The sequence below is a fragment of the Thermobia domestica genome, chromosome 13 (assembly GCF_964235325.1).
Source record: "Thermobia domestica chromosome 13, izTheDome1.hap1.1, whole genome shotgun sequence".
Taxonomy (NCBI): domain Eukaryota; kingdom Metazoa; phylum Arthropoda; class Insecta; order Zygentoma; family Lepismatidae; genus Thermobia; species Thermobia domestica.
In genome coordinates, this window is record NC_137466.1 from 10524277 (window position 1) to 10812634 (window position 288358).

Sequence of the window (288358 nt, forward strand, 5' to 3'; positions counted from 1 at the left end):
TGCCGCGAGCAGTCCAAAAGCACACAGGAGGATCTCCTTCTGACGCAGTGCTCGTTTCGGCTGTTTTGGAACCGTTTCATGGGATGCTGACCAATGATGACGGCGCCGTGGAGCTTCGTACAGGACCCACTTCTCATTACATGTCAACACCCTGTCCAGAAATGGCTCCTTCCACAGAAAGAAACACAGGTGTCTGCTCGCAATGCTTTCTGGCCCGGATGCAAATCATGTAGAACACATCGACCAAATCTGTAGTGTTTTCCCAGTTGATGGAGGAGCTGCCGAATGATTTCTCCACTCACACTGAGTTGTAGTCCTAGTTCCTCACATGTCTGGCCACTGTTCGCCTCAATTGCTGCCTGAAGATCTTCATTTTGTACACGTGTTGGTCTTCCGGCACGTGGCGCGTCTTTGAGTGTTTCATCAAAATCCTCAAACTTGTTAAACACCCGCTGCACTGTCCGCGTAGCCACGACACCCTCACCAAAGGCCTGTCATATTTTCTGTCCCGTTGCAGCGTCATTTGACTCCAATTTGAACTCCTACAAGATAAGGCCCTTATGACTCTGTGGAGGTCCCATGTTCACCCTATCCCTACCCAAGTTCACGGTGTAACTGAACTGCCACAACCAGGTAGTATGATGGATATACCCACACCAGCAACTGACCTTCTCCTTATCTCCATTCGCATTCAACTCAAGATCTGAGAGCCAATGGAACACAGACCTACACAAAGAGCGGCTGAACTTTCCTTGTTACCTTTATATATTGCCTTGGTATTGTCGTTTTACTACGAAAATCATTATATTTGCATGAACCACTGCCACGTACCTTTAAGTAGGGATGTGCCGATATATCAGTATCGGTATGGTATCAGTAGTATCGGCCACTTTTGGGAGTATCGGCAAATGAACACCGATATTTACCGATACATTTTCCGAACTATTTTCAATTTGGTTAGTATTAACAGTGACACTTATATTTTATCCATTTCTTTTAGGCTTAAAGTTGATTTAAATTATTATCAATTCTTCAATCGATTTCTTTATGCATGTGTACGCCTTTCACTTGCACTATTCGTACTCGACTAATATTTTTAGTCCCTCCATGCCAAAATACTGGTGAAGAAAAGCCAAAGATCTTCAGTCAGGATCATGGGTGCCCGGAGAATTTTTTTTTTAGGGAGGACCCAATCCATGTTGCTATATTACGTGTGGTATTTAATATACGTGGTTTGGTATATTGCATAGACATTTTCGTGAGTCAGGGAGGCTGGGCCACACGCTGCCCTCTCCCTTCGGGAGCCCATGGTCGGGATAAAAGACCCGTTATTTGAATCCCGAATGAGAGAGATGTTTAGATTCAGAAGAAAATGCTATGGAAGAAACCCACAAGACGCTCAGTTTGTTATTATTTTCTCCTACTTATTGGTTAAAAACAATTAGTTCTAAAGTTAATAGCTTCATCGTTTTCAACTTTGCCTCAATAACTCTCTTATTTTCTTATGGTATACACAGCAACACCTGGTTCACCACGCATAATTTTTTAAACAAAAATTTGTAACAGTAGTATTTCTTTGCATTATATGATGTATTGACGGCGATTAGGAGCAGGAGGGGGCAGTTGCCCCACTTTTTAGAAGTGACCCCTTAATGTATATAGTTTAATTTGGAAATGTAAAGTTCTTGTATGTATTACTGGTTCATAGAGAAAAATGGTGCCATATAATATTTGCTGTGGCGTGAGTACGTATTGGTTATTTGTCTTCCCGTGGAGTTAAGGCAGCTCCATGAATTGCATTTTAATTTCCATGCAGAATGGCCCAAACATTAACCATTTGAAGCGCAATAATTCCAGCGTACTTTCATTTCTTCTTACAAGGACTCGATATGTTAGTCAGCCGCTTTGAAACTAATTGAGAGAACATTTCACAAAACAAGAAAAGCCTTTCACAAGTTATTCTTTAATTGTACAAAAATCGACAGTTCCTAAAGTGTCTTTTCTTCTTTCTAATAGTAAGGACTATTGATTAAAAAGCTGAACTGGAGCTGACTCGAGCTTGGAGAAATACTTGCTTAACAGGTATGAAGGAAAAGAAGAACGATGTCCCCTTGAGATCGGATTGAACCAAGATAGTAAAAAGAACCAACTTCTACTTTTTTCATTGTTTTGCCTACAGCATTTATGATATTCCGCAGTTACAAATTGGCCGTGAAAGAAAAAAACAAATGTTTATTTTTTTAGCAGACACAAAAATGCCCCTTTCGCAGACGCAGCAAAGCCCTTTTCGTTGGCTTTTTTCTTTGAACAGAAAAAAAAGAAATAGTTGAGAATGCTCGAAGAGTATTGCCAGAACGAACTTAAAAAGAATTTTCTATTCGAAATTTATATGAAGTTGTATATTAAATGTATTTGATTAAATTCAATAGATAATACACTTACATATTTGGAACCTGCGTATTAGGGGATCTGTTGAATTAGCTATATTAAGCTGTCACTTTTTATCACCGTATATATATCTTGAAAATGAAGATATAACCAGTGGCCACCGGTTACTATTTGTTAACAAAATATTCACCATCCTCTTAGGTATTGATCAACACCAACATCATCTCTCTATGACATTGGGTCTCCGAGATATGGCTTCTTAAATCTTCCGAAATCGGAACTTTTTTGGCCAATATCTTGGGAACGGTAAGCCATAGAGAAGTGATATTGAGGTTGATCAAAACCAAATAGGATGGTGAACATTTTCGTACCAAATAGTTACCGGTGGCCACTGAGTAACTGGCCACTGGCCAAATCACTCAATTTTCCAGATAGAATATTAAGATGTTCATGAGCAAGGAATCAAATCTCTTCTTAGATCTTCGTTGTTTAAGAGTACAAAGGGCTACTACCTACTTGCGTTGCTGTTGTGAATTTACTTAATAAAATATGAAATACGATATACGGTTTTTTTAAGAAAAAAAATAGTATCATATTAATTATACAAAATTTCGTCAAACAAAGTGTTAGAAACAATCAGGAAAACTAATATTGATATACAAATATTGAAATCATGTCTTGTTCCCCCATTTTTAACTTCCAATCGCCGCCAGTGTATGTAGATTATGTAACAGACACTAGTAAATGCAATGTAAATATCAGAGTATATTATCACTCTAAATATGAACCACTGATTCTTAGAATTAAGTGTGCACTATATCAGTATTTGCTGCTTTTTAGTTCATCTATGTGAGATGGATTAAATTTAGAGGAAATATATTTTTTTTTTGTGGAACCTAATATGAAATTCTGCTTTTTGTCTTTGTATGTCAAATTTTGGCTTTATATCTAATATACCTATGCCCTATTACAATGTTGATCATTTCATTATTCTGAAAATTGCTGACAATATATAAGAAATTGTCGAAAAGTATCGGTATCGGTATCGGCAGTATCGGCCTCTTTAGTATCGGTATCGGTACATCCCTACTTTAAAGTAATCAATGTGCAAGATTTTGCTGTAGATGTTCATTGGGAACAATACCGACGCAAATTACCTACAAAACTGTCTACGGGACTACCAACAAGTGAGTGAAGGTACCACTAATTATATGAAATCAAAAGTTCCGTTTTATTCTATGCATAGAAATCAGCATTATTTTCTTTCAGCAAATACATACTGGTATACTATTAACGATACAGTTAAAATTCTTGGAGATACATTTCTCCTGTGATGTCATTGATCCTCCCACCTTAGTATAGGATCTTACGATACACCGTACTCGACTATTAACTAAAGAACATAAATATCATAAATTAAACATTCCGCAGAAAATTTTGTTCCTTAATACGTACACTTACTCTAAGCTTCTCATATCCTTATATCCTTTACCAGAATTGTTGGCGGATAAACTTGATTCTCTATGTGGAAGTTTTAATGGTCAAACTTTTTATTTTCTTTTCTTTTAGAATTAATAGAGACCTTTTATTATCGCCCATTTTCTTGGGTGGATTCAATTTAATGAATACTAGAAGAAAATGTCAAGCATGTGTATGACAAAAACCTACCGATAGTACATAAACTAAATATCGCATATTCCCTGTAGTTCCAGAGAGCGGAAAATTTATTTCCGAGTAATTCGACTTTACTTGAAATTTTGGGAATATGTTCATACTATTATTTCACATGCGGGGATTAAACCATTAGTATGTCAAAAATTGGCACTGCATTTGGGAACGTGTATGGAAAACCTGTAATTCGGAAGTATCTCAAAGCGGATGTGAGAACTGCATGGTACTTCCTCTTTTATGATTTATTGCTTGAAAGTGAAAAAAAACTATTTGGGATCAGTCGTGTTATGCAAGCGGAGAGTTCTTTATATTGGCAACCTCACACTTTACTACATCGCATCACGACATGTGTTCCCTCAAGACCTGCTTGGAACTTATTTTGCCGGATGTTCCAAGTTATTTGTCCACAACCTGTTGTCTGGAACGTGAATCCAGAAAGTACTAAAACTTAAGATAAATACAAATAATTTCAAATGTATTTAAATAATATACAAACAGTTTGGTAACATATACGTACCATAAATGCTATCCACAAGCATTGTCATAAATCCTGTAAGTACTACAGTGTCACCAACTAAGCATGCCCTTTTTATTTTCAAATGACACTACATCATGTTATTACATATATAATATGGCTAAATAATAATGAATAAAAATGCAATACGTAACAGTGTAGCAAATTGCTACACTACTACACCGCTCGAGTTATTATTCAGTAGATTGATTGCTACAACTTTGATCTGTAAACTGCAAAATACACGAGACAAAATACAGTGAAACCTCTCAATAGCGGACACCAATGAGACATGAAGTTTTGTCCGTTACTGAGAGGTGTCCGTTATAGAGAGGTTACAGAAATTTAATTTCTCATAAGGGTAATTGTATGCAAATATACAGTAAATACATTATGTATGGACGTAAATACGTAAAATCCAATATGAAAATAGTCTTATTTAGTACAATTTGAATTACTGGGAGGGATGAAGGAGAAATTCATTTCTATAAATCATAGCCTATTATTGCTGGGCAATGTTTAAGGAAAAACGCATGCTTTTTCCTCTACAACGGTAATAAAACTCATTAGCAAGTGTCCTCTAAAAATCCTCAGTACGATTGCAGAAGAAACATATGTGTGTGTGTTTGTGTGCGCAGCATCTTCGTTGACAGAATGGATGAAAAGGCAAGCTATTGGGGGTGCATATTTATTGGCCCAGGCCCAATCACAAAGAATATCCTTTTACAGAAAATAAAAAAAGGAAGCTGGGAAAACTCCAACCCAGACTGGTTCCAGTATCATGAGTAAAAGAAAAATGTTTCTTTTCCAAAAAAGTAAGAGAGGTAGCATTGATCGTTGAAAATGTTGTTGTAAAACAAACAATGTTTGTTTTCTTATCTATGAAATTGTCGGTAAAGATGCAAAGTCCAGAGGAAAAGAATTAAATTTGTTAGGGAAGGGAAGATCTTTCGCATAGAATTCCTGGCCTTACGACTAACCTTGCATGAGTGTTATTGCCTATTGAAAATTTTCTAGGATTTCTGCCAGAAAGCAGTTTATTGCGGAAAAATTACAAGTTCAGCTATTCTGTTTGAAGGTTCACCAGGTTTGGACTCGAGAGATACACTTATGGGGAAAAGACTTTTTTGTATACTGTAATATATCGCAGAACCGAGAACAATTCCTGTCCGTTCTGAAGAGGTTATTCAAACGTTTGGGGAGAAAAGGACTGTCCGCGTCCGTATCTGAGAGTGTCCGTAAAAGGGAGGGTTTTGTTCCGTAAGAGAGCATATATTTTTGCCGGGACAAACAAATCTGTCCATATTATAGAGGTGTCCGTTATTGAGAGGTGTCCGTTAAGGGAGGCTTCTCTGTAATTGCTTTTAACGAAGGTAGTTCTAAAGAATATTTTTTTTTTTTTTAGAGTGGTGGGTAGTAACAGTACTTTACTTATTGAGTTGGAAGGTGATGGACATCAATTTAAGTAAAACATTTGTTGACTGGTGAAGAACTTGGAATCAATGGATGTAAAGAAACGGCCACTAGAGGGTTTCGCCCTCTCTCTTGGCCAGGGGTGTGGGAGCATCAATTATTTTTTATTAAACTCATAGTTGGTTAAGGAGCTGTGAAACAATCATTGTTATTATACACTAACAAAAAATCAAAAAATAAAGATATTAAACAACAATAACATTAATAATATATCAATAATAACAAACTAGTAATGAGAGGTGCACATGGAAAAAGGTAACAAAAAGGTGCGGAAAAATGAAACTAATGAATAACGTAGAAAATGCATAAATGGATAAATGATGATGAGTGAGGTGCTCGTAACTCCACAACACAACATATAGATGTTAGTACAAACAAATGCAGATTAATCTTCTGTCCTGGATCGTCTCAGGACTGATGAGAAATATGGGGTAAGCCCAGATTAGTGTTGTAGAGAGACAAGTGCTATGATGGAAAAAGATGCGGGAGATGTTGACGGATGAGTTGGTGACGAAAAAAGATGGCATGATGGTGATCTGCTGGAAGGGTACGGATGTATATGGAAAGCAAACCTCTGAGTGGTGTATAGCAGTACTTAGATTGAGATTCTTGTTGTAAATCAGCAAATATGGTGTCAAGAAAGATATCTTTACGATCATGGAGACTGGTAGTTATGAACTGATGACGCAATTGTGCTATGTGTTGAACAAGCGGAGGAAAGGTATTTTTTTTTCATACAAGTCAGTATTATGATACGGAAGTTTGATCCTAAATGCAAGACGAATGGCATGTCTCTCTAGAATTTCAACCCCAGGTCTGGCCAACCAGACGACGAAGAAGTTGTAAGCGGTTCTTTGCTTTGATAGCAAGTTTCTGAAGGTGGAGTGTCCATCGCAACTTATTGTCAAAAATGATTCCTAAGTATGTGACAGTTTTTGCTGGCTGAAGAAAGTGATCTCCCACACGTATCTGTAGTAAATTTGGATTTCGTCTAACTTTGCTGCGGCATTTAGGAGGTAAAATAACAAGTGATGGTGTTTTGTCTTCATTAACTGAAAGTCTCCATTTACTACACCAATTCAGAAAGCTAGTAATTGTTGTCTGTAAGTTTGTATTAATCTGCTGTATCGTGTTTCCCAGTGTAAGAAAAGCTGTATCATCAGCATATTGAAAGAGATAAGTGTTCGGTGATGGAGATGGTAAATCGGAAGCATAAAGTATGTACAAAAGAGGAGATAGACTAGAGCCTTGCGGTACTCTTGTGTATGGGAAGACTGGATGTGATAATGAGTTGTTTATGCTGACATAGGCTATTCGGTTGAGTAGAAAAGAAAATATGACTCGGAGGTATGTAACAGGAAGACCCAGTTTAAGAAGTTTATAAAATAATCCATAATGCCAAATCCGAACAAAAGCTTTTTCCAGATCCGTTAAAACGAGGCATGACGGAAGAGACTTATTATAATGATTGGTAATAATGATAGTTAGACGAAGTAATTGATCATTTATGCTATAATGAGGTCGAAATCCAGTTTGATGGAGAGGTAGAAGTTGTAGATCCATAATGCATGGGTGTAAACGAGATACGAGTATTCTTTCAAAGACTTTACCTAACGTGGAAGTTAACTGGATTGGACGATAGGACTGTACGGAATGCGATGGTTTGTTGGGTTTCAGAAAAATACAGACTTTAGATACCTTCCACTCAAGAGGATAGAAACCAGTTCTAAGCATAAATGTATATATCGATGCTAGAAATATGAAAAAATTGACCGAACATTCCTTGAGTGATTTGTAAGTTGTTTGGTCAAAACCTGGGGCAGTACTACGTTTCCGCTTGATGATGGACTGTATCTCCGCGGAGGCGATTTCACGAGTCAAAGGATTATCCGCTTCTAAAGTGTGCTGGATGGAAGGTTGAAGTAATTCTGCAATTGCCTCTTCAGAAACTCTAGGGCTGAATTGATGTGTGCATTGCGGAGGTGTAAATACTGACTGAAGATGTGTGTCTAAAGCGTCTGCTTTATCTTGATCTGTATCTAGAGATTGATTATCCTGTATGAGAGGATAAGATAAACTAACTGTCTGTCCAGTTGGAAGATGAAATTTTTTCCAGTATTTCGTGGGATGTGACTCTGTATTCAATTGATTGCATGCTTTGCTCCAAGTAAGCCGTTTATGAGCAACAATATAGTTATGAACTGTCCTTTGCCATCGTCTTGCTTGAGTCAAATACTCTGGATTCCGTGTTTGTTCGTATTTTCGAAAGTAAGTGCGAGACTTTTTTGACGAGAGCCAAGTACTGCGGAGGTAGCATAGGTTGGTATGTTTTGCCTCGATATGTAGGTATGTTTTTGTTGGCGCTACTAGTGATAGCTGTGCTAATGCTATGGACGGTATTATTAAGGTCGGTCTCTGATGTCGGTGGTACAAAGGAGGCAAGAGCAACATCTATATCAGTACGAAACTGATCCCAGTTCGCCTTGTCGTATAACATGATAGTTCTCATATTTGATTCAGATAGTTGTTGTCTCTGATGGTTGATAACGACTTTCACCGGAAGATGGTCGCTGCCGATACAATCTAGTACATGTATATTACATTTATCGACCATAGAGGCAGTGCTAATAACAACATCGGGTGTAGTCTGACTGCTTGGTCGCGGATGTTTGGGCAATTGATGGACATGCCCATTTAAATTAAGTTATATGATCGAAAAACTCAGCTTTATCACGGACAGAGCGACTGTGAATATTAACGTCGGCTAATATGACAAGATGTTTAAAGTGGTGAAACAAATAGGTGAAGAAGGCAAGAGGAATGATATAACCTGGTCGAACGTATATTGTAGCTACTGTTAATATAAGATGAGGAACGTAAACTGTTGTCACTAGGTGTTCCGGTAACTGCATATGCTGCGGAACAGAGTTGCATTTATAAGTGAGTTTATTACGGACTTCAATTGCAGCGCCACCTTGGGCTCGTACGTTATTGTCTGCGTAATCGCGGCGAAGAAATTGATATCGAGGAAATCGGACATGAGTACCAGGTTTGAGTGCAGTCTCATTTAGTACAAATAAATCGATATTTTCCTCCAACAGTAACTGCTCAAATATTCGGTGTTGCGCTAAAGAACGAATGTTCAGAAAAAGAAGTGTAAGAGCCATATTCATACACAAAATTACGTAGTTAAACTGTTGTGTCTCGTGGAGCAATATGGAAATGAACGTATGGTCCAGAATATGTAGCATATAAGTTAACTTGAAATATAGCGGAGGCTGCTGCAATAACATGATCTAGTATAAGTTGACGTTGGAATGGGAAAATATTTTGTAATATGAGTGTTATGTAGCGGAGGAAGTTTTCCACAATAAGAGGAGAGGTGACAGACTGTGACTTGTTCTAAATGCAAGACAAAATATATATACACTGCACACGCACTGGACCTCATGTGCGAATTAAAAAAGACAACCCAATGAATTTTCAATGTGGAAGTCTGAAAAGAAACCTTATGGACCACTGCACGGAAACAGCACAGTATGTATTAATGAACATTAAGAGATATAACATGTGAGTGTAAAAATGTAGGAAAACATTTCGAACATACATACCAGTCAATGGGCACCCCGAAGACTATGTACAGATAATACGTTTGAAGGTTAAAAGCATAGTCTAAGTAGGTGTCCATATCGTCTGCCAGCATCTGCTTCTGATGTTCCAAGGCATCTATCGCTTTTTCGATCTCCATCTATAAATAAATAAATTAATTAATTAATGTAAATAATGAAATAAGTAATTAAATATTATTACTAGTAGTAGAAAAATGATCGATCTGGCTCATATGAGAACAACTCAGGAGCCCATGGGAAATCGAACACCTTGAACCGTCCACCAACGGTCTTTTACGACCTCCATTTTAGGGGTGTACTCGTTCTCTTTTATGAGCATATTTTTCACCCCTATTTTAACATAACAGAAATAGCACACAATGAGCACATTATAGCAAAGACTACCAACATAGTAAGGGGTATACTCGTTTAGGGGATATATTCGTTCTCTATTTTAACATAGCAGAAATTACATAAGACTACGAACACACTGAATGGGAAATCGAACACCCTGAAATAGGAGGGTATTCGTTCCCTTTTATGACCACTTTTTGGGAGTGTGCACTTCTCTCAACCCATATGTTAACATAGAAGAAATTACACAGAGACTATGAACATAGCAGATCGATAACACATTTTCCAACCGCCTACTTAACATAGCACATATTACATAATATAGCAGAGCTAATAAAAGAGTATGGCTTATTTTTCAACCCCTAGTTTAACATAGCAGGAATTACACAGAGACTAAGAACGCAGCGCTCCTATGTAACTTAGCAAAGACTACAAACATAATAAGGGGTGTACTCGTTCTCTTGTATAACCAATTTTGTCCTATTTGATCATAGCACATATTACAAAAGGCTATATAACATAGCAAAGCTAATAAAAAAGTATGGCTTATTATCAACCCCTAATTTAACATAACAATTCGTTCCCTTTTATGAGCCTATCTTAGGGGTGTATTCGTTCTCTTTTAAGAGCACATTTCTCAACCTCTTTTTAACAGCAGAAATTACATAAGACTATGCAAAAAAAGCAGAGCTACCAAAACAAAATAAATGAAATGAAATCTTTAAGTGTTACATCGCACGATTATGCCGGTTAGGCTAAAAGAGAAGGTGATAATGAAAAATGAGTGAAATGAAGAAAGTGGAAGGAAACGGGAGAACCCCTAGAAAGCCCACGAGCACGGTATTTGAGCTATCAAAAGAGTATGGCTATCTTTCAACCCCTATTTTAACACTTCGTTCCCTTTTATGATCCCATTTTACGGATGTATTCGTTCTCTTTTTATCAGCATTTTTTCAACCCTTATTTTAACATAGAAGAAATCACACGGAGTATGGTTTATTTTCCAACCCCTATTTTAACATACCAGAAATTACATAACACTATGTAGCATAACAGAGTATGCTTATTTTTCAACCCCTATTTTAACATAGCAAAAAATTACATACGACTATGAGCGTTCGCTTGTTATGGTCAATTTGTCAACCCTTATTTTAACATAGCAGAAATTACAAACAGACTACGAATACCTATTTAACAGCACTAATCTGTAATAAGGGGGATGTACTCGTTCCCTTTCATCAACCCCTGTGTAACAAAACATTTGACAATTACTGCATGTCCAAAAAGAACTAAGCATCGTGGTCAAAACCAGAATAACTCGTAAACGGAGCAACATATTGAGGTGCTGTTTCCACATTTAGTAATAGGTCATCAACTACTATATGTCCCAAAAGTACTGACCATCGAGGTCAAAGGTCAAATATTTAAACCAGAATAAATCGTAAACGGAGCTACATATTGAGGTGCTGTTTCCACATTTAGTAATAGGTCATCAACTTCTACATGTCACAAAATACTGACCATCGAGGTCAAAGGTCAAATATTTAAACTCGAATAACTTGTAAACGGAGCAACGGATAAATTTGTGTGACCTATTCAATTTTGTACTAAAGAGAAAAAAGTGAAGAAGTAATAAATTTGAGAGGCTTAAAAAACAGTATTTTAAGTACCTCAGAATTTCTGTACCTTTTTGGGTATTAAAATAAACGAAAAAATGAATTTGGATGCAGTATTCAAACTAACCGGAAAAGGCAAAAAAGAACCATTTTGTACTATTTAAACAAACGAAAGGATAAATTTTGAGTGAGTTTTTCAATTTTGTAGCAAGAAGAAGAAAAGCGAAGAAGAACCATTTTTTAACTAACTCAGAATTTCAAATAATTTCGTAATACTCAAATAAACAAAGAAATAAGTTTGGATGGAGTATTTAGTTTTGTAGGAACCAGAAAAAGGTGAAAAAGGACCATTCTAACTAGCTCAATATTTCTGTACAATTTTGTACTACTAAAAGCAACGAAGGAATTAATTTGGGTAATCCATTTTATTTTTGTACCAATCAGAATAAAATCAAAGAAGGGCCGTTTTAACTAATTCAGCATTTTATACCTTTTTGTGTTATTCAAATAATAGAGGGAATAAATTTGAGTGGTCTATTTTATTTTTGTACCAATCAGAAGAAAAGCAAAGAAGAACTATTTTTTAACTAACTCAGAATTTCATATCATTTTGTAATACTCAAATAAATTAAGAAATAAATTTGGATGGAGTATTTAGTTTTGTAGGAACCAGAAAAAAGTGAAGAAGGTCAATTTTAACTAACTCAATTTTTCTGTATAATTTTGTACTACTCAAATGAACGAAAGTATAAATTTGGTTAGTCTACTTTATTTTTGTACCAATCAGAAGAAAATCAAAGAAGAGTCACTTTAACTAACACAGAATTTTATATCATTTTGTAATACTGAAATAAACGAAGAGATAGATTTGGATGGAGTATTTAGTTTTGTACAAAGCAGAAAAAGGAAAGAATTACATTTTGTGCTAATAAAGAAACAAAGAAATAAATTTGTGCTGACCAGAAAAGGCGAAGAAGAATCATTTTAACAAGCTCAGAATTTTACACCTTTTTGTGCCACTTAATAAATAAATAAATATATTGGGGTGTCCTATTTCCGTTTGTATTTAAACAAACGAAGTTATACATTTGTACCAAACAGAAAAATTAAACAAATACTATTTAACTAACTAATAATTTTTGTGCTACACAAAGAACGGAATAAATTTGTACTAACCAGAAAAACCGAAGAAAGACCATTTGTAAATCATCTTGTACTATTTAAATAAACAAAGAGATAAATTGAATGACCTATCCAATTTTGTACAAATGAGAAATGCCATTTAACTAGCTCAGAATGTCTATACTTTTTGTACTATTTAAACAAATAAGGCAATATATTTGTACTAACCAGAAAAGCGAAGAAGTTTCATTTTAACTAACTCAAAATATTATATCATTTTGTAATACTTAAATAGAGGAAGGAATAAATTTGAGTGACCTATTCAGTTTTGTAGCAAGCAGAAAAAGGAAAGAATTAACATTTTGTACTAATCAAATAAAAGAAGGAATAGATTTGGGCGGCCTATTTAGTTTTGTACCAACGACGAAAAAAGCGAAGAATGCCCATTTTAAGTAGCTCAATATATCTGTACCATTATAACTAACACAAACAAACAAAAGAACAAATTTGATTGGCTCATGCAAAGAAGGTCAATGTTAACTAGCTCAGCATTTTGTACCTTTTTGTGCTATTCAAATAAACGAAGGACTAAATTTGAGTGACTTGTTTAATTTTGTACCAAGCAGAAAAATTGATAAATGAATAAATTTTGTATGCTTTTTACTTCTGTATTAACAAGAAAACAAGCGGAGAAGGTCTATTTTAAATAGCTCATTATTTATGTACATTTTGTACTAAAATAAACGAAGGAATAAATTTTGATGGTTTACTTTCTTTACTAACGAGAAAAAACAAAGGAGGACCATTTTCTACTACTCAAACAAACAAAGGAATAAATTTGAGTGACCTAGTCAATTTTGTACCACGAGAAATGCCAATTTAATTAGCTCAGAATTTCTATACCTTTTTGTGTTATTCAAATAAACGAAGGAATAAGTTTACAATAGTGAGCCACGGTGGCTCAGTGCTAGAGCGTTCACCTCTGGTGGTTGGGGTCCAGGGTTCAACCCCTGCCCTCGCCAAGTGAACTTTGTGGTGGAGAAACACCATGTGCGTGGGTTTCCTCGGGATCTCCCGTTTCCACCCACTTTCTTCCTTCCACCATTTTCATTCATTTGTCATCATCACCTTTAGCTTAGCCGGCATAATTGTGGGACGTAAAATTCAAAAATGTCAATGTCTAAGTTTACGCTAACGAGAGAAAACGAAGAAGGATCATTTTAACTAACTCAGAATATTATATCATTTTGTAGTAATCAAATAAACGAAGGAATAAATTTGTGTGACCTATTCAGTTTTGTAGCAAGCAGAAAAACCTCTTTTAGTTTTATACTAACCACGAAAAAGAAAGCGAAGAAGGTCCATTGTAACAAGCTCAATATTTCTGTACTATTTTGTGTTACTCAAATAAATTTGGGTGGTCTATTTTATTTTTGTAACAATCAGAAGAAAAGTAAAGAAGGTACATTTTAACTAGCTCAGCATTTTATACCTTTCTGTGGGATTAAAATAAACGAGTGGTTCATTTAGTTGTGGTGCAACATTTTGTGTATTTTTGTCACCCAGAGAAAAGGCCACTTTAAAGTAGCATTGCCAAATAAATTTTTAATTGCCTCTCCCGTTACTAAGTAATAGTTACAGTGTGCGAATTAGATAACCTATATTGGGGGGGATAAAATTAGGCCAAAGGACATAGTCTGAAGGTTCAAATTTCAAAATGAGACAATAAATGCCTTACCCTCCATATATATATATATATATATATATATATATATATATATATATGTGTGTGTGTGTGTGTGTGTGTGTATGTGTGTGTGTGTGGCATGTGTAATAAATAAGAGATTTATTAATTTAATAAATCTACCGACAATAACTATGCACATATACACACACCCCACTAAACCTTTCTGAACGTGTTTTAATGTTGTACTCACTCTTGTCCCCGTAGCTCTCTAAGGTTTATTTAGTGAATAATTTGGCTCGAGCGATAGCCATGATCACAAGCATATGTTAATTTTTCCACTCATATTGAAAGCTTCCACTTTGCATTAATACATACAGGTTGCGAAAAGAAACCTACTTCAGTCTTGTGAAAACCACTAAAATTATCAGTTAAACCGGACTTTTTTTTTTTAAGAAAATCTAGATATTAGCCTATCAGATAAGAAATGGATTGTTGCTGGTCCCGATTTCTCACATCAAGGTCAAATCGAAGGCCAAATATTTAAAATCTCTCAATTCAAATTTCGAGCTTGTGCTTCTACTTCCCGCTAAAGCTGTGCTCATCACGACTTTTTTTCTCCAAATATCGATTCCGTGATGGGCACGGAAAGTCAACACTTAAAAATTACTTTACTGTTAGGTTGAAGATGAGTTGATTCACTATGGGCTACGTTATTCAAATAAAGTAAAACATCACACTGAAGTTTTTCAGACAACATTAATTGCGTGGACAGCACACTATACAGCGAAAAGATGGAAAAACGAAGGGTTAACTTTAAAAAAACCCGCTCCAGTTGAAATGCTTATACAGACACGGACAATGACACGGAGAACCAGTCGTATTAACAAATGCTGAAACAAATCTTGAATTATTCGCTTATTCACCTAAAAATCACCTTCATTAACATGTCTGCTCACTAGGAGCGTATCCCCCAGCGTGTACGTTAACATATACTTACGAGAGAATACCTATATCTCAGATTTTGAGTACAGTTTCAAAAGTTCATTTCCGTAAACTGTAAAAGCAGTGATTACTATGCTAATAATCACAAATTAAATGCAACTTTTGAGTTGCATACACAACCTACTAGGGAATGAAGACCATGTGCTAACAAAAAGTACACTGGAAAATGAAATAACATGTTATAACAAAAATTAAAATAAGATGATAATTGATACAAATATAGAGGATGAATATGACATATCCGAACTTCGCCAAGTATGGTAGAAGAAGCTATTTGTTTACTTCTTCTTGGCCAACCGCTAAGAACATTTATAAATCTATATGTGGCTTTGTTATACGCAATTAGTACATTCAAATTCACAAACGATGACGAACTGAAGGGTACGAAGGTACAGTTGCAAGTAACAACCGTAGCCATAATAATATAGTTCTACTAAACAACGTTGAAAATAGTGGGTAATTAGGTGGTAAGTAGAAATGACCAAAACTGAACAGTTTACATCGATCATTTCGAAATACAGCTAGAAGATTAAATTTACAGGAAATAACAAAAATCAGTGAAATTTGGAGTTATACTAAGCATAGTTTGAGGGGGAAAGCGAGCATCCCCGGTGGGGATACTTCAGCTAACTTCTTTGGGGGGGAACAAAATGTGATTGAGGGGGAAAATCCCCCTCATCCCCCCCGGTAATTCGCACCCTGAATAGTTATATGGGTATTGACGTGTGTTTAGCGAATTAGGTCTTACACTTAGTATAGGATTATTAAATGCTAATGGCACGCTAAAGACCAAAGTTTCCCGGTCACTAACTAAATATTTGAACGTACGTTCTAACAAACCAGTGCTGCCCTTGGTTACAGAAGAGAGTTGCGCCATATATCAATTATAACTTAATTCTGTAGAACATACTCCATAGCAATTGGTATTATTACGGGATGAAGACGTACTAAAGAAAAATGATGAAGGACGACGAATCGTGACAATAATAGAAAATAAGAAACAGCATGCTTGGTCATTTTGAATCACCGTGCTGATAGAGGAAAAAGCAGAAGCAAAGCCAGAAGAAGAAGAGATCATATCAAAGTAAGAATCAGCTCATCAAGGAAAAGAAAAGTTTTCAATGTTCCATGTTGCGTACCATCCATAAAGACTGCTGAATTATTCTTTCTGTTGCTGCAGATATTTAAGCTTCTCAATATAATTTCACTTTAAATGAAATAAAAAAGGAACGTTCAGAATGCGTTACCTAACATTTGTATTGCTAATATAGTGAGGGTCCTAAGGCCTGCCAAATTTGTTTTTATATAACACAGGGCACCTTACTAGTTTGGAAGACAATCGGCTATTAACATTATTTTAGTGTAATTTTAGTGCAGTCTAATTAGGAAAAGCTGCTTATATAATGCATATTTTTACGTGACGGGAGAGGCAATGCTACTTTAAAGTGGTCTTTTCTCTGGGTGACACAAAGATACACAAAATGTAGCACCACAACTAAATGAAACACTCGTTTATTTTAATCCCTCAGAAATGTATAAAATCCTGAGCTACTTAAAATGTACCTTTTTTACTTTTCTTCTGATTGTTACAAAAATAAAATACACCACCCAAATTTTATGAGTTGCACAAAATTATATAGAAATATTGAGCTTGTTAGAATGGACCTTCTTCGCTTTTTTCCTGGTTGGTACAAAATTAAAAGGGGATCTTTCTGCTTGCTACAAAACTCAGAAGGTAACACAAATTTATTCGTTCGTTTATTTGATTACTACAAAATGATATAAAATTTTGAGTTAGTTAAAATGGTCCTTCTTTGTTTTTTCTCGTTAGTAAAAACTTATTCCTTTGTTTATTTGAATAGCACAAAAAGGTATAGAAATTCTCAGCTAGTTAACTTATCATTTCTCGGCATAGAAATTCTGAGCTAATTAAATTGGCATTTCTCGTTGGTACAAAATTGACTAGGTCACTCAAATTTATTCCTTCGTTTGTTTGAGTAGTAGAAGAGGGTCCTTCTTTGTTTTTTATCGTTAGTACAGAAAGTAAACCATCAAAATTTATTCCTTCGTTTATTTTAGTACAAAATGTACATAAATAATGAGCTATTTAAAATAGACCTTTTCCGCATGTTAATTGTTAATACAAATATAAAGAAGCATACAAAATTTATTCATTCATCAGTTTTTCTGCTTGGTACAAAATTAAGCAAGTCACTCAAACTTAGTCCTTCGTTTATTTGAATAGCACAAAAAGGTACAAAATGCAGAGCTAGTTAACATTGACCTGCTTTGCTTAAGCCACTCAAATTTGTTCTTTTGTTTGTTTGCGTTAGTTAAAATGGTACAGATATATTGAGCTAGTTAAAATGGATATTCTTCGCTTTTTTCATGGTTGGTACAAAACTAAATAGGCCGCCCAAATCTATTCCTTCTTTTATTTGATTAGTACAAAATGTTAATTCTTTCCTTTTTCTGCTTGCTACAAAATTGAATAGGTCACTCAAATTTATTCCTTCCTCTATTTGAGTATTACAAAATGATATAATATTTTGAGTTAGTTAAAATGAAATTTCTTCGCTTTTCTGGTTAGTACAAATATATTGCCTTATTTGTTTAAATAGTACAAAAAGTATAGACATTCTGAGCTAGTTAAATGGTATTTCTCATTTGTACAAAATTGGATAGGTCATTCAATTTATCTCTTTGTTTATTTAAATAGTACAAGATGATTTACAAATGGTCTTTCTTCGGTTTTTCTGGTTAGTACAAATTTATTCCGTTCTTTGTGTAGCACAAAAATTATTAGTTAGTTAAATAGTATTTGTTTGCTTTTTCTGTTTGGTACAAATGTATCCAATCGTTTGTTTAAATATTACGATAAGGTATAAAATTCTAAGCCAGTTAAAAGTGGTTTTTCTTCGCTTTCTTCTCGTTGGTACAAAAGGAAATAGGACACCCCAATATGTTTATTTATTTATTAAATGGCACAAAAAGGTGTAAAATGCTGAGCTTGTTAAAATGATTCTTCTTCGCCTTTTTTGGTCAGCACAAATTTATTTCTTTGTTTCTTTATTAGCACAAAATGTAATTCTTTCCTTTTTTCTGCTTTGTACAAAACTAAATACTCCATCCAAATCTATCTCTTCGTTTATTTCAGTATTACAAAATGATATAAAATTCTGCGTTAGTTAAATTGACCATTCTTTGATTTTCTTCTGAGTGGTACAAAAGTAAAATAGATTAACCAAATTTATTACTTCGTTCATTTGAGTTGTACAAAATTATACAGAAATATTGAGTTAGTTAAAATGGACCTTCTTCACTTTTTTCTGGTTCCTACAAAGCTAAATACTCCATCCAAATTTATTTCTTAATTTATTTGAGTATTACAAAATGATATGAAATTCTGAGTTAGTTAAAAAATAGTTCTTCTTTGCTTTTCTTCTGATTGGTACAAAAATAAAATAGACCACTCAAATTTATTCCCTCTATTATTTGAATAGCACAAAAAGGTATAAAATGCTGAACTAGTTAAAATGGCCCTTCTTTGATTTTATTCTGATTGGTACAAAAATAAAATAGATTACCCAAATTAATTTCTTCGTTGCTTTTAGTAGTACAAAATTGTACAGAAAAACTGAGCTAGTTAGAATGGTCCTTTTTCACCTTTTTCTGGTTCCTACAAAACTAAATACTCCACCCAAACTTATTTCTTCGTTTATTTGAGTATTACAAAATTATATGAAATTCTGAGTTAGTTAAAAAATGGTTCTTCTTCGCTTTTCTTCTTCTTGCTACAAAATTGAAAAACTCACTCAAAATTTATCCTTTCGTTTGTTTAAATAGTACAAAATGGTTCTTTTTTTGCCTTTTCTGGTTAGTTTGAATACTGCATCCAAATTCATTTTTTCGTTTATTTTAATACCCAAAAAGGTACAGAAATTCTGAGGTACTTAAAATACTGTTTTTTAAGCCACTCAAATTTATTACTTCTTCACTTTTTTCTCTTTAGTACAAAATTGAATAGGTCACACAAATTTATCCGTTGCTCCGTTTACAGGTTATTCGAGTTTAAATATTTGACCTTTGACCTCGATGGTCAGTATTTTGTGACATGTAGAAGTTGATGACCTATTACTAAATGTGGAAACAGCACCTCAATATGTAGCTCCGTTTACGATTTATTCTGGTTTAAATATTTGACCTTTGACCTCGATGGTCAGTACTTTTGGGACATATAGTAGTTGATGACCTATTACTAAATGTGGAAACATCACCTCAATATGTTGCTCCGTTTACGAGTTATTCTGGTTTTGACCACGATGCTTAGTTCTTTTTGGACATGCAGTAATTGTCAAATGTTTTGTAACACAGGGGTTGATGAAAGGGAACGAGTACATCCCCCTTATTACAGATTAGTGCTGTTAAAATAGGTATTCGTAGTCTGTTTGTAATTTCTGCTATGTTAAAATAAGGGTTGACAAATTGACCATAACAAGCGAACGCTCATAGTCGTATGTAATTTTTTGCTATGTTAAAATAGGGGTTGAAAAATAAGCATACTCTGTTATGCTACATAGTGTTATGTAATTTCTGGTATGTTAAAATAGGGGTTGGAAAATAAACCATACTCCGTGTGATTTCTTCTATGTTAAAATAAGGGTTGAAAAAATGCTGATAAAAAGAGAACGAATACATCCGTAAAATGGGATCATAAAAGGGAACGAAGTGTTAAAATAGGGGTTGAAAGATAGCCATACTCTTTTGATAGCTCAAATACCGTGCTCGTGGGCTTTCTAGGGGTTCTCCCGTTTCCTTCCACTTTCTTCATTTCACTCATTTTTCATTATCACCTTCTCTTTTAGCCTAACCGGCATAATCGTGCGATGTATCACTTAAAGATTTCATTTCATTTATTTTGTTTTGGTAGCTCTGCTTTTTTTGCATAGTCTTATGTAATTTCTGCTGTTAAAAAGAGGTTGAGAAATGTGCTCTTAAAAGAGAACGAGTACACCCCTAAGATAGGCTCATAAAAGGGAACGAATTGTTATGTTAAATTAGGGGTTGATAATAAGCCATACTTTTTTATTAGCTTTGCTATGTTATATAGCCTTCTGTAATATGTGCTATGATCAAATAGGACAAAATTGGTTATACAAGAGAACGAGTACACCCCTTATTATGTTTGTAGTCTTTGCTAAGTTACATAGGAGCGCTGCGTTCTTAGTCTCTGTGTAATTCCTGCTATGTTAAACTAGGGGTTGAAAAATAAGCCATACTCTTTTATTAGCTCTGCTATATTATGTAATATGTGCTATGTTAAGTAGGCGGTTGGAAAATGTGTTATCGATCTGCTATGTTCATAGTCTCTGTGTAATTTCTTCTATGTTAACATATGGGTTGAGAGAAGTGCACACTCCCAAAAAGTGGTCATAAAAGGGAACGAATACACTCCTATTTCAGGGTGTTCGATTTCCCATTCAGTGTGTTCGTAGTCTTATGTAATTTCTGCTATATTAAAATAGAGAACGAATATATCCCCTAAACGAGTATACCCCTTACTATGTTGGTAGTCTTTGCTATAATGTGCTCATTGTGTGTTATTTCTGTTATGTTAAAATAGGGGTGAAAAATATGCTCATAAAAGAGAACGAGTACACCCCCTAAAATGGAGGTCGTAAAAGACCGTTGGTGGACGGTTCAAGGTGTTCGATTTTTCATTCAGTGTGTTCGTAGTCTTATGTAATTTCTGCTGTGTTAAAATAAGGGTTGGAAACGAATACATCCCTGCTATGTTACGTAGTCTTATGTATTATCTGATCTGCTATGTGTTCGTAGTCTCTATGTGCTATAAGGGATGGAAAAGGGAACGAATCCACCCCCTTCATAGAAAAGAACGAGTACACCCCCTAAAAAGTTATCATAAAAGGGAACAAATACACCCCTAAAATGGAGGTCGTAAAAGACAGTTGGTGGACGGTTCAAGGTGTTCGATTTCCCATGGGCTTCTGAGTTGTTCTCATATGAGCGAGATCGATCATTTTTCTACTACTATTACTTATATAATCACGTTAGGCATATCAAAAAGAAATCCTGTCGCATCCCTAACAAATAAACTATATGGCCAAGTCTAGAAAGAATGAAATAGTTGCCATTAACTGAAACTTTTCGCAATTTCTGCAATCTAATTATTTTTCTGAAAGTGTTATCGTTTTACACAACTCAAAGAATTGTGGATTATTCTTTTTATTAATCTCTCTATCTAAAAGAATTTGTTGTGAGGAAATGGCTGATCAACGACTGCACCAAACGGATTAAGATAGAAACTCGCAACTTGGACAAGAAATAGAATTCTTGACGTAGAATACCACTATGGAAGGATTTAAGGAAATTGGATGAGGAAGAGGAAAATAGATATGCTAATTTTCATATTAAAAATTAAATATTTCCAAATTCATAAGAATTAGAGACATGAAACTTGGTATTTGGACTTCTCATTTAAATTAATTAGAAACATTGTAACTGGTTTTTCTTTTCAATATTTGACCTAGAAGGGAAGAAAATGAAGAGGGAAGAAAAACGAATGATAATAGAAAACGATAAATAGTAGTGTTCAATCCATAGTGTTTGGGGCCCTGAAATAAATAGTGACCCTCGCTATGCCGTTTAAGATCTATCTCCGATCGGAATACAGGACATGTGACGGACAGGAAATAATCAGAAACAGTTTTTTAAGACTCCAATCTATAGTTTTAGCTGCCGATGCCATTTAAGTCCAAGTTTTGCCCAGAAGGAGCAAGTCAGGTAGCTGAGGAATTTATAGTATCCTCTTTGTTATTTATTTAATTCATTCATTTGCTTTCAACGTTCAGGCCTCATTGTAATTGGGTGTGAGAATGGGTGACAAATAACATGTCCAAAATGAGAGAAATTAGTGTGAAATCCATAACTTTAAGGTATTGTTTTAAATTAATTTCATAATCTTACGCTGTTTTAGACGGAGCGGGGGCTCAAGTCTGGTCCCGGTGTAACCCCGTGTGGGTGCGCCACTGCTGAAAATGCATAATTTTGGGAAGATTATACAATATTGTAAAGACTGTCCCAGGTCGCGCAGTCATGGGATTCCGCACCTAAGGCTATTCAGGGAAAGTAACGAGTTTATTTTTTCTAATTCAATCTCGGGGTTCAAAATATTTCGAAATAATTAACCATGATTTTGTAAGGCGTTTTTTAAAAGTGTATACTCCGGACCCCCAGAGCCCACTCTCCCCTTTTGTCCCTGAAGTTCACTCGTGGGCAGCAACTTTACTTAAGATTTTACTTGGGGGGAGTATTCTACACCGATATAAGAGTTTAACGTTTTATATCAGTATTTTATTATGCAATTGATTAAAATATATGTATTTCTCAAACTCAAGGAGTGAAATTTGGTATTCCTGTCACTGATATGAATGAAGAAGTCAAAGTTGGTGGCAAATAGTTCATTCAAGCTGGAAATGGAATTCTCACACCATTGTTTCAGAAATTTACTTTCGTCCCAGGCCTCGCAAATCCACAGGGTGATTCCCTTTCATTGAGAACAATACAATTAACAGCTTATACGTTAGGTTAAGTCAGTGGCGGCTAATGTTAGTGTTGCAGCGTTGCGCAATGACCAAAGTATTCAAAAAATATATTATTAGCAATAGTAGTAAAGAACAGAAAAAAATGCTTTCTAATACTCCCATATATACTTTAAATAATATATTTTTTACTTCTGTAACTGGCTATTCCGTTAATCTGTTTTAAAAAGCGAAAAATAAATAATCCGTCATAGAGTCTCTAATTTATATTACGTTCCAGTGAGCATACAATGATCAGATTCCTTCAGCGTCGCAATTGGAGCGAATGTTGTCTCCTTTCCCCTCTGCAACACAGCACGGTTTCCAGTGAACGAGAAGGTTTTTCGCGCTAAATAAAATTTCTGAATTTTATTTCACTAGCAATTAACAAATGGTATTTGTTTTTATGCGTTCATATTTTTAAATTAGGGGACTATACTGAAGTAAATCAATATAATCACAATTAAAGTGATTGCAGAATTACAAACTAAGAAAGAAAATATGTAGTAGAGCAGAAAACAAATGAAAGTAGACCCGCATTTACAAGTTAATTCTTAGCTTATATACTCGTAGATAATGAAGGCTTCTTCTCCAGTAATTTGTGAACCAAATATTAATAAGTCAATATGTAGAATCCCCCCTCTTTCGATAGTATTTTAGTATTACATATTTCTTTTATAAAAATAAGAATATTTTATATTCTTGATAATTTCCATATAAAACTGTATGATGGGGAACGACACGTTGAATTTGGGACCAGTTAGCAATGCTCAGGGGCGTAGCCACGAGGGGGTCCACCGGGTCCGGACCTCCCAAGAATTTCGAAACTTGACTAACATTTGTAGAGTTTTCTAATGAACTATACTTGTTTAACACAGAAATTATTGATGTAGGCTAAATATTTTATTTTATGCCTCATCATGTACTCTTTCTTTTGTTATAAAAATAATCGTTCTATCATTCTTTCTAAAAATATAGGTGACAATAATTAAGAATTACTTATTGTCTTTTCGGCTGCAGTATAATACACGTTCGATATTACCTAGACGTATTAGACCTGCCTCAAATACTTTGGACCCCTCCCAGCAAACATTTCTGGGTGTAGAACTGGCAATGCTGTTTGTTTTGACGTTCTTTGACTTTTCGCTTCTGTTACATGCTGATCCTACACCTGGCGGGTTTCAAGGTTTGCTTTCCAGAACGTATAACATTGAGAAACATTGTTTCGCTTCATGTGGAAGTATATTGTGTTCATCGTGCATTGCGTAACAACCAAGACTGATGATTTGGAATGTAGTTTTTTTTTTCTTTTACGCACATGTGTGTGTGTGTGTGTGTGTGTGTGTGTGTATGTGTGTTGATGTATGAATATGTGACATTCGCAATTCATATAGCAGTACCTTTTTTGTATCAGCTATTTTGGTTATTAGTTATTAGATTTAATTTTATTGTGTGTGCTTTAATACTGCAAATAACTTACAAATTCTGAATGAATTGTACGTAAATAACTTCATACACTTCTGTAAATAACTTACAGAACCATGACTTCTGTAAATAAATTACCAAAAAAATACCCAACTTTCAACTAAGGAAAAACTTGCAATTAAGGCTTAGACAAAACAAGCAAAGGGCAATTCAGGAGAGTTTTCGGAAAATCCGGTTTAAATTTACAGGACATCACATGGCAGTAATGTTGTTCGCACTAGATAAATTTCCACAATTTATTTTCAATTTTCCCAGATAAACTGTGAATAAAGTGTGTTCTTTACATTTTTTATAACACTAATCTCTGCTCTACTAGTGCTGGCAGCAAAAGTAGAACATATGAACAATGGTCTTTCGCAGGTCAAAATGTAGTTCCGGAGGTAAAATATCCCCCATTCGGATCTCCGGGAAGGGGATGGCTTGGGAAGGACTATTGGACGAGAAAGTAATAATGGGGGGAAGACAGACAAAGAAAGAAAGACAAGGAAGAGCAAAAGGTTTAGGATAGGGACATGGAACGTACGTACTATGTTACAGGGAGGAAAATTAGAAAATTTTAAAGAAGAAATGAAACAAAATAATTTAGATTTGGTAGGCGTTTGTGAAGTTAGATGGAAAGATAATGGGGTATTGAACAGTGAAGGATATAGAATGTTTTACTCAGGTAATGAAAAGGGCGGTCATAATAGCGTAGGAATAATTCTTGGAAAGCGCTTAAAGGAGAAGGTAGTGAAAGTAGAATTTATTGATGATAGAGTTATGATGTTAAGACTTAAAGGGAAAACGAAGGATCTAGTAGTGATACAGACATATGCACCGACGACTTCGCATGCAAATGAAGAAGTAGAGGAAAATTATGAGAAAATAGAAGAAATTATAGATAGGGAGAAGAAGGGTGCATGCATAATTCTAATGGGAGATTTCAATGTAGTTGTGGAAGAAAAACAGGAAGGTAGTATCGTAGGCAAATATGGTTTAGGCGAAAGAAATGAAAGGGGAGAGGGACTGGTGAATTTCTGTAGACAGAATTCACTAGTAATTGGGAACACTTGGTTCAATCAGCACAAGAAAAGAAGATATACATGGAAATCACCAATAGACGGCGGAAGATTTCAGATAGACTCTGTTATGATTCAGGAAAGGTATCGGAATAGCTTAAAGAACGCGAAGATCCTTCCAGGGGCTGATATTTTCTCTGATTATAATCTTGTGCTGGCCGAAGTAGATATTCAACTGAAAACTGTAGGTAGAAGAAAAGTAGGTAACAAAGTGTTGAATACTGAAAAGTTGAAAAACGAGGAAATAAGAAATCTTTTCGTTGAAAAATTCGAAGAAAAATGTTCAAACGAGGAAAGGATAGGCGCAGGTAGTAACGCACGGTGGGAATATATTAAACGTTGCTTACAGCAGGCTGCAGAAGAAGCAGTAGGTTACCGCGAACACAAAACTGCTAAAAAAAAACATGGGTTACAGAGCAGATGTTGCAGAAAATGAGGGAGAGGAAGATGTGGAAACAGGTTGATACAGAAGAGGGCAGAAAGACGTACAGAAAGTTAAATAATGAATTACGAAGAGAAACAGACAGAGCGAGGGAAGAGTTTTACAAAAGTAAATGCGAGGACATAGAAGAATTAGAAAGAGTTGGGAAATATGAGGAAATGTACAAGGAGGTGAAATCTATGGAAATTCGGAGGAAACAAGGGGGTATTATGATGGCAGTAGAAAATAAGAATGGGAAGGTAGTCATCGAGGGAAATGAGGTCATAGGAAGGTGGAAAGAATACGTTGAAGACTTATATGAGAGTAGGGATAGACCGTGTAGCCTAAATGTTGAAGTAGAAAATGAAGTAGGCGAGGATGATAAAGGATTTAGTATTCTTCGGGATGAGTTTGAAAAGGCTGTATCCGAGATTAGTAATGGAAAGGCAACCGGAATAGATAACATACCAATCGAATTCATTAAAAATATAGGAGACAAGGGAAAGAAAGAATTGTTGCGACTATGCAATGAAATATATGAAACAGGAGAATGGCCAAAAGACTTTCTGAAAACGATCATGATACCGATGGCTAAGAAATCGAATCCAAAGAGATTTGAGGATTATAGAACTATTAGTCTCATATCTCATGCAGCTAAAATTCTGCTCAGAATACTGAACAGAAGGTTATATGGAAGAACAAATAAAGATGTTGAGGAGGAGCAGTTCGGGTTCAGAAGAGGCAAGGGCACAAGAGATGCTATTGGATTATTAAGAGCGATCGGTGAAAGATTTATAGAAAAAGGGAAAGAGGTGTATGTTGTATTTATTGATCTAGAAAAGGCTTTTGACCGCGTGAATTGGGAATTGTTGTTTGGAGTTCTAACAAAGATAGGGTTGAAATGGAAAGATAGGAGACTCATAAGAAACTTATACATGAACCAACAAGTAAATGTTAGGATAGGGGAAGAACTGACGGAAGAGAGTGCAATTGGAAGGGGAGTTCGACAAGAATGCTGCCTCTCGCCAACACTATTTAATGTCTATCTAGAAGAGATAGTGAAAAAGAGCCTACATGATGATGATGGCATTTCGGTAGGAGGTAGAATGATTAGATGCATAAGTTTTGCAGACGATATGGCGCTTGTTGCAGAATCTGAAAAGAAAATCAATAAAATGTTAGAAAAAATGAGAAAGGTCTTTGAAGAATATGGGATGAAAATAAATGTTAGAAAGACAAAAGCCATGGTGATTGGAACGAAGGGGTCTGTGTCAAATATGAAAGTAGGAGGGGAGAAAATAGAACAAGTGAATAGTTTTCGATACCTGGGTAGTATTCTTAGTAATGACATGAAATGCGAACGTGAAATAAAAGCAAGGATAGGAATGGCGAAAGAAGCCTTTAGGAGGAAGAAAAGACTGTTTTGTGGGACCTTGAATAAAGTGTTGAGAAAAAGACTCATAAAATGCTTCGTGTGGAGTGTTGTACTGTATGGGGCGGAAACGTGGACATTACGTAAAGGTGACGAAAATCGACTGGAAGCCTTCGAAATGTGGGTGTGGAGAAGAATGGAAAGAATTAGTTGGGTAGAGCGGAAAACGAATGAGAGAGTGTTAGAAATGGTGGGTGAGAAAAGAACACTTTTAGATATTATTAGGAAGAGGGAGAGAAACTGGTTTGGACATTGCCTAAGAAGAGATTGTATCATGAGGGACGTCCTAGAGGGTATGGTGGCGGGAAAGAGAGGGAGGGGGCGAAGGAGACTACAATTAATGGATGATATTAAAACAGAAAGATCATACGTGAAGACGAAAAGGTTAGCGGAGGACCGTGGAGCATGGAAGCTTCTCAGCTGCGGCAAGTGACCTGCCAATAAAGGCAGAATACCTATGATGTTGATGAATCTCTGCTACGAACTCTCTTCAGTCTACGCTGAAGAGGAATTCGGATCACTGTCAGGGGCTGAGTTCGCTAGAATGAATTGTTAGCAAGAGAAATTATTTAGTGAATCTACAAAACTTCTGAAATTAATATTAACTGTACCTATGGCGTCAGCAAAAGAAGAAAAGCTTTTTTCCACATCAAAAAGAATTGACACTTTCAAGGAATTGAATGTCCTAAGAAAGGTTATCACCAATGGTTATGGTTTCCATCGAAAGAGACCTGACAACAAGAATACCAGAGTTCAACCAGCATGTATTAGGCAGATTTGCTCCAATCAAAGAGAAGATAATGAACTTACTAATTAAATAAGGTGATTAATCGGATAAAATGTTCTGCATTTTTTTACTTTTTAAAAACATAATTTTATTTAATTTCACATGTCACATAGCATTTGCATCTAAAGTTATGCTGATTAGTCAATGAGTCCACTTTATATCTTCTGTCTCTTATCGTTCGTACTGCAACACCCGAAACCACAATCCACCGACCGCCACTGGGTTAAGTTAGTTTAATGTTATACAGATGAATACTTGCTTCTTGTTTCAACAAAGCAGTGGACATTATATATATTGTCACCTCATTTCAAGTTTTTTAAGTAAATAGGCTGTATAATAATCACACTTGAACTCCATGTACATATTATGTACAGAGAATGTACTATGTTTTCTTTACATATTTTTTAAAATTAAATAGCAATGGAGTATTTAAATAACTTTTGTACGTCTAATATTCTCATAAATACTGTTATTTCTGTGACTCATTGGATGCCGATGGAGATAGGGGAGTGGTTTCGGATATTTAGCTTTGAATCACGAGGCGCAATCTATCGTGGTTTCGAGTCCGACTCAAGATGGACAGTTTTAATTATTCTCGATATTTCTGCGTTCATGTTCCTGTATAATTGGTAGTCATGTAAGGATGTGGAAACTGAAGCTAATAATTAAAAAAAAAGTGATCGATCGGTTAAAGTTTGGTGAGAAGCTAAACAAACAAAATATAATACGTAAAAAGTATTTACTGTTGTGTTGTATTTATGTCAGCCTAAAACATAGTGGTGACAGCAGGGACGTATCCAGGACGGACTTCTGGGGGGGCGGTGGGTTGTAATACTCCTACTTAGAGCTACACAGAGAAAAATCCGTTCTTCGGACAGCGGTATATTGTACAAATATATTGTATCCTCTTGCTTACTATAGAAATCAGTACGGAGCATACGTTATACGTATGCTACATAGGCACTGCCCTTAGATGTTACATCATGCCGTTGCAGGATGTCTGACATCTAACAGTTTTCCGTATATCACATGCATATACTTATGTTACCTTCGTCAGCTATATGTTAAATACGTCCATTTGTATCTGAGATCCTGACCTCCTACATTGTTTCATACGGAAAGTACGTATAGATGGAACACTTATACAGAAAGTGTTATAAAGCGCGTTTTCAGTTATACGTCTGTTGTACGTTAAGTCCAAAAACTACAGGAATTACTAATGTAACCTAAGTAGTTGTTATGGAAGTTTGTGCTCAAAAGTAGGAGAGGAAAGAGACAATAGGAACCTATTGTAATCGTAGCAGATGCTTCTTATGCAGCTGTCTCGTAATTTCATCATTGTGTCAATTAAGGAAGTAACAAAGTGTCAATTTATTGTGAGATATGGATGTTGCACAATACTTTAACTGTTGGAAAGCAGAGAGACACGTCAAATAAAATTTAGAAACATGAGAAACATGAAAGAAAAGGATACAATTTGAAATTGAGAAGGTTCTTGTAACTGTCTCGTAATTTGAACATTGTGTCATTAAAAGAAAGAAGAAAACTGTCAATTTAATGTAACATATGGATGTATGAAAATAGTCTAACCATGGGAGGTGAGAGAGAGATCTGAAATGACTTTTAGAAAGTTTGGAAACATGAAAGAAAAGGATACAATTTGAAATTGAGAAGCTTTTTGTAACACTGTTACAATTTGAACATTGTGTCATTAAAAGAAAGAATATATTGTTAGTGAAACGTGACATATGGATGTCTGAAAATAGTGTAACAGCAGGACGTGAGAAAGTCATGTAACCTAAGAATGGCATGGGTAGGGAGAGAATTCTTTGATGTGTACTAAAGAAAGAAAGAAAGAAACATATACACAGGTGTACTGTAATTTTGGGTGGTCCAGTTTTTTGGAGGTGGAGGGCGAACTGTGCTCTGGACATTGCTTAATGAGGGGACTGTGATTTCTACTGCATGGAAACTGAAAAAATATGTGAAAAAGAAAGAAATAGGAGACACCTGCTTGTATGTGTGTGTTCCAGGTTTTTGGAGGTGGAGGGGGGGGTTGTACTGTACTTTTGGAGAAATAGCAATGAGTATACTGAATGAGAGAGAATGTAAGAAAGAGATAGTTACGTGTTAGATTGCCCCATACTGAGAGACGGGGCATACAAGATTGCATAGGGAAAGTGTAGTGTCCTTTTGACCAAAGGACCAGTTTAAATTAACGTGGGAATAGTTAAAATTACTACAATAGAAAGCGAAACTTTTTTTGTGTGTGGATGAGAAAACGTAATGTTGGTTGCGACACACGTGTATGTTTAACTCTTTTTAGAAAAGAAAGAAAAAAAGATCTTTTAAGTTGTTAGGATATAGAAAGTTATTTGAGAAAATGTATGTGACATTTATTGTTGAGGGATGAGACTCCCTGTAATTTCGACTTGAACGTAACTTTTTTTAGAAAAGAAAAAAGATTTTTCTGACTTGTCAGACAGAAAAATGTTTCATTTAGCATGCCTTGATAGAATAAAAAAAGAAAGAAAAGAAAAAAGCCCTTTTTCTGGAAAAGATTCTTGTTAACTTTAAAGAATAGCTATTGTACTTGTTTTTGTGAAAAACGGAAGGGTGTGTGTGAACGCTGGAACCACCCAGGTTAACGAATATATATAACGAAGTTTGAAATGAGAGCAGATTATATAGTGTGCTTTTGGCGTTGTGGAAACTTGCCTTGTGTATTTTTTCTGTGATTGTGTTGTTTGGAGAATAATTTTGGAATTACGTGAAGGGAAAAGGTAAGTTAAAATTTACCATTTATATAAATAAATATTGAACTTTGATTTTAAATGTATTTACATGAATTAAAATGACTTGTGTTTGCTTTTATTTATTGGACAAATGTCAGATAGAACGTTGTTATGAGACTTATTTGTGAAGATTGAAATACGCAAACCAGAAATGCTGTGTACTTCCTGAATGGTTTTTATAAGGGTTTACCTACAATTTAAAACCATAAGAAGTGCATAGGGTTACCTACATAGCAATAAAAGTATGAACGGGAACGCGTAAGAAAGCGAAAGCCAGACAGAGAGGGAAGAAAAAGAAAAAAGTTTGCTTCATTGTACGCTATGGATCGGAGCGGAGGTTGGCGGGGCGGGAGGATTTTTGTTTGTTTGTAGTTTGACTTGAAGAGCGCGAACGATAGATGCGGAAAAAGAATGTATTTTTGTATTGGTGTGTGTATGCGTTAGTGTGCGTGAGAGGGGTGAAGTTAACCTGAATGCTGCTTCAGGGCATTTTTTTATTCCTAGTTGAATGCAATGGAATTTACGGTCTTTAAAAAGGAAGGGAAAAAGCTTGATTTTGAACACAGAAACTGCAAAAGTTTGTGTAAGCCATGAGAAAAGGAATACCAAATGAACGAAATCGAATAATTTATGTTGATATCAGTGGCGTATATGCGCTGTTTATTCAAATTCTAAGTGACTATTTTTTTTCTTTAAAAATATGTGTGCCATTTGAAATAATAGAAATGGATTTATCAGATATACCTATGTAAAGATAGATTATAGTGTACTAAAAAGTACATGTGAAGTATAGAAATGTTAAAATGTTAATACTTACCTAGGATAAACTGTTTTGTTTGATGATTGAAGCACATACGAAGCACTAATATATGGCGGGAAAAAAAAAGACGGGAAACGACAAAATGATTTCGTCGGTAAACGTATGATGGAATGCCGGTTGTACAAATAACACGAGACCGATACGATTTGATGCTAACCGAACAAAAGCATGTATGCTACTGACATGTGTTGCTATATAGGTGGCGTTGATGCAAAAAGACTAAAATTTTTTCGTATAATAACTTTAAATGGGCGTAGCTCCTAAACGATTGATTATACGATAAAACGGACTACAGAAATCGATTTGTTAGGTCAAAATCTATATAGAAAGACACCTTACATGATAAATTTGAACAATTTTTTGTGGGGGCTAACAGTGGCGGCTGGGTATGTAGGGCTCTAACATTACATTTTTCGCTTTTTTGGCCAAACTATTGGTTGTAGAAACAAAAGAAAGGTATTTTCTTGAATGTTAGGACCTAACGAACACTACTATACAGATTAGAACAATGTAACTTGAAAATAATTTTAAACGGTTCATCGTAGGTGAAAATGGACTACAGAAATCGATTTGTCAGGTCAAAATCTATATAGAAAGACACCCTACATGATACATTTGAACAATTTTTATTTTTTTTGAAATTTATATACAGTGTGTTCCAAAAGTACAGGTTTTAATTTTTTGGGTTTTTACGCCAAACTATTGGTCGTAGAAACAAAAGAAAGGTATTTTCTTGAATGTTAGGACCTAACGAACACTACTATACAGATTAGAACAATGTAACTTGAAAATAATTTTAAATGGTCATAAATCCTAAACGGTTCATCGTAGGTGAAAATGGACTACAGAAATCGATTTGTCAGGTCAAATTCTATATAAAAAAACACCCTACATGATACATTTGAACAATTTTTATTTTTTTGAAATTTATATACAGGGTGTTCCAAAAGTACAGGTTTTTATTTTTTGGGTTTTTACGCCAAACTATTGGTCGTAGAAACAAAAGAAAGGTATTTTCTTGAATGTTAGGACCTAACGAACACTACTATACAGATTAGAACAATGTAACTTGAAAATAATTTTAAATGGTCATAAATCCTAAACGGTTCATCGTAGGTGAAAATGGACTACAGAAATCGATTTGTCAGGTCAAAATCTATATAGAAAGACACCCTACATGATACATTTGAACAATTTTTATTTTTTTTTGAAATTTATATACAGTGTGTTCCAAAAGTACAGTTTTTTATTTTTTCGCTTTTTTGGCCAAACTATTGGTTGTAGAAACAAAAGAAAGGTATTTTCTTGAATGTTAGGACCTAAGGAACACTACTATACAGATTAGAACAATGTAACTTTAAAATAATTTTAAATGGTCATAAATCCTAAACGGTTGATCGTAGGACAAAACGGACTACAGAAATCGATTTATCAGGTCAAAATCTATATAGAAACACACCCTACATAATAAACTTGAACAATTTTTATTTTTTGAAATTTATATACAGGGTGTTCCAAAAGTACATTTTACATTTTTGGGTTTTTACGGCCAACTATTGGTCGTAGAAAGTAAAGAAAGTTATTTTCTTAATCGTTAGGACCTAAGGAACATTACTATACATATTAGAACAATGTAAATTGAAAATAAAAATTTAATGAATTTACATAAACAATATGGCGTCGATTTTTTTGAAACTTTGGAAATATGTTTATTAAAGGATATATTTTTATATGAATAGGTAAAATGAATAATATTACTAAAATAAATACCTTTTTCGCGCGTTTTTTACCGCAAGCGGTACGCGCCGCGCGTTTTTTACCGCGACCGGTACGCGCCGCGCGGTATTTACACCGGGGAAAAAGTTTTCGCGACGCGGAACGCGTAAAATATTGTTGCCCGGAAAGTGCGCGGGGTATTGCCGGTTATAAAAAACAAACAACACTCGGTAACTTGCTATGGCACATGTACACACACGCACAGTCTTATACACACTAATGTGAATGTTATGGTACAGGTGGCGTTGTTTTAAGAAACAAACATGGCGGATGGATTTTAATGTGCATTAATCTAGTATACATTATTTTTAAAACACTAATAATTAAAAATTTAAACAAGTTAACACGAACTTAACCGAAGTTTTACGAACATTGCCGAACAAACAAAAATGTATCTACAATTTTGTACATGTTGGTTAATGTAACACACAAATGGTTCCGAACTTAACCGAAGTTTTCCGAACATTGCCGAACATAATCCTATGAGTTTATTTACAATTTGTGTACATGATTACACAAACATTAACAAACTTAATCAAACATAAACATAAAAAACGTATTATGATTTACCGTACACGATTAGTATACGTATACTTTGCATTAAATATAATTTAATTACCGTCTAAAATAATAATTATAATATTAACACGAAGTATAACACTACTACTTGTATAAGCTACAACACACTTTGTAGTCTCGTACCCAAACGCATTTTGTTTTGTAGTCTCGTACCCAAACGCATTTCGTTTTGTAGTCTCGTACCCAAAAGCATTTGGTTTTGTAATCTTGTACGCAGGTGGTTTAACATATTTTAAATTTAGTAACAGTAATATTACACAATATGATGTAATTTGTACCTTATGTTAGTGGATTTAAAAAATTCCTTTGTTAGTAGTGCTAGGAATTTCTTTTGTTTGCTTTGATGCAGGTGTTTAAACCGGTTTAAACTGGTTTTATTTTTATTTTTTTTTGTTAAGCATTGTGTATATATACCCCCGTTGGTAAAGAAATATTATCATATGAATGTTGGTAACCGTACCTTTAACACGATATTTACTTAGTTAGTGATTAAATTTATACAACCATATAATAAAAGAAATTTTAAAATATTATATTTAGAAAAGAGTATTAATATTAACTGTATTGTTACAGTTGTTGAAATTCAAAACAAGATAAGAAGAAAAAAAAGAAGAAGAAGAAAGGAAGGAAGGAAGAAATCCTGATTTTTATTAACTTTAGAATACATACCAGATTTACTTAGAAGATCATCGTAAGTATATTTATATATTATACATATTTGAATGATAATGTTTTTATACTTTGATTAAATATTGGTATATAAAGTATTATTTTTAAAAATTGTAAACTGTTAAATATTTACAATAATACCCCATTTTAAAACAAACGAAATTTGTTTTACCATTGCAGAAAATGTAATTTTTAATAGCTTCACACTTTATTTTATGAACAAAGTTTTTGCAGAATTTAAATACGATTACATTGTATTTTAACAGCAAAGTTCTTGCAGAATTTTAAAAATGATCACACTCTATTTTAAGAATGAACTTCTTGCAGAATTTTAATGATGATCACACTATATGAGTGTTCTATTAACAGAAAAAAATAAGTAGAACTTCTTAGAAGGAAACTAAATAATATTGTTAACTGAATAACACTATATTTTTATATATTGTTGTATTTATTTTAATGTAAACTAATTTTTGTTTTTATATTTTACAGATGGAATTTCTCGGTGCATCATACGTAAACGAGTTTAACGAAATTGATGAAATTTACCTGTCTGCTGTTATAGAAGGCCTGAACACGAAGGAGCGCGTGTTGGAGACCTGGTGGCGTATTATGGATAAGCAACGTCAAGGATTTCGTGGCAGTGAAAGGTATGATACCTTGCTATCAGCTCTTTTTAATTTTTATTATGATAATCAAGCACTTATATTGCAATATGCAATGTCTAGTGCAGACATTGTTGAGTTATTTGTACACGGATTTTTCCGTGAGCAAATCATGTACCAGTGGGCACATGATAAATTCATTCATTTTAATTATTTTAATTGCTCACAAGGTGATAGGATGAATGCAGCAGAGGTAGCCGAATTTTGTAATTATGGATCGCGTTTTATTTTGGTTCATAATAATGTGTCGCCATCTGTTGAAAATTCCGTAACCTCGGTCCACCAAGAAAGTCAACCCTTGGAAAACATACTTCAAGAAGAAGATTTTAATTTAATTGATGAAATTATTAATGAACAAATACAAAATGAAGCAGCAGATGGTACACAAACAAATCAAAATTCCGCAGTTTTAGTAAATTCCGATGAGTTTGGAACATTTGATTATGTGGAGGCTTTATTAAACGAGTTATGTGAAAACGGACAAAATCCTGTGGATGTTGTAAATAATGAAGTACAGGTATCAAGTGTACAATGTTCACGGGATACTCGTGGTTACGGAATGGGCTCTCCACAACCAAGTACTTCCGGTTACGTTCCTCCAAGTGAACGTAGCGGACATACAGATGTTCAAAATACAGGGGAAGGTAATTTCGAAGTAGTACATGAAAGCAGAAAAAGTTTCACTAAGTTTAACTTGGTGGGACATGAAATTGCGGTAAGGCCAATGGGAAATGAAGAAATTAGAAATCCTGCGGCCTATATTGAAAACCTAATGAACTTCGCATTGGATAATGTATTCAACAATGCGAGACCTAACGATTTTGTTGGAATGTACATTGATTCCTCCAATAGTAAGGATAAGAAAGCAGTGTATGTTCCATGGAGACGCCGCAAAGACATTTCTGCTAAGTCCGTTTTAGCTTCCATTACTAGAGTGTTAAATAGTAATGAAGACTTCCTTTTAGGTAATCATGTCCTGTTTCGATTTCATATAGTAAATTCCATGTTTGGTGCTGGAAGAACACGAGATAATAATTCCGCACTAAACAAATATTTGCCGTTAAATGAATTTTTAGTACAACATTTGGTTGAGCTTCCGGGAACCGATAATGACAAACTTTGTTTACCTAAAAGTATTGCTTGGGGTATAGCAAAGCATACCGAAACACGTCGAAATTTGAGTAATTTAACAGATCCAACTCGAGATACATTAAAAGGTAGAGCTATTAAGCTTTGTACTCAGGCAGGTGTTAGCGTTAAAGGTGGTTGCGATTTTAATGACGTTGAATTATTTGAAAAACATTTAGCTCCAAATTATCAAATTATTATTTATGAAAAAGTACCCGAAAGCAAACGTGAATTTAGAGTACGTTATCCGGAAACAGAAGTACAAAGAACAGAATTGCAGGATGCAAAACCCATCTATATTTATTATGATGAAAGGGGAAGTATTGGGCATTTCCGGCCTATTCGTACAATAACGTCATTTTTAAGAAAAGAAAAGTACTGCTTGCATTGTTTAAAGGGTTTTAATGGTTTGAATCGTTCTCATAAGTGTGAGTTCATGTGTTCATACTGCGAACATATGCATAAACTTGATGTTACGATGTATAAAATGAAATGCAATGCATGCAATAGATATTTTACTATGGGTGAATGTTTCGACAATCACTTAAAAGGTAATAAAATTGGCAAGAATGTGTGTGAATATGTGAAAGTTTGCATCAACTGTAATGCACTCTATGATTTAAGAAGACGTAAATCTGATCATACATGTGGTGAATACTTTTGTACTACGTGTCGTGAACATGTACAGGAAGGTCACTCATGTTATGTGAAGAAAGTAAAACCTACTCATATCAAGAGGTTTCTTTATATTGTTTTTGACGTAGAAACCATGCTCAAACCGGAAAATGAGCGTGGGGAGCGGGAACACGTTGTTTGCTTGGTATGCGCTAGACATGTATGTCATAAATGTATGAACACAGGCATTGATGAAGCCTGCAGTACATGTGGTGATGAAAACGGTAACCGCTCGTTTTCTTTTAAAACCATTGATGAATTTATTACACATATTTTATTAGATAGACCCCTATTTAGTAAAGTATGCGTTATAAGTCATAATGGTAGTCGTTTTGATAGCATTTTCTGTTTGAGATCTCTCATTGAGTCCCAGCATATTATTCCAAAAACTTTAATTCAGGGTCAAAAGATTTTTAGTATTTCTATTCATAATAAAATCATTTTTAGAGATAGTTATTTGTTTGTTGGTGTAAAATTATCAAAATTACCGAAAACGTTAGGCCTTTCAGAAAATTTAAAGAAGGGAGATTTCCCATACTTGTTTAATACAGTAGAGAACCAAAATTATGTAGGACCATATCCGGGAATAGAGTACTATGACCCTGAATCGCGATCTGCTGAAGAAAGAAAGCGGTTGGAGGGATGGCACCAAGAACGGGTGCAATTGGGAGAGCAATTTAATTTGCAAAAGGAAATGCTGGAGTATTGTGAAAATGATGTGAGAATTCTCACAGAAGCTGTTATTAAATTTAGTAATATCATAGAAGAGAAAACGGGTGGATTACAATGTTTTCTAGTATCGTCTACGATTGCAAGTTTAGCCATGCAAACATATCGTACATCATATCTTCCAGAAGAAAGTATTTCTGTTATACCACCTTTGGGGTACCATTATAAAACAAAAACCAGTGAAAAAGCAATGAAATGGCTAAAGTATATGGAACACCAAATGGGTATAGAAATCCAGCATGCTGGACGAAACGGAGAACAATCTTTTGGAAGGTATAATGTTGACGGATACAATGCAGAGCATAATGCCGTGTTCGAATTTATGGGATGTTACTGGCATGCCTGTAAAACGTGTTATCCAAATAACCGTAATGCCACAATAGATAATGCACATGGTCCGTACAACACATTTGAAAAAAGGTACGAACATACGGAAATCCGGCGAAAATATTTCACAGAAATTCTAAAAATGAATTTGTATGAAATATGGGAGTGCTCTTGGGATAATAAAGTACGCACAGATGTAGATTTACAAAAGTTCCTTAAAGAACAATGTGATACTACTGCCGACTTTCTTATTCCTAAGAGTTGCTACAACGGAGGCCGTACTGAAGTATTTCGTTCTTATGTGAATTGTGCGGACGATGAATCCATTCTTTATTATGATATTACATCGTTATACCCCTACGTAATGGCAAGGAAACCTCTTCCGGTGGGGGCACCTAAGGTGCATAAGGGGCCGGTTTTCCCAGATGTGGGAAAAATTCATGGGATTGTAAAATGTACTGTATTGGCTCCTAAACAACTCTTTTTTCCCATCTTACCGTATGTAGCGCAAAGCCGATTAATATTTGGACTTTGTAGGCTATGTATGGAAGGAGAAACTATTGATAATTGCACACATAGTGATACTGAACGTGCATTAACTGGAACTTTTTGTACACCAGAGCTTCACCGTGCTCTTGAAAACGGATATAAAATCGTCAAAATTTATGAAATATGGGAATTTGAACTCATGGGTTCTGAAGATCGGAATTCACCTAGTTTATTCCGGGACTATGTGAATACGTTTCTTCAGATGAAGCAGGAAGCTTCAGGCTATCCTGCTTGGTGTAAAACTGAAGAAGACAAAGATAAGTATATTGACGATTACTATGCTCACGAAGGCATAAAATTAAATAAAAATAATATTAGGACGAACCCTGGACTTAGACAATGCGCGAAGTTGTACCTCAATTCCTTATACGGAAAATGGGGACAGCGTACAGATATGACACAGTGTGTGATTATTGATAGTGGGACAGAGTTCCATAGGTACCTTGCTACACCGAGATATGAGGTTCATAGTGTTATTCCAGTTGGTGATGAACATCTTATTCTAACATATAAAGACTTGGAAACCGAAAATGTACCTCTGGAATTTTCCAATGTCGTCCTTGCTGGTTTTATTACTTCATGGGCCAGGCTACAATTATATGATTTACTTGTGACTGTAGGACCTGAAGACGTAATTTATTGTGACACAGACAGTATTATGTTTACGTGTAAAAAAGATAGGGAACCTCCGTTGAAGCTTGGAAGCTATTTGGGTGATCTCACTGATGAAATTGAAGAAGGGTGGGAGTTTGTAACGTTTATAGGATTAGGGCCAAAAAATTATAGTATGCGGCTTAAAAATGCCGCAGGGGAATTTCGGAATATTTTCAAAATTCGGGGAATTACACTAAATGATAGGACCTCTCAAAGAATAAACTTTGAGAGTTTCTATGGATTAGTGACAGGAAATATTAATTGTAGAATTATAGAAAATCCAAATAGCATTGTGCGGAAACAGGGCTTCACTATCTTTTCACGTAAAGAGACAAAAACACACCAAGAGGTAAACAAAAAACGTAAACGTATTGACGATACACAAAGTGACGAACCAATACCAAAGACAAAAAGTTTACCTCATGGATATGTACAATAATAATTTTAGCTTGGCTTATAAGTGATTGTTTTTATTTATTTATTTATTTATTTTTTAACAAATCATTAGTAGAGTATGACTATTTATTTATTTATTTATTTCATCGTTTGCTGTGCAAACTTATAAATTGTAAACCAAAGTATACATTTCATTCTAGTCATTCATTTATTCTAGTCATTCATTCATATTTTAGTCATTTCAAGCTTTAATATTTATTGTTTAACTTATTCTTAATTTATTTTTAATTTATGTTGTTAATTGTGTGAGTGAGTGTGTGAATGAGTGTATATAAAGTAAAGTATCTATTGTATGCATTCAGTTTAATACAAGATGTTAAAGTTTCAACATCCATCAACCATTTTAATTGCTGGTCCTTCACGTGCAGGTAAAACATGTTTTGTAAATCGATTATTAAATGAACGTGATCAAATGTTTACTATGAAATTTAATGAAATTGTTTGGTGTTATGGTGCAGTCATACCAAATTTAGATGCAAGTTCAGAAATTCGCTTTATAGAAGGAATTCCAGATATGAATAATTTTGAAATACAAGAAAATTCATTATTAATATTAGATGACTTAATGTCTGAAACCAATGGTGATGTTGCAAACTTATTTACAAAATATGCACATCATAAAAAATTAACAGTAATATTTATTGTTCAAAATTTATTTCCAAAAGGAAAACATGCTCGTGATATAAGTTTAAATGCACATTATATTATAGTATTTAAAAATCCTCGTGATAAATTACAAATACAATATTTAGCAAGACAAATTATGCCACGATATAGTAAACAAGTTGTGAATGTGTTCGAAGATGTAACACGTGAACCTCACACTTATTTGTTATTTGACTTAACTCAAAAAACAAATGATGCATTACGATTACGTACAAATATTTTTCCTAATGAAACACTGCATGTATATGCAAATGTAAAAGACAGTAATTTAGTTGTTTACGTTTAGTTTAGTTCAAGATGTTGAAGGTGAAACAACACTTTGATACTCTCCGTGCTTTGTGCAAATGCAAAAGCGCAAAGCGAAAACAAATTATACGACATGCATCTGGTGATTTAATACGTACTATTTCACAAGTTGCTAAAAACACAATAAAAGGAAACATTCCGTTGAATTCGCGTCAGAAGCAACGTTTACGTAGACATAAAAAGATCTTGCGTGCTTTATCTGCACAACGTACAGCACTTAATAAGAAAAAGAAAATTTTATTACAGAAAGGTGGGGCATTTTTACCATTAATTTTAGGACCATTACTTGGTGCAGTAGCAAGTAGTTTGTTTGGAAGATAAGTATGTCGGAATTTCGTAAAATGATATTAGTGCCTGAAAATGCAATGCAACAAATGCATGCAAATATAAAATCAATAGATTCACATCAATCGCGTTTAGATGAAGAAATGAATAGTATTTTACAACGTCGTAATCTTAGTATTGAACAAAAATGGAAATTGTATCAGCAAGCATTACAACAATATTTAAATTATACTTCATCAGTTTCACAAAATCCAATTACATTACCTATTATTGAAAAAGATGTTCCTCAAACATCATCATCATCAACATCATCTCAAGAAGAAGAAAAAAATAATTCTATTTTACCGTTTGTATCAGACATTTTACAATCAGTACCAAAAACACAACGAAGGAAAACAGATCTATTATTAAAACAGTTAACAAGTTCTGATAAAATTCATTGGGATCAATCAGGAACAGTACGTATTCAAGGAAAAATAATACCAGGTTCTAATATTATTGATTTAATAAATGATGTTGTTCGTACACGAAAATATTCAAGAAATCCTATAGGCATTCACGAGTTTAAAAATTTATTGGATGATCTTAATGTACCACGTGAATTTATTTCTACTCCTATAGTGAAATCACATAGCAAAGTTAAAAAATCACAAAGTCCAACACTAGTAACAAATATTTTTAAAAACTGGAAAGAATATAAAATGTAAATAAAAATGGGAAAATTGTCAAAATTATATTATGATTATACAAATCCTGCTTCTTTGTCAAGTATTAAAACATTACAAGGAAAAACAAAATTATCAAAAAAGAAAATTAAAAATTGGTTAGCATCTCAAGATGCATATACATTACATGCACCAGCACGTAAAGTGTTTGAACGTAAACAATATTATGTTAGTGCACCAAATGAAACATTACAAATGGATTTAGCAGATATGCAAAATATTGCCAAGTATAACAAAAATTATAAATATATATTATGTTGTATTGATATTTTTTCACGGTATGCGTATTGTGTTCCCTTAAAAACAAAAACAGGTCCTGAAATGGCAAAAGCAATCAAAAAAATTTTAAAAAATTTTAAACTACCTGTGTTTAATGTACAAACGGATTTAGGTACAGAATTTTATAATCGGCATGTAAAACGTTTATTTAAAGAATACGAAATTAATCATTATAGTGTACATTCAGAAATTAAATGTGCATTAGCTGAACGGTTTATAAGAACATTAAAAGAAAAATTGTATCGTTATTTTACGGCTAAAAATACATACCGTTATATAGATGTGTTAGATCAATTTGTAAAAAATTATAATCATTCGTATCATAGTAGTATTAAAATGGCACCGGCAAATGTAAATCATTCTAATGTTGATCAAGTTTGGAATACGTTGTACGGTGATAAAATGAATAAAGACAAATTAACATGTAAATTTCACCCTGGTGATTATGTGCGTGTTAGTAAATATAAACATAAATTAGAAAAGGGATATTTACCAAAATGGTCACAAGAAATTTTTATTGTTGATAAATGTATTCCGACAAATCCTATTACATATAAATTAAAAGATTGGAATGATGAGGAAATTAAAGGAATATTTTACACAGAAGAATTACAAAAAGTAAATGTAAATTCAAACAAAACATTTTTAATTGAAAAAGTACTAAAACGAAAAAAAGATATGATGTATGTAAAGTGGTTGGGATATCCATCAAGTATGAATTCATGGATTAAAACAAATTCTGTTCAGTCTTCAAAATGAGTTCAATGATAGAACATGATTTCTATGTTACTCTTCCTTCAAATGCTAGTAGTGAAATTTTTACTAATAATACAACTTCTTCATTTATAGTAAAGTTAGCACAACCTATTCACTTAAGTGAAGGAGAATGGTATGTTGCCTTAACACAACTTAATGTACCTTTAATTTTTATAATGTTGGTAAAAATGAAAAAATTGTAATTGAAACCATCGTTAATGATGAACTTGAAATTGTAGATGTTGATATTACACCAGGATACTATACTTCTATTTCATCCATTTTAGAAATGATTCCTGAAGAATTACGCATGTTAAAATATTATAAAAATAAAAATCAAGTTGGAATTAGACATTCTTTAAAATTAAAAGATTTTTGTGTTATTGGAATGACACGCGGATTGCAACATTTACTTGGATTTATAAATGAAAATACAACAGAGTTTACAGATGCTGTTTTTATAAAACCAGTTAATGAAGATGTTCCAACCGTAACACGCGCAAAATTTCCATGCAATTTAGAATATAATATACCAAACGTTTTTAATGTTTGTGTTGATATTGTGAAACAACAAGAAAATATTGGACCAGTACTTCGTAAAGTTAGTGCATATAATATTGAGCACGGGGATGTAAAATGTTTTCTATTTCACACACCACAATATGTTAAAGTTGTAAAATCTTATTTTAACACGATTGAAGTAAACTTAAAAGATGAGCACGGTTTAAAATTGCCATTTCAATTTGGAACTTCAAACTTAACACTTCACTTTAAACGAAAATGATTTCTGAAAGTATTGATGAAAGTTTTTACATTACACTTGTATCAAACCCAAGTAGTGATGTATATCCTACAAATAGTCCAACACATTTTATTAATCAACTAAAAAATAATATTCAATTATCAGAAACCGATTGGCATGTAGGAATAAGTGAATTACATGTTCCTTTAACATGTTATAATGTTAACGATGGAGAAAATGTTATGTGGTATAAAATAAAAAATGAAGAAGCACAAAAAGGTAAAATTGTAAGTGGATATTATCACTCTGCACATCATATCATTGATGAATTAAATAAAATATCAAAAGACATAAAATTTTCTATATCAAATATTGTACAAGTAGATTGTAGTGATCGTGTTGAATCGGCCTTATTATCAGCAACATTAGCAATGCAATTAGGACTTCGTCAACATAAAGATCTTGTTTTGTATAAACGTGGATTTAAACAACCATATGTTGATATTGGATATCCACATCAAATTTTTATTTATACTGATATCATACAATATCAGTTTTTAGGTGATACAAAAGCACCTTTATTACGTATTGCAACAATATCAAATGTAAAATACGGTAAAGTCAAAACATTAACATTTCAAGATATTCATTATCTTCCACTTGCAAAGTTTTCATTTAACAGTATTGAAATACTATTAAAAGACCATGCAGGACGAAATTTGCCATTTCGTTCTGGGACACTAAGTGTTACACTTCATTTTAAGCGCTCTCCTAATAAAAAGTAATTAATTAATTAATTATATTTTAAAAATGAAATTTAGACGACAATACGGACATGGTATCCCATACTTTTCAGGACCTGTATATCAACGGGGACATGGTATAGGTAGTTTCTTCCAAGGATTATTTCGTTTTGCATTACCATTTCTTAAACAGGGTGCAAAAACTTTAGGTCGACAAGCATTACAAACGGGAATACAAGTAGCGGGTGATGTATTAGAAGATAAACCATTTAAAGAATCTGTTCGTGCACGTGTAAAACAAGCTGGTGAAACATTAAAGACAAAAGCTGTTAACAAAGTTGGTCAGTTATTAACTGGAAGTGGTAAGAGACGGCCACGCAAGCGTAAAGCTCCGGCAATTGTTCGCTTTGGACCTCCAACTAAACGTAAGCGTACAAACAAAAGCAAAAGCAAAAGAAAAGTAAAAAGAAAAATAAGTCGTGTTACAGATATATTTTCATAATGGCACTACTTAATTCAAACAGTGTGGAATGTTGTACCAATGATTTCGATTTATTTAGTACTCCAATGACACAAACTGCGATTGAATCTTGCTTTAATGCTGAATACCGTCCAATTTCAACATTAAGTTCTGATGGACCTATTGAATTTTTTATTCCCGGTGAAACAGGAGAATTTATTCATACTGCATATCTTTATCTTTACGTACGTTGTAAAATTACAAAACCTGATGATACACCATTAGCTGACACTGATGTTGTAGCACCAACAAATAATTTCCTACATTCATTATTTAGTCAAATTGACATTTCATTAAATGATAAATTAATTACTTCTTCATCAGGATTTTATCCTTATCGTGCGTACCTTGAAACATTATTAAATTATTCCCGTGATGCTTCTGATACACATTTGAAATTAGGTATGTGGTATAAAGATACCGCTAAACAATTTGATAGCATTGGTAATGCTAATGTAGGTTTTCAACAACGTGCTAATTATATTAAAAAACAGTAAATCGTTTGAAATGTATACAGATATTGCTGGATTACCAAGAGCACTTGTAAATAAAGTAGGTCTTCGTATAAAATTACATCGTAGTAAAGATGCTTTTTGTTTATTATCTCCTGCAAATACTTCTTATAAAGTAAAACTTGAAGATGTTACTCTACATATACGTCGCATTGATGTTGCACCTCATTTGGCAATGGAAATCAATACTAATATGAATCATGAAACAGCAAAATATCCCCTTACAAGAGTACAAACAAGATCATATACTATTCCTGCAAACGTTAATTCATACAATCTTGATAATATTTTTCTGGGTAACGTACCTAAAGGTGTTGTTATCGGGTTTGTTTCCAATTCGGCATTTAATGGAAAATCTGAACTAAATCCATTTCATTTTCAACACTTTAACGTTAACAAACTGCAACTACAAGTTGGATCAAAATCTTTTCCTCCCAGTCCCCTCACCCCCGATTTTCAAAACAATTTGTACCTTCTAAGTTACCATTCTCTGTTTTCCGGTACTGGTTTATATTATAAAGATGATGCACATACTATTACTCCTGAAGAATATCCACACGGCTATACTCTTTATGCATTTATTCTATCACCTACAGCAACATTAGATGATTGTACTTGGGACCTTGTGCGTGATGCACCTGTAAATGTTAAAGTTTCCTTTTCTGAAAATTTAACTGAGCCTATAACATGTATTGTTTACGCTCAGTTTGATTCTTTAATTCAAATTGATAAAGATAGAAATATATATACTGATAATACTTTTTAAAAGTATCATTTTAATAAAAGGAGTATAACTGTTCACTTCTAAGCATATGAATTACATGCGCCCTACTGGTACAAAGTGCGTTAAACATTGTATATTGTAATATTTTTGCTTGATTATTCAAAGAGTTGCAAGGTATCATACTATGAAGTTTTTCAAAAGTATTTTTTATACGTTAGCACCATTCATCGTTATTGGTAAAGTTATAAAAAACTCTGTCATGAATATTTTAAACATATTATTTCGTTTTATGAAAATATTCCATATACTCCACTAGGTCTTCCAACATATACGCGTATAAAGTGATGTAAAGTGAAGTGAAGTGATATAAAGTAAAGTTATGTACACGGATGATTTAATAAAAGTGTTACTTCGTGATAAAGTTACTGGTGCGAATGTGCATGGCATTTATCCTATTGATAGAATACCAAAAACTGTGCAACCACCGGCTGGACTTATTATAAATTTAAGCAATTCATCTTCAGGTGGCACACATTGGGTGTGTGTATTCATTGATGAAAATCAAAGAGGATACTATTTCGATAGCTTAGCATTACCATTTCCAAAAGAAATAAAAACTTTTTTAAATAAAAATTGTAAAATATATTTTACAAATAGTTCCGCATATCAAGATGATAATTCAATCTTGTGTGGACAATTTGTGTTGTACTTTCTGCATCATATTGTACGAAAGAAAAGCTTTAACGGATGTTTAAATTTGTTCAAAAAAAATAATCTTAAACAAAGTGATAAAATTGTATTCAATCATGTAAGCAATATAATGAAAAATAAAAAACAAGTAGATTAGTTTAATAAAAATTTTTTTATTTACAATTGAAAATCTTGTATTTTTATTTACAAGAACATATCATATTCTTTTTACAACTTTGCAAATGCATTAGTTAATGTTATAGTACGTTGATACTTCCACCAATAACATAACTGTTGTGCATTACGAAATGCACATCCTGATTTTTTCTCAAGTTTAATATTTTGTTCATGAAAAGCACAATAATCATTAAATACGTTTGCATGCATTGTGTTTAATGGTGGACACTGTTTACTTTCCAAATCAATAACATTAGCTAGTGCAAAAATATTTTTAATCCAAAGTGTTTTTTCTGCACCTTTACAATAAAAGGTTGCATCTTGTTTACAAAGTTGATATATAAGGTTACGTATGTGTGATACAGTATAACCGCATTTATCATTCCAAGTTAAACCGTGTAAGTTTAATGTTAACCATTCAATTTGTTTTTGACAACCTAATGGAAGTATATTGTATTCTACTGGTGATTTTATTAAACAATGCAAATTTACTGTATCATCACACGCAGTTAAACAAAATTCACGTATAATAAATTCATGATTTGAAATCTTAAAACCTTGTATGTCAATAATGTATTCATTAACACATGGTGAAATTTTATGTTTACGTTCTAAGAAAAATGGTATAATTTGTCCAACAAATTCAGTGTTCTTTAAACATTCACGCGTTTTGCGTATAAAGTTTATACTTGAAATTTCACTATGGTGTTCTTCAAACACTTCATATAAATCAATAACAGTTATGTCGTTGGATAAATATCCTACAGCAAAAGTTCCAATATCATCGTGAAATAAACATTGATGTTCAAGATGCAGCAAGCAATGTTCACAAGAAATATTATTATTAAAGCGTAAGTATGCACTTATAGTTTTTAAAACACAAACTTCACTAATATGTTCTTCACTACATGATACACAAAAATTATTTTCGAAATACATTATGTACATTACGTTTTCTTAACACACTTCACTATAGTCGTTCGATCTGTCTTTTTCAAGGAAAATACTTAAAAGTTCTTTGCGTACATTCACATCCACTGATAGTTCACCAAATGTAATATTAAAATAATCTCTTGTTAATGTTGTAATAACTGTATGTGTTTCCGCATAAATATCAAATAATTCCTCCTGTACACGAGGATTCACTAACACAGACCAAACACGAATGTCTAAAACGTCGTCATTACAGTAAAAACATTCATGCGACCATTCACATGTATCATGCCAATAACATGCATAGCATATTAAATAATCATTTGGTTTCCATTTCAGTATACAATCTCTTACACAGTTCACATCCACATAATTAACACCACATTCACAGTTCCAACTTAATTCTGATAAATCAGGTGAACATGGCGGCGTATCCACATTTGATACCACTTCGTCATTTGATTCCGCCTCAAAATCTGAATTATCTTGCGAAAATTCATACACTTCATTATCTATTCCCGCCTCACTATCACTTGCATAAACTTTTATATTTTCGTTTTCATATCTTTCTAATTCATGTTCATCAAATGTACAATCTGGAGAATCTGGATATTCATTCTCACCGTCTAACTTATGCTTCACATCAATGTCTTCTACAAACTGACGGTTCTCCATCGCTAACAAAACTATACATGCCTATTTTTTAAAACCAATATTTAAATAAAAATTTCAAATGACGTCACGCGCTCGCGCCCGCGCACGCGGCTATTTTCCGTTCGCGCCCCCGCGCCTTCCCGCGCCGCGTCCGCCTTTCCGCCGCCGCCGGGTTAAAAATCTTTTTATAACAATCCGGTATTGTTCAACACCTAAATTAATATTCTTTAACGCATACAGCTGCAATGTTTCTCTTTACATACACCTGCAAGGTTTCTCTTTTATTATTCTTTATAACAAGCTTCCCATTGTTCAACAAGTTTTCCAAGGTTTTTTCTTAAAATCATTTATCTTTACAACTTTGACATCTTTTATTATTCTCTTTTATGTCACTACCATACATATAATAGTACAACAACCATTACCTGTCATCATATGTCATTTAAACAATACTGTATTTCTATACAACTATACTTTCTACCTATTGTCTCCGGGCACCCTGCTGGGGCTTCACTATTACGAATACAATAGGTTTCTATTGTCTCTTTCCTCTCCTACTTTTGAGCACAAACTTCCATAACAACTACTAACCTATCTTTTTAAGTACGCCACCTACATTTTTTTTCTCAGTGTACTTTCAAGAGCTTCAAACTTTGGGATGGGTTATATATAAAATAAGAGTTTCCTCTTCTGGGGGGGGGGGAGAAATATTGCACTGAATAGATGTAAGTGGGTGGATAACAATTTCGTCGTATCAGAGGCGACGACTTCTTTCGCTACGGAATTTAATCGTTGACTCAGCGGCTGAAGACTTAAGTTATTTTGATTAACCAGAAATTGTAGATTTAGTTTTTGACCTTTGGAAATTGCGCATGTGGGACAGACGTTCCATTTCATCAAGTTTTTTAAAAAATACATATATCTAGATTGTCATTCAAACAAGCCTCATTTCATTATGATATTTTAAAATTTATTTTCAACTTACCTGTCGTTGAGAGGGAACCAACCCAGCAACAGGGATCTGGCGTTGGCTTCTCAACCTTTCTTGCTCCTCTTTCAAGAGGGCCTTCTGGAGGCGAATTTGTTGTTTCACGGTTAGATAAGCCTTTTCTACATCTCGAAACGCTTGCGAGTTCACTGTGTAAAGAAGGAAACGGAAGAAAGCACATATAAGTTTCAAATACTCACCAATAGCGTACCATTTTGTAATATTCAAATATCATTAACTCGTTCTGCTGTATAGTGCAGGGGCATAAGAAAATATTTCCTAGCCCGTGAGATTTTGAATGAAAACATATTGGGACTTATCGCGATGTATTTGTAATAAAGCATATAACATGTACTACTAGGTGTTTTGCCTGATTCCATTGCAGACGGACTGTATGACGTCATGATTTCAAGATGGCCGCCAGAATAGACAATAATATGTTTTTCGTCTGTAACTCGTTTATGGTTAATTAACACACAACGCGATATATATATATATATATGTGTGTGTGTGTGTGTGTGTAAACCAGCAGATCTTCGCACGGCAAATGCAGGAATTCTATATGATTTCAAAATATATATGATGTAAAAAATTTACCAATTAAGCTTGAAGTTAACAGCATCAGGAATGTCATTATACATCTCAGCGACCATAACATCTATGGATTTAACGCGGTCGTTTTCGATTATTTTGACATTTCACATCCTCCTCCACCTTCCCTCGTAAAAACCGTTCGAATCATTGTACTCGCTGCATTAACCTATATTTTGGAAGGTGAATATTCTAGTACCAATGCGAAGGGCATCTTCAGCAACGCCCTACTTTCTTGACCAATGAGTACCAGGGTTGATATGGTATGAAGGAAGCTGATTGGCTCTGTAGGTCACGAATACGTTGATCTCGATGTCGCAAAGTGAAGTATGTTAGTGACCTACTGTGCTTAGTATTAGTGACCTATAGTTGGTATTAGTGACCTACAGAGCCTACGAGCCTACTAGTTCTCTACATACCCATATCGACCCTGGTACTCACCAGCCAAGAAAGTAGGAAGTCAACGATGCATTGGGTGGACATGCCCTTTACCAATGACAACACTGAAAATTATTTGCTGGATTATTTATTACTTACCGGTGGTTAACTTTACATGCAATATTCTAAGAAGATTGCAAATTTCTACGTGTTTGATGTTTTGCCTATATTATTTTAACATATGACCATAAATTCTTTCTTATTTTATAATTAACACGTAAAAATATTACGTAGAGAAAACTTCACATATCATCCTCCAAGTCCAAGGGTTATTCATCATCGTCTGCAAATACCACTGTTATCGCAGATCTCTTCATCGCCACCACACTTACATATTTCTGAACACGGTAAAGTCCATATTTTACACATGTAATTTACAACACAACGTCCTTTCCCACAACCACAACGTACTAATTCCAGTAACCAATCTGGTGCGCATGGCATCGAACTCATCATAGGAGAACACTTGTTTCCAGATTTCTCTCATCCATACTGTGATGATTCTGGGAAGTTTGGGTATTGCTTATCAGCATGCATCACTCCAAACTTGATAATGTACTCTTAAAATATGTTGTGTCAGGGAGAATTTTTAAATGTAAATTTCACTTTGCACATCTTTTGTTGAAAACATCCACCAGCACAATTCACCTATGTCTGATATTTTTTTTCTTTCAAGTAAACTTGGCAAAAGAATTCCTCGACTAGTTGCTCATGTTCTTGTTTAAATTCTTCTAGAGGGGCCGCGGTGGCTCAGTGGTAGAGCGTTCACCTCTGGTGCTTGGGGTCCCGGGTTCGATCCCAGCCCCCACCAAGTGAACTTTGTGGTGGACAAACACCGTGTGCGTGGGTTTTCTCGGGGTTCTCCCACTTTCTTCATTCCACCATTTCATTCAGTACTCATCATCACCGTCTCCTTTAGCCTAACCGGCATAACCGTCGGACGTAAAACTCAAGGATTTATTTTTCTTCTAGAGATTTAAGTGAAGTGCCAAAGCCTGAAGAACTTCTTTTTCTGCTGTTTGGGAAACTTTCCCAAAAGATAGTTTGCTTTTATTCTTGAAAAACTCTGTAATATCACTGCCGGAAAATGCGCGAAGAGCTAACAATGTCTGAACTTTTGTAGACCCTATTCTGAAATAAACAAGATTGTTATCAATAAATAATTTATTAGCACCAAATCCAACGACAAACATAGAGTCTTTCGGAAAATGTTACGACCACCACAGTGAAAGGATGTAAACGTCGTATCTGGTGAAGGCAGGGTAGTAAAATGACGTGAGATATACAATGAATGTAGAATAATTTTTGTATCAGCTTTCGATTGAGTGTTTTGAAGTTCTCTAACCTCATTTCCATCGATGACTTCGCTTCATTCCTCCAACTATCAGTTTTTGTTTAATCTTTCGTGATGGAATATGCCTTTATTTGCGAGAAATTATATTAACTCATCCATAGTTTTTGAATGAGACAAGAGAGATCTTATTGGCAATCTTTGGATATTGGTAGAATCTGTAATTTTGTACTCGACAGGTATTTTTTCACAGAAAGTAGAAGAGAGCAGAAATTTAATTTGAATAAAAAACAAAACAACTGAGAAAACTTAAAACTATGACTATAACTCTGAAACGTTAAGATATAAAAAATATAATAACTTTTTCTCTACCTTTTTTTCATTCAGAACAAAAAATGTTATCTACAAAATTTGCAGAGAATTAACCATAAAGAGTTACAGACGAAAAAAGATAGTAGTATCTATGCTGGCAGCCATCTTGAAATTATGACGTCATACAGCCCTCTACAATGAAATCAGGTCAAGCACCTGGTAGCACCTGATTATATGCTTCATTTCAAATACATCGCGATAAGTCTCAATATTTCTTCATTCAAAATCCCATGGGATTATATATGCCCCTGGACTAATACATGTAATAGCTCAGTTTATACGACTCCGACAGTTAGGTTGATTGAGCACTCATATTATCTGGATTCTTTCTTTAATTACAAAACATCGGACTTGTCTTTTACACATGATCTATATCAGGTATTGTTTCGGTCTTTGCTCACTTCAGATTTTAACTTTCTACGAGACCCAAAATCAATTACTTTTACACATAAGAGATGGCTTATTTAAAGCTATTTAAAAACTAAAACATTGTATGGTCATGGGATGTTCATGGGGAGAATTAACGCTACTTCCCTCCCGTACGTATGCTTTTCTTTTAATATCAGAGTGAAGCCAATGTGTTTGAGAAGAAGAAGAGGTCACCCCGGCGACACAAGCATACAACCCCGAAACAAAGATAGCGGAAAAACTTTAACTAATAAAACACAACTTTCAAATCACAGCACAAGTAACAATTGAAACGGTTCGTAGTTTTCTTTAAAGTTTTATACACTTCCAAAAATTAAGAACGGAGAGTAAGCTTCACAGCTGTCTCTCTCACAAGTGGTATAAATCGATGAAACTCAAACAATGAATAGAAAGTAATGCTACCGTATAATACAAGAAACAACAGAGAGAAACACGTGATTAAGAGAACCGGAATGACACTTTTATAAGGAAACAATAACTTATACTGAAACCACTTCGAGTCATAATGGTCTCCCATACAATCATCATGGATAGGAATCCATGCTTGTCAACGTGCTTTTATGCTGCTCACAAGCTTGACATTCAGTTATTTTGCTATGGAGTTCCATTACTCCACCAGGGCTATTGAAGACTGCAGGATGGTCTTTGTTGTATCTAGATGTGCTTCACACATTGTTGGGTCGGAATTCAAGTCAGGGGAATGGGCAGGCCACTTAATTTGCCGATATCCTCCCGTTCTAGGAGCTTCGCCATTTGTACTGTTCAATGAGGTCGCACATTATGGTCCATGAAGATTATGCCTGAGCCGACTGCATCTCAGAAAAGACGCACATGGAGAAGTACTGCAGCATGACAATAAAATTAAGTGGTGAGTGTAGCGCTTTCAAAAATTGCGAGGTCGATATGCTCATGCAACAATATTCCTCTCTAGAACCTGAACAACAAGAAAGCCTGAACAGCTTGAACAACCATTTTTTCAATGTTATTGGGTTTATTTCGTGTTCCATCCGCTTACCAGATGAGAGTTATTACTCAGAGTGAATGTGTTCTCATCTGAGAAGAGTCTCCTCGTTCCAGTCACGATCTTCTTGGCACTACTATAAGTGATGCTACCGATGTGAAGCTGTCAACAGAACACAACATAATGACCGTCTAGCAAAGAGACAACCCCGATGTGTAGTCGACGTGCTACTGTAAAGTTTGATATCGGATGCCTTGCAGATCTGTTAAATGTGATTGTAATTGCACCTGCTGTTTGACATCAGTCCCTTCTTGCCTGTTGTATAATATATTGGTTGCCCGCTACTGTAACTGATCGTGGTCGACCATCTCTTCCTCGAACAGCATTGCTTGTAGTTTGGAACGCTTCTCCATGCACGTTAATAATGCTGTTGGCAATACTAAACTTCCAGGCCACACTCGTCATACTTCGATCTTATTCCAGTTTCCTGATGATTCTTTCCTGTGTAACGTCATCCGAATGTTATTTCTGGGCCGAGGCCGCGGTGGCTCAGTGGTAGACTGTTCACCTCTGGCGCATGGGGTCCTGAGTTCAAACACTGCTCCCGCCAAGTGAACTTTGTGATGGACAAACACCGTGTCCGTGGGTTTTTCGGGGTTCTCCCGTTTCCTCCCACTTTCTTCATTCCGCCATTTCATTCATTACTCATTATCACCGTCTTCTTTAGCATAGCCGGCATAACCATGGGACTTAAAACTCAAAAATTTTATTTCCGGGCCATGTTATTGTAAGTAACGCCACATTATGCATTTTAACAGCTTTCTGACTGGATATACTGTCTCGTTCCTTTCATCCAACTGCTGTGTGTTGCGGAGCAGATTCATTTGGTGCATTAATCACGCTGACGTCACTTCATACAATGTCTTGGTCTGTGTGTACGTGTAGGAGAGCTCTAGCAACAATACATTAAATGTCAGGCTTTCATTAAATTCCACCAAATACGCAAGATTTTATGTTGCTTCATCTATTTCATCCTTAACTTTAGCACATTACTCTATTTCTCTACATTTTGTTTCTTTAAAACTTTTTACACGAAAAATTATTAAACGATGGACTCACACAGATCAGAACGGAATGGTGCATCCACTCAATGGTAAGAAGGCATAGACTGACCACTCTCTGGGAAGACTCGTACCAACTACCCGCCAATCATACAACGATATTCTCTACTGAAAGCAGAGCCGGATCCTGAATCCTGCGTTCACAAAAGTCGCCAAGTGAAGAGGGCGCCGAACTGGGAAAGGAATTTTGTGTATTAAATGTGAATATCTGTTAGAGAAAATGTTGTAATGAAAATTGTTCAAATAGCTTCAACAAAAAGTATTGTACAGGCTTAGGTACAGATAAATTACGTCAAAAGGACATAAAGTCGAATTTTTACGTGGTTGTCTGTAAAATACACCTGTATAATTGAAATGAACTCGTACAACAGTTGGTGTCAATGCCACATAATCTAGTAGCTTAGCAGCATAAAAGGGCCGAATTGTGCAAAATGTGATACCAACATGCCACTTTCAGGGATGATAGGCCTATTAATAAGAAGTAAATCCTGATATAGGACCACCTCGGTGGGGGTCTTGTTTTAGGTATATGACGTCATCAATATGGCCGCCAACGAATTTCGACTTAACTGAGTTTAAAAATGTATAACTCCTTACCATTCAAGGTAGGAACTTCGTTTCTCCTTTATTTTGCAGAGAATACATTGTACCTCTATTGCCATTATAAATACTTGCCTTATTATGCCGCCATTTTTAAATATGGCGTCTCAAACTGAAAAAAGTTTTATTTTCAAACGAGTTTCTTTGTTTTATAGCAAATAACTTTGGAACTGCTATGGTTATGGAAAAATACATTGAAATAATCGTCAAAGGTCATATCAATAGCTTTCGAACGCGACCAGAATCATTGATGTATCTCAACAAATAACTGAGATAATCAATTTTTTGTAGGACTAAAGGTAGAACTTTCGTGAATAATGTTCGAATGTATCCGTAGATGTAGTTATATGGTATTTGTAGTTCCATTGGCCATTTGATAATAGGAACATAGTACCGCTACCAGTATGTTCCTTTTAAAGTGGAGAATAGCAAATCACAAGTGTTTATCTTTTGTCCGTGCTGAAAACAATTTATAACGTCATAAATTCAAGACGGCCGCCGCGGTTTATTTCCGGTACGATAAATGGGAATTTCTCGCCACAAAAAAATAATAGAAACATGCAATAACCACCAATCTCTTTCTTTGGATGTGAAGAATCTTGACATAACATGTGATTGGCTCCCCTTTGTGTCTAGAAGCCAATATATGACGTCAAAATCACAGTATGGCGCCATGGCTTACGTACAGATTATGAAAATTATTTATTCCTCGCATTAGAGAAACAATAGAAACGTGCAACAACCACCAATATCATTTTTCATATGTAGAATAATACAGTAACATTAGTAATTGTCTTTCCTTTGAGGCGAAAGGCGAGTATATGACGTCATAAACACAAGATTGCCGTCGACTCAAATATATGTTATGCATAATATTACATGATTTATTTTTCTGTTTTTTGGTATTTCTAATACACTGTTGTTCTTGGTTTGTGTTCCAGGAAACAATACGTTATGTGTGACATAATTTCGTATGTTCTTTGACTGAGCCGTATGTTCTTTGACTAGAAAAGGAAATGGAAAGCGGTTGAGGTAGACAGCAGTACTGCAGCACTTGGCTCAGTGTCGTGCCTAAAATGGGAGTTGTGCGTTCTGTGCCAGAAGTTAACTTCAGAAAACTTAGTATGCCCCGCAGATAGTAAAAGAAGTGGGAAAACATTAAGATATGCCAGTCTCGTAAAAGATTTAAGAGAATATGAAGCAGAAATTGGACTTCCGTAAAATATAATATTCCATAGTATAAAAAATGATAGTAGTGAAACAATGCAAGTGCTTTTCCAGAACAAAGCAAAGTTTCACAAATCATGCTCGCTGGCTACGGGGCAGTGGTTGGACAGAAATGCTCGTTGAAGCGAATGTCTACCCATCTGGAAAAGCAGAGAGTTGTTTCAGTTGTTCGCATGTTAAACGTTCACGTTATGTTCATCAGGTAACAATGGCAGCCTTATACATCCTTCTGAATAAAGCCTACTCTGAGTACGCAGATAACGCAATTCAAAATGAGCCAATTCTCACATTACATGGCTGGGTAGCACTAAGACAGACTCAATCGACCCAATTCAAATTTTGGTACACGACCATGAAAATTGAATCACTTCTTCTTACTTTGCTGGACAGTATTCGATCGGTGAAATTTTCCTCGTATTCTAGTGCATTGGATCTGATTTGTCCCCTGGATGTTCGTCCTGGATCATATCAATTATGCCTGTTGGATGTCAGTATTCATAAAGTTTTGGGGAGAATTGAATGTACGAAACCCACAAGTATATGATGAATTTCAGAAAGATAATTTTGTGGGAAGAAAGACGAACAGTAAATATTCATACATGTCCCACGATCAGTTACATGAACAATGTATCACAATACGATATACCTAGTGTATCGTGTGTTACATTTCATGGAGCAGTATTAGCTCACATGCTGAAGCCTATTCCGGGACAGACATTTTCTATGTATTACGCTAACACATTTAAGCCATTTTTAGAAAAGTTTGCGAGTGATGTCATGAGAATGGACATATTCTTTGACAATTATGATCCCGACAGTCTGAAAAAAGAAGAACGAGACCAATGAGGAAAAGGACCAAGAATACTTGTGAAAGACTCCACACGCACTCCCAAAAAATGGGCATTATTTTTGAATAATTCTGAAAACAAAACTGATTTATTTCGACTTCTGTGTAAACACTTGCAGAACATAAGTGATTCTGATAGTAAGAGAGAGATTGTGTGTGCATGTGATGATACCGCATCAGCAAACTCTAATATGGATGTAACAAGCCTTAAGCCCTGCAAACAAGAAGAAGCAGACACACGCATGTTCTTCTCATAAGAATATCTCAATTAAAACTGTCGATTCTGATGTTGTAGTTATTGCCGTTGCTTTATTCTTTGAGCTTAATGTATCACACTTGTGGATTGAATATGGGACTGGTAAAAATAAGAGATATATTTCTGTCCATGAAATTGCATTTACAGAGTGTGACACAGTGTCCGCTTTTGGGGGTCGTGGCAAGAAAACAGCTTGGCAGGTGTGGCAAGCATTCCCTGAAATAAGGGATACATTCATCAAACTTTCAGTTACTCCTGCTGAAATTTCAGCTCAGGACTTTGCAGCTCTTCAACGCTTCACCGTACTCCTGCACGATCGCTCTAGTTCTTTACTAAATGTTAACGACTGTCGACAAAGATTAATGACGAAAAAGAATTGTTCTTGCGAAGGGATCCCACCTACAGAGGTAGCCTTATTTCAACACTTTCTGCGAGCTGCCCTGCAGGCCGGGTATTCCGGTCTCAAGCTCTCCAGAAAGTGCCCATAATACCCGAAATTTGTAAATGGGGTTGAAAGATGGTGAATCGTTTGTTATTATCCTCTGTGGTCCAGTTACTTCCAGAAGTTTCTGCGCACTGTAGAGAACTTATTCCTTGTGGTTGCAAGACTCTTTGTCAACCTTCTTGCAAGTGTCAAAACTTGGGGTTAGTGTGCACTTTATTGCGTACCTACGATGGACAGTGTGATCGAGAAGATCATTTTATTGTGAGTTGATCTTGTCTAAATAAGAAATGTAATTAACGAAAGTTACTTTCTCTAGTTCTCTGAAGTACGTTTCAGATGTTAACAGTCATACTATATTACTAATATTTTCTCTTCTAAATTCTTAACACATTTAGTTGTATAACTGTTTATTGTGTTGTAAATTTATCTCTCGCTGACATACTGGTAGCGGTACTATGTTCCTATTATCAAAGGGTCAATGGAACTGCAAATACCATATAACTACATCTACGGATACATTCGAACATTATTCACGAAAGTTCGACATTTAGTCCTACAAAAAATTTATTATCTCAGTTATTTGCTGAGATACATCAATGATTCTGGTCGCGTTCGAAAGCTATTGAAATAACCTTTGACAGTTGTTTCAAGGTATTTTTCCATAATCATAGCAGTTTCAAAGTTATTTGATATAAAACATACAAAATCGTTTTGAAAATAAACATTTTTACAGTTTGAGACGCCATATTTAAAAATGGCGGCAATATAAGGCAAGTATTTATAATGACAATAGAGGTACAATGTATTCTCTGCAAAATAAAGGAGAAACGAAGTTCCTACCTTGAATGGTAAGGAATTATACATTTTTAAACTCAGTTAAGTCGAAATTCGTTGGCGGCCATATTGATGACGTCATATACCTAAAACAAGACCCCCGCCGAGGTGGTTCTATATCAGGATTTACTTCTTATTAATAGGCCTATCATCCCTGAAAGTGGCATGTTGGTATCACAGTTTGCATGATCCAGTCGCTAAGTTACTACACTAACATTCACAAGTGATGCTAGTTTGAAGAAAACTTCTCGCTGCGCAGGGAGATTTAGGAAAGATATTTTAAAGAGGGGGGAGAAAAGGAGATTTTACGAATATGAGATAAAATGTACGGGAATTTAGGTTTTCAATAGATGTTATATTAAGCACCACGGCAGTACGATTAAAGACAGCTGATTCTTTCCACAATACCACCATATGCACAAAATACAAATGAGCTACATTCTTTCCACAATACCATATGCACAAAATACAAATGCACAACATTGCTAAAGAATGTCATTAACTAATATGCCTTTGAAATGTGAATGGATCAGCAAACAAAAGGAAGTCAAATGCATTTGTTGGTTATGGATTGGGCACTATTATCACAGTCGAAGAAAATGTATTTAAGTGTGCTCTGTCTTGTCATAAACAGTGTCCCCGCATAGTGCTTCCTTTCCTTTTCGAGATTTCGAGCTTTTTTGAAAATATTTCGGAAGGGGCTTAGGCCCCTTCAAACCGTTTTTCCGCCGAAACGAAAAATACATTTTTTAAAGTTTTAAGTCTAGTATCTGCATGCATAGTTTCCTTGGAATCGCTTGTGCACCCTTTTTCCATTTTGGCCTTTGTCATTATTTTTGGAGATATTTGAATAGGGGCCGTTGCTTCCTCTGCAACCGTTTTCTCACACAAAAGGAAAAAAAACTTATTCCTTAATTTTCTATCTAGTATGTGTATACGCCTTTTCCTGCAAAATGGTTCGTGTCCTTTTGGAGATTTCGAGTTTTTTTGAAAATACTTCGGGAAGGGCTTACGCCCCTTCTAACCGGTTTTTGCGCAGAAACAAAAAAGTATGGGCCACTTTATTTTGTGTCTAGTATCTACCTGCAAAATTTCGTTGAAATCGGCGTGCAACGCTTTACGGATGTTCCATGTAAGAAAAGACAAATGGAATTTTTGATCACTTCTGAGGGAAATTTTAACTTAAGTTCCTAATATCACTGGCTCACAGTCCCTGCCCACTGCTTAATGCTCACTATGCTAATGTTTATTAGTCCGTGTGTCATTCGTCAGCATTTTCGTTTCTATCCTGAATCGTTTTGTTGTTTTTATTTATAATGTGTGTTTTCAATTTTCAGTAATGCTTTGTTTACTTTGTTTTTCATATAAAAATAAAGACCAACAATTCAAAAACAAATGAAGTGGAGCATTTTATCGGAAAAGAAAGCTACGAAACTTGAAAGATCAGAGGCAAGCGAAGGCCTTTAAAAAGTGTTCTTTTTCTACTTTTGGTCAAAATTTCGAAAGTGATAATCATACAAATTTTGAGGTGGGAGAGTTTTCAATACCAGTTACTGTTAACCCTACAAAATGCATAGTGGGACACATATGGGTCATAGTGGTAAATATTCTGTGCTTTCCTACATAACGGTATGTAGTTGCTAATGCATGTTGAACCAGATTGGGAAAGTTCGAAGGTTTGTTCCTATAACTAGGCAGCGATTTTGTGAAAACTAAAATTAATGAACTTCAAAATAATAGTAAAAACAAAACATTCAAAACATCAATGTGTATCAACAAATTTAAGAAACGCTATCAACTCCGCGCTTATATATTAAATAAAGCGGACGGAAGACTTCTCATTGACACAGACAGCATCTTGAATATATGTAAAGATTTCTTGGACAATTTGCTTAACACGCAACCAAAAACTTATGGTCGTGGAGAAAGGGAAACGCATACAGCAGAACCGTATATTCCAGAGCCTAGTCGAACAGAATTGCTATAAAGAAATTAAAGAAACACGAATTTCCGGGTGTAGAGGAAATTCCAGCTGACTTAATTTTGGATGGGGGGAAAACTAATTCTCCTTATCTCGAACAAGAAAGATTTGCCACAATAGTGATTTTCAATTTTATATATATATACTAGCTGAACCTGTGCTCTCTACACAGCGCATCATTCGCATATAAGCATAAATCTCCTTCTCATTCCTCACATTATGTACATGTCCCTTTACAGACACAAGTGAAAGACATCTTGATTTTAAAAAAAATCGGCAAGGGCTATCATAAAGGGGAGATTTTTTCGATTATTTTTTCTCCATATCTCGCACCGTTTGCAAGATTTGAGCCTACTTCCGGTTGGAGTTTCTAATTCATGTATGACCAGTCTTTTCTTTCTTCTTGCATGCAGTATGTAATAAGCAAATACATTACATACACAATTAATTATAATGTCAGTGATATGTGGTATTCATTGGGAAAAACACTCAAAAAATAGAGATTTATCTTAGACTCGAGAAATGGTTATCCTTCCTTTTTCACTATTATTTGGCCATGGAACAAACGCCTGAGACATATACAACCCCAATATACAACAATGTGGTGTTGGAATGTATAACGCATAGGATATGATGCTTTCGTTGTTTTTTTTTTTAATTTCAACGCTTCCAGTGTACCCTAAAAAAATGTAATAAAGAAATAATGGTCATGTTTTTTTTTTAAAAAAATATTCAATTAGAGCTGGACAATCTACGGAAAATTTCCAATCGATTAGTGAAAACGTCATCTTTCTAGAGCCTATAGTTTCCGAGATCTCATTGTCGAAAGGATTGACCACAAACATACAAACATAGTTTAAAAGAACTCGGAAGATGGAAGCACAATCCATATGCATTGATTTTAGAGAAGGCTTATTAAAATACAAAGGCTTTCAACAATAATTTTATATCATAAATTTTATGAAAAAGATATAGTTAACTAGTTTAGACTATTTAAAGTACAAAAACTTAAAATGTTTGTCTCTGTTAAACGTGAAATCACACATAACCGTAAATGAAAGATTTGAAAGCCAAAGTAATAGGTTGGAGCTTTTAATTGCTATTGTAGCATTTTAAAAGATAGGTTATGTAAAAAGTTGCATGTAACTACAGTATGTGTGACTGATCATCACGGGCAAACTGCAAAGTCAAATGAAATTATTTGATTATTTTAATGAACGAATGAATTATTTTTCGTATATACGTAGTTAGACCTTAATCCAAACTGGAATGTTATACCGTTTTTATTATATTACATACCATTTTATATCGTAAAGGTCAGAATCACCGTTATTGTAACACAGCGGTGTTTCAGCGATTGACCGTACAAATTGAAACTCCGATTAGTTAGAATTTGACAACCTGGTTTTATTACAAGCCCTGGCGAGGTTTGAGGGGAGACAGGGTAGACAGCGTCTACCCTTTAGAAATGTATATGTATTGAGCTATTCATCCTAAATTACTAACTTAAAATTTTGTAATTTAAAGATTCTGAGCTTAAAATTCCTATAATTTGTTCTGATTTTTTAAATGCTTCGATATGAAAGACAGAAAGCAAATCGTCTCGCGAAACCATGAACAAGGAGTCACAGCCACGTGAGAAGTTAAAGTCCAAAAGACTCGCGCTGTGTAGAAGTACCTGCGAAAAGACATTTCCTGTTCTGTCTATGTTTACAGGACTGCTTGTCTTGTTTATTTTAAGCTGGAACTGTAAGTGACAGAAACAGACCACTATTTCTTCTTATTTGTTTTTATTTTAAACCATCTTTCGAGCTCCCTCTATAAAATGTTAAATTGTTATAACGTACCCTTGAAGAACATTAGTATATATATTTTGTACCTGTGCGTCTCCAACATCAGAATAAAAAAATAAGATCCCCCTAACGAAAAGTTGAGATGTATTGGAAATTCTATCACTTTTATGTTTTTCGCGAGAGTAACAAAGCTTTTACATGTTCCGGTAAATGCCTCCCACCCCCCCGAGATCCCCTGGTTCGAATTTTGAAAAAAATATGTGCTTCGTCTTGGTGTGTGGCCTAGACCAAGGCACCCGTGATTAAATTTTGGTAACTCGGTCCACTTGTCTGATCCCCAAGCCACACACAGACACAAAGACAGACAAACACACAAACTCTATTTTATTTATATTAGTTCTTCGCTCAATAATTGTGCAGATGAAGATTTGAAAATTACAAAAATCTGGTCATTGTAGAACTAATAAAGTATAGAAAATTTAGTATGTATCAATAAATTCTTCCATACGGCAAACTGAATGATCCACCGATATCCACATTTCCTAATACTTTTTGGTCAGACCAGCTTAAGAATGAACTTATTAACTTATGTTCCGATAGAACAAACACACCTCTCTTCCCGAATACTTGAAACATATTCTCAGTAATGAACTTCAAAGCATATATCAGGTAACAACGAAGCTGTTAAATATAGTATCGAGCATTCCATCAACTTCAGTTTTTTAAAAACATTCAATGAATGCCCTGAAAAGATTGAAAACTTACGTAACGAACAGCATGACAAATTACGGACACTCTTTCTCAATTAGGGACACTTATAATAAAGAACTTGCTGTGGAGGCTTTGTAGAATACCTGAATTAAAAGAAAGAGCTATTAATATTTTCGCCGAAATGAAGAACAGGATATGGAGCTCATTTACAAGACAGTAAAGTATTAGGTAAGGTATTTGATATTAGGTATTACGTTAGGTGTTGTAAGGTGTTTTACTTTTACCGCTTTTTTAATTTTACAGCTCATTTCTAAGGTATTTAGACATGACTATCCCTAGAAAGGGTATGGGGAAATAACGCTCTTCTAGCAGGACTCTTTTAGCTTCAAGGGTTCCTCAAACGAAATCCTACTGTGTCTGTTAGGAAACCAGAAGCTATCAGTTTGGCTAGAATTCGAGGTTTAATAGATGTGAAATGTTACTTGTTTTACTAATCTTCACAACGTTATGTCAAAGTATCAGTTTTCCCCTGATTGTATATTCAATGTAGACTAGACAGGTATGACAATTGTGCAAGATCCTGGTTGTGTCATCGTCAGAAGAGTTTTGGTGGGGTTAGAACATTACAGTTGTAGAGAAAGAGGCTAGAACATTATAGTTGTTTGTTGTATGATCGCTATGGGTGGTTATATTCCGCCATGGTTATTTATCCACGTGTACCTGTGTCATGCATTGAAACAAGGGGGACCGCCACTTATTTTGTTCTCATCTACTCCAAATGGATGGTCTTCTCCGGCATGTTTCGTCACTTGGCTGAGACACTTCGTGAGTCATGCCCGTCCAACAGTTTATCATTCCTTGTCTACTTACTGGACAATCATTTTGCACATACTTTGCTTGAGGCATACAGCATTTGTAAAGAAAATCATACTGTTCTGGTTTCAATTCCACCACACACGTCTCAACGACTCCAGCCTCTGGACGTTGTGTTTTTCAGTCCTTTGAAAATGCCTACAGTCAAGAGTGTAATTTAGAAATTAAGAGATACAAGGGCCAACACATCAAGCTTGAAGCTTCCCGCGGCTGTTGTGTAGGCTTACGGAAAAGTTGTGAGTGTAGCCAAAGGCATATCTGGGTTCGCAGGGACCGGGTCCGCACAGATGAAGACTCAGTTCCATGGTTCCGAAGATCATCAGCTTGACGAACATCAATCTACTAATTCTATTGTCAACGGAAACCAAGCATCGATTCTGACTCAATGTAATGCAGAAAATTAGGAATCACTTACACCGTGTCCTTTAGTAGTAAGAGAGTTAGTGTCCTCCTGTAAAGACCAACAGGCCCCATCTTTATTTGAAGCTACAGCCTCACATCAAGAAACAGTCACTGCACCAACTGAGGCCAAACATTCAGTTCAAGAACCAGTACCACATAAACTTAACTTTACTCCAGATTTCAGGCCGTCGACAGCAACTTGAGTAAACATGAAAGCGAACGAAACAAATAGGAAGTATCAACAATATCATCTGCTTCGCCATCACAAGATGATTGCTCGTCTAAAGATCAAGAGGTATACCCCTTCCACTTATTCTCTCCAGTTTCATCAACGTCAAGTTCAAGTGCAGTTCAAGAAAACAAGAACCGGCAGAAAACAATATTCCGAATATTAACATCTATTCCTAGAAAGACGCTCTTGGAAAAAAGAAAATCGAAGCAGACTTTAAAAGCAGACCTAAGAGAAAAACTACACACGTGACACGATGGAGACTGGAGGAATCCGAATTATCAGAGGAGTATGGCTTAGGGGATGCTAACATCTGCGACAACAACAGTGGTTAGCGTACGCGCCTTTGGCGTAGGAGATCCGAGTTCGATTACCGGGGTAGCTCATGTGGTTCGGATTCCACGTTAATCAGTAGGTCCAAGTTTCATATAACCTCGTTGCTCAATGAGACGTTAAACTCAACTCAACAACAGTGATGATGATTTACCAGTTGATCAGCAAATTGAACTGTGTATCATAAGTGAGGAATTTGGGCCTGACGACGAACGAACTTTGGTATCGGTGTATTCTTTGTGAATCGTGGGCGCATGGTGACTGTACTGCTGTGGACTCATAACATGGATATATCTATTGCGTGTGGTCGGAAAAACGTCAATAAGATATTCAGTTGACGTTTCTCAGTGTTTCGATGGCACAGTTTAACAAAAAAAAAAAAAAAAAAGTACTGCCTATGAACTAAGTGTGTTTATTAAGCTTGTATTGTGATCACCATTACCAACATGTGATGGGAATGGCGACCAAAGTAGCAATTTGAGATTTTCCATCGTGTTCCCGAACTGAAAGAAAGACCATCTTTCTTTTTACACACTTATTGTATATACAAGGATTGGCGTATGTATTTACAAACTTGTTTCATTATATATTTTGAAAACCAAACTTCGTAACAACACATTTTTCTTAAGTGATCGCCATTGCCCACTTCTCCCCTAAACATTGTAAAATATTCTTACACAATTTGGATAACCGAATAAGCTAGTTAGATTAATTAAGATATGTTTAAATGAATCCCAAAGTAAAATCCGAGGGAAAGGAAAATCCGAAAGTAGGAAATTTCTTGTAGGACAAGCTTCCACGTCAGGAATGGCCTGAAACAAGATGTGTTGTCGCTATTATTATTTAACTTTGTTCTGGAGTACGCTATAAAGAAAATCAAAGATAGTAACCAGGAACTACAGCTGAATTGTATTTACCACGTGATGATGAATGCTGACCATATAAATCTGATAGGAGAACAATAGAAAGAAAGACAGGTGCCTTATTAAACGCTTGCAATGGCATGAGTTTAGAAGTAAATGTACAGAAAACTAAATACATGGAAAGCATTACCGTAGTACTGCAAATTATGGATATGTCAATGTATCAAATAATACTTTTGATAAAAAAGGATACTTTTAAATATCTAGGATCAATATTAACAGACCAAAATCATATCCACGAAGAAATTAAATCTTGACTAAAAGGATGAAATTCGTGTTATTATTCAGTTCAAAATATTTGTACTCGCGAATAGTCGCGAATTCTGTGGCCAAATTTGAAGCTTAAAATATATAAAACGATAATCTTGCCTGTTGTTCTGTATGGTTGCGAAAAATTGTCGCTTACTCTGAGGGAAGAACGCAGACTGAAAGTACATGTACTTGAGAATAAAATCCCGAAGTGAATCTTCGATGTCAAGAAGAACAGAAATGAAGGAAACTTCATAACGAGGAACTGCATAATTTACACAATTTACCAAACATTGTAAGGGATATCAAGTGTAGGAGCCTCAGAGGACAGGTCATACAGCCAGAATGAAAGAAAGCAATGTATATAGAGTATTACAGGTAGAACATTTTCTACTATCAAGAGAAAAAGTTACCCAGAATTCTTGCGCGACGTGACGCTACGTGGAAGAGAGTACGAAACAGACACATTGCAGAGAATACAGTAAGCGGTGTTGATGCGTGAAATTCATAAAGAAAGCATAATTATTGAGACAAAAATGAATATAAATTATAATAAATGTGCTGTTGCTCAAAGTCCGAATTGGGGAAGGAAGACTCTAGATATAATAGGTCTATATCACCGCTTTCCAAAAAAGTTGTTGGTAATGACAGTGGGTTTCTTGGTGTAAACGCGCAGACAGAATCAATGTAAACAATGCTCGTATTTGTTCTATTCATTTCTTACCCAAAGATTATGAGAGAGACTTATAACACGAACTTCTTAAGCTACCTGTAAGATTTTTTTTTTTTTAAAAAAAGAGCTCCGCCGTCTTGCTATTCCTTCTTTGCATATATCGAACTGGAGATGAATATATTGTTAAGAACGAACATAAAGTAAAAGGGTTAGAGAAAATAATTTATTTTTCAAACATACGAAGTTAAAAAAACTTGAAAGAAATTTAAATAGCTAGAGTCATGGATGCTGATCCTGTGGGACGAGCAAAAATGTTATAAAGGACAATTTGCCCATTTTGTCCCCCCAACTCGGTCAAGCCGAAAAATAAAGGTTTGGGCTCATTACAGTCACTGAGGCTCGGGCTCTCAATTTGAACTAGAGTCGGGATCACTACCATCAATGGCCTCGTCCTCAATGATCCCAGTGGGGTTTGCAATGATTTGTCCTCGGGTTAATTACTTCCAATGGAGTTCGCGTTCCTTTTCTTGTTGAGAGCCCCTTCGTGGCTAAGCGGTTAGATTTCTCGCGTTTGACGTGGGAGTCCCGGGTTCGATTCCCGGAGGGAGCTCATGTGGTTCGGATTCCACGTTAATCAGTAGGTCCACGTCTCATATAGCCTCGCTGCTGAACGGGATGTTAAAATCAACTCAACCCTTTTCTTGTTGACAATCGTGCTCACTTGGACTCACATCCTCAAATGAGGATCGCGCTCACTAATTTAGTTGGGTTACGCTTTTATTAGGCTTGGGCTCACTAATCTGAACTGGAGTCGGAGTAACTACCATCAATGTGCACATGCTTAATGACGTTAGTGGGTGTAACGAGTCGTCTTTTCAAGCTGGCTACTACCCGCTGAAATTTGGACTCGTCCAGGGATTATTAAAATAAAAAAAATAAAAATAAATAAAAATAAGAATTATATATATATATATATATACATATATATATATATATATATATATATATATATATATATATATATATATATATATATATATGTGTGTGTGTGTGTGTGTGTGTGTGTGTGTGCGTGTGTGTGTAAAAGGGGATAGATGTATGTTCTCCATATGTTATTTAAGAAACTCGTATTGATCAGTATTTAAGTCACTTAAGGTTTTTTAAAAAAAATATATATTTGTTTTTACGGATTTATTCTTTTTTTTTAGAAAAAGAAGAAAGAAAGACAGATAAGGAGAGTAATTAGGAATTCTGTCAGTTTCTAATTAGGAATTCTGGTCCTTTTAGTCTACTTCCACCCAATATTTATTTGCAGTAGGAATTTTGTTTCTTAGAACGAATAATAAGATTATATTTTTATTATTGAATTTGATTGGTAAACGTAAGAATGTATGATCCCTATTTTGTACCCTTCAAAGTTCCTGGTTATTCTTTGCTTTGGTTGATTGAGCTCTCTTTGACGACAGTAGCTCTCCTTTACTCTCTTGCAACATTTATATTGATAATACAAACAAAAAGTGAAATAATAATAACTCCAATTTTTATTACATCTGAGCATGATTAAATTTGAAATTGAAAGATTAATTAAATTTAACTTGGAAATTTTTTTCAGCTTTTGATATATACAGCTTGTTCATTAAAATTGGGCTGAAATTATTTGGTTTGTATAAGATTGAATTTGACTATCGGTTTAGTTAGTTTTTTTCTCTTTTGCTATTTTGAATTATACTGAACCAATTGTTAAATGCAATAAAATATTAAACTGGTAGTCGACTCAATTTATTACAAATATATTTGAATTCATGAATTGGATATTTTATCGTGTTATTTTGACCTGATATTGCGATTGAATACATTATTGTCATTTAAATTGAATATTGACAACTAATGATTTAAAGCTGTTGATTAACTTTAAACAAGAATTAACCTTTAAGAGGGCTAATTAATGCCATTATTCCTAATTTTTATCAGTGGTGCCCACCCCCCTTATGTCCATGACGCACCCCCCAATTGTCTATCCGTAGGTGTTCTTCCATGAGAAAATCTTCTTTTCGATTAATTTACCCCCCCCATCAAACATATTTATATAGATTTTTTAGCCCCCCAAATATTTCAATGACGCAGTTTGCGTCATAGCCCCCCCCCCTTGTGGGCACCCCTGTTTTTATTAAATAATAGATTTATTTGTTGTTGTAGTTCTGTATATATGTATTAATCTAACGCATTATTACATATACACAACCATTAGGATGCATCACTATCCAGAAGTCAGTACATATTTTAGCTCATTCTCTTATCCACTGCTCAATGAAACGTTATATATTATAAATATTTTACTATAAGATAAAGTTATGTTTCAGCTACAACACAAGGCACTGATTCATTTGGTTGTGTCTTCTGATATCGAGAAAGGTAACAAAAAGAAAAAAGAAATTATTTGATTTTTTACAATGAGCACACAAGATGGCACTCACTGTTAGATCTTACTTGAAGTGCTCAATTTTATGGAATGTTTATTTGAATATGTAAAGTACTTTAAAGTAACGATCTTATTACAAAATACATATTTTGTTTGACCGTTTTTCGTGTTTTGATTCACATTTTATTTAAATGTTAATTTATATTTAAGGAAATAGATTTTGAGAAGAAACTTGCGGACAACGCCATAATGCGTTGTTGCCAAATTTGTACGTTTAATTCTTGGATTCTAGCGTTGCAGTTCGAGAAGCGGAACTTAGCTGTGAATTGCGGTAAAGGTCGAAAATTAATTTCTCCAGTAAGTATCCAAACTAAATTCCATGATTACTTCCTTTATTATCTGGCACCAGTAAATACTCGACACTACCTGGCAACGCCGCACTATTCAAGCAGTGTTTAGCATAGCACCGAGAACACCTAGTGATCCACCTTAAGTTGTTTAATAAAATTGTTACTGAAAATTTGAATCTGGTGTTTTTATGTTATATTTATTATCCTGATTGTTTGATGTTAAAAAGATTGCATCATAATATAAACATTTCACGGAGCAGAGGGGAGGGACCATTCCATCAAGTTTCTTCTGCCCGATTTCATTTTCTGAACCAATTTAAATCGACAGTTCATTATTATTATTATTATTATTATTATTATTATTATTATTATTATTAGTTGTCTTGATTTAGGTTCGTTTGGGGAAATTAGGCGGACGGAGATGTTACATAGGGCTTGCGTTGATTTTTGCTCGGGCTCATTACCTTCGGTGGAACAAACGCTCACTATTCTCGTTAAAGCTCGCTCTTACTCAAGCTCAGGCTCACATCCTTCAATGAGGCTTGCGCTTAGTCGGTCTCTGTCTCACATCCTTGAGTGAAGCTGCTCTTACTAGGTTTCTTGGTGATTGCCCACCCTAATCTCTTTCGAGCACGCGATTAGTTAGGCTCGGGGTCACTAATCTTAGAGTTGTGCTGGCTCACTTCCGTCAACTGAGCTCACATCCTTCAATGAGGCTTGCGCTTAGTCGGTCTCTGTCTCACATCCTTGAGTGAAGCTGCTCTTACTAGGTTTCTTGGTGATTGCCCACCCTAATCTCTTTCGAGCACGCGATTAGTTAGGCTCGGGGTCACTAATCTTAGAGTTGTGCTGGCTCACTTCCGTCAACTGAGCTCACATCCTTCAATGAGGCTTGCGCTTAGTCGGTCTCTGTCTCACATCCTTGAGTGAAGCTTGCTCTTACTAGGTTTCTTGGTGATTGCCCACCCTAATCTCTTTCGAGCACGCGATTAGTTAGGCTCGGGGTCACTAATCTTAGAGTTGTGCTGGCTCACTTCCGTCAACTGAGCTCACATCCTTCAATGAGGCTTGCGCTTAGTCGGTCTCTGTCTCACATCCTTGAGTGAAGCTTGCTCTTACTAGGTTTCTTGGTGATTGCCCACCCTAATCTCTTTCGAGCACGCGATTAGTTAGGCTCGGGGTCACTAATCTTAGAGTTGTGCTGGCTCACTTCCGTCAACTGAGCTCACATCCTTCAATGAGGCTTGCGCTTAGTCGGTCTCTGTCTCACATCCTTGAGTGAAGCTTGCTCTTACTAGGTTTCTTGGTGATTGCCCACCCTAATCTCTTTCGAGAACGCGATTAGTTAGGCTCGGGGTCACTAATCTTAGAGTTGTGCTGGCTCACTTCCGTCAACTGAGCTCACATCCTTCAATGAGGCTTGCGCTTAGTCGGTCTCTGTCTCACATCCTTGAGTGAAGCTTGCCCTTACTAGGTTTCTTGGTGATTGCCCACCCTAATCTCTTTCGAGCACGCGATTAGTTAGGCTCGGGGTCACTAATCTTAGAGTTGTGCTGGCTCACTTCCGTCAACTGAGCTCACATCCTTCAATGAGGCTTGCGCTTAGTCGGTTTCTGTCTCACATCCTTGAGTGAAGCTTGCTCTTACTAGGTTTCTTGGTGATTGCCCACCCTAATCTGTTTCGAGCACGCGATTAGTTAGGCTCGGGGTCACTAATCTTAATTAGACTTGTGCTGACTCACTTCCGTCAACTGAGCTCGACCTTACTCATCAGTGGGGCTCAAATTCACTGAAACTAATGTCTATTAATGCGGGCTCGAGTTAATTACTTTTAGTGGAGCTTGCGCTATTTATTCTCGTTGAGGCTCGCGCTTACTTGGTCTAGGGCTCACGTTCTTTAATGAGGTTCAAACTCACTAGGCTCCTTGGAGTTCATGCTCTCTAATCACCTTCGGTCACGCACTTCCTTCAGGTCGGGCACACGAATCTGAATTTTACTTGTGCTCACTCGCGTTGGCTCACTTCCGTCAACTGGACTCGATCTCGCTACCGTCAATAGGACTTGAGCTCACTGACTTTACTAAAAGAGTAACGAATTTTTTTTATATAAGTACATTCATATGTCTTCACGAAAACTGAGACAAGTTTCAGAATATGATTCTACAAGTGGAAAGACAGAAAGAATCTTGAAACTCGTGCCCTGTATTATTTATTAAGGAGTTACAGGCTTCCGAAATCCTGGAAAATGAATTTTCGTGGTGGATATTGATTTAGCCGTCGTACACTCGTATATCTACTCAGAATCATGATTGGAAATTGTATTTTAATAATGGCCCCGCAAGGCTTCCTTATAAGAAGAAAAGGACTGCTGGTAAATCCGGCATTTAAATAAATATGTATTCCACTGTGTATGCATGATACAACTCCGGCTCACTCTTCTGTAGACCAACAGTGCAACTTAGACTGCTATTTCCAACAACGATTTGTCGATCGATAAGCGTTATATAGTAGGGTCTTCCCGATTCCTGCACCTTAATCCTCAGGACATCTTAAGAGTGTGGTGTATGTATTGGACCATTTCCTTCCTTAAAACATTTCCCCTTTCGGTTTTAATAGTTTCCATTTCATCTGTTTTAAAGAACAGATCAGAAAGAGAGGAAGAGAAATCAGGAAAGAGAGGAAGAGGTTCGAAAGCTACTACCAGTAGGGAAAGGGCTTTAGAAGTAGGCCTACGACCAGTAAATGAAATGGAATGAAATTTTGAGTTTTACTTCCAGGGATTCCAACCTTTAGGCTAAAGAAAAGAATGATTGTGAAATAATTAGTGAAATGGGAATGTGGAGGACAAGAGAGAAAACAGATATTGGCGACTAGAAATTCGTGTAGCCATGGATTCAACCAGGGACTCTACGTACCAGAGGTGAGCCACCATATCCCTAAGCACACTTAGTAGTTGCTGCTTATTTAGTAAAGGCTACAACATTTTCTAAATTCTGCTGTTGTATGAGAAACCTGCAGCTATGCTTTCTCAAGTATTAGGGGCTATTAAGCTGTCATACGTCCCATAAAAAAAGAGGACCGTCCCGATATTGGATGCGAATATCAGGCCCGAAACCAACCACAGAGGTTTGGAGGGGGGCGGGGCAAGTCATTAAATATTCTCTTACAAATATCTAAACTGTATCTTTTTGTATTAATAATAGCATTTTGTATTGAGGTCTGGAGAGGCCACGAAAAGTTTAGGGGCCAGCCCCCTCTAGTTGCAGGCCTGCCGAATATCCCGCGTCCCGGTAAATTTAGTCGGAACAGGCAAATGTCCCATATTTTACTCCCGTCTCATTTTCAATATTAGTTTTTCAGTAATGAAGAGTAAGAATTTGTTATGGTTTGTGCACAGTCAGCTGAATATTTTTGAGACAAGTATACGAGAAATTGGAAAACAGCATGCACGTATTAGCATTTATGAACTTCCCACAATGAAGGTGAAAAATAGGAAAGTCCATAATTTCTTGAGTCTATAAGTTAAATTTCTATTGAAGAATATGTATGAATCTGACAAACCAATTCAGGATAGATTTTGTTCTTATGTTCACACATTCTACATTGTATTGTATGATTATTTAATTTCATAAGGAAAGCAATTTTCAGATCTTAGCACATAAACTTGATGCACTCTGAAAGCAGAGTTTGAATGGTCAAATGTTGAAGAAAGTATTATATAATTATTAGAAAATGTAGGTAATATACACATTGATAGCAGAATACTGTTTGACGAATTTTCTATTAAAGGTATGTAACAGAAGAGTTAAATAACTGGATTAGCTCAAATGTTAAAGCACACGATCGATGGGTGGCTCTGTTCACTATACTCAAGAAGAGATTTATAAACGTAGCAGTCCTTCCAAAAATTATGACTTTTGCCTCTGTATTCTACGGTCAAATGCAAGAATAGAAAGTTTTTTTTTTCAACCAGCTGAACCTGCGCTCTCTACACAGCGAATCGTTCACATATGAACATGAATCTCCTTGTTATTCCTCACATCTGTACATGTCCCTTTGGAGACACAAGTGAAAGACGTGTTGATAAAAATCGGCAAGAGATAACGTAAAAGGAAGGTTTTTTTCGATTACTTTTTCAATATCTCGCACCGTTTTCAAGATTTGAGAATACTTCCGGTTGGAGTTTTTAATGCATGTATGATCGGTGTTTCCTTTCTTCTTGCATGCAGTATGTAATAAGGAAATACATAAACTAACTAACTCTATGGCCTATGGCCCGGAGGTTCAATGACGCGTTCACAAAAACTCTCCACTGACTTATATCCTTAGCCAATTGGATCCAGTTTCTACTTTGTATTCCTATTTCTGCGAGATCCATCTTAATATTATCCTCCCATCCTAATGGTCCTAATGGTCTTCCTAATGGTCATTTTCCGGCTGGTCTTTCAGTTAAGATTTTGAAAGCGTTCCTTCTTTCTTCCATCTTGGCTACATGACATGACCACCTGAGCCTCCTAGATTTGATGACCCTAACAATGTTGGATAAACCGTATAAATTATGAAGTTCCTCGTTATGAAGTTTCTGCCATTCCTTATTCCCGTTTCTCTTGGGTCCGAATATTCGTTTCAGGATCTTGTTCTCAAATACTTCCAATCTATATTCTTCCCGTCGAGTAAACGACCATGTTCCGCAACCATACGGAACAACAGCTATTGTAGCATTTTAATAGATAGCTAATGAATCGCTATTGGTCAAGCGAGAAGAAAAGTATTCTGAAGCAAAACTTGCACTTTCCATGCACCGAACTGTACAATCAACGGCGTAGCAATAACATTCTGTGTGAAAAAATCCATTCTAGTAATAAATAGAATAAGTTGAAGGACTCGTTCTGTATTTGTTATATAAACAGTGTGTGCTAAAAATATGATTATTCTGTATATGCAATTGAAACTTGCATGTTACTTTTACTCTTCTTAGTAAATTACATTGAGATGTTGTTGTTACATTTCTTGAATGTTTCCATGAATATTTGGTATAACAAGATGTAACGTTCAATGTTTAAGAAAAGAAAATTATATTTGGTACAATACATGAATAAAATTTCATATACGGTACTAATTTTCTTTAAGTGAAAATTCTATTTTCACTTTGTTTTTATTTTTGTAATAACAACACTTAATTTTATTGAGTCATTCTAGAATGCGCACTATTGTGTCTATGTTGGACATTGTTGGTGCATGATTTTCTTTTGTCTGCCAGATTCTTAAATAACATATTATTTGGGTAGCGTATTCAGATGTAAAAATCTTATGTAAATGCAAAACACTCATAGGAGTTCTGCAGAAGTATAAAGTTTCCTGAGAACAGATTGTTTGTTACTTCTTTGTATTTATTTCAAATAATACAGTGAAGATGTTTCCAAAAATGTAATATTGGAAATTTGAGAGGGGGGCATCGAAGGTGTCCCATATTGTTCTAAAAAAAGTATCAGGCTTAGTATAAGACCACGAAACGTGAAAATAGAACCTACCAGTATATTTAGAAAAGGTGGAGCGATGAGACCAAACACGCTTTCTGTACCATGCCAGAGGTTATAACAGGATGGATTGGCGTGAATTTTTAAACCAACCCTCGTATTATTCCAACATCAATTCTTGGAAATGAAATGCGACTAATCAACAGTTGGGAGGGAACAATGCTTAGGAATTTCTCACCCAAAAGGTACCTCACTTCTCCAGACAGTCTTGCTTCCTCCCGTCAGTCCATATAAGGTTGAGTAATTTTGCTACCCTCGAGAGAAACGCCCACGCATAAGTCCTCATGATGATGACAGAGTTTTACGTGACAATGTGAAGTCTATCAATAATCGTCGATTGTACAACTTATTCGAACAATCAATGTTTTTAATGTGATTTTTATTAACTTATGAACCATTCATTATATATTATTAACATTGTAATAATGCAAAAACTTAATGTTTTCTACGAACTATATTTTAGTTTAGTCAGTGTATTCTCGCGCTGTGAACTGGCAACGATGGCACGCCGGAAGAGAAGTGTGTGTGTCTTGTTTGAGCCACCATGTGAGCTAAACGTACTGTTTCTGTCTTCACAAAAATTATTGAAGTATGTAAAGTCTTAGTGTTTAATTACCGAGACTAATCATTGCTTTTGATATACCAGTGAGTGGTGAAAGCGACATGGGAGAATGATGAAGTCCACAATTCGCAATGTCAAGGAAAACAACGACTTCTTCACCAGTTGTAGTTGACTTCTTCGAATGAGGAAACTTACAGAAGATGACGCAAACTCATCCTTCTAAAACAGTGGACTAGTGAATTGTATTCGGTATAGTCGCCGGATCCGTCGTGCGCGTTTACAGATCGTCGCGAAATCCTTCAAGGGCCATTCTTTTCGTCTTAGTGAAATATTGTGTTTTGTGTTTTCATAAGTTTGTAAATGTTTTATATTCCTGGAATTGAGAAGCTAAATATAAGTGATTTCGTAAATATTTCTCTTTTCAATATGCAGTGAAAGCAGTTTTTCATAATGTCAAAGTGTGTGATTTATATTGTCTTTCTCAGCTAATGGAGAATATTACTTTCTTATAGTATACAGGGCTTAGGTTAGAACCAAACAGGTAAGGTATATATAAGCAGTGAAGGACAAACATTACTTTCGTCTCCCACTATCCATCTGGCGGAAACCATGCATTGCTGCCCCACTTGTATTCTTTTACAGGTATTAACTGGTATACCTTGAAGCTGACGCAGCAGCGAAGGTGGGTAAACGGCAAATGTCTCTAGTTAGGGCGACGCCCGAATCCTAGAACCGTGGAGGAGTGAAGATACTTGTTTATTACCAGTCTCTTACGTCAATTTACTAATTTGTGCATTTGAATGATGATGTAAAGGAGATTTTTGGGAGATCCAAGGTTCGAATCCCAATATTATTATTATTAGTTAGTCTTCTCGGACTGGAACAAACGAGTATCGAACCCCATTACATCTGGCGCTTCGAATACGGACATCCGGAACTCGAACCCAGGACCGGCACTCCCCTTATATCTGACGCACCGAACAAAGACAGATGCTTTAGTGGGAAGAAAGCGAATTTTTGAACTTCACTGTTTTGCATTCAATGCCATCCCAGTGATTTTTGTGTTGTGTTTTGTAGTATAAGATTTTGCAATGTCAAGTCCTAACGAAATGGAAACACTGCTTGACGCGGTGAAAAAATTGTCCGCGGATTTAGCTAATACTAACCAAGTGATAAAATATAATCATAATGAGTTAGTCAAACAAGGTAATTGTGTAAAAGCAGAAATTATAGAGTTACGGGAAAAACATGAATTTTCAACTCAGGAACTTACGAATGGTATACAGAGAGTAGAAGCTGAGTGCAATGCCTTTAAAGTAGAAATTAAAGTTGAAATCGAAAATTTGAAACATGAAGTTAGGGATTTTAAGGCAGAAGTAAATGATCGTTTCAATGAAATGAAAATTCAAACGAACAATCAGCTGATCGAGACACGGAATGAGTTGTCATTAGTTATCCAGCAATTTGAAGCCCAAATTTGTAGTTCACTAACTCAAATGAAGCATGATTTTCAACAGATTTATCGGCACTAACACAAGTTATGAAGCTAATAGTAAACCAAAATCTAAAAGCAAAAACCGTAGTCGCATTCATCATAGAAAACCAGTTCAGATTACGAATGCTAGGCCCATTAAGCGTAGTGATGTTGAATCGTTTGAAAAGTTCTTAGGACACGAAAGTGAAATTACAGCTTCAAATTTCTTGGAACTGTTTGAGAAAAATGTTAAATTAATGCAAATTCCTGAAGAGCAGTATTTAGATATTTTAGATTTTTTGATGCAAGGATCTTCCAAATCTTGGATCCTTACTCGTAAACCTGACTTTAGATCATACAGTGATTTTGTTTGTGCTTTCAAGCAACAGTTCGAATCTCCACAAGTCGTAGCTGGTAAGATGTCAGTATTGCAATCCAAAAGATATGACCCTAAAGTCGACGGTACAGTTTACCAATTCGTAGCAGATCGCTACCATAAAATTCGAGAATTGAATGAGAACGTTAGTGAAGCTTTTATTTTGAATACAATTAAATTGTTATTGCCTAATTATTTTCAGAAACAATTGGTTTTGTTACCATCCTTGGATTTGCAAACTATGTTGAATGTTGTTCAAAATCTTGAAACATTGTCAAAAAACAATGACAACTTTAGAACAAATAGTGGATTTCTTAAGAAACAGATTCGTGTAAATCAGGTTAATGTCCAAGAAAATGAAAGTAATGAACATAATTTTAGAGAATCACAACATCAAAGCAAAAACAAAGGTAAAAAGCAACCCCACAGCAAAGGTAAAAATCAACATTTTAAGAATAAGAACAAACCTAGGAACGTTCATTCTCAGCGTAATCCTGAAAACGATAATCAGTACGATAGCCAAGAAGGTATACATTACACTGAGACTAGGCGCGCTGATAATGGTGGGCATACGCCTCAACCATTTCCAACTTTTCATCCTGGTAACCAACCACCTTTTATTTCAAATTTTAATCAATCTCGTACCTTCCCTCCTCCTACATCATCAGGTAATCAGAGTAGACAAGCACCGTTAAACTAGAAACGCTCTGCCGAGAGAGTGCTTCTGGTAGAGCTTATGAAAACCTTAGTAATAGTCATGATTTTAGTAATGAAGATGCACTCACCCCAATTTTTCCTGTGGAATATGTAACGTTGAGTAAAAACATTAATAATGTTGTTAATTGGGACTTAGATATTTCTGAAGATGAAATAGAAATCGATGAAAATGTAAGTAAGGGTAATAACACTCGCACTGCAGAAATTTATTGTAAAGTATTAGATACTCAGTTGAAAGCATTGTGCGATACAGGGGCATCAGCATCCCTTATCAGTTTTGAGGCATGGAAACGTATTTCTTCCGTAATTTCACATCCGCAGTTAAAACCTGCACCACATATTCTCTTGGTAGATTATTCTGGTAAAAGAAAAAAGCAGGTTAAGGGTGAAGTAAATATTTGTGTGGAAATAGAACACTTGATGTTCGACATAAGAGTTCTGGTAGTAGATGAATTAAATACAGAATGCTTGTTAGGTCGCAATTTCCTCACAATCGCCCATGCGATGATAGATTTTTCGAAAAACGTAATTAGTTTTTCTGACGGAAAAGAAATTATTGTTGTTCCTATGCTCATTGAAAAATCTCATAGCAAAGAAAATAGTTGTTGTCAACCTAAGAAGATTTTGACTTATGCTGATCGAATAAATAAACCTGTTGATACTGAGTTAGGTATTTCTGTAGAAAATAATAACTTGTCAGATCAAAGTTCAGAGTTCGAACCCAGTCATGACTATACATCTTCAGCATGTCCTGTAATTAATAGTTTGGTTTCACAAAAAGGTAAATTAGAACAAGAGTGGATCCGTGTTTTACATGAACGAGATCAGGCGTATTCACAGTTGAGAAAAGAGTCGAAAGATTTTCGAATAAAAGATCTTAACATAAATCAAGCAGTAGAAGAAAATTTTTTACTCGTGTATTATGGTTTACAAATGTCAGAGATTGATAATGAGATTCAAAATGCTCATGGTAATATCCAAAGTAAACAGGAAAATTGTGGGGATAAGGTATCAAATGATAATGTTATTTTTGAAAATGTGTGTGCTGTAGCAACAATAAACGAAATTAGGGAAAAGGTACATGAATGTGATCATTTAAGTAATGAGGAAAAACAGCAATTATTTGATTTGTTGGTAAAACACCGTGATATATTCACAGATTATCCAGGCAGGTGTAATTTATATGAATATTCCATAGACGTTGACACTACTAACCCCATAGTAAGACGGCAATATACGTTACCCTACCATTTTAAAGAAAGCATTGACAAGCAAATCGATGAATGGTTAAAAGTAGGTGTCATTGAACCAGCAGTGTCGATACATAGCCACCCAATTTTCTGTGTACCTAAGAAAAACACCACTAAACCTAGAGTCGTAGTTGATCTGACTGAGCTCAATAAGCATGTTAAATTAAAACAATTGAAAGTAAACCGAATTGATAATTTATTGTTGAAATTTCAGGGTGCTAAGTTTGTAAGTTCAATTGATCTTGTGTCATCGTATTCTCAAATTCCTGTGTCTGAGGAATCTCGTGATTTCATTGCCTTCTCTTGGAACGGTCATATGTACAGATTTACTGTTATCCCATTTGGATACATCAATGGTTCTGTTGCTCTCATAGATGCATTACAGAAGGTGCTAGGTTATGCATTGTATAATAAACTTGTTTCATACATCGACGATTTAAGTATTCCAACTTTTTCTTTTGAAGAACAATTACATTTATTAGATCAGTTATTTACTAAGCTGAGTGAAGCTAACATGACTGTTAACCTTTCAAAATCTTCATTTTGTAAAACTAGTTTTAATTTTTTGGGTTTTGTCGTAACACCTGAAGGTATTTGTAAAGATCCTTCTTACGTAGAAGTTATTCGCCAACTACCTCGTCCAACCAATATAAAACAATTGCAACGAGTTTTAGGTCTTTTCGAATGGTGTTCTAAATTTGTACACAAGTTTGCTGAACTAGCTGTTCCTTGATTTGAACTTATCCAGAAAGGGAAAAAATGGATTTGGACTCCAGAATGTGAACATAATTTTCAGTCCCTTAAAGACAGTTTGGTTCAAGATGTACTACTCACTCACCCAAAACTTGATTCCGATTTTTCATTGATCACCGACAGTTCACAAGTGGCTGTGGCTGGCATACTTTTTCAAGAAATTGATGGTAAACGTAACATTATTGGCTTCTGTAGTAAAACTTTAAACGAAGCGCAGCGTGCGTATACTACAACTGAACAAGAGGCGTTAGCAATAGTGATTTCTATTCGTAAATGGGAACATTTACTGTATGGTAAACATGTTAAAGTGTATACTGACCATAATTCTTTAGTGTACTTACATAAGATTAGAAATTGGAATTCTCGTTTAGCTCGTTGGAGCCTCGAATTACAAAATTTTGATTTGGAAATCATTCACATTCGTGGAATTGACAATAAAGCCAGTGACGCCTTGTCACGTATAGTTTTAGCTAATAAAACTGAAACTCATACGGTGAATAACCTCGAAGTGTTACCGTCATTTTTCGGAAACATGACCATACAGGAACTAATCGAAAAACAACGTGAACATACAGAATATGATTCAATAATGAAATTTCTTCAAAATCCTAACGACCCATACTCTAAGGTGAAAAACCGAAATCTTGAAAATTTTTATAAACTTGACAATGGTGTACTTTTGAACAGAAATTTCCATTTCCCAAACTCTTGGAGAATTTGTATTCCACCTTCATTAGTTCGTACCGTTGTAGAACATATGCATTGTCAACGAGGTCACTTTGGAATCGAAAAAACTTTTGGTTTTGTAAATGAAATTTGTTACTGGAAATCCATGAGAAAAGATATCAGCAATTTTATCAATGATTGTATTGTATGTAAAGAAACGAAAGTAGAAACATCACCTCCGGCTAGACCAATGGAAAGTATTACTGTTAATGGTCCTCGTGTACTCATTTCAATTGATATTTTAGGACCATACGTTTCTTCTTCCTCAGGTTATAAATATGCATTGTCAATTTTAGATGTTTTCACTAGATATTACACTTTGTATCCTATGCGAAATGCTACCACCAAATGTGTATTACGTTGTTTAGAATCATTGTATTTTTTGCACTTAGGTATTCCTAGTGCTATTCTGGTTGATAATGGTAGCTGTTTCATTTCTCGAAAATTCAAAGAAAAAATGTCAGAATATGGAATCAAAATACATTACGTAACACCATATCACGCTTCTTCCAACCCAGTTGAACGAATCCATCGTGAGACTAATCGTCTATTTAAATTGTTTTGTAGTGAAGATCACACGCTTGGGAAAAATTTATCCCTCAAATTGTAATTTTGTTAAATTATTCAATTTCTAGTAGCTTAGGTGTAAGCCCCGCCAGCTTGCATTTGAATGTAAAACCCTCTGAAACAGTATTTAAGCATTTTGGTATTGTGGTTACTGAAAAGGACACAGATGAATATGTTTTGTGGGATAACAAATTAGTTATGGCAGATCTGAAAAGAACTGAAATCATTCGTAAAAGAAATGTTAAGCATAACATGAAACAAGAAAGTAAATATAAGGCAAAGGAAAATGATTTAGTTTTCTTGAAGCAAACGAATTTGAGTTCAGCCATAGACAAAGAATCTCAAAATTTCTTTATCTGTACAAAGGTCCCCTGTTGTGTTCTAAAAAGGTCTCAGAAAAGGTTTTTGAGTTAACGGATTCACTCACTGGTAAATGTTTAGGATTACATTCAGTTGACAGATTAAAAGTTTGGAAACCTACTAAAGAAACAAAGAGCATTTGGCTTAATTTAGCTACTAAACACTGTGGAACCAAAAGTGATGAAATCCTAAAAGAACAGAGTAAAAGCTCAGAGTTGAATAGTTGTATTGAAGAAGTAACCTATGATTCTATCAATGCTGTAAAGGTAAACCTTTCAAACCAATGTGATTCCAAAATTAACTCCAATAGAATTGGTAAAATTCTTGATGAAATTTTAGAATTAGATTCATATTTAAAATATCTCACTGAATCATCATGGTGTAACGTACATAACTTAGAGTTTGCATTGACAAATTTTATTAATCCTCTCGTTTTGTTTAATTAGCATTCTGGTAAGATCACAGTGATCAACTTAGAATGACTGACTCCTACTGATGTGGTGGGCTACCGCAGCCTTGTTTTCCAACTAAACACGCCTACGTGGTGAACCACTGAGTCACAAGCGGGAGAATTAAAAAAAAAATCACAGAATCAATGTTCAAATGCAAATGTGAGATTAGTAAAATGAATACTTACGTGGTAATTGTTAGCAACTATTGTTGCATTTACTTTGTATTAATCTTTTCGTTGAATACGAAAACATTTCAAGTAGTACTTGAAGACATTGAAGCAAAGGTCCCTCCACTATTATGGGTTATCCATATTATGTAATGCCCGGAGTAGGCAATTTTCTTATTAGTCCCCTCTATATTATTTTTGAATTTTAACCAAACGTTCTATCTTTTCACTTTGCTTCGGGGATGGAAATATATTAACAAATAAATGTGGTAGGGTCTTGTGAATTTAATGCAGGCAGTATATTTTTATATACTTCGAGCGTGACGAGCTCGCATATGCCTAGTTTATTTCATTTCATAGTAAATGAAATATTTTTAGTGTTATATTTACTTATGTGTTTTTACCATGTAATTTTAATAAAATATGAATTTGTTTGCATTATATCATATGTTTTAGTTGTGTTGAATTATTTCGAATATTCTTGATAAATGTCTTGTGTTAGCATGTCAGTGAAAGTACATTTTTGAATTTTATGAATAATGTTGATGTTTTCATTGTAATAAATTTTCTACACATATAGTAGGAAGGAATATCTCATTTTCGTGAAAAATAAAATCATGATAAGTTGAATTACTTAGTGATATATGCTATTCTTGAGTGATATTGTGTGTTTTATCTTAGAATTAAGAAGTATTATTGCAGAATCTTAAATGAATTTTACTATTTAAACTTATTGGTATACATTTAGTTTGTGTTATTGTGCATTGTTAAATATGGCATTGAATACAATACCTTACAAATATGCTTTATTGAATATATTATTGTATTGAATATATTAATATGTTTGTGTAATTTGATTTGAATTTTGAAAGACATTATGAAGTACAATGCTGAATAGTATTTTGAATTACAAATAACTATTGATTTATATTCAAATATTGAAATTATTTTTGTGTTTACATTTCAAGAAATAATTGAAATAAATGAAAAAATAAACAAATAATAAAAATGAAAAAACTCAAAAGACATTTACGAAATGGCCCTCGCGTTATCGTAAATGGCCCTCGCGTTCGTTATTCTTCGAATTTCGCGATCATGTGCGTTCGAGTGAAGCCTACAAACTGTTATTCTTCAATGTGAACGAACTACAAATGACAATAACCCTCTACGGACTAATGGAGTGCTGTGATTCCTGTTGTGTTGCAATGTGGTTAGGAAGATTTGTATTCCAGGGTTCTTGCCCACTTCTGTAATACCTTCAGTGGACAGTCCGTTCGGCGCCATCTATAACAGGATGGATTGGCGTGAATTTTTAAACCAACCCTCGTATTATTCCAACATCAATTCTTGGAAATGAAATGCGACTAATCAACAGTTGGGAGAGAACAATGCTTAGGAATTTCTCACCCAAAAGGTACCTCACTTCTCCAGACAGTCTTGCTTCCTCCCGTCAGTCCATATAAGGTTGAGTAACTTTGCTACCCTCGAGAGAAACGCCCACGCATAAGTCCTCATGATGATGACAGAGTTTTACGTGACAATGTGAAGTCTATCAATAATCGTCGATTGTACAACTTATTCGAACAATCAATGTTTTTAATGTGATTTTTATTAACTTATGAACCATTCATTATATATTATTAACATTGTAATAATGCAAAAACTTAATGTTTTCTACGAACTATATTTTAGTTTAGTCAGTGTATTCTCGCGCTGTGAACTGGCAACGATGGCACGCCGGAAGAGAAGTGTGTGTGTCTTGTTTGAGCCACCATGTGAGCTAAACGTACTGTTTCTGTCTTCACAAAAATTATTGAAGTATGTAAAGTCTTAGTGTTTAATTACCGAGACTAATCATTGCTTTTGATATACCAGTGAGTGGTGAAAGCGACATGGGAGAATGATGAAGTCCACAATTCGCAATGTCAAGGAAAACAACGACTTCTTCACCAGTTGTAGTTGACTTCTTCGAATGAGGAAACTTACAGAAGATGACGCAAACTCATCCTTCTAAAACAGTGGACTAGTGAATTGTATTCGGTATAGTCGCCGGATCCGTCGTGCGCGTTTACAGATCGTCGCGAAATCCTTCAAGGGCCATTCTTTTCGTCTTAGTGAAATATTGTGTTTTGTGTTTTCATAAGTTTGTAAATGTTTTATATTCCTGGAATTGAGAAGCTAAATATAAGTGATTTCGTAAATATTTCTCTTTTCAATATGCAGTGAAAGCAGTTTTTCATAATGTCAAAGTGTGTGATTTATATTGTCTTTCTCAGCTAATGGAGAATATTACTTTCTTATAGTATACAGGGCTTAGGTTAGAACCAAACAGGTAAGGTATATATAAGCAGTGAAGGACAAACATTACTTTCGTCTCCCACTATCCATCTGGCGGAAACCATGCATTGCTGCCCCACTTGTATTCTTTTACAGGTATTAACTGGTATACCTTGAAGCTGACGCAGCAGCGAAGGTGGGTAAACGGCAAATGTCTCTAGTTAGGGCGACGCCCGAATCCTAGGACCGTGGAGGAGTGAAGATACTTGTTTATTACCAGTCTCTTACGTCAATTTACTAATTTGTGCATTTGAATGATGATGTAAAGGAGATTTTTGGGAGATCCAAGGTTCGAATCCCAATATTATTATTATTAGTTAGTCTTCTCGGACTGGAACAAACGAGTATCGAACCCCATTACATCTGGCGCTTCGAATACGGACATCCGGAACTCGAACCCAGGACCGGCACTCCCCTTATATGGTTAATAGGTTATAACTATGACAGAGTTAGAAATTACGTATTTTTGTAATTGCTTACAATGTTATTCACGTATGAAAATAATTTTCCCGTTTCAAATACTATTCCAGTTATATCAATTGTTGCAGGATCTACCAGAGGAAAACACCTTCCTTCTCTCCTCAGAAGCGGTTTTGTTTTCTCGTTGAAATGGGATTCGCTAGGAGCCAATTCCACTTCAGAACAATCACAATGTTCAGTCATTTACTAATGTTTTATTAATTTCTTTTTTATTGTTAAAGCTCTTTCAACAGGACCATGTACTAATTGCTTTGTAACCCAAGAAAGGCATTCATTACATAACTTCAGATACGAGAATTATTTGGCACTGCCTATGATAGATGTTCATCAATGGGAAAAGCTGTCAGCATTTTCAAAGTATGTGGAATTCTAGCTTTAGATCCGGGAGTTTAGAGTGACGGTAACAAGTGTGTACACAAATGGCCTGCTTGGATTTCACGTGGTCTAACCGTGAAATTGAAAATTTCCAGGAGTGGAATTTGACCTTCAATATCTCATGAATATAATTAATGTTACTGTTATGTAAGCAACCTTAGTGCGTAGTTCTGTAATTTACTGTTTACAGGAATTATTTTAGAAAGTGTATCTCTACAAAAGAGAATACAAGCATTAGTCCATTATATTATTTTGTGAAATTAAGCTATTGGTATGCAATAGGTTCACTTGAGAAATGCCTTCATCTGCAGCAACAGATAAGCAAGTGCATGAATCAGACGGCGTAAAAAAAATCCAGTGCCAACATCCAACAAGTTAGTGGTACAACTGTGTTGACTGTAAGACCTGTATCTGTACAGCATTCTCATATTAGTTTAGAGAGTGAGTCGAATTCTGCATTTGAACCACACATTCTAGCAACTACAAAATTAGTTTTACATGTCTTAATCATATCGTTTTCAAAACAACAGTAAAACTGTATCAGAGAAACAAGAAAGGCAAAACATCAAGAATAGTTGCCAGTTTACTATTCAGGAATGTGGTACAAATCAACGCTAAAGACGAATAATAGAAACTCTAGCAAGATGCTCTTCGAAATACGTATAAAGTAATTTAAATGTAAATCTTATGTAGGCAATGATAGAAATCAGTCTGATCGAGAAAAGAAGAAATAAACTGAAGGTAAAGGTCCTGTATACTGGGGAGGCATTCTACAAACCTCTATTTGACGATTGAATCGCATGCAATTTTTGTGAAGATTAATGATATAGACTCTCTTCCAATTATATAGGTAAAGGTGTATATTTGTTAAAACAATTGTTTACTTTTGCTTATAACAAATAATTTTTTCCATGTTTCGTTTGTCAACATTATTTCTGTTATAATCCATATTTCTACATGTATAGTTTAAGGAAATAATTATTATCATGTAAGCAATGTAGTCCTAGTTTTACATGTAATATTCAATAATTTGTATTTCATAAGATACTATAATCGAAGAACACGTGGCCGGAACGTTTTCCGCCGGCTCAGATTCAACTGCGTATTTAAGATGATGGTCCCTTCTAGTAAGCTCATAAGGCATTCATTAATTACACGTTTATGAGCATAATGGCAGATAATCGGGACACGAACTTGAGAAAACTAGAAAAAATGGTGACAATTAAGCAATGAAATCAAATTTTATGATGCATAATATGCATTTCCAAGTTACGTACCGGTATATGAAAAGTAATTTTATATTAAAGAGTATTTGGTGATAAATGAACGTAATTTAACGCGAACTCAGATACTGGGAAATTATTTGCAGATATTCCTTCGTAAGCTTACAAAGAACAAAATTCAGGCATATCTGCAACCATGGCCTTGTAGGATGATGTTTACTTTATCCTGAATCAGTTTAGCTTTTGTAGTTTTATTCTTTTGTCACAGGTGACTAAGTACGAGAGACAACCCATTCCACCCTCGCAGTGTGAATGGAGTATACCATTACAGTGAAGTACTCTCTTAATCTTTGATAGTCCCAAATAAACCATGAACGTTGACTGAGACTGTCGCTTGCAACATGTTAACAACTGAGGTTTCAGTGAATGTACGTGCCAACAGTCATCATTTCGTGCAAATGGAAAGAAGTCAAGAAGATGATTTTCAAACTAAATAGACTCTTGTGGTCTCCATCTCTTCATTCACAAACTTGAACTTATGAACAAGTAGATCTACTGTAATTGTAACTGCGTGGGCAGGCTTTTGGGGTGGAGATTTGACTGGCGAATCTGAATTACCAATGCTCTGTTCTCCGTCAGTTGATCTAGAACTGAAGTCGTACTTGCTGTTATTATGTTCAGAATCTGAAGATTCACTTGCTGATTCCTCGGAACCACTCAAGTCATCAGTGTGTGTAAATGTATTCTCCCGACGTTTGAAGATATCCTTTCCTAAAGGAACAACTGGTTGGAATAAGATGTCTTCAAGCCTTCGGACTTTAAATAGAGCAACGGATGATATTGCGAGAGGCATCTCTTTGTCACAAGATTAACAACTTTCAGCAATGTTTTGCCTTGGGTTAAATGGATAGTCATACCGTAACAAAGAATATTTTGTATCTGCCGTCTAGAGAAAGTTTGTGACTATCTTTGTTCCACTTTCTAGTTATTGGATGGATTGTTTGATTGATTGATTGTTAATGAAGATAATTCAGTTTCATCCATCTCGATCACGTCTACTTACTTCAGTTTATTAATTACGCCCTCTGTTAGTTAATAATGGCATCAATTGTTAACATGTTTTAATTACGTTTTTCTCCTTTATAACATCAATATAAGCATTAATCATTCTATATATTATTCAACTCAGTAAGAGAGCGAAACATTTCGATATATCATACATATGTAAGTAGCACTACCTACGTCTGACTTATAGTTTGTCTTAATTTATTAAACACCCTCTTCACCTATTGAGTTGAATCCTTTCAGACTTGGTATTTCAAAGTGTGCATCTCTGTACTAAATATCACCTTCATTTTTTTTTTTTTTTTTTTTTTTTACGATAGCGAACTATAACGGTTACATTCGTCATTTCCTGGAAAAATTCTCATTTCAGTTAAATCAATTCGTACAAACTTCGACAGTATGTTAGTATTAACTGTTTTGTACTTTTATTGTTTTATGAGAACTTCTATCCATGTTCTTGTAATGTCGCCATCAGAATCTTAAAGGTATTAATATGTAACACAGACGAATGTTTAAAAGAAGAATGTTTGAGAAACTACCAGCTTCTACTTTTCTATATAATGAAGATGTAAGCTCCATTCTATTTGCTTCACTCTCATCTTTGTTCTATCCAAAATTATGGATTATTGATTGGTTTGAACATAATACACAGAAGGAAAAAAGGTTATTCACTATTTTTATTTTACAAAATACGCACCTCGGACTTTCATCTCGAGGAACTCTTTCAGATCATGGAAAGCTGGCCAGTTTTCGTGATTCTCGTGTTGTTGATTTACGGGAACTCCGACGGCCACCTCCGCATCATCTGGTTCTCCTTCAGCCAGCTCCTGTATCTCCGGACCCAGATCATTTAAGATAATGTCAGCCATATACATTTCTCCTGGAATGTCCTGAAGTGCCTCTTCAACATCTGGTGGTTGATGGCTTCTCATTGCTATCAACAGAGAAGGCGCTTGCCATTCTGGTTCCAGCAATTCCCAGTTTCCACTGAGAATTGGGCCTGGTTTTCGCCGCCTCTTCCAGCAAGGAAAAAGCCTACTGTAAACCTGAAATAATAATAAAAAAGAAGTCACTGGATACAGGAAGGGAGCTAATTAATTGATCAAACATACATTTCCATAGAATGAAACTAAATAAAAGTTACGGGATACCTTCTTTCATACTATGCTACAGTTATTGCAGAAACATTTATTTACGAAATATAAACACCTTTGTTTTAGATATTTTCTATCGAAGGAAAACCAAGAGAACAATATCTCTTGTGATTTTTTAAATTAGAAATTTTACTATAGGGTTGTTAGAGAAATATTTATTTATGGAATACATAAACAACTCAACAGGGTTTAAGAAAGAACTCACTCCCAGAGAGTAAACTACATTCTCTAATACATATCCATTCTATAAGACTTCTGACACTTATGCATAGCAATGTTTGGAAGTATAATAATAATAATAATAATAATAATAATAATAATAATAATAATAATAATAATAATAATAATAATAATAATAATAATAACTAAAACGGAAACATTTCGTTACCACCCACAATACTATGGGAACTGGAAGTGGTTGAAATGTACAAGTACTTCCGGTTTCAATACTAATTTCCATAGAACAAGAATGGTAAAGGATAGCTAGAAGCGATTTTTTCAATCATTTCAGCAACTCAAGAATATTTTCGTCTCCTTCGCTGACGTTTTAATCAAGTAATACGTTGAATTGATTGAGTTTAACGTCCCTTTCAGTAGCGAGGCTATGAGATGTGGACTACAGCTTAGCGTGGGATCCGAACAGAATGAGCTCCCGCTGGGAATTGAACTTGGGTGTCCTATGCTAGAGGCGTATACGCTAACCAATTAACCACAAGTTCTTGAAGTGGTAGAAATCAACCAGTTCTTGCTTCGACGTTTGACGCCATATAACAAAAACGGTGACAGATAGGGATCAGCGGGTTTTTGTAATCGATGTAGCGTATGAAGTGAACATATCATGACTACCCGCGACATTCAATGAATCCAGCGTCTCACGAATGTGTTCCATCTCCTCTGGTTCTATCTATTCAAACCGGAAGGGGTGAAAATCAACCATTTCCGATTTTAACAGTGGTCGCCATAGAAACAGTAATAGTGACAAATGTTATTTTTAAATTGATTCAAGCGTCTGAAGAGAATTTATCATTCGCACCACAGTACATAACCAGAAATGGTTGAAATTTAGTACTGCTTCAGGTTTCAATATTGATTTTCATAGTTGTGAAGATAGTTAGAAATATCGAGAAACGGTTTTTAGGAAACTATTCAGTGTCCGAGGAATATGTTCTACTTTTGATCTTATTCCTCCATTGCATCCAGTAGTTATATAGATGTACTATTTCAAGTGTGGGTATTAAATCCTCATAGTTTGGAAGTTTACTTTAGGTTTCGCACCGTGAAACAAGTCACATTATTATTATTATTATTATTATTATTATTATTATTATTATTATTATTATTATTATTATTATTATTATTATTATTATTATTATTATTATTATCATTATTATTATTATTATTATCATTATTATTATTATTATTGAGCAACACCAATAATAAAATATCAGTGTCTTTCATACTTTTCCAAAGTTTGAGATCGGCAAAATAATCGGAACTCCGAGCTGATTCATAACTATTTTGTTGTGTTTGAAATGAATGTTTATTTTGTTTGGTATTTTTCTAACACATTATTTATCTAATATTGTTATTATATACTATGTATTAAAAGGGAGGTAGAAGCATTGTATGCATGCGTCGTCAGTTTCATCAGATATTGTCGGCATTTGAACATCAGCCAAGTGTTCGAGCCCGTGAATAGGCAGTCTCTTCATTTTCTCTTTTGTTTTTCGTTTTGGGCGAGTTTGAGAAAATTTACTTTTTGTCAACAGAGAGCCTATGTCTACTGTTCGCCCGATCCCTTTCTTGGGGTTGTTAGCGTATATTATCTGCTGTGGGTGAGAGGGCGCGAAATATGTTTTTGTGTTTCTTATTTACTGAGTGGATAAATTATTCATTTAAAAACTAAGAAATTTGCAAAGAATGCAAACAAAAGAATATGAGACAAAATCGTTGTTACATATATTCATCTTTTAGGCTGTATATATTTTTTTTTTCACTTAAAATAAGACTTTCAAATGACAAACCGTCCTTGGACGAGAAGCTACTAACATGGTCCTCGTCTTTGGCCCGGATCAAACAAAAGGTGTAGTGACATGCAGAAACCCAAATATCTTGGAAACATCATTACTAGAATGAAAACAAACTCTTTCTAACCCTCTATCATTTCTCTCCTATCATAAGGGAACGGATTCGAGTCTCTGTGCGGGAACGCCTTTTTTATAACGTGATCGGGTTTCATTCTCGTATGTCCCTGTTTGGGAAGACATTTCTATAACGCGAAAGGTTGGGTTTCACGTTATTTCCTAAGGTCGATAGAGTTCGTTCTAGTTTGGGATGCTAATTTTATTAAATGCTTGGTGGTTAGTCAGTTGTTTGGACGTTAATACATAGGGTAAATCTGGTTAGCATAAAGCATTAACCAAAAATTTTATATTTACTTTTGTACCAACCAGGTTAAACAAATATTATACCTTCTACTTTAATTACTTATCACTCATGGTTGACTTAAAGTAAATCTATGCCAACTGCATATAGACTTCAGAATTTGAACTAATATAACATTGGATGGTTAATGTTTTCAATTACGTGATTTCAAAGGAAACAACTTATGAGAGTGCCAGTATAAAAGAATACTTAATTGTTATTTTGACACACACATAACGTTTTACCCTACATATATTTATTTAAAAAGATGCATTTTGATCCAATCAAATATCTAAATGTGCACGGAATTGAAATGTATTTATTTTCCGCAAGCTTTAACTAACATAGTTATTACACCATAACGAAATACTTACGTGCCCACATTACAATATAAAATAAGGTTTACGGATATTGTCATTATTGTAACTTTTTTCGGAAAAGTTACGATTGTATTAATAGCAATAATGATAATATTTTGTCAAAAAACCGGCTTATTTACTTACTACAATTATAATATAAATGCGCACTTTGTTTTACTTTGTTTTCACTTATAACACTACACTATTTCATACACACTAATAAGGTATTGGGAAGAGGGGGAGTTCTTGATAGAGATGCAAAAAAGCCGGCTTTTTTGAATTGATGTTTTTTTGCACATAAAAAGCCGGCTTTTTTGGGGGGGGAACGAGAATTTTGGAAATTTTGGCTTTTTTCATTTTCATGATTTTTCTGTTTAAATAGCTTTCTTATAGTATACTCTAAAGTTACATAAGATTCCATGACCTAAATGCATTATTTCGCTCTGGAATTCACCCTCATGATGGATGGAGCACATTGTTTATGAATTAAAGTAAACATAAAGTACGTAGTGTTTGAGGACAATTTTAGAAGCTATTTAACTTTATTTTAACTTCTTAATTATCAACATTTTTTCATTTCTTTTTAGTCATCCGTGTTTCACTTCTTAGAGCTTAGGACTCTAGCTTCTAGCACATAATTAAACTTATGTTTTTCGATATATTAATCAGAGCGTACGTATTTCAATATATCTGTCAGAGCGTACTTCCACATTTCCGTTACTGTAGCTGTGCAATGATTTAACAATAATCTTCCGGATACAACCTTGAATACCATTTGATAGAAATAATCAATATCGAATTTAGAAAAATATTTTTGAGGGTTTTTTCTGAATAATGTTTGGTTTTTCTAAAAATTCCTAGCTTTTATTTAAGAGGAGCTTAAGGTTATAAGTACAGGCATAACAAATATTTCGTTTCGTTTATATATGAGCTATAATCTTCCAGATACAACATTGAAGACCATTTTATACTGATAATTAATGGCGGATTTAAAAAAGTATTTTAGGAGGGGCTTTTCTTATTAATGCTTAGTTTTTTTCTTGAAATTCCTATTTTTCTTATTTGAGGACAGGTTGAAGTTTATGAGTAGAGGCAAAACTAATATTTAGATTGGTTTAGAAGTTCCGTAATTTCGGGGTAGAGGCTTCAATCCGAAACACATCCCCACCCTAAACCTCTTCGCAAATCCATCACTGCTGGTAATTAGAAATAACAAAGATTTAAAAACGATTGGAAAGGAAGTCGGCCAGGACTCACAGTACACGCACTATCTCTACATTCACAGATGGAATTAAGAAAAACTTTTGTCAAAATGGTCAAATGCAGGGTTGAATCCCGGACTTCACGACAGAAGCGCGAAAGCTAACCACTCAATCATGTTTGTTGTCCAGTTGTGCTTAACTCTCACTTTCTCTATGGCCACAAAAGCTCTCCATTGACTTCTGTCCTTATCCAATTCAATCCAGTTTCTACTCTGTATTCCTATTTCGGCTAGATCCATCTTAATATTGTCCTCCCATCTCGGCCTAGGTTTTTCTAATGGACGTTTCCCGATTGGATTTCCAGTTAAAACTTTGAAAGCGTTCCTCCTTTCTTCCATTCTGGCTACATGACCTGCTCACCGGAGCCTCCTAGACTTGATGACTCTAACGATGTTTGGTAAACCGTATAAATTATTTAGTTCCTCCTTATGAAGTTTCTGCCATTCCCCATTCCCGTTCCTCTTGGGTCCAAATATTCGTCTCAGAATTTTATTCTCAAATATAATACAGTCTGCGTTCTTCCCTCAGGGTAAGCGACCATGTTTCACAACCATAAAGCATAACAGGCATGATTATCATTTTATATATTTTAAGCTTTAAATTCCTTGACAGAATTCGCGACGACAAAATATTTTGAACTGAATAATAATAATTTCCTGATTTCAGTCGACATTTAATTTCTTTGTGGGTATGATTTTGGTCTGGTAATACTGATCTAAGATATTTGAAAGTATCCACTTTATCAAAAGTATTAATTGATATTTTAACGCATTCATAATTTGCCGTATTACGATCCTTGTGAACTTGCTTGTATTTATATTTCACTGCATTTACTCATGTCCCTGCAAGCGTTTAATAAGGCCCCTGCAATTCTTTCGATTGTTCTTCTATCAGATTTACATCATCAGATTTACCATTCAACTCTAGGCCCTGGTTCTTATCTTTGATTTTTCTTATAGCGTACTCCGGAACAAAGCTGAATAGTAACGGCGATAACGCGTATCCTTGTTTCAGGCCAATCTCGACCTTTCTACTCGGACTTTACTCTGGGATGCATTTAAACACTTAATAAATCTAACTTTTTCGGTATTCCAAATTCTGTAAGAATGTTGTACAATGTTTCCCTCCTAACCGAGTTGTAAGCCTTTCTAAAATCAATAAACAGTTGTATTGGGTAATATATTCCCATTTCTTTTCGAGTATTTGTCGAATGGTAAATATCTGGTCAATTTCGACTAAATCCACACTGATGATCTCCAATAATTTCATCTGCGTATGGGGGCAATCATTAATAGAATGTTAAGAGAAATGCCTCGATAATTATTACTATCAATTTGCCTCGATAATTATTACTATCAATTTTGTCATCTTTCTTGTGAATTGGATCAGTGATTGATTGATTCTACCACTGATTGATTGTAAATGTATTCCATAGTTTTTCTTTTTTGTAAAAAGAAATTTCGTAACTATATGTCAAATTTTCTTGTTAAAAATTGAGAAACCTTCAGGACTGGGTAAACCGTGATGGTGGTTATATATTCTACAGCCTAGGAAACCATACGCTCAGATGAACTGTTTATTACGCATATCATCCATAAACAGAAAATTTGATACTTTCCCGATTCTGAACAAGCTTAAGGAACAATCAATGCATTACAGAATTTGGAGCTTTACCGATTTTTCAGATCCGAAGCACCTGATAGGTGGTAACATATTATTACGTATGTGATCAATCAGTGAAAAATTTGTTCGAAATATTCATACAATGTATATCAAAGTTAAAACTTAACTGAAATATTTCAAGAATGTACAGAACCACCCGAAATGAAGCTCTTGATGTGCAGATTTCTCTCATGTTTTTCTTTATTTTGCTTCAAAAAAAGGGCGTGAGATACTTTGAAGTAAAAATACTACATACATTTTTGCTAGTTATTTGTGTATCATTTTTTAAAGTACTTATTATATATAAGAGGTTAAAATATTATTACATATATTGGTTAATTCTGTGGAATTCATAATGTAAATATGTTAAGAATTTTTTTAAAATCTTTTTTGAAATTCCTGGTTTATTTTCGAGGTTTCATATTATTATCTGTATCAACCAATAATTAAATGAGTTTTTTGTTGTAGAGAAGCGAAATAAAGTCTGCTTTATCACTTTAAAGCAAAATTTTCAAAAAAGCCCAAAATTTCTAAAGCAAAAAAGCGAAGCAGAAAAAACCGAGTTCTTTTTTCAAAAAAGCCGTTTTTTTTTCGAGCCCTTGCATCTCTAGTTCTTGATGAATATTTTTGCTTTGTCGATAGATTCTTGGGATGCAGCACATTTTAATTAATGATGATACGATAAAAGTGTTTCTTTCCATTCCTTCTCTTCTTACAACCACATGGTTCTATGTCCGTAAGCTGAAGTTGGCGATATTTAACTTTTTTTTACATTATCCGGACATAATTACGCCATGACTATACTCGTAATTGCATTTTAAATTTTCAATATTTTTGCGTAACATTTCACCAAAGAAAATATTAGATGGTCACTAATAATTAATATTTATATTGATGCTTATAGCATCATTCGGAACAGTGTCCATCACGCACCATAGCCTCCGTAATGTACACTCACGTCCCTTTGCGGGCTAGATACTGTCGTTTTTGTATTCCTACGCCAGTAGAAAACGCTGATTCACACTATATTGTAAGCGAAAATTATTAATACCGCATTATGCAAGCATAAATCAGTTTCATGATAGTTTTCCATTTATTCAATAAATTTTTACCACATGAAACCTAAGTCTAGATGACCATTGCCTGTCACGGACTATATTTTGTTCTTAGTTACATCACCATATTGTCTTTGTTCTGGGGTGCGAGACAATTATGCCTACCATAATCTGTTTGCTGGGTGCTACGTAGAAGAGTGTTGTTGTGCTACCAAGAAGAGTGCTGCTGACGAAAATTTTGCGCTGCAACTCAGGAGGCTCATTGCACACAAGATGGAATACTTGGGAATATAGTAAATAATAAAAGGGAAGGGGCCCATCCACTTACACTATTTCAAGTTATAGCTAGTTATTTCCTGGCATTGACGTTCTGCTAACAGTGATCTTTCTACCATTTTTCTTGTTCTTCATTGAAAAGGAGTAGAGTTCAGCTTACAGCATTTGGATACACTTCTCTAAATTATAACTATATGAATTTTGGCAATATATCATGCCAATCAGGCCGCCTGAAAAGTTGTTTCTTAAATGTAATTGTTTTGTTTGATATTTAGACTTTCACAAGAACGCTCCGCCAAAATTTTTTTTCGCTTACATTCAGTGCTAGCTGTAGAGTTCTATAAGAGGGAGTGGCAGTAAAACTGGAAAACTTCTGGACTTTGAGACCTCTAGTGGATTTTCACTTTGAAGGCATTACAGAAAAACAACAAGGAATTTAGCACTGTATAATCGTGTATTCAATATATGCCTTACATACAGAATTACTGAACTTAAATACATTCCTCAGGTTAAGGAATTCCAGAAGTAGAAAACAATTGCCAACACTGCTCACGCGATTTCTTCTGTTTGAATTTCTACACGGAATAAAATTTTATTTTATCATCGATTAGTTTTTGCTTTTAGGCGAGAGCAGATGAATGATTAATGAAAGTGAATTATTGTGAAATTATTTTTGTGCACTTGCACCGGAATCGAATCCTGAACGATGCACACCATGATCGCACGAGGTAATCGCTTTATTTTTAACGGACTTTATTAACTTACCTAACTACCTACTATTAGATTTTTACTTCATTTTTACTCATTTCTCCAGTAACCTATAACGACAAGCCAACGAACACAGAAATATCGAGAACAGTTAAAATTTCAAAGACTCGACCACCGGAAATCGATCCCAGGAGCACGTACACCAAAGGCGCACGCGCTAGCCACTAGACCAGCCGACATGGCTACCACTAGCCCATAGGGGATGGTATTAATTTCTTAATCGATTCTGTAAATGTCATTCGGTTACATACATATTTATTACGAGTGTAATTAGAAATGAATATGAAAACTAAGTAATGGTGGAAAGTTAACTACCTTCACTTCTTGTATATTTATAATAAGTTACAGTAGAGTCCGAAAACTCAGCCTAATGTGGACCGAAGGGTGACCGAGTTTGTGAAAATGCCGGGAAATAGGGTTAGAAAAGAATAAGTATGAATGTATCATCAGAAAATACAGTACTGTACTTGTACTTATTGGTTGCTCGAGAAACTCCCTCCCTAATTACCCTTAAACAAACTCCCTCCCTAATTACCCTTAAACAAACTCCTCCCTAATTACCCTTAAACAAACTCCCTCCCTAATTACCCTTAAACAAACTCCCTCCCTAATTACCCTTAAACAAACTCCCTCCCTAATTACCTTAAACAGACTCCCTCCCTAATTACCTTAAACAGACTCCCTCCCTAATTACCCTTAAACAAACTCCCTCCCTAATTACCCTTAAACAAACTCCCTCCCTAATTACCTTAAACAGACTCCCTCCCTAATTACCCTTAAAAAATCCCCTCCCTAATTACCCTTAAACAAACCCCCTCCCTAATTACCCTTAATGAATTCACACTGCACAGTAATTTACGTGATATTTCTAAGACAGACCTCAGAAAAATACCCGGCAATGACCTTGAACGGGTCTGTGCACAGGTTTTTTCGCCCTGACAAGGTGTGGCCGAGTTATCTTGACTCTGCTGTATTTATTAACCTGTGAAAGAAGGAGATGATAATATACTGAAATTCAAGTATGCATTTGAATTCGATCGGCTCTGAAGCCAGTAAGTAATTCACTCGATCATTCCTTTTTGACACTAAGGTGTAGCTTTAATGCTTAACGGAGAAACTGAATCACACGTTCTCATATCGGGAATTGAACCTTGGTAATCATAGCTCCAAAATATAGTCTAATGCAGTTTGGCAAGTCTAACGGGAACTGAATTTTCTGAATTTCTATTACTTTTCTTTGTCTTAAATTTACCCTATATGACTTCACAACTGACTCAAAACTACAACAACAGTTGTTACCTTTAGTAGTAAAGTAAGAGAAATTTGTGTTTATGCAGCTTATTTCTAAAGGTTTATATTCCGTACTTATTTGTATTTTTATAGTTTTTTTTTTTTTAATTACATGTGTAACACTTAAATATTTATGGCTTCGCATGTATTCTTCACAGGAATATCAAGAAAATGTAATTCAAGAACATTTCTTACGTGCTTAAAAAAATGAAATAAAAGCGCATTAACATATTATGGATTATTAAATTCCAAAAATCGTAAAGTGCATTATTAAGAAATTATTTTATTTGTTTCGTTCATAATTATTTGTTATGCGTATGTACATAGCATCGAAAACCTACTGAGGAGCTCTCTCGTCCTTGAAGCAACGAGTCAATCTTCCTCCAGCGAGCAGTAGAAAGTATTCCACCCTCTTAGTCTCTCCTTCCTTTCTTACTTCAATTCAACACACAACCAGTATTCGTAGTTCGAGGGAATTTTCCCTAATCTAGGGAAATTTCGTACGTAAATTAAGTAAAAAAGGGATTTTTTTGATAAAACGTGAAGATCGAGGGAAATTCTTGGACTGACTGATTGGCCTATATAAATACTTGTATGTTTCTTTGTTCTTCAGGAATAAACTAACACAATTGCGATAGTTTGTCTGTGTATGTCGAAACAATAGACAACTAGGGAAAATTTAATAAGAAAATGGAAAATTTAATGTCAATCGAAGGAAATTTTCTTAAGAAAACCTACGAACACTGCACACCCAATTTATTCCCTTTCCATTCGCCGCAAGAACATTGAAAAGAGTTCGCAATCACACACACACAAATGCACAAAGAATGATTAGATTGTACGTAAAGCCAGCGTTTAAAGGACTATTCTATGACATTGAAGGATTCCACGTACCAGAGGTAAGCGCTCTAAACTGAGCCACCGTGCCACTTAACAGAATGCCTATGAATATACGGTATCTTATACGGTATCTTAACAGAAACATCAAAAGACAATATTCCCACAGAGGTACTCAGATCTACTAATCACATGGCTTCATATGCAGGCACTCAAAGACGATAACCATTGGCACATGATAGGGTGAAAAATCTTCTCAGTTTATCCGAGAATGGTTCACTTTTGACCTCACAGTCACGCGGCTGAAGCAACTTTACTGAGAGAAAGCAAAGCTAATTTTGTTCAAAGTCGCTGCAACATAACTTTAATTCAAACTTTAAGGACACGTATGTGTGCATTGATGTGTAAACAAACCCAGAATATTCAACAGTACATGCTTGCATATATACATATCTATATATCAGCGGCTTGGGTGAACGTAATGGTAAGCGCCGCGTCGGAGAAATTGAGTTATTAGGAGGAATAGGTTGTGATCGAACCAAAGAAGAGTATGTAGGTAGTTTAATCTCAGAAGTGTACCTACAGATGGCAGGGAAAGCATGTGTCATTGCATTGAATTGCATGGGAATATTGAACCTTGTTTTCCAGTTTACTCGAAAAATAGAAACTGTGACATATCATTATGTTCCTCCGAGCCGCTCATCTATCTACCTGTTTGTCTACATATATTGTGAACCCTTTACCTCAATACACCCTTGTAACTGTTGAACTGAAATTTCGTACCATGCAAATATCGACAAGGGGCATTGTTTGACATTCAATACCACTAGATAAACCGTGTTGGCAACCCAATATAAAGTTTTATTTTTCAAATAGCACAATGGAATGTTATTTACTACATATTTCAAATCTACATGTGAACTGAAAAGTTACAATTCTATACTTATGATGCAGTGTTGCAAACTAAGAACGTTATTACAAACATTGAAAAGCAACACAATTTTGGAAGGGTCTACAAAAGTAATTTACAAATCCAACTCATATGCAAAGTACCTTAGTATCAAATACTACGCTCGTCATAAGACTTATTTGGAATCAGTAGAAACAAAGCTACAAGGAATTAAAATTGACTTTTTTCAAAGAAATGGCACATCGATTTACGTAGATAATTTTCAATAGACATATAGATCATAATGCCGTTTACAACTACTTGGTATCTCAAACCATTCCCGAGATATAAAAAAGTGAAATTTGATATATTGCTTAAGATGGCATGTTTGTGGGAACTTTTAAAAAGAAATTTGATTTACTTTGCTTCTATGACAATATTTTTGCTACATGTAACTATAGCAAGTTCTCGGAATTACACAGTTTTAACCAATGTTGTAAATTTTACTAGTATTTATCATATCTCCACAACGGTTTGAGTTATCAAATTGTTGTAAACAGCATTATCATTTTCACATGTAAAAAATACAATGACATATATCTCTAAGCGGTTTTCCAAAACAAAGGCTTTTGAAAAGAAAGTCAAATTTTCAATCTCTTATATCTTTGATTTTATTAATTCGAAATCCATCCTACAATGATCATAGTGTTAGGAGCTAAAGTACTTTAGATATGCATTGTCCAGTCCCTCTCACTTGTGTTGTTACTGCTGTAGACGAAACCAAAATATTGGTGTTTCTGATATTGTAACGTTTTGAGTTTGCAACACTGAATAACAAATCTAATATTGTAAATTTCCTTTTAACGTGTAGATTCGAAATATGCAATAGCCTTATCATCATCATCATCATCATCATCATCATCATCATCATCATCATCATCATCATAGGTTTTCTGCCATTATTGGTAGGTCAGTTGCTGCAACTGAGAAGCTTTCATGCTCCACGGTCCTCTGCTAACCTCTTCGTCCTCACGTACGATTTCTGTTTTGATATCGTTCATTAATTGTAGTCTCCTTCGCCCCTCCCCCTCTCTTTCCTATCACCATATCCTCTAACCTGTCCCTCGTGATAGAGTCTCTTCTTACCCAATGTCCCAGCCAGTTTCTCTTCCTCTTCTTAATAATATTTAAAATTGTTCTTCACTCCTTGACCATTTCTAACACTTTCTCCTTCGTTTTTCGCTCGATCCAGTTAATTCTTTCCATTCTTCTCTACACCCACATTTCGAAAGCTTTTAGTCGTCTTTCATCACTTTTACGCAATGTCCACGTTTCTGATACATACAGTACTGTACACCACACGAAGCATTCTATAAGCCTTTTTCTCAGCTCTTTATTCAAGGTCCCACAAAACAGACTTTTCTTCCTCCTAAAAGCTTGTTTCGCCATTCCTATCCTTGCTTTTATTTCACGTTCACACCTCACATCATCACGAATAATAATACCCAGGTATCGGTCATCTATTCTATTTGCTCCCCTCCCACTTTTATTTTTCATACAGACCCCTTCGTTCCAATCACCATGGCTTTTGTCTCTCTAACATTTATTTTCACCCCGTATTCTTCAAAGCTCTTTCTCAAGTTTTCTAACAACTTATTTATTTTCCCTTCAGATTCTGCAACAAGCGCCATATCAACAGCAAACCGTTTGCACCTAATCATTCTACCTCCTACTGAAATGCCCTCTTCGTTTTGTAGGTTATTAGTACAATAGCCTTAAGTAGTGGTATTTAAAGGAATATAAGTTAATGTTCGGTTTGCAATACTGTTAATTTGGTGGTACAACAGGGTATGTCAAACAATATTCTCCTGTCGATCTTTGCGTGGTACAAAATTTCAATGCTTTTGTATTATTTTAAAATTTACATGTGCGAATCAACACAAATGTTACACCCGGAATTTGTAATACACATACACACACACACACACACACAGATATATATATATATATATATATATATATATATATATATATATATATATATATATATATATATATATATATATATACTGTATATATAAACAGAAATTTGGAATTTATTATCCCTATAATCCACTTATTGTCAAATATCTTCGTAACATGTAAGAAATCTAATGCTAATATCAATTGACAGTTGCAAATATTTATAAATTGAGAGCATTAGTACTAAATTTTTACATTCGTAGTATCCAGGGCCGGATTTAGGAAGGGGGTGCAAAGGTGCACGTGCATCCCTCTTTGTTGTAAATATAGACTACCTAAAATGAAAAGCTAGCAGTGACTTTTGCAAAATCAATAGTTTGTCAATTTTCTGAAGGTTGAAGGAAAAGGATTTATCGAGAGCAGATACTTAGCGTTTCCAGGTCAATTTCTCATTCACACCACAGATGCCTAAAGGCATTTAAAAAACTCAAATTTAATTTAAATGTACTGGCTGTTATTTGATGCATCCCCCTTCCCTCAGAAAATCATGGATCCGGTCCTGGTAGTATTCCTAACAGTAATTCTTAACCTACATCTATAGTAGAAACCTGACTTTTTTAATTCCTGGCTGATATATAAGGGAAAGTTACTTGTCAGTTTTACATTCTGTCTTGGTTTTGTGTCTACTGAGCAGAACATTAACACTATACTCGCACAGTCAGCAACAAAAGTTTTTTTTTTCGTTTGGTTAAATGTAGTTTGGGAATAACGGTGGTATGTCTGGAACGTATAGAAAATTCTATTCTTTTTAAATTTACTGAAAACTGTACTCAAATTGTCCTTCCATTCTGAAATTATTTATGAAACTAATTTCATCAAGTGGAAATCACTTTTGTCGCTGACTGTACAAGACAACCTGAATCGTGTCAAGTAAATGCGTGTGTTTCTTTTTTTTTTCTAAATCAGGTTTTCACAGTTCTCATTCTCAGAAATTATAATAGAGTATTGAAAATTAATAAATTACGTACCTGCCCCATGTAGCTACAGTCAGACTTCCAGGCAGTCAGAAAGGAAAAAAAAATGATTATTTTGTTTCAATGTAACAGATTATATTGTTGCGAAACAATATAAGAATTAATAGTATATTCTTTTCTTTCTTTTTTTTTTTACTTTTCCCTTTTAATTAATTAATGTATTTATTTATGTTGAATGTGATGCTAATAGCTACAAGTTGACAACGTAGAGAACTACCTCCATCTGCGCAGGCGCGAGCTTCTACAGGAGGAGCCAGTGTTGCCACAGTCCTAGCTCTGGAGTGAGCTAAAAAAAAAAAGTACCAAATTGAAACAAAAAGGGCTGAATTCATTATTTTATAGCAGTGTAATACATGGTTCTATAGCACGAAATTAAAAGAGGTAGTTCTAGAACACTTCCCCCCTCTTCCAAGAATCCAAATCGAGAACGCGCTGTTTAAAAAAAAAATACTTTTTAAAAAAACATCGAAATAGGAGGACCTCGAACAACCGTAGAAGTAGATGAAACTTTTCTCGGACATAGGAAGTGTAACGGAGGCCGCAAATTAAAAGGGAAAATAATTATCATCTTCGGTATGTATTCTAAGAAAACCATTTTTCAAGAAACCTCTATTTCAAAGTGACTATTAAACCGAAACGGTATTATGACCATATATGAAAAAATGTATAAAACGGGAAACAAATCAATTGATCTCCGAGTTCGTATGTAAACAGAACGTTATAATAAAATATTAAACTATAAATTATTGCACCTTATTCTCGCTTATTTCATGACCGAAGGAGGATAGTAGACTATAAGAAGAATATAAAGTAAGTAAACTGACATTTGTAAAAAATGTAAAACCTGTCCAGGGTCCTAGAACCTTTCCTAAAAGACATCACTACACATTGTTAATAATTTTAAGTGACCTATTATTCTAACTAGTGCACCACACATACACATAATACACATACAGTAACAGAAAATGCATGACATCACACCTCATGTGCAGTCAGACAATACCCATAATACACAGAAATGTAGAAAAGGTCTTACTGACATTTTCGCTAAATGGTGCTGAATTGGGTAGAATTGTATAGAATTGTAACAACTTTCTTACAAAAGGGAGAAAGGGCTGCAAACACCAGCGTGGTACCAACGGGCCGATGAATGACAAAAAGGGCTTAATTTGGTACAAATTTACCAAGTATGGCAACATTGGGAGAAGCATATCCGTTCCTATGTTTTCTTTAATTTGCCTAAAAATATAAGAGCAGAGTTATCATCCTAAGAAATTTTGTTCCTCGTTTAAGAGCTTTGAATTTCCTTTTGGGTAAAAGATGAGTTATGCTTGCTCACTGACTTTTGATTTAAAATAGCAAGTAAACACTTAATTTTCAGTAAGTGTTATTTTGTAACGTTGAAATATCTTACACCAGCGACGTAAATCTGTCTTCTACATTGGGACCGTTCCCATAATCTTTCTTTTTTACTTTTCCTTTTTTTAAGTGATATTCAAATTATTTATGAAATTGAAAAACAATGCCGTGGAGGATCAGGGTAGCAGAGTTGTCTTCAACATTGGGAGGTGGAACAGATTTGAGACTTATTCTGGGTGGGGTGGGGGAGATGAGACTAATATTACGGTAGATTAATCTGATTTGTCAGATGAACCTGTTATATATTATATATGATGAAATGTAGCAGCGGGGGCTGGTACTATATGTTGCATGGTTGTGCAACCGGATATTTTTTTAATATAAGGATATTTTTAAGTATTAAGGTAGTGCATCAGTAAAAAATAAACCTTTGTTCTTGAGTGCAAGGCAGTATTGATGCATTTCTAAAAAAATCAATAAAAAACCGAAAGAAAGATATATATATATATATATATATATATATATATATATATATATATATATATATATATATATATATATATATATATATATATATACATTTCCAGTTGGAGCCAGTGTTGCCACTGGAAGCAGTAACATTGAGCATATGGCAGCGAGCTCCTATCTCTTAACATGCGGAAGTGGATTTATTCCTGTGTCGCTGCTATCTTCCCACATTGTACGCTTCCAGTTGGATCTCAATCCACAACTGTTATATACAGTACATATAGTCAGCTTCTGTAATAGTTACGAATTCCTCCGCTTGGCAGCGCTTGACTCAATTGATAGGCTGAGTGAGATATAGACGCTAGGAGAAATCAAGTTAGTTCCAAAACACAAACACGCAAGGAACAAATACGAATCTGGTGGTAGTAGTGTTTCTTACAGGCATAATATTGGCAGTGGCGTATTTTATGGACACCCGACGCTACCGGCAGTAGCGCTGCAGCATTAATGAAGATATAGTTAATATAACACGTTTAAATTAATTAAAAATAATACGTTTATAGTTTACTAGCAGCGTTCACCCCGCTTCGCTGCGGTCACCCCGGAACGCAATAAACTTTGTTACTTAGATAATTTTTACTTTTTCGCTTTCAAGTGATATGATAAAAACCATAGAAGATTGCAGTAAATGTTAACATTATATCGCCTGTCATTTATGTTAACCCGCCCCGCTTCGCTGCGGTCACCCCCGAACGCAATAAACTTTGTTACTTAGATAATTTTTACTTTTTCGCTTTCAAGTGATATGATAAAAACCATTATAACGCCTGTCATTTATGTTAACCCGCCGAGTGACACGGTCATGCGGGTTGCATATAAATACGTTTATTTTTATACCTATGATGAACTAACAAAGGATTTGTACGTAATGGACACCTGAATGGTCAATTATCTCAAGACACTGGTAATTGAAAATTAAAGTGATATGATAAAAACCATCTAGGGTCCAAATCCTAATAACCCCCCCAAAATAAAAGAAATTGGTTCAGCCGTATTAGCGTGATGAGCGGACAAAGGATTTGTACGTTCTCTTTTATATATATAGATTATCTTCTCATCGTACTAGATTCTCTAGGCCTTATGCAGAGTCGTTCTGACGCGTGATTAGTGCCATACTAAAGAGCTTGAATAACATATGTTTCCTGCAGTAGTAAGGCTTTTAGTATGACGCTAATCATACGTCGAAACGACTCTTTATTAGGGCCTCTATATTTTCGCAAACATGAATACGTACTAAGGCAGCCGTTAACGCTTAGAACGCAATCTCTCTCGCTTTCGTAAACACTGATGATTTGGCAATTCTTGAGAAACAGCAGTCGTCTGCCAGCAGCGAGAAATGTGTAACTGCTTGCGCCCCCACGTAGATTCCCCCGTAACAGTATATTAGCGAGGCACGGGATGGCAACGAAGCAGGTAATCTCTCCGTGGATCAGTTTCCGTAGGTAGAGCGAGTAAATTGAAGTTAAAAACAATGACATAGCAGCCATTTGGGGGCTATCTGAGAATTTCGGGGCATCATTTCGCAGCGCTTTGCGTCAACGCAATGTAAAATGTGTGTTGTATTTTGGGATTTTTGTCATTGCAGTTATAATTACTTATTACGTTATTTACATTGAATTGAATCCGCTGATTCACTCTCTCTCTCTCTCTCTGTCTCTCTCTCTCTCTCTCTCTTTATATATATATATATATATATATATATATACGAGGCATATTCCAAAAGTAAGGGCCATCGATGTGTAGTGAAATGGGATAGGCCGGAACACAATTTCACTCATGAAACGCCAACGACGGACTGTCGACGAACCCACTATAGTGGTTGTCTTTGAGTCAGTAGGAGTTTGACAGCCTGGAAGGAAGATCGCAATTGCCGCGAGAGTTGTTTCTCCTGCTAGTTGTGAAGTGCACGCTGTGAACGTTTATTGCTTGCAAAAGGAACTTCTGCTGTTGATATCCATCCGGAATTGTGCCTAGTGTATGAACCTACAGCAAATAGTGCAGAAAAGATTCTCAAATATTTTCGCGAGTTTCAAAATGGTAGCACCAACGTGCACGATGAAGACCGGAGTGGCAGCCTAGTGTTTAGACGGATCACCTTGTGGAGCAAGTGAACCAAAAATTGCGAAGTGATCAGCAATTGACGATCAGTGCACTGGCTCATGATTTTCCGCATGTTGCACGAACCACCATCGACAGGATTGTCACAGAAACGCTTGGATATCACAAGTTGAGTGCAAGGTGGGTGCCGAAAATGCTAACGAACCAGCACAGAGAACAACGAATGTGCAGGGCCCGTAGTTTTTAAATCGCTGTCGACAAAAGGAAATGATTAGTTACCCCACATTGTGACGAGTGACGAGACGTGGATCTCATACACCAACGCCGAATCCATCAACAGTCATGGATTGGTGCCATTTAGGTTCCCCCCAAATCAAAAAAGTTTAAACAATCCCCGCATTCGAGTCGCAAACTGATGGCTACCGCCTTTTGGGAGGACAACGCGTCCTGTTGGTTGATTTTTTGGAACGTCGGAAACAGTTACAGCTGACGTGTACTACAACACGCTTACCAAAGTGCGACGTGCGATTCAAAATCGACGCCGCGGGTAACTGTCGTCCGAAGTCATCTTCGTTCACGACTACGCGTGTCCTTATAGCGCTGCTGTAGTCGAGAATAAGATTCACGATTTTGGTTAGGACCTGTTTGACCACCCTTCATATAATCCCGACCTTGCCCCAACGATTACTTCCTCTTCTTGCATTTTAAACGGTGGCTTGGTGGACAATTGTTTGAAAACGACGAGGATCTCAAGACTGCCGTTGTCAACTGGTTACAATCCCAGACGGCAAACTTCTATTCAGAGGATTTACGGAAGATAGTTTAGCATTCCGAAGAGTGTTTGGAACAGCATGGTGATTATGTGCAAAAGTGAAGTAGCTCCGTAGGCACCTATTTCTGGCAATAAATCCCGTTCCGCACGAGCATCTGTTTTTTTTTAATCAAACGGCCCTTACTTTTGGAATACACCGTATATATATAGGTCATGACAAGCAATCGTTCGAGATATCGATGAAAGGACCAATATTTCATACACATTGCTTCGAAGACACATATATCTGGAACTGATGAAGATATCGGAATCATACAAAAACAAATACATAGCACACGTAATATGCATTATATACGTATCACATTCATTATTAACAGGTCCCAGTATTCCGGACGAAATTCCGGAATTTGTATTCAAATTTCTGTCTGCACATTGAGTTGAAATAATTCAAATTTGCTTGCTTTCACAACAATGCAATCAAGCGGGAAATAAAGAGGTGTTTTCACAAATTTGTTTGGCTTCTTTCTTTCACTCTTGGCTAGGTCTTGCGTGTGTGTATGTGTGTGTGTGTGTCTGGGTATAACAAACGCTTCTGCGAACTCGGAACTCTATATAACGCTAAAAACATTTTTTTCTATCCAGCAGGTGCTACATCATCAGCAGATGGTGGTGGGTTGTTGGAAACATTCATTTCTCGACCCAGTTCTTCATTCTTTTTTCTTCAGCATTTCTTACGAAACTTTCTTCCCTTTAATGTGTGGAGCAGAAGTTGTATTACAACCAGTAAAGGGATGCAGAAATAAAATGCACCATATCTCCCAATTCTCTCTGAAGTTTGGTACTGCTCTATATCTTATGTGGCGACGTCGAGCCGGGAATAAACATGTACTGTAGGTCTCAGCTGTTGTGAGTGCTACCATCAGAACCAAAATATCTGAACCTTCTCCCACTATTACTGACAAACCAGATTTTGGAACATTTGTTGCGATTAACACAGCTAATATGTCTGCATCTCCAGTTGACTGATGTACTGTACAACCAGATTTCTCGAGATATTTCGTTAGAAGTGATATTAATTCGGATTTATTCTTTGTGTTAGAAAGAAATTCCTGTTGAGATAAACGAGCAATGTGGATGTTATCCTCAACAATTACCTAATTTCTTTCATAATTTGTTTGTTCATGTTTAGTGTTTTATATCCTTTACGCTAGGTTCACCATCATAACCATCAAATACAATAAATTATTTACTATAGTATTCTGTGATAAACCTCACATATTGCCGCAAAAATTAATGAAAACCAACAACTAGAGCTTTGGGACTGTTTTACAATCCCAATGTCAATACAAAGAACATTTTCCGACAGGTTTAGTCTTTTAAAAAAATCTTCAAGTTTGATCGATTTTTGTCGTAATAGCACTAGAGTAGGGTTAATTATTCAAAAAGGCGGAAATCCCGCAACTGGATATTTTGCGAGATAACAACATCAGTAAAACATACTTCAATAGATTTCATCTTCTTTCTGAAACGTTTACCACAAACTCTAATTTCAGAAAACACATAGACTTACACACAGAAAGATAATGCGAAAGCCTACTTTCAGAGTTCTTGCGCACCCCCTGCCCACGTCACTGTTTACAAACTATTTATTAAACTAGCCGGACTTCCAAAACTGTTGATACTTACCCGAAATTACAATGAAAAGCCGTCTCAGATCACTAGATATCTTTTGATTCATGTTAAATGATTCATTCATATGTTTCTACAGAAATTGTGCGCAGTTCGACGACGTTTGAAGCTTCATTGCGCATCTCTGATATTGTATATAGTGACAATATAAACATCGTTTTAAAGCTTATGAAATTCCCAACAACTTTTATTCGAGCACTTTTTTCATATTTTTACTCTTAAGTCGTATGAGGCAATGAAAAGAATATGGCCCCTAACACAGATCCCAGTTTTCACTTTATCCTAAAGTTATACAAAAGTGGTTACTCGGAGAAAAGTGATACTAACTTGTTTGCTTTCGGGTTACGCCATCATTCATGGCTTAAAACACATGTTATCCCCAGTGTTCTTGAGTCTTGTCCAAAAACTATTCAGGAAACATGAAGATGAAAGTCTTTTTAAACTCTGTTTGTATATTTATTGATTAAAGTATATTCTATAATATTGATTTAATGTATAAGCTATTTCCTTTTTTCAAACAACCACTATCAATGTATGTTTATACACTATTTACATACAAAACTTCTACAATTGATCCTCATGTAGATAAAAATCGGATTATTATGTGGGACAGTTACCCCCCCCCCAAAAGTTCCAAGATTAGGGTTTCATGTCACTCTCATCCTCCCGGGATTTGCGCCAGTGTCTTACAGGGCCCACACACGGTCCACGGTTTGTGCAAACATCATGTTTGTGTAAACATTGTGTTTGCGCAAACACTCGGCCACACACGATACAACTGTTTGCACAAACTTCAGTTCAATTTTGAGTTTAATCGCGTAAGCATGTTCACTGAAGCAGCTTGTTTAGCGATAGTAATTGCTTGTGCTTTGGAAGCGGAAATACCCGCGAAACCAAAAAGAAAGAAGAAGGTGTGGACGAAAGAGTGGTTCAAGAAACGATCTAAGTCAGGCAATGAATGACACCATGTAAACACGAGTAACTACATGTAATAATCAGAATATTACCGCTACTTTGAATTAGGACTATTTACTAATTGTTTAAAACTGAATATAATATATGTGAATGGAGTTTTCATGATTGTTACACTGTTATAATTCAACGAGGATATGTATGTGTACGCGGCTGATTGACAGTGACAGTTGTGGAAAAATATTATGTTGCTTATTTTCCTAATGATCTTTTGATTACGAGTTACATACACATATACTGTTGTGAAATCTAATTTGTATTCAAATAAATTTTGTAATATATTAAATTTACCTCAGACTTGTAGCCAAACAGACTGTAACTGTTCCGAAAGTAGTTCTAAACTTACTCAGAAAAATAAAGATATCTTTTTCCCCAACTTTGATCACATCAGGAATGACAAAATCAGGTGTTATACCCGCTCAAAACCAATAATCTTAGGGTAAAATAGTGCGTATAGTTTTCAACGGGAGTAACAAAAATTATTTTTCTTGATTGCGATTGATGTCTGACTAAAATAAAACACAGATAATCAGGGCCTCCTTAAGTCTTGGGCCTCCCTGCCGTTGCAGAGGCAGTAGCTCTGCCACTGCCTACCCTACAGTTTTTTTTTTCTGTTCGTAAGATTGCTCTAATTTAGACTCTAGTCTGGCAATGTCAGCTTATGACCTTTGTCTGATCAAGTTTTTCACCCTGGCAGATGTTATTGGGTACTAGAGTAGACGAAATTTGTCGCTTGGTGTTAGTGAGCTCATTGCTTGATGAAATGACAAAGCGACTGTTTGTAACAAGCTGCTTGCAAAATGGGTCTGCAGTCATTCAGTCAAGGATTTTTTTTTTTACCTTATCAACTAGAACACAAAACCTTTTGTACGAATGCAACAAATATTCCGCGTGCTGCTATGCTCAGTGGAGGGATGATCGGTGGCGTTGGGCGCTCGAAAATGCCTGTTACGTGATGTCATGCAGATGACGTCACTAGCAGAAAACCCTGTATGTGGAATTATCAATCATGTCATTGCTAGAACTCCCGCGCTTCGATGTTGATCCCACACCCTTCGGCCGTACCGACGGCCGCGAAGGCGCGAACTCCAGAAACTATTGAAGTTAGCAGCACAACAACTGTTGTTACCAACAGGCACGTTTGAAATGGTGCGGTGTGAAGAATGAAGCCTGTGTCCATTTTTTATTTATTTATTTATTTATTTATTTATTTATTTATTTATTTATTTTTTGTTGAGAACAAGGTCACAAATGAAAATATCTATCATAACATATAGCACAAATTTACCACTACTTATATTAAATGAAAACATGTGTGGTCAAAAATATAAAACTATACTTACTAGTGTTTCTTTCACATCAATTATTTCATCCAAGGTCGAAATACCGGATAATTGCATTTCCTGGTCCCTCAGAAAGTCCATATGGGAAAAATACCACAACGAGGGTACATACACGTCATCTGTTCCACTTCCAGATCTTGTACTTGCATTTATCTTCTTTAGTTCTCTTCGGTATACAGAACGAAGTGAATTGATTTTATTCCTCACTGACTCTCTGTCCGCCGTTTGATCTATTTCCTTCATTTTATTCACTAACTTCTCATATGCCGCATTTTTCAAATTCCTGTTTTTATAATCTTCACTCTTTACCTTCCACAGTTCAGGTAAATTTCGATAAAGGTCAATACATTCTCGCCAGAATTCTTGATTCCTATTCATTGACGCCATAGCGCAAGAAATAAGCATCTGTACACTAGGCTTCCTACTCGGAAATAAAGCTCGTGTTTGCACAAACATGCCCATACACGGTCCACATGTTTGCGCAAACATCATGTTCGTGTAAACAATTTTCGAACGAGTTCGATGTGGAAAATGTTTGCACAAACGTTTGCGCAAACAGTTCATACAGCGCCACACACAGTCAAACTGTTTGCACAAACCGTGGACCGTGTGTGGGCCCTATTAGACTATGTATGAACTAAATATTTTCAGAATAAAATTCACATTGTAAATAACAGTAGAAGAAAGTTATTTGTTCTGACACAGGCACGTAGCCAGGATTTCGTGAAGGGGGGTCCGTGACATGAAATACTGTGGTCATCACACCCGGGGGTCGATCATTCTATACTATTTTATTGAAACATATACTGGTTCGTTTAGCCAGGATTTCGTAAAGGGGGGGGGGGAGTGACATGAAACACTGAAGGCCCAATCAATCTAAACTACTTTACTATCGACATATATTGGTTTGTTAGGACAATAAACTGAGGATATGTTGGTAAGTATTTTAATAACAAGCTACGAAGAAATCTCGAGTAAAATAATAATAATAATAATAATAATAAAACGTATTGAAAATGATTTTGCAATATTTACGTTCTTCCTCTGTTCAATCAAAAATAACAATTTTCCTTTCATTATGACCTCAACTATTATAAAAAGCACATATTCACTATTATAAAAAGTACACTCATGACCAAAATGATTGTCGCATATCGATGACTATCTTCTTGTAAGAATATAATTTGATAATGATTTTGCAGGGTACTTACTTTTAATACTGATACCATGTGTATAATCGGGAAATGTATAGACCCTATTTGTGGTAAATTTCATAGGAAAAGAATTATAAATACGAAAATTGGACTGGGTAAAATGAAATGTTGGTAAATGGACAAGAAAGACTTATATTTGTTTTATTGTTCTTATTTACTGCTCTTTTGAGAAAATTTGCCACTTACATGTCTTTGCCGATTATACACATACTAACATTATAAGAAATACCGGGCGAGTTCGTTATCAAATTATACTCCTACAATATACTCCTACAATATTTATAGACATGCGACAATAATTTTGGACATGAGTGTACAAACTCAATAATGTCTTGTAAAATATTTTACAATATCTGCGTTCCTTTCTATGTTGAATCAAATGTTAACAGAACTTTCTTTTCACACATATTTTTGTTTTTATTATTCCTTCAACTACTGTCTGTTTCAAATGACAGGTTAAAGGAGTAGTAGAAAATTGTTTTTGAAATAATATGTTTGATTCTGCAAGGATGCGATGACGAAAAATTATGATCAAAAATGTCCACGCTGTTACACAACCGGCATTATGCTTTCAGAAGTTTGAAATCTTCCTGACTAGTAGCAGAAATTCTAAGAATTGCATAACTTTCGGAAATTTCGAATTCCCTGACTCTTCCAGGATATCCCACTCACCTCGCCACCATGTATTGCAAGTAACACAAATTTCTTCATAAGAAAGAGTAACCAAAAGCTTTCTGTAGTTTTTTTTTTTTAAATTTTTAACGCAGATTCTTCTTTTTTCATTTCATTTCGTTTTATCCTTTCTTAATTTCTTTCATTTCTGGTTATGAAGGGGGTGCTTGTCTGACACATACGCTGACAAAATGGAAAATATGTGAGGAACTTTTTACCTATTAAAGCATACATATACACATTTAAAGCGTAGAAAATGAGAAGAGTCTAAATTTTGTTTGAAAGTAACAAAAGGTGAATAGTCCTTGTTCTCGAGATAAAGTTTCTAACTATTAGATTCTTTAAATTTGCAAATGGTTGACACGGTGGAAACTGTGTGTTCTGCAAAGAAATTACTAAAGAATAAGTAAACTTCATGTAATTATAATTCGTGACTTCATAATTATAATTAGGATTAGAGTTTGTATAATAAATAATAGATATATGAATAACAAAATACGTATTTTATGTTGTAAATTTAAAGTGTGAGTGGCTGAAAATTAAAAATGAAATCTTTAAGTTTTACGTCCCACTTATATGTCGGCTAGGCTAAAGGAAACGGTGTCGGTGATGATGAGAAATGAATGACATGGCGGAATGAAGAAAGTGGGAGAACCCCGAGAAAACCCCGCACACGGTGTTTGTCCACAATTCACTTGGCGCGAGCTGGGATCGAACCAAGGGAGTTGGAGTGGGTCAATGAAACTTGACCCACGACCCACTGACCCACCACCCACCGTGACCCACGACCCATTGACCCACCAACCACCATGACCCACTCTGACACACGACCACTGTGACTCACCACCCACCATGACCCACCACCCCCGATGACCCACTCTGACCCACCGTGACCCACCATTAGAGATGCAAAAAAGTCGGCTTTTTTAATCGATGGTTTTTTGCACATAAAAAGCCGGCTTTTTTGGTAAAAAACGAGAATTTTGGAAATTTTGGCTTTTTTCATTTTCATGATTTTTCTGTTTAAATAGCTTTCTTATAGTATGCTCTAAAGTTAAATAAGATTCCATGACCTAAATGCCATATTTCGCTCTGGAATTCACTATCATGATGGATTATGGTTTATGAATTAAACATAAAGTAAGTAGTATTTGAGGGCAATTTTAGAAGCTATTTAACTTTATTTTAACTTCTAAATTATCGACATTTTTTCTTCTCTAGATCATTTCTTTTTAGTCATCCGTGTTTAACTTCTTAGAGCTTAGTACTCTAGTTTCTAGCACATAATTAAACTTGTTTTTCAATATATCCATCAGAGCGTACGTTTTTCAGTATGTTTGTCAGAGCGTACTTCCACATTTCCATTATACTGAAGCTGTGCAATGATTTAACAATAATCTTCCGGACACAACCTTGAATACCATTTGATAGAAATAATCAGTATCGGATTTAGAAAAATATTTTGGAGGTTTTTTTTTTCTGAATAATGTTTGTTTTTTCTAAAAATTCCTAACTTTTATATAAGAGGAGCTTAAGTTTATGAGTACAGGCATAACAAATATTTCGTTTCGTTTGTATATTGAGCTATAATCTTCCAGATACAACCTTGAAGACCATTTTATACTGATAATCAGTGGCGGATTTAGAAAAGTATTTTAGGAGGGGCTTTTCTTATTAATGCTTAGTTTTTCTAAAAATTCCTATTTTTTTATTTGAGGACAGCTTGAAGTTTATGAGTAAAGGCAAAACTAATATTTAGTTTGTTTTAGAAATTCCGTAATTTCGGGGTAGAGGCTTCAATCCGAAAGACATCCCCACCCTAACCCTCTTCGCAAACCCATCACTGCTGGTAATTAATAATAACAAAGATTTAAAAACGATTAGAAAGTAAGTCGGCCAGGACTCACAGTACACGCACTATCTCTACACTCACACATGGAATTAAGAAAAGCTTTTGTCAAAATGGTCGAATGCGGGGTTGAATCTCGGACTTCACGATAGAAGCGCGAAAGCTAACCTCTCACTCATGTTTGTTGTGCAGTTGTGCTTAACTTAAATGTATTCTCTCTCTCTCTCTCTCTCTCTCTCTTTCTTTTTCTCTTTCTCTGTGGCCAGAAAAGCTCTCCATTCACTTCTGTCCTTATCCAATTCAATCCAGTTTCTACTCTGTATTCTTGTTTCTGCTAGGTCCATCTTAATATTGTCCTCCCATCTGGGCCTAGGTTTTCCTAATGGACGTTTCCCGATTGGATTTTCAGTTAAAATTTTGAAAGCGTTCCTCCTAAAACTGAAAATAGGGGGGTCGTTGCCACAGCAACCACTGTTGCCATAACAACGAATCCTGTCACTGCTTGTCAATCTAAAACTGTTTGAAGAAAAGAATAAGTAGTAAGTGGGAACCCTTCACCCCTGGTGGGGATGTTCATGAAGCTATCAGCTTATGTCTAATTACGTTGGAATATATTAGCCGTTTCTTAATTTTGAACATACTAGATTCGATCGAAACGAGAAAACTTTTTATCGGACTTCTAAAGAAAATAAAATCAAATAAATACATGACCGTGTTTATTACATATAGAATTCCCAGTCACGACCCCCCTTTCAGTTTTATTAAAAATAGAAGAAGAAGATGAAGAAAGGAAGAGGAAGATAGAAGAGGAAAGAGGTAAAGTAAGAAGGTGATAAAGAGGAAACTGTTACTGGATATTTTGAGGAATATGGTAAAGGAAAGTGAGTAAATATCTAATTGTGATCATTTCCAATAGCTATTGGGTGAATGTCTGGTATTAGGGTGATCAAAGGTAGACACATGTTAACCCATACATCCCCGATCTAGATCCATTTGACCCCAACTACCGAATTATCCCAATCTAGCTCGGAGATAGATGAGAAAGTTTAATTTTACCGTTTATTCAATATTTCCAGAAGTTTTAGACTAATATTTAATATTTGAAAAATGAACGACGCAGTTGATGGCATGTTAGAAACGACCACAGAAAAAAAAAAATCAGATTATCACATATGTGTCGAAGATTTTTTGACTCTCACAGTTCTCTCATGATGATCATTCGTTCAGGCTACTTCAGTCCTTTTTACTTCCTTCATAGAGCCAACTTAAGTTAGTATTAACATTCAATGAGTTCAATTGATAACTACCAATAATTATAATAAATTACACATGTATGACAAGATAATTGGTGCACTTAATACTAAACCTACATTTCACTCACACACACATTCATACAGGACAATGTATACTTCGGGTTGTATTTGGTTGAATTAAACTAACCTAACTACAATGCTATAGACATTTATTACATTTCAATAGAAGAAGATTTAGTTTGACATAACAGAAAAAAATTTAATACATGAAAAGAATGTTTCATAAACATGCACAGAAATTCGCTACTTGCAACAAGATCCAATAACACATTTCCCTTTTATATATATATATATATTAAAAGTTGAATTACATTAAAAAGAATTAAACCAAAGACGAAACAAGAAAAAAGAAGAAAAAAAAACTTCAAGGGTCAAGATATATTTAAAATTCAGTGCAATGAATACATATCGTTGCAGGCAGAAGAGAAAAAATAATTGGTTAATCATTCAAAAAAAAACACTTTAGTAATATTTTATTGAGTCTTTGTCTCAATAGGAGACATATCGACAGTTTTATGAGTCTTTGTTCTTACGTCGATAATAGCTCCTTTTTCCAACTCTCTTTTTACGCACTGTGGTTTGTGTCCATGAGAGTATTCAATTGTTTTTGTTTTAACTATAGACAACTAATTGCTTCATATCACATATATGTATATCTATATTTCTCATTTCGTCACTCGACGCACTTGATCTAAAATTTCAAAGTTTGTCAATATTAAAGAAAATTTATCAAATCCAGTCACAGATATTGGGAACATATTTCCATATTCCGGTATTCACATTAAATTATTAAACAGATTTCAGTTCGTTGAATTTAAGATCACTAATTTTTTTCCTAGTATAGATCTTATAGTCAAAAGATTCTAAATATTGAATAGTTTGGTTTCCGATCGTAGGGGAAGGATTTGTTTCATGGTTTACTGATGGAAAGATTCGTTGGTGGGGCACACTGTTTCGTAGGTTGCTAGTTTCACTCGCAAAGTAAATTTGAGTAAGGATTAGGGTTATTCTTATTTATCTTACGACCCGCTACTTGTTTTATTCACATGCAGTAGTTAACATTATATTCCACTTTAACAGTTATAAAATTAATAACAACTCAACAAAAAGTAATTTATGACAATTTACGCGGGAATACTATATATCACAAATAGTTAGTTAATACCGGGTGTCAAAAATCTATGGCAACCTAACAAGACCAGGGTAAATATCGAGCCCATTACATACATACTCGCATATATATATGTATTCATATTAATCAATACAATAAATTTCACTTTAATATCTATCTTAATATTTCATCGACGTTTAAATTCTACATCACCGTTCATATTCGACAAGTATTCATATTTTATAAATATTTATATTTATTTGGCTCAAAGACAAAACAAAAACCCTGACTATCAAAATTCACTTTTTTCCTTCATAAGGTTGCAACATTGTATTTCATATGAATAAACCCGATAATCAATAATCATTTTCAACTTACTAAAGATCCGCGTATATAAAAAAAAAATAGCTGGTGTTATTTAATGAGTTGACATAATAGGTGGAAAATGCAACAAATAGAGCAGGCACGTAACTTTTAACACTATGTAAGTACATATATAGATGTATATACAGGAAAAAAATCAATGTTATTCGAAACTAGTGGGCCCAAACTATTAATACATACACACTATATGACCAATCAATAGAAATAAAAACCAGAAATCAGTTGTCAATGGATATAATTTGTATGATCCATGAATAACGAATGTTTCTAGGAATCTGAAAGCATCGTTTACCTTCTCGTCAATTTCTCCCGTGGTGGATTAAATATCGCGAAAATGGTCCTGAGTTGTGCTGCAATACCTCCACGAATTGCATTCCTCGATGTCTCAGTTAGTACATACAATCGAAATAAGTGATATGGAATATTGTACATTTTCATGAGTTTCAGAAACCGGAGGGGGGGAGGTTGAAATTTAAAAAAAAAAAAAATCTCGAAGTAATGAAGACAGAGAGAGATAGAGAAGAAGGAAGACGAAGAAATAGTGGCGCCAAAGACTTAAGTGGGAAATAACTAACGCTACAAAGACGAAAGTCGAATTTCTCTCAACAAAATCCATAGCCAAAATATTCTTAACATGCCAAAAGGGTGGTCTATTCAAATACGTAGACTCAAGGAACGCCCTGCTGCCAAGGATGCAAGTTCTGTGTCCATCAGATCCCAATCCCACAAGAATTTGGTTGTAAGATTGAAATCCGATCCCCGTATCCGGCCCAAACCAGCAGGTTCCCGGAAATCGTCCGGAAGGTTAGAGAAGGCGCTAATTTAGAATTTCAAGAAAAGAAAAAAAAAATCATCCGACCTCTTGGAAACTAGAAGATTCCAGAATAGGGATGAAATTAGAGTAATAGCTAAGATATCCCTAACGAGAATTTGCCAAAATAAAAAAAAATTAAATAAACTGAATTTTGGATCGGTGACTTCAATTACCGAAACATCACCGATGGCTACCCAGCGCAGACATGCCACCGTCTGGGACGTCGTTAATTTCCCTCATCTAATTAAACTAAGAAAAGACATGAAAAATACTTAAGGGGACTAGGGGTCGACATCCGGGTACGCTATAACATAAATATTAATTTAGTAGCAGTTAATTTAATCGGATAGTCCGAACTGAGTTATATGAACACTGCACAATAAATAAATAAGGTAAGCAACGAGAAAAAAAAAATCTCGGAGAGGCAATGAATGCTAAAGGTACAAATGACCGAAACCTGTACTTTTCGATGATCACAGGATATAGCAGTTGGTTTTCTTAATTATCATTTCTGTCAACCTTTAGAAGTAATTCCCACATGATGCTACTCTATCTATTGAAAGGCTTAAGATCTGGGGCTGTTGTTAGGAGGTACATAAATGCAAAGTAACACACAATTCCCAACTATAATTTACTATCCAAGTAGCAAACTCGGTTGGATGAATGCACTGGTGTGGAAGTCAAAACGCGAGAGATTTTTTTTTCTTTCTTTCTTCGTAAACATATTCATATTTTCACTATATAAAATTCACTAGGCCTATCCATTTAAATATAGGGGTCATCATTTCATTCATATTATATATCATATTATTAACATATCATTACATTCATTCATTATCTACTAATTTTCGCACGAAGTAATATTTTATAAACACCCTATTTCGTACATTTTACACGCAGGCCATACACATATTTACGTTACGCAGTAATAAATATATATATATATATAACTATCACAATCTATCACGCTCAAACCACCACACGATCACATTCATCGAACCACGTACTCTTTATTTCGAAGCACCCAAATTGTATTTACCTTGCAGGTTTAAAAAAAAAAATCATACATGTATTTACGGAAAGTTAAATTGTCAACGATTAATCTATTTCTGATTTGTTGATAAAACTGAAGCAACAATGGAATTTTCTACAGCCACGGGAAAAGAGAATTTAATATTACATTTTCAAACAAACAGTAACAGCATATGGGCTTTACTTCTATTAAGAAAATAGGTGTTCTTTATTTCAGCGGATTATTCATTAACTACTGGACCTAGCAAGCTGAAATTTTCAGTACAGTAAGATCTCATGCTATTTTATACGAAGGTATACTCATCCGAACCGAAAACCATGTCCACGGGAAGTAATTTGAGAATAACTGTCCAAAATCAAACAATCTAAATCACTAAGTCATGCGATGTCGTACTGTCAACAAACAATTGACTACCGAAAACTGACGCTATGGCGCTGTAGTGGAGGCATAATTTACCGTGTACTGAAATGTATACTTGTACTCATTAATCAGAAATTTAATATTTACTCTGGTTTATTTATGTTAGAAAAATGGTACTAAATTAAAGCATATTTATACACTGTCCAAATCGAAAATTCACACACTCACACAAAACTACTAACTACATACACCACTGTTAGTACTATACATAAAGACAACTAACTAAACTAAACATGCACCATTTAGTTACATGCATGTTGACGAAAATAACCTAACACATTAAATTTAAAATACATTACTCCCTCGTCGATATATACAGTCGGCTCTATTTAATTTAAAAGGGGTCAAAAATGAGAAAAGTAACACTAGGTCTAATTGACCTGACCAATTGTTTACATAATGATTGCCAAAAATTGATGCCCTGGGGGCACCTTAACGAGGTTTATGGAGGGACCCTTCCCCTGAAAGGGGAAAAGGCCCTAAAACGAACAATAGCTAACCCATTCCCCCGCTAGAACCGGTTCAATTTGGAAAAGGGGATAGGAGCCCTTTTAAGCTAACTTAAGCTGCCATTATGATTATTCACTTTACAACCATCAAACCTACGTACATGCGATTACTGAATAAATAATAAAAAGTCACTTCTACTTAATACACGAACAACATGCACTAACAGGTCGTAATTTCCCTAATCCCTACTTGAGTTTGAAATAAAAAAAAATAAAGTCACTCTTTCACTGTTGTCTATTCTCGATAGGCAGCAAACATGGCTTCCTAGTAAACAGAACTGGAATTTGTTATTTCACTGAATTGCAGCTTCTTTACCAAAATTTGTGGATTTTCCGGGCTCCTATTCCGTTGTAAATCTTTAACTATTGAATTACATTATATGTTACCTTAGTTGTCCTTGGAAATTGGAATTCTTCCCGAAAAATATGTAGCACAAAATTCACAAGCTGCTCCTTGTAAGGTGTCTTCAATTGTTCTGATAATATTGCGCCGAAAAAGCCAGAGGTAGGAGAATTCCTCCAATCAGAACGAAAACTTTAGCCGCGGAAATTACAAAGCAAATAGAAATTTGGCAAATCCAGATATAACCGGATCTGAAAGTGACTATGGACTAGTGAGAGGGGGTGAGGGAAAGATTAGGTACCTGGCCAAAATCTACATTGGTCTGAAATTAAGGAAATTTATATCCAATAACGGAACTATGTTTCGGTATGACGTCAGAATGGTAAACCTTGTAACTATTCAAATTATATATCCGGAAATGGGATTTACACTTAATCAAAATATAAATAAATATATTATACAGTGGGAATATGGTTACTAACGAAACCTTTGGGTTCATTATATTTAATTCGAAGTAGAGAGAGTAAATAAATTGTGTAACTAAACCGAAATTGAATTAAAAAAAATTACTAGGTACAGGGTGCATAAAAAAAGAAAATTGCCATTACTTTCAACTGTAATGGTATATTACAGTTTTCCCCGGCCCATTAACAAAATTTTGTTAGAATAACAAAATTTTGCTAATTGGGAATACTAACTAATGATGCTTGTTAAATTAACACACTCATTCATCTCATTCAAACATTACCAGTCACACTAGGACAGTATATTATATCTACTTGGAGTATTGCGCGAGTAATTCATTACGTTTATCTTCTGTACAATTGAAAATCTTTAAATTTCGAAAATTGTGAGTTCCGATACTTTTTTTTTTTCAGTAGTGTTCATATAGCAATAGAACGGACAGAAGTTATAACTGAGAGATCGATAGAAACAATTCGTAAGGCTTCACCCGTCGACTAGTATATCGGATGACATTAGGCCGCAGTTTCTCGTCTATCACTGCCATTTAATATTGTTCTAGGCTCACCGTTACCACGCGCTTGCGAAGGGACTGAATTCTGGGGTCGATTTACATTATTGTTACTATTATTCTGACTATTACCGTTCTCCCTTCTTCCGTACGCCCTGTTAAAATTCCTCCTGGTGTTATCGCCCCTATCCGGGTTCGATGCCATGTTGGTACGGTCATAGGGACGATAACTCCGGCGATTGTTGAACATGGGCCGATTCCTAAATAGTCGCCGGCCATTATTGTTGTTTTCTGAGCCATACCCACTAGGATAACGAGATCCAGCTTGGGTATAACTCAGGAAATCTGTCTGGCAACTTGCCGTTACCTTCGTCTTCGTCGGTTTTAGAATTTTTGCCTGTCGGGCGAAGTATCGTTTTGGTGGACCACCAACTTCCTTACCGCACAAGGCAGCTAAACGTGAGGTGACTTCTCGTACCGTTTGGCACAAGTGGGACGCTATGGCCCGGGACTCATCGGGTGGAAGAGCGTTAACTATAATATCTACAAGTTCAGCCTGAGAGGGATGTTCAGCTATCTGATAATATAGTTCGATAATTTTCCAAGCATAGTCCAAGAGGGACCCATACTTGGAGCGATCATACCGGAGTGATTGTAAGTTTCTCTTTTGGAGCCGTTCGATGTGCTCATTACAATATTCTTCTTTAAAAAGAATCAAAAAATCACTAAACGTCCGGATTTGGTATTTAACCGAAGCAAACCATGCGCCCGAAGCGGCGATCAAACATTTTTCAACTATCTGTAGGCGTTCCCCATCTGTAAGTTTGTACATGTCTAAATATTGCTGCAGTCTCCGCAGGAAAACTCGAGGTAACCCGTTAGTAATGTTCCCATCGAAAGTGGGAAAACGTTCAATATCCCGGAGGGAAACTTTAGAGCTCATACTATGCGGGGCAGGAAAAGAATCCAGTGGAATCAACGCGTTATCCTGAGCAGTTGGGGTTGTCACCGGATTTGCCACCGACGGAGTGGTCACTGAACTGAACGCTCCCATATGACCAAGAGAGGTTTTGTAATTTGTGTTGACCATGTAAGGTTCAAACTTAGGACCCACCACGGTAGTAACCGACGGTCCGGCACATCTCCTTTCCCCTCCTGGCAGCACGCTGTACGATTGTACCATTCCAAAGGTAGAGTGAGCATTTACGCTAGTGACTGTTGTAGTCACAACACTCGACTGCATCGGTACATCGAAATTACTCAACCATGATTTCAAGGTTGGCTGATGCGGGGAGCAATACATTGCTGTGTCCCGTGCATCAGGCAACACTTGACTCTTTCCCGGGAGGACGTTACTTGTTTCTGGGAGAATTTTCCCTGGAGAATCGCCATCAGGAAAAGGATAGGAGATATCAGACTTGGCGATTTGCAATTTAGTAATATTCCCCTTAATACTGTCTACTTCGGTTTGAATTCGACTAATTCTTTGATCAACCGACTCTAGTTTAGTTTCTATTGATAGGTCGGATATTACAACTATCAATCTACTTATTTCAGCCTGCTGCTGTTCAACTTTTTGTTCGATGTCACCAAATCTTTTGTTCGTACTCTCAAACCTTACATCTATTTCGTTTAATTTTTTATTTGTTTCGTCTCTGAGCTGCTCGGTAGACTGTTGGGCCCGGTATCTAACCTGCTCTAGTTCAGTAGACGTTTGCTCTTTCAATTTGCTCATCGAAGAAGCAAAGTCTAAACAAACCTGGTCAAATTTATTGTTTAATACCTCGAATCGAGCGTCGGTCTCTCGTTTCGAGGTATCAAACTTCTCATTTATTTCACGTCTCATTTCTGTATTATTTTGTTCCATGTTAGTGAATCTTTCGTTCATCATCGTGAATCTTTCGTTCATCATCTCCATCATCTGGCGAATTAATGCAGACGTGTCAGACCCTCCAGATGACATTCCTTCCTTCGGGTTTGCCGTCTGATCCCGAGAATCACTTTGATTTCCACTCTTTTCCTCATCGTCGAGGTCAGATATCTCCGCTGGAGATATTTGGCCTCGGTCCTTTTCACACTCCTCACAGTATTTCATTATTTCGCCGGTTTGAACTTTTTCTGCATTTTCAGCAGTATCGTCCAAATTGAAGCAAGCAAAGTGGATCCATTTTAGTCCACAACCGGTACATCTTATAAGTCTCCGCGGGGCGCGAGATCTTTTCTCTTTTTCGTCTAACGTGCATTGAGTGCACGTGACTTCACACTCGTCCTGTGATACAACAACCTTTTTTGTTGCCATAGCTTTGAGACACTTTACACTTTACAAAAGACAAGATATATATATATCAAAAATACACATATACTATAAGATACTTATTCGCTATCCAAACAAGTATTATTCATAAATTAAAGGACTCCCATTCTCTTTCCTTCCTTGAAACCCTTCTAGCGTTTAGTTCTATTTTAGAAAAATTTTGACACTCCTTCTCTTTTTCCCCCTTAGAAAAGGAAACAAAAATGACAAAGTAGCCAACGACTCTACTTCTTTCACTTAACTATAAAATTTCTCGTATTAATTTCAATGTTGTAATCAATTCAACATGCCTTCAACCTCACTCTTTGACATTCTTAAAAAAAATTTTCAAATCTATCGGTCGCCATTTAAACGGAGATCCGTTGCCATGGGAACAAACGTTGCCATGACAAACATTCTTGTCGCGGTTCACCAATTCAAAATAATTGGCATGATAACTGGTATTATTCAATAAGCATTTTCAGATCCGTTACCACAGTAAACATGGTTACCATGGCAACAGTCTTGTCACGTGTCGCCACTCTAAAACTGAAAATAGGGGGGTCGTTGCCACAGCAACCACTGTTGCCATAACAACGAATCCTGTCACTGCTTGTCAATCTAAAACTGTTTGAAGAAAAGAATAAGTCGTAAGTGGGAACCCTTCACCCCTGGTGGGGATGTTCATGAAGCTATCAGCTTATGTCTAATTACGTTGGAATATATTAGCCGTTTCTTAATTTTGAACATACTAGATTCGATCGAAACGAGAAAACTTTTTATCGGACTTCTAAAGAAAATAAAATCAAATAAATACATGACCGTGTTTATTACATATAGAATTCCCAGTCACGACCCCCCTTTCAGTTTTATTAAAAATAGAAGAAGAAGATGAAGAAAGGAAGAGGAAGATAGAAGAGGAAAGAGGTAAAGTAAGAAGGTGATAAAGAGGAAACTGTTACTGGATATTTTGAGGAATATGGTAAAGGAAAGTGAGTAAATATCTAATTGTGATCATTTCCAATAGCTATTGGGTGAATGTCTGGTATTAGGGTGATCAAAGGTAGACACATGTTAACCCATACATCCCCGATCTAGATCCATTTGACCCCAACTACCGAATTATCCCAATCTAGCTCGGAGATAGATGAGAAAGTTTAATTTTACCGTTTATTCAATATTTCCAGAAGTTTTAGACTAATATTTAATATTTGAAAAATGAACGACGCAGTTGATGGCATGTTAGAAACGACCACAGAAAAAAAAAAAATCAGATTATCACATATGTGTCGAAGATTTTTTGACTCTCACAGTTCTCTCATGATGATCATTCGTTCAGGCTACTTCAGTCCTTTTTACTTCCTTCATAGAGCCAACTTAAGTTAGTATTAACATTCAATGAGTTCAATTGATAACTACCAATAATTATAATAAATTACACATGTATGACAAGATAATTGGTGCACTTAATACTAAACCTACATTTCACTCACACACACATTCATACAGGACAATGTATACTTCGGGTTGTATTTGGTTGAATTAAACTAACCTAACTACAATGCTATAGACATTTATTACATTTCAATAGAAGAAGATTTAGTTTGACATAACAGAAAAAAATTTAATACATGAAAAGAATGTTTCATAAACATGCACAGAAATTCGCTACTTGCAACAAGATCCAATAACACATTTCCCTTTTATATATATATATATATTAAAAGTTGAATTACATTAAAAAGAATTAAACCAAAGACGAAACAAGAAAAAAGAAGAAAAAAAACTTCAAGGGTCAAGATATATTTAAAATTCAGTGCAATGAATACATATCGTTGCAGGCAGAAGAGAAAAAATAATTGGTTAATCATTCAAAAAAAAAACACTTTAGTAATATTTTATTGAGTCTTTGTCTCAATAGGAGACATATCGACAGTTTTATGAGTCTTTGTTCTTACGTCGATAATAGCTCCTTTTTCCAACTCTCTTTTTACGCACTGTGGTTTGTGTCCATGAGAGTATTCAATTGTTTTTGTTTTAACTATAGACAACTAATTGCTTCATATCACATATATGTATATCTATATTTCTCATTTCGTCACTCGACGCACTTGATCTAAAATTTCAAAGTTTGTCAATATTAAAGAAAATTTATCAAATCCAGTCACAGATATTGGGAACATATTTCCATATTCCGGTATTCACATTAAATTATTAAACAGATTTCAGTTCGTTGAATTTAAGATCACTAATTTTTTTCCTAGTATAGATCTTATAGTCAAAAGATTCTAAATATTGAATAGTTTGGTTTCCGATCGTAGGGGAAGGATTTGTTTCATGGTTTACTGATGGAAAGATTCGTTGGTGGGGCACACTGTTTCGTAGGTTGCTAGTTTCACTCGCAAAGTAAATTTGAGTAAGGATTAGGGTTATTCTTATTTATCTTACGACCCGCTACTTGTTTTATTCACATGCAGTAGTTAACATTATATTCCACTTTAACAGTTATAAAATTATAACAACTCAACAAAAAGTAATTTATGACAATTTACGCGGGAATACTATATATCACAAATAGTTAGTTAATACCGGGTGTCAAAAATCTATGGCAACCTAACAAGACCAGGGTAAATATCGAGCCCATTACATACATACTCGCATATATATATGTATTCATATTAATCAATACAATAAATTTCACTTTAATATCTATCTTAATATTTCATCGACGTTTAAATTCTACATCACCGTTCATATTCGACAAGTATTCATATTTTATAAATATTTATATTTATTTGGCTCAAAGACAAAACAAAAACCCTGACTATCAAAATTCACTTTTTTCCTTCATAAGGTTGCAACATTGTATTTCATATGAATAAACCCGATAATCAATAATCATTTTCAACTTACTAAAGATCCGCGTATATAAAAAAAAAAAATAGCTGGTGTTATTTAATGAGTTGACATAATAGGTGGAAAATGCAACAAATAGAGCAGGCACGTAACTTTTAACACTATGTAAGTACATATATAGATGTATATACAGGAAAAAAAATCAATGTTATTCGAAACTAGTGGGCCCAAACTATTAATACATACACACTATATGACCAATCAATAGAAATAAAAACCAGAAATCAGTTGTCAATGGATATAATTTGTATGATCCATGAATAACGAATGTTTCTAGGAATCTGAAAGCATCGTTTACCTTCTCGTCAATTTCTCCCGTGGTGGATTAAATATCGCGAAAATGGTCCTGAGTTGTGCTGCAATACCTCCACGAATTGCATCCCTCGATGTCTCAGTTAGTACATACGATCGAAATAAGTGATATGGAATATTGTACATTTTCATGAGTTTCAGAAACCGGGGGGGGGGGGAGGTTGAAATTTAAAAAAAAAAATCTCGAAGTAATGAAGACAGAGAGAGATAGAGAAGAAGGAAGACGAAGAAATAGTGGCGCCAAAGACTTAAGTGGGAAATAACTAACGCTACAAAGACGAAAGTCGAATTTCTATCTCAACAAAATCCATAGCCAAAATATTCTTAACATGCCAAAAGGGTGGTCTATTCAAATACGTAGACTCAAGGAACGCCCTGCTGCCAAGGATGCAAGTTCTGTGTCCATCAGATCCCAATCCCACAAGAATTTGGTTGTAAGATTGAAATCCGATCCCCGTATCCGGCCCAAACCAGCAGGTTCCCGGAAATCGTCCGGAAGGTTAGAGAAGGCGCTAATTTAGAATTTCAAGAAAAGAAAAAAAAATCATCCGACCTCTTGGAAACTAGAAGATTCCAGAATAGGGATGAAATTAGAGTAATAGCTAAGATATCCCTAACGAGAATTTGCCAAAATAAAAAAAAATTAAATAAACTGAATTTTGGATCGGTGACTTCAATTACCGAAACATCACCGATGGCTACCCAGCGCAGACATGCCACCGTCTGGGACGTCGTTAATTTCCCTCATCTAATTAAACTAAGAAAAGACATGAAAAATACTTAAGGGGACTAGGGGTCGACATCCGGGTACGCTATAACATAAATATTAATTTAGTAGCAGTTAATTTAATCGGATAGTCCGAACTGAGTTATATGAACACTGCACAATAAATAAATAAGGTAAGCAACGAGAAAAAAAAAATCTCGGAGAGGCAATGAATGCTAAAGGTACAAATGACCGAAACCTGTACTTTTCGATGATCACAGGATATAGCAGTTGGTTTTCTTAATTATCATTTCTGTCAACCTTTAGAAGTAATTCCCACATGATGCTACTCTATCTATTGAAAGGCTTAAGATCTGGGGCTGTTGTTAGGAGGTACATAAATGCAAAGTAACACACAATTCCCAACTATAATTTACTATCCAAGTAGCAAACTCGGTTGGATGAATGCACTGGTGTGGAAGTCAAAACGCGAGAGATTTTTTTTTCTTTCTTTCTTCGTAAACATATTCATATTTTCACTATATAAAATTCACTAGGCCTATCCATTTAAATATAGGGGTCATCATTTCATTCATATTATATATCATATTATTAACATATCATTACATTCATTCATTATCTACTAATTTTCGCACGAAGTAATATTTTATAAACACCCTATTTCGTACATTTTACACGCAGGCCATACACATATTTACGTTACGCAGTAATAAATATATATATATATAACTATCACAATCTATCACGCTCAAACCACCACACGATCACATTCATCGAACCACGTACTCTTTATTTCGAAGCACCCAAATTGTATTTACCTTGCAGGTTTAAAAAAAAAATCATACATGTATTTACGGAAAGTTAAATTGTCAACGATTAATCTATTTCTGATTTGTTGATAAAACTGAAGCAACAATGGAATTTTCTACAGCCACGGGAAAAGAGAATTTAATATTACATTTTCAAACAAACAGTAACAGCATATGGGCTTTACTTCTATTAAGAAAATAGGTGTTCTTTATTTCAGCGGATTATTCATTAACTACTGGACCTAGCAAGTTGAAATTTTCAGTACAGTAAGATCTCATGCTATTTTATACGAAGGTATACTCATCCGAACCGAAAACCATGTCCACGGGAAGTAATTTGAGAATAACTGTCCAAAATCAAACAATCTAAATCACTAAGTCATGCGATGTCGTACTGTCAACAAACAATTGACTACCGAAAACTGACGCTATGGCGCTGTAGTGGAGGCATAATTTACCGTGTACTGAAATGTATACTTGTACTCATTAATCAGAAATTTAATATTTACTCTGGTTTATTTATGTTAGAAAAATGGTACTAAATTAAAGCATATTTATACACTGTCCAAATCGAAAATTCACACACTCACACAAAACTACTAACTACATACACCACTGTTAGTACTATACATAAAGACAACTAACTAAACTAAACATGCACCATTTAGTTACATGCATGTTGACGAAAATAACCTAACACATTAAATTTAAAATACATTACTCCCTCGTCGATATATACAGTCGGCTCTATTTAATTTAAAAGGGGTCAAAAATGAGAAAAGTAACACTAGGTCTAATTGACCTGACCAATTGTTTACATAATGATTGCCAAAAATTGATGCCCTGGGGGCACCTTAACGAGGTTTATGGAGGGACCCTTCCCCTGAAAGGGGAAAAGGCCCTAAAACGAACAATAGCTAACCCATTCCCCCGCTAGAACCGGTTCAATTTGGAAAAGGGGATAGGAGCCCTTTTAAGCTAACTTAAGCTGCCATTATGATTATTCACTTTACAACCATCAAACCTACGTACATGCGATTACTGAATAAATAATAAAAAGTCACTTCTACTTAATACACGAACAACATGCACTAACAGGTCGTAATTTCCCTAATCCCTACTTGAGTTTGAAATAAAAAAAAATAAAGTCACTCTTTCACTGTTGTCTATTCTCGATAGGCAGCAAACATGGCTTCCTAGTAAACAGAACTGGAATTTGTTATTTCACTGAATTGCAGCTTCTTTACCAAAATTTGTGGATTTTCCGGGCTCCTATTCCGTTGTAAATCTTTAACTATTGAATTACATTATATGTTACCTTAGTTGTCCTTGGAAATTGGAATTCTTCCCGAAAAATATGTAGCACAAAATTCACAAGCTGCTCCTTGTAAGGTGTCTTCAATTGTTCTGATAATATTGCGCCGAAAAAGCCAGAGGTAGGAGAATTCCTCCAATCAGAACGAAAACTTTAGCCGCGGAAATTACAAAGCAAATAGAAATTTGGCAAATCCAGATATAACCGGATCTGAAAGTGACTATGGACTAGTGAGAGGGGGTGAGGGAAAGATTAGGTACCTGGCCAAAATCTACATTGGTCTGAAATTAAGGAAATTTATATCCAATAACGGAACTATGTTTCGGTATGACGTCAGAATGGTAAACCTTGTAACTATTCAAATTATATATCCGGAAATGGGATTTACACTTAATCAAAATATAAATAAATATATTATACAGTGGGAATATGGTTACTAACGAAACCTTTGGGTTCATTATATTTAATTCGAAGTAGAGAGAGTAAATAAATTGTGTAACTAAACCGAAATTGAATTAAAAAAAAAATTACTAGGTACAGGGTGCATAAAAAAAGAAAATTGCCATTACTTTCAACTGTAATGGTATATTACACTCCTTTCTTCCATTCTGGCTACATGACCTGCTCACCTGAGCCTCCTAGACTTGATGACTCTAACGATGTTTGGTAAACCGTATAAATTATTTAGTTCCTCTTTATGAAGTTTCTGCCATTCCCCATTTCCGTTCCTCTTGGGTCCAAATATTCGTCTCAGAATTTTATTCTCAAATAATTTCAGACTGCGTTCTTCCCTCAGCGTAAGCGACCATGTTTCACAACCATAAAGCATAACAGGCATGATTATCATTTTATATATTTTAAGCTTTAAATTCCTTGACAGAATTCGCGACGAGAAAATATTTTGAACTGAATAATAACAAGAATTTCCTGATTTTAGTCGACATTTAATTTCTTTGTGGGCATGATTTTGGTCTGGTAATACTGGTCCAAGATATTTGAAAGTATCCACTGTGTCGAAAGTTTTAATTGATATTTTAGCGCATTCATTATTTGCCGTAACTTCCTTGTATTTAGATTTCTCTGCATTTACTCATGTCCCTGCAAGCGTTTAATAAGGCCTCTGCATTTCTTTCGATTGTTCTATCAGATTTACATCATCAGCATACACCATAACCTGGTGAATACCATTCAACTCTAGGCCCTGGTTCCTATCTTTAATTTTTCTTATAGCGTACTCCGGAACAAAGCTGAATAATAACGGCGATAATGCATATCCTTGTTTCAGGCCAATCTCGACGTGGAAGCTCGCATTTTTCTACTCGGACTTTACTCTGGAATTCATTTAAACACTTAATAAATCTAGCTTTTTCGGTATTCCAAATTCTGTAAGAATGATGTGCAATGTTTCCCTCCTTACCGAGTTGTAAGCCTTTCTAAAATCAATAAACAGTTGATGTACTGGGTAATATATGCCCATTTCTTTTCGAGTATTTGTCGAATGGTAAATATCTTGTCGATTTCGACTAAATTCACACTGATGATATCTAATAATTTCATCTGCGTATGGGGTCAATCTTATTAATAGAATGTTAAGAGAAATGCCTCGATAATTATTACATTCAAATTTGTCGCCTTTCTTGTGAATTGGAAAAGTGATTAATTTTTCCACTCTTTTTAAATGTATTCCATAGTTTTTCTTTTTTATATAAAAGAGTATCGTAACTATATGTTGATTTTTTTCAGGAACAGGTAAAAACTCCCACAGCCAAAACCCCCCACACTCAAGAAATGTAAAAACGCCCACACAAACGGTCATAACCCCCAGACAAATGAACAAATCTCCCAAATACACGAACGGTCATAACCCCCACAGCCAAAACTCCCACACTCAAGAAATGTCAAAACGCCCACACAATCGGTCATAACTTCCACACAAACGGTCAAATCTCCCAAATGTACGAACGGTCATAACTCCCACAGCCAAAACCCCACACTGGTAATCGGTCATAACCTCCAACGGTCATAACTCCCACACAAATGGAGAAAACTCCCAGATGGAGAAATTGTCACAACTGCCACACAAATAGACAAAAAACCCACACAATCGGACAAATCTCCCACACTCTGAAATGATCCTGGTTGCATGTCTTGTCCTTGTACTTTTTAATAACATTTTTTATTCCATTCAAACTGATGTTGCAACTAGTTTTCTTGCACTGTTTTCTAATGACAGAAACACTAAAGTAGGCGTCATAAAGAGCCGCAACAAAGACGTGCAATCACGATCATTCCAGAGTGTGGGGCTTTTGTCCATTTGTGTGGCAGTTGTGACAATTTCTGCATGTCGGAGTTTTGTCCATTTATGTGGGGATTATGACCGTTGCTATGTGAAGCTGTTTTCTCCATTTGTGTGGGAGTTATGACCGATTGTGTGGGCGTTTTGACATTTCTTTAGTGTGGGAATTTTGGCTGTGGGGGCTTTGACCGTTCATGCGTTTGGGAGATTTGTCCATTTGTGTGGGAGTTATGACCAATCGTGTGAGCGTTTTGACATTTCTTGAGTGTGGGGGTTTTGACCTAGACCCGAATTTTTTTTTGTTAAAAATCCAGAAACCTTCAGCATTGGGTAAACCGTGATGGTGGTTATATATTCTACAGCCTAGGAAACCATACGCTCAGATGAACCGTCTATTACGTATATGATCCATGAACAGAAAATTCGATACTTTCTCGATTCTGAACAAGCTTAAGGAGCAGTCAGTGCATTACAGAATTTGGAGCTTTACCGATTTTGCAGATCCGAAGCACCTGATAGGTGGTAACATATTATTACGTATGTGATCAATCACTGAAAAATTTGTTCGAAATATTCATACAATGTATATGAAAGTTAAAACTTAACTGAAAAATTTCAAGAATGTACAGAACCACCCGAAATGAAGCTCTTGATGTGCAGATTTCTCTCATGTTTTTCTTTATTTTGCTTCAAAAAGAGGGTGTGTGATATTTTGAAGTAAAAATACTACATACAATTTTGCTAGTTATTTGTGTATCATTTTTTAAAGTACTTATTGTATATAAGAGGTTAAAATATTATTACATACATTGGTTAACCCTTTGGAAATCATAATGGAAATATGTTAAGAATTTTAAAAAAAAATCTTTTTGAAATTCATGGTTTATTTTCGAGGTTTCATATTATTATCTGCATCAACCACTATTTAAATGAGTTTTTTTGTTGTTGTTGTAGAGAAGCGAAACAAAGTCTGCGTTATCAGTTTAAAGCAAAATTTTCAAAAAAGCCCAAAATTTCCCAAGCAAAAAAGCGAAGCAGAAAAAACCGAGTTTTTTTTTTTCAAAAAAGCCGGTTTTTTTCCGAGCCCTTGCATCTCTTCCCACCATGAACCACTCTCATCCACTTTGTCCAAATCTGACTCACCAAAATCCATCGTCATCAATTCTGAACATGATCCACGGTCTCTTCTGAATTGACTAAAGAGTTTACACTTGTAATAAAACAAGACTGTGAAATTGTCACTAATCGGAGTTTGAATTTCTAGTCAATCGCTCAAACACCACTGTTACAATAACGGTGGATCTGACCTTTGCGATATAAAATGGTAAAGTGTTTGTCAGTGAGGAAATTGAAACAGTTCGAGGTGGGGGAAATTAGTGTGTGCTTAAAATATACTTGTACTAAGAGAGTATTCTTGCAAGTATTAATTTCTGAACGCATTCCAGAAGAAACTTCTATTCGCAGGAAAATACCCCTGTACAGTATGGAAAAGGTTATGATTTCTCAGTTCACAGTATTTTTCTCACAAAAGACTTGAAAAATCAGTTGTTCATAAGGTATAAAGGTGCTCGGGTACCCTATGTGAGAGCATTTCCATAAAGTATGCTCATAATCTGTAATTTGTGTAATCACTAAAACACCGCGTTAAATTTAAGTTACAAATATGCATAATTGCAATTATTATGAATATTTATTCAAAGTAGTTTACCTAAAGCAAAGAAGAGACTTACTAAAAATTAGGTACAAAGTTGAATAACACAAATAAGCCAGTAGTAATACAAGTATACATTTTCCGTAACTCGTAATTTTCCACCTTAAAACAAATCTGAAATCGGATTTATTTCCTGTTGGTAACTTTTGGCGGTAAATCATCCGCAGTGGAAGGATGTCCATCCTTCAGCCAAGAAATAACTAGCTCGTCTACACTTTGAGCATGTCTAGCGGTGTTCCATTAACATTGATGAGCAACAAGTTAGACAATGTTTGAGCACTTAGTCTATTTCTAATATCAGTCATCTGTAAATTCATAAGGGGAAATCCCCATTCCCACTCTGTCGTGGAAATTGATAATACTTCTACCCGATTTCTGCAACTTCTCATCGACAATCTACTTGTTAGACTTAAATCTGATAACGATTTTTCTTGGTCAGGTTTAAAATACTCAGCAAGAAGTATCATCTCTCTATCATCATACAACATCTTTTCCATATCGACCATGTCAGTTGGCAATGTCGACCCATGTAGAACAGAAACTTCATCTACCACGCCTTTGATAGTGAATCTTGTGAATAAATTAGTGAATCTTGTGATAGTGAATCTTGTGAAGGAAAATGAAGTTCTTGAAAGTAAAACGGAGACAAATTTACCAGTCTTCAGAAGATACTGTCTACAATACAGTGAGCAGAGAGGGTCGGTAGATCATACTGAGTCGGTGGGTCGCAGTGGGTCACGGTGGGTGGTGGGTCACAGTGGGTAATAGCGGGTAGTGGGTCGCAGTGGGTCATGGTGGGTGGTGGGTCGCAGTGGGTCACATGCATTTGAACCACGACCCACTGACCCACTCAGAAAACTTGACCCACTCCATCTCTGCCATACACCAGATAATTTCACAGCCTTGTTTTATTAGAAGTGTAAATTCATTAGTCAGTTGAGAGGACGGAATGGATCATGGGTCATAGTAGGTCAGAGTGGGTCACATTGGGTGATGGGTCATGGTGGGTCGTAGGTCAGCGTAGGTCACAATGGGTGGTGAGTCAGTGTGTCGTAGGTCAGGTTTTCATTGACCCACGCCATCTCTAGATAAGGCCATTGGACAGCATGAACTACACATTAAAAATTCACAATAACATTTCTAAAAGAGTAAAAATCAAACATAAGATCTACAAATTGGGAGGACAAACCAAAGAAGACAAATTTAAAACAGAGATCTCGAAAAGGATTACTATCATCATCATCATCATTGTCATTATTGGCAGGCCATTTGCCGCAACTGAGAAGCTTCCATCCTCCACAATCTTCAGCTAAACCCTTAGTCTTCACGTACGATTTTTCTGTTTTGGAACCGTCTATCAATTGTCGCCTCCTTCGTCCCCTCCCTCTCTTTCCTGCTACCATGCCCTCTAGTACGCTGTACATGATACAATTCCTTCTTAGCCAATGTCCCAACCACTTTCTATTCCTCTTTTCATTAATATCTAAAATTATTCTTTTCTCCCCCTTCTCTCATTCGTTTTCCGATCGACCCAGCTAATGCTCTCCATTTTTCTCCACACCCGCATTTCGAAAGCTTCCAGTGTTTAAAAAAAAAAACATTTTTGCGTAATGTTCATGTTTCTGCCTAATATAGTACAATACTTCATAGGAAGCATTTTATAAACTTTTTCTCAATTCTGTATTCAAGGCCCCACAAAACACTTTTCTTCCTTCTAAAGGCCTCTTTCGCCATTCCTATCCTTCCTTTTATTTCATGTTTGCACTTTATATCATCACTAATAATACTACTCAGATATCAAAAACTGTTCTCCTGTTCTATTTTCTTCCCTCCTACTTCCATATTTGGCTCCGATCCAATCTCCATGGCTTTTGTCTTTAGAGGAATAAATAGCAAAACATAAAATAAGAACAGGACACAAACTTATGACAAGAATAAATCTAGAAAATTCCTCCGAACATAATAACCATTCAATCGCAGCAATAAATGTAAGAATAGTTACTGAAAGACTGCATTATCCTTCTGGTTAAAACTTTTAGTTAGTCCTAAACGTTTTCTGAGATCCGAGTATTCTAGACATTTTACAAAAATGTGCCGCATACTCAGTGGAACGATACAGTATTAACAATATGAAAGATCACCGCCACTCACTAAATAGCAATGAATGAAAGTAGAATGACCGATACACAAGCATGAGAACCAGATGAACGTAACTCTATTTTCGTAGGTTTACAGGCGAGAGGACAAAAATATTATTTTCTTAGAAAAATGTGTTTTTAATAAGATGATATTTGAGATACATTACAAAAAATGATGGACAAGAAGAACAGTGGCGTTGCTTTATATTTACACCAGTGAGGCTTTCAAAATTATGTCCAAACATGAAGAAAACGAAAACAGCATTTTTGGAGTTACGTTCCCCTGGTTCTCAGGAGACGAATGGTCAATCCATCTCGACAAGTAGTACGTTACAACTTCTGCTAATTATCAGAAATACTTTTTACTGTGTCGGGTTTATTTCCGTTGCTCTGGTTGTTATCCGCTTACTACTAGTAAGATCGCATCCATTGAATGACGTAACTACGTAGTTCCGGGCACGGGAGAGCGTGTTCCAGTGTGGCCTAAGACATCACGCTCGTTTTACAGAATAGCAACTGTGCCGAAGCACAGCAGACAACAACACAGTTTTGTTGCTGTATCTGATGGAATCTCTCAGGAAAATCTTGCACTAAAGAGTGTTTAGTATAGACGTTCTGTAGTCTTATGACAACTCTTTTTGAATCAGTGCAGATAATGACACAACGCAGCAGCAAGTAGTCAAGCGCGTGATCGAGAGCAAACTTAACTACTGTTAGTTTTGCAGTAAATACTAAACATAGGAGATACAGACTAATATCCGAAATGTCCTCGTCTGTGATCAAAACAGAGGCAATAAAATTTTCACATTTAGAACAAACTGTATAAAAAATATTAACTTGGGATACTGCGTTAACAATGCTCCGAATTTTTCGTGGCATTTCTAGGATGTGATTATATTCGAAAGTCAAGCATTGATAGAGTCAACGGCCATGACTGAAGAGCACATATGTATAAAGCAAACGAAAAGATGACGATACGAATCCTTCTTCGGTAAGACTTCTCACACGGGCGACGTGCTACATTCTGATCAAAAATCTGTCCCCCACAAAACAGACATCCGCAGGAAAGCTCAGAAATACAACGCACGCGGAGTGTGTAATCTCTAATAAGTCTCTCACGCTAATGGTGGTTCGTTTGCTTCTGCATTAAGGAATAATAACATGATTAGTACTGAATGCAACAGTAGTCTTACGCTTGTGCATTCGGTTGAAATGCTTTCGTCGTCGTTTTTAAGAAAGAAAAGAAACTATAATCGTTAATTTGGAAAATATAGCTCACTGGTAGAATTGAGAGGTATCTGAGAAGACGACGAGCGTTTTTAGTTTGTAGGGCATGTGGGTAGAAATAAATAAGAACAAATATTTAAAAAAAGAGAGTCGAGAGTCTGTTTAGGAAGAAAGGAAAGGAAGGTTGTTTGGGCGTTTAGGATCTTGGATGAGTATTCCGTACCTCAGTTCCTGGGCCTCGACTGGTCATCTCCATGTCTTGGTCTCTGTATTGAATTGGCGTGGGATTTGATATAAATCTCTCCTGCCGTTGCTCACACTCGCTCCTCGTGTACTTCACCGCTTCTCGTGTGCTACTCACATCTTCCGGGTCCTGGGACGTTTTCATACCAACCAAAGTAGGAAGATGGCCGTCGAAATTACGGAAAACATCCACGTGTAAGGATTCAGGAAAGTGCAAGGTAAATGGAATTCTCGACTTATTTAATAATTTGTCAACAGTTACAGAACACTTCGGTTACATCAGGTTACATAAGTTACATAAATTTACCAAGAATGAAGAATGAGGAATCGTCTGCTAAAGAGAATTTTGAAATGTTTGCTGACTGTCTTATTATTCCAAGTTATGACTGTTTCTCATCATCCACAGAAAATAAAGAGAAAGAGAAAAAATAAAAAATAAAATCGTTATTAATTCTTGATTTGTTTATATATTGAATACTAATAATATGAGGGAAATCCGATATCTCTACAGTAGCTAGACGAAACCCCAAGTAATGAACAGTGTCAAGCTGCTTAAGCAGGGAGGAACGAGTAGCCAATAATCAACACAACCAGGCCCGTGCTGGCCCACCGGGACACCGGGACGTGTCCCGGTGCGCCCTCCGGAATATCACAATATAAATAAAGGTACAAGTTTTTAGTAATAAATTCTTACAGTTTTATTGGTAAAGGACCCGTGAAAGGTGCAGTGTGCCCTTTACATTAGGCGACCTTCCGAGACCACATCAAAGATGAACGATTTTATTTACTCTTCTGTATAGCACAGTTCTGTACAATAAACACACACAGTTACTGTTTGCGAAGAACCCGTGAAAGGTACAGTGCGCCCTTTACATAAGTCGCCCTACGAAACATCACATTATAGGTAAGTGGTTTTAGTTATCCTGTATACGAGCTTTGTATAATAAATTCAAATAGTGATTGGTAGTACAGAACCTGTGAAGAATACAAGCGCCCTTTACATAAGATGCCCTGCGAAATATCACATTATTGTTTTTTATTTTATTCTTCTGTATTTCAGTTTTGTATTATGAATTCATACAGTTGCTATTGGCAGAGAACAGGTAAAGAGTATAATCACTTACAAAAATATTATAAAGTTATATATCTATGAAACGAAACAATGTGATACATCAAGAATAGTTCGGATAGTCAAATGTACGATGCATTTATGTAATACTACACTGATACTAGTCTCTAATTTACGATTTTTACGGCATCGAAGCTTTCACAGTCTTAATATGCATCCATATATCCGAGCATATTGATTGTTCCTGTGTGTTTTAAAGCAGTGTTCGGATAATTAGTACCTGTTGTATTTCTGAAATATAGCTGTATTAATTTCCATAAAATGTGGTCTTCCTGTCACCACAGCACGGCGCGTCCTCAGGTTGTGGATCGAGGAGATGGCCTCTGGGATATAGAGGTTAGCTGCGAATATACTGAGTAAGCAGTCGCGGACAGACAAGGGGTGATAATCCAGCTTGAGAATTTGGTATGAGGCTAACAACCTCACCCTGTAAAAAAAAAGGATTGTTCAGATAAGTTCGCAGAATCCTCTGATCAGAACTGATTACTTGGCACGAGCTCAGCAAAGTAAAATCGACATGAGATCTGGAACATGAAATATAAGAAGTTCCTATAGGACAGGCGCGTTAAAATTTGTAAAAAATGAGTTTAGAAATGGAGGTTGGACCTAGTGGGATATCGGGAAGTTAGATGAGAAGGAAATGGAGGAGTCAAGTCGGGAAATTTTACGTGCTTTTACGGGGAACAAATTAAAAATTACCAACTAGAAGCAGGACTTTCCGTTCACAATAGGCAATTACATAGGTTGAATTTGTTAATGATAGATTTTCTTTTACTTCCCTTAAGGGTCGGTGGTGTAATATTATTGTTTTAAATGCACATACCCCAACAGAAAATAAGAATGGCGATTTTAAAAAATACAGTTTTTACGAAAGAATAGAACGGGTATTTGATCACCTCCTGCAATATCATATGAAAATTCTGTTAGGCGGTTTCAATGCGAAGGTAGGACGAGAGGGTATTTTCAAACCGATTATAGGGAATAAATGTTTGCATAAGGAAGGTTGTGACAACGGCGTTAGACTTGTGAACTGTGCAATATCCAGTAACCTTATCGTAAAGATTACAAAATTCCAACATCGCGAAATTCATAAATATACTTGGACTTCATTAGATGGAAAAACACATATTCAAACTGATCATGTTTTAGTAGACAGAAAAGAACAGTCTAGCACAACTGATGTTCGGTCGTTCAGAGGAGTTGATTGTGATAGTAAGAGAGGACTATCATTGAATAAAGGAAATATTCAATATCTGAAAACGGCGCGGTTTATTTTATTTTTTTTAAAAAAATAGAGGAGAGTAACGTGAGAGGGGAGCCAGATTGAAGTGTCGAATAGATTATCGGTTTTTAGAAGGTTCGGAGTGCAATAGTGTTCAAGATACTTGGTTGAAATGAGAAAGAACATTAAAATTTCAGCAAAAGAAATATTAGGACATGCAGAAATACATAGTAACAAACCATGGTTCAACCAGGAGTGTACTAAAGTAGCAGAGAAGAGAAAACAGAAGAAACAACGTTGGCTACAAAATCCGAACGAAATAACTACATAAAATTTCATTGTCATCTGGCAGAAAACTTCTAAAACTTTTAGAACAAAGAAACGCGACTTTTGAAAGTTAAAATTAATTAACTGGAAGATAATAGTGAAAACAAAGACATTCGGGACATGTGCCTCTCTGGCACAGAACCAAATGCTAGTAACTCAGTTATACCTTTATATCTTTTTCGAATAACGTTCCAAGGTTAGAGATTTTCATTAAGGCGTCTTGGCACAAGAAAATTCAATCCATTATACATGTCCTCATAGCATTAACACAAAATATGAAAATTCGACAGTTACGCCCTTTTGGTGCTCAACCATCGGTATAAATGCATCAACGAACTTAAGGAAGGTTATCAGCTTTGTGCTTATATATTAAAGAAACCTAAAGGAGCAGTTCGCACTGATACAGATAGCATCTTAAATAGATGGACAGATTTCTTTGACGACTTGCTTAACACATAGCCAAAAACTAATGGGCGTGGAGAAAGTGAAATGCATGCAGCATAAGCGTATATTCCAGAACCTAAGCAGACAGAAATAGAAATCGCTATTTAAAAAAATTATACACACATCTCGGGTGTAGACGAAATTCTGGTTGACTTAATTTTAGCTGGAGGGGAAAAATTGTAGAGCAAGATACACAAACTCATTCTCATTATCTGGAACAATGAGGAATTACCACAAGAGTGAAGAGAATCAATCATTGTTCCAGTTCAAAAGAAAAGCAGCAAAACAGATTTAATAATTATCGAGGCATTTCTCTTCTGTCAACATCCAATAAATCCTCTTAAACATTGTATCAGCAAGATTGACTCCATACGCAGATGAAATTATTGGAGATTATCAGCCCGGATTTAGGTAAAATCGATCAACTATCGAATAGTTATTTACCATTCGACTAATACTTGAAAAGAAATGGGAGAATACAACATCCTGGCATATCAATTATTGACTTTAGACTCTGGTAGGAGGGAAACATTGTACAGCGGGAGACACTTCTAAATGGTACACCTTAGCCGTAAATCTCCATATGGCTGTACCATTTAGAAGTGTCCCTCGCTGTACAACATGCTTACAGAATTTGCAATACCGAAAAAGGTAGATTAATTAAGATATGTTTAAATGAATCCCAAAGTAAGATTCAAGTAGGGAAATTCTTGTTCATGAGCTTACGTTAAGGATGACCTGAAACAAGGCGATGCGTTGTCGTCATTATTATTTAACTTTGTTCTGGAGAACACTATAAGGAAAATCAAAGATAGCAATCAGGTTCTAGAGCTGAATTGTATTTGCCAGGTTATTGCGTATGCTGATGATGTAAATTTAATAGGGAATGATAGAATAATAGAAAGGAATGTAGAAATCTTAATTAAGGCTTGCAGGGATATAGGCTTAAAAGTTAATGCAGAGAAAACTAAATTAACGGGAGTTGGGCGGGATCGTACTTCTTCATTTTATGGATGCGTTAAAATACCAACTTATATTTTCTTGCGACAAAGTGGATACTTTCAAATATCTAGGATCATTATTAACAGACCAAAACCATAATCACTAAAAAATTTGATATCAACTGAAAGCGGGGATTTCGTGCTATTATTCAGTTAAAAATCTTTTGTTGTCGCTAATTCTGTTGAGGAGTTTGTAGCTCAAAATATAAAACGATAATCATGCCTGTTGTGCTGTATGGTTGCGAAACATGGTCACTGACTATGAGGGAAAATCGCAGACGGAAAGTATTTGAAAACAAGATTCTTAAACCAATATTCGAACTTCAAAAGGAACGGGAATGGGGAAAGGCGGAAACTTCATAAGGAGCAACTGCATAATTTTATACCGTTTACCAAATATTGTTAGGGTAATCAAGTTTAGGAGGCTCAAATGGTCAGGTTATTTAGCCAGAATGGAAGAAATTAGAAACGCTTTCGAAGTTGTAACTGGAAATCCAAGTAGAAAAATGACCGTTAGGAAGACCGAGGCGCAGATGGGAGGACAATATTAAAATGGTTCTCGCAGAGATTGAAATATAAAGTAGAAACTGGGTTCAGTTGGCTAAGGACAGAAATCAATGAAGAGCTTTTGTAAACGCGGCAATGAACCTCCTGCGTCCATAGGCGTGCTATATTAAGTTGTTGATATATTTAGCTTCTTTTTATTTGACAGAAATATTATTACAGGAACTAAAAAGTTTTTCTTTATAAAGAAGATTTCGATTCGAGGTTAGCTATTTACGTTAATACTAAACCAAATTTGGTGGTGATTTTGATATTAAATGGCACCCATACTTTCTTTCAATCAAAGTCTCTCTCTCTCTCTCTCACGATATATATATATATATATATATATATATAGGCGCCCTTTTAGTAGACTTGTCCACCGCCCTCATTAGTATCCCAGCACGGCCCTGAACACAACCATAGTTTATTGATTACTAACTTGTAACTTGGACCAGATTAGAGTACGATATAATCGCAGCACTCCAATTGCGGTGGGAAACTACTCGAAGGAAATACATAATTCGGAGACCAAATGTGCTTAAAATCATGAATGTACAGTTCCTATTTTTGGCGACAATCAAAAGTTGTACCAAGAAATCAGCTTGAAGACAAATGATAGACAAGTGTCAATGAGATACAAGTCCTTATCAATCAGGTAAATTTATTGGCTAGAAAAGTGCGCACACTCCGTTTCGGTACCGGGAAACTGAAATCCTCTCTCGTTCGACCGGTGATTAAGACAATTTAATGTAAGGTGAAGCTGCCGAGGAATACCAAAAAGACATCTTGAGTGACAATAAATAAATAGATCATCAACGTCAGGGTCTTGGATCTGAGATAGAACAATATTTACGACAACTATAAAAAGCATGAATTGAACACTGACTTGGGGGCATCATTTTCCTCCAATCATCGATCTGCAAGAGAAGAACCCACACACGCCTTAAAATAACTTACATCAAGGAAATTAGTTAAAAATTATGCCATATTTCCATGAAGACTTTAGTCATAGAGATGTTTTAAACGCCACGCCAAGTTGTCATCAGCTTTATACGGATCGAAGAATATAGAAACAGGTGTTCACGATAGAAAAAGGGTTGTTGTACCTGGCTTCTGACTTGTGTGTCGATTCCTGATGGCGTCACAGAATTTTGGGTTGATACAGATCCAGTGTTCTGATGACATTCATAAGCCATTGGAAATGAAAGGTTAACGAGCTACAAAGCCAAAATAAAGGTGATAGGCGCAGGTGTGCTGATGCTGAACAACACCGTTTCGTATAAAAGCTATCTGGCCAGCCACAATTAGTCTTTTTAACAATAGGGTCTTAAATTTACTGTAATTATTAATAGTCTTCCGTACCCAACCAGTAGCGTAGCTAGAATTTTTTGATTGGGGCCAATGAAGGCCCAAGAAAATTTTGAGGGGGCCATCTCCAATAAAAGAAAAATTTTATTCACACACACACACACACACATTATATATATATATATATATATATATATATATATATATATATATATATATATATATATATATATATATATATGTATGTGTGTGTGTGTGTGTGTGAATTTTTCCATCTTTTGTTGTTCATGATTTTACTCTTTTACAATGAAAATGTAAAAATTTACTACTTCAAACAACTGGGATACATTAATCAATTGACTTCTAATATTAGTAAATAGTTATTTAATCACTGCGTAAAATATGTGTGACAGGTTGATTTAAGTGGAAGCAGAGAAATACACTTTTACAGATATAGAAAATAACTTATAGGTTCATGCCTCTACTTAAAACAGGATCTTTCTATTCTCGTGAGCAGCAGCAAGCTTATCAGCAACTTCTTCAAGATCTTACGGTTTAGCAATTTTCTTCAATATAAAATAATCTTAAGTTTTTCAACCTATCATCACTCATTGAATTGCCTATACGTCTTTAATCTTTTCAAACATGAGAATGGCCTTTCAGACGTAGCACTAGAAACTAATATAGTCACAAGGATGGTATCTAGCTTGTAGATTTCTAGGAATGCGTTTCTGTAGACACAAAGAGCAACGAAATTCACCAAGGAATCAACTTTGGTTTCTCTCGTCTTCATACAACTTAATTGTGTTTGGGTGGATTTTGAGTTCATATTTTAATGTTTCCAGATCACTTCCATAATACTGGGCCATAGGCTCCACAATGTTGTGATTTAGAAAGTTTTCATTTTTGGTGGTAGAGTGGTGATTGATCTAATGACTGCTACATGATCTAAAACGTCTTTCCGCCTCAGTGATTGCCTTATCAATAGTAGGCAGAAAAATATGTCTTAGAATATCATATTTAGAAAATTCGTTTTCTGCCTAAAACAAAGAGAGAGATTCATCCAAAATGAATTTGTGATATTTCGATGGAGAATGTATAGTTCGTTTCCACGAGGAACCCCTATATTCTATCTGTTTCTGGCTCTGGAATTGCTAGACCATTTTCTTTGCATATCTACAAACATTCTTGATAAATTTGTTCGAATGTTCTTCGTTGAAAGTCATATTGTCCAAACCTCATATTCTACAGCGTTTGAACTAGTGAATCTATAAGAATCAAACTTTCTGACATGTCTGCATCTACCTGAGATAAGGCGAAGCTCAAAGTTCAGCATTGCAGCAGTCATCTCAAATTTTACCAGCCCGAAAACATTCCCTCTCGTACAGATCACACTGGAATGAACTGTATGGAATGATGGAAGTAAATAAATATCACAAGTTCTAGATTTGATTTAATACCGCATAATAATGTAAATAGTTGTTTGGTAGATAAACTGTATTATTTTTATTAATAATAATAATAAAGTAAAAAATGATGGACAAGGACAAATGTTCTAAACAGACAAACACCGCACAGAGACAGGAACTGAACTCTAACAGGACACTGATTTGCTGTCCAGGTCCACTTTAAATTTTAAGCCTTGCTCTTGAAGCTTAAGTTTCACTTTAAAGTAAACTGCCAATAATTATCATGTATTCTTAATATTTCAGAAAAATGTCCCGATTTCACGCTCTAAAAATATGGTAGCTTTATCAGTGACGAAACTAGACATCTGGTGCCCAGGACAAATTTTGCGATTAGCATTCTCTTCATCTACATCTACACCAATAAGCACATAGGTTAGTATACTAGCGCCCGTTGCAACTGTCCCGGTTGCAACAGCTTGTTTTGATATGGTCGTAGTTTAATTATTTGTGGTTACTTTTACTCTTGAGCTCTAAAACTGAGTAATGAATGTGCCTTTACTTTATTAAAATGACGAAGTGAACACTCTTTGAAGCCAAAAGAGGAAATGTGTTTTTGTTTTCCTAATATCAAACAGTGTTAGAACAGACATTTCAATCGGGACTCCTTACAGCAAAAGAAGTATACGTGGCCTTTTTCTTTCGTTTGTTTGTTTACCTTCACTACTTTTTAGAATTAGGCGTGAATTCAAATGCACAAACACCGAATGGCCAAAGCTCAGCAGTAGAACATCAGCTTAAGATGGTGTGATTGATCCCTCGTGGATAAATATTTCAACTGAGGAGATTACCAAGAATCTTCCTCGGTGTCACTAAGGAAATTTGTATGGTCCTATTACTCATTTCCCTTATTTCTATCCTCTGAGCCTCGGATGTTTCAAAGCCTTAAAATAAATTCAAATGTAGTTGAAGTAACTTAACGCTACTATCCTGTAGTAGATGCTAAATTAATATTGTAAGTTTTGAGATTAGATTTGAAAGAGGAGCATTAATTAGTGTGTCCTGTTGTAAAGTCATGTCACCATTGATTTACTGCTCTGCATAATTCCTACAATGTAATTTTCTCAGAAATGCTTAATGCTTAATTTTCTCAGAAATTCATATTTTGACGGAGAATAAATATAAATCTGTGATAAAAATGAGTATTCACTGACTGAACTTGCTAATAGAATATATATGGACCAGTCACACAAACTCCTGATATATCTCTGATTACTAAACATCAGATAACGGGATAATACAACCTGGTCACGAGAGTAACTACTACTTCTACACAAAATAGCATTGCTGCGGCGACCAAGTTGAATCATCTCAGTATCTTACCTGACGGTATTTAGGAGATTGTAGCACTGACTCTCTGATAAATTTTGGAAATTCTCTAGTAGTAGCAGTTTTGGGATTAAGCTACAGAAAATACTTCTGAACGATTTATTTATAAGGAATCACTGATTTTTGTTAGCCTCATTTCCGCAAGCTTTAGTTGGTAGTATAGGTCCACCAAGCGCTGACTCCGTTTTCCTTGGAGATCGCTAGTATCGTTTGTTAACATCGCAGCAGAAGGTTTCTACTGAGTGGCCACGGCCAAGAGCGTTAGGAAACTAGACGCACTAGAGACAAGGCCAGAAGGTAGTCGCGAAGGAGAACCAGTATCAGTAGCAAATACTGTAGTAGGTGTTGGTAGTATTCAGTATCTTAATTTTCTCGAAAATTGGGATGCGAACAACAGAGAGAATGGGAGAAATAATTAAAACTTCTGCTCTTCTTTTACAGTATATTAAACAAGACTGCTCGATATTATTTGATAATAATAATAATAATAATAATAATAATAATAATAATAATAATAATAATAATAATAATAATAATACCAAATTATTTAATGGATGCTATGTATTTGTTCTATGCCACCATAATCGATGGAAATTAATTGCTTAGTGTATGAAGACTTCTTTCGTCCAACACAAGTGTAATGTTTTACTGCAGTGCATGCTATTTGTAAGAAAGCATCTCTTATTTCAGGTCTAATATGACTTTCAACATCGAAGCGAATTAGAATGCCGACTGATTTTGCTATTTTTTTCTGTTTCTTTATTGAAAACAAAGAAGATAACCAAATAAAGGACAGAGGTTAAAAGAAACATTCAGATGGTGAGGTCAGTGCATGCACCTTACTGATTTCGATGAATTAGATATTGCTGTACTACAACAAAAATGAACCTCAAGCTTTTTACTCGGAACCAGGGCCGTGCCGTGGAAAATCAGCACCCGGGGCGAGAGTATACGACGGCGCCCCCATACATCTATTCCAAGCAATTTTCCCTACCTTTTTCCTTTTTTCTCCCGAATTTTTCGCCCTATTACTTCAGCGCCCGGAGCCGTCGCCCCGCTCGCCCCCCACGGCACGGCCCTGCTCGGAACGCAGACTATTGCGATATACGGTATTCTGCAGTTGGTAACTCTGTTGTCGAGACCTATTTCGGTATTAGTTTCACTTGTGGCCACTATCAACTCACTGTTTGTCGACCTATAGCAGTATCAGTGTGTGTGGGGCTACTAAGGGGACCTGATCCCCCAGGCCTCCTTTGGCTCCGCCACTGTACCCAATTGAAAAAAGAATAGGCATGCGAACTCTAATGGAGCTGTCGCCTAGCTGAAAGCCAATGGGACGAACTGGGTAACCCTTGGATCCCCTGGCTTCAGAGTAACAGAGCTCCCTGTTTATTAAAACATTTATGGACTCAGTGCCGTGCCGTGGAAAATCAGCGCCCGGGGCGAGAGTATACGACGGCTCCCCCGTACATTATGATGATGTCAACAGACCAGCTGCGAAGCACCACCATAATTGGCACGAAGCGTAAGAAAATTTTCAAAAATAAACCCTACTTTTCCTTGATTTTTGGGTACTTTTTATTATTTTTTCCTTCCATTTTATTTTTTTAGTTAAGGTAATTTTTTTTATTGTTTCTTGTTTTTTTTATATTTGACATTTTTTTACAGAAAGATAAACAGCAAATTCTGAACAGTTAGTTATAAAAGAAAAACTTTTTCTAATAATTTTCCAGGAGGTAATGTACCTAAAATGGAAGCCACATTTCCTCGCTGAACTGCTATGCTGATACGTTGTATCAGAAAAGTAGTAGCCCGTTTGTCACCAGTAAGGTGTGCAATACGTTGGCCTACTTCTTTGATGAAATTGAGCCCTTCGAGGCCCCAAATGCCGCTCGATTTAATGGCTACGGGCACGAACATGTATCTATCGAGCAGATCTTTATATTTTCTTCTTTTCTCGCATTCTCTGCGGGCTGCAATAGCTCCTTCTCGAGATGAAGAAAGAGTGAGGTTAGATGACGCGAAAGTGTCAGAGCAGGTGAAATCCCAGAGAAGAATCCTTCCCCTCTTCCATGGTACCAGCGTCATGCCATCTGGTAGTTTGCCATCAGATCTGTTACATCCCACAGGTTCACGAACATATGGAACTTGCGCCGATGTGAGTGCTCTCCAGATAATGTCATTCACGTTCGAATGCCTCACATGTCTTCCGGAGCTACTTATACAAGACAGACCGTGTAGACCATTCTGCTTCACTGATGCACCACATTTAGAGCAGTTGTGTGATTCACAGATGTCTACTCCTAGGCGAAGTGCAACTGCAATACGAAAATTTTCGTTTGGAAGGTGCAGTCCTAGGGTGTGTGAAGGTAATGCCTGTAGCCAAGCACCTGAAATTGATTATGAGGAGGCGAGAAGTCTAGTTTTATCCTCTTGACTGTCTGCTTCTTGTAATAACACTGATTGATATAATTTGATGATTGGCTTGTCCCAAATTAATTGCGAACTTCTGCCCGTTATTTCAGGAGGGCTTAAACCAACTAGGTTAGACCAGTCATATGCAGTCTTGGACATCAGATTCTATGTGAGGCTCATTCAGTTGGTTCAGGTGTCTGAATGTGAAGGGTGCTTCTCCTTAAGTGCTTCTAAAACAGATGCATTAGGTGTGGCGATGATATCTTTAGAAATTAGTAATCTGACTGCACCTCTTATGTCTCCATCGTTGAGTTTGTTTTCGACTCTTTTGGTGTTAAAGGATGTTGAGTCAGAAGAATGTTGAGATTTTCGTTTGTATTTTTTTGAATAATCATGGGGTAACGCATCTTGGTGAGAATCATCCCATTCGCAAACTCGTTGCTTGACCCAAGTCGTTAAGTTGTTAATTTGATCTGATTGTGACGGAACATTGAGTACTGCATATGGGAATAATAACAGATCCATCCATGCGTCTAGGTCGTTTCTGTTTACAATACGACGGATGACGTCATAAAGAGAGGTAGCTATAGATGACCGAGCACCTCTTGGGACTCTTCTTAGTAAAGGAACGGAGGATTTTAGTTCGGCTATTAGGTTGCAAAAGTCGGAGATCAGATGTTTTTCGTTGTGATTATCGCATTCAATTCCATTTGATTGAAGAAAGATTATAATTTAGAGATGACTTATGTTTTGATGTGGAAGGCTTACTTTTTTTACGGAGAGTTTGGTGACTTTTGCTAATGTGGATAGCAAGTCCTCTTTGATTGGCCAGATGTTTTTCACAATGAGGGCAGGATACATATTTTTCATCGTATGAAAAATTATCTAATTCATTGTTGTTTGTAACTGACACGCTTCCAATGTCAGAAACTTCCTCTATATTGTGACTCTCCTGGCAGCAATCATTGGAGATTAGATGATTTACGTCATCATAACTTTGATCAAGCCTCTGCTGGTGAGCCGCTACGCTGCACAAACTCAATTCTGGATTGTTATATTCCTGAACCGACTCCATCCACCATTGTTGATTACAAAATAAAATATAATTTTAATCACTTAAACAATAGAAAATTTTAAATCTGTTTAAAATAACAATTTAACGGTTTTTTAACGAATTGGAAAGAAAATATAACATAGAATCAAAGTTTAAATTATAAAAACACCTCAATAGTGAAAAATATGGTTTGTGAAAAAGCACTCCTCCGGAAGCACATCTCTTTCTGCCCACACAGATACAATTCACAAACGCGATATATATCACCTAATCCAACTAATTTCGCGGAGCACACTCACTCTTTTCAACAACAACAACCTTTTTTATGTATGTGCAGATGTAAATTAAATATTAAACTGAAAATACTGCAAATGATCTAAAATATTCCAAATAATTTCTGTCTCTTTTTTTCTTTTCTTTTTCTCCAGAATTTTGCGACCCCTTAGCCTACTTTGGCGCCCGGGACCGTCTCACCGCTCGTCCTTCACACGACAGGCACTGTATGGACTGCAGATTGTGGGCCATTCAGTAAAATATGAAATTTAGGAAATCTCCAATAGTCAAATCAAATACAATTCTACAAGTAACTCATCTTGCAGGACACCAACGCATGTATTATGTTAGCATTCGTCAAATAATGTATAATTTTTGTAAAGGGAATAATATGAATGAATCCGACATTCCAAGAGTTACTTATAACAGCCGACAGATGGAACCCATTGTCCAGGAGATTAATTTAATACCTTGTAGTAGTTACTTAAGTCTCCACCAGTTGGCGAAGTTTTCCACTACTGATTTCTGCTGCAGCAGTGATGCCAACTACAGGAAAATTTCCAAAATAGATGAAAAATTAGACCACAATTTTGCTTATGTGGAGGGAAAGAGAACCTTCAATAAGCTGAGAAATATAGGAACTTTCAATGCTCTGAAAGAAAAAATATACTTCAGTTGCAAGACGACAATATTTTTCATTGACAGTACAGCAACATCATCCACACAACAGCTACTACCTCACTACGTGAATAACTTACTCAACAATTACCAACATTAGAGACTTCAATTGGTGATTTCAAGTTTCCATATTTAGAAAACTCGATAAACTATTATTGTGGCTTCATTTCAACGCGGAATTTGAAATAATATTTTCTGCTTTAAATGACGTTAAAACATGCGAAAGGAATAACACAAGCGATGACTCGCTAAATGCAATTTGTGTGGTTAGATCCTCATTTTAGGCAGAAAATATTAACAATTAGTTACGAGATACAAATTGCGCGATAGCAATGAGTGTAAACGCGAAAGAAGTTTTATTGGTAAGGGAACTGTCTTCGCATTATGTAGAATAACATAAAATAAACAGTGGCGGCCGGTGGATTGTGGTTTCGGGTGTTGCAGTACGAACGATCGCAGACAGAAGATATAAAGTAGACTCATTGATTAAGCCTGGATTACAAAGCATTCGTAAATTTTAAGTAACAGCATGTCGAAAATTGTTGAATTTGCTGAACCGCGAATGTGTGGCCGCCCTCCTCCGCAATACCTTCCTAGCTTTTACAGCAAAGGCCAGTTTGGGTTTGAAAGCCGTGTCAGTCGGTTGTATCTTGCGCATTTTGAAGGTCTAATCGTAATTTTTAAGAAAGGATGTAAGCACGTTACTTTTTTTTTTTTTTCACAAATTTTCATAAATCTACTTTCTTGTTTTTAACATCATTTTTTTTTTAACTGTAAACAGTGCAAAGAATTGTGTCATACTATTATTACTATTTCTTGTCTTCGTTGGTGGTGAAACTATGGATGAAGGTGAAAATAATCAAATTATAAAATTGTTGGATGAGATATCTCTTGATGAAGACTGTAATGATACTGTAGTGAAGCGCATCTCCATCACTATGGCAAACCCTCCTCAAGGAAGAATAAAAATTTGTTTTTTCTGTCTGTCAGTGGAAAGGAGAGTGAGACCAAACTTTTGTAAGCACTACAGAAAGGCGATGTGTGCTGAAAACAGAGTTGTGTTGCGTAGTGTCTGACAAGGAAAAATGAAAAAGTTTGGAATGACAACTTTCAAGTTTGCACCTAATTACTTTTTTCGAAGTTTATATGCAAAGTGCTACGTTTTTTACTTGCATTGGTCCTTTTACTTTAGTTATCTATTATTGTAATATCTATAAGACAATTTTCCCACATAAATGTAACTATTTCTTCATGAAGTCATACTTGTAATTCAAGTATACAGCTAGTAAGTTATATACGAGCATACATAAATTTTTACATGTACTTGTTCAATAAAGAATTCCAAAGGCGTCTAATATTATTGTTGACATAATTATATAAACAAGCCCTTTTTTAGATTTAAAAAATAATAATACAGACAGAAATAATTTTTAAAAAGCTAAGATTGAGTCGTAAAATTTACGAATGGTTTGTAACCACGTAGGCACAAAATAAGGTTGGTAATCCAGGATTAATCAGCATAACTTTACATGGAAATGCTATGTGACTTCTGAAATTAAATAAAATTCCTTTTTTAAAAAATTAAAAAATAATGCAGAACATTTTATCCGTTAGTCACATTATTTAATTAGTAAGGCCATTCTCCTTTCTTTCATTGGAGAAAATTTGTTTAATACATACTGGTTGAACTCTGGTATTCTTATTATCAGGTATTTTTCGATGGAAAGCATAACCAATGGTGAGTTGCCTTATCATAAGGTTTTACCTGTATGGCCTTATGAGTAAGTCATATGCCATAAGGCAGTTGCCTTGTTTCAATGTAAGAGTTTAGTAAGAGCAATCAGGTGGGGCTCTACAATGGCTCAGTGGTAGATGCGTGGGGTCTCTAATTCGATCCCTAGCCAAGTAAGTTTGTGGTGGTCGACATTGTGTCCCTGGGTTTTCTCGGGTTACCCCATTTCCTCCCACATGGTTATTCCACCAATTCTTCCATTGTCATTGAATTGCCTTTATCCTCCGTCTTCCTTAGCCTAAAGGGCATAAACGTGGGACGTTAAACTCGAAGATTTCACTTTATTTTCACTAAGGCCCGTTATACACTATAGGATAGACAATAGGAAATCTCTTACGATTTTTGTTAATCAAAATCTTAACATGTATGGCATCAGATGGCAAGTCATTTCTTATGTTCTGAACGATCCTCTGAAATTTCTCTTGTTTAGAACACACTTTATTTCAGAAAGAAAATTCCTAAGATTTCGACTTAAGCGATATCAGGTGAGAGAAAATATGCCTTCTTTATTTTTTAGGGGTGTGCAATTTAACCAATTGACAAACATGGGCGCAATTATCCTATTTTAGATCTCACAAATTTTTGAAGTGTAATATAACTTTGAAAGAACATTTCACAAGGAATCCAAATATGTGGGCGCTGCACCTGTGAGTTTAATATTTCGTGAGAAATGCATGTTGAACTTCTCAAGCACGTAATTAAGTCAGACAAGAAAACTCTTCACGTATATGGCACAAAAGCGTAGGATTTCCCACGAGATATGTTGTAACATTTTCCCTAAGATAAATGCTAGGATCTATCCTATAGTGCAGTGGTTCTCAACCTAATTCCTATCACGATCCCCATTTTATCAAATCCTCTTGACAACGAGCCCCTTATAATTTCTGCTTTGTAATTTGCTTGTGTGGAATTTTTAATATACCTATTGCGAAGATCTCACAATATCCATCTATTTCTATAATGGTAGAATCCATTTTTTGTATATAGTGGATACAGTAATTTCTCTAAAAGCGAATGAATTAAAAGCAAATGGTTTAAAACCGGCAACTTCTTACAACTGGTTTTCTGTAACGAAGGCTTGGACAAGTTTTGGCTGAAGAGGAGAAAAGAATATCCTGGTTTGGTATCTGCTGCTTTAAAAATAATAATTCTATTTGCTACATCATACCTGTGCGGAAGCGGTTTTTCTTCCATGGTAACCATTAAAACAAAGACAAGAAATCGCTTATCAGTTGAAAATGACTTGATAATGTAAGTCACGAAGATTGAACCGGACATTGCCGCACTAGTGAAATCACACCATCAGGGCCGTACTGCAACCCAGGGGCCCACCGGGAAAGTACTTTCTAGGGAGCCCATTCACATGTACGTACTGCACTCTCCCCCGATAATAAAAGGGAATCTGGGAGTGTTACTCGGATCAAGTATGCTAAAAAGTCTTAAAATACAGATTATTATTATTTTTTTAGGACAGTAATTTCTCCCCTGACACTGTCTGATCTGACGTAATGTTCAATCCTCCATTCTTCTCTTGCAACTATACAATCATCTGCACAACCTCGATTACTTCATATCTCCCCCTAAAATAACAATGCCGCACTTGTGCCATTAACCTTTTATAGGTGCCCCTGGTGCATATACAAATACATATATGAAACATCAGAAGTAATTTATCTTTGTTCAAATGCAACACTTCTCCTTTGCCCTGTATTAACAGCAGATTCGTAGGTAGGGGGGTGGGCGAATGAGGTCGCAGTCACGGGCACTGATGACAAGAGGGTGTCGAACGAGCAAGAAGAAAGAAAAAGTGTTGGAAATGCATAAGCGATGCAGAGTGGCGTTTATGTAGTAAATATTTTGTACAGTTTAAAAGTAACTACAAAACAGTATAGCCATTTCCATAATTGGTGCAGTATAAGTATACGCGTCCAGCCTTATACTCGCGATAATATTTGGTTGCTTTGAGACTTTTTCTTTCTCACACGTTACCTTACTAAGTGGAGTTCATCACTGTTCATGGAAGTGAAAGAATGGATAAGGATAAATAGCATAATAGATTGATTACAGTAGAGTCTCATTATCCCGATGTTTCCTCTTCCCCTCCTCTTTTCTTTTCCTTCTTTCTATAACTATTTTAGAACCAAGAGTCCAAGGATAGCGATCTTGCGGGACTGGGAGCTCTAGCAAGAATTTGGCACACAACTTGCTAGTACAAAATTAATTAATTATTTTTTTTTTAAATTTTGGCAAATCCCATTTAGGATTTTCTCTATTTCATCAACTTCTACGCTATTTTCCATACTTTAATCTGAACTCTTTTCAGTTTTCTGAGGGTCGGATATTTTTATTATTATTATTATTATTATTATTATTATTATTATTATTATTATTATTATTATTATTATTATTATTATTATTATTATTATAGATTCTAAATTAAGAAACCATACGTCCCTTCCAGTAATTCCGGGGTCTCCAATGGCGTTGACCGGGTACAGTGAGTAGTGAGATTTCCATAAAGTCCCTGTCTTTGTGAAAATCTCATTCTGAGCACGTGCTCGTCTCGCATTTGGAGATATATCTTAGATTATGCGTTTAGTAGGCCAGATATAGAGTCTATACTGTACATGTAGGTTGTGAAGTCGACGGATTGTCGTATGTTTAAATTCGACTACTTATCTTTGTAGTAACTAGTGTCCTATCTTATTTCTCTTTGGCGCACCCCTGTTTTCTCTTCTCTAGCTATTTTCCTATTCTCTTCTCTAAGAATGTTTTCAACCTCCCCCAATTTTAACTTTACAATTCAACCTTTTAACATATATACCTTATTTGAACCTGAATATTCAATTGAGATATTGCGAGATACAATTCGTGGAGTTATTTACTTTCGTCAGATATCAAGGGACCGTTTCCACCATTATTTGACCCGCTATAGTCGTGATCGATCGCTTAGTATAAAATCTAACTTTGTTTTCGTCTTCCTTCACCATTTTCTGATTGAAGTTTACCGCTATAATATTCATTATCTCCATTTTTGTTTCTCAAAAGTGCCATAGAGATGAATTTTCGTGTAGATATTTGGGCCCATAAATGTACGTTAAATTTTGAGGTTTTATCACCTAGATGGCAAACTGTCAAATAAATCTTTTGTATCGTAGTTTGGTTTACGTACCTGCCCCAAATCTTAAATGTTCATTAGTTTTGAAATTTTCGAGGATGTTAGCCTTTACTATATTTAGCGGTTATTCATTCATCGTGTAGTCGAATTTATTTTATTGTATGTAGTGTTGCAGCCTAAAAATTTTATTAAGCGGGGTAATTAATTTGAAATGGTAAAATAATGATTAAATATATTTTAATTGAAGTATAAATGCGTAATGAATGTAAATGTAATATTGAAGAAAGGCGTATAATTGAAGTACTTTGATAAAGGTGAATAAAGGGTCTTGTTAGCTACCCCGAACGGTTGCGTTGGTTGCTATACTTTCATAAAATTCGACAATTATAAAACGTAAATTCGAAATGTAAAGTAACGTAATAACGTAAAGTGTGAATTTGGAATATACTGCTCTTTGTTTAAACACCATCGTTAACCTTGTAATGTGGTTAACTTGTATATGTGTAGGAACATCTCACATTGTCGTACTAATTGCAAGTTGCATGTAAACAAGGCAGGTTATCGTACTCCTAAGCTACCATCAAGTTTATCCTTAAATCCATAAACCTGAAATCTTCCCATACAGATTAGATGGCTGTATCTTCATTACACTGTCATATATAAACCTTCGAACCCAAATATTGTTTCCATCCTAGTGATTGTGGTCTTGGTGTGAAGGTGACTTATCTAACACCAATTATCTTTCGACATTGGTAACATAATCTCCACGAATTTACGAAAATTTGGTTCCTTTAAATCGTCCTAATATGACTGCGAGTGTGTGAGTGTGCGATAACATATAATATGATAAGTTGAGCTATTGTTAACTAAATAACAAGCGACGTAATGGATTAAGTAATTCAGTGAAATCAAAAGCCAATGACAAAAAGTTTTGTCGTTATTAATTTACGAATGGATAGATTATATAAATAAGTAGGGCCTAAGTCCATAAACTGAATGTGTGATAGTTGCACATAAATAAATATTATTCCATGTGTATATCCGAATAGATGCGAATTACGTGCATGGACGCCAAATAGGTGCAGTGTGGACACGTTGAAACAGAATGTTGTCAGAAACGACGAGAAAGGACTCGTTTGACAAAATGGTTTTAATCTTATTACTATACGAGATACAACCTGACGTTTCTAACGTCTAATCTATATATCTTATTTTATTTTATTCTTTTCCTTTTATATTAAATCTATATTGACATAATTTAACATACGCTGTATAATGATATACTAATATGTATACTTATTTGTATGTAGTTAATATCTTCTTCCTGTTTATTCTTAACCCTTTTAAATTTTTTGGCCTGTATACAGGCCATGGTGTCGACCTTCGGAACTTACTTTATAAATCTCTATAAAGCTTTTCACACCGGTTTTTTTCTTTTTTTTTATTTATTCAAGTATGGAAGCATCAAAAAACATGTTTTATGGGCATTTTGCAGTTACGTGTGCGATGCCTGGGGGCAGTGACGTTACAAACAACGAAGGCTGCTTTTAAAAAGGGTAAATTTTAGAGCATTAAAAAAAAATTCGTGACGCATCCCTATTAATCTTAGAAACAGTTTGTACCTCGTTGGTTTCGTTATAATGCTAGAGTTTCCAAATGTAGCACTCAAATTTTCCTATTATGTACCAGAAGCGGGAAAATCCCGCCCACATCGAAAAAAGGTAATTTTTTTAGGAGAAAATTTGCCTCTTTTTAAAAAAAATTCTCCCCTCAGGGACATATAGACATATTAGAAATGGTACCGTTGGAAACCTACTCTTATTTGGAACAAAGCGAGATACAAATCATTATCCTAGAGTAAATAGAAATGTGCAAGGAAATTTTCCAATCTTTGAATTCTTGCTTTATTTACACATTTTTAGTCAATTAATTTAGTAAAGTATCTACATTATTATCACTATTTATCCTAAAATCATGAATCGTACCTCGTTCTCTTCGGCATGAATCGGCCTTTCGAACGGTATAACTTGCATATCCGTACCAACCGGGGCGCACAGAGTGGCCCAAAATTAAAAAAAAAAGGATTTTTTAAAACAAAAATGTCCATGTTGGGGGAATTTTCTCCCCTCAGGTGCACGATACGGATACGCAAGTTATACCGTTCGAAAGGCCGATTCATGCTAAAGAAAACAAGATATGATTCATGTTTCTACGACAATTAGGAATGTCAGGAATTTTTTATCTAGAATTCCGCGTTTTTTTTCATGGTACAGGGGAACATGCGTATTGTTGAGACATGGGTCAATATTTTTTCTCGCCTTTAGTTTTCAAGATATGAGATTGGTATTTCGTACAGTTATTACATACACTATGTAGTATATTTCAAAATATTTTGGGCGCTGAACGTTACGACTCGGGGTGCACAGAGGAGCCCAAAAATAGGAAGAAAGGGATTTTTTTACAAAAATTCCCTTTTAGGGGAATTTTCTCCCCTCAGGTGCACGATAGGGATATGGAAGTTATACCGTTCGAAAGGCCGATTCATGCCGAACAAGACGAGGTACGATTCATGTTCCTATAATGATTAGTCTTTATGCTGAAGCGGATTGGATTGAAATTGACTGAAAATGTATTATCAATGGGAAAATTGGTAAATCGGCTATAGCGTCAAGAGTATTTTTCCACGTACATTCTTCGTTCCTCATTATTTTCACAATGAAGCAGTTTTTTTTTTTTGGTACCGTTCGCATGTGCGTGTAATATACCTCAGCGGAGAAATTTGCGATAAAAAAGGATTTTTCAAAAAATCCCTTTTTCCCACTTTGAGCGGGAATTTCTCGCATTTGGTACGTACTAGGGAAATTTGACTGATGCAGTTGGAAACTCTGCTTTATTACAAAAAAAAAAAAGTACGAGCCATGATCCTAGCGTTCATAGTGTTGGTACTGTAGTTGCTTTACTGAAAGCCTAAAAATTGCTGAAAAAAAACTAAAATTTAAAAGGGTTAATAGTTGTAATAAATGTTACCAAACTGTAGTTAGTTAATAGTTTCCTTGCAAGCAAATATTACCTACTCACTTGTACCAATACATTGTCCTGTATTTGTGTGTGTGAATGAGTGATAACTTTAGTTTTAAGTGGTAATCTCCAATATTGGTCTAAAATATTTTTTATGTATGTGTATAACTATAACATATGTGTATTGGTTCATTACCGAGGTCATGAAGAATAACTACTTCTCAGCGAACTTATTGATCTATTTAAATCTTACTTGGAAAACTGAAAACAATTCGTCGTGTACAAATGTTGTAAGTCTCAGGAGTATGTACAACTATCAGAGATGCCACAGGGGTCAAATTTAGGGCCATTGTTGTTTCTACTGTTTATCAATGATCTACCGCGAAGTATACAAAACTCTCACACGCTGATATTTGCAGATGATGTTAAAATATTCGTGGCAATAGAAACATTAAATGACGGTAAAATGCTTCAAAATGACGTGAATGAAATGATGGAATGGTCCAAAGAGAACATCATAAACGTGAACACTAATAAATGCAATGTAATGTCCTTTACAAACAGCAAAACCTCTCAGAAATTCTCGTATAAGATGAATAGCATCACTTTACCAACCTCGGATACTGTCAGGGACTTAGGAGTGGTGTATAACAGAAATTTCACATTTAACAATCACATAAACCACATGATTGACCAGGCGTACAGAAACCTTGGATTCATCATCAAGATCGGTAAAGAGTTTACTATTATTACCGCTATCCGAAATCTATATAAGTACTATGTTCGTACAAAACTCGAATACGCAGCCACTATATGGAACTCTCACACCAAAACAAACATAACTAATATAGAAAAAGTTCAGAATAAATATCTAAGGTACTTGACATATAGGGAGACACAAGTATATCCGAAGACATATAATAGTCAATCTTTAAATTTAAACTTTAATACATTAAGTCGAGAACAGCCCTACAAATGTAACTCGCCTTGAAAATTTCAATTTCTTTTACTGCCGAAGATTACACACGAACGCAAACAAGAAGTCACCAGTATGGAGATTGAGTACAACCTACAATAGGTTAACAAAATATATAATAGATTTGGATATTAATATTAACAGCGTAAGTCAATTCAAGGCATTTCTTTGTAATGTAATAAGAAATAATTGTAGATGAAAGAACATTAATGATATTGCAACCACATTATACCTATAAGTGTATTATAATATGAATGTATGAATGTGTTATAATTAGTTGCTTAATACATGTAACGGACACTGTAATTGGGTTATATAGCATGTTGTGTCTAGATATAAATAAATAAATCCAAATAGGCTCTGGAAGGCAAGCTGAAACAACAGAATGAGCTGGGATAACGACAGTCTTTTCAAAGATTTCAAGAACTCCGATTTGTGGAAAACATGTGTATCACTTGGATTTTTTTCCTTCCTTGTAGGGATGCGTACGAGACGAGTCGAGACAGGAGTTTCCTGACAAAATTCGAGTCGAGACACGGCTCTTCCAATAGAAAAATATACATTTTTGGAGTCGAGACATTACATTTACAGCACATTTTCAAGACAAGACAGCCACAAATTTTGTCTCGTGCGCACCCTACTTCCCTGGCTGATTCAAACGTGTGTTCGATCTCCACGATGAAAAATCAGTTACTGGATGAAAGTTGTTTGATGTTCAGAAATAACAGACAAACAATTAAATTAATATTTTTCATCACATTGGCTGGGTCAAGGTAACCCCAACTTGTGCAGTTACCTCGATCCAGGTCGGAGTAGTATGAGGGAACACGTGTCTCATCAGGAACAATTCAGAATTGATTCTCGAAAAATAAAATTCGGATATGAAACACCTTTTAATGTCTATTTAAGCTTCCTTACTATATTTCCGTAATTATCCAGTATTTCTTCATTTCTAATTTCTTCTTTCTTTTCCTTTTTTATATTCTTCTATATTAACCATAGACTATCCAACATCCCTTCTCTGCAGCGTTTTCACCTGGTCTCTGCCGACCTCTAACAGAATATCTTTCTTAAGAAACCTTTCCAACCCTCTTCCTAAATGTCTATGCTTCTTCTTCTTCTGCCTCCTCCTCGACTTTCATATATCTCTTTCTCGGTCTTTCCTACTTTTAAATGAAACTGAAGAGAAGTCGTGACTGGGATTTGTTTCTATAGGCGCAGTCAATAGATTCACTTAATTTTCTCTTCGGAAGTCCGATATTAAAGAACTAATAATGAAACAGATGAGGAACTGAAAAATGAAAATTATTTTAGTTCATTTACTGAATTAACATATCGAAGTTCAAGTTGGCGACACTAGAAGGGTCACTTCACTTCCCAATCACGTCATTCTTTGCTCAGAGCCAGTAACAATTTAGGGGGCCCGGCCCCCTAGCCCCCCGTGGATACTTGCTTGCTACAGCTTAACGCGAGAGGGAACTACATGAGCTCCCGCCTGGAATTGAGTTAGGTTTCCCAAGCTTAAGACGCGTACGTGAACTATGCAGTTACGATGGAGCTCATTAGTTCTTTTCTGCTTCTTTCCTAACATTTTTGAGTTTTGATGTAGATTTGTTTATAACAGGGTTGATACAAAAGTCATGATAACGAATATGTACAACAACGGTTATGGTTTAAAATTCTATTTATTTTTCTGCAAAGTCTCCTAACAAGTCGATACATTTAGTATATCTTTTATTTTAAGCTCTAGATACCCTTTTTTATTTATTTTTTTTTAATATTTGTCTTGGCCCTTCAACAATGCTTCCACAGTGGACATATTCAAATTTCGTGCTCCTGAACTTTTCCTTGAGCCAAGGAAGAAGGTAAAAGTCACTGGGGACTCGACTACTCGTATTTAAACAAATGGATCTCCCAGATATAATTACCAACTTATATATATCAAACACACAAAATCAAACATTTATCATCTACAGACTATATATATATATATATATATATATATATATATATATATATATATATATATATATATATATATATATATAATATGCTTCATTCTGAGTCTGTAGATGATAAATGTTTGATTTTGTGTGTTTGCTGAAACTGAGCGTCTCTTTTCAGCGCGGAGACTGTGTGAGAAGTGGACCTACAGATTAAGGTAGAATCTGAATCATCGTAATGGATTCAATTTGTAGTCTTCTTCCACCAGAAATCGAACCTAGGACCAAAGGTGCATATACTAACCAATAAAGGTCACAAAGATGGTTTGATTTCGGAAAACAACTGAAACGTGAAACAACTGTCGACTGCATATCTTAGATTCAAATTTGAGCAAAACGACAGCGCTGAAAATAAATTTTAGGGAGACTATGGATTAGCCATTTTTTCTGTTTATAACTTAATGAGGTACAATTTATTATTCAGAGTTATCTAGGAACAACTATTAAAATGAATTTCCAAAACTCATGGCAAGGAAAGCAAGTATTTAAGAAAAATTATAAAAAGCCAAGTACAATCAGCGACACAAATTCTTTCCTTTGGTAAAATTTATTTTGGGAATAATGGTGGTATGGCTGGAACATACAGAAAATTACGTTCTTTTTATTTTATTGGAAACTGTACTTAAATTGTCCTTCCATTTTGAAATTATTTACGAACCTAATTTCATTAAACAGAAAGAACTTTTGTCACTGACTGTACTATTCCATTTATTTTTGATTGCATACGAGATGTTGCTTATATCATGCAGCTCTTTAGAACATTTCCATTTGTAAACAAAGACACCGCTGAAGTCGAGAACAATTCTCTATTTTCTTGACGATATTTTGACGGGTAATATTCTGTCGTCGACGTTTTCATTTTTGATATTGTTCCACGGCATCTCTCGCTCTAGGCCTCGCAAAGGTTAAATCAAAGGAGGTATATAAAATATGCTTAAAATAATTTTATTATTTGAAACTTGGGAGTTCCGGGTGGCGAGTTGTGACATCTCAGGGTACGGTGTTGACGGTAGCGGAAGGTAAACAGGAAGGCTCGTCTAGTGGAGAATATGGCTATCTCGTGACTCCCTCTCCCTTCTCAGAGTGAACATGTTGCTAACAACTGAGTTGAGTTGAGTTGATTTTAGTTTAGCGTCCCTTTCAGCAGCGAGGCTATATGAGACGTGGACCTACTGATTAACGTGGAATCCGAACCACATGAGCTCCCGCCGGAAATCGAACCCGGGTCTCCCACGCCATTGCTAACAACTGAATTGTTGAGCAAATTAGTCTATAAATACTTCCTGTTATCAAACATTCGAAGTTAATTTTAATACAATTGGAACTATGGATAACCCCTAATGTACCAAGTTTTGAGTTGATCGCTAGAAAATCATTTAGGCTACTATAACAACTCTGGAGTGTAGTGTTAATTATAAAACTATATTGTAATTCTTGTATTTATATATTTTTCTTTTTATTGAAATTTATTTTCATTTTAAAGTAAAGGCAATGGTAGTATCATATTTTACATTTTACAGTTTTTACAAAGAAAAACGAAACTGACTATATATGTACTGTAATTGATATTTTACCTGAAGGGTCTGCGGTGACTCAGTGGTAGGGCGTTCACCTCTGGTGGACGGGGTTCGTGATTTGATCCAACTGAACTTTGTAAAGGTGGACAGCCACCGTGTGCGTGGGTTTTCTCGGGGTTCTCCCTTTTCCTCCCATTTCCTTCATTCCACCACTTCATTCATTTCCACCGTCTCCTTTAGCCTAGCCTGCATAACCGTAGAACGTAAACCAAAGATTTTTATTTCATTTCATTTCATTTCACCTAAAAACCTCGTTAAAAAGTCATTCCGAATGATAGGCAGATTTGACTCAGGACTTCCCAATGTTAAATGAATGATATAGCTACCAACTGATCCACGCAGCGGCGTATTTACGATTTTGTTTCGGGAGGAAGGTTTCGCTAACTTTGTTCCTGAAAATGTGAAAATTCTGCAAGATATCTCATGTACTTTAATATAGTAAATACAATTTCGAGGGTCTTAAGCCCCGAAGCCACCCTCTTAAGTACGCCACTGAATCCACGGCGCTTTCACAGACCTATGCACTACACACATTATACATATAGCATACTGTAACGTATGTATAGTATACATATACAATCACTGGCCCTCGTGAGTGTAGGACAAAATCCAAGCGGACAAAATCCAAGAGGACAAAATCCAAGCTAAATTCTGGTAAGGCGGACAAAATCCAAGCGGATAAAATCCAAGGAGCAGTATCATGTGCGTAGCTGTGGTATGTGCCTGTGAACACCTTGATTAAATTGTATGTTTGTTTCTTTCTTCAATTGTAATTCATTCTAAAGTTTTATCTGTAATTCTTCAATTTATTGAAATAATATTTCATTTACATTTAAAGAACTGAAAATCCAATAAAATATGTAAGATTGACACAGTAAGAGTGCAGATGAGCTTTAATTACTCATAAAATAGTCTGGTCACTGCTAGGACATGCCCAGGTGAATCCAATTTAGGGTGATCAGAAATATTTTGACTAAAAAGAGTATACTTACATAAATTAACCAGAAAATGAAAGCACTGGCTAATATCAGAGATAACAAATAACAGCAAAGCAGCCCAGTCTTAAAAAGAGTACACTACTTACTTAATTCTATTATATTTATTGAGAATTAAAGTAAAAATAAAATTAAAAAGATATAATTTAGATATAAAAAATACTTCACCCTCAAAGTATCTACTTCAGTTACAATTGTTAAAATAACAAATAATATATACATATTCATTTAGTTTGTCTAGACACATTTTCACATTTCGATTTTCTAGATAACACTTTTACATTATTTAATTCACACACATTATTACATTATTAAAAATACACACTTCATATTTCATAATTATTTGTTTCGAAATATACATAAAACACTACCAACAAACAAATCAAGACTTCTGTACGCCACCTCATAAGAATTGAATTAAAATACTCCAATGATTGGTCTCACAATAATATGCTGAGGTCTTAAATGTATTATACTGTATATATATATATTGAGAAGAAAATACATACTTTTATAATGTATTTGTACACACATAATATTTTTACATACTTTCATATGGATGTGATAAGTAGAGATGCAAGGGCTCGGAAAAAAACCGGCTTTTTTTGAAAAAAAAAACTCGGTTTTTTCTGCTTTGCTTTTTTGCTTGGGAAATTTTGGGCTTTTTTCAAAATTCCGCTTTAAATCGATAAAGCAGACTTTGTTTCGCTTCTCTATAACACAGAAAGTCATTTAATTAGTGGTTGATGCCGATAAGAATATAAAACCTCGAAAGTAAACCATGAATTTCGAAAAGATATTTTAAACAATTTTACTTCAACATTTTTACATTATGAATTCCAAAGGATTAACCAATGTATATAATAAACACATTTTAACCTCCTATATACAAAAGTAAGCAGAGTTGGCAAGAACCACCGTTGTTTCTGAAAATGCCAAAAACCCGTTTTGGGGGGGCAGTTTAAACTAGGCTTTTTTGGGGTTTAAACCAGGTTTTTTTGATTTAGATATTTTGCTTTATGTATTTGTATTACATATTCACAGAAATAAGTTTGTTTCGCCTTGGTGTTATTATTCAACAACGGGGTTATGCTGGAAGAGGTCCCATAAGCTTAAAGAAGTCCGGTCAGTAAATTTCTTAAATTGAGAAACTCCCGCCCTAGCCATCGGGAAAATCCCGTCATTCTTTTAAATGTAAAACAATAACGGGAAAATCCTGTAAAATTTAATTTGCATGTAAAATTTAAAGGTCAACGTATTATAATCAGTACGCTAAAACTGAGTGACACACAATCATAGTCAACGTCTTGCGAATAAAATCAGAAAAATAAACACACTGCTGAACAAGACTGCACTTATTTAGTATAAAAACACATTTACACGTGACGTTTCGATCTTCTATCCAAGATCCTCATCAGACGTGAGTGTACGTCTGATGAGGATCTTGGATAGAAGATCGAAACGTCACGTGTAAATGTGTTTTTATACTAAATAAGTGCAGTCTTGTTCAGCAGTGTGTTTATTTTTCTAAAACTGAGGTATTAAATTACAAATTTAGTATGTAGGTATCATTGAAAGTCCAATCCAAGCTAATGTTGGAAGCTAAGTAGGCAATCGATAAATTTTACCAATTTTAATCAATATATTTAAGCAACCTTCGCTTCTTTATAAAACAACAGGCATGCAGAAATATATAATTTGGTTTCGTTTTGTATGTTTAGGTTTAACATCCTTACGTAATACCGAGGTTATCAAGGAGAAGACTTTCGCTTAAAGTGACATCCGAAAGAGTACTTGGTTTACACATGAAAGAAGGGTTGTGGTTCGAACGACAATTGAACATGGGACACCTTGGTTAAAAGGTGAAAAGGAAATAAGACTAATACAGATGGTTTGACATGTGAAACGTCACTATGAAGTTCACACGATTCGCATTTTTGTTCTTTTAATTTTTTTAGTTTAAACCAGTTATTTTTTAAAAAAAAAACAGCTGGTGTAAACGAGCCAACCCTAAGAATAAAAACTTCTTTCAAAAAATACACAAATAACTAGCAAAATTGTATGTAGTATTTTTACTTCAAAATATTCCATACCCTCTTTTTGAAACAAAATAAAATTAAAATAAAACATAAGAGAAATACTTAGATTTATATGATACAATTAAAGGCTGCACATGGTTCTGTATATTCTTGAAATTCTACAGTCAAGTTTTTTATAACCACCATCAAGGGCGCCCATCAGGGGGGTTAAGGGGGCGCTTGCCCCCCCCTAGAGGAAAATGTACTTCAGAATATTGAAAATCCAATAGGATTTTTACATTAGTTACAGCAAAATTTGAAACTATTTTTGAAACGTCGCTTATACTTCCCCTCCTTGGAAACCACAACATGGGCGCCCTTGACCACCATCACGGTTTACCCAGTCCTCAAGTTTTCTGAATTTTTAACAAGAGGGATTCAACATATCATTACGGAACAAAAAAAAAAAAAAAAAAAAGACTACGGAATATATTTAAGTTAAGCTAAATACAACTGCACAACAAACGTGACTGAGTGGTTGGCTTTTGCGCTTCTATCGGGAAGTCCGGGATTCAACCCAACATTCGACCATTCTGACAAAGCCTTCCTTCATTCCATCTGAGAATGTAGAAATAGTGCGTGTACTGGCCGACTAGGAGTGTAGGAGTTGGCCGACTTCCTTTCTTATTGTTTTTAAATCGTTATTATTACTAATTACCAGCAGTGACGGTTTTGCGAAGGTTAGAGGATCGGTCTTTCGGACTGAAGCCTGTTCTCCAAAGTTGTGGAATGTCTGAAACGAACGAAATATCTATTAGTTATGCCTTTACTCATAAACTTTAAGCTCCCGTCAAATAAAAATTACGAATGTTTAGAAAAACTAAACATTAGTAGTAAGAAAACCCCTCCCAAAACACTTTTTAAAATTCGCCACTGATTCTCAGTATAAAATGATCTTCAAGGTTGTATCCGGAAGATTATTGCTAAACATATAAACGAAACGAAATATTAGTTATGCCTGTACTCATAAACTTCAAGCACCTCCCAAATAAAATTAGGACTTTTTAGAAAATGAAACAATCAGAGAAACCCCTCCCAAAGTACTTTTCTAAATCCGCTATTGATTATTTGTATAAATTGGTATTCAAGGTTGTATCTGGAAAATTATTGCTAAATCATTGCACAACTACAGTATAACAGAAATGTGCAAATATGGTTTGACGGACATATTGAAAAACGTATGCTTTGACGGATATATAGAAAAACGTAAGTTTAACTTTCGTGCTAGAAGCTGGAGTACTAAGCTCTTAGAAATGAAACACGGATGACAAACTAAAATGATCTAGAGAAGGAAAAAACATGTCGATAACTCAAAAGTTAAAATAAAGTTAAATAACCTGTAAAATTGCCCTCAAATACTACATTCTTCATGTTAGCTTTAATTCGTAAAATATGTGCTCCATCCATCTTGATGGTGAATTACAGAGCTAAATATGGCATTCAGGTCGTGGAAATCTTATCTAACTATAGAATATACTATAAGAAAGCTATTTGGATAGAAAAATCATGAAAATGAAAAAAGCCAAAATTTCCAAAATTCTCGGTTTTTTTCCAAAAAAGCCGGCTTTTTATGTGAAAAAAACCATCGATTCAAAAAAGCCGACTTTTTTGCATCTCTAGTGATAAGTAATTAAAGCTCATCTGCACTCTTACTGTGACAATCTTACATGTTTTATCGGATTTTCAGTTCTTTAAAAGTAAATGAAATGTTATTTCAATAAATTGAAGAAATACAGATAAAACTTTAGAATGCATGACAATTGAAGAAATAAACAAACATACAATTTAATTAGGGTGTTCACAGGAACATATCACAGCTGTGAACATGATACTGTTCCTTGGATTTTATCCACTTGGATTTTGTCCACCTTGTCAGAATTTAGCTTGGATTTTGTCCTCTTGGATTTTATCCGCTTGGATTTTGTCCGTGCCCCGGCCAGTACTTAAAGTGACATCAGATGAGGTGACGGTATGGAACAAATATGACCACTTTTAGCACTACTTTTGCCAGAACCAGTGGCGTATTTGAGGGGGGCCTCCGGGCTTAACTCCCCCCCCCCCCGAAATTTTATTTACTATATTAAAGTAAACGGCATATCGTGCAGAAATTTCACATTTCCAGGACTAAAGTTAGCAGTCCCCCCAAAATAAAATCGTAAATACGCCACTGGCTAGAACACTAAAGAACATCTCTACTTCTGACATTTTTACACCATTTTTGATGTGAAAAATTACAGAAAGAGAGAGAGAGAGAGAGAAACAAATATCAAAGAGAAGTCCTAAAAGTTTAATAAAATTGTAGGAGCTTAGTTTATCTGCTAGTCCTTGGAACTGACTTCGCTCTTTACTGTTGCGGCAGCTGTTTTTAGATTCTGTAGAGCAATGTGTGTATATACTGCAGTGTATGAACTTCATACAGATTCTACACAGCGAAAAGAAGACGCCACCCATCTTACATCTATAATGCGACCTATCTTTTTAAGTTGACTTGCAACATCATGTGCACACTTTTCAAGTTCGTTCGAATTTTTTGGAGAGAGACTACAACTTGTACAGAGCGCTAACCAAAATACTAAAATGATTCACATCACCACCAATAGTCTCCAGTGCATCATTTACAGCAAGTTCCAATCTATGACACAACACGATTTTTAGAAATTGTTGTAATCTTGATCCGACTCCAGATTTTTTCCCGCACATAACACTAGCACCATCGCTTGTGAAACCAACCAGGTAGTCCCCGAGATAATTATCATCAAAACCGTTCCTTCGAAGACAATCCATAAGAACGTTGTATATTGTATCTGATTTTTGATCCGGAAGTTCCAATAGTTCTAAAAAGAACGTATAAATATCATCAGTGCAATTATTGTCTTTACTTTCAACTCCTTCACTATCCGGAATACGCGCACGTATATAAATATTTAACGCGTTTTTGTTACTTAATGTGGTTGATTCATCAACAATAACGCCTATCATGGACTTAGCACATTTAATTTTCTCAATAAGTCTACCGTCTCCTTTAGCCTAACCGGCATAACCGTGGGACGTAAAACTTACAGATTTCGTTTCGTTTCAATAAGTCTACTTTTCATTTCAGCACTAATGTGGCTTACAATGTCCGCGCATACAACATTACTGTGTAAAATTCGCCCCATATCAAGGCCGTTGGCAGCTTGAAGATCTATTAAATGGGAATGATCCAGAAACGGCCTGTCTTGTTTTGCAGTATAGTATGCTGTTCGAAAAACTCGACACGTTGTTTCAAAGCTACATTTGCTTTCATTGTCAAAAAGTTTTTCTAAGCTCTGGTTTTCAGCTTCCGAGAATATTTTTTCCGCGGTGCAGTGTTGTTGCATTTCCGTTGTAGACCCGAAAGGTTTAACACTACCCGCAATCCACTGTTGTGACAGCGATACGCCAACACTTGAATACAATTTCAAGTCCTGAACTTTACAACTTACACAGCCAATAGTATTCGAGACAGTTAACCACGGATACTTTTCTTTAAACATGTTAACTTAGTTTTGGGTCCAGCAAAACTTCCGCTGGCAGATTTCTCCTGTAGACTTCCGGAGTCTTCCTCTGAAAGACCTACACCAGAGTTACTTTTCTTTGCATTACCACTAGAAGCACTGAAATAAGATTCTATTGACCTCTGGGTACGCTTCATTTTTCTTAATTAGCACACAACACACAATCACAACAAGGAGCAAAGCAACACACTTAGAAACGGCCTGAATTAGACATGCGTAGTTCGCATCTGCCAAATGTCGAAAACAACTTGTGCGTAGGCGCTGTAGTAAGCAGGGAACTACGCGAACTAGAGCCTGTCAATCTCAGATGAACCCTCGGAAATATGCGAAACATAGTTAGGTCCCCCCCCCCGCGCCGCCCTCTGACGGAGGAAACCCTCCCTTTGATTAGGGAAAAGAAGTGAATGACCTCAACTTTGTTGCCAATTTGTCATTCAGTCGTTTGGTCTTGAAGAGTGAAGATTGTAGGCTACTTAAAATGGCTAAAAAGACAGAGTATAGCGAAATTCATCAAATAAATCATTGTGGCAATGCTTCCGCATCAAACAATTGAAAGCTTTCGGTCGCAGCAACTTGTCCCTCCTCTTTCGAGGGACGTACGGGAAAACACACATTGATAGCAGCACCACACCACCAGAAGGGGCACAGCGTTGCCAATGTGTGTAATTACACAAAATGTGTGCAATTTTGTCTTGTGTGTGCATTTAGTGTGTAATGCCAATCTGTGTACATTTTGTGTGTAGTTTGGCACAATTCAGAATTTTGATCATTGATGATTTTTGCGAAGTTCCTTTCATTTAAATATTCATTATTTCCATTCTTTTTTTAAAAATTGCCTTCTAAAAACTACGAGCGACAACGCCTGGCTCCAGGGCGGCGCAATAAAACCTATCTTGCTTCCTTGCTACCTCACTTCTTGTTTTTCAGAAGCGGGTGTCATGACCGTTAGCCCACATTCCCAAGCAAAGCCTCTTTGTTCAAGCAAAGCAATATGAATGAATATTGTCCCTCGATGTTGGCCAAAACATGGGGCGGTGGGGGGTAAGAAGTTTTTTTTTAAATCAATTGTCAAGAAAATGCCATTTTGTAAATAGATGAACGACACAGTGAACGAGGGATGGGAGGTCTTTTATTGAACGAAAGACAAAAATGAAAATGAAACGAAAATTTTGATAGTACAAACATATTTGTTGACTCAATACTAACGTCGTCCGTATTTGTATGTGTATTTTTTCTACAATTTAAATAATTATAATTTAAAATAAGTTATTTTTACCGGTATGCCATACCGGCCGATTTTCTAACTTTCGGATGCATAACCGGCTCATACCGCCTCACTTTAAGCACTGGCCCCGGCCCTCGTTGGCCTACTTCAATAAACGAAATGAGTGGGAAAAAAAGCGAAGGAGACAGGGAATGGCTGCCTTCTCCTTCGAAGCATCCAAACGTTGCGGCAGAAGGTTATTGCTCTCGTGTTCGCTACAGACGTCTGTGACGTCAATAAGTGAGAGCATATTCAAACGTTGTATTAAAACAGTAGTTAGAATATGTTACTGAAATAATGTAGAAGTATATAGCCTAGGTTCCATATCCTTAAATATTAGAAAACGTAGAACAGGTTTATGTATCTGACTTTTAAAAAATCAAGCCTACAAAAAAAAAAAAATCCATCACAACGGGATTTTCCCGTCCAGTGCGACGCACAGATGTGGCTCAGAGTTGCCAAATGAATTTCTTTATTACTAGCAAGGCCCGTGTTTATCTAATGTACTGATTCTCTCTAAAGATATTTAACTCTGTCGATGCTATTTACTAAAAACTTTTTTTTCTGTTTCTTTTTCTTCTCCTTTCTTTTTTATATTGCGTGATGCTTTTAACTGTCTTTTCTGTGCAAAATAGTTGAAATCTAAAGTTTGATGCAGCCCATCATGTGCGAATTCCCAGCCAAATGGTCTAATCAATCATGAAAGCTCGGTGTTTGTCGTGAGTTCGAGTCCCGTTGAAGACAAGCGCCCACCCAGAAATCTTTGTTGGAAGGATCCAATACTTCAGGACACCATGTCTATGTAGCATCGAACTGGCATTAGTTATCCTGCACCTGAAAAGAAGAAAAATAATTAAGTACTGCCAAATATATATAACTATATAATGTTTATAAGAAAATAAATAGTACATATAATTAAAGTGCAAGACCGTCTCCTTTAGCCTAACCGGCATAACCGTAGGACGTAAAACTCAAAGATTTCTTTTTCATTTTTTGAATAACATGAGGGTTTTAGTTGTGTTCGAAGTTTCTGTTTTTGTGTGCCTCCCGGATTACTTCCCGTAAAATTTAGAACAGAGATAACTTTAAAAAATGAAATGAACTGCAGATAACTAGACAGAAAAATAAGGTGAAAACTAGCTTGAAGTGTGGTGCATTTTCTCTGTAGCCCCAGATTCAATCCCGTCGCAGCCCGCCGGTGATGCAGCGCCGTTATTAGAGAGGTCAAGAGGGGCAATTGCATCCTTGAGTTTAAGAAGCACATGCTTTTTTTTCTTTTTTTTTTGCAAAAAAAACTATATACTAATATACTAATAAAAAACTCAATCCCTTACGATCTTACGTATTGACAATCTCCTGTCCTCTGGCAAAATACAAAATAACGCTACTGTGTTGACAGTACTTTCATTTTTCAGATAAAACTCTGAACAGTGGTTTCCGATCTCACTTCAAGCAACAGATTCCATCTATAGAGTTAATGCTGAAGAGAAATCTTAAATTCTAATCCATCAATCAACTTTCGAATATGTATTGGGAACCATGGGACAGGGCGACGTGTCCCCCCTAAATATTATGAGTGTAAGATAAATGGATCAATGTTCAAAGTATTTAGATCTACGTATATAGAAGAAGTATAAACATAACAGTCGTGAAACATTATGTTGATGTGATTAAAGTGTCCCCCTGACGTGTGCCACTTTCAAAGATTTTTTTAAAAAGTTACACTTCTTGGTTAGTTAAAGTAGTCTCGGCTGCAGGCATACACTTTTTTCATTACTTAACCAGCAGCAATTGGATTCCATGACGAAGAAAGACTGGAGAAGGGAAGGAAAGGATGCTGATGTAAAGAAGGGAATCTATACAAAGACAGAGACAATACACGTAGAAGCGGTGACTAGAGGAATCAGAAAGGATATATATAATTAACTAGAAGGGAGCAAGAGAGAATATAGAAAATACACAAGGAGATTAGCCTAAATAAGCGAATTACAGCTTGAGGAAGATGGAAAGAATACATTGAGGAGCGGGATGATAGCAAGAATAAACTGTATATTTTAGATATTAAAACGGGTAATGAAGTTAACGAGGATGGTTCATTGGACAAGTTCAGAAACATGCTGCGAAATAAAAAAAGGTAGATAATATACCTTTTTAGTTTATTAAGAATACAGAAGAAGAAAAATAAAAAATTTGAAATTCGCAATCAAATGAATAATCTTATCGTAAGACTTCTTTTAGGGAGACTGTCTTAAAAGTTACGTGTCATCATAAGACAGATTTTGTTAGCTACAACATCGAAATATATGAGGACTAAAACTAGATTGCTCCAAATGTGTTTAAGAACACTGAGAAGAAATTCATCGGTAAGAATGTCAAGGTGAAGAAATTATCTAGAACCATATTATATAGAAAATATTTTTTTTCTTTTTTTTTTTCTTTTTTGGGGGGGTGGGTGGGCAGTTAACCTACCAGTGGTGGAAGAAAATTATGATGAATTGTGTTGGTAAATGTAGAAAGAGGGGATCCCGCTGGTAAAGTAGATTGCAGTTTATACATAATTTTGACGTAACTTTAGTTAGGGTTTACTAGTACTCTAGTCGTCCACGTCCCCCCAATTTTAACAAGCTAAAGACGCCTTTGTTGGGAGCAGCCAAAGGGTTTTAACGCTGGAACACAGTGTTGATTGTTGATTTTTAGTGTAGCGTCCCTTTCAGCAGCGAGGCTATATGAGACGTGGACCTACTGATTAACGTGGAATCCGAACCACATGAGCTCCCGCCCGGAATCGAACCCGGGTCTCCCACGCCAAAGGCGCGTACGCTAACCACTTAGCCACGAATGAGCTCCAACGCTGGAACACAGTGTCACATGTAGTCCAGGGCCGGGGGACTAGGCCCCCAGTTTTTTTGAATGACAAAAATAATTGAAGCTCTTCTTTATACAATAGTACATTCATGATATATTTATCAAAGTCTGGATTCTGGCTGTACCTCCCCCCCCCCAAGTTTTCACCTGCTAGATCTGTTTCTGGAAACAAGGCTGTGAGATAAGCATCTTAGTCCATAATATTCATAGGTAAATTTCCTAAGACTAATAATTGACCAATCCAATCTAAAAAAATTGGCAATAATTATTACTTTACAGAATATTTATGAATATGATCAGGTAACAATTTGAAGAACAAATTTCTTAAGATAGAGCTGAGACCATTGATTTCAACCTACCTTCAACCAAGAACTTAAAACTTATAATGAAATACAGGTATTCCCTCCCCTCCCCAAAAGTGTACATCTTCAATAATCCCGAATGTAACTGCTACACAATGTGATATAAAAATGAAAAAGACTTTACTACAATTTGGTGGAGAAAAGTTTGCACTTGTAAATAACATGATGATTTAACTTCGGTGAAACAAAAAGTGAAGTATGATTTTCATTCTAAGAACCAGTCATTTATGTTCAGAACGACAACATACGAATGTGTACTCTTTTCGTCAACGTCTAGCTCACACATTCTTCGTGGCACCAACTGCCTCGTGCAGTGTTCGTAGGACCCCTTCAGAAAATTTCCCTCGACTCAAAATTTTCCCTTTTCTTATTTAATTTTCCCTAGTTTGTTGAGTGTTCTACTCCTATGACAGAAATTATGTGATAAGATTAATTTAGCTATATTAAAGGAAGTGCCAACCATGTTTGATTCGTTTGCTTTCTGCTTCCATTTTTCCAATTTTTTCCTTCATTTTTTTAAACACAAAAATACACAGAAATACACATAGCCAACAATGGACGCCAATGTGCTACTTTGAATATATACACAGACTATTGCTATTGTATTGATATATTTCTAAAGAACTAAGAAAAATTCACACATTTATATCATGGTGAATCAGTCAGTGCGGGTCTCCCCGGATTTTCGAGTTTTATCGAAAAATCCTGTTTTTCCCCTTTTGGTAAATTTATCAACAAAATTTCATTAGATTAGAGAAATTTCCTGGAACTACGAACTCTGGTCTCTTGTTACTATCTGGACCTCATTAAGTTCCCTTACATAGCATTTTGTTTTGAAGCTGCATTTCTGTAGCCTAGCTCAAGAATGATCTACATTGGACATAGTCCTAACATTGAAACTGTAACTAAATAATGTAGTACATGGTCTGAATTAATTTGCTTCAAACAGAGAGTGAAAAATTGCAACCTACGTTGTTGCGAAAATTATATCAGCAATGTTTTTAACTATACGGTAACTTTGACGCAACACACCCCTGTCATTAATAAATTGATGTGAGAATTCTGTTTCACTAGAACAGGTGGTATAGTTTGTTTCTTGAACCGAAATGCAGTTCATATATAAAGGATACCGCCTTCTACGTATGATGGCTCGTACCATAAATAACTGATCGTCCGCGGTAACTTGCGGAAAACATCCCCGATAACTAAATGGCCAACCAGAACCCTCATTTCAAACAATTGGCAGCTCTTTGTCAAGTCCACCTCGAGTCTTAGTTGTTACGGTTTCAAACGCTGTCCTTTCAGTTAGTGATTAGAACAGCGTTTCCCAACCTTTTTCAACTTGCAGTACACTACGGGTGTTACTTGGATGCTCGCGACACACTTATAGACATTATTATTTGCAATTATAAAACACTGGTATTTTTTCTGTGATTATTGATCTTCTCACAGAGAAGAAAGCTCTATCACTGGTTTTTCCCCAGTGGTAAATCATTATGTTTATTTTGCATTCTAATTTAAAAATAGAAAACAATGGCCATGAAAAATTGGATTCAGGTTTTTGAAAATACGCTTTGTTTTTAAAAACTGTATCCAACCTTTTGAAGGAAGATCACTAAATAACGAACGAACAAACAAATCTCTCTTACTTTTAAAACACAAATGTAGGTAACTTGTCGAAAGGATTGAATGATATTTTAAATTTTCAAGTTACGAATTAGTCTGCAACAATAAAGAAGCAATAATGGTCATAACAATGATAATTTTTCTTCAACATTAGAAATGTACAGAACAGTAACCTGGTATGAAACTTAAAATTGTAGATTCTTAAAGTTTCATAGTAATGTGAAATACAAATGTACATTTTCCCCTACGTTTTGCAATTTGATTGCTATAAAATTAATAATTTTGTTTCTGTTCCTCGCGGCACAACAGCGGCTCATTCGGTTGGGTAACGCTGAATCAGAAGATTGCTATTTAATACACACACACACACACATAAAATATACCATTCACCTCCCGTGCTTGGGGTCCCTGGTTCGATCCCAGCTCGCGCCGTGTGCAATTTGTGGTGGACAAACACCGTGCTCATGGGTTTTCTCGGCGTTGTCCCGTTTCCTCCCACTTTTCATTCCACCATTTCTCATCATCACCGTCTCCATTAGCCTAACCGGCACAACCATGGGACGTAAAACTGAAAGATTTCATTTCATTTCAATTGTACCAAAATTTGGAGGCCCTAGGAGGCCATAGTGTTGGGAATGGGAAGAAACAACAGACACAATGGGTCTTAAGACATTGTAACCCCGCAAATGCGATCAAAAGAGAGATGGAGGAAGGGAAGGGATATTGTTGTAAAATTCAGCATGGGAATTTCAAAGACATTTGCCGAACTGCACTCCTATTAAGTGAACACATTATACCTGTCAAGGAAAGGAAGTAGGATACAATACCATCAATGCGTTTCACTGAATTAGTATCTTCGACATCGTGAACTTTTTCTCCTCTGTCAACGATACTAGCAACGAATTGAACTTGCAAAATGATCCAAGAATATTGTTATTGCAGATTAGCGACTTATTGGAATTCGATTATTACTAAATATCCTGTTCGATCCACATTTAAAAAATCCTAAATTGAAGGTGGACTGCATTTTAGTACATTTTACACGAGAATTTGGCTAATGATGAAACACAGGATAGATGCTTTTTAATATATTCCTAATTTGAAAGTCAGTTTTTTTTTTTTTTTTTTTTTTTAATACCCAAAGGTTTCGGTTCAACTGAGAGAACATGTGAAACGAAGCATGTGGAAAAATCTATGAAATATCTCGAAAACGTTACAAAGAATTTACAGCCATGAAGTCCCAAAGAGTGTATGTTGAAGTGATCTCGAAGAAGGATTCAAACGTAGAATAACTATCGTCTGTTTATCCTAGATCTAAATTGGAGTAAAAGAAGAGCGATGGAAATATATTTTAGAGACGATTAATCATTGTTAAGTTTCCAGCTTCACACAATTTAGCTTGAGTAGTCATAGACAAAATTTGAGCACCCTTTTTGGTAGTAATATTTCGCATTTACTCAAATAAATTATTCGATTTGATGTAATTTTACGCCAAACGACTAGTAAACATATGTATGATTACTATCTGGGAACAAAAATATTGAAAAATAAAAGGTAAAACTCATGGAAAACAAAACAAAACAAACAAACACAAAAAAGAAGAAATGTTATTAAAACACTAATAATACTTCTTCATTCTTTATTATACACTAGAAATCTATTGTGTTTAGCAGCTCTCTACAATATTGCGATTTGTAAACAAGCACCGGCACCGCTGAAATCGAGAATAATTTTATATCCCCTATTTACTCGTAGATATTTTGACAGACGATATTCTGTCGTCAACACTTGATATTTTGTCATGGCACCGGCAAAAGGCCACACAAAGGTTAAGACCGCCCATGCATATAGCCCGGTGCTAAAAGTTCAAATTAACCAAGCTACCAAAATAATAGAAAGAATTACGGAAGCGAACTCAGTGAATTGTCAGCACTGTAGTTGGCAACCTTTATTACGCTTAGCAAAGCAACTTGAGCAGGAAATTTGTCTCATTGTCTGTCGCTAAGAGAGTTTTATCTTCGCGTGGTGTGTTTGATATGTGATAAACGCCTTGTTAGCAATTCTCAACATTGCTCCTTTTGTTAGTCAACGAAACTTGTCTGCGTTAGAGGTAAGAACATTTTACGTTTTCTTTTTAATTTTTCTTGGGATGTGTATTAGCACAGAGAAATTAGCTCTCAGCAGTGTGTGTCTGCTCTGCTTGTGTCTGTCTGTAGAAGGGTCATCACACCTTTAGATTTTTATCAGAATTATCCTGATTTTCATAAAAGTGCCCTATCTGCCGTCATCATTATGTTTGAACATCTGCAAATCTCACTACTTAATACTTACTTTCTTTTGCGGAGAAATCGGTACAGTAAATCCTGTAAAATTAGTTACCTCTATTACTTTGGCAAGTAGCTAGCTTAATTTTGTTATGCAATATCTAGAGAGACCGATACACATACACATGGTTCTATTTGTAAGTTGGCCAGTTTCTTAAACGCTTTACAAAAACACCTTTAATACTTGTGGCGCAAACGGAGGGATGGAGATTTTTGCGGGGGCTCTGTTCTTTCTGTTCCTCATAGACGTAGCCAAGATATATTCGATGGGAGGGGATGTTCTTACAAGCATAATAATAATAATAATAATAATAATAATAATAATAATAATAATAATAATAATAATAATAATAATAATTACTATTTTATTAATGTTATTAATATATCATTTTTATTGTTTCGTAAAGTACAGGTTCACTTTTCTCTCTCATTTCCTCTCCATTCCTTCATTTTAAAATTCTAAATGTAAGATCCGGCTTTCCATCTCGTCACTATTTGTGCATTCTTTGGAATGCATGAGTTTCATTGTATAGTTTCCGTCTTTACATAAAAATAATAAAGTATTTAGACTTCAATCTCACCTTTACTTATGATGATGATTTTGTTTGTGAAAACTGCAATGGCGTCTCTTGCATGTAAAATTTGGGGAATATCAAAGAAAGTGATTTAAATGGTACTACCTAGCCCAACCTGTTTATTATCTTTGATTCCATTTGTTACCTTTCTCCTTACCTTCACGGAGCCCCTGAGACATATCAAGAACTCTGATATAATCATTTCACTGCCTGAATATTATATTCCAAATAAATATAATTATTATTATTTATGTATTATACTGTCGTTAGTAAATAAATTAAGATTGAATATTGAATCTTTTGTACTTTAAAATTTTGGGGGGATACGTACCTCTCACCCCCCCCCCCAACCAGAGACGCCCGTGGAAGACTGTAAAGCGAATGGATTGTGTGATTACTTCAATTGAAGACTGAATGTGATTATTTGAATGGCTGAGATTTAGAAGGAAAAAATTCCACTGGAATCAAATTTTGAAGGACTAAATTGAAAACTATTTCCTACATAAACTATTGGCCTACTATTTTGCTGCTCGTAGACTATTAAAGGAGATTTTATGCCTAACTATTTTAAAAAAGCAAACTAATTAGGCCTATAGAGTACTACTGCAGTGTAGCGAAAAGCGTTTTGAATTTGGGTCTAAACTCGTTAAAGGAAAATCCAAGTGAAATAGGTTCCTTTGCATGTCACTCATCCATTTGATTACGATGAACGTTTCGTACATTGAAAGTTAAGATAGGCTTGATGTTAACATAACTAGCCTAACGGGACAATAAAAAGTACTTCTTATTGTAGGTTTGTGGCTGGCCTATTTTATTTTAGACTATATGTTTCATATTATACGAAAATTGTATGCTTAGGCCTCCTATTTGATCACATTGTTTTCATTTTTCTTATATAATCATTTTTCGTAAATTTTCTTCCTATTTTCTACAAATAAAACTGTATGTTATAGGTCTATAGGTCTCTGAGTTCTTGCTTTATTGACTTCCTAAAGGCAGACAATGTGGGGATGCGTTTGAATATAAACTAGCTAATATTCTCATACATTACACCGTGTGATATTTTGTGCCTTCTCCAAACCTTCCATTCTTTTGCACAAGAGTGAAGAGAGAGAAACTTTCCGTTAAACGCCCAGTATTGGGCGCATTCCCTTGAAGGGGAAATCTAGCTCTTCTTGTAGTTTTCAACGAGATGAGATGACGAAATTCTTTATTCTCTCAATATAATAAAACCAATAATCTGCTCTCAGTCTAATGTTAATACAAACTATTTAATATTCTTAAGTGTTTAAGGAAGTATATCTTGCACTCCCTTCAAACCAACTATTCTTTTCTGCAATAATATAAAAAATATAAGCCCTTTGAGATCGAAACTCAAACTTACTAACAAAAAAATGTAAGAATTATTTATTTATTTTGTGATTATTAGGGATGCGCTCGAGTCGAGACATGTCTCGAATCTCGACTCGACTCGACTCGAATTCGAGTCGAGATTCGAGTCGAGACACACTTTGTAAAATTCGAGACGAGTCGAGACTAACGTATTTCTCGACTCGAATTTTCGAGTCGAGACACGAGTCGAGTCGAGACGGCTCTTAAAAATCTCGACTCGACTCGAATGTCTCGAAAATCTTTCTATAATTTTTAATATTATTTTGAAGAAAGTATTCACTCAGAAACAGCCTTGAAACCAATTCCAGCTTTTATTCCTTTAGAAAGGTACAGAACGCATAAAATTAATAGTTAATCTTTCAGCTCAATTCAGTTAATTAGAACTAATAGTTAATGTCGTTGTATTTGGTTGTACTGTAAATATAATGATAATAATAATAATAATTGATTATCTAGTTTGTATAAAACTATTATCCGTAGTCTAAATCTAGTTTCTGTAAAACTATTGCGATAGAGTGAACTTCATAAATTCTCTGAATGAGCAGTTGGTAGTCTATAGTAATTTAGCATAGTTATAATTATTGTGTTTTCGTTCCCATGAACGCAATAGGGTTACGTAACTTCTGGATTATTCGCTTGCCCAACTATTCTCAGGCTTTAATATGTTGCAGCATATCACGAGCTACGGATAATATATAATGTAACATTTGTTGTACATCAAATATTATGATACGAGACTATTTTATATAGTATATCTTATCTAATATAAATAAAATAAAGAGTTTGTTTGTGTGTTTGTCTGTCTGTCTGTGCGACCTGGGGACCAGACGAGTGGACCGAGAGTTCCCAAAATTTGGTCACGGGTACCTTAGTCCAGGCCCCAGATCAAGACCAAGCGATTTTTTTAAAATTTCGAACCAGGGGGGTCTCGGGGGGGACGTTTACTGGGACCGACCTGGGAACCAGACAAGTTGACCGAGAGTTACCAAATTTTGGTCACGGATACCTTGGTCCAGGTCCCAGTCTAAGGCGAAGCGTTTTTGTCAAAATTGGAACCAGGGGGTCTCAGGGGGGCGTTTAGCGAGACATGTAGTAAAAGTAATCCAAATTGATGGACATTAGTGTCAAATCCATAGTTTTCACGGTCGCTGAGATCAATGGTGACATTCCATCAGCGATGACTTGCAAATTCAGCTACTACTGTATGCGGGCCGGGTGTCAGCGGGTGAGGAATACCGAGACATGTATAAATAGCCCATATTGATTGATACTAGTGTCAAATCCTTAGTTTTTGCGGTCACTGAAATGAATGGTGATACTTCCACAGGTGTTGACCAGGTTTTTAAAAGGATTTTTGTAAACACTAAGTTATAAAACAATGAACTACATACAGTACTTATGGTTTTGGTTTCCAACATAAAAGAAATATGGATTGTTCATGAGATATTGAACTTCAACTTTCACTCCTGGAAAATTTCAATTTTGGAGTTAGGCCACTTGGCATCAAAGCAGTTCACTGTAAGATAAATACATTCCGCACATTAGTAACATAGTTGTTCAGGGGCCTTCGATTTACATCCTCTCAAATGAAAGCTGAATGATTGCTTGATACATGCTGACTATATAGGAGAAATAGTGTATTAAGTTTTCGAGTTTTGGTGCGTATCCGTATTTACACTCTGATATAACTTTAAGTTCACACTCAAATCGAGCTAATTGTTTAATGCATTTCGAAAGCTTTTGTTTTTATGCAGCTCATTAAGGAAAATCTATTTCATAATCGTAACATTTATGTACTAAGAAACTATGAACGTAAAGTGGACTCGACCTAGCCCCGTGGCCGCTGTGACTCAGTGGCCCAGCTCTCACCCTTGGTGTGTGAGGACTCTGATTCTCTGTGTGTGTGTGAACTCCGCGGCTAGTGTATGCGTACAGAGTCGGAAGCGGTATGTATTGTTTATACTACTTACAACGTTACCCCCCACATAAAATATAAATTCACCCTTTCTCCCTTCTCTTTTTCGAATACAATGAACCGACTCTTTTGCTGAAGAACGATGCTAAAAGAAAATTGAAACATCTGTGTCTAAACTTTCTTTGAAGCGCATTCTTTTGTATTTGTAAGGTTTTGCGAGTGTTTTCGAGATAGCCAAATTTTTACCATGGACTCCTGCTGCGAACTGACCGTGAGTAAACACCCGATCTCGCTGTGCTCAATTTCTCTCGCACACGTGAAATGGGTTTGTTGTTTCCAAAACAAATAGGAAGTTACCTTGTGCTTTTGCATTTCTGCACGCACACAGGTACCATTGTTGTTTTAATGATCAGAAGAAATATCAAAACCATCCGATATATATGATACAAAACAGCTAACAGAGGGAGGCAAAGATAAAAGTAGGCCTATACCAAGTTTTCCGCGTGGTACCATTATGGAGAATAAATATTTGATAAAGTCACGTAGATGCGCTTAAACCTATTTCATCTGTCCTTATAATTTTTCTGGTCTCATCAATTTCTCAGGAGAATACGTACAACATATGTCCAAATTCCATATATACTCTTTCTAAACTAATGAGTAAACTCATTAAGAACACCAACTGATATCAATAAACAGGAAAGAAAACAATACTTTATACTTCTATCATTTGGTACACATCTCTATAAAGCACAGCTTGTTTCTTTTTGAAATAGCTCCTTCGTATCACAGCTGTGGTTAGTTTTGTTTTGTGTTAGGATGAAAGAGAGAAATGCAACATTTGCTTCGAGGTGAAGTTATATATATTATTAAGATGAGCGGTGATAAGCGAGGTTTAACAAAGAGTGCCTTTCGGATGCACAATTTAACGGGTAGTTGCAGTCCGTGTTGAGAATCGAACCAAAGCTATGTAAGACATGTTAATATTGAGCTCTTTTGTGGTAAAAGTGAACTTCAGAAACACACAAAAGACTTGAAACATCAAGCTAATGTAAAGCAATTGAAAAATAGCCTACCTATCGCTGCATCTTTTCTGTGGCTAGAAACATGCAGTGTGTAGCAACAAGAATCGTGTTAAGGACTTTTTTTTCGAACATAACATTCCCTTCCACACCATAAAAGACAATATAATGTTTGTTAAAAGAAAGTGCACATAATATTTTTAAATTTTGTTTGTGATCCTATCATGCATAATTATAAATAATGTCTTTCATACTACGAGAATGAGTTCAACTATACGTCATGGCCCCTCTAAAGCGGGGCCGCGATGGCTCAGTGGTAGATCGTTCACCTCTGGTGCTTGGGGACCCTGGTTCGATCCCAGCTCGTACCAAGTGAACTTTGTGATGGACAAACACCGTGTGCGTGGGTTTCCTCGGGGTTCTTCCGTTCCTTCCACTTTCTTCATTCCACGATTTCACTAATTTCTCATCATCACCCCTCTCCTTTAGCCTAACCGGCTTAATCGTGGGACGTAAAACTCAAAGATTTCACTTCATTTTTTCCCTCGAAAGCGATATCTTTCAAAATTATTTATTGTTAGATATTGTAAATTTACGGTATCTATTTTAGTGGACGGGAAATTTTGCATCTAATCGGATAATTTCATGGCTTCTAACAGGAATTCGCAGTTACGAAATTTGCATCACTGTCTTTTGAAAGGATGCCTAGAAAAAATACTACTAGAAAATAACTGAAAACACAAAATGGATTTGATAGCCAAATTCACGTCATCTTGGTGCGTCATCATTTTTCTTTTAATATTTGTATTTAGTATTAGATTAGAGTTTAGTGTCCCTTTCAGCATCAAGGCTATATGAGACGTAAACTTACAAATTAACGTGGGTTCAGAACCACAGGAGTTCCCATCGGAAATCGAACCTAGGTCTCCCGCACCAAAGACGCGTACGCTAATCATATGGACAAGGGTGTTCGATATTTATTAATGTGTACATAAAGTTGTGAAATTGCGCTTGTATAATGGAATGCAATTTCTTCTACTGACATAAACCTTCACAATACTTAGCTGGACAAAGTATCTTTAAAAAGAAAATGTCACTCTTTATGTTTCAGTTCCTGGTTGGACTGAAGGATGGAACAAATTGCAATGAGCGTTTTTGGATCCTACTTTGTGTAGTTGATTCATCATAAACTTGGTATTTGATACGGATATGAACTATTACACTTATTTGGTGTTTATTTCTAAATAATAAGTCCTAATACAATTTCATAAAGTTGTAATTCTTCTTTAGTTTGTATCACTTTACACAATGACAAATCCAAAAGGTGTGTTGTATCGGTGCAGTACCAGTTTTTCACGTTTTTCAAAATGTTCCAAAACCCAAAAAATAATCTTTAATTTCTGATATTTTAGTCGTCACAAATTACAATTTTATAATGTAGTCAATGTTTATAATTACTGGGCAGTTGGGCGTTTAAACTAATGACATCATAATAAAGTCAAAACCCTAATTTTGAGTTGAATTGATTCTGACTTTAACGTCCCGTTCAGCAGCGAGGCTATGTGAGACGTGGACCTACTGATTAACGTGGAATCCGAACCTCATGAACTCCCACCGGGAATCAAGCCCAGGTTTCCCACGCCAAAGGCAAGTATGCTAACCGTTAGCCACGAAGGAGCTCCGCCATAATTTTAGTGGGCGATAAGAAATATCTCGCCAGTGCTTTTACAATAAATAAAATTTTATAAGTATTAAAGAATAGTAGTAAGAGATTTTATAATAGCTCTTTTATTTATGAGATATGAGTATTTTGAAAACAAACAACTAAAGAATAGGTTGGCGGAACCACAAAAGACTCGTAAAATAAACTTTCTTATAAATACATACGCACCTTACTCACCTTTTGTAATTGCTATGCTTACGTTCTCCATAAAAACAGAAATTCTCTTTTAGTGATACTTTACACAAGATCATGAAGTGGGTTCAAATTTAATTAAAGGCAAAATACAATACAATAATCCACAAATATTGCCTCAAGTGAGTTTAAAGATTTCTAAACACTAGTGCGAAACCGGGCTCTGCCGTTGCGATCGATTTACAGGTCTTGAGACGAAAGTAAGAAGGGTCTTACGCACACAGTAAGTAAAAACAATTAATATGCCGGTAACTTTCCCCCAAATGGATGTATCTTAAAACTAATCTCACCATTATTTTTTTAATTAAATTCTAGCCCGAAATTATGTATAATATTACCCTATGCCCATTTTGAAAACTTGACCTTAATTCAAAATGGCGGATTTCAAGATGGCTGCCATCAAGGTCATATCTACCATACGACTTCCCCCCAGGACTTATATGTATCCACATGGATTTTCTTCACTTTCCTTCATTAACGCTCCGTTTACAAAGGGTAGTAAGGGACTTCTGTGGTAATCTCTAATAACCACATCACAACTCTTAAAAGTTATTTAAAAAAATAGAAAACATGCACCATGGCAAAAATTTGTCATCACAAGTGATGATATACATGCCTTCTATCAGCAAAAAAAGTTTCATTGAAATTGGAGCAGGACATTTGAGTGATGTCCCTTGTGGGATGTGATTGAACGTGACGTCAGAACACATCGCCCCCCTTCCCGGAATTTACGGGAATTAGGTGACTGAGTGAGCACATGTGGTGCCAGCTCTCTCCAGCGACCTATCAAGGATCATTGCGTGTATGCCAAGACGTGTCGCCGTTTTTATCCATGCCAAAAGTCGACATACTGACAATTAGGTAGGTAGTCATGATGGTTTGGCTGATGTGTGCGTATATTTTAACTCGTACATTTTGTCTCGACTCGAATTCGAGTCGAGTCGAGACAGAGACTGTCGAGTCGAGACACGAGTCGAGACAGAAACATATTTTCGAGTCGAGACACGAGTCGAGACAACATTTTCTCGAGACGAGTCGAGACAGGCTTAAATCTCGACTCGACTCGACTCGAATGCATCCCTAGTGATTATGTTCCCGTCATCTACGGCCTTAAATGAACATAAACTTTTCCATACTGGCCAAAGATAAATATTTAAAAATTAAGTCTACTACTTCAAGTTGAATTATAGAGACGATTTAAGCAAGCTATAGAACGCAACTTGTAATACAGTATATTAGAAACAAACATTCAATTTTCTCCAAATACATCCTTCCAAAATTTCTCGTGCCGCTCCTGTTTCAACAGAAACACATAACTAAATACAGTCACTACATGTTGCTGAGCAGACTTTCTTCAAAAGCTAAACAAAACAAAACAACAACATCAAAAAAAACGGCGGGGGGAGTGAATTAAAGTGTGAGGGACAGCACTGAGACGCTATTTGCTAAAGGAGGTACCGCGAGCAAGAGTGACATGTAGTCGGAGGTTAATTTACCTTAGCTCCGACATGGTACTGGGAGGTTCGCCAACTCCGGGGACCACAGTTTCTATCCCTTCAGGAACAGCACAGCTGAATATTTGATGATTGTCCCATTCTTTATTATGTATATATTGCAAATTGTAGTATGCCTAAGAAGGAACACACTTCGATAAATATCTTCTTTTAATATCTACGGTTATTTCTAAGAGAATCCTTTCTTTCTTTTTTCTTCACTATTAGTAGTGATAAGTAGGTGCATCAGGCATCGGCTAAAATGCGCTACAAGTGTAGAAAAAGAAAGATAAATCTAAGAACAAGTGTAATATAATAATAAATATATAAACACCGATGGAAGTAATATGATTCCAAGATTTTGAAAGAGAATGTTGATGTTATGATCCAGAATATATTCAGTCTTTATCAAGATATCTTTTATCCCAATTAAATAGAACTTTTTGAATTCTTGTATGTATCTGTATAATTCCATATTACTTCGTTGAAATCTGTATATCCAAAGAATAGAATTTAATACCGTTAGCGTTATTTATTGAAGTTGATATTTACTATTTGAAGTCAGGAAAATGATAGTTAATAACATATAAATTAAAATGTATAGAAAATTAGATTTTTTAAAGAGGTTTAACCCAGACTTTAATAAAAATTGCAGCAGAATTTTGAGTGATTTCCAGTTTTTGGATGCCAGAACATATTTATACGAAAGAGGTGAATATTCATGATATAGTTGAGTTATTAAATTTGATCGGTAAGCCTGAAAAAGTTCACACTTAAAAATTATGTGATTGAGCTTTCCTATTCCTTTATCACACCAACAATAATATGTATCTTTCTTTTTGATTTGAAATAATTTGGTTGGATTTTACGCCGTTTCAAAAATTAAGCAATAATAGAGCACGGTATGATTTCACGTCGAGGCAGATCTGATGCATTTATTTACTTTATCTTGAGAATTATCAATAAGTTGCCATTAGAATTTTTCTGGAAGTTTTTTATTGCTGAATTGCGAAGTGGTTATAGTGTCCAATTTATAGTGTTCCGTGATACTATTATAAAAATTCTGTGGTGATAATTTAATATTTGTTGATGTTCTCTCGAAACATGATTTTTTTTTTTTGCAGCAGTGTCTATAATATTGCTATTATAGGAAAGGGGGGCAAGAGTACGCAAATTTCAATTAAACTTATATATTTTGGTAAAAAATAGTTACAACGGAATACTTTTACATGGAACACAAAACTTGAGCTCTCCTTTACGAAATGTGAACTCAACTTTTATATACCTCTGTCCTTGGAGGAACTATAATTCGTAAAATGAAAACATTCAAATTCGTACTCTTGCCCCGATATGTGGGGCAAGAGTACGAAATCAAAGGGGCAAGAGCACGCACTCAAAAGAGCATTAACAATTATCGCAGATGAAGGTGCCTACTCCTTCATATGATGTGCATTGTTCATGCCACCATTCATGGCATCTTGCGCACTTGATCCAGTCTTCTATTGGTGGATCACTGTAGATGATATTGCATAATGGACACTCGTACACTACTTCCTCACTGACCTGAGGGGTTACCTTCGGTTGTAGCTTTCTTGGTACAAGTTGATGTTTGCCTTTGCTCTTTGGAGGGCGCCGTTTCAGAAGTAAGTTCTGCTTGAAAGGAAAGGATGTCAGAATCTCTGATTGACCTCTGGAAGATAAAGATTTTTTGTTTGAGGGTTTGGTAGCAGTCGGAGGAGGACTGACAACCACCAAAGGAGTGCATGATGTGGACGGTCAGCATGGGCCCCTGCTTACTTCCAGTGAAGATCCAGCTTTACTAGTTGGAGGTTTGGTAACCGATGAACGACCAGCCGGCAGAGGGTGTTAGATATGGACAATCTGCATGAGTTCCTGCTTGCTTCTAGTGAGAATCCAGCGTTACTGATTGAAGATTCGGTAACAGATGAATGAGAACGAGCAACCGGTAGAAGACTGTTTGAAATGGACAGTCCGCATGAGCTCTTGCTTGCTTCTAGTGAGGATTTAGCGTTACTGGTTGAAGATTTGGTAACATATGAATGAGAACGAGCAACCGGCAGAAGACTGTTTGAAGTGGGCAGTCCGCATTAGCTCTTGCTTGCTTCTAGTGAGGATCTAGCGTTACTGGTTGAAGATCTCGTAACAGATGAATGAGAACGAGCAACCGGCAGAAGACTGTTTGAAGTGGGCAGTCCGCATGAGCTCTTGCTTGCTTCTAGTGGGGATCTAGCGTTACTGTTTGAAGGTTTGGTAACAGATGGAGGAGAACGAGCAACTGGCAAAGGAGTGTTTGATCTGGATGCGCCACATGGGGCCATTTTTACTTCCAGTGAATCATCCAATGAACGATTTTGGGCTCTATTCAGGTCTGATGCTTGATTTGTTGCTTCAGGAATGCTTTCATCTTCAGAGCAGGCTTCTACATTTAAGTCTACCACATCAGCAATACAAGAAAGAAAATCTTCTTCATTGAACATATGTGGATTCAGTGGGACAATTCCAGATTCTTGAAGGCTGGATACCAAGCCGTAGTAGACAAACTCGCAACTTGGAATGCGGCGGGATGGATGATTCCTCATCCATTTATCACACACTGTTGAATACCAGGATTTCAGTCGATCAAAAAAGGAGCGATCTAATGGTTTCAAATTATGGCTAGTATGGGGTGGTATACTCAACATCACTATTATATTTTGCCTGCAGAAATCAATCGCCTCGATTGAAATGTGAGAGGTTTGATTGTCAAAAAGTAACAATACCTTTTTAGTAACCGAATTTAATCGCACATGTTAGTGTAAATAATATAACCATTCTACGAAAAGTTGTGAGTTGATGAACCGGAATCAGATATCATTCCCACAGAACCCAGCGGCGAGCCATCGAATAATTCTTGTTTCAATCGTTTTCTTGGAAATATCTCCGGATTAAAGGAACCAGATGCACTCACCAGGAAACAGCTGTTATGTTAACTCCAAAATCACTAGATACAGTTTTATTCACAACTGATTTTTGAAACTTTATGAGGAACCGTATTTATGCCAGTTTCGTGCATGTTGTAGATATCCCGTTGAGGAAAGCCGTTTTCTCTTACAAGATCTTTTAGACAATTAAAAAAGCGTCCAACTTGTGGCTTGCTAAAACCACGAGCTCCCCCCAGACCAATCTTTAAAGGCTGTCGCAAAGCAATAGTTAAATGTCTACGACGGAAAGACTCTGTCCAATCTCTTCCTGCCGTTCGATTCACATGGCTAAAGGATATTGGGCAACTAGTTACGTTCAGGAAAATTGTATGCCATTCTTCTTAGTTCTTTTAAAGTTAAGTCATAGAAGAATTGATCCAGTAATGTGATATATTCCACTAATTCGTTATCCATTTCTTCGGTAAATAGGCCTACTGGTTTTATTGTGCCTAAAGACGTTGCAGATTCTCATTTAAAAAAAGGAAAGAAAAATTCTTAATTCTCCTTATATCAGTAATGGGAATGCATAGGATACAAAAAAAATCAGATAACATTTAGACCCTTTATAAAAATATATTTCCAAATTCAGCTTATTCCATCAGTTACAGAATGCTTGTCACCTACGAGGGTAACTTGAAAACTTGTCGAGCTATCCTTGTTGAAGCTACATATTGTCAAATGTTAGGTTTGGTTAGCTTCGTATATCTTTATAAGACTCCATACCAATCATTGGACTGATACTGCCTTATGAAGAGTCGTTTTAACGTATAATTACTAAAGGACTGACTACTACAGCAAACATATGGTAGTCGAACTTTTTAGTATGGCGCTAATCACGCGTCAGAACGACTCCGCATAAGGCATATTGAAATTTATTACTAAAGACTACTGACATTTAAGATGAAAGAGGACAAAGCGTAGCATTTCTGAAACCTGAATAAAATAAGCAAGAGTAATGTTATTCAATAACTGCAGATTTAACTATCTCACACGTTTATCTGTTTCGAAAACTCAAACACCACCTTAGATACTGTTATGTAAGGAGTGGTATTTAGAATAACAATTTATCCCTCGTACATAAGAAAATATCAGGATTCTTTAGGATTCTTAACGTTAGAGGCTACATATGGGAACCAGTATTAGTAAAGTTTGCCGTCACTCTCTATTACAACGGAATCTACATTCTTTTTTTGATTGTTAGATCTAAATAAAATTGGATTGTTTTTTCATAGAACAGAAGGGGCAAGAGTACGCACGCGTACCCTTGCCTCGTCGGTATCTGCGTACCCTTGCCCCCTCACTACACAATTGACTTTCCCGTGATGTTGTACAGTCAACTGTTGGAAGAAAGTCAATTTACTCCATCCTGTCAAACAATGGATATATTAGAAACTAACGCTTTATAGTACTTTGAAATCGTTATAAAATTGTGTAAGTTATTCATTAACTACTTATGTCCCAATATTATATCAAACTATTAGAAAAACATAAATACTTACCTAGATAGCTTGTAGTTTTCCACAGCACACTCAAACTTGTTTAGGTTCTAGACGCCGTTAACATCAAACTCCACATGACGCATTATTGCGATATGCGAATATATTCACCTGATTTTAGGGAATCGTATTCTTACCCCCCACGTACTCTTGCCCCCCTCTACTCTATCATCAATGTTAACATGGCTTTGATACAGTGACGTGGCGTGACACTTTGACGATTGTTACCGGTTGCTAATACTGCAAGTAACTCTTGTTTCTCAATAACAGAAAATCTAGTACTCACTTTTTCTTTCAGAGTATCAACCATTTCAAACTATAGGCATTGGCAAAGTGGTAAAATCCTACTTCATTTACTCTTGACCTTTTTGAACAACTGTGACTCTTCAGGTTCTTTCATTTTTTTACTAAATATTATTGAAACTGTCTCTCAATGATCTTAGATATTCTTCAAACTCATTTGTTTTCTTTTTGCAGTAACCTACATCATGAACTTTCTTTTGTGAGATATTGAACAATATTTCTTATCTTGATGCTATAACAGAAAACAGTTCAAGTAAAAAAATGAAGTCAAAACTTTGAAATGTTTGATAGAATAGAATTTTGCTACACAAACTCTGGTTTGAGAATCCTATTCGTCCGTTTTATCCATCATGGATTTAAAGACTCCTAACAGTTCACCTTTAAAGACATACAGCACATCATTTACCCTACTTCTGTAGTTCCATACCCTGTGTTTGAGACTGTTGGGATACTTTTGTTGACTAAATAATCCAGAGCTGAAGACTTCAAGGAAGAAGAAGAAAGTCCCAACACAATTAAAAAAAAAAAAAAAAACATACCCTTTTCCAGTAGCGTAACTTGAAGCTTCAGTGTTCCCGCAACCTTTAGTTATGCGCCCCCTAGTTTCGATATATTTTGCGACCCTGGATCTCGTGCACCCCCTCCGCCACGAGCGTTGCGGGGGTGCTATTTACGCCTGTGCCCTTTTGTATAATCAACGGACTTTTCTAAAACTAAATTAAGTCTATGAACATAAGAATGAAAATATAATTAACAAGAGGCTGCAGTTCTCTACCTCACCAACCATAACTGGAGTTTCATCGTATGTTTGAGCAACAAGTTTTCCGTATTGAAAATTAGTTAGACAGTCAAACTGCGGCACGATGAAGACGATTGCACAGTTCTTTTTCAACACATCAAACTGCATCAAAGTCCAAATTCAACTAATAGGCAACGGCTAGAGTTGGAAATTTGTTGCATCGAAAGTTTTCTATAGTAAATTAAAAATAAAATATTTTCAACTTAATTAGGATAAATCCTAAATAATAATAATAATTACTCGAATTGGAAGGAGCGCAGGCAACATCTCTGCTTCGCTCTAATTATCATTGCTATTTCCCCTTGCTCTTTAAACAGTTCCCATATAGCACAATGTGTTTCATCGATATGCATTTCTATATATTTAATGACACTTCAGGGACTGACAATATCTTTGCTCCTTCAGGCATGAGATAACCATCTAAATTTATATATACCGTTTAAACAAAAATAAAATCTCATTTTTTTTTTTTTAAATAATGCCCGTAAGCTCAAATTAACATTCAATGGGAAAATTTATTTTGAACCAAAGTAAACCTATATTAAATTTTTGTTAGAATATCCTATGGAATATATTCTTCTTGTTCACTGTTGCTGTATTATTCAAATTTAAAGATAACGTATTAAGATACAAAAGTCGTGTAAAAATGATAGATTAACATATAAATAATGCACTGGAACATCAGTCTCACAGTAGCATGTGTTAAATGCTATTAGTATGAAAAACCTGCTATTTATATTTGTCCGAAATTGTATGCTGTTAAGACAATGAAATAACCTTATGAATACTGAAATTACAGCCAAGTTTCTATCCTTAGAATGGGGAAGCAAACGAAACAATATAGTAGAGTTACCGCCCGCTCGATCCTCTACAGCGAGAGGAGAGCGAATAGACTCCTAAGCGGGCGGTGAGTAGAATATACATGTCAGTAGCGGCTCGATACCATAATCTGAGGTAGTTCTGCACAGTGTGTTTTTTGTATATTAAATTTCCCGTTTGCAGTAATCAATTATAAAATCTACACGAACCGCTTATCTTTTAGCACTCTAATCGTTATACGTAAATGACAATTATAATTGAAATTAACCGCAACCAAAACACTATTGTTTTGCTTATTGGGTGTCAGTAGCGTATTTAGGATTTTGTTCCGGGAGGAGCTATGCACCGCATATGAATAAGCACTTATTTTTTCCTTTGTGATGCCTACAAGTTTAAATGAATTTCGGGGAATCTTGAGCCTTATAGCTCCTCTCTAAATACGCCACCGTTGCGTGTAACAAACTTTAAAAATACCATACCCATATCGTAAGAAACACTGTTTTCAGATACCATAACAATTTCGGATTCACGTAATATCTACAGGTAGAAATTGTATTAATACTGCTGAATTATAAATATTTTATCGTTTGTAAATAGTCTATCCGACGTGTCTTCTGCTGTACAAAATATCCTATTACTCTATCATTAAAGTTCGGCATGATGGATATGAAATCACGCTCGATTGATAAGGCAGGGAAAACATTGATTCTTTCCTGACATATTGTGCTTCTCGAAAATGTTTCAACTATTTTAAAATTAGAGAAGTAACGTTCTGCTTCAGCTATTGTCGTTGGGATAATTGAAAAATTTCCAAAAGGTTTACGGTTTCCTTAAAATTGTCACACAAATTGTGTTTGTTCAGAAAATTTGCACAAACTTGAACATGGAATACTATTACTTTCAAAGCGCGCAACAATTACACTGAACACCGTTATCAAAAACAAGAGGTGGGAGCCTCATGTACATCACGTCGTGTATCTTCGGCTTCTTCGGAAGTATTCGTGAGTTCTGAGCTGCTGGGAGTGCAGCTCTAGTAAATCCTATCTAAGAGACAAGGAAAACGTAATACAGTGCGGCTGGTGAAAATTTTGGTTTCAATGCTAAAGCATAGGGCAATCCGTGCACAGCTCTTGCAATATTATTAAGCTTCAGAAGGTGTTTCCAGTAATACTACGATATGTAGCATACCCAGCAGTACAATTTCAGGACACCGTTAGACCAAATATCATCATTACATGTTATTACCTTGATTAAATTAAACACAATTCAACTCAATTGAAAATACATTTGTGCCACTAAAATAGCTGGTAGTTCTGCAGCTCTGCAGCACTTATAGGCAAGCCGCCCCTGATACATGTCGATGATATTCTAGATTCTCCTTGTTTTGACAAGGAACGTTCCTATTTTTTCCTGTTCCACTCAGCCGAACGGTAACATAAGGGCTATTCCGAAAGTCCAAATACGAGCGCGCAGGATGCTTGTGGCTGGCACGCTAAAAGGTGCTTCTGGAGTGAACGAACGCTATCGGGGTTCGCGTTACCTCTGAAATCTTGCGGTATCAACAACAGTATGCTCCTATTTGGTGTTGGTATGTTGCATTCGTTCACAATGTAAATGAAGCATAGGCCATCCAAACTTTAAAAAAAAAAAAAAAAAAAAGGAAAATGTAAATATCTTCCCATGCCGATAATGAAATTTGAAGATATATGAAAACAACGAAAAACTGTAATATTTTTACCGTTACCGCCGGTAACAGCGGTAATACGCACTACACGTCCCTGCTTTGATAAAAGCAAGAGAAATATTATAGCTAGAGTGAGATGTAAATGTTCGATATTTAAAAGAATCCAAGAAGTTTGATCGTTCCATTGTGTTGATTTCAATGCAGTAAGCACATTTAATGAATTAAAACAAATGATATATATATTTTTAAAATACTGTAATGTTATGGGGCGTTTACACTTGGTCGATTTAGTCGCACGGCTAAATCGACTCGCTGCATTTGCGACTAAATCGAAGCAACTAGGCCGAATCAGATCGATGGATGTGTTCAATTGTTTCAACCGAAATTTAATGCTGCTTGTCGACTCGCTCTCCTCTGGTCGATTCGAAATCGACTGGCAATTTTAAAGATGTCCAAGCAAAAAGTAATTGGTACAATTTGCGGTGTTATAGCAGAAGAAAATAGAATCGATCACAGAAAATAGAACATCTTTCAATTCAGTTGCTAGTCGATTAGTCGCTTTCGATCAACAAGCGATTAAGTTGAAGTCCTGTTTACACGGTCGATTAAGTTGAAAGTGACGTCAATTCAACTGAATCGAACGCAAATCGACTAAGTGTAAACGCCTCATTATATGGCAATGCTTGTCGAACAGCAAATGCTTCACCCTCGAAGATGGACGTATAGACCTATATTAGTAATTTATATTTTAGTGTACTCGACCTATTAGATACATAAACAGCTGCTCCAACATGAACATTGCGGTATTTTGAGGCATCTGTATACACAAATATGGTATCCTTATCGAATTGTAGAATAAAAATCTTTCCATATATTTTGATAAATTTTATGATTTAAGTCTTCATTTGTAATCGAAATATAAGGAGGAATTAGTACTGTGATTTGAGCCAAATTGGTATTATAATGCCATACGAAGCAAGGAAGCGGTGGAACTTTTTGTAGCAATATATTTATATCTTTAAAAGTAAGATATGCTTGAACAATCCAAGGATAATACCGTGCGAAAGGAACATTCTTTTGTTTGAGAAGATATTCTATGTGTTGAAGTTTCTAAAGTATTGGAGAATTAGATTTCCAAAATACTCCCTTAATAGTGCCAATTTAGGACAGAAAAATTATTGTCACAAAGGATTTTTGCAAGGTTGTATATTGCTTGTTCCAAACAATAGAGTCATTTCAGATTTTGCTTGGGGGGCAAGACCCCTTAATTTAAGTAAAATTTCTCGTTTTTCACTGATTTACCATTATTCTTTTGATAAAATCTATATAAATCTCAAACTCAGGGGGCAATTGCCCCTCCCTGCCCCCCCTAAATGACGCCCCTGGTTCCAAATTAGTATAATGTTTGCTAAGTTTATTATAAAATACGCTGCCATAAGTTAATTTAGATATATATCCTTGTTTAAGAATATTGATTAGTGTAAATGAGTTTATACCCCATTTTTTTTTTTTTAAGAAGAAAGACACTTAAATGTACTAATTAAGCATTTTCCTGAGAAAGATGTTGCATGTGAAAATTCTAATTTAGTTTGCGGTCCAAAACCAATCCTAGGTATTTGAAAACATTTTCAGACGATAGTTTAACATTATGGAATTGCAACCAAGATGTTGAAAATTCTTCTTCCTTCTAAAAATTATTAATTTTGTTTTATTCCAGTTTAATTATAGTCCATTGCTAACCATCCAGATTTTTATTTTATGTAGATTACTTCCCATAATAGGAAAGTGTTGTTCAATATTTCTAGTATAAGAACTAAGCATTGAGATAATATATAGACCTCTCATATTATCTCAATGGTCTATATATTATTTCAATGGAACTAAGTAACACATTATTAGCGAAAGCAGTAACACAGTATCATATAAATTGTTTCTTATGGAAGAAGTTGCTACTCTGGTTGGAGATTCAATTTAGAAAGGTTTAACCGTTACAGGTGCAGACATATGCCAATATGCTATAATGACGAAAAAACAAAAAGAACTGAGCTAGGTGGCTAATAAAAACAAGAATTGTATGTAACTAGAGCAAGGGCAGGGCAAAGCTGGTGGAATCTCGCAAGACTGCGTTCGCAGAGAAGAGACACGTCAGCGATGGTGAGGATAAGTGTGAACGAAGAGAGTAGAAACATACCACATTCCTCATATAGTTTTCTTAGTTTACATTGCGAAATTAAGAACTTACATAAAATTAAGAGCTTATCTTGCATTGAAACAAAGGATTGATCATAATAAAGAATGTGTTTTTGTGTGACTGTAGGCTATAGGACATAATCGTGGTTACAACTCACTAACTTACACTGGATTGCAACGACGTGCATTATTAGTTAGACAGCTTTCGAACACGCTATCGTTATGAATCATGACTTGACACATTGTGTTCACATAGCAATTCATTTCATCATATCTTCACTTATGGACTATTTTTATTGTGGTTAAAAGCATTCACTTTGGTTTACGTTTTCAACATTATTTCGAATATAGTTTGATTACTTATGAACAGCGGCGCCCTAAGATAATTTTCTATAGGGTAACCCATCTCCATGGTTGCTATATTAGTTCTGGTATTTCATATACGTGGTTTGCTATATGTTACGTATATATTTTTGTGAGCCAGAGGGGGGCCTGGACTCCACCCTGCCTCTCCTTCGGGCGTCCATGCTTATGAATTCCTATTTTGAATCAATATTACAGATTACTTCTTTGAATTTTACATATCTATCGTTCCGTAACCTAGGATGCATTTATGTTGTGCTTATTTACGAAAATAATATTTTTATTGTAAGAAGGGTAGGTTTGAATTGTTTTGGTTGTTGTGCTGTGTTATCGTGCGACACCATCTGTTATCATTTAATAATTTGGCAGAAATGTGTATGGAACTTACAATTAGTTTCAATCGAAATTTTAACTGTACAAAACTTTCTCTGCTTTGAAGTATATAATATCAACACTTGAAAGATGATGATAAAACGGTTATAAATTATGGAGTTCGTTTTTCTAGAAAGCGAATGCAACAAACTTTCTGAAAATAATGCAATATATTCTCGTTATAATAGTCACTAATGTACATGCGGAATATGTTTAGTGTAATGAAAGTTTATGAGCAGAAGAACAGAACGCCAACTGAACTTGCGATGGCAGAAATTTGTATTCATGACCTGGAAATAATGACCTGTCGAAATTTCTATAGGACTTCTTGGGAAGCAACGAGGATTTCTTAAATATATATATATATATAATCACTAATGATTTCTGTTATTTTCATTTAGTTTCGATAGTGGTAATGATAGTGTACGTACAACATGGTAGTAATAACATGCAAAAATTTTCAGTTTCAAATTTCTGTGTACACAATTGCCACCGATCCCCGGGCTTAGCTTCAGTTCAGTCTTGCATCCCTAGTAATGTTAATATGAATGTCTAATTGCGCGTTGTTATTTTCCAGATATTTGAATATGTCTAGAAGCTCTGGGTCAAGATCATCAGAATCAGGATCATTAGCGCCAGCGACTGCGAAGCCACCCTCAGCAAAGCCTGCCGATTGGCTCCCTGAAGAATATGATTCGAAGGAGCGGCCAGTGACTGTCTACCTGTTTTCTCGACCAATCACTGACCCGAAGAAAAGGGAAGAATCTTTTCACCATGTTCTTGTTTTCCATTTTCATCTGGACAACGATTTCCGTGCAGTCGAAGGTAATTATATGATATTTTGGTGTTTGAGCTGTAAGTTCGTTTTCTCGCTGGGACGAGAATCCTACCCAAACTAAATTGCTTTCAAAGGAGGACGTTGGTCGTTATATCACTTTTCCAAGTATTTGTGTTTATTCGGTGGGTCGAAAATGCCGCCAAAACTGTTTAATCTTTGGGAGAGTTAAATTGTAGCTTTTTACAACGTAAAATTCTGTATTACAATGATCAGGAAGCAATGTAGGGGGAAGGGTTGTGACATTAGCTTAACTTTAATTAACAATATGATCGGCAAGTATAAGGATTCTATGCCCAAGTGTTCGCTTCTCCAACAGAGAGGAAAATTACATGGCTATGTACAAAACGACCGTCAGTATGGAGGCGTAACTTCGCACGATGGATGTGCAAGAGAGTTCTTCGACCCAAAAACAGATAGCGAAAAACCTAAATATGCCGTTTGAAACTATCAACCTAAGGTTGTGAAAAACTCAGTTTTAAAAATTCCCAGTGATTTTTATCGGCTAAAATTGAGTTTGATTACATTTTATATGTATTCTTTGTCGAAGAATTAAACGTGTTTGTGTTTGAGAGTTTGGGGTACCCACATCAACTAATATGGAGAATATGAGAATTAAATCAGTCAAAGCTATAGTTTTGTGCGGAGAGACAATGAAGGTTTGTAATATATTACGTAAGAAGGCAGAAGTTGTAAATACAAATAATGCATTGATTAAATAAGTGGCGACAACATGAGAAATCCGAAAGAATCTATATATATATATATATATATATATATATATATATATATATATATATATATATATATATATATATATATATATATATATATATATATATATATATATATATATATATATATATATATATATATGGAAGATTCGAAAAGGAGACACGAAGTTTGATTGCAGCAAAGACATTAATGACAACGTATTCGGGGCGAAGTGGTCGTGGTATAATGGTTAAGGTAGTTGGCTATGAATCTGAAGGACCATATTTCAAATTCACTTAGTGTTCTTTCGTTGTTATTTTTATGATGTATCATGGCCCAAACGTTATAATATTTTACTTTAAAGTAAGGTAGAAACGCCTATGTGATGTTTGATTTTTGACGATAAAAACTAAATTTGTATGCTCATGGAAATAGAAATATTTATTTAGGTGAACCTCCGGCCTTCTAAAATCATAAGTGCAGCCTCATAGCCTGTTGTGAAAAATGTTAAATTATAAAGTATATGAAATATATTAGACATATACTTCTGAAAACGTAGATAAATGATAACTTTTCTTACTTTATACTTCTGATGTTATAAAGTTGTACATTTCATGTAAATTATTAATGTAATTCTACGTACAAAAATCATCACATGCGACCTTCTTGGGAAATGACATTGTCAATGGGTCCTTAAAAGAAATTCCCCATTCCTGATATAGAATTATTATCGGAAAGCTAATGTAGAAGTGATAGGGCCCAGAAGGGCTTCTGTTGCAGGAGCAACACACACAAATATATATACATATTAGTCTGTTTGCGAAGAGAAAAATTCTTGGAACTGCTTTTACACGAGGTTCATTTAAAAAGTTAAAAAGTTTCCTAACATTCTATAAGTTGGGCTCTACGGTTATAAAGCATGTGCAGTAACAAAATGCATGTTGTGTACAGCACATTCTAGGAAAAAACCTTCATTCTAGGAAAAAATCATGCCGCGTCCGCGTGGTAGTCAAGAGCTGACAGTAGTTCAGCGCAATGAAATTATGCGTCGTGTATCACAAGGCCAGAGTGCATCTCAAATCGCACTTAGTTACGAACGATGATCGAACTGTTAGCAAATGTTTGGAATTAAATGAAATAAATCCTCGCCCATATCACGCAGGCTTGGGGCAACAACTGCAGCTCGAGATGAGGCGCTCTTAGAAGGTGCCAGGAGCAATCCAAAACTCCATAGATTCATCTTACAGGGCAACACTGTAAAGTACGGCTGTTATCATGAAACCATGTGGCAAAGACTAACGGTAGCCTACCGGAGAACTGTTGCCCTGCCGTGAAGACCCTTCTCACAGAGTCATACGAGGCGAGACGATTAGAATGTGCACAGTGCAACATTTAACTCCGATTGGTATACTGATATCTAACTATACGGAGTAATGAAAAGGAGTTTTCGTCGAATCAATAAGGAAGTTATTTTCTATAGGCCACAAGGGACAAGGTATGTACACTCATGTGCAAAATTATTGTCGCATGTCTATAAATGTGTTGTTGTAGGAGTATAATTTGATAACGAATTCGCCCGGTATTTCTTATAATGGTAGTATGTGTATAATCGGCAAAGGCATGCATATGGCAAATTTCATGTCAAAATAGCAGTAAATAAGAACAATAAAACAAAAATAAAAATTTTCTTGTCCATTTAGCAACATTTTGTTTTAGTCATTCTAATTTTCGTATTTACAATTCTTTTCCTATGAAATTTACCACAAATATACATTTTCCGATTATATACATAGTATCAGTATTAAAAGTACCCTGCAAAATCATTATCAAATTATATTCTTACAAGAAGACAGTTATAGATATGCGACAATCAATTTGGACATAAGTGTACCTCAACGTGTAGTACAGAAAGGGCAATCTAAACGGACTGCGAGACACTTCTAGGGTTATATGGCAGCCACTAGCCCAAGGGAACTGATTTCATTGCCGAGGGAATGACTAACCAGCTTTATACTGATATCTTGGGGAAACAAGTTGCTACCAAATTTTCCAGATCAAGAGGATTTGTGTTCACGCACGACAGCGATGTTGTGCATACGTCCAGACATATCCTGGTCTGGCTACAAGAACACCCAAAACTTACTATGATTTGGCCTCCACAATCTCCTGACCTCAACCGAATAGAACATCTGTGGGATTTCATAGTATAGGATTGGGTGCAAACGTAAGAGGGTAGAAAGCAGATAGTTCTAGAAGTCATATTCTACAAGTATGGCAGTACCATTGCAATAACCCCGATCACTTTACTGCACTTGTTACAGACATACAGGAGCGATTGTGTGCCGTAATTGCTGAACGCGATGATTACACTAAATTTTAGTAGGATGTTTTGCTGTCCGCAACTCTATTGGCATTGTAGGGGCCACTTTCGCCGTCCATGGTCTAACATCGTGACCGTTTGTTTTCTCATGGTTTTCCCGTTTCCTTCTACTTTATCAATCCATACTTTCATCGATCATTAGTTGCTTGCAATCATCACCATCTTCTTTAGTCTCGGTTCAGTGATCGTGGGACAGTATATTAAAGGATTCATTTTATTTATTTTTTTATTTCATGCTCGTTCGTATGGTTTGCATTTTCCACTCGAGAAAATTTTCAAAAAAAAAAAAAAATACTCGTACAACAATAACGCTGGATGTATAAAGAGAAGTTTTTATTTAGCTGTTGGAAGCGTCACATTATTTTCATGTTCTACTCATTTCTTGAAGAGAAAGAAATGATTAATATGTTTTATCTTCATTCTTTTGATTTCTCACGGTTTAATTTTCAGACTAGGATGTGTGAGTTTCACTTTTATCGAGCTGAAACTCCCCTTTTTATGAACGAAGATAATAGTTTTATAGAAAGTATGCGAACCACCTCTCTCCACTATGATACACGTCAGAATGAAAGTTTAATAATAATAATAAAAAGTACGTAATGCCAATCCATTTCTACTCATCACCCCCATGCCGATGAATTTCGACATAACTCTTGGACTATCAATGGGACATACGAGGTGTGTTCAAAAAGTGTGGAACCTTCGGTTGGCAAAAATACATTTATTGATTTGGAATCCGAAACACTAATGCGCTTCAAAGTAGTCTCCTTGGTAATGCACACACTTCTCCCAGTGCTCCCGCCATTGTTAGGAACACTTCTGGAAGTAGTTTTTGCAATGGTGAGCAACCCTACCGTCGCATTCCGCATAATGTCTTATCTTGATACAAATCGGGATAGTTTTAGTGGCATTTTCAGCTTGGGAAATAATCAAAAGTCACACGGAGTCATGTCGGGTGAGGAGAGAGTAGGGATGCGCACGAGACGAGTCGAGACATGATTTTCCTGACAAAATTCGAGTCGAGACACGGCTCTTCCAATAGAGAAATATACATTTTTCGAGTCGAGACATCAGTTTTACAGCACATTTTCGAGACGAGACAGCCACAAATCTTGTCTCGTGCGCATCCCTAGGAGAGAACCTGACGACACACAGGAATGATGTATTTGGCGATGAAAGCCTGAGTCAAATTTCGCGGACACTCTCCTCATGTCCAAATTCTTGTTCAAAATTGAATGTACCGATCCGATTGAATGGTTTCCGTTTCGGTATTGCAAAGTTTTTTGGAAAATTTGATGCAATATCGCTGCTCAAGTTTTTCTGTCATTTTACAAAAGAGAACGAAATCCGACACGTGCTCACTGCCGACTGTATGCAACTGATGCTTTCTGCGGGTGGAAAAAAATTCGCGACTGCGCATGAGTGTACATCCTACATCTACACTGAAGAAAGTCTCCTATGTTTCATTCGTTTACACGAAAAAGAAAGGTTCGATACCTTTTGAACCCAGCTTGTATAGTCTTTTATTGTTTATTTATTTCAAAAGAAGAAAACTATGTAAGAGAATACAGACAATTAATACATGAGATACATTGTTGTTTTTTTCCCACTACTCATCTATAAATATTTTCCATCGTATCCTTCGAAGGTGCTTCCTATATCACGACCTAAGAAAAAACTGAAAGAGAAAAGTTAATAGTAAAAAATATGGACGATAGACAGTGCAGATAGGTTTTGTTTCTTTTCAGTTCTCTTTTTCCTTTAACTTCCTGTTTCTTGTAGTCCCACTGATTGACCTAAAGTAATACACACAGTAATAATATAATACTAACACTAGAACTAAACACACAAAGTGATGTGAAGTTTCTATTTTGGATTATGCTAGGAAGTTTCCTTGTTCATTAATTATTCCTTGTTCATCTGTTTATTATTTGTTTTATTTTTGTTTAAATTATATTTTATTGTCTTATTCTTCTCTTTTGTTCTATTCCACATGTTTTGTTAATATTATTGGAACATTTGTAATGTTGTTTTGTTTTGTCTTATGTTCTCGCATGTATCATTTTTAAGCCCATCTCTAATATTTCTTATGAAGTGCGCACATGTCCATGTTACAAGTTCGGGTGTCTGATGAGTCATTCCACAGATATATGTCTCATTTTCTTCTCTTTTAGTCTGTATAAGTGTGGTTTGTAGATATCATGGCCAGAGACTATTTCCATTGTTCCCTTTGTCTAGTCTTGGCAATTTTTTCCTTATTTTCTATAGTTACTATATATTCTTTTAAGTTCTGTCCTTTAGTTGTATATCCCCATTTCTCTTGGCATTCTCATTCAATAATATTATCTACTTCTTCGTTGTTAAAAACCTGTCACAGTATTTCTAAAATTTTTAGCAAATTTGTTGGTTTTTTCTCCACATTTTAAAACCCTGTCGTAGTACTTGGAGATCTGTTAGCTTTTCTTGAGCCAGTATCTGTACAGACTTAGTTGATATTGTTTTAACTACATCCAGGGCTTTTATGATCACAGCTCTGTGTGCTGGATTTATTGTTTTTCTTAATTTTGTATTCATAAAAAGTCTGTGGCACCAGACACCAGGACAATAACTAAGTACAGGCATGATAAGGTTTTATTGTAAATTTGCAATGTTCTCTTGGGGATTTGGTAGTCCCTTCTTGCAATTGTTAATAATTTATATACTACTTTATATATATATATATATATATATACTTTTATTCTTAATCTCTTCTATATGTTGTGCACAATTTAAATTTTCATTTATCCATACTCTCAGACGGTTGAACTCCTTGAGTGTTTCTATCTTCTTATTCGGTATCTTTAGAATTGGACCTCTTGGAATTTTCTGCCCAAAGATCGTATATTTGTTTTTTCTTTCTAAAAGAGTTAAATTAGCATCTATTTCTTGAACATCATTTTAGTACTTTATCTAAGTACTAAAGTAGAAGTTTGCTTTTCTTTCTATTTCTCGTCTTGGCGATAGACGAGTGTTTTTCACCTGCAAGTATTCCTGCAATGGAGTTCAGATTCTTTTTTTCTCGAATAATTTCAGTCTGTCTACAAACTTCACAGGGAGAGCAGATGAGGTTTTTGAAGAAAAAGTGCCTTCTTATTCTTACATACTCTTGAACCTAAAGATCTTTTTTTAGTAAAATAACTGAATCTCGATTACAGGTAAAGCAACACCTGTACTAAAGTGTGTTTTGTAGACAATACTGGTACATAAGGTGATTCATATTTTCCCTCCATAAATACTTTACTTTTTATATAAAGATGATAAAATGAACTTTGATTGCGTATGAATTAGTTACACTCAAACAAAAGATGGCTACGAACAGTGTCACTTGAAGAAATGGTCATTGCAGGAATACCTGAAAAGAAATGAGTACTCTCTAATAAAACATGTTCCTATTGCATACGATCTCAATTTTTTCCTTGTAGTCTTACAACTAAACAAAGCAATCTCACTAGATTTACGATTCTTCAGAAGATGAACAATATCTTTCAGTTCCGTTTATGCGATTAATTGCTTCAACAGTCGATATATACTTCTTCTGTCTCAATAAAGTATAATACAATTTGAGTCAAACTACTGAGTTATCAGTTAAGAATCCAGAACAAGGCTTTTTGTCTTTAACGTATTTTCAGGAAGGCAAGGATGACTGTGTGTAAGTAAATAAATTACAAGACAATTTGAATGTGGTTATTTTGTGGTTATAGGAAAAACCTTTGAAATTATATGGAAGAAAAATCTTAGTTTTATCGTTTTCAGGTTAAAGAAATAAATTATATGCTTCAACAATAATGGTGTATGTTTAAAAATTAAATAATAAATAAATAAATTGTCTTCAAAGTAGACAACACTAACATCTAGGAATAATTATTGATAGGTAAAAGAAACATACTAAGTATCTCTACGAGGGAGGACCAAAAGAAACCGGACTTTTGTTCTAAAAAAAAATAATTTATTACATTTTTTACAAAATTCTTTCAGTCTCCTTCAAAGTACTCTCCATTAAACGTGATTCATTTCTCCCATCTTCTTTCCCACTGTTTGAAGCACCTCTGGAACTCTGAAACTTTTATATCGTCCAATGCTCTCTGCGAACTTCTTTTTACAGCCTCTACACCATCAAAACATTTTCCTTTTAGATTTTGTTTAATTCTCGGAAAATGTCATCATGTTGGTCAAAAAGTTTCGATCACTTTCAATCTGATTTTTCAAGTCCTGGCTCAAATTCAGAGGAATGATTTGATCCTGTGTGAGCAGGCGAGAAACAAACTTAGCGGCAACATGTCTCATTTGCAAAACCTCATGCTGGCCGAGCTCCAACTCACTCCTGCCTGTTTTGAAATATCATCGATCATGAAACGACAATCTTCGCTGATTTTGGGGCAGATTTGTTATATGTTCTCGTCGTTTTGAAATGATGAAGAGCACCCAGAACGAGCATGATCTTCAACACTCATTTCACCACACTTAAAGCCCCCAAACAACTCAAACAATTGTGTACGGTTCACAGTATCCTTCTTGAAAGCCTGTTGAAACATTTGGTAAGTTTTCGTTTCCGATTTTCCAAGTAGGAAGCAAACACACTCCTTGTTCCTTTGAATCTGCCATAACGATTTCGCAGGCGGCAAACGAGAACAGTTGAGAAAAATAATAATACGATCAAACGTTAACCTTCTACGCAGACGCCGCTTGGCCAACTGATCTGAGAAGGTCCCTACTATAGTACTCGCGCTGAGTCGTGAAGCGTGGGCTTTAAACCAATCATGGAAATATTTTGCTTGAGCTCCAACACATCGGAAAACTTCGGTACAATTCGTGGAGCCACTTCCCGAGCGCACACTTCGGGAAACGTTGAACAGCTGAATTCACCAACTATGTTGCCAAACTTTGAAGACATAGTAAACGAGTATATAAGAAAGGCATTTAAAAATTACCAATAATAACACTGCACAATAATAATTACTGTAACAACTATTCTAAAATGGAAACAATAGCACAAATAGTAACAACGAAAATATAACGCAACAAAAAGGAATTAACAAAACGGAACTTGACGCCAATCCGACAACACTGTACTCTTGGGAGATGTTTTCCGTGTAGCGCGAGAGAAGACACTGACAAAATTTGATGGGTGGGGATTGACGACTGGAACACACCCTCGCGTTCTATTGGGTGGCGAAATCGGTAGATCTAGGTCAAGCTTCATGACTCGGCGCGAGTACTATAGACCCACCTAACAGAAGAACTCTCTACTACGCATAGGAACGGCAGCGCTCTTTCAATCCGCTTTCTTTTGGGTCCCCCCTCGTACATAAATTAAAACATGTGAGTACTTTAAAACAAATTCCGAAAAAGAAAAATGTCCTATGACAAGCACAAAGCATCAAACATTAATGTTTAATGTCAGTAACCTATGGTTGTTTCGATTTTGAAGTAATTTTGAGTTTTTACAGCAATTTCTGAGCAAGCATTTTGCATTTTGATACAAAGTTCGTCGAAAAATACTTGTTTTTTTTTAAACACATTAGACAAAAACATGAAGTTTTTGTGATTTTTCTTCAGCAGGCTCCTAGGAAACACACATTCTTTAATAAAACACTATGCGAAGATGGGAAAACATGATATGTACCGTTTGCAAGGTATTGCATGTTAAATGTCAGGCACTCCATGAATATTAAACCAAATAACTTAGGAAGTTGTGCAGGGCCCCGTGTGTATATGTAATCTTTTACGTGATTTATCGTTGACGAAATATTCTCTGAACGTACAAAGGCCTACATGTAGACACACAGACGTCAATACGGAAAAGATAGGTCTTCTCCCAAATCTGATTGTATCTGGATTTACATTAGGCATTTCGACCGTAATACAATACTTATTTGTTATAGTATAACATGGAAGTAATAACAATCATTCACAGAAATGTAATAATACACGTATTATGACACCAATGTTGTAAATAGTTTGTTTATACCTACCTACAGTATTTTTCCAGTTAGCAATTGTTTAGATTTGTCAACATGAAAAACGTAAGCGTCACTGATATCACTCTGCAATGTCTATGGATGAAAGCCTGGAAGACTTTAACATCTAATACCTTACAAATGATACAAGCTACGGTAAAATTCACTACACTAGTGAATTTCCGAGAAAATTGTAGATGAATTTGATGTATCACTGGTACCTATTCCTATATGAAAAACCGAAAGTTAAATTCAATATGACGGATCCACAATGGCGACCGGAGTGTGTAGCATGTGTCGGAAAAGCAGTACTTGATCCAATTTGTTTTACATATGCCCACATTCATGTCCAGTTACATCTAAAGAAACTAAAAGCACTTAATTTTGTGTCCGTGCGTTATAGTAGTTTATGATTGAATTTCGAATTTATGAAGACTCATAAATATACATGTTACCAGTATGGACCGCTAAAATTAGCACAATATACATTGGGCCTCGGAGAACTTTGCATTTGAACCAATTTTACACGAATCCCGAGGGGACATTTCAGGAATGTACCTTGTGAGAAATCATATCTTTAACCCTGTAGCTATAAGAATTTCTAGAAACAAAGACACTTAAAATAACATTTATTTTTCCCCCATTCCACCATTAATCTTCCGGTATGTGCAGAACAAAGCAAAGGTCTTTAAATAGGACAATTGTTTTTGATTGTGAAAAAAATGTATCCAAAAAGCTCTTCCTTCCAGCTACGAGTGTGTGTGTGTGTGTGTGAGAGAGAGAGAGAGAGAGAGAGAGAGAGAGTTTATGATTTGGTACAACAAACGGTTCTCTGAACTCGAAATATTTTAACAACCGGTTCTTGCGAAGCGGATGAATAGCACCACTGCACATAGGCCCACGTGCATTCCTCTGACGATTATTCGAACTACTTCCACAGTGAATACTAGATAACCCGATTTTAACTGACCAGTGTTAGGCACATAACACACATTTTGACATTAACCGAACTTTTCTATTTTTGACACCTAGCACAGATTTCATTTCAGTCTACATATGTCAATCTTACGAGAAAATAAATTTCAACATTATGAATTAAATTATCTAATAGTGATGGCGAAACATGATATCACTTTTTGGCCATTTTCTGATTTTCCGCTCCGATAGTTGGTCACATTGAGATATACGTATATGCTGGAGAAGGTTGATTATGGATTACTTAAAAATTTCCTATCGTAAAAGTAGATTTCTTTTTCACCAGTAAGCTAAAAGTACTTTTTACCTTCAAATAATATTGTTCAGGTCGGATTCCTCCCAAATGTTACTTTTCTTTGCGTGCTGTTCCATAAATGGATTGGTGTGTGACAAAAAATCTTAAAAAGTATTGATTGCGATTCTACAATTTTTCCCACAAAAGCTGTATGTGAAAGATGCCCTAGGTCGATAAATATCTCACATATTTCACAGAAGGCAAAAATAGTGTTTTCATAGGCATTTCAATTGGCGCAGACTATTTTTTTTACTAGTATAGTGTATGTCTTTCATACTTTCAAGAAAGCAGAGTTTATTATATCCACCATACATTATTAAAATATATAAGTTCTCTTTAAACCTACTATTGTTTCAAATTAGTTTTTGTTTTAATTTTAACCGCATGAGTTGAACACGACTCAAGTGTACGTCTATGGCGTCACAGTGCGCAATAGAGGAAGATTAAATTGAATTGAAGAAGTTTCAATGTGCTTCCCTTTAAATATGTACATATTATGTTTGGCCATTCTCATATAGAAATATGATGCCTTCCATTTCAACTCAGGCAAAAAAATATAAAATTGTACCATCACCATCTCAGATATTGTTGAAACTTTTTTTATAGCAACTAGACATGTTTTTAAGAGACCCATATTTTTTTGTTTTGTCGAAAAAAATTTTCCCGCCAAGTAATGGGCCATCAAAGACGGGGAATACAATTTATGAATTGTAGAAGACATGGAAAATGGTCAACTTCGGAGCCTCACCATTCGGCTATGGAGACAGGTAGAGTTATAATTCTTGTTGTGGTATGTACATAGGGATATAAATAAACTATATTTTATTATAGTTTGGTTTGCGCATGCGTATCTTTTTGTACATAAATTAACAAATGAACGTCAATTTATCTGAAAAGTCGAAGTTTGCGAATTTTTTTCGAGCACTTCCGGTTCGAATTTTAAAGTTCTGTTTTCGCGGTCGGTAAGACCTGGTTACCCGCTTTCCGAAAAAATTTTTGTGTCTCTTCTGTGTGCAACCGTTTTGTCGCAAAAAATTCGAGAAATTGTAAAATTTTCAAAAATCGCCATTTTTGGGCGCCATTTTCTCGAAAACACCATCTTTTAAAATTCTGAAATTTTGACAGATGGTTCAACTTTACATGAATAATAAACACACCAAATACCATTCTCGACCAATGCTTCATGAATTAACTGCAGTCTTTTAAAGTTAGAGAAGTTTCATTAACTTTGATGTCACAGTTAGCAACACTGGGAACAATAAAAGTGCAATAATTTGATGATGTTTGTGGTTCGCATTCATTAAATGAAGAATAAAAGGTTTTCTTGATTGTTTTTTTCATTATTTTGATCAAGAAGGCTCTCTGAAATAGTAAAATGAGCCTCCCCCTACTCCTCCGTTTTCTTAAACCGAAATAATTTGAGGTGGAAATTACGATTACGAAACGCACAAATTTCAAGTTCACTTACTTAAAATGGTCTTTGGAAACAAAATTTCACTGTTTTTATTATTATTATTATTATTATTATTATTATTATTATTATTATTAATTACATGGACCAATCATTTGCTTGGTTGGTGTCTTCTTCGCTAATAGCATGTAACCGTGCAGGTGCTCCAATAGGTGTTGGCTCACTCACAACTCGTCCAGAAGTGGATCTAGGGGAAAGAAACTTTATTTTATATATAAATAAAACCGATCTCAGAGTTTGGAGCTCTTAAAAGTACCTCTAAGTAGCAGTATTACCCCCAGAAGTCAGTCCTGGATCCGCCTCTGCATAGCACATTGTCGATAGTCACAAATGCTGAAGTTCTGTGTGGAAGCATAAACAGCACTTCAACTTCACGTAATTCATGATTTATTCATAATATTTTTGCTACGCACCACTGGTTATCATACATATATGTATGTAACAAAAGTTCCTTTTTGCAAATTTCTTAAATCTACACTTTGAATTGCAGAAGTTCGATTTTGGGGGATGCATGAAGTTAGTTCATGGTGACCCGTTACTGCCATAAAAACTTCGCCATTTTCCGAAAGCCAAAGATGACTTCGTTGAATACCAGTCACTGGTCGCATACTTTCCCTTTTTTTTTCTTCGAAGTCGTCGAATTCAGTTCCAGGCAACAAAACGAGAGTAATACCCGGAGTTTGTACTTGCACTATACTCACGAATTCTTCTGCGGTTTTAGTGAGGGCGCGGTGGCTCAGTGGTAGAGCGTTCACCTCCGGTACTTGGGGTCCCTGGTTCGATCCCAGCTCACGCCGTGTGGGCTTTGTGGTGGACAAACACCGTGCTCGTGGGTTTTCTCAGGGTTATCCCGTTTCCTCCCACTCTGCATTCCACCATTTCATTCATTTCTCATAATCACCGTCTTAGCCTAACCGGCATAATCGTGGGACGTAAAACAAAGATTTCATTTCATTTTTTTCTTCTGCGGTTTTAATACTGTATATCTGTTTTTGCTTACGGTTATGCCGCGTTGCCACATTCTTTATACTTCCCCCTCCTCAATACCGTCGCAGAGACCCTTGCATGGCCGGTTTCACTGCAAAACCACTGCTTTATCGGACCTGTCTGCATCTCGAACATCTGAAAGCGATTTTTAAAGTCGGATGCAGCACAATCATAAATCACTGACACGGTTTGGGAAATTGTAGACACTTATTTCCACGTATTCGAACCTTTTTCTATAATCTATATTTTCGCTTTTCTTCGAGTATTTTTAAAATCTTGTCTATTGCTATGAGTACATGAGCCGAATCGTGTGTTTTATCGTCGTTTATTACAACAAAACTGTCAGTTGTTTCATATTCCGGTGATAACTCTGAATTTCACTTTGCAGAATAACAGTCCAGTTTTCAGCGAAGTCCACATGAAGTAAAGTAGAATTTGTATCTTGAAACTTTATACGGTGCTTTTCGGTAGCAATTAATTCTCTTTGGATTTTCGTGATGTAGTCGTGAATTACATTTCTTACAGTTAAACCAGCAATCTACGATACGAAAACAGAAAATGGCACAGTTTTTTTTTTTTTTTTTTTAAACGAGATTATTGTTTTCCCATATGGCATACGTAACACTCATTTTCATCAGGATCAATAACTAAAAGACTCCACACTTATTCCTTCCACTCCAGGACATTCACCACATTCCTGAAGAAGACAGTTGTCATTTTCTACGGATCATACTACTAAAGGAAATAGGTCACTCATGACAGCTTCAATACAGGCTGCACCTTTGATTTGTAGCAACGCAGTAACAGCTAACTTAAAATTTGCACAATACACACACACACACATACACATTTCCCTCGCAGGTTGCGGACTGACCCACTTTAGTCTAATACTGTAAAATTCCGAGTGACCCATTCTTATGTTGCGATTGTTCAGTTTAAAAAGTCAGTAAATTTCTTTGGAACGCGTAAGAAAACGTTTCGATTTTTTTTTTTAAACTTTTTGTCCTTTTTCGATCACTGTAATAACATCACACTTAATTGAGACTTTGTCTGGAGCATTCCAAATCATCACTGATGTAATAGTTCAGGCTTTTTGTAGATCATCAGAATTTATTGGATTTCAAGTAAACTTAAAATTTGTGTGTTTAGTAATCGTAATTTCCACCTCAGATTATTTCGGTTTAAGGAAACTGAAGAGTAGGAGAAGGCTCATTTTACTATTTCAGAGAGCCTTCTTGATCAAAATAATGAAAAAAACAGTCAAGAAAACCTTTTAATCTTCATTTAATAAATGTGAACTACAAACATCATCAAATTATTGCATTTATTGTTCCCAGTGTTGCTAACTGTGATATCAAAGTTAACGAAACTTTGCTAACTTTAAAAGGCTGCAGTTAATTCATGAAGCATTGGTCGAGAATGGTATTTGGTGTGTTTATTATTCATGTAAAGTTGAACCATCTGACAAAATTTCAGAATTTTAAAAGATGGTGTTTTCGAGAAAATGGCGCCCAAAAATGGCGATTTTTGAAAATTTTACAATTTCTCGAATTTTTTGCGACAAAACGGTTGCACACAGAAGAGACGCAAAAATTTTTCCGGAAAGCGGGTAACCAGGTCTTACCGACCGCGAAAACAGAACTTTAAAATTCGAACCGGAAGTGCTCGAAAAAAATTCGCAAACTTCGACTTTTCAGATAAATTGACGTTCATTTGTTAATTTGTGTACAAAAAGATACGCATGCGCAAACCAAACTATAATAAAATATAGTTTATTTATATCCCTATGTACATACCACAACAAGAATTATAACTCTACCTGTCTCCATAGCCGAATGGTGAGGCTCCGAAGTTGACCATTTTCCATGTCTTCTACAATTCATAAATTGTATTCCCCGTCTTTGATGGCCCATTACTTGGCGGGAAAATTTTTTTCGACAAAACAAAAAAATATGGGTCTCTTAAAAACATGTCTAGTTGCTATAAAAAAAGTTTCAACAATATCTGAGATGGTGATGGTACATGCTCTGCCTGAGTTGAAATGGAAGGCACCATATTGAATCTTGTGCCTCCTTCCTTCAGAGTATGGATTTTAATCAAAATAAATGGTAAAAACATAGTTCATGATACGCATTAAAAATGCTCAAAATGTAATATAAAACGGTTCAGACGTTTCTCTATTATGATGGCAAAATACGGTTCGAACTTTTTTACAGGAGAGTAAATTACTTCTGAATTAAATTTAAAATATTGTAAGTTCACTGGTGAAAACAAAATATAAATTACTACATAGGAAATTTTTATATAACTTTTTCCATCGCTCAACTACCGGAGCAAACATCAGAAAATGACCAAAGAGTGACATGTCATGTTTTGACATCTTCGAATATATCATAATAGATCATTATTAATCCACTGCCAGATGAAGGTCTTTCCAACTGTTCTCCACAACAATCTATGAAGATAACCAAGAAAATGGTGCCGCTTTTTGTGGAGGTCTGTGTTCAATTGATCCTCACACAGTGAGTTGAATGCGAATGGAGATAAGGCGAAGGTAAGTGGGCATATCCAATATACTACCTGCTTGTGGCAGTTCAGTTACACCGTGAACTTGTGTAAGGACAGAGTGAACATTTGACCTCCATAGAGCATCATAAGAGTGCAAACGCTGTACGAGTTCAAACTGGGTTCAAACGCCGCTGTGCTGGTGCGAGGCGGAAGATATGACAGGCCTTTGGTGAGTGTTTCGTGAATACACGGACCGTGCAGCGGTGGTTTATGAAGTTTAGGAATGGTGACGAAACACTGGAAGACGCACCACGTACCGGAAGACCAATACATGTACAAAATGAAGATCTTCAGGAAGCAATTGAGGCGAACAGTGGTCAGACATGTGAGGAACTGGGACTACAATTCAGTGTGAGTGGAGAAACCATTCGCCAGTACCTCCATCAACTTGGGAAGCACTACAAGTTGGGTCGATGGATCCCACATAGCTTGACTCCGGGTCAAAAGGTAATGCGAGCAGACCTCTGTGTTTCTTGCTGTCTCGTCTGAGGAAGGACCCGTTTCAGGACAAGATGTTGACATGTGATGAGAAGTGGGTCCTGTACAAAGCTCCACGGCACCATCATCATTGGTTTAACATCCCATGAACCGGTTCCAAAACAGCCGAAACCAGCACTGCATCAGAAGGTTCTCCTGTCCTGTGTGTTTGGTGGTCTGCTCGTGGCATCGTGCATCGGGAACTACTACCAACTTGTCAGAGCATCAATGCAATTGTGTACTGTCAGCAGTTGAACCATGTGCAAGAAAAATTCAAAACTCTGGAGCCAGCACTTCTGAATCACAAGGGGTCCTCCTGTTACAGGACAACGCTAAGCCCCATGTAGCTAGGGTGACCCGGGACACCATTTTACGCCTTTGGAAGGGAAACATTAATGCATCCGCCATACTCCCTGGACATTTCGCCGTCCAATTATCGCCTGTTCCATTCCTTGCACAACCACTTTAGAGGACTCCAGTTCAAATCCCTAGTAGAGGTGCAAAATGCACTTGATACCTTCTTCGCTTCACAGTCCAACAAGCTCTACCACGATGGAATTCATGGCCATCCAGAACGTTGGAAGAAGGTCGTCAATTCTGATGGGGACTATTTTTGATCTTGCAGGTACGTCTTAAGTGACATATCGATGTTCGAAGGTGGTGGGTGAAAAAGCGACAGAACTTTCTTGGTTACCTTTATATTTTTCGGGTTACTGCACAGTACTTGTTGATTTCCTCACACTAACTTGTATGAGGAGAAACGTCGTTTTTGTCTCTCGGTATTTAGTCAAGAATTGTTTTTGTGCCCAGTATCTTACGTATGCTGCTGTTACATTCTACTTTGCTATGAATTTTTGTTAGCTTTACCCGATATATGCAACCCACTGCGCAGTACTGTCTCGCTGGCCGCCTATACGAACAGCGTTTGCATCCTTCCTGCGTGTTATCCTATCTTCGTGCATTGAGATAAATCAACCGTTTTTTTTTTCGCATATGGGTGATGTATGCACCCAAAACAAAAACACGTATTTTCTGTTTTCGTTTCTTCTTTCTTCCTGCTCCTTATTATCCTTTTCGCTCATTTCCGTAACAAATTATGACAATGTTGTACACGTGATTGGTCCACTCCCAGATGTTCTGCTCTCTTCTCATGGATGCGTTCTAACTCATTGAATTGCGTCGACTATGGGTAGTATTTTGTACATTTAAACTTTTCCGATATCTCTTCTCGTTCTCGCTATATTCCACATAATCTCATTTTGACCCCATTTATATTACCCTATTTCACCCTTTCAATGTGCTTGTTGGCCGATATAAAAAAAATACGTGTCGCTTCTTTTTCGATGTTCTTTATATCTGTGTAATCTTATCACAATCGGCGTGTTACACCTGGGTACCGTGCCTTGTTAGATATATTTAAAGTAAATTTATTTAATACAAGAACATTACGTTTAATCAATGCCGCAACCATGCTTGGGAAAGGGATGTATTAAAGTACGAACCATTGAAATAGTGTAGAAGCAATAGCTGAGTTTTTTTACTTTTGAGTTTTGCGTTCTTATACAAATTCGTGATTACGAAGGAGGGATTCGACTTTGTAAGATTGCCAATGGCAAGAAGAATGGACCGAAGTCAATGAAATTGTGCACATATACTGTAGACGTAAAATGAGGGGATAAGTGTTTCGTATTTTCCTAGAAAAAACTATTGGGTGGGGCACGGACTCCTCCAAACATTTGATTACGAAATATCAAAAGTGTTAATAACAGTATGTCAGAAGTGCTAAAAGGACATGAAGAACTCCAAGGAAACTTTGTGTAGGGCCAATACGCAAAAAATAAACTAACATGTTTTTTTATTTTCTTCGGAAAAACGGTTTTAGGGGCAAACACACCCACTCAAAATTTTGAAAGTTGACGCCCGAAAGGCAAGAAGAAGTAGACCGAAGAGAATGAAATTGTACAGATATTGTAGATGTAAGATCAGGGAATATCCTTTCGGGCGTCAAATTTCAAAATTTTGTTTTGGGGCTTTTGCCCCCTAATACCGTTTTCCGCAGAAAATAAAAAGCCCCTATTCGTTTATTTTTTGCATATTGTCACTACACAAAGTTTCGTTGCAATTCATCATGTCCTTTAGGCACTTCTGATATACTGTATTTAGCACTTTTGATATTTTGTGATCACAGGTTTGGAGGGGTGCGTGCCCCACCGAAGCGTTTTTTTTTTTTTTTTAAGAAAAATAGAAAATACATATTCTTTTATTTTACGTCTACAATATCTGTGCACAATTTCATTCACTTCAATCCACTTCTTCTTGCCTTTCGGGCGTCAACTTTCAAACTTTTGGGTGGGAACTTGCCCTCTAAAACCGCTTTTCCGTAGAAAGTAAAAAACACGGATTCGTTTATTTTATGTGTAGTATCTACCTGCCAAATTTTATCAAAATCGGAATGTTATCATTGGGAAGTGTTACATGTTGGTATTATATGTAAGTGAATTACAAACGTGTTCTTCTTCGGTAGGAAGAGGGTGAAGCTTTTACTTGAAACAGTACTCCCTGCTTGTGTAGTTGCTAGCGCCTGTGACTTACACACAGGGTCTCAAGTTCGATCCCCATTGAGAGTTTATTATGCAAGTTTTTTCCTCAAATTTACGAGTTCTGTATATATTTAACATCTTTTTTTTAAAATAAAAATTTCAAGTGTTCTGGAATTTATTAATGTAGAAAAAAAGGACAGTTTTGTATAAACACGTCTCCTTGTTAAAAATTTTAGTTTGGAGTTCATGATTCATTGCCGTTCTGCCTAAAGGCCCCTCAGCACTCTGTAGAAAGTATTTTAAATAATCTTATCTTTAGGCGGACCTGGAATTCCTGTTCTGCCTAATCTTTGGAGACAGGGAATTTTATGTTGGAAGGTTTTATTAAAGGGAAATTACAACGATACTTGTATTTTTAACATCTTTATTTGTATTTATGGGCAAAATGTACTTTTAAAATATGAACAAACTGTTCGTAAAGAAAAAGAAAGAAGAAGAATATGAAAAAAGAAATAGAAGCAAGGATGTTATAAATAGAGGATCTGCCCATATGTATCTTCATCCTATTAAATCGATGAAGCCAAAAGCAATCTATCTGCTCTCGTTTCCGACATCATCTGATTTGCTACTTTCGTTTCCGCCATGTTTATTGGCTCAAAACATTGCGATCCTATTGGCGGAATGGGCAGAGTAGGGGTGGCGAAACTGTGACGTATGGCTTCAACATTTTATTGTAAGGGCAGATCCTTGAATAGAAGTAATTTCTTTTCTATTATTAGGCGATGATGTTTTGTCATGATAGTGATTTGAGTATATGAGTCTAAGTTGTCATAGAAACGAAAAATAAATCAAATATAACAGAAGATCCATCTTGTAAAAAATCACATGTTCAATTTTAAAGTTGTAAATGTTTAACTTGTTATGTGCTACAATAAAAGGTAATATCGTAATACAGATTGATTTAGATAAAATTCAGTAACCTTATTTATACAAATATACGGACTGTGGGCCTCTTATAAAATTTAGTCCTTTCCGACACGGATTGCATTTATTTTTCATGTTTTAAAATGTAGCACCAAAATGCTTGACTCCTAGCGTGTTTTTATGCACATCGGGAGTCATGTAGGTGCATATAATGGCTGTAGTAACGAGAGCCGGGACAAAACCCAAGCGATAAAAAATCCAAGAAAAATTCTAACAAGGCGGACAAAATCCTATGGACAGCTTGATTTACCAGTGCTCGCCCTATATAATTATTTTTTTCCTTCAACTGTCATATTTTCTTTCTTTTAAAATACGGAAAACCCAATAAAACTTATTTCTAAAAATGATATAATAAAAAGGTAGCTTGACTTTAATTACTTTCACATTCACCCACATGAAAAGTTCTGGGTACTCCTATCTGTTATACATTTAATACATTTGAAATACGTTCAGCATGTTATTGTTAAACCATTCCGTTTAATTGTGAAGCTAACTGTGATGTTATTTAATTATTTTTAAATGTTCATCTTCATGACGTAGCATATAGGAGTCTTATTTTAAGCGTTGTATAAATATTTGTTTGAATTCTGAAATACTGATCAAGATATTTTTTTAGCAAAGATCAAAATGTGAAATATAGTCTATACTTACTACTATACAACAGTCTTACATGTTCTATTGAGTTTTCAGTATTTTAAAAAGGTTACTTCAATAAAGTGAAGAATTACAGATAACATTTTTAGGTGCATGGCATCATCATCATCATCATCATAGGTATTCTGCCATTATTGGCAGGCCACTTGCTGCTATTGAGAAGCTTCCACGGTCCATGGTCCTCCGCTAACCTCTTTCTCTTCACGTACGATTTATCTGTTTTGATATCGTCCATTAATTGTAGTCTCCTTCGCCCCTCCCTCTGTCAAAGGTGTGTGACACTTGAAGAAAAGAATAATCATCCTTTTATTAGGCTGCGCCTAAGATTGTCCCTTGATTTTAGTTCATTTTGTCAGAATTTTCAAGGTCTTGTCCTCTTGGATTTTGTCCTGCATTCGTAATAATGTTTTTAGTAATTCTAACAAAGTCTGTAAGAAGAATAACCATATCTTCAAGTTTCATTATAAATTTTGGATGTTATTCTGCTTGTTCTTTTCGGAAAAATGACTAGGATACAGTTCTGTCATTAGCAGTGTTATTCACATCTACTTTAGTAAAAATTAATGTAATTTTTTTAACATCTGCAAAGAAACGGAAAACTGATTGATTCAGTTGCAGGAAAGCCGTCTGTCACTGTGACTGAAACGAACATAAAACAAACCTAATTCGGCCTAATATCAAATCATTTCACATTAGGCTGAACAACTATAAACAAACTTAGGTCGAATTAAATTTGTTTTATATTTGTTTAAGTTACAATGTCAAACGACTTTCTTGCAACTGAATTAATCAATTTTCCATTTCTCTGCAGGTATTTAAAGAAAATCACATTCATTTTTACTAAAATAGATGTGAATAATACTGCTAATAACAAAACTATATCTACTCATTTTACCAAGAAGAACAAGTAGAATAACATTTAAAATTTATGATGAAACCTGAAGAAATAATTATTCTTCTTACAGAATCTCTTACAATTAAGAAGAAAAAAAATCCTAGAAGAAATCCCTCCCTGTACAGAATTCCCCACCTCAAAAGATTAGGCAGAACGAGAATTATTCAAGCTTTCGTATTCTGGAAATAAACTTTTGGTTTGCTTTCAATATATAAAAAGCCTGCTCTCGTAGAAAACTTTGCAGGCTACACCCCTAAATGATTATAGAGTGGTTTCTGCAAACGTATTGTATTTAGCGTTATTATTATTATTATTATTATTTGCTTATACATATCAACTCTATCAAAACACACTGTGAAATATAGTAATAGTATTGCATTATAAATGTTCTTTGTTTAATTTTAAATTTACTGCGTTTTTAATGTATACAGTTGGTATTTAATATTCACTCGTGAAATGTCTAGTGAGCTTTTGTCCTAATTAAGTAAATTTTGGTAAATTTTATCCAACTGTTAATAAAAAAAATACACTCCACACAGTATAAATTACAATTCTGAATGACTGCTTGGTTTCAGAAGTCTGGTAAAATATGCTTTTTAAACATATTTATTTATTTTAGGAATTTGTCTTGGGATTCTCGTATCGCTATTTGAAAGAAACTAATTTCTTAACCAATTATATAATTAATTCTTAGAATGGAATAGGTTATATTATGTAATTCGTGTATAAGTGCAGAACAGATAATAATAATAATAATCTTGGTAGTACAAATACAACTGTTACCGTTGGAATTAGCTACGTTCGTAACATCATCGCCTACTAGTTGTTGCATCGTCGCAATTTCGTGTGGTGGTGGTGAATTTCAGAACTAAAGCAAATGAATGAAAAAAGCACAAGACCTAAACGACACAAGTCCTAAACGGCACAAGTCCTAAACGGCACAAGTCCTAAAATTTAGGTCTAGTGCCTATATTTTTAGGACTTATGCCGTTTAGGACTTGTGCCGTTTAGGACTTATGAATGTCACCCATTTCGAAAAACCATACTTTCCAGAGACACGAGACTAGACAACCATTCAACGAAATGAGATCAGACCACAATTTTACGAGCCGAGAAGGGACCTGTACATGAATAATGATGCTCAGCAGATTACAAACTTTATTTATTTATTTGTTTGTTCAAGGAAAGGACACAAGGAGAGATTAGAACCTCCACTCCGATGCCATATCGGCCCTTTAGGTGAGTCAAGACTGGAGAAGGAAGTGGCTCTGGCCTTAGAGAAGGGACTATCCCGACATGCACCAGGGGAAAACCAAGGAAAATCTCAATCAGGATGGCCGGTCGAGCAGAATACGTGCCCACGTTCGACCTACACAAATGCCGTGTGGCAGGTAGGCACGCTACCCCTACACCTTCGAAGGGGTAGATGATAATTAAGCTGTCTCGTTCCAATCGTCTGGAAATGTGATGATACATGCACTTCTGCTTCTAGACGACACAAGAATTGAATAATGAGAAAGCATGTAGAATTGAGTTGTATCTCTCAAAGTTGTATGTTTGTAAAGGGCTTGTAGCTTAAAAGTTTTGCTTCTATTTTAAAGCACTCACATGGTCACAGTAGTCGTTTGACTTTGTATTGCGATAACTCATGTTTATCGATTTTTCTCTGATTTTTGAGTTTTGAAATTTAAATCCTTTCTAATTTTATTCAAGTATCCTCTTGTCTCGTCTCGGTGATATCACTAAGCCATTAATGCCGTGAATAAATTCATTTTCTTTTTCATATCTGCCCCCCCCCCGTTCTAATGGTGACACCACTGCCTTGGATTGACGTCGCGTGTGATCCTTCTTCATATCTTTCATTGTAGCCATCAATTATATTCTTGCTCCAGGATACTTTAAACTACACACTTTTTCCTACATTGTTGTCTAACAACGACGTGCCAACGTTGCATTTTTCTTCACCATTAGGCGCTTTAGCAGTGTAGGCCCAAACCAGGATGTTGGTTCAATTTCGAAAATTCCAACATTTTAGACAAAACACATGCTTTCCATTCGGGTGTTCTAAAAATAGCGCCCACGAACAACAAAGCGCTATTATTCAGGTCAAAATAAAGCGTAAATACTATAATGATATATCTTCCGGGGACTCCTTCAACCACTATGGAAAATCAAAATTTCACGGCAATGTCGCACATTAACATGGAACTATTACCATTGGTCCTCGAATTCATTAAGCAGTTCCAGTGACACTAATAAGTGGTGCTAGTGGCTACGTCTGTTGACTTTAACTGCCATCTGGAAAGAATTGATGTAACTATTTGATGGATTGGTAGATCTTCTCTGAGGTTCTTTATCTGCGACGTTGCTACATAGTGCAATTCGCGTCTCCAGACGAGAACACGAAAGTATACAATTATATATATATATATATATATATATATATATATATATATATATATATATATATATATATATATATATATATATTCGCTTTATTTTGACTTGTAGAATAATCCTCTTTAGTCCATGGGTACCATTTTTAGAACATCCTATATATACGTAATTACTTGTATTGCACAGAATAAAATGTTTGTAAAATTGTACTCTTAATTATTGAAATATTACAAACTTAATAGCATATACTAAAAATATGATGTAGGGGAAGGTCGGGTAGTATCGGACACTTAAGGAACGTGTGATGTAACAACTTTATGATAATCAGAAATTAAATGAAAACCTCATATGTGCAATCCTCATACATATCTTTATAACACTATATAAACCATATTTCACTTTTACTACAAAATTTAGAGAAACTGAAAAAATGTAAAAGTCTAATTTTTCAAGATATAAAAAACTGGCGGTTTATATCGGACAGATCTGTTATTACCTTCTTAGATTCCTTACATGTCTTCTTACATACCTTACAAACTGCAGATTGTTATGTTGTATTGCAAATATCACATTTGCAATAAAATACATCTCTCTTAAGACTTACACAGTTTTCATGTGCCCAACCTTTGCACGAATTACACTGTATCCAGTTCTCATCAAAGTTTTCCCCACAAATTATGCAATCAATCTTTGTTTCTCCGTCGAATTTCAGAGACTTCCTTGCTGATCCAACTGCTTGGTTGAGCATCAAATACGGCTTCCTTCGGGAGCAACTTTCGTAAGTTCTTTGTCCATTCTTACTCTTGGGAACACAAATAATGGAGGGATAAATTGATCACCTGACGCGTTTATGCACAGAAGAATTGTTACGTTTTTGCCTCTTTCTCCAGATGTTAATTTCCCTACCTGCTTTTTCCCTTTTATAGGCACAACTTTTAACTGATTTTCATAAATTACTGACACACCAGTTTCATCAGCATTAAAAATCCTCGATGGTTTAAAATAATATTTATTCATAAGTTCAGAGAGTTTGTCAAAATATATATATATATACCAACGTGCTTCTTGTTGAATCCTATAGCCCGCTGCAAACTTGTGGACTCCGCACACCTCAAACTTAAATCGGGATGTCTCTTCATGAAAGAATAATAAAAATCTTTCCCGGCTAGTCCTTTATTTCTGTTAAATTTATGGTTCAATTTCAAGTGTTCAGCAAACTGAAATGCTGGTTTCAAAAATTATTTTTTTGTTAAGAGGCATCAACTGGCTGTCCAGATCTTTGACAAAATTATACAGTAACTTATCTTGTTCATCCGTAAAAGTCCATTGGCAATTTTACTTGAATTTCTTTTCCCAAAGAAAGAAATCTTACCCTGTCATCTAAAGTGCTTTTCAGGACGGAAGACTGTTTATTTGCTTCTCTTCTACTCATTCCACCACTTATCACTTTTTCAATTGCTGTTTTCATATTTTCTTCTGACCATTTACCTCTCTTCTTGTCCATTTTTACCTGAAAAACATGAGAGAACTATAAGATTTCGCGTTCAAACTTCGAATATTGCTGTCCGATATTGCCCGCCAACACCCTGTCCGATACCACCCTACCAACATGCATGATAATAAAGAGTCTTGAAATAATTTGTCTTGCAATGAAGGCAATGATATAATGCCAATTAGGATATAAAACTACAACAAAAATGTACAACTATTTAAATTCATATTTCACTTACCTTTGTTTCTGTAATTAGCCGACAAAAGTAAATACGTGCAGCCACAAATCGCACAAAAACTACAAATCGTCGCACCACATGTACACCTTTCAACGTACTATCTCAGAATGTTGCCGCCACGCTTCCCTCACGAAGAACTACTAACACGTGGCTAAAGAGTCGCCATCCTGTTCCGAAAATAGTGAACTATACACTGTCCGATTCTATACGCTGTCCGATACTATCCGACTTTCCTCTACTGTATTAGCTTTTTCGTTAAGATAGAGAGGATAAGAAGTAGGGAAAAAGGAAACTAAGAAAAGTAATGAAAAGTGCAGATGGATAAAACTATTATGTACAGTCTTCTTAAAAATCAAAGAAAGAAAGAAAGAAAGAAAGAATTATTCTATAATACAAAAAAAAAATCTTCCTTTCTTGCTGGTCAACAATTAGTTTCCAGATGAATAATAGATCGCTTCTGGTATTTTGCTGCTGAAAGCGGCGGGTGGGACCAGGCCCTTAATTTTTGGGGGAGGCAGGGGGGAAACTGTCCCCAGGATAGCTCCTCGTCATTCGAGGGGGCTTAGTAGTCATATCGAAGTTTGTCCACATACCTTCGTTGCAGGGTGCCTTTGTTTAGTGAATAGCAACGAGTTAAATGTATACCAGAAGTTCTTATACAGCTGTCTCGTAATTCCATCATTGTGTCAATTAAGGAAGTAAGAAAATTGTCAATTTAATGTAACATATGGATGTTTGAAAATAGTCTAACCATGGGAGGTGAGAGAGAGATCTGAAATGACTTTTAGAAAGTTTGGAAACATGAAAGAAAAGGATACAATTTGAAATTGACAAGCTTTTTGTAACACTGTTACAATTGGAACATTGTGTCATTAAAAGAAAAGAATATATTGTCAGTGAAACGTAACATATGGGTGTCTGAGAAAGTTTAACTGTTGGAAGCCAGAAAATACTTTAACAGCAGGACGTGAGAAAGTCATGTAACCTAAGAATGGCATGAGTAGGGAGAGAATTCTTTGATGTGTACTAAAGAAAGAAAGAAACATATACACAGGTGTACTGTAATTTTGGGTGGTCCAGTTTTTGGAGGTGGAGGGCGAACTGTGCTCTGGACATTGCTTAATTGGGGGGACTGTAATTTCTAATGCATGGAAAAGAAAGAAATAGGAGACACCTGCTTGTATGTGTGTGTTCCAGGGTTTTTGGAGGTGGAGGGGGCGAACTGTGCTCTGGACATTGCTTAATTGGTACTGTAACATCCACCCTATGGAGAAATAGCAATGAGTATACTGAAGGAGAGAGAATGTAAGAAATACCTTGAAAATGTTAGATTGCCTCATACTGAGAGACATGGCACAAGATTGCATAGGGAAAGTGTAGTGTCCTTTTGAGCAAAGGACCAGTTTAAATTAACGTGGGAATAGTTAAAATTACTACAATAGAAAGCGAAACTTTTTTTGTGTGTGTGGATGAGAAAACGTCATGTTGGTTGCGACACACGTGTATGTCTAAGTCTTTTTAGAAAAGAAAGAAAAAAAAAGATCTTTTAAGTTGTTAGGATATAGAAAGTTATTTGAGAAAATGTATGTGACATTTATTGTTGAGGGATGAGACTCCCTGTAATTTCGACTTGAACGTAACTGTTTTTAGAAAAAAAAAGATTTTTCTGACTTGTCAGACAGAAAAATGTTCCATTTAGCATCATGCCCTGATAGAATAAAAAAAGAAAGAAAAGAAAAAAGCCCTTTTTCTGTAAAAGATTCTTGTTAACTTTAAAGAATAGCTATTGTACTTGTTTTTGTGAAAAAAAACGGAAGTGTGTGTGTGTGTGTGTGTGTGTGTGTGTGAACGCTGGAACCACCCAGGTTAACGAATATATATAACGAAGTTTGAAATGAGACCAGATTATATAGTGTGCTTTTAGCGTTGTGGAAACTTGACTTTTGTATTTTTTCTGTGACTGTGTTGTTTGGAGAATAATTTTGGAATTACTGGAAGGAAAAAAAGTAAGTTAAAATTTACCATTTATATAAATAAATATTGAACTTGGATTTTAAATGTATTTACACGAATTAAAATGACTTGTGTTTGCTTTTATTTATTGTATAAATGTCAGATAAAACCGTTGTTATGAGACTTATTTGTGAAGATTGAAATACGGAAACCAGAAATGTTGTGTATTTTGTGGATATTTAAACGCTAAGAAACCTATAGTGAACGAACAAGTTATCTACCTATCTAGGAAAAGAGGTATGAACGTGAACATATAACAAAGCGAGAGCGAGAGAGGGAGGAAAAAAAAGAAAAAAGTTTGCTTTATTGTAGGCTATGGAACGGGGTGTTAGCTGTTGCGGGGCGGGAGGAGGAAGGAAAGAGCGCGAACGATAGATGCGGGAAACACACATAAATGCGTTAGTGTGCGTGAGAGGAGAAGAGAGGGGCGGGGGAGAATATGTTTGTAGTTTAACGCAAACAGCAAGAGAGGGAGAGAGACAGAGAAAAAATGCAGGAACCACACATACATGTATTGGTGTGCGTGAGAGGGGTGAGGATAACCTGAATGCTGCCTCAGGTCCTTTTTTATTTCTAGCTGAATGGAATGGAATTTACGGTGTTTAAAAGGAACGGAGAAAGTTTGATTTTGAACACAGAAACTGTAAGTTTGTGTAAGCCATGAGAAACGGAATACCAAATAAACAAAAACGAATAATTTATTTGTTGATATCAGTGGTGTATATGCACGCGTTTATTGAAATTTTAAGTGACTATTTTTTTCTTTAAAAATATGTGTGTCAATTGAAATAATAGAAATGGATTTATCAGATATGCCTATGGGAAAGAACATGTAAAGTATAGAAATGTTAAAATGTTAATACTTACCTAGGATAAACTGTTTTGTTTGATGATTGAAGCACATACGAAGCACTAATATATGGCGGGAAAAAAAAGACGGGAAACGACAAAATGAATTTGTCGGTAAACGTATGAGGAAATGCCGGTTCTACAAATAACACGAGGCCGATACGATGTGATGCTAACCGCACAAAAGCATGTATGCTACTGACATGTGTTGCTATATAGGTGGCGTTGATGCAAAAAGACTAAGATTTTTTCCGTATAATAACTTTAAAAGGGCGTAGCTCCTAAACGATTGATTATACGATAAAACGGATTACAGAAATCGATTTGTTAGGTCAAAATCTATATAGAAAGACACCTTACATGATAAAATTGAACACTTTTTTGTGGGGGCTAACAGTGGCGGGTGGGTATGTAGGGCTCTAGCATTACATTTTTGGCTTTTGACGGCCAACTATTGGTTGTAGAAAGAAAAGAAAGGTATTTTCTTGAATGTTAGGACCTAAGGAACACTACTATACAGATTAGAACAATGTAACTTTAAAATAATTTTAAATGGTCATAAATCCTAAACGGTTCATCGCAGGTGAAAATGGACAACAGAAATCGATTTATCAGGTCAAAATCTATATAGAAAGACACCCTACATGATACATTTGAACAATTTTTATTTTTTTGATTTTATACAGTGTGTTCAAAAAGTATAGTTTTTTATTTTTTCGCTTTTGACGGCCAAGTATTGGTCGTAGAAAGAAAAGAAAGGTATTTTCTTAATTGTTAGGACCTAACGAACACTACTATACAGATTAGAACAATGTAACTTTAAAATAATTTTAAATGGTCATAAATCCTAAACGGTTCATCGTAGGTGAAAATGGACAACGGAAATCGATTTATCAGGTCAAAATCTATATAGAAAGACACCCTACATGATACATTTGAACAATTTTTATTTTTTTGATTTTATACAGTGTGTTCCAAAAGTATAGTTTTTTATTTTTTCGCTTTTGACGGCCAAGTATTGGTCGTAGAAAGAAAAGAAAGGTATTTTCTTAATTGTTAGGACCTAACGAACACTACTATACAGATTAGAACAATGTAACTTTAAAATAATTTTAAATGGTCATAAATCCTAAACGGTTCATCGTAGGTGAAAATGGACAACGGAAATCGATTTATCAGGTCAAAATCTATATAGAAAGACACCCTACATGATACATTTGAACAATTTTTATTTTTTTGATTTTATACAGTGTGTTCCAAAAGTACAGTTTTTTTTATTTTTCGCTTTTTTGGCCAAACTATTGGTCGTAGAAAGTAAAGAAAGGTATTTTCTTAATCGTTAGGACCTAACGAACACTACTATATACATTAGAACATTGTAAATTGAAAATAATTTTAAATGCTCATAAATCCTAAACGGTTCATCGCAGGTGAAAATGGACAACGGAAATCGATTTATCAGGTCAAAATCTATATAGAAAGACACCCTACATGATACATTTGAACAATTTTTATTTTTTTCGATTTTATACAGTGTGTTCCAAAAGTACAGTTTTTTTTATTTTTCGCTTTTTTGGCCAAACTATTGGTCGTAGAAAGTAAAGAAAGGTATTTTCTTGAATGTTAGGACCTAAGGAACACTACTATACAGATTAGAACACTGTAACTTGAAAATAATTTTAAATGGTCATAAATCCTAAACGGTTCATCGTAGGTGAAAATGGACAACAGAAATCGATTTATCAGGTCAAAATCTATATAGAAAGACACCCTACATGATACATTTGAACAATTTTTATTTTTTTCGATTTTATACGAGGCACGTTCAAAAAGTACATTTTACATTTTTTGCTTTTTTGGCCAAACTATTGGTCGTAGAAAGAAAAGAAAGATATTTTCTTAATCGTTAGGATCTAACGAACATTACTATACAGATTAGAACATTGTAACTTTAAATTAAAAATTTAATGAATTTGCATAAACAATATGGCGTCGATTTTTTTCAAACTTTGGAAATATGTTTATTAAAGGATATATTTTTGTATGAATAGGTAAAATGAATGATATTACTAAAATAAATACCATTTTTGCGCGTTTTTTACCGCAACCGGTGCGCGCCGCGCGTTTTTTAGTGCGACCGGTGCGCGCCGCGTGGTATTTGCGCCCGGAAAAAAGGTTTTTGCGACGCGGGACGCGTAAAATATTGCCGCCCGCAAACTGCGCGATGTATTGCCGGACAAACAACTCTCGGTAACTTGCTATGGTACATGTACACACACGCACAGTCTTATACACTCTAATGTGAATGTTATGGTACAGGTGGCGTTGTTTGAAGAAACAAATATGGCGGATGAATTTTAATGTGTTTTCTTTACATTAATCTAGTATACATTATTTTTAAAACACTAATAATTAAAAATTTAAACAAGTTAACACAAACTTAACCGAACTTTTCCGAACATTGCCGAACAAACAAAAATGTATGTAAAATTTTGTACATATTGGTTAATGTACCACACAAATAGTTCCGAACTTAACCGAACATGAATATGAAAGTTTATTTACAATTTGTGTACATGTTTATACATGTATTACACAAACTTAATCGAACATAAACATAAAAATGTATTATCATTTACCGTACACGTTTTGTATACGTATACTTTGCATGAAATATAATTTAATTACCGTCCAAAATAATAATTATAATATTAACACGGAGTATAACACTACTACTTGTATAAGCTACAACACAGTTTGTAGTCTCGTACGCAAACGCAAATCGTTTTGTAGTCTCGTACCCAAAAGCATTTCATTTTGTAGTCTCGTACCCAAACGCATTTCGTTTTGTAATCTCGTACACATGTGCTTTAACATATTTTAAATTTAGTAACAGTGATATTACACAATATGATGTAATTTGTACCTTATGTTAGCGGGTTTAAAAAAATTTCTTTGTTGCTAATGCTAAGAATTTCTTTTGTTTGCTTTGCTGCAGGTGTTTAAACCGGTTTAAACTGGTTTTGTTATTTTTTTTTGTTAGGCATTGTGTATATATACCCCCGTTGCTAAGGAAATATTATCATATGTATGCTGGTAACCGTACCTTGAACACAACATTTACTTAGTGAATAAATTTATACAAACATATAATAAAAGAAATATTAAAATATTATATTTACAAAAGAGTAGTAATATTAACTGTATTGTTGCAGTTGTTGAAATTCAAAACAACAAAAGAAGAAAAAACAAAAGAAGAAAGGAAGGAAGAAATCCTGATTTTATCTCAAGTTTACAATACATAACAGATTTACTTAGAAGATCATCGTAAGTATATTTACATACTATACATATTTGAATGATTATGTTTTTATACTTTGATTAAATATTCGTATATAAAGTATTATTTTTAAATTTGTAAACTGATAAATATTTACAGTAATATTTTATTTAAAACATACGAAAGTTGTTTTATCATTGTGCAAAACGTGTTTTTAATACGATTACATTGTATTTTAACAGCAAAGTTGTTGCAAAATTTTAATGATGATCACAGTCCATTTTAACATTGAAGTTCTTGCAGAATTTTAAAAATGTTTACACTCTATTTTAAGAACGAAGTTCTTGCAGAATTTAAATGATGATCTATATTTTTATATATTGTTGTATTTATTTTAATGTAAACTAATTTTTGTTTTTATATTTTACAGATGGAATTTCTCGGTGCATCATACGTAAACGAGTTTAACGAAATTGACGAAATTTATTTGGCTGGAGTTATAGAAGGCCTGCACACTAAGGAACGCGTGTTGGAGACCTGGTGGAGAATTATGGATAAGCAACGCCAGGGATTTCGTGGCAGTGAAAGGTATGATACCTTGCTATCAGCTCTTTTTAATTTTTATCATGATAATCAAGCACTTATATTGCAATATGCAATGTCTAGTGCTGACATTGTTGACTTGTTCACACACGGATTTTTCCGTGAGCAAGTCATGTATCAGTGGGCACATGATAAATTCATTCATTTTAATTATTTTAATTGCGCACAAGGTGATAGGATGAATGCAACAGAGGTAGCCGAATTTTGTAATTATGGATCGCGTTTTATTTTGGTTCATAATAATGTGTCGCCATCTGTTGAAAATTCCGTAACCTCGGTCCACCAAGAAAGTCAACCCTTGGAAAACATACTTCAAGAAGAAGATTTTAATTTAATTGATGAAATTATTAATGAACAAATACAAAATGAAGCAGCAGATGGTACACAAACTAATCAAAATTCCGCAGTTTTAGTAAATTCCGATGAGTTTGGAACATCTGATTATGTGGAGGCTTTATTAAACGAGTTATGTGAAAACGGACAAAATCCTGTGGATGTTGTAAATAATGCAGTACAGGTATCAAGTGTACAATGTTCACGGGATACTCGTGGTTACGGAATGGGCTCTCCACAACCTAGTACTTCCGGTTACGTTCCTCCAAGTGAACGTAGCGGACATACAGATGTTCAAAATACAGGGGAAGGTAATTTCGAAGTAGTACATGAAAGCAGAAAAAGTTTCACTAAGTTTAACTTGGTGGGACATGAAATTGCGGTAAGGCCAATGGGAAATGAAGAAATTAGAAATCCTGCGGCCTATATTGAAAACCTAATGAACTTCGCATTGGATAATGTATTGAACAATGCGAGACCTAACGATTTTGTTGGAATGTACATTGATTCCTCCAATAGTAAGGATAAGAAAGCAGTGTATGTTCCATGGAGACGCCGCAAAGACATTTCTGCTAAGTCCGTTTTAGCTTCCATTACTAGAGTGTTAAATAGTAATGAAGACTTCCTTTTAGGTAATCATGTCCTCTTTCGATTTCATATAGTAAATTCGATGTTTGGTGCAGGAAGAACACGTGATAATAATTCCACACTAAACAAATATTTGCCGTTAAATGAATTTTTAGTACAACATTTGGTTGAGCTTCCGGGAACCGATAATGACAAACTTTGTTTACCTAAAAGTATTGCTTGGGGTATAGCAAAGCATACCGAAACACGTCAAAATTTGAGTAATTTAACAGATCCAACTAGAGATACATTAAAAGGTAGAGCAATTAAGCTTTGTACTGAGGCAGGTGTTAGCGTTAAAGATGGTTGCGATTTGAATGACGTAGAATTGTTTCAGAAACATTTAACTCCAAACTATGAAATTATTATTTATGAAAAAGTACCCGAAAGCAAACGTGAATTTAGAGTACGTTATCCGGAAACACAAGTACAAAGACCAGAGTTACAAGATGCAAAACCCATTTATATTTATTACGATGAAAGGGGAAGTATTGGACATTTTCGTCCTATTCGTACTATAACGTCATTTCTAAGAAAAGAAAAGTATTGTTTACATTGTTTAAAGGGTTTTAATGGTTTGAATCGTTTTCATAAGTGTGAGTTAATGTGTTCATCTTGCGAACATATGCATAAACTTGATGTTACGATGTATAAAATGAAATGCAATGCATGCAATAGATATTTTACTAGGGGTGAATGTTTCGACAATCACTTAAAAGGTAATAAAATTGGCAAGAATGTGTGTGAATATGTGAAAGTTTGCATCAACTGTAATGCACTCTATGATTTAAGAAGACGTAAATCTGATCATACATGTGGTGAATACTTTTGCAGTACGTGTCGTGAACATGTACAGGAAGGTCACTCATGTTATGTGAAGAAAGTAAAACCTACTCATATCAAGAGGTTTCTTTATATTGTCTTTGACGTAGAAACCATGCTCAAACCGGAAAATGAGCGTGGGGAGCGGGAACACGTTGTTTGCTTGGTATGTGCTAGACATGTATGCCATAAATGTATGAATAACGGCATTGATGAAGCCTGCAGTACATGTGGTGATGAAAACGGTAACCGCTCGTTTTATTTTAAAACCATTGATGAATTATTACACATATTTTATTAGATAGACCCCTATTTAGTAAAGTATGTGTCATAAGTCATAATGGTAGTCGTTTTGATAGCATTTTCTGTTTGAGATCTCTCATTGAGTCCCAGCATATCATTCCAAAAACTTTAATACAGGGTCAAAAGATTTTTAGTATTTCTATTCATAATAAAATTATTTTTAGAGATAGTTATTTGTTTGTTGGTGTAAAATTATCAAAATTACCTAAGACGTTAGGCCTTTCAGAAAATTTAAAGAAGGGAGATTTCCCATACTTGTTTAATACAGTAGAGAACCAAAATTATGTAGGACCATATCCGGGAATAGAGTACTATGATCCTGAATCGCGATCTGGTGAAGAAAGAAAGCGGTTGGAGGGATGGCACCAAGAACGGGTGCAATTGGGAGAGCAATTTAATTTGCAAAAGGAAATGCTGGAATATTGTGAAAATGATGTGAGAATTCTCACAGAAGCTGTTATTAAATTTAGTAATATCATAGAAGAGAAAACGGGTGGATTACAATGTTTTCTAGTATCGTCTACGATTGCAAGTTTAGCCATGCAAACATATCGTACATCATATCTTCCAGAAGAAAGTATTTCTGTTATACCACCTTTGGGGTACCATTATAAAACAAAAACCAGCGAAAAAGCAATGAAATGGCTAAAGTATATGGAACACCAAATGGGTATAGAAATCCAGCATGCTGGACGAAACGGAGAACAATCTTTTGGAAGGTATAATGTTGACGGATACAATGCAGAGCTTAATGCCGTGTTCGAATTTATGGGGTGTTACTGGCATGCCTGTAAAACGTGTTTTCCAAATAACCGTAATGCCATAATAGATAATGCACATGGTCCGTACAGCACATTTGAAAAAAGGTACGAACATACGGAAATCCGGCGAAAATATTTCACAGAAATTCTAAAAATGAATTTGTATGAAATATGGGAGTGCTCTTGGGATAATAAAGTACGCACAGATGTAGATTTACAAAAGTTCCTTAAAGAACATTGTGATACTACTGCTGACTTTCTTATTCCTAAGAGTTGCTATAACGGAGGCCGTACTGAAGTATTTCGTTCATATGTGAATTGTGCGGACGATGAATCCATTCTTTATTATGATATTACATCGTTATACCCCTACGTCATGGCAAGGAAACCTCTTCCGGTGGGGGCACCTAAGGTGCATAAGGGGCCGGTTTTCCCAGATGTGGGAAAAATTCATGGGATTGTAAAATGTACTGTATTGGCTCCTAAACAACTCTTTTTTCCCATCTTACCGTATGTAGCACAAAGCCGATTAATATTTGGACTTTGTAGGCTATGTATGGAAGGAGAAACTATTGATAATTGCACACATAGTGATACTGAACGCGCATTAACTGGAACTTTTTGTACACCAGAGCTTCACCGTGCTCTTGAAAACGGATATAAAATCGTCAAAATTTATGAAATATGGGAATTTGAACTCATGGGTTCTGAAGATCGGAATTCACCTAGTTTATTCCGGGACTATGTGAATACGTTTCTTCAGATGAAGCAGGAAGCTTCAGGCTATCCTGCTTGGTGTAAAACTGAAGAAGACAAAAATAAGTATATTGACGATTACTATGCTCACGAAGGCATAAAATTAAATAAAGATAATATTAGGACGAACCCTGGACTTAGACAATGCGCGAAGTTGTACCTCAATTCCTTATACGGAAAATGGGGACAGCGCACAGATATGACACAGTGTGTAATTATTGATAGTGGGGCAGAGTTCCATAGGTACCTTGCTACACCGAGATATGAGGTTCATAGTGTTATTCCAGTTGGTGATGAACATCTTATTCTAACATATAAAGACTTGGAAACCGAAAATGTACCTCTGCAATTTTCCAATGTTGTCCTTGCCGGTTTTATTACTTCATGGGCCAGGCTACAATTATATGATTTACTTGTGACTGTAGGACCTGAAGACGTAATTTATTGTGACACAGACAGTATTATGTTTACGTGTAAAAAAGATAGGGAACCTCCGTTAAAGCTTGGAAGCTATTTGGGTGATCTTACTGATGAAATTGAAGAAGGGTGGGAGTTTGTAACGTTTATAGGCTTAGGGCCAAAAAATTATAGTATGCGGCTTAAAAATGCCGCAGGGGAATTTCGGAATATTTTCAAAATTCGGGGAATTACACTAAATGATAGGACCTCTCAAAGAATAAACTTTGAGAGTTTCTATGGATTAGTGACAGGAAATATTAATTGTACAATTATAGAAAATCCAAATAGTATTGTGCGGAAACAGGGCTTCACTATCTTTTCACGTAAAGAGACAAAAACACACCAAGAGGTAAACAAAAAACGTAAACGTATTGACGATACACAAAGTGACGAACCAATACCAAAGACAAAAAGTTTACCTCATGGATATGTATCATGATAATTTTAGCTTGGCTTATAAGTGATTGTTTTTATTTATTTATTTATTTATTTATTTTTTTAACAAATCATTAGTAGAGTATGACTATTTATTTATTTATTTATTCTATCGTTTGCTGAGCAAACTTATAAATTGTAAACCAAAGTATACATTTCATTCTAGTCATTCATTTATTCTAGTCATTCATTCATATTCTAGTCATTTCAAGCTTTAATATTTATTGTATAGCTTATTTTTGATTTATTTTTAATTTATGTTGTTAATTGTGTGAGTGAGTGAGTGTGTGAATGAGTGTATATAAAGTAAAGTATCTATTGTATGCATTCAGTTTAATACAAGATGTTAAAGTTTCAACATACATCAACCATTTTAATTGCTGGTCCTTCACGTGCGGGTAAAACATGTTTTGTAAATCGATTATTAAATGAACGTGATCAAATGTTTACTATGAAATTTAATGAAATTGTTTGGTGTTATGGTGCAGTCATACCAAATTTAGATGCAAGTTCAAAAATTCGATTTATAGAAGGAATTCCAGATATGAATAATTTTGAAATACAAGAAAATTCATTATTAATATTAGATGACTTAATGTCTGAAACCAATGGTGATGTTGCAAACTTATTTACAAAATATGCACATCATAAAAAATTAACAGTAATATTTATTGTTCAAAATTTATTTCCAAAAGGAAAACATGCCCGTGATATAAGTTTAAATGCACATTATATTATAGTATTTAAAAATCCTCGTGATAAATTACAAATACAATATTTAGCAAGACAAATTATGCCACGATATAGTAAACAAGTTGTGAATGTGTTCGAAGATGTAACACGTGAACCTCACACTTATTTGTTATTTGACTTAACTCAAAAAACAAATGATGCATTACGATTACGTACAAATATTTTTCCTAATGAAACACTGCATGTATATGCAAATGTAAAAGACAGTAATTCAGTCGTTTACGTTTAGTTTAGTTCAAGATGTTGAAGGTGAAACAACACTTTGATACTCTCCGTGCTTTGTGCAAATGCAAAAGCGCAAAGCGAAAACAAATTATACGACATGCATCTGGTGATTTAATACGTACTATTTCACAAGTTGCTAAAAACACAATAAAAGGAAACATTCCGTTGAATTCACGTCAGAAGCAACGTTTACGTAGACATAAAAAGATCTTGCGTGCTTTATCTGCGCAACGTACAGCACTTAATAAGAAAAAGAAAATTTTATTACAGAAAGGTGGGGCATTTTTACCATTAATTTTAGGACCATTACTTGGTGCAGTAGCAAGTAGTTTGTTTGGAAGATAAGTATGTCGGAATTTCGTAAAATGATATTAGTGCCTGAAAATGCAATGCAACAAATGCATGCAAATATAAAATCAATAGATTCACATCAATCGCGTTTAGATGAAGAAATGAATAGTATTTTACAACGTCGTAATCTTAGTATTGAAGAAAAATGGAAATTGTATCAGCAAGCATTACAACAATATTTAAATTATACTTCATCAGTTTCACAAAATCCAATTACATTACCTATTATTGAAAAAGATGTTCCTCAAACATCATCATTATTATCTCAAGAAGAAGAAAAAAATAATTCTATTTTACCCTTTGTATCAGACATTTTACAATCAGTACCAAAAACACAACGAAGGAAAACAGATCTATTATTAAAACAGTTAACAAGTTCTGATAAAATTCATTGGGATCAATCAGGAACAGTACGTATTCAAGGGAAAATAATACCAGGTTCTAATATTATTGATTTAATAAATGATGTTGTTCGTACACGAAAATATTCAAGAAATCCGATAGGCATTCACGAGTTTAAAAATTTATTGGATGATCTTAATGTACCACGTGAATTTATTTCTACTCCTATAGTGAAATCACATAGCAAAGTTAAAAAATCACAAAGTCCAACACTAGTAACAAATATTTTTAAAAACTGGAAAGAATATAAAATGTAAATAAAAAATGGGAAAATTGTCAAAATTATATTATGATTATACAAATCCTGCTTCTTTATCAAGTATTAAAACATTACAAGGAAAAACAAAATTATCAAAAAAGAAAATTAAAAATTGGTTAGCATCTCAAGATGCATATACATTACATGCACCAGCACGTAAAGTATTTGAACGTAAACAATATTATGTTAGTGCACCAAATGAAACATTACAAATGGATTTAGCAGATATGCAAAATATTGCAAAGTATAACAAAAATTATAAGTATATATTATGTTGTATCGATATTTTTTCACGGTATGCGTATTGTGTTCCCTTAAAAACAAAAACAGGTCCTGAAATGGCAAAAGCAATCAAAAAAATTTTAAAAATTTTAAACTACCCGTGTTTAATGTACAAACGGATTTAGGTACAGAATTTTATAATCAACATGTAAAACGTTTATTTAAAGAATACGAAATTAATCATTATAGTGTACATTCAGAAATTAAATGTGCATTAGCTGAACGCTTTATAAGGACATTAAAAGAAAAATTATATCGTTATTTTACGGCTAAAAATACATACCGTTATATAGATGTCTTAGATCAATTTGTAAAAAATTATAATCATTCGTATCATAGTAGTATTAAAATGGCACCAGCCAATGTAAATTACTCTAATGTTGATCAAGTTTTGAATACGTTGTACGGTGATAAAACGAATAAAAACAAATTAACATGTAAATTTCAGCCTGGTGATTATGTGCGTGTTAGTAAATATAAACATAAATTAGAAAAGGGATATTTACCAAAATGGTCACAAGAAATTTTTATTGTTGATAAATGTATTCCGACAAATCCTATTACATATAAATTAAAAGATTGGAATGATGAGGAAATTAAAGGAATATTTTACACAGAAGAATTACAAAAAGTAAATGTAAATTCAAACAAAACATTTTTAATTGAAAAAGTACTAAAACGAAAAAAAGATATGATGTATGTAAATTGGTTGGGATATCCATCAAGTATGAATTCATGGATTAAAACAAATTCTGTTCAGTCTTCAAAATGAGTTCAATGATAGAACATGATTTCTATGTTACTCTTCCTTCAAATGCTAGTAGTGAAATTTTTACTGATAATACAACTTCTTCATTTATAGTAAAGTTAGCACAACCTATTCACTTAAGTGAAGGAGAATGGTATGTTGCATTAACACAACTTAATGTTCCTTTTAGTTTTTATAATGTAGGTAAAAATGAAAAAATTGTAATTGAAACCATCGTTAATGATGAACTTGAAATTGTACATGTTGATATTACACCAGGATACTATACTTCTATTACATCCATTTTAGAAATGATTCCTGAAGAATTACGCATGTTAAAATATTATAAAAATAAAAATCAAGTTGGAATTAGACATTCTTTAAAATTAAAAGATTTTTGTGTTATTGGAATGACACGCGGATTGCAACATTTACTGGGATTTATAAATGAAAATACAACGGAGTTTACAGATGCTGTTTTTGTAAAACCAGTTAATGAAGATGTTCCAACCGTAACACGTGCAAAATTTCCATGCAATTTAGAATATAATATACCAAACGTTTTTAATGTTTGTGTTGATATTGTAAAACAACAAGAAAATATTGGACCAGTACTTCGTAAAGTTAGTGCTTATAATATTGAGCACGGAGATGTAAAATGTTTTCTATTTCACACACCACAATATGTTAAAGTTGTAAAATCTTATTTTAACACGATTGAAGTAAACTTAAAAGATGAGCACGGTTTAAAATTGCCATTTCAATTTGGAACTTCAAACTTAACACTTCACTTTAAACGAAAATGATTTCTGAAAGTATTGATGATAGTTTTTACATTACACTTGTATCAAACGCAAGTACTGATGTATATCCTACAAATAGTCCAACACATTTTATTAATCAACTAAAAAATAATATTCAATTATCAGAAACCGATTGGCATGTAGGATTAAGTGAATTACATGTTCCTTTAACATGTTATAATGTTAACGATGGAGAAAATGTTATGTGGTATAAAATAAAAAATGAAGAAGCACAAAAAGGTAAAATTGTAAGTGGATATTATCACTCTGCACATCATATTATTGATGAATTAAATAAAATATCAAAAGATATAAAATTTTCTTTATCAAATATTGTACAAGTAGATTGTAGTGATCGTGTTGAATATGCCTTATTATCAGCAACATTAGCAATGCAATTAGGACTTCGTCAACATAAAGATCTTGTTTTGTATAAACGTGGATTTAAACAACCGTATGTTGATATTGGATATCCTCATCAAATTTTTATTTATACTGATATCATACAATATCAGTTTTTAGGTGATACAAAAGCACCTTTATTACGTATTGCAACAACATCAAATGTAAAATACGGTAAAGTAAAAACATTAACATTTCAAGATATTCATTATCTTCCACTTGCAAAGTTTTCATTTAACAGTATTGAAATACTATTAAAAGACCATGCAGGACGAAATTTGCCATTTCGTTCTGGGACACTAAGTGTTACACTTCATTTTAAGCGCTCTCCTAATAAAAAGTAATTAATTAATTATATTTTAAAAATGAAATTTAGACGACAATACGGACATGGTATCCCATACTTTTCAGGACCTGTATATCAACGGGGACATGGTATAGGTAGTTTTTTCCAAGGATTATTTCGTTTTGCATTACCATTTCTTAAACAGGGTGCAAAAACTTTAGGTCGACAAGCATTACAAACGGGAATACAAGTAGCGGGTGATGTATTAGAAGATAAACCATTTAAAGAATCTGTTCGTGCACGTGTAAAACAAGCTGGTGAAACATTAAAAACAAAAGCTGTTAACAAAGTTGGTCAGTTATTAACTGGAAGTGGTAAAAGACGGCCACGCAAGCGTAAAGCTCCGGCAATTGTTCGCTTTGGACCTCCAACTAAACGTAAGCGTACAAACAAAAGCAAAAGCAAAAGAAAAGTAAAAAGAAAAATAAGTCGTGTTACAGATATATTTTCATAATGGCACTACTTAATTCAAACAGTGTGGAATGTTGTACCAATGATTTCGATTTATTTAGTACTCCAATGACACAAACTGCAATTGAATCGTGCTTTAATGCTGAATACCGGCCAATTTCAACATTAAGTTCTGATGGACCTATTGAATTTTTTATTCCCGGTGAAACAGGAGAATTTATTCATACTGCATATCTTTATCTTTACGTACGTTGTAAAATTACAAAACCTGATGATACACCATTAGCTGACACTGATGTTGTAGCACCAACAAATAATTTCCTACATTCATTATTTAGTCAAATTGACATTTCATTAAATGATAAATTAATTACTTCTTCATCAGGATTTTATCCTTATCGTGCGTACCTTGAAACATTATTAAATTATTCCCGTGATGCTTCTGATACACATTTGAAATTAGGTATGTGGTATAAAGATACTGCTAAACAATTTGATAGCATTGGTAATGCTAATGTAGGTTTTCAACAACGTGCTAATTATATTAAAAATAGTAAATCGTTTGAAATGTATGGTCGTTTGTATACAGATATTGCTGGATTACCAAGAGCACTTGTAAATAAAGTAGGTCTTCGTATAAAATTACATCGTAGTAAAGATGCTTTTTGTTTATTATCTCCTGTAAATACTTCTTATAAAGTAAAACTTGAAGATGTTACTCTACATATACGTCGCATTGATGTTGCACCTCATTTGGCAATGGAAATCAATACTAATATGAATCATGAAACAGCAAAATATCCCCTTACAAGAGTACAAACAAGATCGTATACTATTCCTGCAAACGTTAATTCATACAATCTTGATAATATTTTTCTGGGTAACGTACCTAAAGGTGTTGTTATCGGGTTTGTTTCCAATTCGGCATTTAATGGAAAATCTGAACTAAATCCATTTCATTTTCAACACTTTAACGTTAACAAACTGCAACTACAAGTTGGATCAAAATCTTTTCCTCCCAGTCCCCTCACCCCCGATTTTAAAAACAATTTGTACCTTCTAAGTTACCATTCTCTGTTTTCCGGTACTGGTTTATATTATAAAGATGATGCACATACTATTACTCCTGAAGAATATCCACACGGCTATACTCTTTATGCATTTATTCTATCACCTACAGCAACATTAGATGATTGTACTTGGGACCTTGTGCGTGATGCGCCTGTAAATGTTAAAGTTTCCTTTTCTGAAAATTTAACTGAGCCTATAACATGTATTGTTTACGCTCAGTTTGATTCTTTAATTCAAATTGATAAAGATAGAAATATATATACTGATAATACTTTTTAAAAGTATCATTTTAATAAAAGAAGTATAACTGTTCACTTCTAAGCATATGAATTACATGCGCCCTACTGGTACAAAGTGTGTTAAACATTGTATATTGTAATATTTGTGCTTGATTATTCAAAGAGTTGCAAGGTATCATACTATGAAGTTTCTCAAAAGTATTTTTTATGCGTTAGCACCATTCATCGTTATTGGTAAAGTTATAAAAAACTCTGTCATGAATATTTTAAACATATTATTTCGTTTTATGAAAATATTCCATATACTCCACTAGGTCTTCCAACATATACGGGTATAAAGTGATGTAAAGTGATGTGAATTTAAAAAAACAAAAGTTATGTACACGGATGATTTAATAAAAGTGTTACTTCGTGATAAACTTACTGGTGCAAATGTGCATGGCATTTATCCTATTGATAGAATACCAAAAACTGTACAACCACCGGCTGGACTTATTATAAATTTAAGCAATTCATCTTCAGGTGGCACACATTGGGTGTGTGTATTCATTGATGAAAATCAAAGAGGATACTATTTCGATAGCTTAGCATTACCATTTCCAAAAGAAATAAAAACTTTTTTAAATAAAAATTGTAAAATATATTTTACAAATAGTTCCGCATATCAAGATGATAATTCAATCTTGTGTGGACAATTTGTGTTGTACTTTCTGCATCATATTGTACGAAAGAAAAGCTTTAACGAATGTTTAAATTTGTTCAAAAAAAATAATCTTAAACAAAATGATAAAATTGTATTCAATCATGTAAGCAATATAATGAAAAAGAAAAACAAGTAGATTAGTTTAATAAAAATTTTTTATTTACAATTGAAAATCTTGTATTTTTATTTACAAGAACATATCATATTCTTTTTACAACTTTGCAAATGCATTAGTTAATGTTATAGTACGTTGAAACTTCCACCAATAACATAACTGTTGTGCATTACGAAATGCACATCCTGATTTTTTCTCAAGTTTAATATTTTGTTCATGAAAAGCACAATAATCATTAAATACGTTTGCATGCATTGTGTTTAATGGTGGACACTGTTTACTTTCCAAATCAATAACATTAGCTAGTGCAAAAATATTTTTAATCCAAAGTGTTTTTTCTGCACCTTTACAATAAAAGGTTGCATCTTGTTTACAAAGTTGATATATAAGGTTACGTATGTGTGATACAGTATAACCGCATTTATCATTCCAAGTTAATCCATGTAAGTTTAATGTTAACCATTCAATTTGTTTTTGACATCCTAATGGAAGTATATTGTATTCTACTGGTGATTTTATTAAACAATGCAAATTTACTGTATCATCACACGCAGTTAAACAAAATTCACGTATAATAAATTCATGATTTGAAATCTTAAAACCTTGTATGTCAATAATGTATTCATTAACACATGGTGAAATTTTATGTTTACGTTCTAAGAAAAATGGTATAATTTGTCCAACAAATTCAGTGTTCTTTAAACAATCACGCACTTTGCGTATAAAGTTTATACTTGAAATTTCACTATGGTGTTCTTCAAACACTTCAAATAAATCAATAAGAGTTATGTCGTTGGATAAATATCCTACAGCAAAAGTTCCAATATCATCGTGAAATAAACATTGATGTTCAAAATGCAGCAAGCATTGTTCACAACAAATATTATTATTAAAACGTAAGTATGCACTTAAAGTTTTTAAAACACAAACTTCACTAATATGTTCTTCATTACATGATACACAAAAATTATTTTCGAAATACATTATGTACAGTACGTTTTCTTAACACACTTCACTATACTCGTTCGATCTGTCTTTTTCAAGGAAAATACTTAAAAGTTCTTTTCGTACATTCACATCCACTGATAGTTCACCAAATGTAATATTAAAATAATCTCTTGTCAATGTTGTAATAACTGTATGTGTTTCTGCATAAATGTCAAATAATTCCTCCTGTACACAAGGATTCACTAACACAGACCAAACACGAATGTCTAAAACGTCATCATTACAATAAAAACATTCATGAGACCATTCACATGTATCATGCCAATAACATGCATAGCATATTAAATAATCATTTGGTTTCCATTTCGCAATGCAGTCTCTTACACAGTTCACATCCACATAGTTAACACCACATTCACAGTTCCAACTTAATTCTGATAAATCAGGTGAACATGGCGGCGTGTCCACATTTGATACCACTTCGTCATTTGATTTTGCCTCAAAATCTGAATTATCTTGCGAAAATTCATACACTTCATTATCTATTCCCGCATCACTATCACTTGCATAAACTTTTATATTATCGTTTTCATATCTTTCTAATTCATTTTCATCAAATGTACAATCTGGAGAATCTGGATATTCATTCTCAGCGTCTAACTTATGCTTCACATCAATGTCTTCTACAAACTGACGGTTCTCCATCGCTAACAAAACTATACATGCCTATTTTTTAAAACCAATATTTAAATAAAAATTTCAAATGACGTCACGCGCTCGCGCCCGCGCACGCGGGTATTTTCCGTTCGCGCCCCCGCGCCTTCCCGCGCCTTCCCGCGCCGCGTCCGCGTTTCCGCCGCCGCCGGGTTAAAAAATCTTTTTATAACAATCCGCTATTATTCATCAGCTACATTAATATTCTTTAACGCATACAGCTGCAAGGTTTCTCTTTACATACACCTGCAAGGTTTCTCTTTTATTATTCTTTATAACAAGCTAGCATTGTTCAACAAGTTTCCAAGGTTTCTCTTTTATTATTCTCTTTTATGTCACTACTATACATACAATAGTACAACAACCATTACCTGTCATCATATGTCATTTAAACAATAGTGTATTTCTATACAACTATACTCTCTAGCCATTGTCTGCAAGACCACCCACTGGTGCTTCTCTCTTACGTATACAATAGGTTTCTATTGTGTTTACCACCCCTAACAAAGGACCCCCTGCCTCAATGGTATGTGGACAAACTTCGATATGACTACTGGGCTTACTTAAGACAAAATTTTCTTACTCCATATACGACTCGAACACGAAATTATAAATGAAGTATCAAACAGGTTCACTACATTACATAAACAAAACAACACACAAAAGGTAAATAAAATAAAAATAAGTCGTGGCCTCATTTTAGTAAAAATGTCTACTATTAGGGGCCCTCGAAATAATATTTATTCGTATGGCTTTGAGATTTGTCAATATTGTCCAATTAATTAATTTGTGATGTATGGAACGTTCCCAGAGGCGTAACTAACGACCCTGCAGACCTTGCCATGCGGGAGGGCCCACAGGCTCCGGGTGCCCAGAAAGAGTAAGAGAAAGATGGAAAGAAGAGGCCTATTTTTGAATTTTGCGGGGGAGCACACGCGATCTTTTTTAGTTGCCCCAAATATTAATTCGTGGGCTCCCTCCTAGAAAAGTCTAAGTTCTGGCGCTGGGCGGGACAGTATAAATGAGTTGAGTACTTCATGGAACTGCTATTTTATCTTATCTCCTCTACCGTTAGAGGCAGAGGAGAGGAAAGAAAAGCCGTAGCATATTGTAGCTGATTAGAATGTTGAAGTCACATATAAGTAACAGTTTGTGAATGATAAACTAAAATAACCTAGCTCAGCGTTTCTCAAAGTGTGGGTCGCGGGTCATTTTTTTTCGGTGGGTCGATAGAAGTTTTTCCTTCTAATTATGGAAATTTTATTTTCAAGTACCATTCAGAAAATGAAAATTGGAAGCGTTTATTAATGAGGTGAACAATACAGTAAGTGGTTACTCAGAGCCCTGGTTACTTCCTTAAAGGCGTAGAAAAATGTAAGCAACAGCGATGGCGGGGATCAAGACTAAATACAGAAATCGACTGCAAGTATCCAATTCCTTGCGCCTGATAGTAGCTTAATTCGTCAGCGTGGATATCAATACAGTTATTAATAAATATCGAAAACAGGGCACATGCATCGCATGCGACTCATTATGAATAGTTGTACAGAGATTCTGCTTTCCAATTATTTTTTGTATATCATGTGAATTTTTATTTTTTTAGTCTAGAAAATAACAAATTAGAGATATGATTTACAAAATTTAATTATTTTGAAATACATCCCCATTACGTAGAATATCCATGTGTATTTGAATAAAAGTAGGTGGGCCACAAAATGCATTTTATTATTTAATGTGGGTCGCGGTAACAATAAGTCTGACAACCACTGGCCTAGCTATTTATTTCATAGTATGCTTCATATTGCAGAAAATAACATATACTGCTAATAATTACGATCTCTACTAGTTTCTGTTTTACAAAACATTTATTTTCTGTAAGTTGACCACTTACTGTATAATCGATAGTGAAAGAATAGAATCGATAGTGAAAAATGGGAAAGGTTTATTGTATTTGATACTGTTCTTACGCAGAGGCGGATCTAGAAAGTAAACCTTGGGGGGGAGGGGCAACCAGAACTCAGACTATATCATGAATTTACTATAAACTTTCAGAAATAAAAAATAAATTATAGCTTTAATTATTTTTGTCACTCAAAAAACTGGCTAGGCTTAGGACTCCCCGGCCCCAGTCTAGATACGCCACTGACCTTACGTGCATTTTCTATAGTACGTGTGTTTTAGTTTGTGTGCAAGTGAATGCGGAATATATATATAACCCATCCCAGAGTTTGGAGCTATTAAAAGTACAAGTAGCAGTATTACAACCCACCGCCCCTGACATTATATCACGCAAATATTGTATTCTCTTAAAGGTATGTATACTACATATTAACTTTTTCCACGTAGGTACAGTAGTTGTATTCATTTTGCATTAGATACTTAACAGTGTATATTTTGGGATAATTCGAACTTCCTTTGTGCTCTCTTGTAGTTAAAATTAAAAAGTCTCCGCTGTGTGCATACTACAAGTGACAGAACCTTCTATAAGAAAAAGAACACCTTTGGACTGGCGCGATGGAACTTCTGCATCACAGGGCTGAGTCCTACATCTGAGCCACTGCATCCCGAACCAAGACGCTGTTCGGTACGAAAACACCTTAGATACCAATGATGTGTGTTCTGGGCTTTACGCATTATCGTAATCGTACTTCTAATGGTTTGTAATGTTGTAATTCGAGGTAAAACATGTATGATACATATGATGAAGATATCTATGTTCATCCAATTGTCTGTATGTAACATTTCTATACATGGGAGCCCGAAGGGGAGTGCAAGATGGGACCCGAGACCCCTCGCTCATGACAGTGTATTAAATTTCTTAAGATGTTCTTAATACCAATAAAAAATGCCAAACGTCATGTAGCAACCAGAGATTTGAGCCCCCTCTAGAAAATTTTCTTCGGGCGCCCATGTTTCTATATGATTTAATCTTCCATTTGCACATTTCAGAATTTCTTTCTTTGTTCCCATTTTCGTTAAAAGAAAATTCCCATGACTTTTGCTGTAATCTTCATATATTGAGATAAATAATATGCAAATAAAACTTTTTTTATTAAAAAATCGATCTTTCCATTGTTTCTGGAATTAAAAAAAATTCTGACGTTTCAAAATTCCCGAAAATTTTACATTTCTAGTCTTAGAAAGACAAGAAGAAGTACCTAGAAAGCTGGACAGAGGTCGACACTGTACGTACACCAACTCGTAGGAAGTACTTTGTAGTACATAAATTTGGTTACAGATGGCAGCAGCTTTAAACTGCTTCAGCAAGTATTTGATTTGCGGCTGTTTTTTTTTTTTTATTTGTTTTCGCTATTCTTCATTTCTGTGATTAGAATATTATCGTACAAGTTTATATAGGCCCTCAAAGTTAGCTACAAGTAAATACAAACATATATATGTACCGGATTTACGTACAAGCTAAACAAGCTATAACAAAGGGAACCCATTCGCTTGGGGCCCCAATTTTTTTTTTTTTTAAATCTGATTGTAATGTAATCTCCAGATAACAAGAAAAAGCATGTAAGATAAAATGCACAAGCATGTGTAAAATGGTGTTTTGTATTATGAAGCAAGTAATATGGCTCTATTTCTCAGCCCCACTTGTAAAGAGGCCCCTGTTACCCAGCCCCCGTTATAATGGAGCCCCCGTTTCGCAGCTGCTTGTAATGAGCCCTTGTTTCATTTAGATATCCATTAAACTCATAAATTAACATCTTGGCATATATTCAAACCTAAAAAACGCCGACATTTTGTCACTGAAAAAGAAAGCTTGACGTACAAAGGGCCCCTTTCAATAGCTTAGGGCACCATGAAATCTACATCCGGCACTGCTCTGGTGTGGTAGAGTCTCATAAGTCCATAAGTCCGAGTCGTCATATGTTCCTCTCTAAGCTTTTAATGGTGCTCAATAGAACAGTGATTTGCTCTCTCCGTAAACTATCACTGTATTCATAGGTTGAGTTGATTTTGAGTTTAACGTCCCGTTCAGCAGCGAGGCTATATGAGACGTGTACCTACTGATTAACGTGGAATCCGAACCACATGAGCTCCCGCCGGGAATCGAATACGGGACTACTGTATTCATAGGAACAAAAACAAGTAGGTCTTGGGCTATCGTGACTTTCTGTAGGCCTAATTTACCGGGTGTCTTAGATACTCCACCAGGATACAAACATTATTATTATTATTATTATTATTATTATTATTATTATTATTATTATTATTATTATTATTATTATTATTATTATTATTATTATTATTATTATTATTATTATTGAAGGTTGTGACTGAAAATAGGAGTGCAAATTTTTGTTTCAGATATGAAACAGTACCGTAATTTCAGATTTTGTCAGGGGGTGGGGGAAAGATTGTCCACCGCCTAAGAGTTCCATGTTTGTTTATTAGGATATAATTTATTGAAAAGCATGTTTCTCAAACTTGGCACGCCTACAGCTTAACGTGAGATCCGAACCACATGAGCTGCTGAAAGAGACGCTAAACTCAATAATCAAATCAAATGAAACCAAACACGCGGGGGAGGAGGGGAAGGAACAAATTTCCTTTTGTTTTCCCCAAACGACGCCTCTGGTTCGAAAACGTTATTGGTCATATATGATAGATGAAGGGCTCGGGAGGAAAGCATGCTAAGTAACAATTGTGTCATTTTTTAATTGGATAGTTGCCGCGCTGCCAGAAAAAATACATCGCATTGAATACAGTTTTATTATATTACAGTAAAATCTGTGAACTTGGCAACCATGGGCGCAAGCAGGATTTTTTCTAAGGGGGGCAAGACATATACAGTAGGACGTCGATAATCCGAACGTCAAAAATCCGAACGCGGTCCCTAGAAGTTTCTTACATTTTGTCTTAGCGCTAGCGATAAGCAAACAATAGGGTTGTCCGTCGGCGTTGTGTGAAGTTAGTGTTTTTACAAAAGCTCATTCATATGTAATTGTTTGTCATACATATTTTTATTTTCATTTTACCTTAGGTTTATACAAGTTAAGTTTTAAGTATGAGTTACAAGAACAGTGTAACTTATACCGCATTGCCACGTTACATGAACCTTGCAGCTGTCATAAAAAAAAATAAAAAAATCATGAAACCCTAACATATTTCACCATGTAAACATAGTCTTGAAAGGGACATACAACATTTTTTTCCATCTTGCAAGGAGTTGAACCATGTGCAACTTTCTGGGACGTCTTGCATGCTACCTGCTATCGCCCTCCCGCTGACATAAAGGAAAAACGTGTTTCGCCCCTTCCGAAATAACGAATTCTTTTGGACAGGGAGGGGAAGTGCGCCAAAATACACGATTTTAATTAGAAGGTTCACTGTTTGTCCACTAGAGTGCAGTGCTGCATGGGTGAAGATACCTTTGTTGCTTTCAGGAAGTTGTAATATGTAAACAGTAAATAAAAAGATTGGGTTGCAAGTTTTATTTTTTTATGACAGCTACAAGATTCAAGCAAAATGGAAACGTTGTCTTAGTGTATGAGCACGTTCTTCAGAAACACTAAGTGTAAGTAGTCTTACGTACAGTATTGTAATTACTGTATATACTCTGTATAACCACTGTATCAATAAAAGAGCATACCGTACAATATATTTAAGCCTAAATGGTATTTTCTTGGTCATTTTCGAAAATCCGAACTCCCTGTGGTTCCAATTAGTTCATATTTTCGACTTCCTACTATATATATATATATATATATCAGGGCCAAATTTTCCGGTCGCCAGGTCGACAATGGCGACTAGAAATTTAGAGCTGGCGACCAGTGTTCAGTAGGAATGGTTTCTCCCTAACTCACTGGACTGCGCAGTTTCTGTTTTGCACGAAAATAATCGTCACTGGGTGAGAGAAAACACCGAATGTGAAATCTTCACAACTGACAGAAAGTCAAGTCTTCACAAGATTGTAATTCGGCCCTCCTTTCCTGCCCTCAGAGTGTCTTAGCAGAGTGAATAGAATATAAACTTTGTTTTCTTCACTGACGTTGAATCAGACACTGAAAAAGATTTACGGTGAAAACTTGATTACGAGTTTCCCAAATCTGCTTCCAATTGTCACATTTTGTTCAGTTTTACCTGTGAGTATGCTTCATGTGAGAGAGGCTTCGGCAGTCTCAACAGACTGCCGGAATTGACTGAAGACCGACATTGGATGATTTGCTGACAATTTCCATCTATAATCCTTCACTTAAGGACTTTGGTCGGAGAACTCAATCGACACTTTAGGCAAGATAGAGAAAGAGCGTTACACAAACGTGATATTTTCAAGATATTTTTGAATACGTTTATGAATATATGTCCAATTCAAAATTGATTATCCTGAATCTACTTGTCTGGTTTTGAAATTTTATGTCCTGATGTAAATCTCTTTCTTTGTCAAACCAACGAATGTCTTGGGAGGGGGGAGGTCACACTGTAAAAAATCGTTGTGTTATTTCAACGACATGCCTATGCGTTAACACGATTGTTTAAAATATAACACAAACAAGTGCTTAGAACAACTCACTCTCCATTTGGAGTTGTGTGTCAAATGCCGGTAGTTGAAATGACACACAACCTGTGTGTTAAATTAACACAAGTGTAGAATCTTCGGTTTCTGCGTGATTGCCAAATATGTTGGGCATCTAATTATAAAGGCTTATGAATTGAAGCTACAGACAAACACAGTAGAAGAAATACTTAAACAAATCCAGGTATACGCAAAATTTCAAAATGCAAACCGCGCGATGTGTTTTCAATTGTTTTACATAATGTTTCTGAAGAAACCCTAACAGCACAAGATGTGCTAGGCATGTGCCATTTAGGTGTTCTAAATTCATCTCCCACATTTGATGCATTTATTGCTTCTTTTTCTAAGCGATTGTGTACTAGAATCAACAAACGCATCAACTTTATTAGATGGCAACTGGCGCCGATCATTTTAAAGTGAATATGTAAGAACTATAAAATAAAGTAAATAGACAGTCGTCATTTTGTTATAAAATTAGGTCTACATGCCGAGCAGATTTTATCTTATCCCGAACGGTTATGGTCGAATATACGCGGGTTAAAGGAGCACTCTGATTAGCCAAATTCAAAAGACTTCAACAATTTATCCCTCTACAAGCGACGTTTTCCTCATCGCCTCCGTGGCCAAGTCGGAAGAGTATGCGGCTAGTAACTGAAGGGTTGGGGGTTCGTTCTCCCCCCGCTACTGGAATACATTTCTCTTTACTTGTTTAAAGTGTTTTTTAGACTCAACATAATGTAAACACATTACGCACATAGACGATTTAACATATTTTGAGGGAGTAATTTTGTGGTTCATTAACGCTTACGGCACGGCTCAGCACCGGTTGTGTGTTAAAGACGTAACACACCCTCTGTGTTAAACGCTGACACCGCGGGGTATGTGTTGAACTAACACCGTATAGTGGTAGTCACACTGGAACCACTGCTCTGTGTTAAAATTGAGTTGAATTAACACAACCATTTTTTACTGTGAACCTCTCATAATTTGTACGTGATAGATGTTGACGACCATCATTTTTGATTGGCGACTGCGTCTGACTGAAATTTTGCGCCCTGCATATATTCCACTTTTCCTCACACAATCACCTTCTTAAGAGATGTATGTGCGTAATCCTTCATATCAAACTGATCAATTATTTTAGCACATAGTATAACTTTACGTTTGCAAAAGAAACAACAAAGGGTGAAATTATCTTTTCAACTCAACTGACGGATACTATCACTCAAAATAGTTTTCCATTGCATTCATCAGGTTGAATACAATCATTACTAAAAAAATGTAAACCATCACACGGGAAAAGGGAGTAGGTTAATATCTTGGGGATGGGCTCGACTAAATTTTGTTACTCTTAATCATTTTTTGAATGTTGATTTTAAAAGCAAACTTTTGTCACCAGAAGAGCCTATAAATGTTAACCTCTTTCGAAAATCCAGGGAGGGACAATTGCCCCCTCTTACCCTCTCTGTGGGCGCCCATGCTGGCCACCTCTCTAAGTTGGCCACCTGCTTATATTGGCCTGGTTCCTCTTGAACCTGCATTTTCTGATAAGACATTTGTTACTTATTACTCTGTAAGTTGGCCACCTGTCTATCTTGGAAGTTGGCCACATTGAAGCAATGCTTACCCTATGATGATAATAATAAATTTACAAAGGTTGTTCAAAAAGTTTTGCACAGTGGTCTCTATTTTTTGTATTTTTTTAGCACCTTATTTTCAGTTTCAGAACAAAGTTGATAAAACACGAGCAGTTGCAGTTAAAATAAATAAATAAAATAAAATAAACATATCTTACCCAGGAATATTTCTAAGCTGCATGGAAAGAAATGTCTGGAAACTGAAACATTATGTGTTTGTTTTACAAAACTAAATTTCGAAATAATTTGGCAACGTAGTTTTTCGGTCATTTCAAAGACTGGAAAGAGAATAAGATGTATTGAATCCCAATTTAAAATTATGGTCTTTGCTGTTTAAAACATTTTCGATATACCTAAGTACCAAACTATTAGAGGTGTCATTTTCCGCCTTTCTCTTGTGCACACATCTATGGCTTAGACCATCTAAGGGCAATTCTTCCATCATCTAACATATCCACCCCATAAAATGCCGCATAGCCGGCCCTGGCCCTTTCGGGCTGTTGCGCCTTAAGGTTTGGTATATATTAGGTATATTGGAAGTTGGCACAACTGTAACAAAGTATTTATTATTATTATTATTATTATTATTATTATTATTATTATTATTATTATTATTATTATTATTATTATTATTAATAGTGAACATACAATTTACCTCGATGTAGACCTACTTAACGTATTAAATGAAATCATAAAATAAGAATATTCTTACCTTCTTCATTCTGAGAATTCCGTTCCATTCCCTCCTAGTCTGGAACAAATATCACAGCCACTTCTCTCCACATTTTTATTTTTAAGTCACGATTGATGAAATTTTTGAGTTTTACGTCCCACGGCTATGCCGGTTAGGCTAAAGGAGACGGTGATGATGAGAGATGAATGAAATGTTGGAGTGAAGAAAGCGGGAGGAAACGGGAGAACCCCGAGAAAACCCACGCACACGGTGTTTGTCCACCACAAAGTTCACGTGGCGGGAGCAGGGTTTGAACCCGAGACCCCAAGCACAAGTCACGATTGATGTAGTTCGGATCTCTTAAATTATATAGGCATGGCCTATTTTGTATTTCGATTATAAACGCCTCTGTGTTAAACACACTAACCATGATTGGAGATGTACACAGGTGTGGCGGGCCGGCGGTATGCGTTTGCGTAGACCGGCACCCACACAAGAGAGTTTAGTAATTAACCAAAATACTCCTAATTGGTCAACAAAGTTTCTGCAAAATCACCAATTATAACTCGAGCGGCAAAGTTATACTGGAACAGGAACTCAGCTAACAACCAATCTGAAGATCTTAGCTTTTACAAGATAGGGATGGCCTGGGCAGGAGACTTAACTTCTAACTAGAGAACAGTGGAGTCGTTATCTCGACGAAAACTTGATAGTTACCAACCCCTTGGGATATCACTTAAAGCAAAACTCAGAAATAAAGTTCCTTGCAGTAAGCCTGCAGTTTATTGTTCCTAATGTTATTACAAGTCCACGAGCTTGGGGCACTAAGTGTAACTATATGTGTGGTAAAGAGTTTGACTTAAGTGACGGGTTCCAATCGATAATCACTGCACAGAGAAGCATAAAATAAAATAAAACTTCACTAGACTGGGAGGGCACGAATCAGTCCTAGTAGAAGGTTAGGTGCAAAGGTGTAACTATTTGATTTTTCGTATGTTTAGGCCAGCTAGGCAATGAACCTAGAGTCTGTGAAAGCATACATCAAATACGGGAGTGACAGAACTTCGACCGTCAACTTCCTAAGCTTGCCAGCAGTTTCTGGGCGCACAGGTCCCGGCTGGAGCTAGCTTTCAGAAGTAGATCGCCAAGTTCGAAGGAGGTAACTTTGGCCGTCAGTTTCCTAAGCCGACCAGCGATTATGGGCAGACCCCTGGCTGTCGTCAAGCTTTCAGAAACAGAGTGCCAAGTTAGCCACTAGGATAAGGTATGGATGGAACCAAGAGTGTAGGGAGGCCTCCGGAGAAGCCGAGAGAGTAAGAGGGAGAATGACGTCTAGGACAACTAGGAACTTACTCGGAAATCCTGGGCTAGATCGTGCCTAAGACATTGCCGACTCCGTCTAGATAGCGCGGCCTTGAGGGGCCTCAGGAAAGGGACGTTGTCCGACGATCGAGCCAAAACACGAGTTTTTAAGGGGCTCGGTCGGCTTGGCGCATGGCACCAATTTACGTTTCATGTGCACGATTGTAACGCGTGCAGACATTGCACTCGGACCGTGAGGTCAGAGGTTGGACATGCGTGGTAGTCCGAAAGTTCCTTGGGGAGGAACCCAAGAGTAGCCAGCAGCCTGAAAAGAAAGCTGATTGGTGTGCACACGACACTAAGGGCAAAGTCCGCTGAGAAAAGTGCTTCTCCGAGGGGCGGAGAGAAAAGTAATTGGAACACGTCATGCTCCTAACACCAAGATTGGTTTACAATAGGTAGCCTGGGCGGCGCTAAACGAGAAGAGAAGATTATGTTGGTGCACATGCGTGTATATGTACTCCGTGTTCTTGAATGTGTTATCCCCAAACCCTGGCAGAGCAGTATACATCGAGATATACAATATTCATACATTGAATCACTTAATATTCATACATTGAATCACTTAAAATATAGAACATTAATGGTTTTAAATACTAAAGAACAAATATTTTATATATGTTTGAACCAAGGATCTTCTTACTATAATTTATCTGTAGACCCTTCTAAGATAACATATATAAACATCTGCAGTTTGAGGACAGAAAAATAATCTTCTTTTTAGAAGCAAAAATGAAAAGATTTTTAAACATACAGATTATATGGACTTCGTTAAAAGTCTTCTACCACTAATAATAATAATAATAATAATAATAATAATAATAATAATAATAATAATATAACTAATACAAGACTACATATATGTCAGACATAGAGAGGGGATGTTGTAATCTATCAGATGGTTGACCCCTGGTGTCAAGAAGGGGGAACTCGGATGCTCGGAACGGGAAGACGAAAAAGTCTTTCGTTCTAACTAAGAGAAAAGAACAACTCTCAACACGAATTTGTATTTTAAAAGAAGTAAATGGAATACGAATTCTGTTGCAGTTTAAAAAATACAAAAAAGAAAAAAACTAAAGCAAAAAATAATTTGCGAATCTGCGTACACTACACAGGACACGTTTTCAAACACAACTGAAAACTTCTCTCTGTGATTACACTTGTGGTTATCTGTTTGGGGGTGGAGTTCGAGCTTCGGAGATAGGGGCTCAAATTCAAGTTATTTCGTTGTTTCATCTTTTGCCTAAAGCCAAATATTTTGCTTATAGATTACCATGGCACCAGCTAACTGTCAATCAAGTGTATCACGAGAAATCACCGTGTTACATAGATTTTTCTGTGATTAGCTATTTTTCGGAATTTCCTTCTATTTTTGTGAATTTTCTTTTGTTATACACACACATACTTTATAATAGCAGAGTTCCATTCTCTTCACAAAGCGTCTTCCAAGCAGCTGTTTCTTGCTACAATCCCCTTGCCTGGCAACACGTCTTTCCTTTCTGTCCTTCCTTTTGAAATCTTTTAAATAGCAAGGGGTCTATTGTTCCGACCTGCACCAAATACGCTCGAGCCGACGTTTTCTCAGCGATTTTATTGCTTTCGCGTTTATGTTTAGCCGCCCAGATTTAAATACATGGTCAGCGTATTTCAAGCATACGCATGAGCAATAAATACGCTTTGCGATCGCTTCAAATAGCCGGGGTGTAAAGCTAACCATGTCAATTGTCAACTTTTGGCACATGACGACTTGGTAGCGGAGGTTATGAGATATGAGTTCCCTAAGATTTTGTCACAACATCTTTCGCTCCGAGGAAAACACTTGTAGCTCATTTACAAGAGGTAGTTAACTACAAAATTAGAACGTGAATATGTGCGAAAAAGAATAAAAGAAGTGCGTTTAGAATGAACCACCATGAATAAATTTATATAACTGATTTGCTATTTTCTCGAAAGGTATCTACAGAAAATATCTGTCACTACCGAAAAAAAAGTCATATAAACTGCACATAAATTATTCAATTTATAATTTTGCTTTTCATGTTTTCAATCTGAATAACTCAGTGTGCTACAATATCAATTTCAGTAAACTGTCTACATACATTTTTATTTTATGGTTCTTGTGTTGTTGTTTTTGCAATCCGAAAAACTGAGTGTATCAGACTAGTTTTCAGGAAAATAAAGGTACATATATTAAACATCCAGTAATATTTTTTCTAGTACTGCATATTGTTATGATTACTCTATATACGTTATTTAAAAGTAGCTGTCGTGCTATTGCTTATTAAAATTTTACAATCAAATAATACTAGAAATATTATTCTAAAAATTCATCAATCATACTTACTGTAGGTTTCACTGTAGGAAATTTCTATATGAAATATATTTCCTATTTAAAAACTGTTAAATTAAGAGCTTTCTTTTTACACACACAACATTCAGTATTTTTCAACTTGCATTTGTCACTTACCACGTTTTCTTCCCAAGCCGTTCATGTACATCACTGCATTCTTTTCGATGACTTGAGTCCATTTCGGTCATTTCCGAACATGTCTACATTACAGACACAATGGCGTTTAGGCTTGAAAAGATTCTAATATATGACACCATTGCATTCGTGTCCATTCCAGTTATTTCCGAACATGTCCGGATTACAGATACATTTGCGTTGTGGCATGAGAGATTATCGGACATACGTGATATATATTGGTTGTACAGACCTTGATGTTGTTGTTGTACCAGGTTGTACAGACCAGGTTAATTGGTAACCTGGGGTTCCGCAAATTTTTCCCAATCAGGCCCCGCACCACCTAAAGCCGGCCGTGATTACATGTACACTCATGTCCAAAATTATTGTCGCATGTCTTTGAATATGTTGTTGTAGGAATATAATTTGCTAACGAATTCTCCCAGTATTTCTTATAATGTTAGTATGTGTATAATCGGCAAGGACATGTATGTGGAAAATTTCATGTCAAAAGAGCAGTAAATAATAACAATAAAACAAAAATAAAACTTTATTGTCCATTTAGCAACATTTTGTTTTACTCTTTCTAATTTTCGTATTTATAATTCTTTTCTTATGAAATTGCCACAAATATACATTTCCCGATTATATACATAGTATCGGTATTAAAAGTTCCCTGCAAAATTATTATGAAATAATATACTTACAAGAAGACAGTTATAGATATGCGACAATCATTTTGGACATGAGTGTACATCATTTAATGCTTTACAGAGATAGGGAAATATAAGACACAAGAATATAGGGTGATCTTAAATCCATACACAGATGTAAAAAGACATAAGAATTTGTTTCTTTCGCTTTGGTGAAAATTAATAACGCTCCCAAAATATTATAATAATAATCATTGATTAGTGATTCATACAGAACCGTATAATAATGTTTATTTATTTATTTATTTTCACTATTAATGTCATTGAAGTTTTCGAATCAATTTAGATAATATATAAGTTCTTAATTTCCTTGACATCATAAACTATTTATTACGACCAGAAATACTATTTGAAATGTTGACACAATAGAGACATGCACTTGTAAAATCAATTAAGAAAGTCATAATAAAAAGCATTTAAAGAGAACAACTTATTCTAGTATATAAAAGACAATAAAAGGTAAATAAAATTTTCTATTGAAGTCCAAACTCCAACAGGGCTTATCAAAACTTTTATCAGACTAGAAGCTAATAATGTGGCGTCAAATGAATTCTAAGCATGTCCTGTATATCTATTAAGAAATGCCAGGTTAAAAATTCCTTTCTAGAATTTGAATATACTATCTTTTACCATCTTGCCCCAAAAGTCTTACGGTGTGTCTCATTTTGTCTCGGAAAATTTTATTTTGTTTGTTTACTTGTAGTTTCTGAGACGAGATACAAAACATTCTGAGACGAGATAGAAAACATGAATTCTTTTGTCTTCTAGATAAGGTCAGTGATCGAATCTAGATTCATAGACCTAACTGAAATCAACTCTAGTTACAGAAGATTGATATTTCCAATAATGTGTTTCGGAAATTTCATTCAACGTCATTACCATTACCTTGTCCATCTTTTGAAATTTTTAAAGCTTCTTTTATTCGGACTTAATTTTAATCTTTTTTTTTACAGAAAAACAAATTCATTTGCGTTTATTATTATTTTAATATCAATCATACTGAGATAACGAAATCACTAAACAGAGGAAAAATAATTGACAACCTAGCGAGATATTTCTGAGTTGCTATTGCTGTTGCGAATTGTAAGGGCGAATTGCTATTTACAAGAATATTTCTTCAAGGTTAAAAACCCTTCTCAATGATGGTAAATAAGTTTTTTTATTTTCAGTACAACATTTTGACAACTACGTACTTTATAAATGTGAATTTGACAAGAATCTCGTAAGTTGCGTCCACATTTCAAACATTTTATTTATGTAATCTCAGTAGTTATATACTAGAGTAGTTCATTTACATTTTATCACCAATTTTAAGCAATTCAAATTTACATACAATTCTTTTATACTATTCAATTACTTTCCAGCAAAATGTTGACTCGGAAATAGGATGTGCACAAATGTGCGTAACACTTTTATCACCAATAACAGTCAGTTTCATGTAGAAATTGCATTGCTATGTTCTACCATTCAGCTATGTCGGCTCGGCATCTGTTTTCGATCTTGTAATTTCTACGACATTTTTTAAATAAAACTTACCATTATTACTAACATTGCGCGATATTAGTTATCATATGCTTATATTTTTTATGTTGAGTTATGTGTTTCTATTTTTTCCACTCAGTTTTTGTACAACAATTATTACTCGTTCAAAATTACATATAATTCCTTTTACAATATCCATTACTTTCCTGCAAAATGCAGACTCGGAAATACTGATGTGTTGGTCTCTCAGTTTCAAGATTGAGATTTTTTTCTAAATATAATTTGCAGGACCACTGACTGCAAGAGCCTTATGTTCTCTAACGTGTTATCACCTCCACGAGCTTTGATTATCACTCCGATTGTCATATTTATTACTGCGGCTGGTCTTTGTGCTGTAAGTAATAATTTTAAAATTATGAAATTCGCTCCAAAGCACAATTGTTGCCTGTTATGACCTTGTCTGATTTTTTTTTGGAGGGGGGGGGTCACTCTAAATTAAATTTTCCGCATGACCTATAACTGGACTTCTTTTAAATTTTTCAATACCAGTTATGGGGGTCTTTTCTTTGACTTTCGTTTCTTTTGCAATTTCCCCATAGCTTTTGTTAACGATTTAGTGAAGTGTTTCAATGCAGCATGTGCTAACTCGGAATTACTTTGTTAGTGGCCATCGAAAAACTTAAATACTTATTGTATCTGGACATATATTCTACGAGAATACTTCATTTACTTTTTTCAACAATTTTGAGATTCTTTTTATCTAAAAGCTTTGCTTTTTCTTATGTCATACTGGGCCAGGTAATATCAATAATAAGTACAAAGTAAAAGAGTGATATTTATCTAGTATACGGTTAACGATGATAGAATATTTCCACCAAAGTGGACCATGAGCAAAAGACGACATTGGCAGATAGATAGGGTATTGTACCCGATTAATTAAAATAAGCAGTTGCTATGTTTGAAGTTGACTGTGATTATAAGATAATTGGGTCGACAACATGCAAAAATGGGTTATATGCACTTAATCGAAATTAATGTGTCAGGTGTCATATTTAAATACACACCCTGATAACATCAGTTTTCTACTTCATTTTACCTCTAAATTTTAATAAGCATACATAAACAAAATTTAAACTCATTTTGTAACACTTCGCATAAAAAAATCCTCACGGATGCCTACTATTCTCAGTAACGAGTGATTCCTAAAATTACAAATAAATGGCAGCCCGAACCAAGACCCAAGAATCGATTACAAATAAATGGTACCCGAACAGTGACCCGATACTCTGGGCGATTACAAATAATGACGCCCGAACTACCGACCGTTGGTGCTCGAATACTTATAAGATCAATATTAATACACCATTTCTTTCCCAGCTTAGAACCAGTAATCTGAAAAAAATATCTTTCAGGTGATTTTAATCATATGTTTTTTTTTGATAGTTTATTTTACTCTAATCGTACGTTTTAAGTTTACTTTTGTCCAAGATGGCACAGCAGGAAGTAGATATGGTTACTAAGATAAGTTAGCTTTTAAAAGAGAATATTGAAAATTTTAAAAAAGAAAGCAAAGAGAATTTTCTCGAACTGAGGAACGAGAATAAAGAAAACCTAGGTAGATTAGAAAAAGAGTTCAAGAGTGAGTTAGGTCAGAAATTAGACGTTGTACAAAAAGTATGCCGCGAAAATAACCAAAGATTGGAGCAAAGTATTAGGACTGTACAGGCTGAAAGTAAACGTAGGAACGAAATCCTTGAACAAAAATATGATGGCATAACACTTCAGATTTACAACAAACTTGCTGATGTTAGTCATAGTACTAAACAGACAATCGAACTCGCCACACAGACGATTGACGAAGTGATGCAACAAACTGAAGAAAATTGTCATCATGTAGAACATGTAGAGACAAAAGTTAGTAAAATTCAGAACCATTTAGGAGCTTTGTACGAATACACACAGTTCCTCCAGGGTCAGTTGGAATCAGGCCGAGATGTATGTCAGGCTAATAAGGAACGCTGCGTTAGTTTTTATGTATATGCAGTCGATAAAATAGATGAGATGCATGACCGTATCGAAGAAATTTCCGAACGTGAAGAAAGGCAAGGAAAAGACATTAAAATGGTATACGAAGAAGCGAAACTAATAGATTATAATATGAAAGTAAAAAAATGAATCTAATGCAGAATGTGCTGAAATAGGGCAATAGATAATAACATAAAAGAAGTTAGGCGTGACATGGTAGAGCTTGATCAGAGAATAGAAAGTACCGTAAATAGAGTGCCAAGTAGAGACAGATATTCCTAGACAAGTTAGAAATAGGCATTATAGTGATTCGGCTTATTCGGAATGTAAGGACACCAGTAGGAGTGAAAGTACTAGTGACGATTCAGAAATCAATGTTGTATACGACCGAAGGCGTAAACGTAGTAAAAATGTTACTTTCACAAATCATCAGAGAAGGAATACGAAATTGAAATATGACGTCATGCTTAAAGAAATTCAGTGTTTTCCTAAGTTTCAGGGTGATCCTTCCAGCGAATCACTTCATAATTATTTACAAAGGCTTACAGCTCAATTAGCTAACCTTTCTGATAGAAACTATTTAAGCTCATTCCTCATTTGTTACAAGGAGTTTAATTAAGTTGGTATAATATCAGGAAGGACGAATCTACTAATTATGAGCATATCAAGCAAGAACTCATGAAAGCTTTCGCTGGAAAAGCTACAGCACAACACAGGGTATCAACCTGTAGGAGTACTGGGTTCGATCCCAAGGTACATAATTCTGTACATGATTTCGCGCTTGATCAATTCAATAAACCTCGTGAATTGACACCGCAGTTGCCTGAATTTCTCATACTTACAGATGTAATACAAACTTTGTTAATAGATTAAAAACTGAACTCTTCCTTCATTCCTGTAACAATATCAGAGAATTTTTAACCGCAATTCAAAAGTTAGAAACTTTACATGCTCAGCAAAGCCGTAAAGTGGGACGATACAAACAGGGTAATAATTATAATTTTAATCAAAATTCCAATTTCCAAGGTAACCAACGAAGTTTTTCGTATAATAAGAATAACAATCAAAGATACCAAGATCAGCGTGTAAATCACATGAGAATTGACAGGAATCAGAACAAAGATCTTGCGCGACATGACAATAGTAGAAACAGCAGGAATCGACCCTCGCGATCACTTGACCAGAGCAATAATGAGGAGCAAAATAGGAATCGCAACTCGCGCGATAATTCTAGCACTAGACCTGAACGAAAGAACAAGAATTCTAGGAATCGACAAAACAATCGTGGCAATAATGAAAGGGGAAATAACAACAGTAGAAATAACAATAATCGTAATAATCAAAACAGAAATGGTAACTACAGGAAAAAGAAAACAAACAATGAGCAACTTTCATTTTATTTTCAGCAACCAACAAAAAAAGGAAAGAACTACGCTTTTTAAAAATCTATCTTTTGACTGTTAGGTGATAAATATGTATTCATTTTTCTTTCTCCTTGCTTTTAGCTTGTAACTGTTGAACGAAGAGCAGCTATTATGTTTTCTTTTTTTGTTTTGGTAAGGTACTTGCCAGACTTCAGAACCGCCTGTGTCCATACCTAAGTAAACAGCACAGCTGATCGATCCTCTTCTTCTTCCATTTGCTTTACTCAGTGTCGTTCCTCAGAGACTTAAATATTAGTGTTGCAAACCCTATTAATAACTCACTTCTAGTTTAATGTTTTGGATTTTTCATTTCAGATGTTTGAATTTAGGACTTTTAGAAAAAAATCACGTATCCTATATGGGTAAGGGAATTGCATTTTGAAAGCAATTTGAAATCTTGGTGAGATTTCCGCACCTTTAGCCAGTGGAAAAGTATTTTGGCGTTATAATATATTTTCATTAAGTGTTTTAAAATGTTTAAATTATTTTTAGAATCCCTTCCCACTTTCTAAATTCTTAATTAAGTTGCTATATGTGATTTACAATTAATGTTTGATTTTCTTTTTAGAATTAAAAAAAAGAATGTATCGAGATGCCCAGGTTGAGAAAATTTTTAGTTGTTAATTATACACACATTTGTAATTGAAATTCAGTATGTAATCTCATGTGTAGAATATTGAATTTTACAATTATAATCAAAGTTACATTTCTTTTTTAGTGTTCATCTTAGATTTTCATTTTCATTTTGAAGTGTTTATTGTAATTTTGTTGAATCTCATTTACGTCATTTACCCGATTTGGACTGATTTGAATTTCCAGGATGTGGCATGATATATTTCGTTCGAAGAGAAAAGTTTAGAAAGGAAAGTAGGCTCAGCCTTAAACGAGTTAAACAGGCATTTCCTTGTTGGTTAGTAGTATGTGCAGGAATGTCGTGTGTATAGTATATCTTCCGAACGAAAGCAGTAATCTTTTTATTTTAGAGGAAACTAACGAACAAGAATCATGATGGTGAACGGTCGTTTTTCTCCCATATTAATATGTATGTGGAAATATGTGTAACTTCTATATTTTCTTGTAATTTCTGATCATTGTTCTTTTCGTTTTCTGTAGACCACTGAACGACCGTAGGGATACTTCTTCGGGTAGGATATTTTATAAGGATAAATATATTTTTCAGTGCGGTAATATTTCCTGGAATTGCAGTTCTATTACGAAATGGACGTGGCTAATCCATTGGATATTCCTTAGCTAATTGTATTTTTGCCATCAATCGCAAAATATAGTTTTTCTTTTCTTTTCTGCCTTTATAGTAACGCGTAACTAAGCATGTGTATTCTTAGGTTAAATTTTTTCGGTATATTTTATCGTCTAGTAATACGTCAGTGAGTATTTTAGGGTTTATGAACCGTAATTATATTATATGCACCTATATGATAATATGTTGTAATGTTTTTATACTATTTTTGAGAAAGTTATATTTTAGTCACAGTATGTCCCAAAATTATTTGGAATTTATTACCAAACTTGCTATTACTATGGAGGATTTTTAGAAATGAACACGGCCAAAGATTTTGAATACAAATCTTTAGGTTTCAGCCATAGCAAATGGAATGGAGAATTTCCTTCAGAAATCAACATGGCCAAAGATTTGGAATACAAATCTTTAGGTTCCAGCCATACCACCAGTGACGGATGACTTTTTTCTAAAAGTCGACATGAGCCTTTAATTATTTAGGAGGTTTCATCCGTCTTAGAGATATCGATATAAATCCCGAAAAATAAACTTATTTTCTTTCTTTCCAACAACATGAAGCAATAATGTTTTATGAAAATCACTTTCAGTCAATTATTTCATATGCTCGATGACTGAATTTTAATGTGTTAATAATACCATTTTGAATATTTTCTAGCGAAGATGCCTAAGAATGTTTAACTGTTGTGGAATGACATACTATTTAGTAAAGAACTTTATTTTGATGTTTCAGGCCGACAAGAAAGTTGTAATGTCGTTGGCTATATTTTCGCGTTTGTATCCCATGTTTTTCTTTTAATAGGTTTCATGTATTTGTCTTATAGAAACATATTTTTACGATGATATGAGAGCATTTGCACTTTGTGTTTACACATCTTTTTCTAGGTGGAAGAAGTACATTATGTTCCAGGGAACATACATGTATCTTGCTGAATATTAAAGTGTTGATATTTCAGTTATGTATAGAAACATTTTTCTAAGTGCCTATGGTTGCAGACCTTTTCACGTTTCTAGTTTTGTATTGTAGGAAACGATCACATATTTTGTGTGTAAGTACATGTAGTAGTACACAATTTTTCCAGCTATGGTTTTGGTTAATTCATGGCGTAATGACCGTTTATTTTCAGGAATGTTTGGACTAGTGTGTCAACTTCCTTGATTCAGACCTTTAAAAAACTTGGATCAACACTGTATAGTTTAATATTTTTTTGCAGAAAATACCCACATGTTCTGGTAACCCTACAATATTTACGTCTTTTGGAAGTGAATAACAATTATTATTCTAGGCCTAAGCTAATAATAACTTTGTTTCAGAATGAATTATTTGATGTATTGAGCACTATTGAATTAAATCTCGATTTTCACATGGCGAGCAGATGTCACTTTGATCTTATGACGTACCGAATTTTCTTGATACATGTCAACGAAATCACGAACTTTTCCTTGATATACAGAATCATGCTTATTTGTTGGAATTACGATGAACGTCAGTTTTGACACTTAAGTTCATTTTTTATTGTTGAAAACGACTTTTCTTTAAACAACACAAGGCACTAAAAAGGATATACAGGTGAAAACCTTATTTTGTTCGCATATTGTCAGATTATAATGTGTTTATGTTTTCATTCATTTTACTTTTTCAATGATTTTCATATTTTCCAAATATTTTCAGTAATATTGGAACTTTGACAATAATTTTAATATTTTAATACGTTTAACATGTTTGCTATTTGCATATTCATTCATATTTTAATGTTTTAAATGCAGATATCAGTATACTTAAAAAAGACATTTACTAACTTTTATTGCAATGCTTGATAATGCTTTAAGTCGATATTTTCATGAATAGTTATTGAGTGTGTATATTTACTTCATATTATACAAAATAAAGTGATCGAAACGGAACACTTAAAACATTCTGCGAAAAGTATCTTTTTTTAAAAAAAGTAAGAATTTAAATAGCCCTATAAAAGCTTTCTACACACTTTCAGTAAAAAAAGATTATCATACAGGTGTAGGGATGCGCTCGAGTCGAGACATGTCTCGAATCTCGACTCGACTCGACTCGAATTCGAGTCGAGATTCGAGTCGAGACACACTTTGTAAAATTCGAGACGAGTCGAGACAAACGTATTTCTCGACTCGAATTTTCGAGTCGAGACACGAGTCGAGTCGAGACGGCTCTTAAAAATCTCGACTCGACTCGAATGTCTCGAAAATCTTTCTATAATTTTTAATATTATTTTGAAGAAAGTATTCACTCAGAAACAGCCTTGAAACCAATTCCAGCTTTTATTCCTTTAGAAAGGTGCAGAACGCATAAAATTAATAGTTAATCTTTAAAGATCAAGATTTAATTTTCAGCTCAATTCAGTTAATTAGAACTAATAGTTAATGTCATTGTATTTGGTTGTACTGCAAATATAATGATAATAATAATAATAATTGATTATCTAGTTTGTATAAAACTATTATCCGTAGTCTAAATCTAGTTTGTATAAAACTATTGCGATAGAGTGAACTTCATAAATTCTCTGAATGAGGAGTTGGTAGTCTATAGTAATTTAGCATAGTTATAATTATTGTGTTTTCGTTCCCATGAACTCAATAGGGTTACGTAACTTCTGGATTATTCACTTGCCCAACTATTCTGAGGCTTTAATATGTTGCAGCATATCACGAGCTACGGATAATATATAATGTAACATTTGTTGTACATCACATATTATGTTACGAGACTATTTTACATAGTATATCTTATCTAATATAAATAAAATAAAGAGTTTGTTTGTGTGTTTGTCTGTCTGTCTGTGCGACCTGGGAACCAGACGAGTGGACCGAGAGTTCCCAAAATTTGGTCACGGGTACCTTAGTCCAGGCCCCAGATCAAGACGAAGCGTTTTTTTTAAAATTTCGAACCAGGGGGGTCTCGGGGGGGGGGACGTTTACTGGGATCGACCTGGGGACCAGACAAGTTGACCGAGAGTTACCAAATTTTGGTCACGGATACCTTGGTCCAAAGCGAAGTCCCAGTCTAAGGCGAAGCGTTTTTGTCAAAATTGGAACCAGGGGGTCTCAGGGGGGCGTTTAGCGAGACACGTAGTTAAAGTAATCCAAATTGATCGACATTAGTGTCAAATCCATAGTTTTCACGGTCGCTGAGATCAATGGTGACACTTCCATCAGCGATGACTTGTAAATTCAGCTATTACTGTATGCGGGCCGGGTGTCAGCGGGTGAGGAATACCGAGACATGTATAAATAGCCCATATTGATTGATACTAGTGTCAAATCCATAGTTTTCGCGGTCATTGAAATGAATGGTGATACTTCCATAGGTGTTGACTTCCAAATACAGCCCCCATGCGAAGAAAGGGTATAATAAGCTAGTATTACAATAAATGAACTGCTTGGATGCCAAGAACTAGTACAGATAAATACCATCCACTTCTATGAATAGGTATTTTTTAAAAGGATTTTTGTAAACACTAAGTTATAAAACAATGAACTACATACAGTAGTTATGGTTTTGGTTCCCAACATAAAAGAAATATGGATTGTTCATGAGATATTGAACTTCAACTTTCACTCCTGGAAAATTTCAATTTTGGAGTTAGGCCACTTGGCATCAAAGCAGTTCACTGTAAGATAAATACATTAGTAGCATCAGTGGCGTAGGGAAGGGGGGCGGAGGGGCCGCCCCCCCCAAAGAGGTCCGACAATGTAATTTGGTACTTTGATGTTTGTAATTTTTTATATATTTTTATGTTTATATATTTTTTTGTTTGTAATTTTTCTATATGTACCTATAACAACACTTGGGCCCCCCCAAACACACATTCTGGCTACGCTACTGAGTAGCATAGCAGGAGCCTTCGATTTCCATCCTCTCAAATGAAAGCTGAATGATTGCTTGATACATGCTGACTATATAGGAGAAATAGTGTATTAAGTTTTCGAGTTTTGGTGCGTATCCGTATTTACACTCTGATATAACTTTAAGTTCACACTCAAATCGAGCTAATTGTTTAATGCATTTCGAAAGCTTTTGTTTTTATGCAGCTCATTAAGGAAAATTTATTTCATAATCGTAACATTTATGTACTAAGAAACTATGAACGTAAAGTGGACTCGACCTAGCCCCGTGGCCGCTGTGACTCAGTGGCACAGCTCTCACCCTTGGTGTGTGAGGACTCTGATTCTGTGTGTGTGTGTGAACTCCGCGGCTAGTGTATGCGTACAGAGTCGGAAGCGGTATGTATTGTTTATACTACTTACAACGTTACCCCCCACATAAAATATAAATTCACCCTTTCTCCCTTCTCTTTTTCGAATACAATGAACCGACTCTTTTGCTGAAGAACGATGCTAAAAGAAAATTGAAACATCTGTGTCTAAACTTTCTTTGAACCGCAGTCTTTTGTATTTATAAGGTTTTACGAGTGTTTTCGAGATAGCCAAATTTTTACCATGGACTCCTGCTGCGAACTGACCGTGAGTAAACACTCGATCTCGCTGTGCTCAAAATTCTCTCGCACACGTGAAATGGGTTTGTTGTTTCCAAAACAAATAGGAAGTTACCTTGTGCTTTTGCATTTCTGCACGCACACAGGTACCATTGTTGTTTTAATGATCAGAAGAAATATCAAAACCATCCGATATATATGATACAAAACAGCTAACAGAGGGAGGCAAAGATAAAAGTAGGCCTATACCAAGTTTTCCGCGTGGTACCATTATGGAGAATAAATATTTGATAAAGTCACGTAGATGCGCTTAAACCTATTCCATCTGTCCTTATATTTTTCTGGTCTCATCAATTTCTCAGGAGAATACGTACAACATATGTCCAAATTCCATATATACTCTTTCTAAACTAATGAGTAAACTCATTAAGAACACCAACTGATATCAATAAACAGGAAAGAAAACAATACTTTATACATCTATCATTTGGTACACATCTCTATGAAGCACAGCTTGTTTCTTTTTGAAATAGCTCCTTCGTGTCACAGCTGTGGTTAGTTTTGTTTTGTGTTAGGATTAAAGAGAGAAATGCAACATTTGCTTCGAGGTGAAGTTATATATATTATTAAGATGAGCGGTGATAAGCGAGGTTTAACAAAGAGTGCCTTTCGGATGCACAATTTAACGGGTAGTTGCAGTCCATGTTGAGAATCGAACCAAAGCTATGTAAGACATGTTAATATTGAGCTCTTTTGTGGTAAAAGTGAAGTTCAGAAACACACAAAAGACTTGAAACATCAAGCTAATGTAAAGCAATTGAAAAATAGCCTACCTATCGCTGCATCTTTTCTGTGGCTAGAAACATGCAGTGTGTAGCAACAAGAATCGTGTTAAGGACCTTTTTTTTCGAACATAACATTCCCTTCCACACCATAAAGACAATATAATGTTTGTTAAAAGAAAGTGCACATAATATTTTTAAATTTTGTTTGTGATCCTATCATGCATAATTATAAATAATGTCTTTCATACTACGAGAATGAGTTCAACTATACGTCATGGCCCCTCTAAAGCGGGGCCGCGATGGCTCAGTGGTAGATCGTTCACCTCTGGTGCTTGGGGACCCTGGTTCGATCCCAGCTCGTACCAAGTGAACTTTGTGATGGACAAACACCGTGTGCGTGGGTTTCCTCAGGGTTCTTCCGTTCCTCCCACTTTCTTCATTCCACGATTTCACTAATTTCTCATCATCACCCCTCTCCTTTAGCCTAACCGGCATAACCGTGGGACGTAAAACTCAAAGATTTCACTTCATTTTTTCCCTCGAAAGCGATATCTTTCAAAATTATTTATTGTTAGATATTGTAAATTTACGGTATCTATTTTAGTGGACGGGAAATTTTGCATCTAATCGGATAATTTCATGGCTTCTAACAGGAATTCGCAGTTACGAAATTTGCATCACTGTCTTTTGAAAGGATGCCTAGAAAAAATACTACTAGAAAATAACTGAAAACACAAAATGGATTTGATAGCCAAATTCACGTCATCTTGGTACGTCATCATTTTTCTTTAAATATTTGTATTTAGTATTAGATTAGAGTTTAGTGTCCCTTTCAGTATCAAGGCTATATGAGACGTGAACTTACAAATTAACGTGGGTTCAGAACCACAGGAGTTCCCATCGGAAATCGAACCTAGGTCTCCCGCACCAAAGACGCGTACGCTAATCATATGGACAAGGGTGTTCGATATTTAGTAATGTGTACATAAAGTTGTGAAATTGCGCTTGTATAATGGAATGCAATTCCTTCTACTGACATAAACCTTCACAATACTTAGCTGGACAAAGTATATTTAAAAAGAAAATGTCACTCTTTATGTTTCAGTTCCTGGTTCGACTGAAGGATGGAACAAATTGCAATGAGCGTTTTTGGATCCTACTTTGTGTAGTTGATTCATCATAAACTTGGTATTTGATACGGATGTGAACTATTACACTTATTTGGTGTTTATTTCTAAATAATAAGTCCTAATACAATTTCATAAAGTTGTAATTCTTCTTTAGTTTGTATCACTTTACACAATGACAAATCCAAAAGGTGTGTTGTATCGGTGCAGTACCAGTTTTTCACGTTTTTCAAAATGTTCCAAAACCCAAAGAATAATTTTTAATTTCTGATATTTTAGTCGTCACAAATTACAATTTTATAATGTAGTCAATGTTTATAATTACTGGGCAGTTGGGCGTTTAAACTAATGACATCATAATAAAGTCAAAACCCTAATTTTGAGTTGAATTGATTCTGATTTTAACGTCCCGTTCAGCAGCGAGGCTATGTGAGACGTGGACCTACTGATTAACGTGGAATCCGAACCTCATGAACTCCCACCGGGAATCAAGCCCAGGTTTCCCACGCCAAAGGCAAGTATGCTAACCGTTAGCCACGAAGGAGCTCCACCATAATTTTAGTGGGCGATAAGAAATATCTCGCCAGTGCTTTTAAAATAAATAAAATTTTATAAGTATTAAAGAATAGTGGTAAGAGATTTTATAATAGCTCTTTTATTTATGAGATATGAGTATTTAAAAAAAACAACTAAAGAATAGGTTGGCGGAACCACAAAAGACTCGTAAAATAAACTTTCTTATAAATACATACGCACCTTACTCACCTTTTATAATTGCTATGCTTACGTTCTCCATAAAAACAGAAATTCTCTTTTAGTGATACTTTACACAAGATCATGAAGTGGGTTCAAATTTAATTAAAGGCAAAATACAATACAATAATCCACAAATATTGCCTCAAGTGAGTTTAAAGATTTCTAAACACTAGTGCGAAACCGGGCTCTGCCGTTGCGATCGATTTACAGGTCTTGAGACGAAAGTAAGAAGGGTCTTACGCACACAGTAAGTAAAAACAATTAATATGCCGGTAACTTTCCCCCAAATGGGTGTATCTTAAAACTAACCCCACCATTATTTTTCTAATTAAATTCTAGCCCGAAATTATGTATCATATTACCCTATTCCCATTTTGAAAACTTGACCTTAATTCAAAATGGCGGATTTCAAGATGGCTGCCATCAAGGTCATATCTACCATACGACTTCCCCCCAGGACTTATATGTATCCACATGGATTTTCTTCACTTTTCTTCATTAACGCTCCGTTTACAAAGGGTAGTAAGGGACTTCTGTGGTAATCTCTAATAAGCACATCACAGCTCTTAAAAGTTATTAAAAAAAATTAGAAAACATGCACCATGGCAAAAATTTGTCATCACAAGTAATGATGCATACATGCCTTCTATCAGCAAAAAAAGTTTCATTGAAATTGGAGCCGGACATTTGAGTGATGTCCCTTGTGGGATGTGATTGAACGTGACGTCAGAACACATCGCCCCCCTTCCCGGAATTTACGGGAATTAGGTGACCTGAGTGAGCACATGTGGTGCCAGCTCTCTCCAGCGACCTATCAAGGATCATTGCGTGTATGCCAAGACGTGTCGCCGTATTTATCCATGCCAAAAGTCGACATACTGACAATTAGGTAGGTAGTCATGATGGTCTGGCTGATGTGAGCGTATATCTTAACTCGTACATTTTGTCTCGACTCGAATTTCGAGACGTCTCGACTCGAATTCGAGTCGAGTCGAGACAGAGACTGTCGAGTCGAGACACGAGTCGAGACAGAAACATATTTTCGAGTCGAGACACGAGTCGAGACAACATTTTCTCGAGACGAGTCGAGACAGGCTAAAAATCTCGACTCGACTCGACTCGAATGCATCCCTATACAGGTGTTTAAACCATAAATCGTTTCTCACACCAGTGTATTAAGAAATCCCTTCTCCCCCCATCAGCTCAACATTGGAAAGCAACTTGGGACGTTCTCCACAGAAAGATAGCATGGTTTCAACATACGAGGAGACAGAAGATAAGGAAACCTAACTGCACCAATCGTTCAAGAGGATCGTATTAATTTATGGAACATTTGGATTGAACATTGCTCATGCAGAAACCTCATGTTGTAGTGAGTGAACAAGTCATTTAATTATTTTAAATAGCCCTTTTACAGGTGAAAAACCATGGACTGCTTATGCACGTCAATCTCACACCATATCACAGTGTTGCAAGCTAACCGATTTTAAATTTTTGGTGAAAAACCTAATTTTATTAAAATCTCTTCAAACGGCCAGGAGTTCTCAACCTGTCTACGCAGATACTTGACAGGTCGTTCCGCACGCCAGACGCCAATCTATAACCGCCACCAGGTTATAGGAGTATTTTTGTGGACGCTCTGTATATTTCGTAGACTGTGATTATTTTTTCGATTTATACTTTATTCTGCGAAGCAAATAAGTTCTTTCTCTGGTGGGAATTGCTTCCTTCCCACGCAACTGGACAAAGAAGTCTTTCATTGTTTTTTCATATATATATATAAAACATTGCTTTGTGGTGAGAACGTTTCAGTGAGCGACGAACCTTTTCAGTGTTTCTCCCTGACTTATTAATATGCACAGTCTATATTCTACAGTGAATAAGTTAACTGAATTGAGTGCTTTCTTTAATCGTTTATGAAAATATTGCAGTAGATTAGAGCAGATCGAAGTAGACCAGGTGTTCAAGCGTCAGATTGTCGCCACCCACATCGCTTTACCAGTTTATTGTGTGTTCTTTCACACGTCCGAGTTATCGCAATGTCTCGTGCGTCGTGGCCAGTGGACTAAAATTAACATAAATTATTTTACATATTCTGTTTGCATGTATACTCATGTCCAAAATTATTGTCGCATGTCTATAAATATGTGGTTGTAGGAATATAATTAGATAACGAATTCACCCGGTATTTCTTAGAATGTTAGTATGTGTATAATCGACAAAGAAACGTATGTGGCAAATTTGATGTCAAAAGAGTAGTAAATAAGAGCAATTAAACGAGAAAAAAAACGTTCTCGTCCATTTAGCAACATTTTTTTACTCGTTATAATTTTCGTATTTATAATTCTTTTCCTATGAAATTTACCACAAATATATATTTCCCGATTATACACATAGTATCAGTATTAAAAGCACCTTCCAAAATCATTATCAAGTTATATTCTTACAAGACGACAGTTATAGATATGCGACAATCATTTTGGGCATGAGTGTACTTAGGTGATTTAACCTCAGTGCTTTTAAGAATGAACTGCCAACATTGATTAATGGACCAATGCAGCTCGTATCTGGAACCTCTTGGTTCGGAGAGTGTTACTCCATGTTTCGAGGCAGCAACCACGCACGTCGCGTCGAACTTCAAGTATAATATTGTGTTAAGGGGCATAAACTATTAGCCGGTGAAGGACGTTTTCTTACGGCTAGCCCCAATCAATAAGTCCCAGGTTCATATACCTAATGCGCTAAAAAGTTATAAACGCGCCCTCCAACATTAGCATTCCTTTTTGGAGACTGTTATTTCGCTGAAGACTCGTGTCGACTCTTCAGGACTGTTTGGAGCGGCAATTATATTACTACGTGGAATTATCCCTGCGACAGTTTCCCCAGTGCTAATCCCCCAAGTGCGTGAATGGTGTGAGAAAAGTATTTATAGTGAAATCGCAATTATAATGTTATATATATAGATATATATAGATATAGATATAGATATATAGATATAGATATATATATCAAAGTGATAAGGGCTACAGTATAGTGAAAAGTAAAGTGTGATTTTAATAAAGCAAATAATTATACATAATCAGTGTTAAGTGTTGTGATCGTTTCTCTTCGTTAATTTTCTTTTTAATAGTATTCTAATAAATAAGTGTAGTGTCATTTAACATAGTATGTTTTTGTTGTGTGTGTGAGTGATGTTTGTGTGCATTATGGTCTGGATGACCGTCTGATCGTCCGTGAGGTTTTCGAGACGAGACATCCGACCCTCTCGGCGCCTAATGCTCATCTCATCATTGAGACCGACGACCAATTTGGAAACAATTTTGTAATCCCTTCTTGGAGAGGTCCTTCAACGTTCTATGCAGGTAAGTTCAGGTCTCAGGAGAAAACTCATTGGCAGGACCTCGGAGGACAACAGAGGACAGACTACGTCCAGGCGATTAGAAATAAATGGCTGCCCGTACCGAGACCCAAGAATCGATTAGAAATAAATGGTACCCGAACAGTGACCCGATACTCTTGGCGATTACAGAATAATATATAGTCTTCATTGAACAACACACTCTGAACCATATAGATTCATCTTATAATGGAGAGCTGTTTTGTTAGTCACCTACTTTACTGTTACGGGATATGAAGTCAGGACAAGCTAGGACATCTTTATTTCATGTGGAAATTCAACCCATGTTCCGACACCACTTAACTGTCGGGATAGAAACGAGAGGCACTTAAGAGGTGCGGGATAACAATACCAAATTTATAGCAATAAAGCACATACTAAATGGGGGCGACTCCACCACTAGCGTTAGGCGACTAGAGCCACGAGCAAAATTAGACAAGGTAATGAATATGACTTTAGTGTTAAAATAATTTGAAAATAACCAATGCATTTTCATTGAGAATTGGTAGCAATAAGGGAGTTAAGGAATAGATGGTAGAGCAAGGGAATAGCAACTAATTTAGAACAATCTCACCCTAATTCGAAGTAGTTCCAATCTTCTCCCTCTTACTCATAGGTGATGTTTAGGCGCTGTCCTCGAAGTTCCAGTGACTTGCAGGTTTTGTCCTGATGAAGTCCATAATGAAAACTTGTCCGACAATCAACCATGGCATTGAATGCCAGACCCCAAAGGCAGGGAGACTCCGATGTGTCTCGCGTCGTGGTTGAGATCCAAAGACCCAGATCGTGCTCTCTCAATTGCTTTTGACCTGACTGTCCCTCTGACGTCAGAATGAGATGATGGTGACACCACAGAGTTTCCTGAGCGTGGTCGATTACCCAAAACTGACATTAACCAAGTCCATGTTTCTACATATCGTCGAATCAACACGAAGTTCTCAAACTTGCTCCTGAGACTGCAAACGTTGACAGGTAAATAAACCAAAAGGAGACTCACCTGAGTCAAAGTTCTTACTTCTGTATTCATTACTTCCTTGTTGTAACATCGTGTCGTGGGTAAACGAACGAAACGAACAATGTCTTGCAGTAGCCTGACTATGAGGGGCCAATGAGGTCGAACCAATTGAGAGAAGCAATTGATCTAACAAAGCAAATTAAAAGCGTCGCGTGTGAGACTGTTTGGTAGGCAAAAAATAATAGGAAGTTGCTATCACTGTTTATTACAAATTACAAGTACAAAGACTTCCTCAATAACAGCAAAACAATAGTTAATTAATCTTTTGATGTGAAGTCAGCTAGCGACGTATAACAGAATATTGGTGTTAATAACATCAGGCAGTGAACTCTTGAAGGCTGCTTGGCTTCCATTGATGGCTGGTTGAATTTCCACATGAAATAAAGATGTCCTAGCTTGTCCTGACTTCATATCCCGTAACATTACGATTTTACTTGCGATGTTCCTCAGTGCTACCAATTGCTGTCAGTGCCGAGATAATTTACATGTAAATTGGGTTGCATCTTTCCAGATGTTCTCACAACTGCAAATTTTCTGGACCTCAAGTAATGGAATTAGAGCACTTTTGCTGGTGGCTATACCTGTGTAGAATAGCTATGTCTATAAATACATTTACTTCAATGTTTTTATTTTGTTATGTATTCTTGGGAAAATTATAATTTTTCGTTACTTAGTATCAGATAGTTGAAAAACAACTCATAAACAAAACTGGAATTCCTAAAAAATGACACAAACAATTGAAGCCATCACATCAGTTGGATTGCCTTAAAGCTTACAATATCACTGAAAGTATGACAGAGTTAGAATTTTATCTGACAACTTTCAATCTGGAACTGAAACGTGAGTTGGTTGTCGATTTGAAGGCAAATTGAGGTGTCCAATACCGACTTCGTCACAACACCATCAGGAAGCCTCTTCTTAAGAAATCTCAATACCTCCAAGTCGAGATGCAAAAAAGCCGACTTTTTGAATAGATGTTTTTTTCACATAAAAAGCCTGTTTTTTAAGGGGCAAAACGGAAATTTTGCCTTTTTTCATTTTCATGACTTTTCTATCTAAATAACTTTCTTATAGTATACTCTATAGTTAAATAAGATATTATGACCTAAATGCCGTACTTCTCTCTGGAATTCACCATCATGATAGACGGAGTACATGTTTTATGAATTAAACATAAATCACGTAGTATCAGAGAGTAATTTTAGAAGCTCTTTAACTTCTGAGTTATTGACATTTTTTTCTTCTCTAGATCACTTAATTTTTAATCATCCTAGTTTCATTTCTTAGAGCTTGGTACTCTAGCTTCTAGCACATAAATTAAACTTATGTTTTTCAATATATCAACTTACTTCCACATTTCTTATACTGTAGCTGTGCAATGATAAACAATAATCTTCTGGATACAACCTTGAATACATTTATTTATAAACTGTTTTATACAGATAATAAAAAGCTGTTTTAGAAAAGTATTTTAGGGGGGATGTCTCTGATTAATGTTTGTTTTTTCAAAAAAAAATCATTTTTTTTTTAAATTTGGTAGGATGTTAAAGTACGAGTATAGGGATAACTAATATTTCGTTTCGTTTGTATATTCAGCAACAATCTTCCAAGTACAACCTTGAAGACCATTTCATTCCGATGATCAATGGAGGATTTAAAAAGTATATTGAGAGGGGTTTTCGTATAAAGGTGTAGTTTTTTCTAAAAATTCCTAATTTTTATTTGAGAGAAGCTTGAAGTTTATGAGTAAAGACATAACTAATATTGCGTTTGTTTTAGAAATTCCGTAATTTCGGGGAACAGACTTCAATCACTCTAACTCCCTTCGGAAATCCGCCACTGCTGGTAATTAGTAATACAAACGATTTAAAAACAAGAAAGGAACTCGGCCAGGACTCACAGTACACACAGTATACCTACATTTACAGATGGAATTAAGAAAACGTTTTGTCAAAATGATCGAGTGCGTGATTGATCGAAGCGCAAAAGCTAACCACTCACTCATGGTTGTTGTGCAGTTGTGATTGACTTAGCTTAAACGTGATTCGTAATTTTTCTTTCTTTCTTTCTCCGTAATGTTATGTTGAATTCCTCTTGTTAAAAAATCTGAAATTTTCAGAGCTTAGTAAACCGTGATGGTGGTTATATATTCTAGAGCTTGTAAACTACACGCTCAGATGAACAGTTTATTACGCATATGATCCATGAACAGAAATTTCAGTACTTTCCCGATTCTAAACCAATTCATGGTTTATTTTCGAGGTTTTATATTATTATCTGCATCAACCATTAATTAAATGACTTTTTGTGTTGTAAAGAAGCGAAACGGTGTCTGCTTTATCAATTTAAAGCAGAATTTTGAAAAAAACAAGCCCAAAATTTTCCAAGCTAAAAAGCGAAGCAGAAAAAACGAGATTTTTTCCCAAAAGAGACTTGCATCTCTACCTCCAAGTGTTTCTTATGCGATAATGAAACAGAGAAGGGGAATAGAACAATTCACTATTCTTAACGCCAGAAAGAAGAAAGCCCAAGAAAAGGAAATTAATTTCTACGAAACATTAACTTTTAATATGGAAGATGAATATGAAGAATTGATTCTCCTTCTCTATATTGTAATGAACTATATTTATTCTCTCGCTCGGAAGATGACTGGATTCAATGTATGACGTATCGGAAGTGGGTTCATGCAGAGTGTGCTGGACTGTTAACAAAGACAAAAGTTTACGTTTGTGAATTGTGTAGTTAATGTTGAGTAGAGATGATATAACACGCTTAAGATATTGTGTTCAATTAACAATTGAGAAGATGGAATAGGCATATAAATAGGCCTATTGAATATGTCACGTCAGAATTTTGTAATTTAGAATAATTCTATTTAAAAAATTGTACGTGTTTGCGTGTGATAGCTATCGCTCGAAAAACTTCATACAGTTTTTAATTACAATTCAATTACTTTAGGTAACTGAGATTTTGACATACTTACAATAGAAATTAGTAAACTATTTTATGCTCTCAAGAAATTAGCCATCTAGGAATCTGTAGGTATATTCCGGTAAATAGATAATTAGGATTTCCTATTAGACTTGACTACCTTGCTAGTGAGATGGCCAACTGCAATGTTTTTACAGATTTATATATTCAAAAAAATATTGAACAATAGACCACATTCAATTGAAAATTTTAGCAATATGTTTAATTTACTTATAAGAAAATATATAGGGCCTAGACTGTTATCAAATATATGTAACATTAACTTGTCATTGGTTGACACTATGAATTAGAATTTGAGCATTGTTTAATTATGTTTTTAAATTAACCTTTACTCAACACATTGACGCGATAACGAGTAATGCATATAGAAACCTAGGTTTAATTTATAGGATAGGACAGGATTTCTGCAAACAATCAACATTTATAAGGTTATATTTTTCATATGTGAGGTCAAAATTGGAATACTGTTGTACTGTTTGGACACCAAATGTCATTGAATACACTGATGCAATAGAAAATATACAATTTAAATTCTTAAAAATGCTTACATACAAGAAAACCGGTTTCTATCCAAAGTATGTCTTCTATGAAGACTTGGTAAGGAGTTTTAATTTTCAAACATTAGAAAAAAGGAGATGTGTTTTTGATTTGTTGTTCTTACATAAATTATTAAATGGTAAAATTGATTGTCCAGAATTAGTTTCAGAAGTATTATTACGTGTCCCAACAGGTAAGACTAGAACAGCAAACGCTGGGACATTCTATTGTAGAAAAGCGAGAACAAAAATATTACATAAGTCTCCTCTGTGGAGAATGTGTGCTTCATATAATGAAATGATTAGACTTCATGTAATAGATGTGTTTAGTATGTCAGAGAACAAGTTCAAAAGAATTATCATGCAATAACTTATGTATAACTAGATAACATATATTTGTATATGTATAATAGTGTATGTTAAATAATTCTGTATACGACACTATAACTGGGCATTAAGCCTGTTGTGTTGTCCTTATGAAATAAATAAATAAATAAATAAATATAAAAACCTTAGTTTTTTATTTTTAGGTGAAATTATTATTCAAGACGAAGAATTTGTTTGAAGCTATGAGATTATTAGTTCTGTAATATATGAATTTTACAAATCCATTATTACTTTTCTCTTGAGGGGGGAGCACAACTCGTAATTCATAATTTTGTGTGTGTCATCGGTTAGGCAACCGATGACACATAATGAATTAATTAAAGTTGTTACAAAAATAAACCAACTTTTCTTATCAGTGTGTAAAACTGTGAAAAGTAGAATATATTAGCGCGGTTTATCAATGAGTTTGATGTTGCCATTGCCAGTATAATAGACGGTTAGCCGCTAACCCTGTCACCAGGAAAATCAATGTAGGCTGGAAACGTTCTCCGTACGTAGTGCTGCAAACCAATAAGCAGATAAATGAAACAAGAATAACCACTCAAAATATGAATAAAATACGTACAAGTCATTCACCGAAATAATAATAATAATAATAATAATAATAATAATAATAATAATAATAATAATAATAATAATAATAATAATAATAATAATAGATTTTCCCACGAGACGACATACCCAATTTACATCTGTGCTTGTGTGTAGTCTTTAGAGAAGCAGGAAATTCATATTTTTATTTGCATGTTCCCAACTCAAGTCTTTAAAAGATCATGTCAAAAGTATTTTAAGTTTTTGAGTGAAATACTTGATTATACTGAAGTCACATCTAATCATTATATATCCATGAAAACAAAATTAGTTTAACTAATAGCTGTTACAAGTAGCGTATTCCAGGCAACTTCTTCTTCTTCTTCTTCTTCTTCTTCTTATTATTATTATTATTATTATTATTATTATTATTATTATTATTATTATTATTATTATTATTATTATTATTATTCGTCAGAACCTCTCTCTATAATGACAACTTAAAACTTCTTTTTCAAAAAACAAATGGGGTAAAAAGGATTCTATTAAGTACAAAGTTCCTCATGTTTAACCTATTAATGTATACAGGTAATAAAGTCATCATTACTAGTTATCATTACTAGTTTCCTGTGTGTAGTATTTTAATTTCCAATTTGTCCAGTTTTTTTATACACGTGATGAATATGCATGCATAACTATGCTGTTAAATATCTTATAATATGCACTCAATATGCACTACCACTTAATACGCAATAAGATAAGACGTACTGGGCTCATCTCGATCCCAACGACCATATTTACACTACACTACATCTTCGTTGGAAGCAAAAAAGAATTAGAAGAGTAAAAATCATTGTTCCAGTCTGAAGAATTTAAGATGAAAGATTGCTGCACACGCAACTACTAAAGAATTTAGATGGTCTTTTATTCCTTCAGTGTCTCCACATTTTGGCGGACTGTGGGAAGTGGCAGTAAATTCCTTCAAATATCATTTTAAAGCCTTACTCACATATAAGAATTCAATATCCTAGTGATTCAAATCGAGGCATGAAATCTCAACCGATTACTACATTGTCAAATTATCCTTAAGACATATTTATCTTCAGGACATTTTCTCATAGGAGCACCCTTGACAAGTATTCCAGAACCATATTTTACGGAAGTTAAAGAAGGTGCTTCATGAACTATCGAAAGTATCTCATGTCATTGCAGCAAAGACAAAAGTGGCTTTCAAAACAGTGCAACATTGTTAAAGGCATGGTGATTCTACTTGAAGATAATCAACCATCTCTTCATTGGAAACTGGGAATGATTGAAGAAGTGTTTCCAGGACGTCACGGAGTTATACGTAGTAGGAATAATGTACTTGGGTCGGGCGTGGGAAAATTTTCAAAATTTTACCATGGGAACGGTCCCTGGACGCTGTTGCTAAGCTGGTATACGTATGGTCATAGTCTTGGATGCCTACCAGATGTAGAAACAAGATGAAACATGACGTTTTTCGTCTCCTCATCTTATATTGTCTAGTTATTTGAACCCCCGTCACCCCCTACTCCTCCTGGAAAGCCAAAGAGCATAAGCGATTTAGCCCCTTGGTCCTATTCCCACGAGATGACTGTAGATTATAAACTGAAAAGCATGATATTCAAATGATCGAAGCTTCTCAGCAGATTGTGTGAAATTAGTGTTAGTTGCTAAGGTAAATATTATATGTCATGATTTTTTTAAAGCGTGTGATTAGACACAGTATATGAGTCTCAGAACGAAACACATACCCATGCAAAATCGTGTTGCTTAGCCAATTGGCTCTATTCCCACAAAGTGTCTGTAGAAGACGTGATATTCAAATGATCAAAGCTTCTCACGAAATTGACTTAGTTGCTAAGGTAAATATTGTATTTCACGATTTTTTTTAAGACGTGGGACAAGAAACCATATATGAGTCTCATAACGAAACACATACCTATACACTCCTCCCCCAGACCTCATGCGAATGGATTCCAATGATTGAGCATATTCTAATAACGGAAGCTTCTCATAGCATATCATATTGTTTAAAAACGTAGGATGTGAAATGTGTTATATGGATATTCACATGATGATGTCTGCTATGACAAGTAAATCGATATCACTTCCTGTTTAGTTGTTATGTTCATAGCCTTTTACGGCTATACCACAGGAGCGCATGGAAAATGATGATTTGTGAGAACATCTTGTTGGTAGAAACAGGATGGAACATGCCTTTTAGGGTTACCATCAGCTATAGGTTCATGAAAGAACATGCCTTTTCTAGTCGTCTTGTATTGGTTAGCTAATTTGAATTCACAAGCCCCGCCCCTCTCGCAAAGACTCTTGAACGGCTACCGGATCTTCATCAGAGTCCTTTCAGTTATCACGATTGAAGCATGCCAATTGATTGTGTTTTCAGCTTAAAACTGTAGTGTGTGTTTTGTGCTTTCAGTTATTACGATTAAAGCCTACCAATTGATTGTGTTTACAACCTAAAACTGTAGTGTGTGTTTTGTGATAGCGGTCGTTCTTATTAAAATAGGTAAATAAAATATATATATGTTCTTTCTTCATTTAGTTATAAAGGCAGTTGAAAGAACAAGTGTATTTATTCATAGTTCCGTTCATGTTCTAACATTAAAAAAAAACAGACACATATGTGAATGTCTGTTTTGCTAGTCTCTTTCTTTCTCTGTTTGTTAGCACATTGAACTGCATCTTAAAATGGTTTAGTTTCAAGAGCAACAGATAAGATGCCATTGTCAAATGTTTTGATGATTCGTATTGCAACTAGATAATAGAGTGACCTAGTTAAAAACACATACATATAAGTGAGCTTGTATGATGCTTCTGTTCGCTGTACGTTGATTTCTAAGAAAATGATAAGATGGAATTCTTGAATGTTTTCTGGCTCGCATTGCAATTATATATCAGTTGACGCAAGAAGTGCCTGTAGACTTGGTGTTTTAATTTTGATAATATGATGTATACCTGTCTGTCTTTCTGTCTGTAAATGAAATATTTGAACAATGAAGAGTTTTACGTCGAACAATAAAGCCAACAAGGTCTGTCTGTCTTTCTATGTCGGCTATTCTAATGGAGACGGTGGTGATGAGTTGAGTTGATTTTAGTTTAGCGTCCCTTTCAGCAGTGAGGCTATATGAGACGTGGACCTACTGATTAACGTGGAATCCGAACCACATGAGCTCCCCGCCGGGACGGTGGTGATGAGAAATGAATCAAATGTTCGAAAGGAAAGAGTTGGATTAAATTCACGTACACGGTGTTTGTCCACCACAAAGTTCATTCTGATTGGAACAGGATTTTGAACCTACGATCTTTCATGTATACGGTGTTTGTCCACCACAAAGTTCACTTGATGGGAACAGGATATTGAACCTGTGGCCCCATACACCAGAGGTGAACGCTTTACCAGTGAACCACCGTCACCCCCAAATCCCCCCGAGCTAAGATCTAACGAGAGAAACAAAGATATAAAATCTGAGTTTTACGTCCCACTCTTATGACGATTAGGAATAATAATACTCTGAACTCAATAACACATCATCAAAGGGGGGTTGATGTTTGGGGGGGTCTTCAGGGTTGATATACCACCGTCACCCCCAAACCCCCCGAGCTAAGATCTAACGAGAGAAACAATGAAATGAAAACTGAGTTTTACGTCCCACTCTTATGACGAATACGCTAATGGGAAATCTTTAAGTTTTACGTCCGACAGTTATGTCGGCTATGCCAATGGAGACGGTGGTGATGAGTTGTTGAGTTGAGTTGATTTTAGTTTAGCGTCCCTTTCAGCAGCGAGGCTATATGAGACGTGGACCTACCGATTAAGGTGGAATCCGAATCAGATGAGCTCCCGCCGGGACTGTGGTGATGAGAAATGAATGAAATGTTGGAAAGGAAAGAGTTGGATTAAATTCACGTACATGGTGTTTGTCCACCACAAGTTCATTCTGATTGGAAAAGGATTTTGAACCTACGACCTTTCATATATACGGTGTTTGTCCACCACAAAGTTCACTTGATGGGAGCAGGATATTGAACCTGTGACCCCATATATCAGAGGTGAACGCTCTACCAGTGAACCACCGTTACCCCCAAACCCCCCGAGCTAAGATCTAACGAGAGAAACAATGAAATGCAGGATTTTGAACCTACGACCTTTCATGTATACGGTGTTTGTCCACCACAAAGTTCACTTGATGGGAACAGGATATTGAACCTGTGACCCCAGAGGTGAACGCTCTACCAGTGAACCACCGTCACCCCCAACCCCCCGACCTAAGATCTAACGAGAGAAACAATGAAATGAAATCTGAGTTTTACGTCCCACTCTTATGACGATTAGGCTAATGGGAAATCTTTAAGTTTTACGTCCCACAGTTATGTCGGCTATGCTAATGGAGACGGTGATAATGAGAAATGAATGAAATGTTGGAAAGGAGATAGTTGAATTAAATTCACGTACACGATGTTTGTCCCCATAGTTTTCGGGGTCGCTGTGTTCAATGATGATACTCTGAACTTAATAACACATCATCTAAGGGGGGTTGATGTTGGGGGTCTTCAGGGTTGATATCGAGACACGTAAAAATAATTTAAAATGAACAATAGTAGTGTCAAATACATAGTTTTCGGGGTTGCTGTGTTCAATGATGATACTCTGAACTGAATAACACATCATCTAAGGGGTTAAAGTTGTGGGGGAGGAGGGGTCTCCAGGGTTGATATCGAAACACGTAAAAATAATTTAAAATGAACGATATTAGTATCAAATACACAGTTTTCGGAGTCGCTGTGTTCAATGATGATACTCTGAACTCAATAACACATCATCTAAGGGGGTTGGTGTTGGGGTCTCCAGGGGTGATATCGAGACACGTAAAACTAATTTAAAATGAACGATATTAGTGTCAAATACATAGTTTTCGGGGTCGCTGTGTTCAATGATGATACTCTGAACTTAATAACACATCATCTAAGGGGGTTAAAGTTGGGGGGGTCTCCAGGGGAATAAGTATAAAATTCACGTACAGATTGTTTATACATTAGATAATACACTTGAATCAAACTGTGAACATACATTTGTTTTACTCCCAGAGAATACGAAAAAAGTTACAATTCATTTTAACTACTTAAAAGGTATGCTATTTTTTCCCTTGAAACTTCTGCTTTTTCCGTATAACGAATTGAAATTTATGTGTACATATACTGTTTATATTTATTTGGAATATGCTTATAAGTAACCAGTTCATTTCTTTTTTATTTTAGGTTGAATATAAATAAAGATAAGTGTATCAGACTTTCCTTATCCTTATCGACATTATTATCCCATTGTTAATAATTTTATATATATATATATATATATATATATATATATATATATATATATATATATATATATATATATATATATATATATAGCCTTTTTTATTTATTCATATATTCTTTTAAAGCGCTTTTATTTATATTCTATTTGAAATAATACTTATATATCCACTATTTACATATACATATCGGAAAATTTTTGTTTTGCATTACGTATATACATCCGGGGAGTAAAAATGGAAAAGAAGTGTACGCAAGAGTTATTAAAAGAGAATACCGCATTTATTAATGACATAGAAGAAGAAGAAGAAGAGGTAATCGAAGTAAATTTAGAGACGCAAGTTCTTCTAAGAGAAATAGATGCCGTAATTAGAATAGAAGAAGAAGAAGTAGATCATCAGGGGAGGAAGGAAGCAGATGATGAAATGAAGAAAGGTACACAAAAGGAGGAAGAACTCATAGAAGAAGAAGAAGAAGAAAAAGAAGAAGAGATGATCATCAATACCGAAGAAAAAGAAGAAGAAAGAGATGTAGCTAGTGAAATTCAATTTGCAGAAGAAAAAGAAGAAGAACAACTATTAGAAATATTGGAAAGTGCAGGTAATAGAATGATAACAGAAGAAGAAGAATCCGAACGTATTGCCCAAATTAAAAAAATGGTTACAAGAAGGAGCAAAAGAAGAAGAAGAAAACGTCGAAGAAAGAACAAAAGAAGAAGAAGAATTGCTAAATTTAACGTTCTCCCAAATAATAGGAGAGACTTACAATGAGGAAGAGAAGACAGAAGAAGATGAGTTCTACGAAACTGAGCTAGAAAAATGGATTACCAATTTATTTCCCAATACTGAAAAAGAAGATGATGATCAGCAAGAAGTAATATATCCATCAATTATGGAAATATTATCTGAGGCTAATACAGAACATACAGAAATAGAAATTGAATTAGACGAAATAAAAAAAGAATGGACGAGTTGCTATCCGTATTTGCAGCAGAACGAAACTCAAATGTGCAAGTAGGATTTGGAAATAACAGACGTAATGATGAAAACAATAATTTCATATAATGGAAGAACGCAGAAGACAATACAGAAGATACAATATGGAGGGTACAATGTTAAGATTCCGCCTAGCCCCCGTGCGTGTCGGTGAAAATCCTTTTACTGCAATTGAAACAAGTCTACGAGATTTAATAGATTATTTGCTACGTAATGTGGACCAGCATGATTACGTAGGAATAACAATCGCAAATGAAAGAGAAGGACATCGCCCTTTTTGGTTATCGTTCAGAGAAGGAAGAAATCTCTCAGCAGAAGTTCTTTGGACAAGTTATGAAAAAGTACTGCAAAGTAATGCGGCTTTTCTTATAAATGAAGATTGTATCGTGAATTTTCATCATGTACGTATGCCGAGAGGACAAGGTCGTTTGAAACAACATATTATGAATACCGAGGAATACGTAATGGCAAAACGTGGTCTTATCACAGTTAAGAATACAGGTACAAAATGTTTAGCACATGCAATCGTCGTTGCCATAGGACTGAAAAAATACAAGGGAAGAAATCAAACTCAATATAATAGATATGTTAAACATCAAAATAAATATTTAATTCAGCAAGAAGCAGAAGACCTGTGTGAAGCTGCCGGTGTAGATCTTAGTCATGGTGGTGGAATTCCTGAAATTCGTAAATTTCAGGAATATTTAAAGGATTATAAAATTACAGTGTATAAGGGATTTTCAGGAAGAGATGTTATGTTTGAAGCACCACCAGGTGATAACGAGAGAACTGCTTTAAATTTACTGTTCATAGATAATCACTACAACGTCATAGAAAGCTTGACAGCATGTTTTAGCTGTGGATATTATTGCGAAAGCTGTCATAAGAAATATGAAAACAAACATGAACATTTGAAACATTGTACAGCTGTATGTTATCGTTGTCATCAGAAGCCACCATGTGACTTTAAAGAAACCCATATTAGTTGCAATGAATGGAATCGAGAATTTTATGGCCAGTCATCCTATGACTATCACAAGTCAGCGCCGTATCAAAATGGAAAGCCTTTATGTTCCATTGTGAAATGTTGTGCCCAGTGTTTGAAAATTTATGTAGTAAAAGAAAAAGGTTCTCACATATGTGGAGAAACTTATTGCAACATTTGCTATGCTATAGTACCACCCAATCATGAATGTTACATGAAAGTGAATGAAAGAAGAAAATCAAAAAAAGCCAATGAAAAAATTATCATGGAGAAGAAATCTATGATTGTGTTTTATGATATTGAATGCACACAAGACACGAAAATAGAAGATGAGGACGCAAACATATATGAACATATACCTAATGTCTTGGTTAGTCAGCATACATGTTACAGATGTTATGAAGACAATGACATCAAAAATAATTGTATCGTTTGTGGAAAACGGGAAAATATATTTGACAGAGAAAATGTAATAGAAGACTTTCTAAAACATCTTCAACAGCGACGTCCAAACATTAAATCAATAACATGTGTAGCCCATAATTCTAAGGGCTATGATGCACATTTCATCATTAAGACCATGGTTGAGAAGATGAATTGGACTCCAGAAGTAATCATGAATGGGGCAAAAATTCTATCTCTTAAAATAGGGAACGTAACATTCATTGATTCACTAAGCTTTCTTCC

General features: G+C 35.4%; 2 protein-coding genes across 3 annotated transcripts; one reads left to right on the forward strand and one right to left on the reverse strand.

Moving 5' to 3' along the window:
• Nucleotides 1-9555: 9555 nt before the first annotated feature.
• On the reverse strand, nucleotides 9556-138970 carry LOC145667491 (uncharacterized). The gene is made up of 5 exons (XM_081734968.1): nucleotides 138806-138970; nucleotides 89208-89556; nucleotides 49739-49890; nucleotides 9658-9794; nucleotides 9556-9565 (listed from the first exon to the last, which is right to left on the reverse strand). The coding sequence occupies exons 1-5, from the start codon at nucleotides 138968-138970 to the stop codon at nucleotides 9556-9558; spliced, it is 813 nt and encodes a 270-aa protein (XP_081591094.1).
• Nucleotides 138971-179198: 40228 nt separating this feature from the next.
• On the forward strand, nucleotides 179199-250380 carry LOC145669116 (uncharacterized). 2 transcript variants are annotated; one of them, XM_081737457.1, is made up of 3 exons: nucleotides 179199-179337; nucleotides 199448-199695; nucleotides 247213-250380. In XM_081737457.1, the coding sequence occupies exons 2-3, from the start codon at nucleotides 199458-199460 to the stop codon at nucleotides 247251-247253; spliced, it is 279 nt and encodes a 92-aa protein (XP_081593583.1). In that variant the 5' UTR covers nucleotides 179199-179337; nucleotides 199448-199457; the 3' UTR covers nucleotides 247254-250380. The 2 variants fall into 2 exon arrangements, with proteins under 2 accessions (XP_081593583.1, XP_081593582.1); XM_081737456.1 differs by lacking the exons at nucleotides 179199-179337; nucleotides 199448-199695 and adding an exon at nucleotides 221747-222032.
• The last annotated feature ends 37978 nt before the right edge of the window (nucleotides 250381-288358 follow it).

Bases quoted from the DNA above. Each gene is read 5' to 3' on its own strand.
- LOC145667491 (XM_081734968.1), bottom strand. From the start codon at position 138,970: ATGAAAACGTCCCAGGACCCGGAAGATGTGAGTAGCACACGAGAAGCG. The intron at 49,891-89,207 runs GTGCGTATTTTG...TTCTTTACACAG, and splicing joins CCTCGAGATGAAAGTCCGAG to TGAACTCGCAAGCGTTTCGA. The intron at 9,795-49,738 runs GTAAGTTGAAAA...ATTTATTTATAG, and splicing joins TGGTTCCCTCTCAACGACAG to ATGGAGATCGAAAAAGCGAT.
- LOC145669116 (XM_081737456.1), top strand. From the start codon at position 221,769: ATGAATAATGATGCTCAGCAGATTACAAACTTTATTTATTTATTTGTT. The intron at 222,033-247,212 runs GTAGGCACGCTA...GCTCTCTTGTAG, and splicing joins ACACAAATGCCGTGTGGCAG to TTAAAATTAAAAAGTCTCCG.